This window comes from Python bivittatus, unplaced genomic scaffold (genome assembly GCF_059951505.1).
Source record: "Python bivittatus isolate LINGU-HERP-01145 unplaced genomic scaffold, Pbiv_v1 ctg000120_np1212, whole genome shotgun sequence".
NCBI lineage: Eukaryota > Metazoa > Chordata > Lepidosauria > Squamata > Pythonidae > Python > Python bivittatus.
Window position 1 is genome coordinate 4,859,264 of NW_028277037.1, and position 285,993 is coordinate 5,145,256.

Sequence of the window (285,993 nt, forward strand, 5' to 3'; positions counted from 1 at the left end):
AAATATAAATAAATGCAACAAACATACTACCATATTAAAACCACCATTAAAAGATCAATTAAACTCAAAACATAATGACAGTCAGCAGGTGAATACAACCAGACATCCCATTCAGTACAAGTCTTGAAAAGGCTCACTTCTACTGCTGGACCCCCAGGCACAATGACAGCCTTGTTTTCAGGCCCTTCTAAAGGGCAGAAGGCTAGGGGGTGATCTCAGTCCTGGGGGGATGATGTTCCAAAGGGTGGGTGCCACAGAGTGTTTTGGAGTGTATTGGGGTGTATGGGGAAGTATGCAGGGGCCACGTATACCCAAGGAATGGGCCCATCCACTCCTGGCCTTCTCTCTGTCTTCCTTGCCTCTCACAATCAGTTGGGCTTTTGGGATGAAATAGATTTTCCACCTCTGGACCAAAGAGACTTTGAAATCTTATCTTTTCTTAAATTATATAATGGCCAGTGTTTCTCCTTCCCCACCAATCCCTCTGCCTAAAATGTTCACAAAGGAAATTTCAAAGTAAATTAAATGAAGGGAGCCAGTTATATGAAAGAAAAGAGAAGAAGTGGGCTAGAAGGACAAGGATAGAAAACAGAGGGAGGGGAGATGGTGAATTGAGAGGGAGCTGAGTGATCCACTTAATCACTCTAACCTTTCACAGAGATGTTCAAGAGATTTTTTTTTAGTGCCTGCAACAAACTATTGCAGTGTTCATTGTTCTAGGATAGGAAAGGAAACCAGTTAAACATCTGTTCCATTCCATTCCATTCCATTCCATTCCATTCCATTCCATTCCATTGGTGTTCTTCTGTCTCTCTCTCCCCATTCTCTCCCCCCCCCCAAGTTATTTAGCAGTTTGAAGCCATTTTGTGTGCTAAGTTCTCATTGGACTGTTCGAGGGACTTCCCTGTGTCTTTCTCGTTCCTTTTTTTCCTACTTTTATCAAACAGACTTTGCCAGAGACATGTGATGCCTCTCTTAGGATCTCTCTTTTAGCTGTATAATGCAGCTTGTAACCCTTCAGATTCAAAGGTATACAGTTGCTTTGGGTTATATGAGGGTGCACAGCACCTAGCCACAGCTCCTTAAACCATATACATCTTTTCCCACAATCATGCTGCGATGCAGAAAAACTCTTGTGGAATTGAAATTTGGCAAAATTGATAAAACATCTTATGACATACAAATGATCATAAAACAGTGTATAACATAATACAAAATGTCATAAAACATTTCCTAGGCTGATGTTTGTGCTAGAAAGTTTAACATGGGCTATTTTCAAAGCAAATATATCTCTGAATGTATGCCCAACTTTTCCAATGAAGGGAGTACATTAGAAGCTCTATCAATCTTGAAGGCATTAAGGAATCTGTTAAGGAAATATCTTTGAAACAATGACACAACAGTTCATGGGTTCTTTTATATACATTTCACATTAAGTTTAATGAAGCAGAGATCCAAGTCCATCGTAACTTTAGCTGCTCAGAATGTCTTCTACTACACCATCTGTCGTTTGTCTTTTTTGGGGGGGGGGTGAAGGGCAGCAGGAAATCTCTCTTCTAGATAAAGCACTGAGAAGTAATTACCCATATTTTCTTCTCCAAAAATGCTAATGTAGGCCACAGAAACATTCATGTACATAAATGTGACCAAGGCTAGAACTCTTGAAGCTCACCAAGTTTTTATTAAATGTTTGCTTTCATTATTTAGTTTTTACATCAAAATCAAGGCTGGCAGACACCTTGGTGTATCTCTGTAGAACTCGGGTTGCTAATCCCAGTCTTAAATGCAGGTAAATTGAGGATGAATGTAGAATGCTGAGAAGACCTCTGGTGTTCATTGACCTCAGTTCTCTGCTTCCCCTTTGTTCTTTATTTCAACCCACAAAAATTCAATCTCCTCTATCTTTCTGTTCACATCAGAAGAGAAGTGATTAAAACTGTACTCTTCTTTGACAAAAAAGCTGGGAATAGCAATGATTGAGTTTGTTTTTTAAATGAAGCCTCTGATGATGATAGCCCATTTTATTTATTCAGTTGTGACCTCCTACTACCTCACAAAAAAAGTACTGCATAAATTGCTGAGAAAGCAACATGTTGGGGTACATTAACCACTTGGCATTTGGGAGCTCAGGGATACCTTTTCCCATACCCTGCGTCCAGAACTTTACTTTGCTTCTGGGCATTATTTTCAGTTGGATTGTGCCTGTTGTGGTATGTAAGAGGAAAAAAAAGTTTAGATCTAAAGACTCCTTGGCAGTATTCATGTATTATGTAATGCTAAATACTGAACTAACCATCATTAACTTCTACTTAAATAATCGAATTCTTATAAATATAGTGATGCCAACCTTAATACTGAAGAAATTAACAAAATCCCTTCAGAATATCATGTACGTATAGCTAAAGTCTGGGAAGATTGACTGATTCCTCAGTTTTACTGAGCGTTTCTAAAGGACCCAATGAAATGAGTAAAGCTTTGGTTCTTGTAATAAAAGATTGCTGGCTGTGGTAATAGAAATAGGAACAGTGAATTAATTACAATGTACAGATATGATCTAAGTGACTTTATAGAGTTGAATGCACTTTGTGTTTTGATTGTCATGTATAACACTCAAAATTGAAAGTATTTTTATTTTTTTTTTAATTAAAAAAAAATTCTGATGATTCAAGTAAAAAATTGAGGCAGCTAATTTCACTCTGGTCTTGATATTTTACAGGAAGAACATGATGATTGCCAACAATACAGACATGATTCTCCAACTAAATGTAGAGAGTCACCGACTCTCTACAGAAAACCAACATTTTGAACTGAGGAGGTGAGAAAGCCATAGCAAAAGAACAGAAGTGAGCCCTGGGTCCCAGATGGTATCAGACATCATGAATCTCTTCAAAAGGAATATGCATGGCCAAATCATCTATAATTCAGGAGATGCATGGTTGTATCTCCTACTGCTGCTATGCTGTTCATTGGCCTCAGCTCTCTGCTTCTCCTCTGTTCTTTACTTCACCCAACACAAATTCAGTCTCCTCCATCTTTCTGTTCACATCAGAAGAGAAGTGATTAAAATTGTACACTTCTGGTAAAGCTTTGACAAAAAAGCTGGGAATAGCAATGGTTGAGTTTACTTTTTAAATGAAGCCTCTGATGATGATTGCCCATTTTATTTATCCAATTGTGACCTCATACTACCTCACAGACAAGAACTGCCTAAGCTGCTGAAAGAGCAAGTTGTTCAGCTGCCTTTACAGTTTGGCATTTGGAAATCAGTGGGAACTTTTCCCATATGCTGCGTCCAGAATTTTACTTTGCTTCTGAACATTATTTTCAGTTGGATTGTGCCTGTTATGGTATGCAAAGAGAAGAAAAGTTTAGATCTAAAGACTCCTTGGCAGTATTAATATATTATGTAATGCTAAATACTGAAGTAACAATCATTAACTTCTACTTAAATAATCAAACTCTTATAGATATAATGATGCCAACCTTAATATGGATGAAACTAATAAAATCCCTTAAGAATATCATGTATGTACAGCTAAAGTCTGGAAAGACTGACTAATTCCTCTGTTTTACTGAGCATTTCTAAAGGACCCAATGAAATCAGTAAAGCTTTGGTTCCTGTAATAAAAGATTGCTGGCTGTGGTAATAGAAACAGGAAAAGTGAATTAATTACAATGTATAGATATGGTCTAGGTGATTTTATAGAGTTGAATGCACTTTGTGTTTTGATTGTCACGTATAACACTCAAAATACAAAGTATTTTTAATTTTTTTTACTTTTAAAAATGTTTGATGATTCAAGTAAAAAATTGAGGCAGCTAATTTCACTCTGGTCTTGATATTTTACAGAAGGAACATGATGATTGCCAGTCATGCAGACATGATTTTCCGACTTGAGGCGAAGAATAAGAAGCTCGATGAGGAAAATCAATGTTTACAGGAAAGACTGGGGAGGTGAGAAATTTTTAGGTAGCAATTCTGGCTTTCTCTTTCAGAATCTCATATTACATTTTGTTTAGCACCCTCCCCTAGACACACATTTTACAATGTTCTGGTTTAATCAAATTGCCCGGCAAAAAGTTGGGGGAAAATCAGAGTTGAGTCCCTTCAACTTGTTCAAAAAATTCTGGCTCTCCGACCATCTCCGTCTCCCTTTATCTCCTGGAAACCTCTCAATGAGGCCTTCCTCCCTAAAAGACTTTCACATCCAGAGACATTGTGTTGGATTAAAGACATAACAAAAGAATAGAAGTGAGCCCTGGGTCCCAGATGGTATCAGACATCATGAATCTCTTCAAAAGGATCCATGGCCAAATCTCTTCAAAATATCCATGGCCAAATCATCTATGCTTCAGGAGATCCATGGTTGTATCTCCTACTGTTACTCTGCTGTTCATTGGCCTCAGCTCTCTGCTTCTCCTCTGTTCTCATACTACCTCACAAACAAGAACTGCCTAAGCTGCTGAAAAAGCAAGTTGTTTGGCTGCCTTTACAGTTTGGCATTTGGAAATCAGTGAGAACCTTTCCCATATGCTGGGTCCACAATTTTACTTTGCTTCTGAACATTATTTTCAGTTGGATTGTGCCTGTTATGGTATGCAAAGAGAAGAAAAGTTTAGATCTAAAGACTCCTTGGCAGTATTAATATATTGTGTAATGCTAAATACTGAAGTAACAATCATTAGCTTCTACTTAAATAATCAAACTCTTATAGATATAATGATGCCAACCTTAATACTGAAGAAACTAACAAAATCCCTTCAGAATATCATGTACGTATAGCTAAAGTCTGGGAAGATTGACTGATTCCTCAGTTTTACTGAGCGTTTCTAAAGGACCCAATGAAATGAGTAAAGCTTTGGTTCCTGTAATAAAATATTGCTGTCTGTTGTAATAGAAACAGGAAAGGTGAATTAATTACAATGTACAGATATGGTCTGTGACTTTATAGAGTTGAATGCACTTTGTGTTTTCATTGTCACGTATAACACTCAAAATACAAAGTATTTTTAATTTTTTTTACTTTTAAAAATGTTTGATGATTCAAGTAAAAAATTGAGGCAGCTATTTTCACTCTGGTCTTGATATTTTACAGAAAGAACATGACGATTGCCAATCATTCAGACATGATTTTCCGACTTGAGGCAGAGCATAAGAAGCTCGATGAGGAAAATCAGTGTTTACAGGAAACCCTGGGGAGGTGAGAAATTTTTAGGTAACAATTCTGACTTTCTCTTTCAGAATCTCATATTATATTCTGTTTAGCACCTTCGCCTAGACACACGTTTTACAATGTTCTGGTTTAATTACATTGTCTGGCAAAAGTTCGGGGAAAATCAGAGTCGAATCCTTTCAAATTGTTCAAAAAATTCTGGCTCTCTGACCATCTCCGTCTCCCTTTATCTCCTGGAAACATCTCAATGAGGCCTTCCTCACTAAAAAAAAACGTTCACTTTCAGAGACATTGTGTGGGATTAAAGACAGAGCAAAAGAACAGAAGTCAGCCCTGAGTCCCAGAGTATATCAGACATCATGAATCTTTTCACAAGGAATATTCATGGCCAAATCATCTATGCTTCAGGAGATCCATGGTTGTATCTCCTACTGTTACTCTGCTGTTCATTGGCCTCAGCTCTCTGCTTCTCCTCTGTTCTTTATTTCACCCAACACAAATTCAGTCTCCTCCATCTTTCTGTTCACATCAGAAGAGAAGTGATTAAAATTGTACTCTTCTGGTAAAGCTTTGACAAAAAAGCTGGGAATAGCAATGGTTGAGTTTACTTTTTAAATGAAGCCTCTGATGATGATTGCCCATTTTATTTATCCAGTTGTGATCTCATACTACCTCACAGACAAGAACTGCCTAAGCTGCTGAAAAAGCAAGTTGTTTGGCTGCCTTTACAGTTTGGCATTTGGAAATCAGTGAGAACCTTTCCCATATGCTGGGTCCACAATTTTACTTTGCTTCTGAACATTATTTTCAGTTGGATTGTGCCTGTTATGGTATGCAAAGAGAAGAAAAGTTTAGATCTAAAGACTCCTTGGCAGTATTAATATATTGTGTAATGCTAAATACTGAAGTAACAATCATTAGCTTCTACTTAAATAATCAAACTCTTATAGATATAATGATGCCAACCTTAATACTGAAGAAACTAACAAAATCCCTTCAGAATATCATGTACGTATAGCTAAAATCTGGGAAGATTGACTGATTCCTCAGTTTTACTGAGCGTTTCTAAAGGACCCAATGAAATGAGTAAAGCTTTGGTTCCTGTAATAAAATATTGCTGTCTGTTGTAATAGAAACAGGAAAGGTGAATTAATTACAATGTACAGATATGGTCTGTGACTTTATAGAGTTGAATGCACTTTGTGTTTTGATTGTCACGTATAACACTCAAAATACAAAGTATTTTTTTTTTTACTTTTAAAAAATGTTTGATGATTCAAGTAAAAAATTGAGGCAGCTATTTTCACTCTGGTCTTGATATTTTACAGAAAGAACATGACGATTGCCAATCATACAGACATGATTTTCCGACTTGAGGCGGAGCATAAGAAGCTTAATGAGGAAAATCAATGTTTACAGGAAAGACTGGGGAGGTGAGAAATTTTTAGGTAGCAATTCTGGCTTTCTCTTTCAGAATCTCATATTACATTCTGTTTAGCACCTTCCCCTAGACACACGTTTTACAATGTTCTGGTTTAATTACATTGCCTGGCCAAAGGTTGGGGGAAAATCAGAGTTGAATCCTTTCAACTTGTTCAAAAAATTCTGGCTCTCTGACCATCTCCGTCTCCCTTTATCTCCTGGAAACCTCTCAATGAGGCCTTCCTCCCTAAAAGACTTTCACATCCAGAGACATTGTGTTGGATTAAAGACAGAGCAAAAGAACAGAAGTGAGCCCTGGGTCCCAGATGGTATCAGACATCATGAATCTCTTTAAAAGGAATATTCATGGCCAAATCATCTATGCTTCAGGAGATGCATGGTTGTATCTCCTACTGCTGCTATGCTGTTCATTGGCCTCAGCTCTCTGCTTCTCCTCTGTTCTTTACTTCACCCAACACAAATTCAGTCTCCTCCATCTTTCTGCTCACATCAGAAGAGAAGTGCTTAAAATTGTACTCTTCTGGTAAAGGTTTGACAAAAAAAGCTGGGAATAGCAATGGTTGAGTTTACTTTTTAAATGAAGCCTCTGATGATGATTGATGATGATTGATAAGTATTTTTATTTTTTATTTGTTTACTTTTAAAAAATGTTTGATGATTCAAGTAAAAAATTGAGGCAGCTAATTTCACTCTGGCCTTGATATTTTACAGAAGGAACATGATGATTGCCAACTCTAGAGACAAGAATTTCCAGCTTGAGGCAGAGAATAAGAAACTCCGTGAGGAAAATCAATATTTTCAGGAAGGACTGAGGAGGTGAGAAATGTTTAGGAAGCAATTCTGACTTTCTCTTTCAAAATCTCATATTATATTCTGTTTAGCACCCTCCCCTAGATACACATTTTACAATGTTCTGGTTTAATTACATTGCCTGGCAAAAAGTTGGGGGAAAATCAGAGTCGAGTCCTTTCAACTTGTTCAAAAAATTCTGGCTCTCTGACCATCTCCGTCTCCCTTTATCTCCTGGAAACCTCTCAATGAGGCCTTCCTCCCTAAAAGACTTTCACATCCAGAGACATTGTGTGGGATTAAAGACATAGCAAAAGAACAGAAGTGAGCCCTGGGTCCCAGATGGTATCAGACATCATGAATCTCTTCAAAAGGATCCATGGCCAAATCTCTTCAAAATATCGATGGCCAAATCATCTATGCTTCAGGAGATCCATGGTTGTATCTCCTATTGTTACTCTGCTGTTCATTGGCCTCAGCTCTCTGCTTCTCCTCTGTTCTCATACTACTTCACAAACAAAACTGCCTAAGCTGCTGAAAAAGCAAGTTGTTCGGCTGCCTTTACAGTTTGGCATTTGGTTGTATCTCCTATTTAGTGAAGAACGTCATATAGGGTTATGCACTGAGAACAGGCTGTTATCTCTTTTCAAGCCAAGCAAAATAACTAAGTCCTACTTGCAATTGAATCCAGTTGAATTCAGTAGGCTGTACAAGAGGTGCCGCGCAATTCAGGGATGGTCAGGGAGCGGGTGCGAGAGACGCTGTGGGGATCGGGGAGGTTGCTAAGGGGTGCATGGAGGTTTGTGAGAGTGCAAGAGAGGTATGGTGAGGGTTGGGGAGGGTGCATGGGGGTTCACTAGTGGCCTGTGTGGCATAGGCACAGAGGGGCTGGGGGAAGGTGCATGGGTGGGGGAGACTCCCCATTGACTTTCTGGAAAAGCTGGCAGGGAAGGTTGCAAATGGTGATCATGTAATCGTGGGGTGTTGGATAACCATTCAGAAGTGTGAACAGGTTGCCAAGTGCCCTGATAGCAATCACATGACCATGAGGGTGCTGGGATGGCTGGAACACCGAGGATTGGTTGTAATCACCATTCCTTCAGCACTGCTGTAACTTCGAACTGTTGCTGAATGGTCATAGGTCAAGTACGACCTGTAATTCAATGTATACGTATTAGTGCAAAAGTATAACCATAAATATACATCAACGTTGTCAGGTCTAAGGAAGCAATTACTAATCATAGAATGTTCTTTGGAGGTACAGTAGATAACTCAGTGGAAATGAACCAGAGGCATTTGCTCTGAAATGGGCTAATTCTATGAAGGCGGTCAATGATAAAAATGAAAAAGAAATCTGCCAGTGTCGAATGGTTTTGTCTACATCTATAGGGCAAACATATTTGGAATATTATGTGCTGCTCTGGATACTGCCTCTCAAAACTTATATTCTGATTTTCCTAAAAAAAAATGTTAATGCTATTCCGCATTCTCACCTATTCATTTATTTTCTAACCTCCAATACTCACAACATTAGGAAAAGAACATTAGATCAAGTCGCAATGGAAGAGGGGATGAACAAAAGGCCACCAAAGGCAAAAAATCATCAAGAAGAGGTATGAGAAAACACTTTGTTCATGGGCCACATAAAATGCTGTTGTCTTAGGATGTCAGGTGACCGTCTTCTCTGACTCTACAGAGAAGTTCAATATTTGGTGCATAGACAATTCATCCATCAACACTCACAGTGATGATAATATGTTGATGAAAAGAGCTGATCAGTGTTGCAACCTAATGTCAGTATTGCCTAAAGTATTTTTCTGAGCCAGAAACAAGCAGAATATTTGTAGAGACAGGTTCCATGCCCCAGGTGTTTGATGGACCCCACTGGGTTGCAGAAGGAGCTTGGGGTTTTTCCTGAAGATCTGGTGCACAGTCTTACCAAAGTTGCCGCTTGGAATGACAGGGCAGCTGGACCTCTGGATTGGATCTCACCTATGCAGCCTCTCTTCTCCCACAGATCCCAGGGCTCCTTTTGTTACAGAGGGGCTGAGGGAGGGAGATGAAATGGGAGAATATGTGCCTACAGTGTCGCTGGAAGACAGTGAGGGATGAATCTGACCAAGCACAAGCTAGAGCTGCTATTAAGACCTACTGTCAGACCCTTCCGCAATCAATCTATTGGCTTTGTAGTTGCTTGCTTTGTCTCTGCCAATTGTTTAGTAACGGGGAGGGGGGAGTAGGAAGGTGAGAACATTCACACAGATGGACTGTTATTTAGGTCCATGGATGTGCAAGGTCATAGCAACATGAGAACCCAGCACCAGCCAGGAGAAGGAGGGGTGAACTAGGGGGTAAAAGTAGAGTGGAGTGCTTTTTAGTTTCAGCAATGCTTTGAGGCTGCATGTACATCTCAATAAATGAATTTCTTTTTGAACCTAACCCGGGTTTCAAGAGATCTTTCTTCTTTGGGATTTGAACATCGTAGACCTGACACCTACCTTGTATTTGCAAAACACCAGTATTTCTCTGCCCTTATTGTGCCCTCAGATAGCTACCCAGATAGCTACTTCTGTTTAGAATGGCCTGATCCCTTCTGAGGAAGGTAAAGCTGGGGGGGGGGGGGTGTTCTTTGGAGGACCACAGTGAAGAATATGCTAGGCGGCTGTCAGATAAAGTCACTAGGATTTGCTCCAAGTTGGGCTCTGGCTTTGATCCAGGTCCCATGGAGATTATTGAGGTTCAGTCCTGCTTGGTTATCTGGGATGAGTTTGATCTGGTTGGCCCCGATGAAGAGGACAGGGTTCTTGGAACTGTTAGCTCAGACACCTATGTGGTAGATCCCTCCAGGTTAGCCAAAGCTTCCTGGGAGACAACATGTGGTTGGGTCCTAGTGGTAGTTAATTCATCCTTGAGAGAAGGGTTGGTCCTGCCAGCACTTAAGGAGGCAGTGGTTTACCTTTTCCTCAAGAAGCCATCACTGGATCCAACTATATTGGACAATTTTTGTCCTATTTCCAACCTCTGCTTTTTAGGGAATCTTGTTGAGACAAGGTAAGGCAAGACGAGACGTTATTACAGTTGTAAACCAGCTCAAAAACAGAAAGAACATGAAGTGTGAGCAGCAAATGAAACCATAATAAAAAAACTGGTGAGGTCAAGTTGTGACATATTTTACAAACAGTAAAACATAACTAATCACATTAAGAGAAATAAGATTACATTGATTGGATAATAGATCTAGGTGGCTTGGAAATCTGACTAGATGTAGTATTGCCTGCAACTAGGCATCTTAGTAATAAGAGCAATATGAAAGAACATTGGTTAGTGCTTCAGGAGCTCCTTCACCACAGGAGCCAAATATTTGTTCAAATGGAATGCCCTGTAGTGTCCTCTTGAGCTGTTGGGAAGACATTAAATCTTGCCAGAGTTAGGGCTCTTCTGAATTTGGGAATAGTTACTTGGCTGAGATGTCTAGCTGAGCTGAAAAAAGATGAATGACTGTCTAAGAACACATCTTTGGGTATGACAGCCAGGTCTGACTGGGCTTCCAAATCCTTGGCCTGCTGATTAAGGGCTGCCTCTGCACATTCATACCCCATCTTCAGGCTTGCATTAAGTGAGAAACCATAGCCCTTCAGTTTCTCATGCAATGTCTCGCACCAAGATGAAACAAAGTCATCGCTTAAAATTAGAGGTATTAAGCCCACAGGAAAAGGATCATTGTTGAGAAGGTGGTTGAGCAGTAGCTTCAGAGAACTCTGGAGGAAGTGAATTATCTGGACCCCTTCCAGTCGGGTTTCAGTCCTGGGCACGGGACTGAAACAGCATTGATCGTGGTGGTGGATGATCCCTGGAGGGAGTAGGATGGGTGGGGGTGGTACGTCCATCCTAGCTCTCCTTGATCTGTCAGTGGTTTTCAGTACCATTGATCATGGCATCTTTCTAGACTTGATTTGGAGCTTGGGAGTGTGAGGTACAGTGATGCACTGGTTCTTCTTCCTCTGGGGTTGGTTCTAGTCAGAGTAGAGAGGGGAGAGAGATCTAGCCCATGGATCCTTGTTTGTGGGGTCCCTCAGGGCTTGGCCCTCTCTCCACTCCAATTTATCATCTACCTGAAGCTGCTGGGGAAGATAATTAATCAGCACAGAATTAAGTATTGTCAGTATGCTGATGATATGTCGGCCTGGGACAGGTTTATGTCTCTGTCCCAGGCCGACCAAGGGATGGTGTAGAAATTCTGTCTCAGTGTGCAATTTGGGGTCCTCCTGGACTCACAGCTCCTGTTTGAGGAACATGTGACAGCTGTGACCAAGGGAACCTTTGCACAACTTTGTCTAGTGCACCAATTGTGTGTTTCTTGGAATGGGAGGCACTGCCCAGTCACTCATGCTTGGTCACCGCCCAAATGGATGACTGCGATATGTTCTATATGGGGCTGCCTTGAAGAACATCCAGAAGTTGTAACAGGTCCAGAATGCAATGCCACAGGCAGTTATGGGTGCACCTCAATATGCCCATATTACACCTCTGTTACATAAACTGCACTGGCTTCCTGTGTGCTTCCAGGTGCTATTAAAGGCACTGCTTGTCACCTATAAAGCTCTTCATGTCATGCACTGGATTATTTTCAGGACTGTCTCTTTCTAATTGTTTCTACCTGCCCCACTGGATCTAACAGGAGAGGCATGCTTTGGGTTCCTTCACTTAAAGAGTGTCACCTAGTGGGACCCAGAAGAACGGCCTTTTCTATCACAGTGCCTGCCCTGTGGAACACCGTACTCCATGAGGTTAGATTGGTTCCAATTCTGTTGGTTTCTGAAAAGTTTTGAAGACCTGGATGTGTTCCAGGCATGGTTAGTAAGACCCTGTGAGATGCTATTATTTCATTGTTGTTTGTGTTTGTCCTCAGTTGCCATTATAGGTTTTCATAGATGTGATTTATTTTTGTATTATGTTTTGGTTGATATTAGCTACTCAGAGTCTCTATGGCAAGTTGGGCAGCCATATAAATTGGATGAATGAATCAATGAATTTGCAGCCCTAGCTTACATCATTGTAAATACTGACTTAACATATTTAGTAGGCCAGAGTTGCTAACAGAGATTTTACATGATTGTAGCATGAGCACTGTTCATCTTTTCTGGACTTTCCACTTAAAATAAAAGGATGGAGTAATCCTTCATTCTTTGGGACATTCCAATATAATCAAACCTTGATTAACTAGCATGAATGAAGAAGGGAGAGAAAAATGAATCTATTTTCTTGAAATGCTTTAAAACACGCACACAGATATACACACAGAGGAGGAATATAATAAGAATGGTTGAAGGACTCATCCGCATTTTTGCTGTTTGGGGATATAGTAGAAGGACTTTCTATCTGTTCCATTCCTACGTACCCCACACTGTACCCCCTTAAATCTTTTTTTTACTTTGGGAACTTCCAGTATTTAAAGAGAACACTGTGAAAACCAGAATTGTAGTCCAATGTTAGATCTTCCCTTTCAAAACTGAGTTCATCCAATCTCAGAGAGAAAAAACTCAATATATTTTGGCATCTTTGGGAACTGCTCCAGGGGCCACATGACTGGTACCTCAATAATTGCAAACTGAGCATGCCAACAGAAAAGTATCCTAGTGTTCTGTTAAGAAACATCTGTTCATTATTATTTTAAAAAAAATTCTATCTGTTCTAACTACATAATGTTTTCACTTTAATATTAAGTGAACCCCCATGATTTAAAGGAAGCTTGGGACAGTGATCTTGGTAAACCCATACAAGAAACAAATTAGCAGGAATTATGGAAATCGGGTGGATTCACCTCGGCTTTCACTGCAGTGGAAAGTTATACATCGCTAGCCTTTGAGTCCAGTTAGCCTGGCACATGAATTATGAATTATGGTTTATGTTTCCAAATGTTGGAGAGGTTGTCCAAACAAGGGTGTTTCTTTCATTTGTGGTGGTCATGTGATAAAGCTATACCCTTTTGGGAAGATAAGTATAATTACTAAATGAAGTATTAAATGCTCCCCAGACTGCATTTATTTATAGGACTAAATCTCAAGCTTAAAAATAAGGGGCTTATTATCTACTTAACTTTAGCAGGTAAAATAATAATTACTCAACACTGGATAATAAAACAATTGAGAAGTGGATTAATAAGGTCTCTTCAATTACTAAATCAGAAAAAAAAATGACAAAATTAAAATACGGAAACATCAGAGGCAGGAGACACAATTCTATCAACTTTGGATGGATGTTATAGTTTATCTCAATAGCAAAAGATTATAATATGGTAATATTTTAGATAGATGGTCAATTTGTATGTGTATAATACCTGTCTCTTTACTTACTTTTTAGTATATCTTTTTTCTCTATGCATCATGGATGTATGTTATTTAGTTACTTGATATTGTTTATTAAGCATACTTCATTTTTTTAAAAAAATACATCGAGAGAAATTTAGTAATTAGTCCAGTGAAAGATTCTTTGTGATTTTCAAATAAAAATTATAAAAATGGGGGGGGGGGGGAATCCGTTATTGCACCATGATATTGGGGTAGGAAAAGTACTATTGTGGAGCAATTCAAAATGGAACATAACTGAAAAAAGTCAAGGATTAGAAAAAAAGGATAAAATTAGAAAACAGAAAGCCAAATTCAGAGGGAGAAATAAAATATAATACATATGTAGGAATGGAAGAAACAAATGAAAAAATTGGAATCTACATTAAAAAGAAGAAAATAAAATAATATCTCTTCTGCAATTGAGAATAGCCAATGTTTAAATCCAAAATAGGAGACACAGGAAAATCTACCGGAGAATGCCAAAAGAAAACAGCATCCTTGTGGTCTCTTCCCTGTTGGGCTTTTCCCTGAAAAATTAGAGTCTGCAGTTCGATTATTCATTGGCTATTATTTATTCAATCCAGATCAAACACTTTGTAATGAATTGTGTCTGCAATCTCATTTCCAATTGAAGCAACTGAAGAGCAGGGTAGGACTATCAAAAGAAGACTCCAGATTTATAGCTCTAGATTTCATATCTGAAGATCACTTAGGATATGATTATGAGAAAAATACTGTACAGAGAAACTGAAAATAAATGTTGTGTTCAAAATTGCTCATTGTTCTTACTGCACACGCAATATATGCATACCATTTTATATAGTATATATATTCACTTTCTATTATGTATATGAGATCCATCCACACACATCTACACAATACAAACCATATTTCATAACTTTATCTGTAGTTTCCATTTAATTAAAAGGTACTGGAACAAATAGCAATTATCAGTAAAAATATGAGTTCACGCTAGTTCGAGGTTGGTTTCTTCTTTGCCCCATTAGCTAGGTTCCTTAGCCAGATAACAGATTATAGCCTGAAAAATATTTCATTTCATAATAACAAGAGGCGAAGAACCCCAGTGTGAGTAGTGGGGGTGGGCAGGCTGATATATATTTCTCACTTGTAATGTATTTTGACTTTTCCAGACTCTTCAGATAAAATTAACCTGCTTTGAAGAGGAGCTCAAAAAGTTACAGGTTTCTGTGTAAGTCTTGGCATGGTTGAAAATACCTTTCCGTGTAAGTCTTGGCATGGTTGAAAATACCTTTATATGGTGCATTTTCATATTGAAAAGATGTATTTTCAATTGCCCAGAGTTCTTGCTTTTTTGTGTCACATTGCTTACATCCATCAAGTACCAAAGTTTACCTTATGGCAGTCATTTATAACATGATAACTAGATTAAATCCAACCCAAACGGAATTATTTAATGTCCCCAGAGTTTTAAGGGAAGACTTTAATTTCTCAAATAATTCATCCTGGTAAAAATACAGGAATGGTTTACCATTCCCTCCTCCCATGCTTTATGAATTGATGCCTTTTCATTATCGCTAAAGTGATCATCTGTTTCCAGTATCTTCCTATATCATTGCTGCCCAGTATAAGTGCCTGCTTTCTTTAGCTGGGCAGCTGGGATGACCTTCAACACCTTGGGTACCCTGTTGGGAATATGTATTCTTGGCATCTAGCCAGGCCCATTTTTGCCATTCTTACAGGAACATATATTTGTTCTTACAAGAAGGCAGAAATGTACTTAGTAAAGCCATTGTTTATCGTAAAATATAGACGAACTTTGGGTTCAAATATGTCCATTAAGGAAAGGCAAAATAAAACACACCATAAGAGAAAAATCCAACTCAAATGTGCATCGAACAAATCAGAGTCAGAGTTTAAACTAAAACAAGGTCCCAAAACTTTAATGGGACCCAGAATACAGGACTGGTTTTGATTTGGAGATTCAAAAAGGGCATGATTCAACTTGAGTTTGTAGTCTGAGATTTGAGGGCAACTCAACTTGCTTTTGAGCTACTTTGAGATTCAGGAGTCACTTCACAAGCAAGATTCATCCATAGGTTATAATGGGAAATTTCAAAATGCTTGAAGCTGCTTCATTTTTTGTAGAATAGGATGAAAATAACAGGGATAGTAAATCCTTTGGAGTACCTTATACCTCATTTAGAGCAGTGATGCAACACAACAATCTCTAAATTGTCTAGCAATGAACCAATAGAGAAGTTAGCTGAACCAATAGCAGCAAGTGTCCTATGCCAATTTACAAATGCAAGCATTCAAAATTAGTTTCTAAAAATGAGCTCTGAGATTTTCACTTATAAATATTAGATAAATTACAGTGGATTTTTAAGAACAATGTAACTCATTATTATTATTAGCTGAATGTTACATATAACACTCTTCAATAATTGACCCAACATTGAAAATAATATTCCCCCTCTCCCCACAAAAAAGGAAAGAAATTAATGTATTATGGCTCACAACAGTTGCAATCCTGCATATACAAATCTAGGAGTAAGTCTCATGGAAGTGAATGGGGCTTTTCAATAGACATGTATAGGATAGGTCTTTTGAACTCCCCCCAACCCCACCCTCCAAAAAAGTTTATATGCTTTTGGAATGAGAGTTTCCTGACATCAAAGCAGTTCTCATTATAGTTAACTATACATACATACATACTGTATACATACATACCTCATTATATATAACTGTATAAGAATATTTTATACATATTTTGAGCATGAAACTGAGCAAACTCAGGGAGGCAGTGAAGGACAGGAAGGCCTGGCACAATATGGTTCATGGGGTCACGAAGAGTCGGACACGACTTAACGACTAAACAACAACAAAGAATATTTTGCTCAACTTATTCTTCCAGCTTCATATCTAACCTTCTGATTTTTATATTGATATATAGTTCATGGATACATGGAATACTTAAAGACCACTTAGGATCACATATGAATACAGAGGGCAAAAGAAGCTTTGTGTGTGTATGGCAAACAAGTGCAGATGTTAAGGCAGAAAGTCTTGAAAAGGTGAAACCTGAATTGCTGGCAAATGACCTAAAGAAGGGATGGCTTCAAGTTTCTATAGACAAGCTCAAAACCAATAATTCCAAAGAATCCAGACAAAATATACTGGGATGGCTTCAGGAATCTCTGAAAAGACTGAAAGAGGATTCTTCTAGAGCATCAAGACACACCCTGGCACAATGGCTTAAAGGATCTGTGATAAATCTTCAGAAGGAAGGTCCTGAAGCATCCAGGCAAGATGTGAATGAGTGGCTGGATGTATCCATAAATCATCTCCAAGAGAAAGGGCCAGAAACATCCCCTCTAAATGTGCAGGAATGGCTTGAAGCATCTATTAAAAGCATTCAGGATCTACAGAAGTCTGAGGCAGAGTTTCGAGATAGCCTAAGAAATGGATGGCTTGAAGAATCAATAGATAACCTCAAGAAGCAATATTCTGAAGGACCTTTGGAGAATACATTACAGTGGCTTCAAGGTTCCCTAGAAAGCCTCTTAGCTTCTGGAGCACCCAGACCAGTTCTGGAAAAATGGCTTAAAGATACCTTTAAAAACCTTGAGGAGGGAAGTCCTGAAGCATCCAAACAAGATGCAAAAAAATGGCTTGAAATATCTATTAATAACCTTGTAAAAGAAGAACCTGAAGCACCCCATCTAGATACTCAGAGATGGCTTGAAACATCTATTAAAGGCATCCAAGCTTTCAGAGAACAATACTCTAAAGCATCAAAAGCAAACATGGAAAAGAGCAAGGAGAGAGTGATTTTTGTAGAACCTGCTTCCTCTGAAAGTTGCTTAAGAAATGAATGGCTTCAAGCATCTGTAGCAAATCTCCAAAAGCATGGTTCTAAAGCATCCAGAATGAATGTGCAACAGTGGCTACAAGGGTCTCTGAAAAATCTCAGACAAGGATCCCCTAAAGAACCCAGAAAGAACCTTGAGGAATGGCTTAAAGAATCCATAAAAAAACTTCAGAAGGAAGGACCTGAAGCATCCAGGCAAGATGTGAATGAGTGGCTGGATGTATCCATGAATCATCTCCAAGACGAAGGGCCAGAAACATCCCCTCTAAATGTGCAGGAATGGCTTGAAGCATCTATTAAAAGCATTCAGGATCTACAGAAGTCTGAGGCAGAGTTTCGAGATAGCCTAAGAAATGGATGGCTTGAAGAATCAATAGATAACCTCAAGAAGCAATGTTCTGAAGGACCTTTGGAGAATACATTACAGTGGCTTCAAGGTTCCCTAGAAAGCCTCTTATCTTCTGGAGCACCCAGACCAGTTCTGGAAAAATGGCTTAAAGATACTTTTAAAAACCTTGAGGAGGGAAGTCCTGAAGCATCCAAACAGGATGCAAAAAAATGGCTCGAAATATCTATTAATAACCTCGTAAAAGAAGAACCTGAAGCACCCCATCTAGATACTCAGAAATGGCTTGAAACATCTATTAAAGGCATCCAAGCTTTCAGAGAACAATACTCTAAAGCATCAAAAGCAAGCATAGGAAAGAGTAGGGAGAGAGAAAGTTGCTTAAGGAATGAATGGCTTCAAGCATCTGTGGCGAATCTCCAAAAGCATGGTTCTAACGCATCCAGAATGAATGTGCAACAGTGGCTACAAGCATCTCTGAAAAGTCTCAGACAAGAATCCCCTGAAGAACCCAGAAAGAACCTGGAGGAATGGCTTAAAGAATCCATTAAAAAACTTCAGAAGGAAGGACCTGAAGCATCCAGGCAAGACGTGAATGAGTGGCTGGGTGTATCCATGAATCATCTCCAAGAGGAAGGGCCAGAAACATCCCATCTAAATGTACAAGAATGGCTTGAAGCATCTATGAAAGGTCTGCAGGAGGAAACGCTAAAACAGAAGGTGAAAGAATTCTAAAGCATCTGTGAAAATTTAGAGCAGCCTTTCTCAAATGGGGTTCTATAAGAGGTCGCTAGGGTTTTCATGAGAGATCATGAAAAATACATAATCTTTTAAACTTTGGGCACCATACAATGCTAGCTGTAGATATAATAATTTTATACAGGGGTTCCCTGAGATTTGAAAATTATTTCAAGAGTTCTTCCAGGTAAAAAGGTTGAGAAAGGCTGATATAGAGAGAGAAAGAAAGGTGGAGAGAAATTCAACTAGTGGTTGATCATAAGATAAGAACAGTTTGAATGTAGAGACTCAAGAATACAAAACCCATATCTGAGGAATTAGGAGTAAAACATGTTCTTAAGATTGTCACAGGGCCTATTGCAAATATGTGAAATCTAGGATTTCTTTTTTTAAGTCTCGCATTTCAGAGAATAGTGCTATGTGTTAACAATCTACATATTACTTTTCCTTGGGAAGATTCAGAAGAGTTGCAAAAAAGTATCTGACATTATAGAAGGACAGCTGTGTTAGTCAGGAGGCGTCTGGAAGCACCTTTTCTGACTAACAAATTTAATAAAATTTGCCTTTTAATAATATTTGCTAGTCAGAAAAGGGGCTACCAGATTCCTTCTAAAAGAAGTATCAGAATTTATCTGAGATGCAGTTGGGTGGTAGGCAACCATATGACTTAGAGGTTGTTTGATAATCAAAACCTGAATCCTCAAATTATTTGCTCTTATCATGTAATTTATGCAATGACTCCACAATCAAGATAGTTATTAATGTAATATGTGCCTGAAAATCTATATTCACTTGTTGTTTTCTTTGTTATTGCTTTCAGATTTTAGTGAATAATCTATACAACATCATCTCGTACTGCAGGTACACTTTATTGTAATAAATATAGGCTGTATGAGTAGATTTATTCAATTTGTCTGACTCGAATATACTCAGGCTTGACTTAAAATCCTCTGAGAAAAAGTTTCCTAAAGTTTCACCACAAAGTTTATAAAGTTATAAAGTTAAAATGAGGCAACTGTTCTTGAAAATAAACAAGATTAAAGTCCAAAGGTCCCAATATATACTGTGATTGGTTGCTGGTAACTTCACTGAAGTAGGCAGGACTAAAACTTCAGAGATATGTGTGATTGTTTTCTGAGTGTGAGTAGATATTTCTGTATTTGTATTAAAAAAACTAGGATTAGGAATATAGGAAGTGATAAGCCTATGGGTTCCTAATTTATTTTCTGCTAAATAACAACTAGAAATTATGCCTCCAATTCTCAGTTAATTGCTGTGGTCAATTTCCGGATGGGCTACAAAAAAGACTTTAGGACTTATACACTGCCCACTTCTGCCTTAAATCCTAGTTTTTTAATACTGTAACCCATTGGTCAGTTGCCTATACGTGTTTCCTCATCAGCTTCATACTTCACAGTTCTTCCACTTCTCTTTCCCCAATGTAACTGGCATCCAAAGCAATTTCTCTGAACTTTTGTTCTTTCTGTATTCCCAGAATACTATTCCCTTTTTCCACTGAGTTGAATTTTAATTTACCACATCCAGTCAAGACTGGCAAGTGATTTCTACATACTGCAGAATTCTAACAGACTTGGCAATTTAAATCACAGCTAAGTGATGCTTCCCCTAAGACTCTTGCGTAATCTTTTTGGGACAGGGGGACATATGTGGTCCAAAGCAGGAGAATCAAGAATGATGAAGGAGGACCACCAAGATAATGAATTGTTTTGACACTACTGTGAGGATTTCTGTTCCCTGAGTTTTTGGAGGACTTGTGTAAAGATTTGGGGCCTGTGTCAATAATTTATCCCACAGAAGGGCTATCCTGCTCCCATAGTCAGACTGGCAGAATTAATTGTCCCTTAATCCTAATTGTTGTTGTTGTTCAGTCGTTAAGTCGCGTCCGACTCTTCGTGACCCCATGAACCCTATCGCGCCAGGCCTTCCTGTCCTTCACTGCCTCCCTGAGTTTGCTTAGTTTCATGCTCATTGCTTCAGTGATGCTATCTAACCATCTCACCCTCTGCCGTCCTCTTCTCCTTTTGCCTTCAATCTTTCCCAGCATCAGGGTCTTTTCCAAAGAGTCTTCTCTTCACATTAGGTGACCAAAGTATCTGAGCTTGAGCTTCATTATCAATCCTTCCAATGAGCAATCAGGGTTGATTTCCTTTAGGATTGACTGGTTTGATCTTCTAGCAGTCCAGGGGATTCTTAAGAGTCTTCTCCAGCACCACAGTTCAAAGGCATCAATTCTTCGGCGCTCAGCCTTCTTTATGGTCCAGCTCTCACAGCCATACATTACTACCGGAAAAACCATAGCTTTGACTATGCGGATCTTTGTCGGCAAGGTGACGTCTCTGCTTTTTAATATGCTATCTAGGTTTGCCATAGCTTTCCTCCCAAGGAGCAAGCGTCTTTTAATTTCATGGCTGCAGTCTCCGTCTGCGGTGATCTTGGAGCCCAAATAAATGAAGTCTGTTACTGCTTCCATTTCTACCCCTTCTATTTGCCAGGAATTGATGGGTCCAGATGCCATGATCTTAGTTTTTTTAATGTTGAGTTTCAGGCCAGCTTTTGCACTCTCCTCTTTCACCCTCATCAAGAGGCTCTTTAGTTCTTCTTCACTTTCTCCCATTAGAGTGGTATCGTCTGCATATCTGAGGTTATTGATGATTCTCCCTGCAATCTTAATTCCGGCTTGTGATTCTTCCAGCCTGGCATTTCTCATGATGTACTCTGCATATAGGTTAAATAAGCAGGGTGACAGTATACAGCCTTGTCGTACTCCTTTCCCTATTTTGAACCAATCAGTTGTTCCGTGATCAAATAAATAAATTATACAACTAGGCATAAAAAAATGAGAACAGAACAACTATGTCCCCACTTGCAGTAGCAATAATCTCCCCAGTCAGATCCATAGCAGTAGTTTTGAAGGGTGGAAAGGAAACCCTCCAAGAATACACATTTATGGTGTAGATCTCTCTCTCTCTCTCTCTCTCTCTCTCACACACACACACACACACACACAAATCTCTCTTGGAAGACATTCATCATCTTAATAACTTTCCAAAATAATCAGAACAGAAACAGGCTGTTAGAATGCAAACTTAGAAACCCAGCCTCTAGGATTTCTTAGAAAATGTAATTAGCCGGGATTCCAGGAGAGAGCGCTCCCGGGTGAAATTGACTAGGGAGCAATTTCTAAGGACCCTACTGAGTCAGGCACCCTACTGAGCTGGGGTTTCCTGTGTTTGCCTCATCTGATATTGTCTAATTGGAATGTAGATCTCTTCGGGAAGAAATCTTTTATAATTCGATTTTTTGGGTTTAAGGAATGTTGGCCCTTCCTGCCAGGTCTTTAGTTATTTAATTTTGGGCTAGGGTGGAGGATTCAATTCTTTCTGTTCTGTCTTAATCTTTTTAGGTGAGCCTAGTCTTTCTATAATTTAGTCATATGCCTCGAGTGCTGTCAAGATAAACAATGGTAGAGTGAGACAAATGGGAGGCTTTGACTTCCTACTGTCAGAAAACGACAGACACGGGTTCGGTTGTCCAGTAGACAGAAGTTTTTTATTGGGCACGTTTGCAAAGGTGGGTCCCTCCCGCAGCAATGGAGGAACCCTGAAACAAGGTCTGACAGGTTTTTATACCCCCTATCTGTCCTCCCCCTTCTAAGAGGGCTTGGCTCACAATCTCACCTTTTTTTACCACCCCGGAGCGCCGCTAATTAACCGCAAAACCGCAGACATTCCACTTTCCTAATTCAATCAGCGCAATACACACTTCCTAATCCCCACTTGACCCAACAGCCGCCCCCTGCCGTCCCTCTTCACTCTGGTGCGAACGTGCCTTCTGCCTACAGTATTTCCTCCCTCCTGCCGTCCCCCCCCAAGGCTGCCCCATGGTGCACAGCGCTCTCCCCTAGCAAACATGGTTCGTTTGAGGCCCTCACTTCTCCCTGCCTTCTCACAATCCCCCCTTTTTCTTTTCACGCCTCTGTTGGGCCTCAAACCTGGCTAACAGGATTGCTCCCTCGTCCCAGACCCGGGGCTTCACACACTGGGACAGGTAATTCCCACAAGCAGGGAGGCATTGCATTAAGCAACATACAAGGACCAGCAAGGCAATGAAGCCAATAGCTAGCACAGAAAGTTATTTTAACCAAGCAAAGTTAGGTAACCAACTAGTGAGCCACGACCAATTCCATCCCTCTGGATCCTCGGATATGTGAGAGGCTAAGGTCTTCAACTTGGCTAGTTTTGCTTCAATATAATTCTCATTGTTGGTTAGGTTAAAGCAACAAAGACCTTGAAAAGATTCACAGCCTTGTCCTGCCCTTAATAGGAGATAGTCTATAGCTATCCGATTTTGAATGACCGCCCTCCTGATCTCAGTGACTTCTTCAGTGAGAGCTGCAATGAGAGAGGATGTAAGGTTGACACTTTTAGCCAGGAGGCAGGCCACCTTCCTTAGGTCCAGATAAGTTCTTCCGCTTAGTGCAGGAACCCCTACTAAGGAGAGGGTCAGAGCCATGGCTTCTGTTTCGGACAAGAGTGTCACATCACTCTCACAATCAGATGGCAGCTCCCTTTTTCTTTTTTCTTTTGATGGGTGCGCTTGTATTGGAGGCAGGGCATATAGAGAGGTCAGGCGCCCTACAGCACAAGGGCCCCCTGAACTATAGGCTGGAACATAGGTGTAAGCTTCATGTCCACATAACAAAAAGAAACCTTTAGGTAGGTATAGAGGGGTTGAAGCGTAAGGGATATTATAGACCCCTCCACAAGTGAAAGCAGGACCTTTTGAGGGCAATGGGTGGGTACGGTTCTGGGTATTGTTGAAATATACACATTGAGTTGCATTGGTTATCCCCAAGAGATTTAGAGCCATTTGCCTTTGATTAGTCCAGGGTCTTGGAGTGGGAGAAGACCCAAAATGATAGAACATCCCCCCCCACGGGGGATCATCCCCAGTGATATCAATATTCGCTATCTGAGTAACATTCTTCAATGCTTCCAAGCTGATGGGCATTCCAAAGAAACAGGTGGAAGTGACACCATTCACAGTCAAGAGTTGCCCCACACAAAAAGTTGTGCTGTTCAAAGCTGTCTGTGCCAATTCTACAAAAAAATTGTTGTTAGAGCTGTGCTGTAGAGCATCTAAGCAGTGACATAACAGAATATCCTGGATGCAAGCCTTTATGTTGGTCATCTCCTCCCCTGCCTTAGTTCAGTTCCTTTTAAGTTTTACTTTGAGTCCGTCTCCAGGTTGGGCAGTCCATGGTCGGGGGTCGGGAGCTCGCTTAACCCGATGGTAGTGGGTCCAACCCCCCTGTCGGGTCCGAACTGCTGATTCATTTGTCAGGAGAACTTGGTATGGTCCCTCCCAAGACAGTTTCAGCTTCTCATCCTTCCACGTCTTTATCAGGACCCAATCCCCTGGGTTGTGGGGGTGTTGGTCTTCCAGCAAGGGGGGCCGTTGAGCGAGGAGTCCCTGTTTTCTTAAAGACAAGAGAGATTGTGACAGTACCAAGAGATACTTTCTTAGGAAGGCATCCTTTAGCTCGGGGATAGGCTCTCCCATTGGAGCCAGGAAAGGTCTTCCCATCATCAACTCGAATGGGGAGGCCCCCACATCCTTGCGAGGGGCTGTCCGCATTCGAAGCAGGGCAACCAGAAGTGTCTTTGTCCAAGGTAGCCCTGTTTCCAATCCCAGTTTGGTGAGATGTTGCTTCAATACCCCGTTAGCCCTTTCCACTTTCCCACTGGATTCAGGATGCCAAGGGGTGTGGAGTTCCCATCGAACCCCCAGGCTTTGCATGACCTCCTGCAGCACCTTGTGGGTGAAGTGGGTCCCCCTGTCGGTATCCAGACTCTCTACTATCCCATACCGGGGGATGATCTGTTCCAGGAGAACTTTTGCTACTACCTGTGCAGTTGCCCTCTGGCTGGGCACCGCTTCCACCCAGCCAGTGAGGTGATCTTTGAGTACCAACAGGTACTTCAATCCAGCCACAGGAGGGAGTTCCGTAAAGTCCACCTGGACTCGCTGAAAGGGCCACACTGCCAAGGGCCTTCCTCCCCTCTCCCTTCTCCTCATGGCCTTGCGATTGGTTTTCTGACAAATCAGGCATTTCCAGCACACAGCCTGCGCCTCTGTCCACATCCCCAGGCTCCAGTACCACGGCTTTACAGTGTCTACCAAAGCCTGCACCCCCCAGTGAGACCCTTCGTACAGTTTCTCCAACATCCCCCTCATGTCAGCACGGCTCACTACTGGGGTCCCCTCAATTTTAACCCAACGACCTGCTTCCTCCCTGCAACCTTCCCTTTCCAGCAGCACCTCGTCCAACTTCCCCGGCGCCCAAGCCGGAGGTTCTTCTATTTGGGGGATTGCAATCATGATGGCAATGGGGACACCCTCCGCTGCCTCCTTTGCTACTCGATCAGCAAGTCGGTTCCCTCTTGCCTCCATCGAGTCCCCCTTCTGATGTCCCATTACATGCACCACTGCAATCCTGTCAGGTTCTTGAAGAGCTTCCATCATCCCCTCTATCAGTTGCCGAGCTTTTACCTCCTTCCCAGCAATTGTGAGTAAACCCCGTTCCAGCCAAATTTTCCCGAAAGTGTACACTACTCCCCAGGCGTATCGCGAGTCTGTGTAAACGGTGAGGGACACTCCCTTTCCCAACTCTAGTGCCCATTTCAAAGCGTGCACTTCACACAGCTGGGCCGACCAGTCCGCTGGTAGTGCCCCCTTCTCTACTGTCTCTCCCTCCGCCATCACTATTGCATACCCTGACTTCCTTTGTCCCTGCTCTACTCAGCTAGACCCATCCACAAACCAGGCCTCACCCTCCTCCAGCGGGACCTCCTGCAGGTCCTCCCGGGTCTTTGTTTGCAGCTGCAACAGGGTGGAGCACTCGTGCTCCGCCGGCTCCCATTCTTTCCGCTCCCCCGCAAGAAACTCTGCTGGGTTCAAATTCCTGTCTGTTCCTACCACCACATCAGGACTTATCCGGAGAACTGTCTCATATTTCAACATCCTTCCTTCTGTCATCCAAGCAGCTGCCTGCTGACTAAGCACACTTAAGATCTGATGGGGCGAATGGACAATCACGGGGCTCCCAAAAGTGAGTTTTTTCCCTTCTGTCACTAGCACAGCAGCGGCAGCCACTGCCTGCACACAAGTTGGCCATCCCCTCACCACCAGTTTTAGGGCTTTGCTCAGGAAGGCCACTGGTCGATATTTCCCAGCCCGTCTCTGAGTCAGCACTCCACTGGCGGTTCCCCCATGGGCTGTAACGTACAGGTGAAAGGGGAGGGCCAGGTTCGGTAGAGCCAGAGCCGGGGCCGTCACCAGGCTCCTTCGTAATTCCCCCCACTTCTCTGTGTCCCTGTCTGTCCATTCTACCCTGTCAGATGATCCTTTCAACTTCTCATACAGAAACTGAGCCTTGCTCATGTACTCATCTATCCATAGCCTGCAATATCCTACTAGACCCAGAAACCGCCGCACCTCCGTTTTAGTATGAGGGGGCTTCAACTGCATTATCCCCTGTATCCGAGAAGGATCAATCAACTTCTCGCCCTTCCGGAGTACATGTCCTAAATACTTGACCTCCCTTTCCACAAATTGGACCTTCCCTTTTGACACCTTCAATCCTTCTTCAGCCAACCAGTTCAATAAAGCCACTGAGTCTTCTCTCACCTTTACTTCCTTCTCTCCAGACACCAACAAATCATCCACATACTGCAGCACCCGAGAACCCCCAGGGGCCTGGAACCCCTGGAGTTTCTCTTCCAATGCCTGTCCAAACAAGAGGGGGCTCTCGGTGTACCCCTGGGGCAGCACCGTCCATCTCAGTTGTTGCTTCCTCCCAGTCTCCGGATCTTCCCACTCAAAAGCGAACAGATCCCTACTTTCTTCTGCCAGAGGGCATGACCAAAAAGCATCCTTCAAGTCTATCACCGTGAACCACCGATCCCCGGGAGGGATCTTCCCCATCAAAGTGTAGGGGTCAGGCACTACCGGGGTCCGGGCCAAGACCAAATCGTTGACCCTCCTCAGATCCTGCACCAGCCTGTAACTATTGTCCTTCTTCTTCACAGCTAAGATAGGGGAGTTGAAGGGGGACATAGCCGGTTCCAACAGCCCTTGCCGCCTCAGCCCATCTATGATGGGCTTCAGCCCACGCCTCCCATCCCGGGACAGCGGGTATTGGGCTTGCCGCAAACCAGTCACCCCCGGTTTCAAGGGGATGCTAATTGGGGCAATGCGGAACCGACCCGCCCCCCCTTCTCCTGCCCATACCTCAGGGTTCACAACCTCCACGTCCGCCTCCCGCAACAAACACATCCTTTCTGCCTGTTCCACATTCCACAACTCCACTCCTAGACTACCCATTAGATCCCTTCCCAGCAAGTTCACCCCTGCCTGTGGGATCAGTAACACATCTGCAGTTACCTCCTTCCCATTCCACTCCAGTCTCACTCCCTCCAGTACGTCTGCCTTGACCGGAGAACCTCCCACCCCCATCACCGATACCGACGCGCCCCGGGATTTCGCAATCCCTGGGATCGGTTGGCACAACGATGTTCGAGAGGCTCCGGTATCCACGAGGAACTGCCGTTCCTCGCCGGTGGGACCCACCATGATGTTTACCAAGGGTTCCCCGTGGGTCCCGGTTGGGGAACCATGACCCCCCTAGTTGTACAGGGGGAAACTCCTCTCACCCGTGGGGCGATCCACCTGGCAGTCCCGAGCAAAGTGTCCTACTCGCCCGCAGCGGAAACAACCTTGCCTATCCCCAGTCCACCTCTCCCTTCTGGGGTCGACGCCACCTCTCCGGGGCCAAGGTCCCCGGACCAGATGGGGAGAAGGTCACACCTCCCTCAGTCCCTCCCCCTTCGTCTCATTCTTGGCCGCCGCCTGAACGGCTGCCATCATCATTTGAGTTTTCTGCCTGGTCTTCGCCTCCTCCCTCCCCACATAGGTCTGTTGAGCAATCCTTAGGAGTTCCCCTATCCCCTGTTCAGTCCAACCCTCCCGTTTTTGTATCTTCTTCTGAATGTCTGGCCATGCTTTGGTGACGAACTGCATTTTTAACAAGGTCTCAAAGGCTGGGGTGTCCGGAGTCACGCCCGAGAATTTGGTCAGGCCAACTCGGATCCTCTCACAAAAATCTCCGGGCGATTCATCCTTCCCCTGGGTTACCTCAAAAGCCTTGGTCAAATTCTTCCCCTGGGGCACTGCTGTTCGGATGCCCTCCAAAATCATCTCTTTCATGTCTCTCATGTTCTGCCGGTGTGCGGCATTATTGGGATCCCAATTTGGGTCTGCCAGAGGGAATTTAGTATCTGCGGCCGGGGCATTTGGGACATTTGCATTCCTTCGCTCCCAAGCCCCGAGCGCAGCTCGCCGAATCTGGCCCCTCTCTTCTGGCGTATAGAGGTGGGCTAAAATGTAATTCAGTTCTCCCCAGGAGTATTCCGGGCATTCTCTTGCATACGAGGGAGGGTCTTTTTTAATTCCCTCAACTCACTGGGTTTGATGGGAACTGTTACGTAACTGGTGACGGTCACCCCCTGTGCGTTCGTTCCGTTCGGGACTTCCCGGACGGGGAAGGCACTGGCCGACCTTAGACTAAAGGGCAAGTTCTGAATGTCTTGGTTCAGCTGGTCCAGCTCTTTCCGCAGCCCGGGATAGGGTGGGGGCGCCGGAGGGGGAGCGGTAGGAAGAGGAGGAGGAGGAGGAGGTGGCGGCCCCCATTGAGGTCTAGTCAGCCAGAGGTCCTCCTCCTCATCCTCCTGTTCTTTTTGGACAAAAATTTTGGCTAACTTGGGTCGAGGCCCCTCCCAATGAACATGGAACCAGACTTCCACATAGGGTTCCTGTGTTAACATTTTATGCTCCACAATGTAGTTTTTTAGTTGGGTCACCCAGTAATTACTGGGGATTCCAAGAGTATCCCAATGGTAGGGGAATTCGGGGTCCACTAGTGGATATTTTGGCCATTCTTTAGTGCACAAAGTTATCATGGTCGGTTTTTCCAGACCCCTGGTGAATGGACACAACCAGGGTGTCTCCCATTGTTGCAACAATTGTCCTAATGGAGAATCCATGGGGATTCCCCCTACTGCGTTTTTCCCACTGGCCCCTGGCCTTACACTCTTACTCTGCGCCTTACCCATCCTTCCTGACTACGTTTCCCACCTTACAGAAGGTCCCGGACTCTTCTGTCCCCTTGCGGCGTCCAACGCCTTGTAACCACGCTAATCTCCCCGAGATTATGGGTAGGCTGTACTCACCAGACCTCCCGGAGGTCCCCTCGTCGGCCGACTTCCTCTTTACTTCTGTCTGACTGGCGATTGGAGTCCCGTCCTGGACCCGACTCCGGGGAAAACGGGAGACACCTCAACGGGGTGTTACGGCCGATTACTCACCAGTTCCCCACAGTCCGGTCCACGTCGAGGACTCCTGCCTGGCTCGCCAATTTTGTCAGAAAACGACAGACACGGGTTCGGTTATCCAGTAGACAGAAGTTTTTATTGGGCACGTTTGCAAAGGTGGGTCCCTCCCGCAGCAATGGAGGAACCCCGAAGCAAGGTCTGACAGGTTTTTATACCCCCTATCTGTCCTCCCCCTCCTACGAGGGCTTGGCTCACAATCTCACCTTTTTTACCACCCCGGAGCGCCGCTAATTAACCGCAAAACCGCAGACATTCCACTTTCCTAATCCAATCAGCGCAATACACATTCCAATCCCCACTTGACCCGACAGCCGCCCCCTGCCGTTTCTCTTCACTCTGGTGCGAACGTGCCTCTTGCCTGCAGTCTTTCCTCCCTCCTGCCGTCCTTCTCCACTCTGATGCGAGTGTGCCTTCTGCCCATCCTCCCTCCTGCCGTCCCCCCAAGGCTGCCCCATGGTGCACAGCGCTCTCCCCTAGCAAACATGGTTCGTTTGAGGCCCTCACTTCTCCCTGCCTTCTCACACTACTGACATGGGGGGAAGAATTTGATTTCCTTCTCACAAGGCCAACCTTAAAAACCTATAAAATACAAAACAGCACTAAGTTCCTCCTCCCTATCTCACATATATGACTCTGGGCAGCTAACACAGTTAAAATAACTAAAAAAAAAAAAAAAGTGAGGAATCTCACAAGGTCCTATAAAAACAAGAAAATAGGAGAAAAGGAACACTTCAGATGGTGATGAAGATCTCTATCACTCCCCTTCTGTTTAGACCTAAATCTTCCTCTCCTCTCCTCTCCTCTCCTCTCCTCTCCTCTCCTCTCCTCTCCTCTCCTCTCCTCTCCTCTCCTTCTTTTGTTTTGTAAGAGGAGGGCAAAATGGAAACCTAGATGACCTATTGCAGCCTTTGACAATCTGGCATTCTTAAACTGTATTCAAACTGACAGAATGACCAAACTAGCTAGGAATTCTAGAAGCTTTAGTCCCAACACAACTGGAGATTATCAAATGTATTTATTTATTTGTTCAATGTATGTACCACCCATGTTACTTATATGACTCTGGGCAGCTAACACAGTTAAAATAACCAAACAAAAAACAAAAAAACCCACACACAGAGACACAAACAAATACAGTAAATACTCAAAACAATAACAACTAAAACAGTTAAAACAATCTGCAGGAGACTGCAATCCATATCTCACAGACAGTACAACCATTTTGTAGGTTCCATACCTCCAACAGATCCCCAGGTACAATGGCAAAGCCATGTCTTCAGGGCCTTCCAAAAGGCCAGAAGGGTCAGGGTCAAACTGAGGAAAGCCATCCAATTGTCTTTGTAGGAACATGATCCAATGTTCCCACTCTAAGTATATGGAAATGGCCCCATCCCTTAAAAGGTCTGGATTGGAAATGAAAGGGTTCCCTGTTAACACTTTCCTGTGCGTGGTGCTCCTCCAAGCTTGATGCTAAATTTGTGCTAACTGCCCTTTCATAAGGTAGTCTGATTATTGCTCTTAAGACTACTTTAGACCTAATTGCAGCCTGATGCCTAACATCCTACCACAGTAGGCCTAAAAATATATCAGGAATGAGCCCTTTCCCTATGCTACCCTGTATGATGGGAGGAATTTGAGAAGCACTTGGTCAGGCTATATCTGATGCCCTCCAGATACGTTGGGTTACAGTTCGAAGTATTCCTAACCAACATGGCTTTGTTGAGTTCAGATGATATAGTTTAGAAAGCATCCAGCTGAGAAGGCTGGCCTAAAGAAAGGTTAGTGGGCATAGTGAATTAGCAAAGCTTTTCCTAATGAGCTGTTCTCTTTCTTTTTTCAGAAAACACCCATGGCAATCTTTGATGATTCTCCTGGCCATCTTTTTCACAGGATTCGTTCTTAGATATAGATGGTTCAGAAATTACTGCATGATTCACAGTCCCATTAGACCTGTCTAACTTTACCTACCAGGATAGAAAAGCTCTAGTTGTGGAGTCCTTGGGGTTCTCTGAGCTTGGTTGTTTTCTTGCAAATGTTTCATTACCCAGCTGGATAACATCTTCAGTGCTAGAATGGGATGGGGTTTGCTCTCTGTTGATATATTGTGGCATGCCCTGCCAGTGTTGGTGGGGGTGGGGGTTTTGTTTTGTTCTATTTTTTCCTCTGGTAGTTCCTTGATTAAGGTATTGTTTACTGCTTATATGTCTGGTGGTAATCTGAGAGTGGTGATCCCATGGGTGTGTCTCTGATTTGTCGGTATATTTGTCTATCAAACTGCAAATAGGTAGTGAGGCAGAGGTTGATGAGATCCATGATTCTGGGTATTTCGATCTGGGTGTATTTGGTTAGGTCGGGTGTGTTGTGTAGTACTGCTAATATGGATTCTTTTGCTAGTTCTGGGTTTATGGATGTAAAGAGTGCTGTGACATCAAATGAGACCATAATTTCATCTTCATCTATGTGTACATCTTTGATTTTCTGGAGGCACTGTAGTGAGGAGTTGATAGACTATTCATTCTTCTCTGGGATGGCGTCCCTGCCATGCAGGGGCTGCAGCCCCAGCCATGGGGAGAACCCTCTGGGCCTGCTCCTTTGGCAAAGTGCCCCCCACTGAACCCCGAGACCCAGTGGCTGAGGTCTTTCCACCACCACTATCATGTCGGCAGACTTCTCCTTCGGAGCCGGGACATTGGGCACCGGCGGCGGAGGTGGCGGTGGCGGCAGAGGGTTCTTATTTGGAGCCACCCCGAGCTCAACTGGAGGTCTTAACTTTGGGACATTGGGCATTCTTCTCTGTGAGATGTCCAAGCTTTTTTGTCAGTTCTTTCACTATGTTGTATGTTGGAGTCCCTGGTAAAGGTACAATTGGTTGGAGAGGTATGTCGGGCTTGTGTATTTTTGGTCATCCATAGAAATGTGGGAGGATGGGTCCACTGCTTTTCATCCACCACTGTTCCTCTTCTGTGATCTGGCCTTTCTTGGTTAGGTTGTTAAGGGTTCTCTTGATTAGGTTGTCTAGTTTCTGTATTGGGTTGGTGTTAACTGGGATGTAAGTTTCTTTGTCCTCTAATAACATTTTGGCTTTTTGCAAGTATTGTGATTTATCCATAATAGCTGTGGTTCAGCCTTTGTCTGCTGGGAGGATGATGATGGTTTGGTCCTTCCTTAGGCTATTGAGGGCTGCTCTGTCCTCTGCTTTGAGTTGGTGCTGATGCCATGTTCTTCTGATCTGTGGTATGATTGTCTGCCTTATGTTTTCTTGGGTCTCTGTGTTGAGTCCTGTAGTTTTAAATGCTGCTTCCAAGGCGGCACAGAATTCTAGATGATTAGCATCGTCCATGTTATAGTTGAGGCCTTTCTGGAGGATTTTATGTTCTGAGGTGGATAGTGGGCAGCTGGACATGTTGACTGTCCATCTGGGTTCAGGTACCTTTTTATTTCTGGGGTTTAGTTTGAGCAGTTTAGTTTGACGTTTTGTTTTTCTTTTCTCAGCTTGTCTTAGGGATGCGGTCTTGATGGTGGTTGTCAGTATGTTTGTGTGCTCTGGGGTCATAGTTTGTTCCAGTTGCTCCTTGAGGTTGTCTATGGTAGGCTGGTACTTGTTGAGTCTGAGGTGTGCATCCATGGTCATTAGTCATAACATTTTACAGCTGCTTTGTTGTGGTATTTTCCATCCAGCTGTGCAGTTTATTGGAGGCTTCAATCATAAAACAAGAAGGAAATAGCAGGAAACAAAGGACTGTTTGGGAAGTAGGAATATTCTGTGTGACCATTTCTTGCATTGGAGTCCCCTCTTGTGGTCAAGATGTCTTTGCTTAGATGAGAAAGAAAAAGAAAAAAAGACAAAACAAAACTACCCTAAACCAGTTTTATAGCAGGCGACAATATCCCACCCAGATACAATAGAACAAATAAAACTGGTTGAAAATGTCTGTTAAGAATATTCAGCAGCCCAAACCATATACTATTTGAGCAATCCAATGAGGCTCCAGAATTCTCGTTACTGCATTCTACAACACTTATTTAGTCTGACACAACATCACAGGGAGGCCTCATGTTAGCAATCCGTAGGATCCCTATTACAGTGAAGGCAAATTCAACTTCAAGAACTAAAGTTCCCAGGTCATTTGAACACCAGATTTGAAAAACAGCCGGTGACTCATGTTCTCCCTAGCAAGGAGAATTGGGAATACCACGTGGTTTCATGAATCTCTCTTTGCTTTCAGAGGGATCAAAACAAAAAAATCTGAGGGACATCACTTTATTACCACCTGTCACCAAAAGGAGTCCATAGAGGAAGTTAACCAGAAGGGGAAAGTTAACCAGTTATTTTAGCTATTGAATGAGAGTTCAGAATTGTTATCTAAATGCAGTCTGTGACACTTATGTAGTTTAATGTAACATCCTAGAGAGGAATCATGTTATTATCCTTATGTTGCCCATTATAGTAACTGATTCAATTTTTTTTTTTGCTTTTGTTAAAAATGTTTATCTCCCAAGCTGAAGAGCCAGAACCCCTCATCAGATATCTGTATACTGTAAGTCCAGAAGATTGCATTATAGAAGACCTCCAAGGACTGTTTCACTCCTAAGTTTCCATGAAATCATTTCCCTTCCTTGTTTATTTTTAACAGCTGGAAGTTCAGCAGAGGGTTTGAGACCCAATGTGCTGTACACACTAAGGTTAGGTGGAGGATACCTGTTGAGGTACTCCCAGGAAATAGGTGGTGGCAGGAGGAACTATTAAGCCACTACTCCAAAGCAAGAGGTCTGTCCAATGTGTGAAGGCTTAAAGGACTTCTGAGAGAAAGAATTTTAGTCCTTCAAATCTTTCATCCTAAAGGCTGAACCATTTCTGGTACAGTACAGATAGTCCTTGAGTTACGACCATTCATTCAGTGACAGTTCAAAGTTACAACAGTGCTGAACAAATAGACTTACAACTGTTCCCCAAAGTTATAGTCATTGCAGCACCCCTGCGATCACATGATCACGATCAGGGCACTTGGCAACCCATTCATACTTCCAACGTGATTGTCATTTGCAACTTTCCCTGCCAGCTTTCCACAAGTAAAGTCAATAGGGAAGCCAGCAGGGGAGGTCACAAGTCACTGGGGTAAGTCTCCCCAGAGTATTAGATGAGATTCATTTGGCAAGGCCTCTGCTCAGTTGCCAATCCCATGCAATTCTTTGGTTTACTGAATTGATGAGAACACATTAGAGTGACTATAGCAGAAAGCCAGAAGTGAGTACGGAGCACTGGTAAGAGCTCATGCTTGAACCTACACAGTGGTGTTAAGAGTAGCAAAGTGGCAATTGTTCTGTGCACTTATTGCACCTGCTGATTCCCACTCAGCAGCCCTGAACAGGAAAAGATGGGTAGAACAAAACCATGCAGGGTGACTTTGAAGATTTCTTGGCAGCTGGGCAGTTGCTCGTATCCACTCTAGTGGAGTAGGGAGATTTCCTTCTGGTGAGTTATCACACCTCTGGGATTTGTCTTAGGGAGCCCAAGAAACTGCATAGGGCCCTCTGTAGTCTCAATTTTGCTCCCTGTGAGCTAATTCCATGCCCCTTCTGGCTTCTTTAGCTTTCTGGGGAGATGTAAGCTGGCTCTGGGAGTGCTGGTTATCCCCTTTAAATCCTTTAAAGCACAGCAATGGGCTACATCATGCAACACATTGCCAAAATCGACTTTACCCATTTGCTCTGTAAATTCAGAAAGGGCCTCCTGAGGGTCCTTTCTCTTTTTTATGGGGTATGTGCCAGGCAACGGCCTTTTCAGCGATGGCCTCCATTTGATAGGCATGGTTGGTTCCAACTCTACAGGTATCGTTCTCTACAGCAAGCCTGCCCAACTCATAGAAGGAAAAGGCCAAGATTACTACCTTAAAAATAATCACAGGCCACAAGGTAATAGCTGGCATGCTGATCAGCTGTTTGGTGGTTAGCGGTGCATCGATGGAGCAGGCAGCATCGATGAGGCCTGAAGCTATTTAAGGTGTTTGGCGGTGTGGAAGTGGCTGATGTGGCTGCAAAAAACTTTAAAAAAACACTGGTGGGCCAGCCACATAAGACTCCTTGGCATATTTGGCCCTTCATCTGCATAACTACTTTGATGTACCAGTTTTTGGTTTGTTTTACTGTTGAGTTTTATTGTTTATATGTCTTTAATGCATTTTGGGGGGATCTACTATGGCCCAACCAGAGTTCATTTGGATTGGAGTTAGGCTATAAATACTGTAAAATAAATACATGAATACATAGATGAAATCAATGAATTGTTAAATAAATAAATAAATACAATACAATACATATATACATACATACAAATCAGTATTATTCATCCTATTTGCTTTATATATATATATATATATATATATATATATATATATAAATACACATACATACATACATACATATACATATATACACATACCAGTGTTATTCATCCTATTTGCCTTTTAAAATATTTCTATTTATTTCAACAAATATATCATACCAGTGTTATTCATCCTATTGGCATATATAATGAAAGAAGTCAGGTCAGAAACATTGATTCTTGCTTTGGTTTGATTCAGTTTTGTGACAATGCATAGGGCTTCCTGATTATTTTATTTGGCTTGCCTTGCTTCCAGACCTTTTTTACATTTTTTGGGGAAAGCAGATTCTCTATGCCGAGTTATCAGAAGAAGCAAGAAGCAGGAAGTTGATATCTAACCACAAGCAGAAACAAACAAATGTATGTTTCCACAGACAGAAAAAATATGACTTGCACAGATAGAAGAAAAATGGACTTTGAAAGATGGCAAAAGGCCATTCCATATGGGGAGAAGAGGGGTAAAGGACCAATAACAGGAGCAAATGTGAAATGGGGTGCTTGGATATTTAAATTTAAAAAAGAGATGCCTGGAAGGGGAGTTTAATGATCAATTGATGACTCTTCCTGGAGAAATTTGTATGGTGTCTTGGAGTCAAAATTTGGTAGAAGCATCCTTGGGCTTCCTCAGGTTGATTCTGATAGAGACATACCAAGAGGGCAGAGCTGACTCAAAATGTCAAGTTGTTAAATACTGGGAAACTCAGATGGGTGTTTCCTGGTGCTGGGTCACCTTGGGATCTGGGACCCAGAATGGGACCAGAAAGAGTTTTGTAAATAGAAAGTATGTGCATACACCTCTAAGACTCAACTGAATTGGTTTTGCCTTTCTCTGAAATGTATGGTCTGTTGTAATATTAGAATTTATAACTGGCCACAGTTCCGTGGTAACTATTTTATGAAATTGTTCATGACACGGTTTCAAAACTCTGAATAAGCCTATAATGCCAAAAGAGGCAGGAGGTAAAGAATAAAATGTAGCAACTGTTCCTATACAAGCGTACATGCATATTTACTTAGTTTCTTTACATCTTATCTCTCCTTGAGGGTTTCCTGCAATTTTATCCCAGCAGTCACAATTTGTGAGATAGGATGAGACATGAACCTGGATCTCCCCAATCCAGGTTCAATGCTTGAAGCATTACAATATGCTATATATTTTTTTTTCAGTAATGTTGAAGAAAATCACAAATATTTAAGCCATCTCTCCTTTTACTAAGGAATCTTTTTCTCCACACGTCACATTTGCTCCTGAGGAGATACGCCAGTGATGGAGGGAGCCCAGAAGTACTCTACATTTATATTCTCTCCACTGCACACATCAACTATCTATGCTGTCTTTCTGTCACACAGAAGCACACTTTATAATGTGCAATTTCCTGAAAATAACCTAATCCATAACTGATTCTATATGGTCTTGAAAATGATCTTCAGTGCACTTTTTAGAGTAGCATCCATTCTCACTTTCTTTTAACATTATGTATAACAAACAGAAATGCCTGTTTTAACATGGTGGTATAAGTAAATAATCTAAAAAATATTTCTGGATGTTGATTGATCTGTTATAGAACTTTTTTCAATATAGTAAAACATTATTTTAAAATATTCACCCAGATATATCCAAATAGATTGCCGTATCTACAAAATAAGTTGGCAATAGATGACAAATGGAGGAACATACAGTAGCTTTATATCCTTTTCCTTGTATGAGCCAAAGATCTAGAACTGCAAGTACGGTTGCCCAGTATGCTCCCAAAAATGGAACCACTCCAAATATAGCAGCCAATGCTAAGGATAGACAAAGTCTGGAGTTAGAAAGGAAAATGTAACATTTGCAATTAATTATTTAGGAATATAATTCCACAAGAATGTTGCAACTTCATATCTCATATCTATACTTAAATTCAAAGGGTAACCTAGATAGAACATAAAAAATCAAGATAAAAGAGTTTATAGTTATTTTGCTTATAAAAAATGGGTCATCACACCCTGAATTTCAATGCTACTGGATTGGGAACCAAGAATTAAGGCATCATAACCTTGTACCATATGGCATGAGGAACAGCTATACAGTACTGATAGAAATAACAAAATACTGTGAATTGAATTAGAAGACTATAATTTGTATTCAAGGCAGCACAAGAACAGGAATGATTATCAAGGAAATCCCTTGCCCATTAGTCCCCTTTGCAAATCCTTGTGCTTTTGGAAGTGCCTTCAGTCAGAGGAACCTCAAGAAAGTTCTGAAACATGATTCTGCTCTAGAAGGGAGAATTGGCAATTCTGACTCAAACAAGTTAAGAGGATTTTCCCCCTTTCAAAATCTTATAAAACTTTTGCTCCACATCTCAAGTATTTTGTGAGGATCTTTCTATCTTTTCAGCAGTAGAGGAGGCAGCAGCAGGATTCTCTCTTCATTTATTTTTCCACAAGCATGGTACAAACCATTGGACTGAATTCAGACTTGGTTAGTTGAACTTCCTTTCCCTTAGTAGGATTTATTTTATGACAAACTTGTGCCATTGAGTTATCACGTTCATTTTTACACACATATCAAGGGGATAAAGAAGTTTAATTACATTGATGGAAGTTAAACTAATTAAATGAACAAAAAGGAGGCTAATCAGTCAGAAAATGGAAGAAATTGGAGTTGCTAGGGTTTAATATAAGGATTTATATGTTCTGTATCTTCAATACTGAATCCTACACTAAATTTCAGATAACATGTAAAAACTATTACCAAAACTGGAACATGAGCATATTGAACATAAGCATTAAACATTCAACATATTCTTTTTTGTTCTCACCTGAGGGTATGAAGACAATGTTAATTCCAAAGATGGTATGAGTCAGCCAGGTGTATAGCCCACAGAACCCAGCCATTTTGAGACATGCATCAAATACCCCTTTAGAAGAATAAAAAAGGCATAGATGGGTCAACTTGTAAGATTACTGTTTACTTAGATAATGATGATAAATACACACTTATCAGTTCCTTCTGGATAGAAGCTATTTGCTATAAATTTGCTTAAGGATAAAAATAAATCTAGAATTTAATGACTGGTATTTTTTAATCAGTCTTTTTGTTCCCCAGTGGCAGAAAGGGAAGTTTTAAATAGCAATAATAAATCAAATAATCATGTTAATAATAAATAAAATAAAATAAGCTAAGCTACTGAATCCAGAAGGAATCAAAACAATATTTGCAGCTTGGCTAAGGTATTGTGAAAACTAAAAATTAAACAATTTAAAAACCAAAAATGCAACAGCACTTCCTTTTTAAGTACTGTGTCTCTTCCCCTTTGGAATACAGTAAAACCTTGGATTGCGAGTAACTTGATCTGCGAGTGTTCTGCAAGATGAGCAAACATTTCTAATAAATTTTAACTTGATAAATGAGCGATGTCTTGCAATACGAGTAGTATGTGACGCCAAACGTCACATGATCACAACTGAGCCAATGGTTGTTCTCTCGCGCGCTGCAGGATTGTGGGTGATTGTCTCCCATGCTAGTGATAGTGAAAGTCGTCCTACACAATAACCCTCCTCTCTCTGTCTCCCTCACGCCAGCCATGAAGGTTTTCAAAGGTAGTACAGGTTAATTTGTTTTATTTTTCTTTATATTTTGTATTTTCTTTATTATTTTCTATTATATTACAGTATTGTAATCATTTTTATATGAATATTTTTGGGTTGCGGAACAAATCATCTGAGTTTCCATTATTTCTTATGGGGAAATTCACTTTGATATACAAGTGCTTTGGATTACAAGCATGTTTCCGGAACGAATTATGCTCGCAAACCAAGGTTTTACTGTATAACCTTTTCAATACTATCCAGAATTTTAATTACAAATTTAAACTTTTCACACATTGAAGTTACAGTCTTCTAATATAGCAAATACTCTGGTAATTTGTAACCAGGCATGTATATGCATACCGCAATAAATAATAAGAGACTGTGTAGTGCTCCCTTCCCACCAATTGTAACAGTATTTACTTAATTTGTATGTTTGTTGTAAATATTTAAAAAATAATAAGAAGCATTGTGAACACTTTATTTTGTTGAAGGAATATTAATTCTTAATAGTAATAGCAACATGATTGCAGCAATATTTATATTTTAAATATACTACTCAAAAAACTATTACTTGAAGCTCCAATTTGTATGGAATGTTTATAATTACAGGAAAAACATAGAGACTTCTACGCTGGTTCACAAAAGTACAAATGGTGTAGAAAGTATCTGGGATTGAATTCTTCAAGAAAAAGCCAACCAATCAACCACAATTAAAAGACCATTCATATCATGAAACATAATTGTTTGTGATTTATATGGAAGAAAATGAAACAAATTAACAAAGAACTTTTTTCAAACAGAAATCACTCATGAGCAGTAGTTAACAATTTTCAGGCCAAAATAATGGAGGTAGCATTTTCCAAAATGTATTAGTCTATATCAGGAAATGTAACCTTCAATAATTTTAACAAATAGCCTGTGCGCACACACCCATGTGAAATATCACACACACTAAATTGCACTGAGGCCGTGACAACATGCAACTTAGTAACGTGCAATATCACCACCAGAGCAAGCAGGATGGGAACTTCAGAGAAGAAGGTCTGGTACATTCAAAATGAAAAGAGCATGCCGCTTTGGAAAAGGACAATATTTCACACAAAAGATGTACATGCAATTCAGAAATATATTATTTCAATGACTTCTGCCACTGTCATGAAGAAAATGAGGATGATTATAAGTTGAATGTTGCTAGCTTTAAAAATAACGCTACTCAAACTCTGTGTTTACAAGTTAGTTACAAAGAGTGTTGTGTGAACTGTTGAATAGCCAAGAATGTATTTATTGACTGAGGAGATTCAGGTTGCAGTTTACCTATAGCTAAAGATCATTAGTTCCCTTTGAACTAATTACTCTCTGTTGGCTCAACATACTATATCTCACTTTTTTGATTCCTGGCGAATGCCTGGAGAAATCCTTGCAGTTTTCTTGGCAAGATTTCGGAAGTGGTTTGCCATTGCCTCCTTCCTAGGGCTGAGAGAGATGGACTGGCCCAAGGCCACCCAGCTGACTTCATGTCTAAGGCAGGACTAGAGCTCATGGTCTCCTGGTTTCTAGCCTGATGCCTTAATCACTACACCAAACTGGCTCATCTCATTGTTAGTTGGGAAAAAAATAGAGAAGCGTGTGGTAGAAGTCTCTATGTTTTTCCTGTAATTATAAACATTCCATACAAATATTAGCAAATTTGAGTACTATTGGGTTTTACTGTATTGTCCAATGTACTTGACTATCTAGAAGTCTATGAAGCCTCTATTATGGTGTTCAGTATGCACCAGTCCCTAAAATGTAGGGGTTAAATTGACATTTAGGCCACACAGAATCTCATATACGTATGCTCATCGCAATCGTGCAAAGATTTCATTTCAATATGCATTCTTTATGACTCAGAGAGGAGAGACAATGCAGTATACAGTTGTTTATTGGTTTAACTTGGACCAGGAAGACAAAGCTTCAAGTCCCTACTTGACCAAGGAGCTTACTACATGACTTGTGGTTCAAGCACTCTCTCATCTCAACCTACCTCACTGGGCTGCTGCTGTATAGATAAAACTAAGGGAGATTCTTACCAGAAAAAACATGGAATGTAAATGCAATCCATCTTTTTCTATACTTCAATTATCATGAACTTCCTTATACTTGTCCTGTAAATGAAAAATGTAAATTTAAATTTGTCCAGTTGAGCATTATCTGTTGTGATCTGAAGCGTAAATATACAATGAAATCTTCTTTCCTGTTCTGTGAACCTATCTTCTCTGCATTTATCAGTCTTACCTGGAAGCTTGAACTTTATTACAAGCAGCTCCAAACATACTAATATCAATGTGATATATTATTTAATATAAATTTCTCAGGGCATGAAGGCAAAATCTATCACATTAAAAATAATGCCCATCAAGATTATGCTTGGCAAAATAAAGTTATGATCAGGATAGAGCTTGTATATTTTAGAAAACAAATAACTTTTATTTTGTCCTGGATAAAAAAATAAGGGGGAGATAAATGTCTAAGCAACAAAATTGAATTATTTTAAAGAGATGCTTTGGAAGAGATGAAAGATAAGCAAAAGCATACCATATGGATAGAAAAATGAAGGAGTCAACTGAATGATTTTATGACAGTTTGATAAATTAGGTAAAGCAAGAGAAATTATAGCACTTCCATTTTTTTCTAGCAATGTGGATGAAATGGAAAAAAACATTTCATTTTGAAGTCGGGGGAAAAAACTTGAAATAGCTCAAGTGTTCCATGAACCAGTGGAATCCAATTGAAATTGTGTTAATGCTTTTAAATGTTTTAAGTGTTCCTGCTAAGGAAACAACGAAGGAACAATATAAACTTGGAAGCTGGAACAAGAGTCGCTGGGATGGCAGACCTGACTCCCAACCAGCAGAAAAAATGGTTCCATTGATATCCCCCAGAATCAGATTCAAGCCTCTTCTTTCTCACTCAGCAATCTAAGCCTGTAATGGGGAATTATAAGGAGCTATGTTTTATGTTGTTGTTGTTTAGTCGTTAAGTTGTGTCTGACTTTTCGTGACCCCATGAACCATATTGCGCCAGGCCTTCCTGTCCTTCACTGCCTCCCTGAGTTTGCTCAGTTTCATGCTCATTGCTTCAGTGATGCTATCTAACCATCTCATCCTCTGCCGTCCTCTTCTCCTTTTGCCTTCAATCTTTCCCAGCTTCAGGGTCTTCTCCAAAGAGATCTCTCTTCGCATTAGGTGACCAAAGTATCTGAGCTTGAGCTTCATTATCGATCCTTCCAATGAGCATATGTTTTATGACAAACAGTTAATAGACTGAATTATATTTACAGAAGGGAGCCATCAATAATGATTTTTCTGATGAATTCTTTCATTGGTCTGAGGCAAGGCCTTTCTTGATTGATTACATGGTAATCTCACAGAATTTGGCACTCTTTACACAAAAATTCTATCTAGAAAGTTGATCTGAAACTGATAATCTCCCTAGCATCACAGTGATAACACATTTGATAACCTATTTCTGGAATTGGACCCTATTGCCGAACATGGAATTTGATCTAGAGCTGGTCTGTGCTAAATATGCCCAACAGTGCAAAGAGGCAACATCTGAATCGATCTCTTCTGAAGTAGCCTCACACATTTAGTTTACAATAATTGAAGGTGGGTCTGGAAACTGTATTTGACAGACCCATATTAAACCTATTCAGTTACTTCAGCCCGTATTGTCTGCTCAGATACCAAGGAAGAGAGAAGATTTTGAAAGCAAATCTTGCCCCTCTCAGCCCCAGTTTGATACACAGTGTCTTAAGGCCAAGAATTAGGATTAGGCAATTCAAACTATATACTGTAAGGAGGATACAGATTTATATTCTATCCAGGACTCCTATTGCTGAAAAAAAAGTATAACTACCCATTATGAACCAAGAAACGAGAATTTACCAGGACTTCCAGGCTACAATTAATAGCAGCATCAAAGGCCGGGAACCCAGCCTTATTTTGGTGCTTGATAACTACCCATTCAATTAATACTCCCCTCACCTCATACCAGCAACAGCATGGGAGGACCATTTTAGGCATTATGTGCAAAAGAAGACCCATCTGAATTCAAATTAGAGCTCAATATTAACCAACTCCCCAACTGGGTTCCAGTTATAAGCTCTGAAATAACAGACTTCATAGAACAGCCAGGCAAATACTTAAGTCTTATTGCAATAATGTAGAATGGTGGACTCTATTCTTGTTACCCTGTTCACCTATATTGATCACACTGCACAAGTATCAAAACACAGGGGTCTAGCCGTTATAGTGCCCATTTATTAAAAGGGTAGTTGTGAACTGCCTGCTAATTATTGGTCCATCATTCATTGACTTTAGGTCTGTGTTTGATTTCATTTCTAGAACAAGGTTGTAAGATAAACTCATAAATACTTCTATAATTCTACCCACTGTTGTTAACCTTTATGAGAATTGCAGAATAAAGGGTTATAGCAGTATGTAACGCTAAAGAGGTCCCAATCCAAAGTGGTCTGTTTTGGCTCCCTTGTTGTTTAATCTGTATATTAACCCTTTTGTGGGCAAAATAACTAGAGCACAACCTCCCCAGAATTAGCCAATGGGCAACCCTATGTATGCAGATGATGTAATGCATTTATGACCTTTGCAGGTCTGTAAAGCAAAGGAAAGCTGAAGTAAGATCATGAGCCCAGTCCTGGTTTCACTTAGCGACTGCTTCACTTAACAACCAAGTTGCCAGTCCCAATTGTGGTCACTAAACAAGGACTACCTGCAGTCTTTCATAGTTCCACTACTTTCATGTATTTTGAATTATGCCATTCAAAATGCACAAAAAAGAGTGGTAGCTACACTGTCCCTCCGCTTTAACAGAGGGCCACAGCATATCCCAGTAACACTAAAGCTTTATTCAGCAAAAGGATATATACAGCTACTGTTTAGTGCTCAATACTGTTGCTGTTCCTTTGCCCCATTGGAAAGAGTTAGGGTCCCTCAGGGCTCTATTTCAAGTGGCCCCATGTGTTCCTAATGTACTAATAAGGAGGGAGGCAGAGTTGACTAAAGTTGAAATGGGAGCGTGGATTTTTGTCTTGGTTGAAACTTACTGAATGAAATATACTGGATGGAAAGACACCTAGAATGATGGTGGCAGGAATGTAGAAGTGGATAGGGCTGAAGATTCATACACACTCTCATTTAAGCCTATGCAGTGGCAATAAGTGGCAAGTGGCGAATCTTCTCTGTACTGTACTCTACTCCGTACTGTATCCTCAAATTGCCATCCAGTGGCCTGGTCAGAGTTATCTGAACTCTTTTTGAGGAAGATGCAAAAGATAAATCAGCTGCAGACACCAAGAAGAATTTGCAGATCTCTTTGCAGATAGTCACTTATATCTGCTCTAGATTAAGTGCCAGATGGGCAGAGTCCATGGTGATGAACATTATGATGAATAGAGTCCATTGTGAAGTGATCTGGGGTCCCTTTGAGCTTGTAGAACTCAATGAAGTTAATAGGATAGGATGTAGTCTCAACCCAGTCACCTATATGTTGGTTCCATGCTGCTTTAGATCCTTCAGTGGTTAGACAAGTGTGAACACCTGAATCAGTGAGATTCTTCTTTGATGTCTTCTTTGAGTGATGTCACCTGCTTTGAAGGAGATGGTTATACACCCTCTCTTCAGAAGTCACCCTGGATCCAGTTGTGTTTGACAACTTTCACCCTGTCTCTAACCTTCCTTTTTAGAGAAGGTTGTTGAAAAAGTGGTGTGGAATCAGCTACAGAGGATCTTAGAGGAAACTGATTATATGTATCCTTTTCAGTTGGGATCCAGGTCTGGTCTTCGGACAGAAACAGTATGCTGTCCCCTCACCAACACCAGCTGATGATGAGGGGGAAAGGGAAAGGGCCTCTTTTGTGGGGTGCCTAAGAGTGGGTCTTTCACCACTCCTCTTCAACATCTACATGAAACTATTGGGTGATGTCATTCAGTGGCACAGGGTGAAGTATCAGTAGTATGCTGATGATATCTAGTTATGCATCTCCATCCCTGGCCAGGCAGGCAATGCCATTCAGATGCTGACTCAGTGCCTGGAGGCTGTGAGGGTCTGGACTGGGAAGAGCCTGCATCAATTCAACCCTAGCAAGATGGAGTAGCTTTGGGGTTTTAGCTCCCCTTGGACCTTGAGATGTGTCATATTTGACTCTTAGTCTAAGATGCTGACAGTTTCCCAGTTGAAACTATGGTTAAGTCTATGTGCTGTGAGATTAAAGAGTTTTCATCATGTCTTCTGACTGCTAGTTGGTGTTCATGGATGCGCTTCTGCCTGTCTGTCCTACATAGTGTTTGTTACGGTCCTGACATTGTATGTTGTAGATGACTCCTGCTTTTTCTTCTTGGGCTACTGGGTCTTTCGGTTTGCTTAAGATGTTTTGGAGAGCTTTAGTTGGTTTGTGTGCTACGGAGATGCCATGTGGTTGGCTAAAATAATTATTGTAACTAAATTATAAAATTATAACTAAACAAGAAGTAGAATGTGTTCCAGAGTTGGGATTATTATACAATTAAAAATTCCTCAAAAATAGAAATTTCTAGATAGCCTATCATTGAATAATTGGCGCAGTGAAGTATGGTCAATTGCTCTTATGGAAAAAGTTACTGATAAAATTCAAATACTATACTGATGTCTTAAAGGGATGAATCACATTTTCATTAGATCTGGAAAGATTATCTATGTTACACTAACAGCAATACGTCTTCTTTTGATAATTAAGTATTGTATATAACCCATAACTGGATGTTGAGATTTATTGTTTTGGACTGTTATCTTATATTTTGGTTTCTTTTAATATTTACAGAATATTAAAAATGAAAAATTAAGTTAAAACATGCTGTTAAATTGTATTAGGCAATATTACTGAGAAAAAAGTTAGAAACGAAATCTAACCTAACCTAACCTAACCTAACCTAACCTAACCTAACCTAACCTAACCTAACCTAACCTACTAGATTCAAGCAAATTAAGTAATATTGTTTTTTATGTTTGAGACACTAATGGAAAATCAGGCTTGAGTGGGTTGTCAAGGCTCTGCTGGTTTTTAATTGATGTACAGGTAGTCCTTGCTTACCGACTGCTTGTTCAGCAACTATTCAAGTTACAATGGTGCTGAAAAAAGGAGATTTACAACTGGTCCTCGAACTTGCGGCTGTTGCAGTGTCCCCATAGTCACGTGATCATGATTCAGGTGCTTGGCAACCAGTGTGCATTTATGATAGTTGCAGCATCCCGTGGTCATGTGATTGCCATTTGCAACCTTCACAGGCAGCTTCTGATAAGCAAAGTCAATGGGGAAGCTGGCAGGAAGTCGCAAGTTGGAGCCATGTGACATCATACTTAATGACTGTGGGTGATTTGCTTCATGACCGCAGCCGGAACTGACATCATAAGTCGGGCACAGTCACATAATGTTTCACATTATGACTGTATCACTTAGCAGTGAAGCTGCCGGTAATTATGGTAAGTAAGTGAGGACTATCTATAATAAAATTACCCAGTTGCTATCTCCTTGGATGCTGAGAAAACTTTTGATTTTTTTTTTAGGGGGCATTTTGAGGTAAGCCAGTTTAATAAGTTTCCCCTAAAGTTGTATATTTTGGATAGATATATTTTATTAGATTCCTAAATTATGAATGAGTACTATTTGCCATTTTTAAGTGTGGCACACTTAAGGATGCCCTCTCTTTTTCTTTTTAATTTGATTTTGCAACTTTTCACCTATTCAGTTAGTATTCTGAAAGTGTTAAAGACACTGCAGTAGATGAGGAAAATCACAAGACTTTATGCAGAAGTTTTACAGATTAGCCAGAAACGTCTGCCCCAATTTTATTTCTTAACGCAATACTTTGCTACCCTGATTAATTATTTTAGAAATTTGTGTAAATCAGATCTGATCTACTGGATCCTAGTAGTAATTGTGATATGTTTAGCACTTTGTGCTCTACAGCTGATCATTTCCCAGAAGTTTATGATGATCATTTTTTTAATGAAAACAAATTGTAGGAAAATGAAAATGACATAAATTACTTCACTTTTTTTTTTAATACTGTGCTTAAATGTACTGCTCCTGCAAATATGTAACAAATTGTTTTAAAACCTGATAAATTATATTTTAATCATTTAACAAATTGTATTTATGGGGCATCCCAGTGAATGTTTATCAAATGTTGTTTATAGTATCATGCTGTATTTAAAGAGTTTGCTGTTTGGACATCAACTTCTGCACTTTGGGCTCATCTTACCACTGTGATCTTTTGGTATTTCATAGCCTGAATTTAAAATCATCGCTCTAATTCACTTTAGAGGGATTTCTGCTTTTCAAAGCAGCAAATGCCCTTCTAGGTTATATGCCCAGGGCCAGAATCCCCCAGATCCAAATGGTCAAAGCTACAGCAAAGGAGTTTCAGGTAGAATTTCCTGACAGTAAGAATTGTCAACTACTGGAATAGGCTACCTCATGAAATAGTATCTTTCCCTTCAATGGAGGTCTTCAAACATAGGTTAGATAGTATCTGTCCAAAATACTTTAGATTTTTAAATCCAGTACTGAGCTGGAGGATATATATTATGAACTTTGAGGTCCACTCCAACTCTATGAATCTATGAAAAGTATAAATGTTATGAGAATATTGAAAAAATGGTAAGGCTGCAGATATAACTGGAGAAATGTTAAAATATGGATGTATTTTGCTTATATATGGCTGTACAATTTCTCTAATGTTTGTATGAAGACCACATCTGCACCTAAAGATTGGAAGAATGACATTATTTTTCCATTAAAAGGAAGAGTGAATGCAAAAACTATAGATAGTTTGTTAAGTGTGCCTTGGTAAGCGTTTGGAGAATTTTGATTGAACAGGTATGAGAAGTGACAATGAGCTAACTTTGGGAACTGCAGTGAGGCTTTATACCAGACAGAAGGGGCGCACACCAGATTTTTACTGTTCATCAGGTCATTGAGAAATGTATCAATATGAGAAATATGTCTATTGATTTTGAGAAAGCATATGATAAAATTAATAGCCTTGAACTATGCTCTTAAACAATAGGCTGCCTAAATGAAATGCTTAGTAAATGGTTCAACACTGAGCTTGGATTAAAACAAGGATATGCAAAGATGTTGATTGCTTAATGTATCTATGGATCAATGAGTAGGAATGCTTGTAGTGACAACAGAGGTGTGTGGTTGGAGGCATGAATGTGTTTACACTTTTGTATGCAGATGATGTCTTGTTGGCTGAGAATCCAAATGATTTGCTGTGAATGGTAGATGTATGATGCATCAAGGAGTATGGATCTTAAAATTAATGTATTGAAGATCAAGATAGCCTTTGACAAAAAAACTGGAATGAACAATTAAATTAAAATAGAGCAAGTAGATGAATGTGGGTATGTCGGGCGAAACACATAAGTCAAATGAATTCAGTGGGAATGGGTTATTTAAGAAGTGTGTGCAGTAAAACAAGAAGAGATTGGGTAAAAAATGAATGGGTGATGAATAAGAAAAGTGAATTGTGGGTATGGAAGTAGTACATTGAGGTGGTTTGGTCTTACAAACAGAATTGCAAAACAAATACATGAAGGAAGAGTGAATGGACAGAAAGGAAAGAGAAAACCAAGAAAAATGTGGTTGGATGGAGTTGATGGGTGCCTCAAAAAGAGAGGTATCAAATTTGAAAAACAAAAGATAATATATCAGTTGATATATGGCAGAACTCAGAATGGTTTGTAAGGACAGAAAGACATGGAACAGTACTGTGAAAGATGTTAGTGTTAATCAGGGCTAATTTTCTCTTCTCTTCTCTTCTCTTCTCTTCTCTTCTCTTCTCTTCTCTTCTCTTCTCTTCTCTTCTCTTCTCTTCTCTTCTCTTCTCTTCTCTTCTCTTTCTTGCCTTTAATTTATTTTGCCCACAACATTTGACTCTATTCTACACATAATGGTGCTTGTCCCAAAAGTGTGATGGATATGCATATACATTCTTTATGAGTTCAATTAAGAAAAATAATACTGGCAAAAATATTGTGTTGTGGAGAAATAGATTCAGAGGAAAAAAAGGAAACAAATTGAAATGCATCATTTTTCATTATCTTAATTCAGAGCAGGAGAAACATAAATGATTTTACTTCCTAGCTGGCCACAGATACTTGGATGATACTGACTATAGTCAGATTTCCCAGATCTGAGTTATTTAAAAAAAAAAAAAGAGCATAGTATTGTGATACTTAGCAAGAGTTCTTGGAAATGCTTATGAGGAACAGAATTAGAAGCCAGATAAATTCTAAGTTGATATTGGACCTGAGCTGAGTCACATATCCTGACTAGTAGCCGTATAAATCTCCCTCAAGTCCTGCTATGCTGCCTTACCATAGTGGGGTGGTGGGTTCTTAGGAGGGAAGAGTGGAGAATTCCAGGAATGTATGCCAAGTGTATATGCTCCCAGCAGGGTCACCTAGGGCATGAATGTCATCCCAGTTGTTTAGCGAAAGCAAGTAGGTACATATATTAGGCAGTAGTGATACAGAATGATATTAGAGGTGGATGATCATTTTAGTGATAGTGGCAAAAGCATAATTTCATACTGCTTGGGAGAAGGCAATGGGAAACCACTCCAGTATTTTATCAAGAAAAGCACATGGATAGACAATATAAAGTGATGGATATCATGCCAGATGATGGGCCCTTCAGCTCAGATGGCACTTCACACTCTACTGATTTGGTGTATCAATAGTGTTTATGAAGGCTTAATTAAAGTCTTTGGGATATCTAGTTGCTGATCTTGCCATGCAAGAAAAGCAAATTCACTTGCAAAGGCAGTGGAATGTGGGTGGAACATAGGAAGCATGAACAGGGGAAAGGTCAACACAGTGAAAGATGAAATGAATGGACTACACATTGAAACCACTGGCAAAGTGGATCTTAGGACAAGACTCTGCTATATTTATTTTATCAGGATCACATGTCTCAGGAGAAATCTGCTGAAGCCCAATCTTGGCTGAAACAAGTAATGGGTGGGACCATGTTGCAATTTCTCCATCTGATCTCTCTTTCTCTTTTATCTCTGTCTCTTTCTTTCTCTGACATTCTGTCTCTGCAGTCAACCAGGAAGGCATCTGGTTGATTATTCTTATCAGGGATCATGACTTGTTTGCTTACAGAGGGATTTTGAACTTAGGCCAAGAACTGCATGAGACACAAAGGTTGTCGGTTGCCTATCTTTGCCTGACAGGAAAGAAGGCCTTCTGTGCTTCAGATTAGCAAATCTGAAGAGTCAAGTGACAACCCAGCTTGAACACCATCAGAATGTAATAATCTAAGCCCATCTTAATCCTTCAGTTTGTTTCTCAAAGTAGTTAACTAGATACCTCTGGGATACTCAGAAGCAGAAGACAGAGAATACTCTTCTCCCACTGTTGTTTCCTCACACCTGCTATTTGGAGCATGGTGTCCCAATCTGAAGGTGACATGGAGACTTCAAGACTAAAAGCCTTCAATACGCCTGCCCTCTATTATTTTATTCAGGCTTCTTTTAAATCTACACAAGTTGGTGGCCCTCACCATGTCTATTAGGAAGATCGGTTGACCTTCCAAGCCAATTATGACACACATGGTTGAATAGACTTGTTTTAGTCATTCTGATTACACTGAGACTCCTCTATGAGTAGTAAAAGCAGATCCTTGTTGTCTAACCTAATCTAATATTTACCTACAACCGTTCTAATTTGTGTCTGTTTGCATATGAACTGACCTTAGTTGTCACCTATTGTGCAGGTAGGTCCAAAGTCTGGCAATTCTTATGTAAGGCTTCTTTAGACTCTGGTGAGATGAAATAACGGAAAGGTACATTAATGTGGATATTTCCAGTGTTAGCCTGAAAATATAAGCAGATGGCCATCTTGGGCATCCTAAATCAAGAATGTTGTCAGGGCTAGCTGTACCCTCAGTGGAGAGAGAGATAGCTCCAAACAGCTGTTTTTCTGTGTATTTTGTTTTTTATATGTAAATTAACTATTCCCCATGGCGTGGCTCTTATCAGTGCTCCCAAGGCAATTCATCAGGCCAGTTAAAGTACATACAATTTATAAAAGAATAAAAGTTATACAAAAAATGGAGCAGAAAAGGTTGAAGTCAAGGGTCTTCATTACAAAATAAAACATCTCCGAGCAGTTTCCTTTGTTTGGTACTTTTTTTCAAAATGATAATAGAAATCCACCAGGAAATGGTGTCATTATAGCAGAGAATTTTTTCCCACATTGTGTTGTTAAACAGCATATGAGTGGTTTGTTTTTCTCAGTGTTTATCCTTGCAGGATATGCTTGTTTTACATTGCATTCGCCGAGTTCCTACTGTGAAGCTATGCAAGAGCTCTTGTTTTTCAGCCAGCTTGTCGGAGAACCTGACCCTGACTTGGGCTGAGAGGGAGTGACTGCCCCAAGGTCACCCAGGTGGCTTCCATGCCTAAGGGAGGACTAGAAGCTGAGTCTCCCCACTTCTAGTCCAGCTCCTTAACCATTACACCACACTCCATATGCAGTCAACACAAAATATGCTCCTACGATTTTTTTTTTCTGTAGAGGTTTCAGAACTGCATTGTGTTTGCCAGTCATTACAGAAGCATTGCCCAATATCAGAACAGCAGAGTTTGCAATGCTGAATCTTGAACCAGAGGCATATTTTTCAATAGTCCTTGAAATACTTTCAATATCTGCATACTTTTTCCTGAGTGTAGATCCAGAAAGTCAGTTCTAACTGAACCTTGAGAATCTTCAAAGGTGGAAAGTACTGGGAAGAACTTTTCATTTTGTAAGAACTGCTGTCTGTGCTCAGCGAACAGTATTTAGAAAGGAAAACATAAACCTTACACTTTCTTTTCTGGTGCAGCGGCTAAGATGACTGGATGCCCATCCATATGCTTGCTTTTTAACTATTTCATTGTCTGGAAGCGTTCTGCCTACCATTTATTGAAACTGTAATTCACAGCAAATGACAACTATGCTGTAATGTTAAAAACAAATCCAAAAGTAGTTGGCTGCTGTCTGCTCTGTCTGTGTGTTGCCTGGATTGGATCAAGAGCTCATCCACCATCCTTAAAAATGTAGCTTGAAAGGTTGAAAAAGCAGTAGCAAGAGGAACAATTGAGCCAGCTCTTCTGGACTGAGGTTTGTGGGGGGAAGCGAGGTGAGAAAGTGGGTCTCTTTTGAGAAGGTGTTAGAGCCATACCAAACTTCTCCCGTGCTGTTGTCACAGGACAGTAATAGCTCTTGACATTATGGCATGGAAGACATCTCTTAGCTTGTTCCCTCCCACTGTGGCCTAAATCAATGCTTGTCTGGATGTGTTTGGTGAGATGCTTTGCTGCTAGTGTTTCAGCAGGAGTCCCAGACTTTCCAGATAAGGTTTTACTTGCAAGATTAACTCCCTTCCCCACACCAAAGTGATGGTCCCAGCTGGTGGAACAACGATAGGATCTCAATGACAGCTGCAGTAGGTGACGAATCTGTGTATAGTAAGACTTCAGAAGACTTCAGAAGTATATGAAAATGTGGGGTAGTGGGGAAAGTAACATAGAAAGTAAGAGATTGATTACAGTCAAAAGACTCAAAATGGTAACTTAGAATAATTGAAAACTAATTAATTAACTGAAACGATTTAATATGAGCGGAGCTGATCATTCTCATTTCACCTTTACGATCAATGAACCTGTCTCAAACACAGAGGAAAGAAGGCTATTGAAGGCAAACTATTACATTTTCTGCAAAAGGTATTCCTTGTTGATTATGCTGTCTTGATGAATTAATCGTTTGATTGAGTTCTTTGCTGGAATGTTTTCCAGCCACATTGGTCCTGCAATTTCCCTCATTCCTGCCATACCAATTCTTGCCTCTCTTAGATGATAACACCATTATAAAGAAATGTTAACAGGCAGACTGTTTGTCTTGAACAAACATTCCCTCCATCTCTCTGTATTTTTTTCCCTGTCTGAACAACTTATGGCTTCCGTGTTTCAAAGTCTTTTGCGCTACAGATAAACACGCAATTTGTGAAATCGTGTTCCTTATTTAAAACTTGATGCAGACAGTCAAAAGTCACTAAATGAAGCTTGTTTCTTGGTAAGTTCTGGTTAAGTGAACTTTTTTTGCAGTGGGGAACCTAGGAAGAGAATGTTTTGTAATGGAAAATAATTTTTGGTGTGTTTTGTGCTATCGTTTTCATGGTTTTATAAATTGGCTGTTTAATATTTTACTGATAATAATACTTTATCTTTGTTTCCACATATACAGTAAATACACTGTATGTGAATACAGAGATATCTCTGTCCTTAAGTTGACCTTGACTCCTAGTGACTTCATGGACGCTTAAGTCTAGTTGTCTTGGCAGCAATGAAGATATGCTTTGCTATTGTCTTCTTCTAGGGTGTTTTTCAACTGCCCAGTCTGGTATAGGAAAATCCTCATAATCTCCTATCAAAACACTAAGTGGGGCTGACCCTATTTAGCTTTCTGAGATCAGCCATGGTCAGCTAGCTGCTTCAACTTAAAAGGGCTTATACGTAAATACTTCAGGGGAAAAGAACTGTATGTATGGTTGTAGGAACAGTCCTAGGCCTGCTAGATTTTGTTGAACATTTTAGAAAGACAAGTATCTTTCTCATTGCTAACTTTAAAGCAGGAATGGATGATGTCTTCCAAATGTGCCATCAGATCTCAGAAGGATGCTTGGAAACTTGGAAGCATAGCAAACTATCAAGACTGATAAGATCTGCGGTTCAGGAAGAGATAGAAGGAACTCATTTCTCATGCACATTTTCAAAGTGGCAAAGTTAGACATATGCAGGAGCAAATAGGGCTAGTGTTCTCAAATTGCACAAGACACATGTAGAGCTCAGTGGTAGTGCGAGAGAAATCCAGTCTACGTGTTCCCAGCATTTCTCTTTCATAGGCTTTTCTAAGATGGTCTTGCCTGAACATCTTGGAGCTGACATTTGAATTATTTTCTATCTTGGAGGAATCAGCCTGCTTCTTTGGAGAAATAATTTCAAATGCTTTGTTATTCCCTCTCTCTGGCATGAAAATCAGCCTCATATATGAAATCTTTGCATGATGTATTACATGTTGAGTTTGGGGTGGAAAGCAAAATAATATATTTGTCCCTTCCCTGTAAGAAGAGGGTAAACCATGTCTGGTAAGAAGGTAAGTCATCCAGTAGCCCTCTTCAAAAATGCTGTGTTTGCCCAATATTCTAGACATAGCCATACATAGTCTAAGTTCACATATTACATTGAACAATAAATATACTAGCTGGTTTCACATAACAACTGTCCCATTGACTAGCCAACCACATTTTAGCATTGTGCAAATGTGCAAATTCTTCTGAACATAAAGTTTTAATGTATACTTTGAACAAACCCTAAATGTTGTGCTGTGATGCTGTAGACCAGTGTTTCTCAACCTTGGCAACTTTAAGATGTGTGGCTTTCAACTCCCTGGTTGAGAAACACTGCTGTAGATAATAATTTGATAGCAAACCCTACTGAATTTAATAAAGTGTACTTCTATGTCAGGAACGTCCTCATATTGCATCAATTTGAATTAAATAGTTAAGCATGTTTTTATATACCTCATTCAAAATCATCACCACCACCATTACTACTAACCCTCTGTTTCTTCAGGAACTCCAAGCAATTTACATGGGAGTTTCTTTTCCGGTTAGCTCTCAAGTTGGGCTGAGAAAGAGGCCCAACATTACCCATGTTTAAGGGCGGCCTTTAACTTTATCCCCTTCTCGCCACATGAAAAGCATGTTAAACTTTCCATAGATAAAAACAATATGTAGGATAAGACTTGAACTCATAACATATTATGTTATATTATCACAAAGTCAAAAATGTTCATAAATTTGCCCAGTTTGAATGCTTACTTTATAATTGTAACAATAGTCTACGATTGTAATAAACTATAGCTAACTAACTCAGAAGAATAAGCTAAGAATGCTGAAACCACATGCTGACTGTGTCAAATAACGCAATGCTAAAGTGAAACTCTTGGAAATAGGGAATCAGCAGCACTTCCTGTTCAGTTCCAAAGATGTGGTCATTTCTCTTGAGGATGCTTACGCAGTTAAAATGCTGAGTGAATATTCCAAGGCCTGTGTGTTGTTTTCGTCTTTATTTTGAAGAATAATTGTGTGGAGACCCAAAGGGATGACCTCAACAGACCATTCCGACTCATTGAGTGGATATGACTATAGATAAATAACTTAAATGCCCTGGCTATGTTTCTTCCTTTACAGAATGGAGATAAATGATACGGTTGCCTGAAGGAAGCATTTGTGTTAGTCATTAAAAGTTGCAGAACCAAGTTTGAAAATGCAAAAGAGCAGATACGGAAAGGATGCTTGGGCTTTGCTTGAGGGATACCACGAACCACATTTTAGCTTGTCCTGTTCTGCAGACCCACTAGCTGGGGTGGCAAGTTTATGATCTCAGATGTCGTGCAGACCCAAAAATAATGGCAGAGATTTAGTGGCTAATTACATATTAAGTGTGTTGAGTGAACATGGGCTTTGTCTTGTAGTATTACCACATGCAGTTTCTACAGGTCCTCAAGGCACATCTTCTCCCACTTGAGTGTATGGAAGAGAAGAGTAATGAAGGCCTGGTTTTGTTGAGTGCCCTGAGTAAAAACTGAGAGGGGTGTATTGGTTCTTACTGTAGAACAGTGCTGGCTAGGGAATTCTGGGGGTTGAAGTCCACACATCTTAGAGTTGCTAAGTTTGAAAAACACTGTTGTAGAAGGATTACTTTCCAGAAACTCTCTAATGCTACATGCTCCTACGTGGTTATGCTCACTTCTTAAGTAAAACATCCAAACCATTACTTGAGTTTGAAGGGTTCTTTGAGATAGAGCTCTACTGGAAGGATTTTAGGTAGAAGACTTTTTCAGGTTTTCCGGATGCTAGGCTTTGGATCTTATACTGACTTTTTCCATGTATACACACCACAGAGCCTCTGATGGTGAGATAAAAGTAATCTGCATAGCATTATCAACAGATCCTGGGCGTTTATTCCCTCGGGGGGAAAAATTAAACTGAGACTATCATCTAGTCCAACAGTTCCTCCTGATATGGTTGGCTTGGTTTGCGCCACGTCAGACCACGATGGAAGCTCCTTTTTGTTCCCCCAAGCAAAGAAGGCAGCTTTTTGCTCTCTTTGAGTCTTCCTACGGCAACATAAATGTCAGTTCTCTGCAAAGACAACAGTAAGGCAAACTAAAGCCTGTCACATGTTCACACAACATGCTAAGCTGCTTAAGAAACAGCACTGTTGATGTCAAGGCTTCACCCCACAGCCAGAACTGTGCTACTTAGTTAAGCTCACAGAAACCCCCAAAACTTCTGATAAGTAGTATCTATATGAACTTACAAAGCCATAACCAGAGACTTTCAGCTACCACTGTGATTAAAGAACACACCTTATACAGACAGACCATCCCTCCTGCATATCTTTCTCATTTCCAGCCTTTGCAGTGGACTACTTGGTCCCTTCTTTTGAGTGGGTTGGCTGTTTCCATCTCTCCTTTTACAACTATCCACTTTTCTATTACTTTTTTTTTTTACTGATTGATTGTTTGAGAACTCTCCATTTGCAAACTTATAACAGCACCTGCTCCAGGCTTGCAGGACACACTTACCCAGAGATGAACTTGGTCCCTAAGCAGTGGAGAGTTATTTATTTATTTGTTAACTAATTTATATAGCTACCCAGTTCACCTTAGTGACTTTAGGCACTAAACAGATTAAAAACCAACAGAGAACATAACACGTGTGTTAGATTTATTTAGCTGACAGTTATTCTTCAATTGGCCCATCAAGAAAATTCTGATGAGGCTTCACATCAGAGTAGCACCATTTCCTTACAAGTATTATCATCTCAAGGTTTTTGCTCATAGTAACATTGTCCCGTGATCATTTTTTTCAATGAATCAAATTTCTGTGGGGTAGCCCAGTGAGAGAGATGAACATGGCTACAACTCCGTTGTAGGTACTGCCAAATCTTTCCATCTTTGTGCAAATTCTGGTTACCATCTTATGAGGGCATATGGATAAAACTCTGAAACTTGAGGCACCAAAATCCAAAGACTCTGTGAAACGTGAAGCCTTGTCCTTAGACCTGAATCTCAGTTCATTCAATAGAATTTACCTTCAAGTAAGTATGCTTAGATGCCCCAGCAGAACTGGTTTTTAAACAGTTAATTTGCAACCTGTCTTGTCTCAGCTGTATACCAGGAGCAAACAACCTTTTTTTCCACCATTTGGGGATGACATTTTCCATTGTTTGTAGGGATTCAGCCTCCCGGGGCTACTGGAATTTACATCCAGTATGTGGTGGCATTTCTTGAATGCAAAACCATTTGCCTCCATTTCTTTCAACTGTTTGGGATCCAATTGGAGCCTAAAGTGCAAATTAGATTCATGAATCCTCTCATAAGGGAGATTTTAAGAAACAGCTTTTTTTTTAGAATGTTTTTGTTTCAAACAAGATGGAATGCTGTTTCAGAAAGCAGGGTTTTCACTCTTTTTGATAACGGAACATCATGGTTTAGAAGCATTCCTGATCCGAGTTATGTTATTGGAAGCACAATTTGGCTGTTGTAGCATATTGGGAGTTTTTTTTAATGGTAAAAGATAACACATCCAACTTCTTTAATTATAACTCTTACCTGTGTCTGATTAAATGGCTACGATCCACAAAAGCTTTCAGTGCCATAAGATCCTTGTTTATTGGGCTATCAACTACTAGCATTTAGAAATGAAATAATGAGATAAAAGCTTAGTTTTGCTTGAATTAGGTTGGGTAACATCTCCTTTAAGTCAAGGCTCAAGTCCTGCTAACTTTGTGGACACATCAGGTTTTATTAGCAACAGAATAATGGCTAGCTCCTGGTTTCTACAGAGATGGCTTTTCCATTTCCCAACCTAGCCTACAGCCCTGGAGGTCTCCCATCTAAGCATTATCCAGTCCTGATCCTGCTTAGCTTCTGAGCCCAGACAAGGCCACCTTGGTGTCGACAGGGTTACAAATATCTGAAATAACTAAAAAGGCCCGCTGCAATCTTAGCACGCCAATACATTCAAGAGGAGGAAAATAAATAAATAACAAGAAGTCTCTGATAACAAACTCTGTTTTGACTTGCATAGAAACTTTTCTTTAGTAGAAGAATTCCAACTATGCTCACAAATATTTGTCAGTTTCAATGTACTTCCCCTGTGGCCAAACTATGTATTAACAAACTGCTTTTATTCACTTTCCCTTCCCTTTTAGAACATCCAATCCAAAGATTCTGGGCAAGCAGAAATGAGAGATCGATTCTTGAGCACCATTTCAAGAAACGAAAGATGATCATATTGAGTTGACTGCAATGAGGAAGGAATGTCCACCATCTTGGCCTGTTAGTTAAACTCTTACTGCAGTCTTCTCTCAATGGGCAGTGCTGTAGATGGATGGGGACCATGTGATCAACGGGGCATTGAACCCCCAACATATATGGAGGGTGTACAATCAAGGAAGGCTGCCTTATGCCTATGGCATTCACATAAGACAATCCCTTACCTCTGGCAAGACTCATGGCTTACTTTCATAACCACTGATTCAAAGCCAGATGACCTTGCAGACTATCATGGTTTGCTAGGGAGTGCTCCCTTTCTCCTTTGCAGCGATTAGCTGGTTTCCTTCCTTCCTTTGTTTTAACATGGAAATGAATGTGGTTGACTGAATGAGATTGCAGCTTGTGGTTTGCTTGTTTAGCCCCACGTGTATTTGTGAGTCAGTGAAAGTACAATGGAAGGAGAAATTGAGAGGATGAAGGAACCTAATTTGTTCTGGGCTTCTCTAGGCCTTCACCTCTGTTCTGAAAGCAGGAAGGTCCATAGGATATGGTAAAAAATGTCAAGATGGCAGCCACAATGATGCGATCAATGCTGTCTGGTTTTTATGTGCACCGTATGTAGCTGAATTGTATCGTCGTGGCCGCCATCTTGACTTTGAGGACCATCCTTAGGAATACCCGATTGGACGGAAAATACAGCCTCAACTTAACCCTCTCTCTTCCAGACTCCAGTGATAGGGGAGGCCTCAGATTAATTGAGTTACCCCCAAGCTCCCCTATCATTTGGTAAAACAAGCACAGCAACGTTTGCATTTTTTGTGCCCAAGGAAAGTACATCTCCCATCTTCCATTCTCCTTACTTTCTATAGAGGCACTATAGAGAGTGTACATACGAATTGTATTTCTATCTGATTTGGGGGCTGTAGCGCCTCAGATAGAAAGTCTGTGCAAAGGGTAGTAAGGGCAGCAGAGAAGATAATTGGGATTTCTCTGCCTCTCATCCAAGATCTAGCATATGTATGCTGTCTGTCCAGAGCTCGAAAGATCATCAGTGACGCCTCCCATCCTCATCATGGTCTGTTTCCTTTGTTACCCTCTGGGAAGAGCTTCTGCTGTATCCGATGTAGAACAGCCAGATTGGGTAACATCTTTGTCCCGCAGGCTATTAGATTCTTGAATGTTTACTAAGTTTTTTTTTTTTTTGGAGTGTCAAATGTGTAAAGAATGTATATTTTATAGTAACCATGGTATTTTTATTTGTATTTTAGTGTTTGATTGAAATTGTGAGCCAACTGCAACAGAATTTCATTTTATTATGCACTTGGTGTACAGTGTATAGTGGAATGAGAATAAAGACTAGACTCGACTCGACTCGACTCGACTCGACTCGACTCGACTCTCCACTCCACTCCACTCCACTCCACTCCACTCCACTCCACTCCTAATCTGAACCTAGCTGGACTGTTGGATTCACAAAGACATCCTCGCTGTGTTCAACATACTTTAACTTGGATACAATCTGGGTTTGCACACATGCACAGAATCAGAAACTGAAGAAGCTAAGCTACCCCAAACTAATCATAGCTAGAACTAAGCAGGCCTAGCATGTTGCTCAAACGCAGTGGCAAAGTCTAGCCAATCTGATAAGGGGTGACCCTGAAAATAGGCTAATCTGCCAGAAAACATGCATAGTTTATGGTGACAGTGCTTACTGATAGAGCTTAGAAAGTGAATGGCGCGATTAAGATTTAGTGAGATCTTACTGATTCCAAGACCACCATATACAGATCTAAGATTTTTTCAGTGGAATACATTTCCATAATCCAATGACAGAACTGGCTGACCATTGACAAGGTTCAACCAAGAAAACATTCTGACAATATCTAATTCAAACACTGTAAAGATCTCAGTAGTGTTTTATACTAGATTTGAGTGGGGGGGGGGGTCTTTCAAGACACAGAGATCAGCAGCCCTAGCCAGCATAACCAAGGATGGGGAATGTTGGGGACTGTAGTTCCTTAAATACCTGGAGGACTACAGATCTCTCACACTGCTGTAGCGTAAACAGTGTTGTCACTTTTCTCTATTATGGCTCCAGCGTTGGTTGAAAAAGGGTCTATCGCATCATTCCCCATACACCTCCCGCGCTTTTAATCATTGCACAGGAGGCAGAAATTCAAATGCTAAAGCTTCTCATAGTGATTTGCAAAGCTCTACCTGTTGAGTAGTTGCTTACTCAGGGAGAAACGCAGCAGCCTGAAAACCGAAACGTCATACTTTATTTTAACCTCGGTTATAATCGCCCAGAATATATCTGGGATTACAGCCCCCAATTAGCTCGTTGGCAGCCAAACGGGCATCTCTTCGAGATTTTTTTTTTTTTTTTTGGTTCGCTTCTTCCTATCTCCAATGGAACTTCTGAAACAAAGTTTGTTTGTTTTCAAAAACAAGACTCCCAATCTATCCGCAGCAACTGCGTTGTGCAGGCAGCCCAACGGGGCGGCAGCCGCGAAGGGAGCGCCCTGGCACCGTAAACGCGCGGCGGGCACCATCGCCGCCTTCAGCGGCTCCACGGGCAGCGCGGGGGGCGCAACGGGCAAGCCTCGCGCGAGAAGCGAGGAATGGGAGGAACAGGTTGGGAGGCGGCGGAAAATCCCGCGGGGGAAGTGGACACACGCGGATTTGGCCACGAGGGGCTTGCGAGGGCGCCCCGGCCCTCTCCCCGCCCCACCTCGCGCGGCGCCCGGCGACCCGCCGTCGAGCAACCCCCGCCCTGCGAGGCGCACTCCGGTTTTTTTCCAAGAGCCTGGATGCCCCCCCCCACCGCCCCAGCCCTGTCTTCCTCCTGGAGTGACCGGCCCCGGCTCCAATCCCGTCCCGCCAGTGGCCGTCGCTCCACCTTCCCCTCCAGTCTCCCGGAGCTCTCCCTTTTCGGGGCGGGAGGAGCCGGGGAGGAGGAGCGACGGGTGCTTCGCCCTGGCTTAGTCCTCGCTCGGAAGAAGCCGCGGCGGGGTATGGTGTGAGCGGAGCGGAGCGGAGCGGGGCGGGGAGGCGGCCGGCCGGAGCCCCGAGGCGGCAGCGGCAGCAGCGGCGGGCAGAACTTCGGGGCGCGTCCGCGGCGGCTTCCGATGCACGTAAGTGGCTTTGCGGGACTTTCGCAGCGGGGAAGAGCTGGTTGGCTTGGAAAGCCTTCCACCCGCCCCTTCCTCGGGCTTCTGCTCGCTGGCCAGAAGTTCCCCGCACAGCTCTGCTTTAAACCCGGTTAAGAGAAACCCCGACCGCGGTCTGAGCCTCGCGGGGGCTCCTTCCCTCGCTCCGCATGGACTTGGTCTGGAAGCGCCCACGCGACGGGCCGATCCCGGGCTTCTCATCAGCAGGAAGTGTGAAGTTCGGTCCTTCGCTGAATGAATTATGATCCTCAGGGGGAGAAAAGGATAGTTGGGCACGGTGCAGGGCTGGGAAAAAGGCTCGGCTGAGAAATGCAACGGGGAAAGTGGAAGACAGGATCCTCCCCGGGGGAAGCCGGAGAGGAGAGCGCGCGGGGTTGAAAGAGCATCCCCGGACATCGGAAAAAAACATGTTGCAAAAAGGGTTGGCGAAGGGCAGATGTTCGAGCTGTCCTCCGAGGAAAGGCAGCTGGGGAGCACAGCTGCCCGTTTTAGCTCCCATCCTGTGCTAATTGGGGAAGGCGCTCCCAAGCGCTGGTGGATCTGGAAGCCGAAAATGGTGCAAATCTTCCCCGGGCGGGTGAGAATATTTTTGGCTGCGAGTTTCAAGTTTCACCCTTAAGGCTCTGCGGATCACTAGCTGCAAAATGTTAATTAGCCCTCCGATGCAAAACGTTCCGGAGCTTTAGGTAACTTTCTAATTAAAAAGGAAGAGCCTCGTTAAAAATCCTTACCAGGAGTGGTAGAACTGAAATCCTCAAACAGCTTTTTCAGGATCAGCCTCGTTGGTTTTACCCCAGCTTGGCAATGGCTGGAGGATGGTAGTTGAAGTGGGTTTTAAAGATTGGTTAAGCAGAGATGGGGGTTTAAAACCTTTTTTCCTTCTAGGAAAAGATGTCCAAAAATGAAAATGTGGATCATTCACTGCAGAATTGGCAATGCGAAGACTCTGATTCTTGTGCCCTTACTTGGGAATAAGATTCATGGAACAAACATATCTGGCTCTGTGTGTTTACCTTCTTTCAGATGAGCTAGACAAAGTCCCCCCCCGCCCGCCCCCCAGTATCTATTTATGTTTGGGTGGCTTTTAAAGCCTGCCAAATTTCTACTCTCTGTGCCCAGTTGAATGTGGAAATTTTCCCATGAACACAGAATCTCTTCTTTTTCTTCCCATCCTGTCCTTCAGCGAGACAGCTGCTGGGAGCTTATTCATCGGAGCAAAACAAACCCACCTTTCTCCAACCAGTAAAAAAGGTGGGGCGGTTTCATCTTAAGAGAAGTTGGGAGGGAGTAAAATAAAGAGAGGGTGACCTGCGGCTTTGAAGCTCCTGCCTTTTGCGGGGGTCAGTTCCCGTTGGTATCTTTAACCTCTTTAGAGTTGTTCCCAGGGGTGTGGAAAATAAATGCTTTGGGCTGAGAGTGGAGTGGTGGAACCATAATAATATTTGTTGGGAGTAGTTGTAACTTTTCAGGAACCCTATGTAAGTCGAAGTTACTAGTTCATGAACTTTAATTAGCCTTCTCTTGTCCACACAAAGTTCTATCACTAAAAATCTACAATATCACTGTTGCTCTCTGAGAGTAAGCCTCTCTGTACACACTGGGGCTTATTCTGATAAATATGCATTGAATTGTGTTTTCAAAACAGTTGTGTTTTTCCAACTTTGGTTGGGTTCACCCATTCTGCTAAGGTGTGTTATGCTTTGCTTTTAGCATAAAACTGTATGCAGAGGTAGCTATTGTCGTATGTCAACCATGATTGATGGTTTGGTGTTGGGCTGCCCAGCCCAGTTGTAGTTTGTGAAACAAATGGTGGCTTAGTTCATTGTGTAATCTAGCTGTGGAGAACTTTAGAAACATATATTTGTGTTTGGATTCTTTTAGTCTGTGTGAGAGAGCTATGGATTGGAGAGGATGGATTTAAAAGATTTTACAATTGGTCCGTTCTTTGTCTTCTGTTTTCTTGCAACAGAGTCTGGTTGTGTGTTCTAGAGTTGACCCGAACAGGAACTGAGCAGTTCCTTCCTTTATTTGCCATAATCCAAATTACTGTCCAGCTCTAAAAGAGAGACATTGCATTACTTTTGTAATTTTAAATGACTTGCAGTTGACTTGCAAATTCACATCCTTCCTTGAGTGTGAGAATCTGGCTTTTAAAAATGCCAAGAATCAATCTTAGTAAAGTGAAAGGGGGAGACCAGAAGAAAATTTTCCTTGTTGTGTTAATCTGCACAAGTATGACAAAGGTAAATCCTGCATGGCTGTAAAACAGAGTAGTCTACTGATTCATCTTGTGTTGTGAACTAAATCTAATTTATTGAGTACTATGAATATTAAGGTGCATAGAACCGTACATCATTCCATGATGTTTTGGGTGGATTGTGTGCAGAGTTGTTATCCTCATTGTGGCGTAATTCTCTTGTTCTGCTTATGAAACGGAGCCCAAAACCAGATTTGGAGTTGGCATATTCTGATCAAATCCCTCATTCAAATTTCATCTCTGCTGTAATGATTCTTGTAGGGCAATGCTGTCTTGTGGTTTCCAACTCTTCTGGATTGCAACAGCCATCATGTCAGTTCACTGATTAAGCTGAATAGGATTAGGAGGAATTGTAGTCCAAAACAGCTGGAAAGCATTACATTGATAGCAATGTAGTGATCCCTGGTGTGTTGACTCTCTTAGCTCCAGCAAGCATGGCCAGTGGTCAAGGGCTATGGTACTTGCAGTTCAAAACCCCCAAGTAGCACAGTACTGCTTACCCCAACAGAGAATAAGAATAGATTACAGCAGTTGTGTATCAAATCCCTTTTAATTTTGCAGAATATTAAAAAAAAATGCTAACTATTTTTTATCTTCTGTTGCTGGTGGATGAGGTCGGGTGGAAGAAGAGGAGATGAGGAATTGTGTTTCCATGTCTTGTTAGACACTTTTTACAATTTTCTTCCATAGTAACATTTGGGAAGTAACAGCCGGGGCAGCGTGGTGGTGAAAATGCTGGGCCAGGACCAGTGAGTCTTGAGTTCAAATCTCCTGTAGCCATGAATACTACTGTGACTTTGGGTTAATTTTGGAGAGTCAAGCCTCCTTCACAGTTATTTTGAGGAAGATTGAAGGTGCAGCCTTGAGCTCTTCAAACAGAGGCAAAATATCATGGTAACAAGTAAATAAAAGACAAAGAATTATATTGAATAAACCTCAACGGGTCTAAGGTATGATGAAAAAGTGGAGTTGAGAGTCTTATGTTTATGCCTGGTGTGTGTTTTTTACTTGGTCTAACTCACTTTTTAAAACTTAGAATTTAATTCATCATTGTCCTAACAGCAAGCTGTTAATCACCCATTCATGTTCCATGTCTTGCTTGTTTTTTAATGTCATTTCTCGATGAATGATTTTTAGCATCTTCTAGAGCAGGGTTCCTCAGCCTTGGTGACTTGAAGATGTGTGGATTTCAACTCCCAGAATTCCCCAGCCAGCATGGAGGTGAAGTCCACACATCTTCACGTTGCCAAAGTTGAGGAACCCTGTTCTAGAGTCATCCAACTACTGCATTGTTATGCCAAAATAAGAGTAACGAGGACAGGCTTTACTTAGTAATGACTGAGTGGTGCTGTGAAGATGCTGCAGTATGAAGCCCTGAAGGGAGAACTTGATTTAATGGACCCCTTATTTATTTATTTATTGGATTTCTCTCCCGCCCATCTCCCCTACAATTTTTAATGGACATTTGAAGCAACAGACAGATTTGTCTGTTACATCTAAAATAGTTTGGATGAGGGAATTAAATTTATGTTGTTTGTACATCATTTGCAAATTGCAGCCATTGCAGGGATTTACATATGCATTAATTATGTCATTATACAGATGATACAAATTGACACAAATCATGTAATTTGCGTAACATGGGGTGAATGGCATACGTGGTGCAAATTGTAACAGATTATTCAATTATTTATTTTTATTTATTCATCAAATGTATATGGCCACCCATCTCACGAAACAGTGACTCTGGGTGGCGTACAATACGATTTAATGCACTTTTGGGAACAATAGACACCTTTTCCCCAATTGATGCATTAAATTGAGGATTTACTCATGGGAAAATTGCCGAAGTCAGCATTTCCCAAGCTTTTTCTATACTGGGCACGTGATTTTTTTCAGCACTTTTGTGGAATGGCCCCACAGGCATAAATGTACACATGCACAAAATGGGAGAAGAGCTTTTTCACATGTGTAAAGTTACTTTTTAAAGGCTTCTGTCATTTGATCACCACTCTTCTGATTGGAGACTTCAGACAAAAGCTGTCATCTTTGCTCTGTGATCAGAGTACTAGAGGGATTAGCGCTGTAGTCCTGTGGTTAGAAAGAGAGCAATACTTTCTATATTTTCTAAAGATCAGTATTTTCTCTTTATAAGGATTGGTCCCACATTTTGTAAAATGTTATTCTGAAGCAGTCGATGTTAGTGTGTCTTGTAGGATAGACTGTTGTGGTACAAAAAATGTCCTAGGGTTTATTTTCAGTACTGTGCATTCAACAGGCAGGGGCTAAAATGGACAATGGAAAACGTTCAACTTTGACTTTTTAAACACCGACCTGGAAAAACAGTGTTTTTCAGAAACTGGATAAGCTGCAGTACGCTGGCCTGGTTTACACTCTATTTTCTAAGTAGCTTTTCCGATTTTAGAGATGAACGTCAAGCTGTTTGTAAAAATATTGATAGGGAGCAGCTGATCTGAAGTAACCATGTTTTAACTCACAAAATGATTTTAAGGTTTTGGGGAGGGGGCTGTTGGAATTGCGTTTTCTTTCAGCTTTGCTGGAGAGTTTGACAGCAGACTGCCCATGACAAGAGATGGTTGGAAAGCACATGGAAGTCAAAATGAAGCAAGTCTTGCGTTCCCTAAACTTTAACTCCATAATGAACATACTCAAGAGTACAGAGTATGAAAGGTCAGATGTTGCCAAAGAGTTTTGATGTACGTCAGCATATGTAAATATATATTTTCTCTCCCTTTATACACATACCACACACAAATAAATAAATGCCCTTTTCCAGTGTTTTGCCACATTTTTGTGTGCCCCAGGAAAACCAAACAGGATGGGACATCGTGCCTGGCTTTCAAAAGCAGGAAATGTGTTTAGCTCCCATGCAGATCTTGTCCTTTTGCTTTCCACATGTAGAGGAAGACTTTTTTCAAAAGGGGTGAATGAAAAACCAAGGGCTGCATTGCAAATACTCTTGCCCTGAGAGAAAGACCTTCTCTTTGCCTCTGACCCTGGGTGACCCCATGATGATTCCTGCAAGAGTCCAAGTCATGGTTGCAAACTCCCTTTTGCATGCACACACATTGTGCCCTTTTCCCAGAATCCTTGTGGTATATAAATATTCTTTACTATGGCTGCATGTTGGTTTAGATTCAATGTTAGATAGGACCACAAACGTTGTTTGCAGTTGTTAAAGCAAACATGTCTTTTTGGAGGATTGCCCAGCAGCTGGGGAGAACAGACCTGAAATTGCAGGTGTAGACGAGGCTGCTTTAATGAGGAAGATAGGTCCTGTGTTCATTTCCCCTTGTGCCTTTTTGGAACTGAATCTGGAGGATTGTACAACCATGTTCCTTAGACATGCTAATGGGGAACTTGCTGCAAGGAATCTTCTAGTGGCTATGTTAAAGGGAATATTTTGGGAAAGTAACTAAAAGCTCAATTATATCTACAGAAAATAGAAAGTCTCTCTATTGCCAAAACATTGCCTAGGACCATAAGGTCTATGTCTTTTCTCATGATAAGATCATTATCCATGATTCATGCTATTTGTTGTAACTTCATAAACACCAGGATCAGTGATTTAAACATCACTGCCTTGCTGCACGTGTTAAGCCAGGGTTTTCCAGACATCGCAGGTTCCAGATGTGTGGACTTAAATTCCCAGAATTCTAAGCAATGGCCATGTCAGCTGGGGAATTCTAGGAGTTGAAGTCAGCACATCTAGAAGTTGCCCAGTTTGGGAAGAGCTTTACTAAGGAAAACCAAAGCTAATACCCTTAAGTAAAATTGTGAAAGTTCGATTGTTGATCTCTGAGTAGAAAAGTTCAAAAGCTGTTGGAAAGTTGGTGAGCAGGAATGACTGAAAAAGGGAAAAGTGTTGCATGTTTGGTGAATAAGAAGGATGAAATCTGAATAGCTTTATGGGTTACATCCTCTCAGTTAGAGTCTACCCTTCTTAAGGAAATATGACAGGGAACTTATTTTGACATACAAGCTCTTGTTGAAACTTCTATCTTGGATCTGAGAATTCAGTCCACATCCCACACTTTTTTAAACCTTGAGCTATGAGAGTGAATCAGCTTTATAGCAGGAGTTTTGTAATACAAGGAAAGGGAAATAACATGGATCCTACGTTATTGAATGTATTAAATTATGTTAATGAAATACAAAATAAAAACATGGCAAGTGCTTATTGAGAAGAAAGGGATGGGTTATAACAATTGGAGCAACTGAACTGGTTCCCATGAACAATTCAGTATATGTTATGATGAGGCCTTCTTTATCTTCTTATTGCTTTTCCATGATCTGGCGAAGTCTTGAACCTTTTTACTGATAACATGTGAAGTTGCAGCTGATTGTCTATAAAACCATCTTCTAAATATTTATCATTAATGATAAGTAACCATTATTTCTTCAAGGACGGACTTGCCTGCTATTTGTTCTAGAATTCAGAGTAGATAGTTTATTCATTGATTAGTCTTATGACCATGTTAAAGAAAGTAAAACAAAGGTAAAATACAAAGTCTGTTTCCAGGATAAAATAGGTAAAAGAAAATATAATAAAATACATATGTGCTAAATACAAAGAATCGGCGTTCAGATAAATACATCGCCTTTACATGATACCCTGATAAACTTAGGAACTTGTCTATGAACTTAGCGGTTCTGCTAATAGGAATAAACGTTAGAGCTGTTACACACGGTGCTCCCAGGTTCGGCTTATGGTCACTCACACGCTCACAGCCTGTTGAGGCACGCGGATCTTGTCAGCCCCCCTTGCTTTCTACCTGGGTTTTCCAGATAGGTGTGGCTGGAGCAGACAGACACACAGCCCTGGTCAACAGCCGGGAAATAATTGGGGATACACACAAATCACCTCCAACCGAACACTGAGGCCCAAGAGGTTCTTTGTCATACACGGAGACCCAGTGAATTTAAAGTAACAGCAAAATTTTACTGGTTGCAAGGGACATTTGCTCTTCATCATACACACACACACACTTACCCACGACCTTCCCAACTAGGCTGCTAGTGGGAAGCAGCCAAGTCTGGGACTCAGATGACTCTGACGAATGGGCGGGCTTTGGGACCCCTTTTATCCCCAAAAGTCCTTGCTGGGTTGATTTACAAGTTGATGGGTTTGGGGTGAGGGCTTCCATGTGCTCAGGCCCAACTTCCTCTTTCTGGTTCAGGTCCTTTGTTTTTTCCTTAACGACTTGCTTCCTTCTTATCTACCTCCCTGAAGGGATCTCATAGACAAGATTCCTGGCTTTTGTCCTTTCTGCTTATTGCCTGCTTCATCTTTAGGTTATGGCAGCTTCAGCCTAGTCTCACAGAGCCCAGTGGGCTGTTCTTTCAAGTAGGGATTTTAAATATCTAACCCTGAAAAGGCCATACAATTGACAATCAAACAAAACATGGACAGTGTCTTTGACTGGGGTGCTGCATGTACCCGTTCTCTTGTGATATAGCAAATGATGGAAGCCCCCGTATTGGGCCATGGAATCCAACAACTGAAATCCTGTTCTGGAATAGGCCCTTAGAAATTGCATCAAACTCACTGACAGTTATGTTTCAGTTTGGAAAGTGGTTTTGCTCTTAGCCAACCAGTTTAAAGATCTGTTGTTTGCCCATAAGTCCTTGTCTGTTTCACCACTGGTATCTAGGACTTTCTGTTTAAAAATTTCCTTTGCCTTGGAGGCAGTTCAGAGTAAATATTGGGTGGAAAACCCATGCTGTAGAATAACTTTAGTAAGTTGGCTTACCCAGGAGGTGGGCTGAGCCATACTTACTTGTTCAGTGAAACATATTTTGGGTAGTGTATCAGAGCCCATTGAATGGATCCAATAGGGACAGATTTTAATTATTGAGTAGCTGTGTGTGGAATGGATACCTGTTTCTGTTTTGACCACAGAAATAGGTATCCATTTGTTCTTGTCAGTTCCCAGTATGGTTCTTAAAAAACTGGGTCTGGACTTGTTCAAGTGAGGTAGCTCTTGTAAGGCCCCACAGTTTCATGCCATAGGTCAGCATTGGGACTGTTTTTGCTCTAAATATTTTCAATATGGGGGCCAAGGTACCTGGGTAATTGTAATTAAATAATTTATATAATTTTTTGGTGCTTGCCTCAGTCCTCATTGAGCTCCTTTTAAAATGATTTTCCTACGGCTCTGTGTTCAGAGTAAATTCAGAGTAAATGCAACCTATACATCTCTGAAATGTTAAAAAAAAGCTCATTTCCCCACTTTTAGTTCCAATTTTGGACAGATTGCTTGGAATATCTTTGACAGAAGCAGACCACTAAAGTTATTTCCCTTATGTGTTTTAATATCAGCCCAACTGGAATAAAATTCTCATTCAGTTTTTATCCTGGAGGATTGAGAACTGATTCTTCCAAAGCCAGCAACTTTCTAAAACCAGCAACTCTGCTGGAAAAGGAAGGTATAGATGACAATGAAGATACCAAAATTGACACACGCTCATATGTATACGTTGAAATTAAGGTTTCCCTAATTTTTTAGCCAGGGTACTTCATCAGCAAATTCTGTTAAAACCTTGCCCTATGGAAGGTGAAAAACTGTGTTTTTCAAACTAAAGGATTATTATTTCTGGTGATGATGCCAAGTCCCCTTTCCAAGGACCTTTGTTTAAAAATTATCCAGCTTGTTTGAGGCAGACCTGAGATTTTCCCTACTTTTGTAGCTTGTGAGCTTAGCTGTTGTTATATGATTGGGTTTTATCATCCTTTCCTAAAGTGCATACTCCTTTCAGGTCAGTGGAAGCAGCACATCTCTGGAAGAGCAAGAGTTGAATTTCAGCTGGGAAATGTTCTCTGTTAGTACACTGGCCATGTAGGATAGATCCTGTCATGTATTTCATAATGGTTCATGTTGAAGATGGAGCCTTGAGATTAGACTATAACATTTGTTCACAGTAAACATATCTGAAACTTGGAGATCCTGGTTTAATTTTCATTTTCCCCAAGAGATGCCAGTCACCATTCTGCTTTTCTTCACATGATTGGTGGTGGTGTGTTGAGGAAAGGTGAAGTACTCACCTGTTTCTGTATGGTTTGCATTCAATTGTCAATGATGCATTTAACATTTCAGAAATATAGCTTCATGTTTCACCAACTAGGAGGAACAAGTTGGATTTCAGGGTTGGGTTTTTTGACTCTATTTTTACTTGCAGTTGTTGGGCAAAATTGTTCCATGTACAAGCTGCATGTGGAAGGGAGTAGGGATGTACCAGACCTGGTGTAACAAGGATGGAAAATTCAGGGGAATACTAGAATGTTTCATTTTTATTCTGGACTCTGCCAATCTGGCTATTCTAGATATGGTCCAGTAAATTTTGGAAGTAGAACTTCCGGAATAGGAAGTAGTTTGTGATGTTTCAGATGCAGTTTCATGTACTCCATCCTGGAATGTGAAGTTTTGCACATGTTATGGAAGATAGGATGGGATGCACGATCATAGAGACAGTAATTGTATAGATTATTGTAACTAATAACCTGTTATTAGAACTGGAGTGAGTTCATTTACTATTCTTATTCTAATCTCCAAATAGGCACTTTCATATGACTTCATAACCTTTTTTTGTATCCTTGGAATCTGTTGGAGATCTACCTATGAAACCTTAATATTTTGTGTTTCTGGAGAGCAAGACTCTCCAAATAAAATGAGGTTTGCATAGAGTTTGCCCTTTTCTTCCTACCACTGATCAGACTTTGAGAGCGAACAAGACTATAACCTTCAGCAAATTAATTCAATGGGTTATGAAGATTTTTTAACAGCAATCTTTTATAGATTTTTCTCTCTTGGCGGTGGGGTGGGGCTTGTCTCTATGATTTGTCTACTGATGAATTGCCTATGTATCAAAACCCTGAAGAACATAATTGGAAGGAAAGTAGATCTGGATTGACTGGTAGAGTTTCCCATGATCGGCAATGGTTTGGCAAAGGTTTTAGATTCTCAGTTGTTTTTTTAATAATAGCGGCAACATAAAAGAACTGGACCTGTTAAATTCTGAAACTGAAAAGAAAACTTGGGAAAAAACCAGGTATGTTACAGGGTGTGTTCTGGTACTTAAAACAAGCTTACAGGCACAGCATGTATTCATGGATTTCCTAATCCTTGATGCTAGGTTTTCCTTTCTACAGGACACCAGATTACCTGCTTTTGTGACCTTGGAGTTATAGTTGAAAGCATTGGCTACCACAAACCTGAGTTTCCCAGTTTCTGCTAAAGAGGACAAGTGGAACTTTGTTGGTAGGTTTGATGAGTCTTGAAGTTACCCCACATTCTTGAAATAACCACTGGGAATGGTAACCTGGGAATGTTACCCTGCAAGGGAAATAGGTAGCAACAAGGACATAATTTTTCAGTAAAGCTTGCTCACCTGATTTTTTCTGAGTTTAGAAACGTCACTGTATGGCTAGTCTTTCTTTTTCCCACTCTCCCTTATTTTAGGAGGAGAATCCTACTTATTGCAGACTGCCTAGGAGGATAAATTAATGAAAAGATCCTAATGCTAGCTGAGGCAATGTTGAGCGGAAATTAGAGTCCTGTGTGAAATATTCGTAATATTCAATAAAGCTTCTGGGGAGGGGTAGTAGTGCAAACTCTGCTTTGATTTATGCCTCCAAGTGATAGAGACCCAGCGAGTCATTCTTAAAAGGGAGACGTGCATGTCAAAAAAGAGAAAGACCTTCAAGAAAGCTCTCCTTTCTTCCCACCATCTCTCCTGTGGTGCTGACCTCATTTTCAGACTTCAAAGTAAAATTCAGGGTTTGCTGCTGCTTTAAGGAGAGACAATTGCAGACTGACCTCATTCTGTCTTACAGTTTTATGAAATGGGAACACAGTCATCGTTCCCCCCTCCCCCCCACTGAGGAAGCAACAATTATTTTCAGGGTGACAAGTGGATGTCACCTAGTGCCTTTCTCTCTCATTTTTGGTTGCGGAAAACAGGAAGACTCTTCACTTAGCTGTCTGTAAACAGATTCTGTTCCACGTCTGATTTTGAGTGAAATATGATCTGAGTGGAGACTCTTGTTGACAGTCATAATGTGTGGGGTGTGTCCAGGCATGATGAGAAGGCCTGCATATTGCAAAAATTCCTGGAATTGAATTGGTTGTGTTTTCCTGAAACTGGCATCTTCTTCAGGCATAGGGGAAGACATTTGATCTCTGTTCAGTTACTCTTTCTATTAGATCTTTGGAGATGTGCTCCAGTCCTCCTTGATGAAGTGTTACGTGGAGATAAAGTCCTGATGCTTTGGCACCTCACAGAAGCAAGGTGGACTTGGTTGCTGAGACTCGATAACAGGAGCTTCTGTGCGTGCACAAAAGCTCTCTTATTGTGCAAGTCAAGACAGGGCAACTGCTGGACTTCTCTTAGGTTGTTGTTTTTTTTCTCCTCCCACTTCAAATCAGAGCTCTAATGAAGTGAAGCATAAGCCTTGGTTGATCAAGGAAGCTAAACAGAGTCAGGCCTGGTTAGTACTTGGATGGGAAAGTACCAGGAAATTCAAAGGCTTTAGATTACATTGGGAAGTTATAGAAGAAGACAGTGAAAAACCACATCTGTATTATTGCCAGAAATCAAAGTCAATTTGAAGAACACTTGACTTTATCTAATTGGGGAAATTGGAGCAATATCGTGGTCTTTGTTCATGCTCTTGTGTATAGTTAGTTGAATAAGGATGACTATCAAGAATATATTTTTGGTACAGTGGTCTTCTGTTAATTATCATGATGCAAGTTCTTTACATGTAATTTAGTGTTCATGGGGCAGCATTTCTCTTTAAAGAGGTCCAAAAGCGTGCCTTAAAATTATCTTAAAAGTATCTTAAAAATAGTGCTGCTTTCTCACAGAAAGCGATGGTGCAATCACTGCCTCTGAATACATGTATCACATAAAGTGTGAATGGATTTTGCTTTTATTTTCTTGATTTGAAATGAGTGTTAATGTATCCTTCTTTTTCTTCTTTCCCCCCCAACAATTAAGTCTAGGGCTTTTAAAGTAGGGTAGAAATGGGAACCTGGCAATTTCAGGTGTTGTTGAATTACAGTTTTTAGCTGTTGCAAATGTAGTTTCTAATGAGATATGTTGGAAACTGAAATTCAGTGATATTTGGAAGAGCATGTGTCCTGATCTGTTGGGATCCTGATCCCCTGATTGGGATCCCTGATCCAGCAATCTGATCTGCTGGGATATAGCCAACGTGTAGCTTGTGCCCATCGCTGAGAACTTGGAAGGTTATATGGGTATATTTGTTTGATAAGTGCATTTGGTATTGCCTTTAAATCTTCCCCGTTAACTAATTTTGTGGTTATTTTATTTAAAAAAACCCTAATCTCTGTTTCATTCTCTTTTAAGTATCTTCATAGCAAATATCTTCTATCCCTTTACAGAGTTGAGACCCCGTGATGTTTGCCCAGGAAATCTTTGTTTCTAAATTTCTTCTCCTTCCTAGGTCACTGTGGATATACTGTATTTTAGAGATGGCAGCTTTTCACTTCAGCACTAAGAACATTGGCCTTGATAGATGTAGGTGAAGCTAAGTCAAGCAGAATTGACTTTACTCTGCTGGTATGTGAAAGAATCAGAAATAGATCTATTGAACTCTCACTGGCCTTTGCCATAAGATACTTGGAAAAAAGCATGACACACACACACACACACGTAGATACATGCACACACATATGGAACATCTTGAACTTATCACAAGTTATCAACATTTTAAACGAAATGTTTACTGATTCTAGAATCAACAACATGAAAATGTTGGAATATTATTGGAAAAGAGATCATACCAGTAAGAGATCCGCTTAGTTGATGTTTCCCAGTCAGGCCATGATGGGTGGGGAACTCTGGAAGTTAATGTTCACACATCTGGAAATCACAGTTGGGGGACCCTGGCCTAGCTAATACAACCTTCCAAGCCTGGACATTTTCAGTAGGGTAGACCACAACTCCCAGAACTGATCAGCTGGCATGGCCATTGCTGAGAATTCTGGGTATGAAGTCCACACATGGACAACTTGTCCAGATTGAGAAACCTTGAGCTAGGTTTATCTGAGCCACTTTTGACTTTGTGGAAAATGTCAGTGTCCCAGTTCTCACACATGAATATCCTCTACTTAAATTTCTTCCCCAATGCTGGCTATGCAAAAACAACCATCTGCAGACAGAGAAAGGGAGGCAAGTGATGTTACAACATCCTGACATCATTGTGCAAACAGTGCAGATGATTAAATTTATCAGATACAATTACGTGTTTTCCTCATTTGCACACTGATGTCAAGCTTGTCATGACATCATTGTAGTTTCTACTGGATGGTTATGCACACAAGCTAATCTGGTGTAGTTCAAATGTTTTGTACTTCAGCTAGCATGCCGGAAAACACAAACTTTAACAAGACTGATTCTCTAGTTGTGTAGCTTCCTATATTAGGCTTAGCCGTAATGGGTTTGGTTTAGTTGTGACATGGCATGTTTTGCTAGCCAGTTCTAAATCAGGATTAAATAAGCCAAGCTATTACACTTTAATTTAAAGTGTAAAAGTTTTCCATTTCACACTTTCAGAGAATAACAACAGCATAGGAATCTGGTGAATTTATTTAAAGAAAGCCAATTTTAAATCTGGGAGTGACAAATTGAGTGAAACAGTTACTTTTGTGAATAGGTGATTGAAACTGTGTACACACAGTGGTTATTAGAAAACCACTTTCCAATCTGGTGGCTTAATTTTCATCTTCCCACAGCTATATAAAACTTAAATTTCAAGATAATGAGCAGAAGAACTATTATCCATATTAATAAGATGCCGGTAAGGAGGAAGAAGGTATGGTCAACTGTGTGTCTTCAATATTTAAATTAGCAATAAAACTAAACAGTTTTAAATAAGTTTTTATTTTATTTTTGTAGAAGAAAGTCATGTTCAGGTGCAGCAGTTGTGCAGAACTGTACACGTTGAATCACTTTGATTCTTTCCTCAGACTTTGAGAGTCAGCCAACCATCGCTGTGCTGATATAACAGAGTTGAGAATGAGCGTTATTTCAACAATGGTTTGGTGATGCTTTGAAGGTACCGTAAGGTACAAATGGGGATAAGGCCATAGTATTGGTTTACATTATCCATCTGAGCTAGTAATTTATCTGCCTTGGTTTCCAAACAAAAGTGAAGTTAGTCAAAAAGGATACGGATTATTTCCTCCTCCTCCTGTGAGGATTTCCATCTGGGTTCCAACTGGAAATGGAGGAGAAAGCATTGCTCTGGAGCAATCTTTTCCAACCTGATGTTCTCCAGATGGGTTGCACTACAACTCTTAGAGTTCCCACCCACTGTGGCCATAGCTGAGTATTGCAGGCCAACCTATCAGAAGGGAACAGATTCCGGAAGATTGTTTTAGAGCATGTGAAGGGAAGGCTCAGAGGCTGGGTTCAGTCATAGTCTTCCTGGGCTGAAAAGAGCGTAATTGGGAGATGTTTCTGCTTTATAATGGTAGTAATTAATTCTCTGAATGGAGCAAAATGGGGATTTTATGCTGTAAGGAACACATATAATCCCTTGCCTCCCTCCTCCCCAAAAGGATATAGCATGTTTTGGCCCCACTGTATGCAGTAAATCACTTTTCCCGACACTTAACCCATTTTTCAACTGTTGGGTTGACTTGGCAGAAGATTCTCAGACATGACTCAGCTAGATTAGAATCTTTACTGCAGACAACAGTGAAGAATTTCAAATACTGATTGCTCACTGCAGAGCAAAGAATTTAGGACTTTTACTCCAGAGTGTAAGCTTTGGGCTTTTTCCTCCCACATTTCCTTTCTGAGTTGATGGTTACTTGGGAAGCTATGTTTACATATTATGGGTCGCTAGCTGGCAACCTCTTCATCAGTTTTAGCCCTTACAAGTGGTCTCTGGTTGCAGAGAAGTGGTCCACTCCTATGCTAAATCATGCCTTGTGATAGAGCTCTGGTTCACATATCATGTTCAGTTCTAATCATAGTTGACATAGTGGAATGGATGGCTTTGTAAACCACCAAACCATATTATAACTTCTGTAGGCATCTGGGGCAATCCATGATGACATCAGAATGGTGGTATGGGTGGTATGATGTCATATCTAGTCAGTGCAAGTCCCTACTTCACGTCATGTGCACATTGATGCTATGTCCCACATATAGTCCCCTCTCCCCTCCCCCAATGGCTGTAATACCTTAGGTGAACACTGTTCTCTAGTGTTTTTGTCTGCAATCTGCCATCATTGAAAGAACATTTTAGAGGTACAGATTAGGGCTGGGGCAGAAAATATAATAGCAAGCTGGAGTAATGAAATGATCATTCTTTTGGCTTTAAATAGAATGACAGAAAAATAGCTGAGCTGTTACACGGTTGGTTGGCTTCGTGTGTTGCATGATACATCTGATGTGCTGCATGTTGTGTTAGCTTGTTTATGGACAAACTGTCAGACTTCCCCAGAATGAAGGTAGGGTGCAGCTCTGATAAGGAAAAAAAAATCAGCTACTTCAGACTCTTGGATTCAAGCCGCAGGTTCAAACCCTACTTCTCTTCCACCTGTCATTACAGTGTAATGGACTGAGAACTGCAGTACTTTGTGAATATAAGGGCCTCTATGGCTTTAGGACCTCTGATTCTCACACTGCTGTTTCCATAATTTGTGGCTTTGTTGTATACAGTATATCCAGTTGATTGCAGCTTATTGTATAAACTATGGTTTAGCATCAGTACTACGTTCAGGGTGGGGTAGATGTTCTAATTTGAAAAGCAGCTTATGATTTATTGTTGTTGCTTTTGCAATATAAAGTTCATTGTTTTAAAATTTTATAGATTCAGATTTTGGTGTGATATGTGTGTGCTTATTATGGGATGGCCTTTTTTTTTTTTTTTGCACTGTATTGTGATTTGGTTTGGACCTAACATAGATTAGAGAGACGAGAACTTCTTTCTCTTGCCTTGGTTTACTTTCTCCAATAGGTTGGAGTGTTATTCCACAGATATAATTTGATGCTTCTTGATCTTTGAAAAGAGTGTATAAATAGTTTGGAAAAGAAAATGGCTCGATTTTCTGGGCAGATGTGGACAAACTGGAAATCAGAGGCCAACTTTGTGCTTTTTGTGAAATCAGAGGAATCTCCCTGCTCTGTTCTCCTGCTCAAAAAATTAAGAAGAGAGGGAGTTGTGCACAGTATCGTTGTGCTGTATTTTAAGAATGCTTAGGTTGTTTCAAAAGGCACAATATGAGATGGACAAGTCTGACATGGCTTATCGAATTGATTGCAAGGGGGTAAGCCGTACCAGGCTTCCCCAAGCCTGTCCTGGCGCAGGGGGAACACCTGGAATTATTCCCTTAATTCTTTTCTGTCTCTGTGTTTGAAACAAATTCTTTCCAGTTCTTTCAAAGCATTCAAAATATCCTCTCTAGCTCTAAATCAGGGACGCACTTGGCAAACTCGTAGCCATGCGTGTGAGCCCTTAAAAATCTGCATAACGCACCAGCAAAATTTATAAATTAATCAATTTATATCAGTTATAAATAAATGTATGGTAAGCTTACAGGGCACTTGACTACGTTACCCATGTTTGTGGCTTATGTTAGTTTGGTTATACATGTGTGGGTTAGTGACCCATTTTCCGTTGCTGGAACTGATCCCGAAGCAGAAGTCCCAAGCATCATAATAGAACAGAATCGGATGAAAAGTCAGTGAATTCAACCACGCACACAGAAACAGAGCAAGCTTTTTAACAGTCGAAAAAGGAGGTTACGCTTCTTTACATGGAAGCTTCATTTCCTGGTTAAAATGAGACTTGACTCTTTTTCATTCCCCAAAATATAAGCAAAGACTTGCATTATTGGAAGCAGTTTAATTTCTCCTCTGAGTTTTGCTGCGTGGAGTATTTTTCCATGCTCACAGAAAATCCGTTGGTCACTTATTCCAGTAAAGCTTTGACATTCTCTGCTACACTTCAACATATATACACAATCCAGGCAGTTTTGCCTTACGCTAATTAAATTATTCCTGCCTGAACAATTGTCAGCATGTGATCCTTGGTTAGGTGGTATATTGTACCTAATTTGGGCTTCATTTCCCTCAAAGCTAAGGCTGGCTGGAAGGATAGGAAATCATTCTAAGCTCAAAGTTGCTTCTTTGGCATAAAATGGTTTTTGCAGTAGCTTTTATAGCAATGAGATTTCCCCAGCCCAGCAGCACATGGAAAGTTTCTTAGTAGATATATCTGGGGGGAAAACGCACCAACAAAACAGAAACAGTCAAAAACCTTCTGAGTATTTCTAACATAAAATCATAACCCTAACGGGAAGGAAACCCGTTTGAAATCAGGATCAGTCCAGCTTTTTTTTTGGTATGTTTTTAAAAAAGTTTGTGACAGTGTACTCTGTTTGCATTAAGGACAGGAAACTAAAATATTAACACGCAAAAGCATGATTTGGGGAGCATAAGAATGGGTGAGTTAGCTACCTCTTTACTATTATGTTTGTAAAAGCTACCTGAATATATTTTCCTTGCTTAACCGGTTTTCCTTTGCATATTTCCATGTGTCATTCTGGCAAGTTGACAGCTTGAGAAGTGGGAATCTTTCTTCAGCTCCCTTGCAAATCATCTGGAACAACCACTAGTTCTTAGTTTATCTGCTCATATATATCTTATGTTAGCTTCTTTAAGATGGGGTGGAGAAAGAACCCGGCCTTATAAGAACTTCTTCCTTCTGGTTCCTTTTTTGGGTGCTGTTGGCTTTAGGTCGTTAGACGAGCGCATCTTGTTTGACTTGATTTATTATAATGTGTAGATAGAATTCTGGCGAATGTTCCATCATGAAAAGGAGGGGTTGTGCAAATAGCTGGTCTTTATTAAATTAATGAGACTTCTTCAGCTATTATTAATACATAACACGTGGACTTCAGTATTAGGGGGTTTGTGAAACTTTCCCATGGATTTTTGGTCTTTATGGTCACAAAACTGCATGGCCAATCTTGATGACCTCTCAGAAAGACCTCCAAATGCAGAACCTACCATTCTTTTTAAAGAGAGACAGACTTTTAAGCTTTGCACCACTGATAAAATATTTCTGGATGGAACATAAAGAGATCATTGCTAAGTTGTTTTGGAATAACTGTTTGAAACCATGCATTGATAAAATATTGGTGGAAAGGCACATTGGTGAGATTCTTCTCAGCAGCTCTCTCTGGTTACCCAGGATCCTCTCAGCTAACCAGCTTTTCATTTTTAAAACATTTTACAGCAATTAAAAAAATTAAAAGTCAGGTTGCTCACTGGCACAAGGGAGGTGTTACAAGAAAATAGATGCTTCTGTGCTAATATTGCCAGCCTCTTCTATAATGTTAGGGCAGGATATTTTCTGTAGGGCAGATTGCAAATGAGATTAAGATAAATTGGTTTCTAGTCTGTAATTTTGTCTCTTGCCTTGCTTTACTAGCTCATAATTTTAATATAATTATTGCTTTGCCTTGACTGGTAACACTAGCCAACAAAGAAATGTTATGGGATCAACAGACAGAAACATTTTGGAACAAATTGTCTTCGAATATTATACTGATATTCTACCTGTCATCTGGTGAATTCAAGGTAGTATATAGGCCCTCTAGATATGTGGACTTCAACACCCAGAATTCTCAGTAATGGTCATGTTGGCTAGGAATTCTGGGGGTTGAGATCTGCACAGGTAGAAGATACACAGGTTGGGAAAAACCCTGGTAATATACCATATTATATGCAAGGGGCACTTGATGTCAGAAAGAGCAAACTTTCTAAAACTGTTTTTAATGGGCAGTCCCGCACATGGTAGAGAAGAGATAGCCTGAGGACTTTGGAAAGCTGAAATATTTTGTTGCTTGTGAAATATTTTCAGGGGATCTGTAATAAACTCATCCATGCTGGCCATGGATGGCAGCTGCAATTATGTAATGATGTACTGGGAATCATGAGCTGAAATTAAAATAGACTTGGTTATTCTAATCATAATGCACTTGGTTATCAAGCACATGGTCTTTCAGAGGATATGGGGGAATACTAACATTCTCACTGCTTTATATATGCATCAGTTCCTCAAGCCAATTGATTTGGACAACACTTGATTGAAACATAATCAAATTTCACCGTTCAGTGCGGCAACATTATTAAATCTCCATGGCGTTTCTATGGGATTAGAAATGATGGGCTTAGAAACGGGAAATGTTTATCTCATTCTTCCCCCTCCAGATGTATGTGTGTGTGTGTCTTCAAGTCAGTGTTGATTCTGATGACTGCCTGGACAAGTCCCTGCAGTTTTCTTGGCAATATTTCAGAAGTGGTTTGCCATTTCCTCCTTCCTAGGGCTGAGGGAGAGTGACTGGCCCAAGGTCACCCAGCTGGCTTTGTGCCTAAGGTGGGGCTAGAACTCATGGTCTCTCGGTTTCTAGCCTGATGCCTTAACCACTAAACCAAACTGACTCTCTAGTTTAACCCCCTCCAAATAGCCCCTGTTAACATGCATGGAATATCCTCCAGTTCTGTTTTATTCTCTGTCTATGGCTAACAGAGGTTGCTCAAGTCACTGTGAGCTCTCAAGCTCTGTGTAATCTTTCAACCTGGGTCTATCGAGCCCTAATCCAACACTCTTAAGCACTGCAGTGATTTGAGTTCAGGCACCCAAAAAAGCAATCCTCTCTTTGTACATTTGAGTTTTTAAAAATGTACAAATAATATAAGAATGACTTGTTCCTAAGTGTGATTTCCATAAATTAGTATTTTTTTCCAGTTGCTGATTTGCACAGAAGATTCAGAATGGGGGTGTGCCAGCTCAACATAATAAAAATCTAATTTGGGTTGAGTCTCAGGTGTGATATGAATATGAAGACATATCAAAATATGCTAGGGTAACATAGTACAAATAAGATCTTAAAGAGTAGGAGGTTGTTTTGATAAGAAAACCCTGTTTTGAATATGTATGTTATCCAACCTGGAATGTGGTGTACATAGTGATTCATTTTGACTTGGTAGATGCCAAAAGACTTTTTTCTTTTAGTAACCTCATGTGGGTGGACATAGATCATGTCCCAAATAATGTAGTTCAAATAATTCTTCATTTCCTTCCCCTGTTATTAGACCTAGAGCTTTTTTACTGTTTGTCTTTTATGCATTCATAAAATATAGAATATAGAATATATTATAGAATATAGGATTCCAAATTAACTGCAGAAACAGAGTATTATTCTTGGCCACCATCCATATTCTCCAAGCCAGCCTTTTGAAGTTTGTGAGATTCTTCCAAGTTTTTTCCATAGTAATGTAGCCTGGAAATGCTTTAGGTTTTATTCTGGAGTTAAATTTGTATATTCTCTTCTGAAATTGAGACTCTCATTTACTTGGTTATGCTCTTTAACCCAAGTTCTCATTTTCACTTTTTAAATAGCCCAAAGGATGCAAACCATGTCTAGTTTGATGTGATAATTCAGCTAATCCTAGAAATGTATATTGGAGATGGATGCATTTCTTATAAATAACTTATTTACATTTTGAAAGACATGTACGCACAAGCTGCCTTAGGATACCAGACGATGGCACCATTTAAAGTCGTATCCATTCCCATGTTAGTTTTCCAAATCTGCATACTTGAGTATTGCTTACTTTGTAATGGGCCATTCCTGGATCTGTTTATTTCATTTGAAATATATATTTAGGTTAAAACTCTTATGCCCTGTCTTTGGTATTCTGATAAAACTTGTAATTGTGGAAACCTATGTCCTGGTTAAAGGCAAGTTGATGTTTTAAAAACCACATTTTCCGTAACTTAAAAAAAATCACATATGTAAAGAGGACTTCAGCTAAACGTAGATGTTAATGGTAGGCAGGGTCTCAGCACCGTCTTTTTGAAAAATTATCTTTTACGTTAACCTTCCCCACTTGACAATTCCCCCAGTTTTTTTTTTTTTAAGGATTGCTTTTTTTCTTATGCTTTTATATTTATTGCAGATGGCTTTGGGAATTCTAATTTAAAATGTGAAAAATGCTTTTATCAATAAATATAATAGATGGCACGGGGCACTGGAACTCACTGACTCACAAGACTAGCAGAACACATCCATGAGCACCAACTAGCAGTCAGAAGACATGATGAAAATTCCTTAATCTCACAACACATGGACAGACTCAACCACAGTTTTAACTGGGAAACTGTCAGCATTTTAGACCAAGCCAAATCCAAATATGCAAGAGAATTCTTGGAAGCTTGGTATTCAGACAAGGCAGCAATTAATAGACACACAGAGATAAACAGCATCTACATACTATTCAAAAGAGACAAAAGACCAGAAGATCCCCTCACCAGCATTCAATCACCAGCAATCATCTCCAGCAATCATCACCCAGATAAGCAAAGGTCACCACCAGGCACACAATCAAGCAGTCAACATATGCTAATCAATGAACTACCAGAAGAACAAAACAGAACTCCAACCCCCACCAGCACTGGCAAGGCAAGCCACAGCAGATAAATAGAGAGCAAACCTCACCCCATTTAACACTGAAGATGTTACCTAGCCGGGTAATGAAACGTTTGCAAGAAAAGAACCGAGCTCAGAGAACCCCAAGGACTCCATATGTATTTTTATTTTTAGAAAGATTCTAAAGACATTGTGTTCTGCTGTTTCTGTTTTCTCTCTTCCTTATATGACTTTTCCAACCCACTGAGAAGGTGTTATACTTGGTTTTCGTAACCCACCCCCCAGGCCTTTGCACCAATAGATTCTCAGTAATAAATCCAGCAGTGTATTATATCTACAAGTTGCAAGTGAGGATTCTTGTAGCAGTAGTCATCAGGTTCTTCTGCTGTTTTCTTTAATGTTTCTTGAAGCTTGGTTTCTTTATTACTTGGGGCTTTTTTCAGAGTGAGAGAAGGACGAGATTCTTGGTTTTTTACTGACACATTGCAACTGCCAACTGTGAAGCCTCTCCTTATTGGATCACTGCCTGCGTGTGTTTACATGGAATGGACATTAGAAGTTTTACGTTGGCGCTGTAAGAAATTTGAAGGTTCACTAACTCACATTATTTGGTCTTGTTCAGATACAGGTAGTCCTCATTTAGTGACTGCAGTTGGTTCCGGCAACTTGGTCATTAAGTGAAGTGGTTGCTAAGTGAAAAATCACGTGACTGTGACTGTGCTTCCAATTTCTGATCCTTCCAGCATCAGAAGGATATGATGCTGTAAACAGCTAGGTGAGCTCAAACAGCGGGGAAGGGTTCTGGAACTCAACTCATGAGGAAGCCAGGGAAAAGGGCAAATCTTATAGCCCTTTTCCCCCACTCCCCTGTCCTTTGGAATGCTCACCCCGGTGCTGGGATAATTAGCAAGAAGGAAATTAATGTTTTTATTTACATTAATTGGATTACAAGAGAGTAAGCAGGCACACAGTGGGAAATACACATTGAAAGGAATGCACTAGCACCAGTGTTTGCCCAGCGCGATCCTGGTGAGCTGGGGAACTGCTTAGGAGGCAAAAGAAAGCTTTTGGGGTGAAACTAATTAGGGTCTTGTCAGTGTCAAGGAGCAGGAGGGTTCTAATCAACTAATTACGGACATAGAACTGAGGGTGTTAACTTGCTGTTAGCACTTCTTAGGGAAGTCCTGTGCTGGGGAGAAAACAGTTCAGGAAGATAGCCTGTGTAGGCAATCTCTCCACTCTGTGAGGAGGGGAAAAAGAAAAAAAAAGGGTCAGGCACAGGACAACACATACTAACTGACTGTAATGGTGAATACGTTACTGAGAGAGAGAGACACTGCGAAGGTCATAAATGGGTGCCTTGCTTGCAAAGTTACTTTTCATCACTGTTGTAACTGCGAATGATCTCTGTCCGAGGCAGTTGCTAAATGAGGACTATCTGTATAGCTTTGTTCTGGTCTCGAATCAGCATGTATGTTAATACAGTTTTGGGAAAAAACATATTTAAGGATTTCAATGTGATGTTGAGTTATATTCCTAATGTGCTGAATTTGTCAACTTTTGAAGCTCAACTTTGGTTTTGTTGAGCTTGGGGTACAGCAGAGTGGATAGTCATATGCAACTGGAAAGAAAGTCATTCTTCTGATTTTTATAAATAGATCCAGGATATACCATAGCTGCAGATAAGACTAAAAAAAAAAAATCTGGAAGAAGGTAGTGATAAACCACTTTGTATTGCTGCTGGATGTGTTCGTGTAGTCCCCAAAGTCAGTTTGGACTCAAGGAAGATCTGATCTTTGAAACTTTTTTATGTCCAGAGAACTGAAGTGGTTACTTTGGACTCTCACATTCAAATGGTTCATGTTGTCTCTCTTATCTCTGTCTTCCTTTAAATGTTTCTCTTTGGCTGGCGACTTAATGGGCATTAGTGGTGTCTTCTGATGGTTTGCACAGGGATAGTCGCTTGGCAGTTACTCAGCTAGGGCATTGCCAGTGCAGGCAAAATGAGTGGGTTATCAGGGAAGATTCCAAGTTCGATGAGCTGAGACTTGCAGTCAGGGTTTGCTCTTGTGGTTTTAAGAAGCAGCAACTCCTGGTGTGGTTCTGTCCTCTTTCCATCTGTTGTAGCCTGGTACAGTATGTCATGGAACAATCTGTCACCCGTTTTTATTTTTGTTGTGACTTTATTTTTTGATGATTGAGTATTGTTGCTTATATTTTTCTTATTGAGTAGATCCGTTATTGGAAGAAATGCACAAGTTTGCTATGTATACATTCTCTTCCGTGGCTGTTTTCAACCCTGTAAAAGCAAGAATTGAGGGTATTGTCTTCTTTGGGCTGAATTTTTCTTTTATTATTCTATTTGAAGCAGTGAAGAGGGTTTTATGAACCATTTTATGAACATGCGTGGGTACACTCTATATCCCTCCCATTAATTAAAGTTCGGGGTCGTTCAGATTCATTTTAGGTACCGTTGCTGACCAACATGATTGGGTTTCACTGAACGTAGCCGTATTTTGTTTTTTGGTTTGTTAAACCTACTGGAACCAAACACGTCAATTATTTAGTGACTGCGCCTTATTTTTATCTTCTTTCATTTTGTACATTTTAATCTGTACCTTATTTAAGTGGAATTATGGTAGTTGACTCTAACAAAGAACTGACGGAAACAAAGTGCCTACTTTAATTTGTGCCTGAATTAAAGAATTGTGAGAAAACAGCATTAGCAACTTGATCTGAGCTGCTGACAGTGGTGGAAATTAGCTGGTGAGAAACATCACACGGATGCTTCATTTTTACAGAAATGATTTCAAGCTGTCCTGTCCTATTTTACAGTGAAAGGAAGACTTTGAACAGATAAAACATGAGTTGCCTAGCTGTAGAGACTGTAATTGACATCCCTTTCTCACATAAAACCTCTGGATAATATGATTTTAATTCCCATGATCCTTTGCTTCATGTAGAAACTCTGTTTTCACAAAGATGCTGCAGCTGAAGAGAGTGAAAGATTTGACACAGTTGATTAGACAACGATTTGTCTAGCGAGGTCCACAGGATTGAAGGCTTTTGTCAAAATGACAAAAGCATCATTGCACCATTGCAACCCAAACTCGGCCCCTTTCATATGTGCATGTGACATGATGCCTGTATAAAAGGGGTGGAGTTTACATTGCAACAGCACCTGCCTTTTGTCATTGCCCCCTACTGTGGACATCTCTGAGAAGTACAACCTTAGACAATGAACAATATATAGTTTAAAGGGTTTATTTCTGGTGGACCAAATACAGAATTGTAGTACGTAGTGATCACTGTGGTTAAATGGAGAACTGAACTTGGCTCTCTTAGCTTCTGTCCCACCACACCTATATCAAATGTGGGTCTTGTGGGACTGAGGGCTGGACATTTGAAGATAGAAGGATATGTGCAAGTGTGCTCGTGCTGCACTCGCCTGCAGCTACTTAAAGCTTGGGTGTCCTGCTCTCCTGCAGTTGCCATGCAATCCTGGGGAAAGGATTTGGTGGAAGGAATTGCAAATATCTGCAGTGTGCACAGCCTTACGTCTTGCGCTTTCTAGAGAGGTAGCAGAATATCTTCCATGGGGTTAGAAGAACAGCTTTTAAAAGATCTGCCTTAGAATAGGATTTGCATATTGAGAAGAATATAGGAAGCTGCACTGAACTGCTAATGTTAGCTCTACTCCTACCGGGCAGTGGTTCTCCCAGATTTCAAATCTGGATGCTTCCTGTTCCTGCCTGGGCCACAAGAGGTGGAACCTCCCTTTGCCTAAAGTCAGTGTGCATGCTCTGCCATTGAAATAATGATGTTTCTTTGTTTACTTAGCAAATTTATATATCCACCCATCTTGTAGTCAACTCTGGGTGACAGATAGCCCAAAGCCATGCATAAAAAGAATAGAAAAATGATAAAAACAGTTAAGACACCAGGTTAAAAATGCCTTAATCACGCAGACCAAACATAGTCCAGGCTCCATTCACACCCCAGTCCTAAGACCTAGAGAGTCAGTTGGGTGTAGTGGTTAAAAGCTGAGGCTAGAAACTGGACTATGAGTTCTAGTCCTGCCTTTAGGCACAAAGCCAGCTGAGTGACTTGGAGCCGGTCCCTCTCTCTCAGCCCTAGGAAGAAGGAGGCCAAGGCCAAGGCAAACCACTTCTGAAAAGCTTGCCAAGAAAACTGCAGGGACTTCTCCATGTTGTCACCAGGAATCAAGACTGAATCAAAGGAACAGGCAAACAAAAACTCCTTAAGACCCAAAGAAAAAGCCAAGTTTCTAAAAGTCTTTTGAAAGGCCAAGAAGGTTGGGGCAATATGAACCTTAGAGGGAGGCTGTTCCGTAGAGAAGACACACCTTGTAGGTTCTATAAACTGACACAGTTTCACATAATGGAATCCTATTAGGCATAAGGTTCTTCAATATGGATTTTTGTGTGCACTGTTGGGCTGTGCTGTGCTTCAGAATGGATCTCCCAAAAGCACTTGGGAAGCCAATGTAGCCCCTGACAAATATGTTGCAACTTTTTGCAGGATTGTAGGGCTGCTCTGTGATTCTGAGAAGCGACATGGCTGTTTTAAGGAGTGGTAGACAGTGCTGCTTTTACTTTCCTGCACATTCTGAAGCATGTTTTGGAGACTCAATCTGGACCCTGCACAGCTGTAATTACATAGTAAATGCAGAAATAGTTTAGCATGTATGTATCTATTCTAGAGCAGGGGTTCTCAGCCGTGCTGCAAGTAGGACTTGAGATACAGGCTTAGTGGTTGAATCATTCATTCTTTAAAACTTGCTATAAATAAAAATACCGTAGCAGAATTCCTGTGAACATGTAAATATTCTCTTTGAAAAAAATGGGATTTACATTTAAGTTTCTAACTTGGTTGGATTCACTTTGACTGAGTGATTGGTGGGACCAGTGATAGCAATGTCCAAATGGATGCACACTTAAGGACAAGATTGCCTAGTGCTAACAGTCCTTTCAGAAAAACCTGTTGATTATTCATTGATGTCTTCATTAAGGAATTATCATGGAACAGCCTTCAGGTTCCCTGTGGCACTGTTTGAAACTGTAGTCAAGCCAAACAATAGGACATTTTGGGAGCGGGGGGAAGGCATGTATAAAATGAAATACATTACAAGCTTTCTATGGCTTACCTCTCATTACTATGCTTAGTGCCTTAACTACTTGACAGGAAGACAACCTTAAATTTAAAATGACCCCCCCCCCCGGAAAAAGAGAGAAGGATTATAAACATCAACAAAATCTTCTATAATGCCAAACTTGTCAACAGAAACTTGCCAACTCTAGCTAAAATCAATTCTGGATTCATTTACTTCCCCATCAAGTTTGCACGTATATCATATCTGTGTGTGCATATATGTATATGTGCACATATATTGGCCAGGAAGCCATCCTTGAAAAAAGGCAGGGCCAGGAAAAAATATGAATTAAAATTAATTGCCTCAAATAAGACAAAGTTTTTAATATTTGTTTATTTATGGAACTTGGGCCCTTTACCAGTTAAACAACACTTAGTAACTTCCAAGATATACAATACAGGTAGTCCTTGTTTAGTGACTGCCTTGTTTAGCAACTGTTTGCAGTTATGGTGATGACAAAGTAACTTTGTGACCAAAGTAACTTTGTAACTTTGTAACTTTGTGCAGTTACAACCTTTGCAGATCTGTAAAGCAAAGGAAAGCTGAAGTAAGACCATAAGCACAGTCATGGTTTCACTTAGCGACCACTTCACTGAATAACTGAGTTGCTGGTCCCAGTTGTAACAGCTAAATGAAGACTACCTGTACAGTAAAATACTCCCTGTGAAAAAACAGCTGCAATGACAAGAAAAATGAAACAAAAAAGATAAAAATAAATAAAAATAAAAATAAAAATAAAAATAAAAAAACAACAAATCAAAAATATGCTCTGCAAAATAATTAAAAATGGTTTAGAACAGTATTTTCTCTCACCTGTGTAGATCCATGCACACACACACACACACACTCTCCCCTCTGTCTTTCTAGCAGAAACAGGAAAAGAAAATAGCTAAGGGAAAGTGCAAGGATAGTTGCACTTGGAATGACAGGACAGAGAAAGAACAAATTTGAATGGAAATATGGTGAAAGGAGGAGATAATTGAATGTGGAAAAGAAAGAAAAGAAGAGCCATGTGTAGGTGTTACAGAAAGGGTTAAATTTCACCAGGCAAGCAGCTCCTGAAAGCAATAATTGATCTCCAGGGAAGTCTTCAAAGCAAAACTTATAACAGTTTATGTCTGCAACCATGCACACCTTGGGTTTATTCCTTTCTTTTCAAGAGCTTCTCCATTCTTACCAGCAAATGTAAGAGGCATCCCCCCTCCCCTTCAGGGGTAATTATCTGGTAAGAAAACAGGCACGTGATTAGTTATGATAGCAAACCATTTATCATTCTGATCCTTCCCCTATATTTTGTCATTTATAGCTTTCCCCCTTTTTAGTGGCATTTTCCTCCCTTTCAAGAATAGAATTAAAAATTATTTTACTGCATTGAGAGATTGTCACCCACAGTATGGAGTAGGAACAAGCACATCCTATTTGATTTTGGAATAAGAAGTGCTTTTCATTTGAAGATGCCTCTCTTCCCCTTGGTAATTTAACAAATATAGTTTGACCTTAAGTGGACAGGAAAACAAGATGTGGCGATATAATATGATAGTTGTTCCAGTGGTCTAAACACATACTGTATGCTGCCCTGATTTAGAACTCTGCAGTCTGATGGAATTCTTGCATCCTTCCTGACCTTTGGGGGTTTTAAAATAATGCATCAGATCACTCCCACAGTTCCTGTCTAAAAATTATATCAGTCTTTTTGAGTGTTCTCTTTTCAGTGCTACATCAGTATGGAGTGAAAGGTGATTGGGCTCCGTTTGTTTCAGATGAACTCTTTTTGGAATGAACTCTTGACTGATTCCCTTAAGCATATGGGAACTATCTTGCTGGCTGAGTTTTATTTTCATGAAGTTTCCAAAGGCAGACCATCATTAGTGTCAAAAGCCCCTCCTTATCCCAAGTATTTGATATTCTGCAGCAGATGATTTCTGAACAGAAAAGGCCCACTTTGTTGTCACCACTTGATTTTTTGAATGTGCACTTGGCTTGTTAACAGTGGTTTTAAATTTATATCTTTGGGTTATAATTTCAAGAACTTCCCTGTTTTATTTCAAGCAGCAGATGTTGCTGCTAAATCCAAATCTACTTTTAAACTTGATTCCAAGAGCAGCTTTGGAAATGACTAATCATCCTCATTTGGAATGAGGAACCACCAGAAGGCTATCTTTGTAGCTTGTCTAGACTCCCCAAAGTTCAGGTCCTCCTAATATATCAGGCTATATTTCCTAGCTGTGTTGATGGAGAATTTTGGGAGCTTTAGCTCAGCATGTTGGTTGATTGAATGTCTTCCAAGGGTTTAGCAGAGTTTATAATTATATTTTGATTATTCTATGCCTGCAAAATCTTGTAAGTGTTTGCCAGTAAATTCCCTAGCACCTCTGTTTGGCTTCACAGTGGGTCAGAATTTTGACACAAGGACACCCTCATCCCAAACTAGTTCTGGCTGTTCGTTACCTCTTCCAGTCATGCTATGTAAGGAGAAGTGTTATGTTATATTAGGAGAAAAGCTTTTGTTATGTTATAATGTGTTATCTCTTGGTCTTCTAACTTAACCATCATGAGATCAAGCTTACAAGTCTAGACTGACTCTTTTGGCATCAAAGAAAAATGAGTATTTCACCTTATTCTCATCCAGTATCCATTAGGCTGGACCATGGAAAAAGGATTATGCTCAAATCATTTTTTAAATCATTTTTTTGCAGGTTGTGGTAGTATTCCTGCATCTCTCATATAACTGGATGCAAGCATTCAAACACTGGAATTAAACGTTTGATGGAACTGGAAGCAGATCTGATTTGAATAATCGAAAATGGTGTTACACATACCTCCATGCTGGCTTTGGGTTACCCAAAGTAACTTTGGGTTACTTTGCTACATAGATGCCTCATTGTGGACGTAGTGGCTGGAGATAAACTAACCATGTGCTTCTGTGCTTTTCTACATAGAAATAAAATGCAAAAATAGGTTTCCCTCCCAGATAATGTGACAGCTGCAATGGGAGTTCAGTGTAAAATCCTTTGATGATTTATAGTGGGGATGCCTTTACCTGTGACTAATTTTATATTTGGATTGAGTTAAACATTTATTAATTGGAGCCAGTGAATTTGCAGTGCTGACCTGGAGCTGTTAAAAAACTGTGGTTACTATATATGGAAGTCATGATCATCTAATAGTTGAGATGATTTAATATTTAAGGCTGAGGAGCAAGGGTCTGAAAAAGCTTTGGATTCTTCACTGAAAACAATTCCAGTTCTACCACCATTTTGTATTGATTCACCTTGAGTTTTATTTGTGGAGTAGTTGTTTATTTTCTCAGCAAGGCTTGCCTGCCGAGAATTTAAGAGTAAGGCTCTCATTTAATTACTACTCAGGTACTAATGTTAATAAGAGAGAAAGCTTTGGTATCTGACTGGAAATCCCTCTCTGTAGGTATCAATTTTATCTGTTACTTGATTTTTCTGGGCATTCTACCTGGTTGGTTTGCATGTTCAATTCCAATTTTTGAAAACTGTTTAGGCCTGTAGAACCTGACATTTATTTTAGGTCTGTAGAACCATTTTCTTGTTTTATGCATCACCTTAATATCCTGGGAAAGAGAACAGTACATAAGTATTTTAATAAGAACAACTGCTGTGGAGATTATACATTCAGGAAAAGTGTATGGAATTACTAAATAAAAGCATGCACACAAACAATATCACTACATTAATTCTCCATAATCACAGGCAGTTTTGCATCTGTCCTTTGATGCAGTACCTTGAGATTGGCAAGGGCTGAGCAGAAATTCCTAGAGATTTGGATCTTCATGGCTTGGAACTGAAACTTTATTGTTATACTGGAATGGCAGTCAGAAGGTTGACAGGCAGGAATAGTGGATCAATGTTTATACCCAGCTGTACTTCATCTTCTTATGAAGTTAGGGTTTTTGACTTCTCTTTCTTGTGCCCTCTTCCCACCCATCGGAGATAGTCACTTGTTTTGCATTTTCTGTAGTTCTGCTCTTTGAACCCGATGATTTCTATGAAATTCCTCCTTTTTAATACTTTGGATCTCCCTCTGTGAAGCTTCCACTCGTTAGTTCTTTCCCTACCCTTAGACACTGTGAAGAAGAAATCCACACCTTCTTCCCTGTTACAGCCCTTCAAGGATTTGAAGACAGTTATCATGTCTCCCATTAGTCTTTTCTTCTTTAGGTTAAGCATACCCAGTTCCATTAACTGTTCTTCATAAGATTTAGCCTCTAAGCCCTTCATTTTTTTGGTCACTATTTTTCCTGTGCTCTTCCAGTTTTTCAGCATCCTTCTTGCATTATGGTGACCAAAACCGGGCACAGTAGTCCAGGTGTGATTTGTCCAGAACAGCATAGAGCAGAACAATAGCTTCCTATGATCTTAACATTATATTTCTGTTGATGCAACTCAAGATTGCATAAACTCTTTTGGCAGCTGCATCCCTGCTAGTTCATGTTTGAGCTGTGGTTTACTCCCATGCCCAAGTTTGTCTTGAAGTACTACAGTCTGTTGCTAATTTGGCAGTTGCCATTCTGGCTAGCAATTCTGAGAGTTGAAATCCAAATTGTTTGGAAACCATTGGGTTGGGGAAGGCTGTGTTTAACATCTGGGCCCTCTAAGATGGAAACAGGTGGTAAGAGTTGACTATTGTTTTCATCCCTCACTGTAATTTCTTCCTGGGTATCTATCAGGATCGGTTTGGAGCACTTTCTGAAGATGATCTGCAGGCTTTCATTAGGATGACTTACTTCGAGAAATGGGCTCATCTTCAAGTCCTCCTAACAGTGGCATGAAGATGCCCCATTAACCATTTTTAAAGGACATATCTTCATGATGTTGTCTTTGTCTTATCCCTAGGCCACAGCAGAAGCAGCTTAGATTCATTCACTTTTATTTATTTATTTATTTATGCCGCCCATTTCAATCCAAATGACTCATGTTTAGCCATTCCAAAGATGTTTTTCTCTTCTTCTAAACAGTTTAAGCCATAAATGCAATCCACAATGCTTCCTCAACAATATGGTTGATGATGTGGTTGGGTCCCATTGGCTGATTCAGGCTGATGTGGGGACATCTCACTTGCCCTCCACGAACATTTTGGTTTTGGTGCAAAAGAGACTGGATGCCAGCTTTTTGGAGGCATCTGTTCATGTCATGCTTGACTGGTGTTTTCCAAAGCTGTTGTCAGGTATTACAGAGACTCTTTATAAACCCAGATGTAGACATGGGTTTAAAACAATGGGACTAATGTTTTCTTGGATATGTGCATGTAACAGAGCAAAGAAATTGACCAGGGAAATGGAAAAAAGTCTGGTCTAGCCATCTGTCAAAAGTTGCTAATTCCCACAGGTCCATTCCCACCTCCACCCTGTTAAGAATGATTGGTGCATGTTTTTCTTGCTGGCTGGTGATGTTTAGTGGGAAGGGAAACATAGCCAGTGGAATCCACTGATTGCATTTCTTAATTTGTCCTGCTATAAATCTCTAATGACACGCTGGCATTACTGTAAAGACAAAATAAGATTTAATGGTGAAGACAGTGCAAAATATGTTTGGATAATTTGATGCTGGTCCAGGCACTGGAGAAAAGAACTTCAGCATAGTGTGAAGAAGAGCCTTATATTACTCTAAGTTTGCAAGCATTATATTACTCTAAGTTTGCATGTGGCTCCTTGCTCGCTTTTGAATCCCGTTCAGAATATCGGATATAGAGAGTAAAGCGGATGACCTTGATGGAGTGAGGGGAGATCTGTTAAGCAGTGAAGAGCTAAACATGACTTGAGTCCAAGACAAAAAGAAGGAATGCATAAATGTCTCAGACACCTCCCTAATTCACAGGAGTATAAGAAGGGAGGAGGCAATGCATAATCAGACTTACAAGATTCTGTTACAATAGTCCATCTTCATAATAGTTGTTTTAGACTTTAGTTTCTTGGTCTGGTCTACATCATGGGGTTGACACCAGAGCCCTAAACAGCTTGGGTCTTAAATACACAAAGGAGTGCCTGTTGCTGTATCAACCTGCCATTATCATCTAAGATGCCAAATAAAAAATGTTTTATGCACTTGGGTATTTAAAAAAAAAAAGAGTGTTTTGCTGCTCTTCCTACCCCCTTTTTGATGGGGGTAATAGCACTGCTTTGTGGGGGCAGTATTTTATGCCATTGCAAACTAGCATGTGATTAAAGCAAGAGAGTTTAGCTTGGTTTTAATGACCCAATTGTTTAATTTTATTATTTGTGATGTTTGGTAAGCTACCCCGAGCTACAAAATGGGAGGAGTGGCTTATAAACGTGAAATAAATCATATATAATGATCATAAAGAGCAGTATGCCAGTTAATTCAATTTCTGTTTATTTGTTAGGAAGTTTTCTAATACAGGTGCTAATCCAGACATCCTAAATGCCACAGTGTTTCTCTGAACTGAATATCAGTCCCCTTCCCATATAGCTTTGGAGAGGAGATGGAGTAAGACTAAGCAGGTAATGTTTATTTAAGATACATAATTATTAGATCAAGGCTGGAATAAAGTTTAAACTACATATTTTCCACTCTGTGCTTCTATAGAATAATGTTAATTTCAGAGTCAGGTATGGGACCAGGATCAGAGAACTCCAGTTCAAGCCATGAAAACTCACTGGGTGACACACACTCTCAGCCCAACCCACCTTACAGGATTGTTGTTATAGAGATTAAATGAAGGGAAATCCCCAGGTAAGTTGCCTTGAGCTCTTGGAGAAAGATGAGGCATGAATCTAAGAAACAAATTTTATTGAAGCTTAAGTTTCTGCCTACAGTTGTGGTTGCTGTGCTCTGTCAATGTTGTATCACGTTTTAGATCCATCAGATAAATTTTTATTTCAGTTACAGTCCATATATGTAAATACATTTGCACATATAACCACAGTCCTGCTGTTCATTAATTCAAGACATTCTCATCGTGTATTTGGCCTCTCCAAACTTCTGTTATAAGATACTGCTGTCTAAAAATAGGTGTATTTGTGTCTCAAAACAGCCTTTTTCCAGAAACTGGGGAGACCTTCATGTTGCTGTTTATTTTGTTTGTTGCATTTTAATAGCCTTCCTTCTTTACTTTAATTTTGGCTACAAGTCGCTTGAGTCATCGCTTGAACTTGTAGCAAACCAAGGAAATAAAAATGACAGAAACCTACGGCTTTATTTCCCAATAATTCTAATCTGTGGAAGAACATCAGATCCCATTAGGATTTGAGAGATTAAACTGTGTATTAGTTAAGAAGGAAATCTGGAATTGCAACAGGTAACTCTTTCAAAATCTTCTGCAACGTAGCATAAAAGATTAGCTGGGATTTTCTGAAGCAACTTTGCTTTCTCCTGTCACTCTTGGATTATATATTACCATTTCAAAAAGGTGGGTGATTCAACAATGTCTGCTTGTTCTGAAATTATGGGAAGCTTTCATTATGTTATGTGTGTTGAAGCTTTTGATGAATGCCTGTTGTGGAAGGTTGACTGTGCATCCATCTTATGCCATGATATGTTGTCATTGTAAGTTGGAGATACTGCCACAAAGCGAGTTCATTATTTGCTCGGCTCAATCCATCTTTCAAATCAGTTGTGGACTTTCATCATACATGAACAGGACGGGTCTGATTGACCGTGTTCATAGCATATCTGTGAAAAATCCAGGAAGACAAAGCCTGGTTGTTTGGAGATCAAGCTGAAGATATTTTGGCGGCGAAACATTGCCCTTTGTTCCTATTGGGGAAATGACTGATTACTGTAATAAATTTCAATCTCCTTCGTTCGGTAGGGTGTGTGCTATGTTACAGCTTCAATCCATTTCTTAACTTTGTAGCCTTCTCTCTGACTGAAAGGAACAAAGTTTAAGGAGGGTTATATCTTGGCCGAGTCTGGCCTGTGCCTGTAAGGTCCATGTTTATGTCGAAGAAATCCCAACACTTCATTACCAATTGTATTGCAGGGTTATTTAACAAGCTCTTATTCATTTACTAATTTTCTTCTCTGCTTGCATCTGCTGATTTCCATTCTTTTCCTTTCATGCTTTTGCTGGCAAAGCAGCTGAACTCCCACCTGTTAGTCACTTCTTTAGTTCCTTAGTCATTTCCTCTGATTAACCACACTCCCTAAAACCACAGCTTGAGGGTTGCCGTCTGCGAGGTCTGTATAATCAATAGATATATTATATTCCTTCCAGGAGCAAAAATGTTGGGTAGTTGTTTCTGACTCAGAATTGAATCAGTCTCTGTAAGGATGTTAACAAGGTGCTCAGGGCACTTTTTTCCTGCCAATCTGTAATAAGTCGTGCTTATATTCAAGTATTTTAGAACTGGGAATGAAGATATTGATAGATCTTATCCTGAAGGCAGAGTAAAAGCTATTCTGAATATAATTATCTTCAAGAAATAAATTCAGCATTTCAGAGTAAGCCCATCTGAGGAGTATCTCTTAATGGAGACCAAACTGAGTCTCAAGACTGTCAGTTTGGATGTCTGCCAAAGAAAAATCATAGAAGAGAGTTAAGCGAATGCCGTGAATTTTAAACTTTTATGCATCCTGCTAATTTACATAGAATTTGAAATCTCCCGTTGTTGGAGTGAAGCCTTTATTCCAGCTTGTACTGGAATAAGAATTTGAATTTTTTTTATATCACTTTATTTTGCATTTTTAATATCATTTGCAGATAGTTTGGGGGCTTTGTTGGATCCAAACTCCCATATTATACATTTTAATACAAACAAAGGATAACATGTTTGCCAAATTCGTTTGTTTTGGGGGTGGCGATCCATGTGGAATCTCGAGAGCATGTGAAGGTGCAAAAATGAAAAATGAAAAATGGCAGCCAGGGGAGGTTGACCGGTGTGCAAAGTAGTTGCCATGGTGAGCAGGGCCACTCACTTAACACCTGGTTATCTGTAAGTGAACAGCTGCTGCAGGATTTTCTGAACCACTCGGGTTGGAGCCATTGTTGGGGCCAAGGGTGGTTCTGTAAATAAGATGCCAGAGACTGCTGCTTTGTGATCATGCTAGGTTCTCATTTGGGTTATTTTTTATGTAATAACATCTTTTGTATATCTGGGGCATGCTTGGGTCACATTGATGCCTGAGAGCACCACTTTGCTTATTTTTGTCCTGTGGCAATAATGTGTGAAATCTACGTGTGTTCTACATGGTTAGAAAACCTTCAGGAACATATATCTAGGTCCAACCCTTTGCAGGTATCATATTGAACAGAGCATTGAGAAGGGGTCAAAGTGTAACGTGTGCAAGAAATGAAGAGAAGATAAGGCCATCCAGACATAGGGCTGGTAGAGATGTTCACAGGCTGTTCTGTGTTTTTGAACATGACTGTTTTCTTAAAAAAAAAAAAAAAAAGCTTTGCATTCAGACTTCTGATCTCCTAATAGAGGACCAACATCTTTAGGACTACTTATCCGGTTCTATAGTACTTGCAGTGAAGACACAATTATTAAGTGTCTCCAGTCTGGGGCTGTGAACTTAGAATGCACTTTGTTTTTACAAGCATCTTGTGCTTCGGAATCTGGGAAAATTTGAGGGCTGCTTTGGGATACAGTATCTGTACCTACTTAAAGCAGTATATTAGATGAAAAACTGGTTTCAGAATATGGCTGAAAGTATTTTCATCTGATTCAGTATAGGAGCTGAAGAGTGCCTACTAGATTTGTATGCTTCCTTTTCTTCACAATCTCAAAGTGGCTTTCATGGGGATGTGATGTCCTTCCAACAACCCTAATGAGTTAGTTTGGGCTGAGAGGGGGTGACTCTTAGGTTCCTAGAAGTCACCCTGTGCGCTTCCATGGCTGATGGTGGACTAGAACTGGGTTTCTCCAGTGCTAATCCAACATCTTAACCATAATACCACACAGGGCTCTTTTTTTAGGAATCTGTGATGGCTTACGTTGTTAAACAGATAACCTTTTCATGAAATGAAAGAAGGAAGATTTTTGGAAGACCCATAACTTGCTTTGTATATGGAAGCCAATACAAATCAAAAACTTGCTTAAAGTCAGCTTAGGTCTAATTTTGTAAAGCCAGTGTTGAATTTGTGCACACCTAGTGCATCAGTTACTGAAGTGCAAGTAAAAAAAAAAGTGCTTAAAAACTTGTCACACACACTTGCTGTGTTCTTTTTGGGGATGTGTGTATGTGTGTGTGTGTGTGTGTGTGATTAAGTACTTGGCAAACAATATTCATTGTTGCTGATTGTTTTTCTAAAACTGCAGGCCTTATGCACGCTATTTAAAATTAAATTTGACACTTCCTTGAATCGCTTATTTGATATGTTGGACTATAATCCTTATCCCACATGGTCATCGATAATGAGAGTGTGTTCTAGCACCTATTGAGAATACTTGGTTGGGAAAGCGATGCTAAAGTACTTCAAGCAGGCACTGAATTTTCAATATTTTATATTCAAGAAGTCAAAGTCTGTTATATTCTCCAGTTTGTAAGCAGAGGCAGAGATTCCAGATGTCACTGCAGAAAAGCAAAATCTGAAGTTGAATTTTTGTGTTCAAAGAGAGAGCAGTTTTACTGACCACTGGGGTCGTAATCAGACATTCAAAGCATATATTAAAAAAAAGACTTCCAACTTGTCATTTCCTATTTTCATCATAGGGTAGGAATTTTGTTATCAAATCCTGTTTCTTGCTATGGAATCCTGCATTCCTCTGAAAATGCTGGAAATGAAAAAGATATCCTAGCATGAAAAGGCAGATGAAAGAATTTTAGCTTCTAAAGAAACAAGTGGGAATCCTCAAGAGTTAAACTGGTTAAAATGAATCTGTATGTTGCGCCTCTGTCCTTAAGATTGGCATTCAGTTTTCATAATGACATAGTGTTAAAATCGCAGTATTTTGAAATGTATTTTATTACAGTTGCATGTTTCCTCCGTGCCATGATGAGACTGCATTAAGGAAGTACTGTGGGAAATACTTCATTTAAAAATGTGTATTACTGGTTTGAGATTGCCAGGAGTTGCACAGAAGTACTATAATAATCCACCATTTCCAGTACTATTTGATACATAATGTAGGGACTGTAATCTTTGCCAATTTTTTTCCTTCCTGGGAAAAAGATGGTTAGGGCTGAAATTTGTGAACTAGGAATTCCTTGAAATGCTATTCTGCTATAAACCCAGCAGATTAATCTTGGGGAAGGGGGGTGGGGGTGCATCATAACTGTCTTAACTTTAGCTTCTTGTCTACTATATAGATATTAAAATATACAGACTGTGTGACTTTTGAAAACCTTTTTGTATAGTCCCCATGGTGGCAAGGTGGATGGACTCGCTTATAGTGAATGCACCATTGGGAGACCTGAAAGAACAGGTTAGGGATGAATCGTCATGGAGAAAATCTGTCTGTGTGGTCGCTAGGAGTTGAAAACGACTTGATGGCACATGATCAGTCAATGGATCATGGCAACAGACTTGTATATTATGAACAGTAGCTAGGTAGTAATACCTGACAAACCTTGGTTGATCTTGAACAGTTAAGCAGGGTTTGACTTGAGTACTTGGATAGGATATCACCAGGAAATGTTAGGGTGGTAGGCTAGACTGGGGGGAGTCAAAAGAAATTCCAGAAGAAAGAAATGTCCAACTACTTCCATATTGTTGTGAGAAAACTAAATATGTGCCTACAAGATCAGCACAATAAACTCAAATGAGATCTTATTTGATACCAACATGCTATGACATACAACAAAATCTTGAGACGAGACTGAAAATTGTATTTAGTTAATAACCATCGCTTTGAAAGTTCTCTGAAATGTGCTAAATATACATTTAGTGGAATATGTGATGTAAGAGAGAGAGAAGACATCCTTTACTTGTAGTACATTATAACTGTCAAAAGGAAATAGCGCACATTTGACCATAATTCATCATTTCAAGATTGAATAAACATGGAACTTTTGGATAATCTGTAGTGTGTTAAATCATATCAAAAGCTTTCCCTCCATCTAAAGAAGTAATAGCTGCTGGATTCTGTCTTTTGAGATAAAACTATTGCATTAATTAAATATCTAGTATTAGCAGAATGTTCATGGCCCTGTAGAAATCCAGCTTTACAAAATATATTATGGTTACAAGTACGAACTGTAATCTGTGGGCAACAACGTTGTTAAACTCTTTGGGTCTACATTTATCAAGAAAATGGGATCTATAATTGAAACACAGAATAGGTTTCTTACCCTGTCAAGAAGGACAAATAAAAACTTCATTTAAAAATGGGAATGAGAATCTGTTAGAAAAGGCTTCGTAGTATACCTCTGATTAAAAAGGAGATTAAAACTTGATGTGCTACTTATACCAACTAGCTGATTTAAAACAGGGCACCCAGTTTGATGGTATTGTCTTCACAATATAAGAAAAATAATGGAAGACTGCTCTGAGACAAATGGAGATTTAATAAATTCAGAGCAGTGGCTATTTTTTCTGTTGTTTGCGATTTATGTAGAGGAGCTTCTAGTTTCACTATTGTTGAGAAGAGACTCTTGCTTTTGTGGTCTGGCTTCTGGCAACCAGTTATTTGCCAATTATGTGCTTTTCTGAAAAACTGTGATTTAGAAGGCAGTCTTTAAGCACTATAATAATGTATTGTGTCAAGGTGCACAAAAATAAAATATCAACCTTGCCTTACGTGAGCAGGTTCAGATGGAATAGTGATGGACAGATGAGGGTTCCTGATTTTCATCAAGGGACATAAAGTCCCAGCAACAAATATATTGTGCTTAAAGTCCTACCCCAGTCAAAAATGTTAATAAGGTTGAGCAAAACCTCTGTATTCTGTTTTAAGTCCTACAAAATATTGTAGGGAATTGCATTGGTTCCTGTGGCTTCATTCATATACTGCCAGGCAGTATTGAAACTCCTCCAGCATAAATTATTCCTACTGGATTTTTATGGGCAAGGATTTAGAAAAGAAATATGGGAAAATAATATGGTAACTGCAGCAAGATTATTCTATGCAAAAATTTGGAAAAGCAAGGAAATGCCTACAGTGGAAGACTGGATTATAAAATTAACTGACCTTACAGAAATGGTGAAGGTGACCAGTTTGATGACTTGTTTGAAAGACTAGAAACCTTATATGGACTTTTTGTTGAAAGAAGAAAAAAATGAATTGATGATTTCGGGATTTGGAGATTAAAGAGGGACAAAGAGATTGGGGAAAAGGTTAAGATGATAATTACTTAACAGAAAGAAGGGCAGAAAACGTAAGTGTTTTTTTCTTTTTTTCTTTTTTTCTTTCTCTCCTTTCTCTCCTTTTTCTCTATTTCTTAGTTTCTATCTTTGTTCTTATTTGTTTTGTATATTTTACTACATTGAAAAAATTTAATAAAAGTGTAATAATAATAATAAAAAGAAATTCCTTCAGCATGGTCCAGTTTCACATTGTATCACTTAATGGGAATTATTTGAGTGAGACAGATAATTATGATTTCTTCCCATGCCACCCTTTCTATCACCACCTAATCTACCCAATTCACAGTTGACAAAAAATAACATTATGGATTAGATAAATGGAATACATGGGTGTGATTTCTGTATTCCAGCTGATGTATATAAAAAAGCCCTAAAGCAGGGTTTCTTAATATTTTTGTGCCATGGACCCTTAGATTCTGGTGAAACCTATGGATCTTTTCTCAGAAAAATATGTTTAAATTCATAAAATAAAATACATAGACATAGATTGCATTACTATTTAAATAACGAATGTTACACATGTACTCCTTTATTAATCAATTAAGGCAATAACAAGACAATGTCCTTATTAAGGTTATGATTTTAGATAGTGAGATTTTATTGAAGTTAAATGTTTTTAGAGTCTAGAGGCCATAATTTACTTTGTTGCCTACATTCATTACTGAATGAAAAGCTAAATTTGAGAGGTTTGCGAAAGTAGAGTTTAATTTTTTTTGCCATTCAAGTTGCATAGATTCTCCTGATATCAGTTCATGGACCCCAAGTTAAGGATCCTTGCTATAAATTATTTCAGCTATACTAAATTGGGTTGCCTTCTTCTCCCATTTTTAGTATCTGCTGTTTATATGGATCAAGTTACCTTGAACAACTTCAGAGTTCAGAAGAAGTTTGGAGTGCATCAACACTTGTCAGATATTCCATTGTGAGTAGTCTGTTCTCTTCTCCCTCCTTGCCTTCTCATTGGCATTTATATAGAGGGCAATTTATTGCTTTCCATGTTGTGAGCCATATCTGAACAGGCATTATGAACTGATCCATATATTTACTTTGTTTGCCTTTTTACATGGACCTAGAATGATTTCTCCCTTGATTGAGGAGCAAAGGATTAGTGTCTTCATCAGCACAGAGCATATATAACTTGCATGTTATGTAGAAAAACACTATGTATTATTTAGTAAGGATATAACACTTAGAAAATAATTTGAGGAAAGTTCTTTGGAGCTTACACAAGGTCAGCATCTCTACTATTTTGTCATTTTCCAAGTTTCTTCAGGAGCTAGAAAAAAGCTGCAGCTGCTTTAAGAGTTACACTAACTTTAATGAGTAGACTCCTTAAAGGTCAAGAAAGCCAGATGTTTTCATAATGTCTAGAGTTTATTTAAAACCACAGTAATTAAGGCTCAACTGGAATGTATTCCACATTGTAAAAAAAGGCCAGTGTGATTTTTTGATGATGTCTCAGAAGCTGTAAAAGTTCAGAAGGTCACCTTCAGGAAATTAAGTTCTATCCTAATGAAGAGAGCAAAACAAACTAGAAAAATAAAATATATGTAACAAGGAATGCAGAAAAATAAGAGAAAGTTGCCCTGTGCAATACATAGAAAATCTAATAAATAGATCTGCTATTCCAAAGATTACTACATAATTGTACATTCCACCTGAGTTTGCTCATAAGCAATATGATTTTAACATTCTGCAAGGTTCTATTTTATTATATAATTTTCTACTGCCTTTTCTTTATCATGGCAGGAGAAAAGATGTATAGCTGTGAAGAGGGTGAATTTTCTTGCTATGAATGAAAGCAGCCAAAAGAATATAACATTCCAACTTCAGTTTTGGAGTCTTTTAAAGCAGCTACATCTGTGATGACTAAAACTGAGGCTATCTCATTTCTCATGTTAAAATGTGAAAATACACCGAAACATGTGACTGCACAGGGGCATCGACGGGGTGTGTATGTGTCCAAAAAAAAAAAAAAAAAAGCCAAAATGGTGGCTTTAATTGTGGAGTGGTGGCTGTACTTTGACTTTTTTGACCCAGCCTCCCTGGAAATGCTGTGGCTGCAGTATTTCATGGGGACTTAACATCTCTTTAGCTGAGTAAGTAACATTCTATTCTTAAATTTGTGGCTGTTCCTTAAAATTAGACAATTCTTTTAGGTAGAGTGTACCTAAAAAAGTGTACCTAGAGTGTACTTGAATACAAAATACCTTAGTGGCCAGGTGTTTTGTATTCAGAAAGCCTTAAGTTTATTCTAGCTTAAATAGTCTTGGGCAGTGCCCCAGTTCAGACAGTTGGGCTGTACGCATATTCTGTGAGAAGCAAGGCTGATAGACTCTCAAGTTAAGAGGGTTGCGAATTTGTGGTTGTTCCATGAACGCTAGCTATATTTTTGTGTGTGTAATTTGTAATTAACATTTGAAATTAACATTTTATTTTGGCAGTCTTTTATGTTGTGGAGTGTAACAAGTTCCTTTCACTGAGTTTCTCATGTAACACTTCTGGGCTCAAGGATATGTCTTAGGATATTCATTGTGGGCGTCTTATTATACTTCTCATCTGGTGGTGTTTTCTTGGATGACTCTATGGACGTTTTTCTTCTGTTATTTTTTAATCTCTTCAAGCTTTCTTTTTTTGGTTCACCAGAGCCATCTCTTTGCTTTCTACATACTTGTTTGTTTTCTTAGACTTCCTGTCTTCTGCATTTCAGTGTAGAAGTAGATCCTAATGGATCCATAGATTTATGGTCTCTTCCCTCTTCCTTCCTGACCTCAAACTGTTTTGGAAACAACTGTTCTCTTGTGGCCTGCCTGTTCCTGGTTCCTGTTATTAAGCCATATCATGAATGTCTGAAATGGGCAGATCTAGGAAGAGGGAAATGCCAGAACATTCTTGGAGGATATTTAGATGAAGAGGAAATCTCACTAAAGTCAATGTTTATTGAGGCAAAAGCTCATCCCAGCTACATAACTTTGGTCAGCATCAGCTCACTGAAAAGTTTTCTGGGTAATATTCTTCAAAAAAATCAAAACAAACAGAAAACTACTGAGCAGTGCCCTGGGCTTAGGGACGATTGGTCATGAAACTGAGACTAAAATTTCTTATTCAAGCAAGAATTAAGATCGATGCTTCTTGCCTTGGTGAAAACTGTCAGTAGGGTAGAATGGCTCAACTTGTGTTTGTGACCCTTTCCTTCACATCCCTTTACACAACCCAAAAGGTCATGTGTGCACACAGGGTGAGAATATCTTTTGCACACCTAATGCCAAATAGAAGATGTTCAAGTACAGGCTATGAATGTGTAATAATGGGTAGCTGATATTATCTTAACTGTATGTGCATATCCATTCTAATACAGTGGAACCTCGGTTCATGAACTTAATTTGTTCCGCGACTCTGGTCGCGACCCGAAGCAAATTTTCCCATAAGGTTCAATGTAATTACCGTTAATCCGTTCTGGCGTGGAGGACAGGGAGGCGGCTATTGCTTGGAGGGAGAGTCCCCCTCCCTACGACCACGTGTCAGGGTCGGAAAAATGGCCGCAGACCACATGTCAGGGGTGGAAAAATGTCCGCGGATCACGTGTCAGGGACGGAAAAATGATCGCAGACCACGTGTCAGGAGCGGAAAATGGCCGCGGACCACATGTCAGGGGTGGAAAATGGCCACAGACCACGTGTCGGGCAGAAAAATGGCTGCGGACCACGTGTCACGGGCGGGAAAATGGCCGCGGATCCTGTTCGTGACCCGATCCGGTGTTCACGAATGGAGGCAAAATTTTGCGACCGGAGCTGTTTGACCCGAATTGGTCGTGAACAGAAGGGTTTGTGACCCAAGGCACCACTGTATAATTAGAATATTATGTTCTGCTCTTGGTATATTCTGGTTACAGTTTTCATCTATATGTTGCTAAGAAAAACAAACTCTACACTACTATTTAGCCTATTTTAATCCCAGTTTCCAGTATGGGATCCATTTTTATTTATTTTTTTACCCTACTTTTCTCTTGACCTCTTTTAGTCTTTTCTGCTCTCTTGCATTAACTTTTTCTTTTCCTTTCTTTCTTTTCCATTCAAAATTCTGTTGGTTGCACTGCTGGGTCAAATTGATTGATACTAATGGGATATGTAGGTCAGTTCATCTGGAAGGCACCAAATTTGGGAAAGCCTGCACTGGTTAATCTTTCGAATTATTTGATACTGTATTTTCTGAAACTTATGTTTACCCCGGTAAAGAAAAAGGATATGCAGAAACAGTTTAATGTCTTTAACGCAACTTGGGGGGTGGTTTTCACTTTATTTGCCCAACTAAGTATAGTTTGCCTCAGTATCACCTCCCTGCACTTTCCAGTTGTCACCATGTGTTCTGAGTAGGGGGCGAATTGAAAACACATCAGTGTTGTAATTTTAACCATGGAAACCAAACACAGATAATTTAAGTACTAAATATAAACATCACATGAAAACAATTATTCTATTTCTAATATGAATCTTCAAGAATCTTGTCTCTAAAGATGGGGTTCCAGGGAGGAATGTTTGCAAAGCTAACCATCTTGAATTGTTTATGAGTTCTCAAGGGCAGCCACCAAGACTTTTGATTTCATCCAGCAAGGTAGTTTTTATGCTGTTATCTTGCTATGTAGGCTTGTGGACAAATATTCTGTGTGAATATAGCATTAGATGAGTTTGACCCGCCTGTAAGCTAATGCATCTGGTGGTTTTTATCTCTGTGGTTTCAGAGGCATTTTGTTAGGGTCTCACCACATTTTTCTTCCATCAGTTATTTGACACATAACATCTACATAAATGTGTTGTGTATTGAATTCCCAGTTCAATATTGCTTTCACCCTCAAATAATCATTTCACATGTGACAGGAACTGGACTGACACTGGAAAATGTTTTTGTTTGGATTAGTCGAAAAAGGAATAAATCCCAGTCAAAATCTCACTTTGTAATTTGAAAGCTTATGTTGGTTTTCTGCCCCTTGTTCATGATTTCCATCCAGGAATTGTGGAAATGTTACTTAGTGTATACTGTAAATAAGTAAAGTTACAGTAGACTTACTGACTACTGTCTGGTTAAAATCCCTAAATGATTATGACTGGGATTCATGTGAGATGTGTGAATATGTATTAAATTAGTTTGAAGCTTATATTTTAGAGATAGCCTGAGATGATCCTTGGTGTAAGGTATGTGCTGTAATAGGCATTCTTTTAAAAATAATCTAACTGCTCTTGTTCCATGGTGTAGCATGAAGAACATCATGGAAATATTGGAAAGCTTTTAAAATTAGAATGCAGTTGCAGTTGTGAATAAAAGTTTGCTGATCAGTTGATTTGTGGCCTTTCTGAAGCCCCAGAGATTTGCTGTTTGGTCTTCTTGGCCTTTGGAACATGCTTTGCTTAGATGCTCTTGGTAGTACAAAGATATTTCCCTCAGTGTGATAAGGATTTTCAGTTGTACGTTGTGTAAACAGACCTCTGATCTCACTTTGGTCATATAAGGCTAATTGATCATTCCTTCAAACCCTCGCCTTTTCTTTTGAAGCACATAATTCAGGTTTATATAAATATAAAGACAAGCGTGACATCCATGTACAAATTTTTCTTTCAGTAACCGACTTCATAATATGGAATCAAATGTAATTCCTGAAAATGCAATGGTCTGTGTGATAATAAGCTATCAGGGGTTCTTAAAGCATCTAGAAGAAAATTTCAATCAGAAATTATGTTATATTTACAGTATAGGAAGAAATCTGTTCAGTTCCCCCTTCAGGTAGTTTTGAGATCCAGCTTGGCAGCTCTCTCTCAAGATCTTATATTTACAAGTTGAGGGACTTCATTTGAAATCTCTGCTTATCCATGAAGCTCACTAGATTGAATAAATCCCTTATCTGTACTATTGGTCTACTTTTGTATGATGGTTATTGGGGTACAGTAGAATATAACCGGCACAATGCATTCTGAATTATATTTCTGTTATTTTTGTACACAAAGATCCAAATGTATGATCTGAACATTTGTGTATCTGAGTGTTATCAGAGCTTTATGTGAGCGTGATTGCTTTTTCACATTGCATGTTGGATGACTTCGTTTATGAAAAAAAATGAAACAAGCAGCAATTTTGTTAATTGTTCATTCAGATTCCTTTCTGTAGGAATGGAGCACTGATAAAAATTCATTGACAAACATGAGCAGCAATTCAGAACATATGAAAAGAGACCATGGGTTTTCACAGCACAGTATGTGGAATAAATAAGATAAGGAGCTGGGTTTTAACCAGATTTTTCTTGGTGATGATGATGGCAAATTTACTGAAACATGGATTCACTTCCATGTCTTGTTTAGGGAACTTTAACCTATTACAAGAAGTCCCAAATTGGAATGGAGCGAAGGAGGAATGTTGTAGCTACATCCTTCCCACAGTTATGTGTGGTGATAAATGTCTACCTGGGAACGCACATTGTCTTTTGTTGTCCAAGACATCATAGGTGGATTTAAACATTCCATCTTGAACCCAGATTTTGTCAGGGCAAGAAGATGGATTTTAGGGAGTGCTGACAAAACAAGGCAGCCAAGTTGCTTGAACATTGCAGAGCAAGAAAAGCTCCTCTAACTCCAGTCTTGACTAAGTTGCTTTTGGCATGGCATGGCTTCTTGTTATAGTTTGTAGATACTCTTAGATGGCAAGAATGTCTCCTTGTCTATTTAAGATGTGACCCATCTCTTAACAAAAAGCAAGCTATTCTGTTTTCTTTCAAAGAACTAGTAATAGATTTAAGTAGATAAGTTGACCAAGGGAAGGTTTTATGAGGTAGTGGGTTTTCTCTATTTTATAAAACTTTATTTCATTTTTTAAAGTTTTTATTTGGGTAGATAGGCATGCATGATGTTTGATAACAAATAGCATGCCTTCCATACTGAACCAGTTTTTGTTCTATAACTCTCCTTAAAAAATGTTTCCTTTGAAAATGTATAAATGGTGATGTGTTATGGGATCAATGGATCTTTATGTTGGTTTGGGATAGAGGTGGGAGAAGAGTTTTTTTAAGGATGCACGCTTAAGTTCCTTCTTTTGTTTTATCACCTTGTGGCTACATGCACACTGTGCTGAGGGAATGTGTGGCATTTCCTTGGTTGGGTCAGCCCCATTAATTAGGTCCGTAATAAATGAATGGCTTTATTGTGTCATCCCCCTCTTTTAAAACCAACTAATCCACATGGAATCCTCAGGAAAATGGGAGTATTGATCTTTCAGTGCATATGTAATATAAATGCTTGTGTTGTTCTGCTGGATAATTTCAGAGAAATGCTTACCCATATTCATGAATCCTGTGTGGGTGTGACAGGACTAAGTTGAAAAATAACATGAATAGCTTTTTTATACCTCTTTTTAGTTTGCATGGTATTTATTTTAAACTGGAGAAAGATCATAGGTTCTATTTTTTATCAAGTCTAGGCTAATTATAAAAAAGGTTCTAGGAAGTGAAGCTGATTAATCCTAATTCTGTTTCCTATCAGAATTCTTGGATTTGGGCTACTTGTCCCAGGAGAGTTAGATGTTTCCAGGACACCCATATCACCAAATATTGGAAGACATTTATCTAGCTTGATACTATTATTTTTGTGACCTGCTAGTTGTTTTTGAACCTGAGGATATTGCTATGTTTGACCATATTAAGTCAACTAGTGTTTTCCATGACCTCATCAAGTTGACTGCAAGATTCAGTTCTGGAACTACTGTATATAATTATAATCCTTTTCTCTTGATAAAGGCAGCTCATTGCTAGTAGGGCTGCAGCAAGTGCAGTGGGCCTTTGGGAGCTTGACTCCATTTTAATGAAATGGTGGCAGAAGAATGCTTACATGTTTGCTGGTTAAAAATAAAATGAAAAGAGAATGTATATCTTCTAGAAAATCACTGCGTTGTAGCAGACATGAAGTATGACACATGCAATTAATGGGTAGCCTTTCCAATAACATTTCTTTGGCTGTTGTGGGAGCAGGAACCTGAAGTGTCCAAGACTTTTGGTTTAAATCAATGCAGCTTAAATTTTTCAGTCATGCTATGGCCAAGAACAGATAACCTTTATTTTTGGCTAATTGCTTTAACTTTAGTTTGGAGACTAAATTCCATGGGGGGTTTAGGCCTTCGGGAGACATTGTGGGTCCAGCACATTCCCACAGCACATTTTTAGTATTGGTCGTAAGTCCCCCTTTAAATTTGTTCTCCCAGGACACAGAATAAAATGACAAGAAACCCTGTGTTAAGTTTCTCACTGTGTTAAGTTGCTCTCTGTGCCTGTGACCAAGTAAGTAGGAAATCAAAATGCCAGCTTTTGATTCCTTAGAGAGCCAGAGGCAAATCTTAAAAAACAGGTGGAAAAAAGTTTTGGTTTCCTTCTTTAAGATGATTTGGATGAAACTGAAAGTTTTTAAAATAATTGTGAATAATTAAAACCTTTAATAATAACCTAATATTCGTTTAATTATATGATGGGCACAGTTTTATGCTTCTTAAACTATATAAGAAAATAGCCCAGAAAGGCAAGCTTGATTTAATAGATATAACAGAGACATGATAGGATGAAGACTCCCATGACTGGAATATAACAGTGGAAGGATGCAAATTTTTCAAAAAGAACAGGAGCAGTTGAAAAAGAGGAGAGCTGCACTGTGTGTTAAAAATATCCATGCCTGCTCAGAAATTCTGTTGAATGATCTGGCACGCTGGGGAGAACATTTGGGTTAAAATAAGCAGAGGTGGCCACCCAACTATAGATTGTGCCTTCTGAATTGCATATTTTTCAAAGAGGCATGAAATTGTAGTGATGGAAGACCTACTCTGACGTCTGTTGAGGCAGAAATTCTTGCCAGCATGATCCTTCTAGAAGATTCCTGACTTGTCTTGTTGGCAGTTTCCTCCTTCAGAGGGTGGAGAAGGCATAGGAGGATTAACTGTCTCTCACTTGATATTGATCAGTAGAGGACTTAATTGATGAAGAGGACATTGGAGAAAAGTGATTGTGTAATGCTTGATTGCAAGAGTGACTAAAACTGAATATATTCAAATATACATCCTTGACATTTAAAAAAAAACTCAGAGCAATGATAAAGAGGATCCCATGGCAGGAGAAGTGAAGTGAAAGTAAAGACTTAGCAGGGTGAAATATGCTATTCTGCTGTATTCTGCTTTGGTCAACTTTTAGTATTAGATCCATTTCAGAGCACCCTATTTTAAGAAGGATTCCGTCAAATTGAAACAAGTTTAGAGAAGAATGTTCAGGAAACTAGAAACGAAGTCCTTTAAGTAGAGATTGACAGAGTTGAGTCTGCTTAGTTTAAGGGGGAGAATATGATAGCAGTCTTCAAGATAGAAGAAAGTAGGACTTTTTCCGTGTTGGAGACAAAATCATGGATTTAAGTTCCAAGATAGCAGATGATAATTGAATGATAAGGAAAAAAAAAACTTCCTAATAAAAAAGGCAGCTTAACAGTGAAATCATTTAGTCAGGGAGGTGATAGACTCCTCTTCATTGGGTGAGTTCAAGAGGGGCTGGAGAACATTTGCCCAGGATCTTTAATTTCGATTCCTGCATTGACCAAGAGGTTGGACTCAGGGGCCTCAATGGCCTCTTCCACTTTTAAGATTTGGTTAAATATAGTGGCACAATAGGGGAATATAGGAATGATACAATTTACATTGTATTTTTAAATAAGAAATGAAGTTTGTGTATGTTTATGTATAAATACTGCCTTTGGGGACTTTTCTCATTAGATTTAGATCTTTTCTATTAGAAGTTGTTGTGTTCATTGTTGAAATTGCCTCTGTAAAAATTGCTACATTTAGCATGGAATGCTAAATTACATTCCATACTAGAGTTGTCTGAAGAAGAAAACAAATATGTCACTATTAAGTCTGTGTAGGCAATTATCTTGATGAACTCTGGCTTGTTGAGAAACCCTGCTATTATTAGGGAGGTTTAGCAATAATTCCCCCTTCACCTTTTTTTCTTATCTGTATCTTAGTAAATTCTGATTGAATAGCTTTGCATTTCAAGGGTTTAAGTTTGCTGTACAATGAAGAAAGGCTCATAAACCATTTAGTGCCTGATTTTGCTTTTTTCATTTTAACATTTGAAAGCTAGGCTGAAGATCTGCCAAGAACAAATGAAGGGGTGAACCTGTTTCTGGATTGTGCCAGTCCAGGCTGCAGAGCGGGGTCAAAGCTTAAGAGAACTTCCATAGAAAGAAACTAATCTGAAAACAACCTCTTCTCCAACCCCCTTCTCCATAGAACAATAGCAGTTGAAGGGTTTAGCCTTGATTTATCACATCCTAGGTATAGTCCGTTAATATATGAGAACATTCCATCCATTGTGATTTCCCCTACAGCCCAAGTTATATACTGTAAGCCTAGAAGCAGCTTTAATTCTTCATCAGCTGCAGTCGAGTTTGAGAAATCTACTAATTCTTGGCTTCAAATTCCAGATGACATTTCTGGCTGGCTTATTATTTCTCAGGATTCTGTATCTTTTCTTATTGGGACGTATAAAAATAGCCATTACTGTTCCTTTTCTATCCTACTTTAAGCTTCTTTCTTCCCCATTTGAAATGATGCTGGTGTTACAGATTGGATGCTGGAAGCCTTTCGAGGATGGTTAAGAAAGTGGCAGGAAACATTTTTGTGAGCGGGAGCATCTTCAGAGCTTGCCGGGTGTTGTCATCACAGTTACTCCACTTTTCTTCCAAGCAATGTTGGGCCACAAAAACCATATGAAGAAAAATATTGGAAATCTCCTCACTATAGACGTCATAGACTCCTTGTTTTGAAGTGAACCCTGACTAAAGTAGCGCTCTTTGCAAATGACTATAATTTTTGTGCAAGTTAGTATTTTAGCATTCCACCATTTATCACTGAGGTGTTTCATGCGATTGTTTTTCCTCCCTAAGTATTGTGGCTGAGACAATTTACCTAGTCCTTTTCATCTGACATTTTAAAAATGAAGCTTTTTTTCCTGCCAACTTTGGAAAATAGCACATAACCGTAGCAACAAGATTGCATAGAAACTGGGCAGAAATAACATTTTCAAACGTATGTAAGAGGAAATCAATCTTTAGATGCAAAGCTAGGAAATGTGACTGAAACATCAATAGCTGATAAGGTGAGTCTCAGCTAATGATGGAAGATTACTTTGGTCTGAAATTGGCTTTTGTTGCCTAGCCTTGACCTGAGCAAGGTTTTCAACTGTGTGGGTAGAGATTCTCATGGATGATTGGGGGGGGGGGGAGGAAAAAAACACATGAGAGTGAATGTCTGAAATCATCCTTTAAAGCAATTTGAAGAAAGCTTATGAGCCGTGAAAATTCCTTCTTGATGCACTCAGTGGTGAGACAAATATTGTGTTAAAGATTTCCTGCTCCCGGCGTACCCTTCTGCATATGTATTTGTGTGTGCGTGTATTTTTATTTGTGCATCTCATCCATGTTTTCTGTTTCTACTTCTGTTTCCTCGTGATGAAAATACCATAAGCCTAGTTAGATTTTAACCCTCCCTCTCTGTCCTGTACTCATAAGAACGGACATTCAATTTGTGTCTCTGTATATGAGAGGTATTATTCTTACATATTTTTAATGAAACAGGTTTATACTTGTTAAGCCTCTGTTGTGGGTTCTAGCACATCCGTCTTTTAGAGTCTGCAGTCTTTCCTGCATTCTTCCATTTTGAATATTCAATAGAACTTGATACTAAACTCTTACCTGCACCTCTGTTTTTCTGTACAGAATGTCTCTTGACACTGCACAGTTCAGCACAATATCTAGTCTACCTTAAAAAAATCTTGACAATCTCTTTCTGTATAAACTGTATAATCTGTATATGAAGCGTCTTGAACCAAATGGGTAGATTATGATATTGTTTCATACAGTGCTATTCTTGCCAGATAAAAAGCTGTTTGTGTATGGAATGGATTAGTGCTTTCCAATTCTGTATAATTAAAATATTAAACTCTAGAAATGTGCAAAACATTGCAAGGTTGAAATGTTCCAATCTCAGAATGTTTGGGGAATAGCTAGTTGGAGTATAGGACAGGCTGTTCTAACCTTTCCATTAGTATTCCAACACTGTTCCAAATTTACCACTTCAGCGGTTAAGGTGGGACCGCTGCTAGGAACACCCACTCCCAAGTCAAAAAGTTTTGAAACCCTCCCTCCTTCCCCCCATGGAGGGAGGAGTTTTGCCATGTTTCTTAACCTCTTTATATTGGACCAATTGATCAATTCGACTGACTTACAAACAGGACTGCCTGTAGTCAAAGAAATCTACCTTGTAGATCTCAACTCATGCCACTGCTTTGACTTGCCTCCTTCCAGTGAAGCAATATATTCTCGAAGGAACTTGAGGCAGCTTACCTGGGGATCTCCCTTCATTTTATTTCCCATGGCAGAGATCCTGTAAGGTAGGCTGGACTGAAAAAGAGTGACTAATCCAAATTTACCCAGCGAGTATCCAGGGTGAGGGTGGAGTAGAGCCTAGGTTTTCTTGTGCCTAGTCCAACCTCTTCATGCTACACCAGACTGCTTCTATAATCAGCTCATGATTTGGGTTGAAATGCAGGTAGTGAACTTCTCCAAAGAAGGGTGGAATTTGAGGAAAATCTCTTTCTTTCTGTGCAATACTTTACTTATAATCTGTGATGTTCAGATATTGAGAGAGAGAAATAAAACAGGTTTCAATTTTAATTCAGAAAAGTGCATTAGTTATACTGAATAGTTGGCTATTTCTTATGTTACTGACCAGAGTTGAGGTAATCTACCAAGCAAACATCAAGGTTACTTGGTTAACTTGGGCTAGATAATTTGGGGTACATGACACCAAATATTGCAAATCAAATTGGAATAGCCAGGGCATAGCATATTGTTTTCTACTCTTTTCTTCTTTGTTCCTTATTAATAATAAACAATTGTGTCCTCTGTTTACCAATTCAACTTCAAGATTGGCACAAGGAGCCATTTACAGAAAGCATAACCATATTTTGGATTTCCTTTCCCCTGAAAGCTTGCTTAGCCTGAGGTCTTCCTGAAGTGATACGAGGAATTTTACTTCAAAATGATAGTTGTTGGTCATTCTTGGGAGTTAGGCACAACCCTGGAATCATTACATACTCTGAGTTCTTGAAACTAAACAGGCTATAAACGAAATTCCCACGTTGTGCCTGCACATTGTTATTTATGTCCCAACAAATAATTCTTGATGCATTTAAAACCCAGGTCTGTTGCATGGAGTGAATGAGCTGAGGTCACAGCAGAACTATTAAGAGTAGTGCTAAGGGAGTAGATATCTGTACAAATCTAACCATTTTTATTTCTCAGTGCTGTAGCTCTTTATTGTACATATAATGCCCAGAGGGTGCTTCAGATTCTTTTAGTTTTGAATTGTGGGGGGTTGCAGATGGATCCTTCCAGTGAAAAACAGCTGCTGCTATGGGCCATTACATCTCTTTTAATCTGTCTGTTGCCTCTTTGACGGGCTCATTCATTCACCAATTTTTCTTCCCTAACTTGGAAAGTAGGTTACTGACAAGACATATATTATTCTATAAAGCTTTCTCCCTTGTGTTATGAAAATGTTATATTACTATTCATGAACTATGTCAGTACTTGATGTCTGGAACACCAAACCTCCTGAGATCGGCAGGGCCCCAACCCTGCAAGGCTTTTGTAAGTCCTTGAAGACCAGGATGTTTGCTCGGGCATGGAGCCTGGAAGTTGGAGGATGCTATTAGTTCTTGGTTGCTATTGTCTGTTGTTTATAATTTTGGTGTTTTTTTTTAATTCTGTTTTTTCTATTACCCGCCCGCAGCCATGTATTTGAGATGGGTGGTGATATAAATTTATTAAACCATAATAAAAAAAAGTTACGTGAGCCTGTCACTGCGGTTTTGGCTTATGATTGAAGATGGGTTTGTCTTTGGCTGCCATCATTTCATTACTAATTGTTTTTTTTCTTTTTTGAGGGGAGGGGGGTTGGTTTTAACTCTTTGTGCGCTGCCAGAATTGCAATTGTGAGACAGGTAGCTAAGTCAGTTAATATAACAAATAAACAATCAACAGTGATAGTATAATAAGAAGCTACATACGTTACAATGATTAAAATAAACCAAACATAAGGGGAGAAGGAAAAAAAAGGAAAAAAATGAGATCCATATAATATCAATATAATATTAATTCAATCCTTAAACTTATTATTAATGTTCCCGTCTGCTTCCCAGCACATGGGATGATTGGACACAGGCAGTTAACAGGGGAGAGAACTTTGACATCATGTTGAGATGTTTATATTTGTGTGCAGAATGTTTAAATTAAAATATAATTTAATTTGCCTGTAAGAAAATGCTGAGGTGGTTTTTCCCACTGTAATATGGAAAGTTGAGTAACACTAAAATATGTAAATCTGGTTAGTGCCTGATTCCTGGTACTTCTGCCTTAGTTGGCCGGCATTTGCAAATTTAATTGGTTTAAAAATGTAGAATTGAGTTGAGAAGACTTGCCCTGAGCATCTCTTCAGATCTTTGGTGATATTATTCTCTGACATTTACACTGATGTACTTACGTGCCCTTGCACATGCATGCAAACAAAGGGTGACATAAAATAGCAGATTTCTTGCCAGGTGATTCACGTATTAAGAAATCATAAGGGGTTGGTTTTCCTAGGTATGTTGACTTATGAAAGGTCCTCGCAGGAGATGTTGAATCTCTGCTGTCTTATCAAGTGAAAATAAATCCTTAGTACTTTAGTGAGCTTTTGACTAGCTCATTAATCCTCTTTTCTTCAGTCCATAGTCTTCTTACAGTAGCAATAAGAAGAGAGTAGAGTTTTCTTAAGGCTAAAATTATGGCTTTATGCAAAGTTTGTGGAGCAAAACTTTATAAATGCCAACAGTACTTTATGAGAATGTTTGCCAATTGTATTACAGGGATTCTCTTAATAAAATGCTGTGGGTCCATTTTTTGTTGGTTCCAGTATTAAAATAGTAGGGTGTGTCATTTTAAAAAAATGGCACTGCAGTGTATGAATATATATTTTAAATGACTTAAGGTTAAGTCTCAGTTAAACTTAACTGAGAAAGGTAAAGAGCAGATGTAAAAATTTTTTCCGCCTGACTATTCTCTCACAGAGGAGAGTTTGTTGAAATATTTTTGTCAGTTTTGATTAAGTTTGTTCCATGCTTGCATTGCCAATAATTTTGCATTTTAGAAGGGCTTCATGTTAGCTTATTTTGAGCAATTGTACTTTCAGTGCTCTTCCAGACAAAGGTGATGAGGTAAGATCCTCTATTAGCAAATGAGGTCCTTCCTGCAAGTTTGCAGTTGTGATAAATTCCCAGCTTTCTTCTATGAAACATTGAGAGACTGTTTCAAACCAAAGGTGGATGTTGCTCCCTTCCACCATATGCATGCTGATTTGATAAAAGAATTGCTTCTTGCTTTACTGAAACTTTCAGAAGAACATCCTGAAGTGAATCTGCAAGAATAACATAAAAAGGCAAAAGTACAAATTAATCAAGTAACAATACTAGATCATGGGCATGCTCAGTCAGTCAGTAACAGTAAGAACCCAATACTCTGCAATGTATATTTAGACATGAACCTGAAAAGGTGGGACAAAACAGTCAGTTATGGATTGGCAATTAGGTAACGATAACCCTGGAAGTTCTTCTGCTCAGGAATTGGCCCAAAAGGGCAAGCACGGATTAGCTGGTAGGTCTGTAGGCTTGCAGTCATGTTAAATGTGTCACTCATAATGTCCTGCTATCTGCAAAGTTCCACCAACAATCAGAATGGCAATCAGAAAGTGGCCTTAATTTTGTAGTATTGAATAACAGATTAGGTGAAGTTCATTGGCCACAAATACTGAAAGGGAAGGGAGAGAAGGTATGGATGAATGGAAGTATAAGAGAGTTGAACGTGAACATGGCAGGGTCTAAGTGCCACCATTGGTATACTTCTTTCTGTTCGCTAGAGCAGTCCTGCAAGCCATGCCAAGATACTGCCTTAGATGAGCTCCCTTTGGATTTTGGACTGGGCAACACTGTAGCTCTGGATTAGAGTTTCTGCTTGCTTAAAATATGCATGTACAAAGTAGAACATGTGGAGAGTGGGTAAGAGGTAGGAGTGTGCATGGAATGGGAAATACATTTTGCTTCAAACCCAAAACTATTAATTTTGCTTCACGACTTCTGCCAGACTATTTTGGATCATGTGTGGTTCAGCAAAACCCAAACCTGGAATGTTTTGGTTCTTCCAGGTTTTCAGCTAAACCAAAATTGGGAGAGATCCTGGAGTGATTTTTTGAGTAGGTCACTGTCCCTTCTCTCCCCTCCTATACATAGCCTGTATGCTGGCCTGCCTGTTTCCATGTTTCCAGCATCTTCCCTCTATTCCTCCCTTAATCCATCACTGCCAATGTCCCAGCATATCATATCCCTGCCCCAATCGCTGCAGCACCTTTCATTCCTTCTCTCCCACCAGCCACTGCTGATGTTCTCACATGGCATCATCAAGGAAGCCCCTTACTCAGAACCTTCTCCTTCCCCATCCCGAAACCCACTTCTACCTGGAACATGCACATTTTGACCCTTACCTTGAGCAAAACAATCTTGTTTTGTTGTATATTAAACACTGAAACACATGCTTCGGTTTAGACATAGGCCACCCAAAACCAACTGTTAGAAAGATTAGAATGGGATGGATGATAGCAGTATATATGGTTATCAGAATGAGACTGTTTATCTTAGTTTGAGTGCTGTGCATTTTCATTCCACTAATTCAAAACTTTGGTCATCAGTTGAAGATTTGGAAACTTGAGTCACATGTTGAAGAATCTCACTGAAATAGAGGTCCTTCATTTGAGAGCTTAAACAACCTCCTGGGTCAGATCAAAGGACTATGTAGACCACATTTTGTTGCCCACAGTACTCCATCTCTGGAAGGTCACAAGCAAGATGTGAGGCTAACAGTCCTCTCTTAGTGATGGGTGTTTTTAGTGGCTGGCAATCAGAATAATGTTTCTTTGTTCATTCAAGTGATCTTGAAAGGCTGAGTAGAGTTGGACCTTGTAATTTTATTTCCTTAAAATTGCAATCAACATAATCTAACATTTATCACTGCAGAATATTAGAAACACTATTTTAGGCAAACAATGTCAAAACATGTTGTCCTTCCCTTTTATTGGGCAGTGTCTTATTTTAATTGTGTGTATGTGTGTGTATACACACACACTGTTTCACATTTCTATATTAAGATGTTTTCTCAGTTTAGCTGGATGTGTTATCACATGCAGGTACTTTTGCACATATATTCCTTGTCTTTCTGCAAACACACATGGAATAGAAGAAATTACATTTTAGGAAAGCAGAAAACCCATTATATTCAAAATACTGAAAATCAAGTTTTAAATTTGTGCTTAAATTAGGGCCAAACCAAAACAGGCCCTTTGGGTGCTCTCGTTGGTGAGAAAGCCCTGAAGATCTTGCACTGAAACTTAAGATTTTATTGATGTATTAGATTTATATTCCTTCTTTCATGCAGGGGCTCAAGGTTGCATATGTAGTACACCTTCCTTGGGTTTTTCCTAACAGTGGTAACACTGGGAGGTAGTTGGATTGAGAATGTATGACTGAGTCTCCCTGGCTGAAGATGGATTAGAATCTAGACTCCTCAGTTTAGTCCAACACCTGAACCACTACCCCAGACATGTTTTCTCTCCCCTCTTCATTTGATTCAAGCAAGCTTCCTAGGTGGTGAATAGTTAAAGGTTGTCCAATCAGTGTTACGACTAAGTAGAGTTTGACACTGAATAAGATAATGGATGTCCTAAGACATACTTGATAGTTATACCTTACTTTTTCTGCACAATGTGGAGTCTTGCACACTTTTTCTTCCAATCCAACAGATTAACCATCAGTTGGATACCACTGAGTAGATGGCTACATTCATACTGTTCATAGCAGTGAAGAAATAGTCTCACGAATGCCACTGGTTGGAGAAGAAGCTTTACAATCTCCCCATCAAAAAAGCATCAGGAAAAATGGAAATAGATTTGATTTATGTCTGTAAACTATGTTAAATTATGTACTGCATATAACACAGTTTACAGATATAAACCCAGTCTTTAACGTAATGAAATACATTTTGTTAAACTTAATTTATTTATTAAATATGCTTAATGTATAAAATTGAACAGCTTTGCTTATTTAGATGATTATAAATTTATTCTTGGAATTTCTTTAAAATATTTTCCCCCTTATAAGTGGAATGATAAGCTGAGGAAATCCAAGATACTGTATGTACCATCTCTTCAGTTCTGCTTTTTTTCAGAAAAATAGGCAAAAAGTTAATGCCAAAAACAAATGAAACTGTGAGATGGTAGTAAAACAAAGTTAATTATTATTATTATTTATCATATTTATCAATATTTATATATTTATACTGAGCTTGTCCTCAAAACGTTTTCAGAAAAACAAAGTTCAGGCAAAATATATATTTTGCCATATTAAATTTATTTCCTGAAATAAACTCTTCTGTCCTTTTGCATGTTGGTTTCCTTCTTGATTTGGTGTGTTTCCAAATACAATCCAATTTATTTTATTTGTCTGTGTATCAATCATACCAAAAGGTCTGTGAAAAACCAGGTTTTCCCCAATCTGCTGCTTTTTTTCCACATCTGTAATCCATGCACATCTGTAAAAAGATTGCTAGCAGTAGAAGAAAGATCCTCTTGAGCAGAATAAATGAGGGGTTGAACATTTTTGTATTTCTCCTTAGAGATGCTAAATGAATCTCTGTGTGATGAACCATTGGTGCAACCTGTCCTTCTCCAGCAGATTTTGTGTCCAGTTAGATGATAGCACCTATCTGGCCTTGGTTGATCTCAAAGAGCTAAGCATCTGGGTTGTACTTATCAGACGTCACAGTTGCAAGCTAGACTGGGAAACTGAATTCTGTCAAGAAACTAGTCACAGCAGATAACCTAACATCTATTGAGATGCATCCTGTTCAGTGTAGAATACAGTATTATTCCATCTGAAAGGTGACATAAGCAGCTTGGGGACTTTTGGATCTGGTACTATTTTTGGAAAACTTCCCCTAGTTTCAGCAGGGTGCCATCTGCCACTGTGATTTGAATTCTCACCACTGCAAGTGCTGTGAATACAGCATAAGTGTTTGGAAAAATCATCCTCTGCAAAATGCAACCATGTTAACAATAGTCTTAGAACAACTTAATCCCAGATTCCTGAGAACTGGAGAACATGATTTTATGAACTAATTTTAGCTGGTGATCAGTCAATAAGCTAGATTGGAAACCTTCATTTGATGCAGGTGATGAAATTCATTTCTATGGATTGGAGTGGTAGTTGATAATCATAGTTATGTTCTCTGCTTGAAACGACGATTGCACTATACATACTGGAGTGAATTTAGGAGCTTGAAGTGAAATGAAAGTTTAAACTCTAAACCATGGCTTTCCTGTTTTGTTGTTTTGTTTTTGTTGTTATTAAGTTCAAACTGCTCTCAGAGTTCTAAACTGTAATTAATATTCATTGTACTTTGGTGGGATATCCATATTGATGAAATGTCACAATTCAAATAGGAAGTGAGATCCTATCCTATGTTTGATTGAATATATCAAAACTGAGTCACCCAAATTTCAGAGAACAACATCATCTATAGCAAGGAATTCTTGGAAAAAAAGTAAGGTCACTTTTAAATTGAGCTGCACTCTTAATAACTTGATGAACACACCCAGGCACTACTATTACCTGCTTTCAGGAGATAGGCTACACTGAAAAAGCCAAGAAAATATCACGGAAGAAGACAGTGACAAACCACTTCCATAACTCTGTCAGTGGATTGACATGTCTGTGAAGTCACCAGGAGCCAACTCCCCTATTAATGATATTTTGTGGCTTTTTAAATCACTAGAGTTAACCTTTTGGTTATATTGCATATAAATCTTAGAATAAATAATGGTATATTTTTCAACCAAATAAGCATGGTTTGATTTCCTTTTTTCTCATATAACCTCTTATACCTTTTTCTCATATAACCTCAGAATTTGATCTGGTTCCCTCCAACCTTCTGACAGGGTTTTGAGAAATTTATATGCAGAAAATATAACTTGTAAAACTGGAAATTGATGAAGTAAGAATGTCCAGCCAACCATGTACTTCAGTTTGCTAAGTGATTGACAATTTCCTGGTTTAGAAAATCTGGGATGAAAACTCTTGGTGGACCACTTATGACACTTGGGCTCAGTATTACAAGTAGTCTCCGGCTTAAGAATGCCTGGGTTACAGATGACCCATAGTTAAGAGCAGAGCTTATTGTAGCAAAATTCGAGTTAAATACACAATGATTCAAGTTCAAGTTCATTACACAGTACTACTTATACAGTATTTTACAATAATACTGTTCAGGCTTACATACAAATTCGACTTAAGGACAGACCTTGGGATGGAACTTATTCTTGAACTGGGGACTATCTGTATAGCTTTTTAAACTTCCAGTGTAGTGTTGTTGTTAAGGTGTTGGACTAAGAGAAGGAAGATCTTAGGTCCAATCCACCCTCAGCCATAGAAACTCATTGAATGTCTTTGGCCTTTCTGTCTCTCAGCCCAACCTGTCTTACAGTGTTGCTGTTGGGATAAAATAACAAGAGATTTCCATGTTGATCACCTTGAGCTCTTGGAAGAAAGGTGGGATAGGAACCTAACAAACAATAGTAAAACTATTGAAAGGTTTCCTACTGCAGTGAGCAGAGGTTGCCCAGTGCTAATTCTAAACTCTATTGTTACTCCCCAAAGCAACCCCATTGCAACTGCCTACCTACAACTCCAGAATGTAGTTTAAAATTAGAAGGAGTCTAATTTTTAAAAAGGCATACACTTTTGTGAGCTATAGCTCGCTATATCAGATGCAGAAAATGTGGCTTGTTAATTTTGTTAAGCATTTCTGTCTCCTGTGAATTATTTTTACATCTGCTAGTTCTGGAAGGAAACAGATGTTCTACAAACCAGACAGACAATGACTCTGCACACATTTTGGAAAAGAACTTTCCCAGCAGGAATGCAGTCCCCCTTTTTTACATACACTTACCCATTGCTTTGTTTCCATACAGCGCAGGCTTGGTTAGAGCAAGTCTGGATAATGTGCCCTGTGTGAGAATTGTCTCTAATCCAAGACAGAATCCTTATGTCAATGAATACTGAACTGAATTTACAGATTGTTTCACTTTAATACTGGTTTCTGAAATGTGCAAATCCTGTGTAACTCTTTGTTGCCTCATTATTTTAGGTATTAGCAGTGGCTACCCTGCAGAAGGAAGACAATGATGGGTGATGCAAGTGAAATGCTGGCTGCAGCTTTGGAACAGATGGATGGCATCATTGCAGGTAGAACATCTATTGCGTTCTTTATCTCTACATTTTATCCCTGGAGGAGAAACCTTATTGTCTAGGGATTGATCAAGTATTGAGAATTCTGTTCAGATAGGAAAGAAATCAAATCAACAGGACAATCTTCAGATGTACACGTCAGCTTACTAGAAGCTCTCAACCTTCACCATCTGCTTCTCAAAGCTACTGGGAATCTGAATTGCCCCTTAGAGGCTGGGAGGGTTTTCCTAATGAGATTGAAATGAGTGCATGTCAAACAGTGGGAGGACTGAAAATAGTAATCTGGACCTAATTGTTACAAGCCAAGAGATTATAGGAGACTTCTGGGGAGAAATGGCAGACTGAAGATGGCTTTGTGAAAAGCAGAGCTGAGGACCATGGTGGAATGAAGAGTGGGTGAGTAGACCAGCTCTTCGACATTCCTCCCTGGACAAAGAGAGGACCTGAGATTGCCCGCAAGTGCTCCAAACACCTGCTTCTCTCGAGGAGACCCAAGATAGCAGTCTTCAGCGGGTTTAGAGCTCTGGGAGGCGAGGGAATAGTCATCTTACTCAAACTGTGGTGAGCCCCTTTCTAATCACGTTCAGAAATTGCTTGTTAATGCCTTTCAGCTATTAGGAACCTTTGGATCAACATGCTTTACAGCACTGGGTGAATTTCCTTCAATCCTTAGCGAAAGTTTTAACTACAAGTTTAAGAACTTAAAAAAAAAATGGGGGGGGAATAAACAAAGAAAGCGTGATTAAAACTTTGATTTTAGAACGTTACAAACAGACTAAGGGTCCAGATAAATTTGAAATAATATTTTGGAATCAATTATAAAGAACCCTTCTCGTAGGAAAATGCTTTTGTTTTGATTTTTTTTAAAAAATAAAACTTTAAAAATTGGACAGTAGAAGGAATTAGAAGGAACTAAAGATTACAATTAAAGGAGAAGAACACTCAAACTCAACTTAAAATTAATGAAGCAAAATATTTTAATGTTGGACATATTGAAGGATATTTTTGAACAATGGACCCAGAAGTTAATTTTGATAATGTCTGCCTCTAGAGATAGACTATGTCTAAAAGATGTTATGGAAGAGCAACAAGTTCTACCTGACAAGATCACAACTGAGTTGAAAGTGGATTTAAAAATGACAGCCTACAAGAATGACATGGAAAAAGAAGTTACACTGGACATACAAAATAAACCAGCTGATATCTTAATAATTAAAAGGCATATACAAACAACAAACCAAGAGAGCAACCTGGATAACTTTCCTACATTGGATTTACAAAAGAGACTTGTTAAAGTTTTGAAGAATTTTGTGAGAAGGGACAAAGAAAAAATGAAAAGAAATCAAGTTCTATGACATTATTTGAAGGGACTAAAGATCAAGATTGTTAGAAGTACAGGTAGTCCTCGACTATGACCAGAATTGGGACCAGAATTTGCATTGCTAAGCGATAAGGCTGTAAAGTATGATATCATGTGACTGCATTGCTTAGTGATGGCAATCCCAGGCAGTCCTGGTTGCCGTTGTAACCCCAAAACATGCAGGTTGTTAAGCGGGAAGAGGCAGGAAACCCAAATAAGGAGCATGAGGGCACTGTGGGGGGTGGGGGAAGCCTGGAAGGGCTGGTGCAGGCTGTGCACGAGTTGGGGGAGAGGGTGCTGCAGTGTGGTGCGAGCTCAGGAGGGCTCAGGAGGCCATCTTCCCCAGGTCTTGCGAGGACTGTTGAAGAAAGCCTTGTGTGGCCAGCAGCTCCTCACGAAGGGCCAGGTCAGGCATGCTTGGTCAGCAGCGGGAGCAGGAAGATGGTTTATTTGATCAAGGCTAAAATAGATATGCTGTTATCTCTGGTAACCCTTAATGGACTTTTGCTGATCAGGACTGAAATGATGAGGTTTTGTGGATTTGTTTATAAATAAGAGATGAAATATGGGATGAAGAGATCATTTGTTGTATTTTAAGAGAAGGTGATAGGTTACTAAAATTGTTTCTACTTGTGATGAAGATGGGAAGTCACTTTATATATTTTCTTTTCTTTTTCTTTACCGTGTTCTTATTTTTTCTTTCTTTTCTATTTCTATTTCTATTTCTCTTTTTTCATTTTTTTCTTTCTTTTCTGCACCTTCTATTTTTTCTTTTTATTCTTTTAGTTTTTTTTCAGTTTGTATTAGTTTTTACTGTTGTAATTATAATTCTTAATAAAATTACTATTAAAAAAAACCCCAAACAACCCCAAGCCAATAGATTATAGTACAATTATCTGGCAGGGGAACACGCCAGAAGTTATGCTGCTGAATTAGTTCTTTACAGTCAAGAAAGTTTCATTGAAACAATAAATAAAAATAGACAAAGACTAGGTTAGATGTTAATTCATTTATCTGCTAAGCTACTTTTCTGTGCAGAGAGAATGATGTTTGTAAATGCTCTGAATAGAATTCTGTTTTGGTATCTAGTTTTTTTCCACCCCCCCTCCTTTCCCCAGCTGTCTCAAATGGCAATTTTTTCAGCAGTTTAGGAGAAAAAACTTTGGCCTGTGCTCTATCTGCTGCAGTTCTGAAAGACACAACCACAAAAGGGGAATTCTGGCCAATCTTAGTAATGTTTTGGTGTGATCTCTTGCCAAGTGAAGCTGTGCAAACAGCTATTTAAGCTAGATAAGTCTTCTGAGTGGGTGCAGAAAAGGGACAGTTTGTTCCAGATTTCTTATTTTCTCTTGCAGAATACTTCCATCCATGGAAAATGCTTCCTCTCACCCTCTTACGTGTCTCAGTGATGTCAGCTTCACTTCATAAATTGTAAATCATTTGTTCAGCAGATGTGGAACATCACTGCTTTTTCTACAGTAGCATTTCTGTCACTGCAAGGGATATCATTTCCAGGCTAATAAAGGCGATTAAGCACCTAACAGCAATCTCCAAAGTCTTACCTAAAGATTAAAATAAAATCCATTGTCACATTTATGGTACTTCTGCTGTTAGAATACTTTAACTTGTATGGCTTTAAGAAAAGTATGACAGCTTTACCTTCAATGACATTACCAGGACTATTAGCTTTTCTAATGAGATCTTCATATTCAGTGAAAAAGTACCTCTGAATGAGCAGTTATTACAGTATGGAAAATGAGGGAGGTGTTTTCATTTCATGCGCTATTGGTGAGCCTTGCAGAGGCCTCTGGCTAGCCCCCAAACCAGAATGGGTCCAGATTTTGTCCGACAGAGAATTTCTTAAGTTTATTACGTCTATGAAAGCATAGCCCAGCCTTGTATATATAGCTCAGCAAGTATTTAACTTGTCAGTGTGTGGTTTTGCAACCTGCTGGGGTGTCTGCAGATAGGAGATGAAGAATTCCTGACCCTGTAGCTCCATGAAGGGTCTTTCCTTTATTTGCAGTATTCTTGATGGTATGATAAGATCCTATACTGTCACCTTTGTATCAGGCAATTCAGGGAGCGTTGTTTGTTTGCTTATTTATCACAGTTGTCTCTACGTTGTCCTCATTTATTTATTTATTTATTTATTTATCTATCAGGCTTATGGGCTGCTCCAGTCATCAGACTCTGAGCAGCGTACAATTCCCCGAATCCATGATTTGAGTTAAAACAATGCATAACAGTAGAATTAAACCCCAAAATGTGCACTGGGAACCAAATGTTTCCATCCCCCACCCCATGCAATTAGAATGGTTGCTCATCAAGTGGGGAGGGGATTGCAAGATTTGTGGAGGGAGAGAGGTTTACAGCATACATTCAAAATATAATATGCAACTAAACAAGCTAAGCAAAATAAGCAAACCCTCCAAATTGCAACCCAGAAGGCACAGCTATCTTTTAAAAGTCTGCCTAAATAAAATGGTTTTGATGGCCTTGCAGAAGGCCAACCAGGGGGGCAGGTGAAACTCTGGGGCAGAGCATTGGGGCTACCACAGAGAAGGACTCCATCTGACTTTAGATCCCCCATTGCTCAAAAAGTTGGGATCCTAATCAGTGCATTCTTGAGGATTTCATAAGATGCGAAGAATTCTTTTGAAGGAGGCAGACTGACAGATAGCCCATTGCAACCCTGTGTAGAGCTGTATAGGTAATAACCAGCAATTAAATTTGCCTTGGAGGCTTGTGGTTGTCAATGCAGCAACTAAAGAATAGTGGTGACATTGCAAAAGTGAGTCTTGATTGTATTGTCGAAGGCTGAGTCTTGATTGTCAGCAGCCAGGCCACTGTGTCTGTAGAACTCTAGCTTCCAAGTCATCTTCAAGGGCAGTCCACATAGGCGCATCACAGCTGTCCAACCTCATAATGGTAGGACCAGTCGTCCCAGTCACCAGGATTTCATGGTCCAGAAATTCTGTTCCTTCTGCTTCAGCCTTGGCTGCATGCAGTGACTGTCAAAACTAATATACTGGCTGGAAAAACAGCTTTAATAAATGCTCTAAATGATAGCTTTAGAAATGATTCTAAAATAATTAAGAACATGCTATAATACAGTTGCATGCAAAAATGTGGTCAGCCCAGTCAAATTGTATGTTTGAGTGAATCTTTAAAGGAACAAAAGGTGACAGTTGGACTGGAGATGCTATGTTTTTTCATGCAACTGTGTAATAGTGCATTCAGAGATGTTTGTTTTCATGCAGAAGATTATACCACAATATTTATAGCATCATCTGAAGCATGTTTAGTTGTGAACCTCACTGACTTCAGTGAGATTACTCCCGGATAAACGAGCATAAGATTCTAATCTTAAAACGCTAGCTTTGCGTTTGGAAGAATTTTAATTATATTTTGTTGTTGCTCCTTCCGTCAGTGTTTAAATCTTCTATTTCTGTAAGTGTTTTCAGAGCCTGTTTCTCTTCCCTCTTTCTAACAAAGGGACATAAATTTAATAATAAATAAATAAATAAATAAGTAAGTACACCTATGTAATGCAAAACTGCTCTTAGCCATGCTTAGTCTTGGGGGGCCAAAGCAAGAATTCTATAAATAAGAATTTAAAAATCCGAAGACAAACTTGTTCTTCCAGCTTCAAAATTTACCTTCCTCTTGAGGCACCTTAAAGGACAGATATGTTGTGACTTCTGTTTTCAAGAATTAGTAGGTATGCATGCATTTATGATAGCAATAGAGTTTTGTACTGTGTGCGTGCTCACTTTTTAATTTTTTTTTTTATTCTCAGTCAAACACACGTTTGGAGGTCAGGGTAGGGTATTAGCGTGATAGGTAAATATTTATGTTGTTAACCTTGTATGGTACATAATTGGAAGCATCAGGTCTGAGACCATTCACAAGGGCTATTTACATTTGGTTACCTATCCCCTGGGTTTGCTTTCGCTCTCTTTTGCTTTGCGGACATCAAAAGAGCATCTGCTTGCAAAAACCTCTTTCAAAAGCTAGAACTTGGGGGTGTTGTCTGTGCTATTCTTCTACCCTCCCTTTGTATGAATATTTAAAAGGCTCTCTTAATTGGCTTCTCATCCATATCGTATGCTGTAGTGTAGAAAATGTGTTTACATATAATAATAATAATAATAATAATAATAATAATAATAATTTATTAAATTTGTTTGCCACCCAACTTCCAGTGACTCTGGGCGGCTTGCAACAGTCAAGCAAAGAAATTACAATAAAATTAATGAAAGATAAAAGATGGCAAGAGTGACAGACCAGGTGGAATGAAGCCAGGGTCTCGCTCTTCGTCACCAAAGGCCTGGGTAAAGACCAGGTCTTCACGGCTCTTCTGAACAACAACAGAGTGGGAGGCATCTGGATCTCAGAACTTCATTCCAGAGGGCAGGTGCTGCTACAGAGAAGGTGTGTTTCTGGGGTTCTGATAGATGACATTGTTTAATCAAAGGAACCCAGAGTGCGCCAACCGAGAAGGATCAAAGTGGCCTGGTAGATACTGTGGGAAACAGGTGACCCCTCGAGTAATCAGGCCCTATGCTTTGAGTTGGTTTTGTTCTGCTTCTTTCTCTACTCTGTCTTCTCTCTCTAAATCCTCTTACTCAGGATTTTCCTTTCTGTGTAACCAGACTTTCTTATTCTGAGCCATTTTAGGTAACTTCAACATTTTGGTGCCTTTTGGATCCTTCTTATCTGAAATGCTTATGCATTTACAAATCGAAAACTTATGTTAGCTCTCCCCCACCCTTGGTTGTAGATCTTACCTAGTTGTTCAAAAACAGAAAGCAGAGTTTGTGTAGTTAAAGGGCATTGTTCAGCTGTAAATTCAGTTAACTTACAATCCCTTGTAATTTCTCTGGGTTGGATCTCAGGTTCAACTTATTTGCTTTATTTATGTTGTAGCCCCATGGCATTTACATTCATCTTGCTCTTTTAGTAAATGTAATTCCTCATACTTGTTCAGTAGTAGTACTTTTAAAGCATTTTGAGTACTTTGGATATAAGCTAGTTGTCTAGTTTCAGTTGTTTTGACAGCCTGTCTGATGATTATCCAGAGCTTATCCTACCCCATTTTTTAGATATCCTTTTTTATTTTCCATCCCTCAATTCCATCATTTGTTGCTTTCTTATCAGATCGAAGGACAGCACAAGTTGTAAAGTTTTGATAGCAAGGTAATACAAATAAAAGAAATTCCCAGTTAAAATAGTAGGTTAGCATGGAGTTCAGTCTGTGTCCCATTAGTCTCCTTGTGTCCCCGGAGCCAACTAGTCATTGAAAACTCCATAAATAAATTAGAATATCACTCGTGCATCTGACTTGTTAAAGTTAAATATGTCTGTTTTTCTGGAACTCCAATCCTTTGGTCTTACAGCAAGTCTTCCCATTCTAGCTCCTGTTTTCTTATCCTCTATCTTCATCCTTACTATTTTCTTAAGATAGAACTGATGTTAAACCTGTTTAATGTTCTTATTCTCACACTTGTCCTCTAGGGTCCAAAGCACTGGAATATTCCAATGGCTTATTTGATTGCCAGTCCCCAACTTCTCCATTTATGGGAAGTTTGCGCGTTCTGCATCTTGTGGAAGACTTGCGGGGTTTGTTGGAAATGATGGAAATGGATGAAAAAGAAGGACTGCGGTGCCAGGTTCCTGATTCGACAGCAGAGGTTTTGATTGAATGGCTGCAAAATCAAATGGTAGGACAAATGTACTGATTATTTTCCATTGTGGGAAAAAAGTGATGGGCAGTTCCTAGGATTTTTAACGTACTTTAACATGTTTGTCAAAATCCTATGCTGTTATAATGCAATTTCATTTGACTCTTTTACAGGGTTTTGCATTTCACTATTACTTTATTTGTGATAAGAAAGTGGTATCTTTTCCAGTGAGTTGGAAAAATGTGTTGTCATTGTTCTTTTGAAAATGATTATATATATAACCGTTTTCAGAATAACAATAACAATGCACATATATATCCATCGTCTGAAGATACGAATCGTTGGCCCCAGACAGAACATTTCATGCCAGTTCTGATCCAGGTGTTTGAATCTGCCTTCCTGCTATATTACTTTAAATGTCACATTTTACAAAAGGAGAGGAAAATTATTTCCGAGCTTGAAATAGTTCAAATTTGAAATGTTTTGACACTTATATTCCATCCATAGGTTCGAGATTTCTGAGTACCGTTGAATGTGCTCTTTTGACCTATAAACACCTATTTAGGTTTATGGGGCATGAATCCAGTTTTGGGACTATTTTCTAATAGAATCTTCCTGCCTCTGTTTCATAAGCCCAGAAAATAATGTTTCGGGTCCTCTCAGGATTTAGAGGGTTGAGGATTTGGAAATAGCCTTTCTCTGCAATGGCTCCACTTCTCTGAAATATGTTACCCCTCATGAAGTCTGGATACCCTCCACCTTTTCAAATTCAGGAAGGCAGTGAAGTCACTTATTTTGCCAGAGTTTGAGGTGTCTTTCATGTATTAATTTTTTTTTTTTAATGTGAGCAACACAGAATTTGCAGAATTGGGCAGGTTATTAATTATGCAAATAAATGAATAAAACAAGCGAGCAAATATCCAATGAAAAAGGAGGAAAATATGAAGCCCAGTACGTTTCACATGGAATCCCTTTTCAGGAGCATTTATTTGTTCAAGTAAAAGGAATTAGAAGCTGGCATATATAGTGGGGCAAAAAAGTATTTAGTCAGCCACCAATTGTGCAAGTTCTCCCACTTAAAAAGATGAGAGAGGCCTGTAATTTTCATCATAGGTATACCTCAACTATGAGAGACAAAATGGGGAAAAAAATCCAGAAAATCACATTGTCTGATTTTTAAAGAATTTATTTGCAAATCATGGTGGAAAATAAGTATTTGGTCAATATCAAAAGTTCATCTCAATACTTTGTTATATATCCTTTGTTGGCAATGACAGAAGTCAAACGTTTTCTGTAAGTCTTCACAAGGTTTTCACACACTGTTGCTGGTATTTTGGCCCATTCCTCCATGCAGATCTCCTCTAGAGCAGTGATGTTTTGGGGCTGTCGCTGGGCAACACGGACTTTCAACTCCCTCCAAAGGTTTTCCATGGGGTTGAGATCTGGAGACTGGCTAGGCCACTCCAGGACCTTGAAATGCTTCTTACGAAGCCACTCCTTCGTTGCCCGGGTGGTGTGTTTGGGATCATTGTCATGCTGAAAGACCCAGCCACGTTTCATCTTCAGTGCCCTTGCTGATGGAAGGAGGTGTTCACTCAAAATCTCACGATACATGGCCCCATCCATTCTTTCCTTTACACGGATCAGTCGTCCTGGTCCCTTTGCAGAAAAACAGCCCCAAAGGATGATGTTTCCACCCCCATGCTTCACAGTAGGTATTGGTGTTCTTTGGATGCAACTCAGCATTCTCTCTCCTCCAAACACAACGAGTTGAGTTTAGACCAAAACATTCTACTTTGGTTTCATCTGACCATATGACATTCTCCCAATCCTCTTCTGGATCATCCAAATGCTCTCTAGCAAACTTCAGATGGGCCCGGACATGTACTGGCTTAAGCAGGGGGACGCATCTGGCACTGCAGGATTTGAGTCCCTGGCAGCATAGTGTGTTACTGATGGTAGCCTTTGTTACTTTGGTCCCAGCTCTCTGCAGGTCATTCACTAGGTCCCCCCGTGTGGTTCTGGGATTTTTGCTCACCATTCTTGTGATCATTTTGACCCCACAGGGTGAGATCTTGCATGGAGCCCCAGATCGAGGGAGATTATCAGTGGTCTTGTAAGTCTTCCATTGTCCAATTATTGCTCCCACAGTTGATTTCTTCACACCAAGCTGCTTGCCTATTGCAGATTCAGTCTTCCCAGCCTAGTGCAGGTCTACAATTTTGTTTCTGGTGTCCTTCGACAGCTCTTTGGTCTTGGCCATAGTAGAGTTTGGAGTGTGACTGTTTGAGGTTGTGGACAGGTGTCTTTTATACTGATAGCAAGGTCAAACAGGTGCCATTACTACAGGTAACAAGTGGAGGACAGAGGAGCCTCTTAAAGAAGTAGTTACAGGTCTGTGAGAGCCAGACATCTTGCTTGTTTGTAGGTGACCAAATACTTATTTTCCACCATGATTTGCAAATAAATTCTTTAAAAATCAGACAATGTGATTTTCTGGATTTTTTTTCTCATTTTGTCTCTCATAGTTGAGGTATACCTATGATGAAAATTACAGGCCTCTCTCATCTTTTTAAGTGGGAGAACTTGCACAATTGGTGGCTGACTAAATACTTTTTTGCCCCACTGTATGTTTTTCTTAAGCACTGTTAACATCTTTCATCTAGAATTTGGAGCTTTGTTACCTTCTCATGTTGTTTCTCATGTAACTGGCTTTTGATATTAACTTGAGGATGGGTTTGGGATTGCATTGCTTCTTACTAACTTGCAAGCAGCCTCAATTAGCTGTAGCCTTTTAGAATGAATGACCAATTCATTCTAAACTACTTTTGCCCCTTTGTAATCTGTCATGTAGGCTAACGTCCAATCAATATTGTGCAAAGCACTTATGATATTAACATGACATTTTGTGCCATCTAGTTCTTTGTTGGAAGGAAATTTTGGAAAAATATATTTGAGCCCAGTTTGCAGTTCCAGTCTTGTACTGCCCATTCACTAAAATTGGGGGTGGGTGGGTCAGTTTGCTTATCAGTAGTTCGTTGAGAAGCTGTAGGCAGTCCTGTGTAATGTTATTGAGAAAGGCAACAAAAAATGTGGTAGGTTGTCTTTTCTAATTGTGGCACTGCAGATACTTCATAAGAAGCTCGATTTAAAGTGGTCCAAAGATGCCACCTATTGGAACATAAGATTATGTGCAGTCTGAATTCTTCAGTGTAGGTCTTAAGTGAAACTTCTCCTAGGGTTCCATGATCATGAAAACATTCTAATGTGGAAAATTATTGTTGAGGCATGGTGCTCCATTGGTGTGCCTAAATAATGAGGATAAAGTTATATTGTCTAATAGCCCTCTTTTCTCAGCCTGTCTGTCAGTGTGAGGCTTATACTCTGTCACTCTGCTCAGTGGTATCCATGGAGGTATCTGTCAAAATCTGCAAGATGGGGGTAAAGCATCATGATCAAAGCCCCCCCTTCTGTGTGTGATGATGTATTGACAAAAGGGGGAATTTTAGTACTGACACTGCACCTCCACCTTGCAGATTTTGACACACCTCCCCATAGACACCCACGACTCTGTGCTGACAAACATTAAAGTGGCATAAATAAGGCTCAGTGTGACAAATTGAAAATTTCCTCTACCAGATCCAGTAATGTCAAGCCATAGAGCTTGTAAGGCTTGTATATGCACCCTGTTTGGATTCATGTTGCTTAGCATAAGTAGCTTCTGTGATTATAAGAATTAAATGATCAAAGTAATAGCCCCATTGGCTATTTTTGTCTTTAAAATTGTTGACCACACTGAAGTTCTTTGATACTTCTATCATGACAGACCTGCCCTGAAGGAACGTAACCTGTGAGTTGGAAAATTGGGTGGCTGTATGCCCACTCTTTAGTGTTGGCTATAAATACACAGAAAAATTGAGACCTTGGAAATTGAAAAGTTTCCTGTTATTTAACACTCCCTTCCCTTTCTTCTTTGTTGTTTCTTATTCCTGGAACTGCTTCCTATTTCTCCATTATAGCACTGCCTCTTTCCTCCCTTCCTTCAGAGCCTGGTGCAAACCCACTTGTCCTTGATGCTTTTGACTTTACCCTTAGTTTTCATCCCCAGCGGAAGTGAAACTAAATTGTGAGTAATTGCATCTGAGTTTATCCTTCTTCCTGGCAAAGTAGCTCCTCTTCCCTTCCTTTCCCTTTTTTTAATTGTTTCCCAAGTCCAAAGTTTAGACCAGCCTTCTCCAGATGAAGATTATCTCTCTTGAGGCTCTTACTTCACAAAAGTCTAGTCCTCAGTACCAGCTCAACAATTTTGGAAAATGATTCATATAGGAATGAAACAAACCTTGAAAGGAGAATTTCCTTTGCAATCGGAGGTATTTTTGTTAAATTTTACTAAACCAAAGTATATTAAATTAGTTCTGTATACCTTAACTGGGGCAGGGATGTTATATAATCTTATTGGAAAGAATGTTTGATTCTTTCCTTGGAAAAATATCTAATCAAGTTATGGGACTAAGCTTTGATGTCCAAAATAACTTCATCTTTTAAAAGTAAATTTGATGCAGAATTCAATTCTAACTGGAAACCATTTTTGAACTCTAACTTAGTACAGTACATGGAGTTGTGCCATATCCCAAATTTAGCCTTTTTGTATGCTTAGAATCTGCATTACAACTTTATGAGAAATCATATTTCTAGTGTGGATCTAATACATCACAGCTTACGATTCTAATTAGGGATTTAGACTATGTTAACCAGGTATTCTTCGTTTAAAGCTTAATAGCAATGTACTTTTTCCTTCAAAAACTGAGACAACGCATTTCATAACTCTATAAAGAACTAAGATTATATTGAAAATCTCCATGCCACTTTAAATTGCATGTTTACGGACTTGTATTTTACAAACTGAATTTTACTATTTTGTTCTCTTTATATATCTTTTATCTTTTGTGGTTTTCATTCTTTACAAAAAAAAACAATTAAGAAAAGTAAACAGAGCAGCCTTTCTCAATATGTTGTGCTATCTTGGGCTACAACGTCTGTTACTCCAAATTATCCTAGCCAGAGAGAAGGCTGGTTTAGATTATAAACTTCCCATAGAAAAGGATCATTTGGATGGTGCTAACTAAAGCAGCTTTCCTTTTAGCAATGTTAACCTAGCGAGTACATAGTTGAAGAAAAATCTAGATGTGAGGCTTGTGGGTGAGGATAAGAGACAGTGTCTCCTATCATGGTCCATTCCTTTGGAACAGCCTTGCTCCTGTAGATTCAGAAGGACGTCTCTCTGCTGGTGTTCAGGAAAGGTGTTTAAGACTTTTAATAGGTAAGAATTGTGGGGTTAGGTTGATCAGTTTGGTATATTCTTTCTATTGAGTTTTTAATTTCAGTATTCTAAACTGGTGGAAGTCATTTTGGAGTATGGTGATATATAAAAGAGTAATCAGAAAATAAAAAGGAGGGGGGAGGATGGTGGATTCTTATCTTACAACTTTTGTGGCACCAAGCTGCCTTTTTCCTTTGTCCTGGTCCTGTAACTGGATTGAGAAGACAGTGTGACAGCAACCCAGTCTTATCATTTCATTTTCCAGATTAATGGACATTTGTCTGCTAACGGAGATGTGTATCAGGAGAGGCTTACACGGCTGGAAAGCGACAAGGAATCTCTTGTGCTGCAAGTGAGTGCTTGATCAACTTGGCACATTCTTCCTGTTTGTGCCTAGTAAAGTTTTGATTCTTGATATGGAGTTTTGTAGCTGTGCTGGCCCATGGCCTTACTTCAACGTTATGTTTGTACCCCCTCCTTAAAACTGTCTTTCTTCAGTGTCCATTGAGAAGCAAATTGTTGTAAGAAAAGGAAAAGGCCGTTGTCCTTGTGAGAGATTTCTCAGAGGGGAAAAAGCAAATACAGCCTAAATTCCCTTCCCCAGATGGCCATGTTTTCTATTTCGGTATCTTTTTAAGAGTTTGTAAAATGTATTTTTAATGGAGGCTTTATTGTATCATAATATAAGAGGGAATGAAAACTTGAACATGGTTGAAGACCAGCAGCTTTAAATATCAGACAGACAAACTTAGAGAAGATAATAAGATAGCAACAACTTTTCAGAATCACATCTTGTATTCACTAATTTCACATCATGCTGGGCTTTACATAGTTGGCTATGTGGTTTGTAATACTTGTGTGTAGTAATACTTTAATAGCAGAAGGGAGACATAAGTCACAATAATGGCTTACAAGTCACATACCACATCTCCTGAAGTAGAATCCTGTGGAGAACATTTTTATCTTTTGTGCCTATTAGTTTTAATATGCATTGATGATGAGTTATTACAGAATAGAATTTCTTAAGCATAAGAATTGCTTCCACTGACAGGAGTTGCCCAGACAAAGTTCTGGTTGTGTGATGCTTTTACTGTGGAAGTGATTTTGTCCAAACCAATTCTTCGCTAGTTATGTTAGCTTCAAAAGAAAGAGGAAGTGGCAGATATCATCTGCTGGTCTTCCTCTGATTCCTTGTTTAGGGTGCAAACACACAAAATAAATAGAAGAGCTAGCATTGTGGAAGAATCAGCATCGACTTTGCAAAACATTCTTCCATTTCATTTGAGACCGTCAATAAATATATGGGAGAGTGGCGATACTTCATGAATTGACAGTTTGACATCTTGTAGGTGTCTATCATCTAATTTTTAAAAAATAGCTTAAACTGGTTTAAATAACTGAATCTTACCTGGAATAACTATGATGTTACAAGATCTAGGTTCTTGCATGGGCCCTCATAAGAGTTTGGTCATTTTAAATAAAATTATTTTGTGTGTGGGTATGCAGCATCTCATGAAATTTGTATCTCTGACAGTGTTGCTGATTCTTGCTGTACTTGATGTTCAAATAGAGTTTGAAAAACTATCTGAGAAGGGTTCCTAAGAAACCTTAGCAAATATAGGTTAACAGGGAATCAGTAACTGGCTAAAGAAAAGGTAGTGGAGGGTGGGAATAAATAGGCTTTGGAGAAAAGAAAGATTTAGGGAGCTGTCTCCCCAAGTTGTTGATTAGAAGAACTTCCAGGGTTGAGCTTTTTAAGTCACATATTGACTGGTGGCTTCCATTACTAGTGGGCCTGTTCTCTCACATAAATAACACTATATATTCCTGTAGTATGGGAATTGTCTAATGTAGTCCTTTTGCACCAAAAAGGAGACCCCAGAAACTATATATTAGAGCAAGGCACGAAGTGCTCAGGCTTGCAGATTGTATCAATTATGAGATGGGCAGTAACGAGTCTTGGATTGATATAAATACCTTCCCAAAAACTTTAAATCAGTGTGCAGTGACTGTGGAAAAAAGCACATTCTGTGCTTGGGGTGCTCCGAGATATAGCAGCACCATTTGTTTTGATTATTATCTTTTTTTACAGGTGAGTGTTCTTACTGACCAAGTGGATGCTCAGGGAGAAAAGATCAGGGATTTGGAATTGTGCTTGGAGGAACACAGAGAGAAGCTGAACGCAACAGAAGAAATGCTACAGCAGGTACTACCAATTCTGTGTCTGTGAGTCTAGGGGTTTGTTTGGGTCAGGTCTCCTCCCTTTTTGACATGCGATGCATTCTTGCCCACTTATCCAGAGACATGCAAATGCCAAGCTCACCTGAGAGAGGGGGGACACCTTCCTGCTCCTGATTGGTTGCTCAGAGGTTGAGTTTCCTGGCTTTTGGTGGTCTCTTCTCACTATCCAGAATGGCAGATTTAGGGATTGATTCAATCTTTCGTATTTGAAACTCACTGGATATTTTCTCCCTCTTCACTACATCTTAGTAAAATGTATTGATCCATTTCTTAATGTCTATTTAAAATGGGAGGTTAGAGTCTTCTAAAGCAGGGTTCCTCAACCTCAGCAACTTTAAGATGGGTGGACTTCAACTCTCAGAATTCCCCATGCTGGCTGGGGAATTCTGGGAGTTGAAGTCCACCCATCTTAAAGTTGCTGAGGTTGAGGAACCCTGTTCTAAAGGTTAAAAAAGAGTTGGAAATATTTATTTAACAACGTTATTTGATTATGGTTGTAGCACAAACCTGGGCATGTTTTGTGTTCTGTAAACAGGATGACCATTTTAAAAGACAGGGATTTAGGGTGTTACTTTAATAGTTGCAAAGAATTGATGGAACAAAAGCACTTTTATTAAATAGTGATTTTGCTACAATAGCTATTTCCAAGCCACTTAAACCTTAAAACATAGAAATCCTGTACCATTTTGTATTTTGTGAGAATAACCATAAACCCCAAACCTCCTCCTTTCCAATTATGAGGTGATTCCCCATGATTAAAGATTGTTTTCAGAAACTTCTTCAGCGGATGGAGTATAGCTTTTTCCTTGATGTTGTTGCCAATCTACATTTGATAGGACTCTCAAAGACACTCCAACTTTCTCCCCCCTCCTTTAAAGCATTCATTCCCTCCTCATTTTTATCAGGAGCTCTTAAGCAGAACATCCCTTGAAACCCAAAAGTTGGACCTTATGGCTGAAGTCTCCAACCTAAAGCTTAAGCTGACCGCTGTGGAAAAGGACAGGCTGGATTGCGAAGACAGGTTCAGAGACGCAGAAGTGAGTCAAATCAGATTCAGCATGGCTAAAACTTTTCTGCCTTAAATTTCTTAACACATAATCTGTGCTTGAAGGTGTTCCTATCTGAAGTGTGTGAGTAATATTTTTGCATCTGGAAGCAGTTAAAGTCATTCAGGCTTGGCACAAGCCATAAGAAACAGAACAGGGCTGCACAACTTGAGAGTCTTAACAAAATTATTTCTATCCACTAATTCTGTATTGTGGTTTTCCAAGTCCTGGTCTAATTCCCTGCTTTGCATTCTCAAGCAGGCTGTAAAAACAGGAGATCTGTTGCTAATGGACTGCAGTCACGTTGGTTATGTCTAAACCACAAAGACCTGGAATGAATGAAAGAATAATATTGCTTTGTTGGAAACTATTACCCTTAACATAAAGAAAAATATCCTTCAGTTTGGCTTTCAACTTAATTTCAAAGTCTGATGCTCTCACTGAAAAGAAATGTTCTAGAGGAACATTCTCATTAGCAAGATGCCATGTCTTACCCTCTGAATTGCTCTGTGAAAAAGAGGAAAATGTTTATGAAGAGAGATCCTGCCTTATGGTTTTGGAGCAATACAACCATGGGCTCTTTATCAAGATACTTCCCATTCTCTATTTGCCCTAGTCTTCTCATCTTACAACGAGGTCTCTGAAATATTTTTTTTCCAGCCCAGGTGCTGAGAAATATAAAAAAGGGGTTAAATTTTATACAGCGGCCTGTGAAGTCAGAGAAAGACATAACCCTGATCCTAGTATTTAAACTCCATAGATTTTAATGCTGAGATACTTTTTTTTTTTTTACTGTCAGGATATTTTATATGTCTTTACACCTGTTTATCTATGTTCTGGTCAACATGAATGGTACCATCTTGAGAAAGGGAATGTTGAGCAAAGAACTCGTGTAAAACTGACCAGTGATATATAGCTTAATAGTTGTGATCTGGTGGCAAAGGTGTATCTGTTCCCCTGACTCAAAGGAAGTCCCCAGTGAGGTGGAATAGTGATGGGGAAAATTGCTACTCAGTGAGAACATGTTACATGTGCTGTAGTACTAAATATTTTTACATACAAGTGAGATCAAGTACAATTAGTATTATTATTTTAATGGCAGCCAGAATTCCTTCCATTATGTCAAGTTGTGGCCACCAAAAATGTCCAAACTATGTGCTAATGCTGTTGTTTTAAAGTTTTGCATGCAGAGGTTTTAAAATCAAACTGTTTCATGATCCTTGTAGGAAATAGCAAGCATATTTTTATTGTCTGAAATCACAGTGAAGCTGGTTTGTTTCTTCATTTCTGTTTGATCTTTCCAAAACCAATACTAAGAGGAAACTTAGGGATCTGCTGGCATGTCTAGGGAAAACAAGAGAGAAATGCTTTGGTCATTTTGAAAAAAGGGGGATTTGATCTGAAGAACTCTGTGCATATTTTTAATACAGCATTTCAGTGAAATTTGACAAAACCTCCAAAAGTTTTGCAGCTTTTAGTTTTTGGCCTATGGTTGCTGTGTGTGAGAAATGTGAGATAAGAAAAAAATTGGAACTTTTTGAATGCTCATATTTTAACTTCACTCATTTCTGAGCTGGTGTTCTCTAATGGTAAGTCCTTCCTTGTTGGAATTAAGATTTGATGAGATTGAGCAGACTTTTACTAGGTAAAATCCAGGTAGGAAATAATACTTCAACCTTGGCTGCTCTTGAAAAGCTAAGTAAGGTCAGATCTGGTTAATACTTGGATGCAAGACAACCAGGAAAACCTGGGACTGTAGGTTAGACTGGGAAGTTGAAAAAAAACTTTTTGAGAAAATGCAGTGGCAAATTACTTCTCTATTTTTGCAAAGAAAACTGCATGGAGGTGTCCATGTTGAAATCAAGATCAATTCAAAAGTTTTTTTTCTTTTTTTTAAAAACCTTCATTTTTATAGGTGACGTTCTTTAGTTTTGACAAGGTAATGCCAGACATGCTCACAGAAGATTCATATGATTTGGTGCATTGTCTGATTATCGTTTAGTAGCAAAATATTAATAATAATCTTTGGGCTCATACTTTTTTCTCATGAAAAATAAGGGTACTTTGGAATCAGTGAAATCACACCACTTCTTACCAGAACTGGTTGTCTTTGATAAATATGGCAATGAGAAGCAGTTCTAAATAGAATCCACATTATCAAAGCATGGAAAAATACTGGTATAGCCTGTAGTAGAATTCTGCAACTTGAAATTCTGTACCACTTGGCCTGGTCAATGATGAGGCAGTAATGACAATGACCTGTGGATAGGATTTGCAAAGGACTTGAAAGTGGCAGTTTGTAAAGTGTGTTGCTGTGAGCAAAGCACCCCTCCTAAGGCATTAAACTGTACTCTGGAAGGCTTCATATATCTCATTTGAAGGCTTTCCCCTGTTGTTCATGCATGCATATGCAAGATCAGGAAATGCTTCTCCTGGGACCACCAGTGAGACAAAATGGCTTTCATGCACACAGAGGTGCAACATCCTTTGAGGCAGCCGCTATGAGTGCCTCAGAGGACATAGCTGCTTTAATACTCTGAAGAGTGGTACTTGGCTTTCAGTGGTGAGTTTGGGGAAGCACTCTTTCCTTGCTGTATAAAGTCTAGGCCATCTGCTTGCTTAGATATTTCCATCTCATTAAACTTCAACCTCTTTCTAAAACTGCCTATATGAAGAAAGGAGAAGAGAGTTCAGGTGGCTTTAGTGCATTTTTCTACTTGTTTTCACTTTCAAACCTTTTTCTTCATTGTTTTATTTTAAAACAGGATTTGATGCAGGAGGTTAATGATTTGCGGTTAAAAGTAGGAGAAATGGACAGGGAAAGACTTCAGTATGAGAAAAAGCTTAAGTCTACCAAAGTAAGTCCATGTAACAGATAAAACCAATCTTCAGCAGTGTATATCTCATTACTTATGTATCTATATTCATGCATCTTTTCTACCTAAGGTTGGTTCATGGATATGGTGGCCAATACATGATTGGCTTAAGCCTGTGTTTAAGCTTGTACATCCAGCTAATGGTTAGCAGCTGTTTCTATGAAGCTGTCTTCATGAATAGGTAGCAATGTTTCTTTCTTCACAACATTGAAGGAAGATTGAGGAGTTGGAGAAGCCTACTTAGACCATCTCCCAGAGATGCTGGTTTCTCTTTCTGTATTTATACACTAGCCCTTTGGGGAGTAATTCACAAAATGAAAGAAAAAGGTATCACACTTGCTAAGAAGAAATTAGTGTGTGTTTCATTTTAAAATGCCTTGTTGTCTTGCTCGTGAAGAAAAAGAAGACAGGGGTTAGATTACCTTCTTTTGGAATATAAGTTAGATGTTACTCGGTAACATGATTCCATTCTAATTGGAAGACCACACTGGAGAGTGATATGAAAGTTAGTTTCCCAGAATTGTTTAGGAAAGGCAAACATTAGAGTCGAGGATCTCTTGGATTTGATACCAGAATCATGCTTTGTGGGTTTAGGAGCACAAACATAGTATCTATCTGCAGTATCTGAAAGCAGCCGTGTCATTTCCCAAACTTGCAATCCCAAACTTTTATGACAACCAAAAGCCAGAGATTGCAGGTATAACTAAAAACAATGTAAAAATAATTGAATAAAAGTAGAGTAATATAGGTAATTGTAATAGTTGATATAAAAAGTATGTTGCAACTGTGGGAAAACGTTCACCAGTTAATGCCTAATTTTCACAGCTGCTGCACAGTATTTAGCTATGATCTCAGTTATAAATTATTTACAGTCTGAAAAAAGGATGAATGTACAGGAATTGTCAGATTGCACTAGGTACTGATATAAAAGAGGCAGGTTATAGGAATGACAAATATCTCTATGGATGGTACAGTAAAATACTACGTGTTGGATTGTTTCAGCATCTCCAGTTCTACACAAGCAAACACATTTCTCAAATGGGATTTTAGAGTATCTTCCTTGTAATAATGCCAAAGGCAAAATATTATGCCTTGCACAAAAGAAAGCTTTCCTTAGTTTGGGGAATGTTTGGAGAAATGGCCGTTTCCCAAAAGCCCTTTGTCACCAAGTCCTATTTCTCCTCCACAAGCTGTTTACCTGTGCCTGAAATTCTATGTCATTAAATTTTTGGAGAAGTGTGAGTTTCTCCAAGGTCATAGCCCAAGGTTCATGGAAACTCTGATGATAATGCACAAGTCATTAGTTTTTGTTCTGTGATGTTGTTCTAGCTTAAGGGGCAATCATCAATCATTATTAATGGAAGTAGGCCCATGGGAAAAGACAAGGCTGCTTTCAGACATTGCAGGCAGGTGCAAGATTCACCTTCCCACGTGGTTCAAAACACTGAAGCTTTGGAGATCAAATCCAGAGCACAGCAAGCTTCTGGTCAATCATATTGCACAGTTAATGTAAGATCTGCTGCTTTATATAATCCGTTTGGTATCCTTTGACATGAATATCTTTCATTGAAGGTCAGCCCTCACTTTGAAAGTTTATCATTATTATTTTTTAGCCTTTTCTCTTCCCCATCTTTACTTCTCTTTCACTCCTCTGTCCCTGTTGCCAGTCTTTAATGGCCAAACTTTCTAGCATGAAAATCAAAGTGGGCCAGATGCAGTATGAAAAACAGCGGATGGAGCAAAAATGCCAAATGTTGAAGGTGTGGTAGATCGGTGGTGCCTGGTTTTTGAATCATTTATTTTCCACAGCTTTTGTGATCCTCTTTACCATCTTGTTTGTCTGTATTTTAAAACACTTTTTTTTGTGCAGTGCATGTATGGATCCCCCCCCCATTCCTATGTAAATTCCCCTGATTTATATACCCAACTAAACCAAAATATCTGTTCGTGTTTATTTTGGTTTAGTATAACATAGAAAACCACCAGCTGTTGTTTATAATCTGGTTCTTTCTTGAAATGGGTTCACACATTATGCTGAGCCCAAAACAAACACAATGCTAGGTGTTCTTACTGTGAACAAATATTCCATTTTCGATTTTAGGCTGCATTAACCTGTTATATCTTCACTGCCCAGAATGCTTTTATTAGAGAGAAGGTTCCTTGATTTTTGGCATAGCTGCATAAAAAATTTAAACTGGGTTACCAGATCCCTCTAGCCTTTAAATTTTAATTTTATAAAAAGAGAAGCTAGGAAGTATATATATGTGTGCATGTATGTATCTGTCATCTGTACACACACACACACATAGAGTCCTTGCTGGATTACAGTTCCCTAGGATATTTTGGGGAAGGCCATGACAGCTTAATTGTTATAATATAAAGGAATAACCCGGATACTGTTAAAAACCCAGATAAAAATCCTGTAAAATGCCTAGTTCTCCACCTTGTTAATCTACCTTCACAACTCCTGGAAATTTCCACTTCCCTATTATGGGTGTGCTTGTGACACACTTGTGTGTGTGTGTGTGGGTGAACATGTACGTGAATATACCTTCCAGAAGTTGTACTAAAAAAGGGCAGGGCCAGGAGAAAAAATATTGAGTAACTACTGATTAAAATTAATTTTTGATAAAATCAGGTAACCCCTTTATAAAATTAATTGATCCTCCTTCTGTATATCTCATCTGACCTCTCTCATGTGCACTGACCGCTATTTCATACGCAGCCATGCAAGTATACATACCTTCTTCTGTGATGAGAGGAAAGGGGTGGTTGCCTTGGGAAGGAAAGAGAAAAGGGGGAACCAAAATTGGTGTGGATGAGAGCAAGAAACAACTGAACGGGAAAAAGAAACAAGAGACAGTACAAAAAGGGTTAAATTCACTAGGCAAGCAGTCTCCCCCAACAAGAGGCTGGCAAAAGCTGTGTCATGATGCCAGCTCCACTCCTCTCCTATGTGCATCGCAGCAGCACACACATAAAGGGATGGAGATGGCAGCATGATGTTGCCTTCAGCATTGTGATGAAAGTGACACAATCCTGCAGACACCTTTGTTTACGCGTGATGGCTGTTCTTCAAAGATATCCATGCTTCTTAGCAGCTGCTGTAGCTTCCCACCTAGATGGTTCAACCATGTATTGCTGGCCTGTAATATGATCCTCTCCCTGATTTATAGACAATTATTGGGGGTGGGCAGTCAGCAATAAATCTGATAGTCATTGCAAGCTCCTGTTTGCAATCAGTAAGAATAATGCTGTTCTGTTGGAAATAGATAGGACAGGTGGGAAGCATTTGTCCCAAGCAATGCAGTGCTGAATTGCTGGGAAAGCATGCAGTTATTTCACCACAGTACCCATGGAGGTGATCCCGTATGTATAGTCTGTGTCCTATAGAGATGAAAAGTAATTGTTAGTTAATTGAGATAATATTAATAGCTGCAAAAGGAACCCCGCCCACAGCAATGGGTTTGGGAGAGATTAACATTTGGTTTCAAAGTCTGTCCATGATTTTACAAATTAGTGATGGGCACTTTCCTTAGGATTAGCAAAGTATTCAGCAGTACACTACTCAAATACACAGTGTCAGGGCTGTGCATGCCTTGAAAACAATTTAAAACAAGTGCCCTGGACCTCAGGTGAACACAGAACCTCTCTCCTATTCATGAAAGCAGGCTTCTGGGCAAGTCTGAAATAAGATGTGGCTGCTATTGTAACCCTGAAAGCAACATCGTCTTTTTTTCAGACTTGCAAGGAAGGTTGATGGTCTGCTTTCATGAATAAGGGAGAGCTGATGTGCTTATCTGAGGGTCAAAGCACTTTGGAATCATTTTGAAAATATTGTCAACTGGACTGCATATACATAGACATTTCTGGTATGGGTGAGTTGTATGGTTATTCAATCCCTCACTGTAAATTACATGCCCATTATAGGCTAATGAACTCCTGAACTCATTTAATATTATGGACTTTAAAGTGTCAGTCGTCCATTTGAGTAGGTAAATTTGGCATGGAACTACTTTGGATGTCTAATCAGTGGATGGGGTAAAGAGTCCCAACTGATAGATTCCTTTTTGTGTTGTACGTAAGAATAAACTATTCTTTATCAGTGCCATTCATTTGGGGTTTACTTTTCTATTACTTGAATCTTGCCACTGAAGCACAGCTCTAAACTCTTTGCTTTTATTCTTGCTTTCTTCCTGTGCAGATATTTTGTGATGCTAGATGTTGATTTGGATTTCCTATAAAAAAAATAAACAGAAATTATTTATAGTCTGAACAAGGTATTTATGCTTGCAGGATAACTCCATATACCATCATAGTTAATTCTCCAGTCCATGTCTGTATTTTCCCGATCCATGTGAACAAACATGGAAACACATAATTACATTCCTACTTACACACTATTTGATCTTAAGGGTAAAGCATGTTTTGTGTTATGGAAGATGCAATTGTAAGAACACTCAGTCTGGAGTAACTTCCATTGAAAGCAGTGGGTTTAGGATTGTGCTGTAAGTATTGCATACTTATTGTTGGTGAAAATGTGTCACGCATGTCTAAATGTTAATGAAGATCCTTCTAGTATCACATTTCAGTTCAACCCAGGATATTCCTGAATGTTTAAATCAGAGATGGATTGCTTTTTGGCTAGAAGACAAATTGCTTTTATATTTGTAGTGAAAAACTTCTAATTGTCCAGATTTGATATGATAAAAAAAAATGAAGGCCATCTCTAACTTAAACAGCCAACTTAAGTTGAAGATCGTTCCTTTTAGAACAGAAAACCAAATGGCTGTATTGATTTTTCTGTTTGTCCAGGAAGAACTATCGTCTTTAAAAGAGAAATTAGAACAGAAGGAATCAGAGATAAAACGATTGCAAGAGAAACTGGTCCATCAGGTGAAAGGAGAGATTGACATAAATGACAGAGGTAAGGCAAAATGGTAATTGTCACTGATTGGTACTCTTGGGTTGATTTCCCTTCCCCAACCTGGTCTTCTTCCAACGTATTGACTGTAGAATTCTGGACAGTCCTAACATAGCTAGAAAGTGCCAGGTTGAGGAAGGCTAGCTTCATGTAGAAAGTATAAACTTTGCGCTTCTTGAAGCACAAAAATGTCTGGGATTTCTGGAGATGATAGTCCCAGTCTTTTTGCAGCACACCAGGGTGGGGCAGACACATTTGGCCTGTGATGAATTTCTTGATTGAGGAAAACAAAATTCAGAAGTGGAAAGAATTATTACTTAATAAGTGATAGTGTGCACAAATCCTTCCTTGGTGCTTGGGCATCTGGCTGACTTTGGTTGATCTAGAAAGCTATGCAGGTCTGTCTTGGTTAGTACTTGGATGGGAGACCTCTCAGAAAAACCAAGGGCCTTAGCCTAGATTAGTGTTTCTTAACTTTGGCAACTTTCAAGTTATGTGGACTTCAACTCCCAGGATTTCCCAGCCAGCATGTTGACTGGGGAGTTCTGGGAGTTGAAGTCTAGATAGCTTAAAATTGCTAAGGTTGAGAAACACTGCCCTAGATTGTTATTTTTTTTTTTTTTAAGAAGGCAGAAGCAAATCAATTTTGTATTATGTGTCTCTCTAACTTCCCCCACCCCCCACATGTAAGTCATTAGGAATAGCAACTTTGGACGTTCTTTAAGTGGGTCCAGTTTTGGCTAAACGATATTCTTTAAAAGCATGTCCTATGAAAGATTGAGACGGCATTTACCCATAATTATGAATTAATATCAGCAAGCATGATACCACCCATTATTATGAATTAATATCAGCAAGCATGAGGTAATTTGGTTTAAGATAGCTATTTCTTGATCTTCCTGGAAAACATTTTAGCAAACATACAGCTTTAATAAAGCTAAACAAACATGGACCTATTAAATAAATAGATAGGAGACCACAAGTTTTTATTTATGGTATTGTAAGCTGGTCTTTACTTTGTGAAGATGTGCAAGCTACTAGTATCATAAATAACAACTCATTTATTCAGTGTGTTTAGATCCCATTCAAGTCCTGTGATTCTAGATGGCTTACAAAATTGCAATAATGGCTGCATTTCATCGGGCTCAGAATAAGGAGGATGTGTTTGGTTTTTTAACCTCAGAACTTTCTCAATAATATAAAGAATAGAAATATTTTGAAGGGTTATCATAAAGTCATGATGCAGACCTTTTTCTGTGGTATTGGTGAGTCATGAATAAACAACTGCAGTGTACTTTAGAAGTTAAGCTGTTGAATTAAGATGAAGGAGATCCAAGATCAGGTCAATCTCAGCCATGGAAATTGAGGGGGTGACTTTTTGCCAGTCACGGACTCAGCCCAACTTCACAGGATTGTTGGAACTTGGAGGAACGATGCTAGGTCAACTGCTTTGAGGTTCTAGATTTATATTAGTAAATAAATCTACTCATCAATAAAAATAAATGGTGCACTGCGTATAATTTGACTTTTATTTATGTTGAAAATGCTTTAACGCTTGTAATCTAATTTTAAATCTCATGGGTTTTCCTGCACAGATGACAATTGTAAAAAGAAGCTCAAAGACAAAAGTAAGGTTTTTGGTGTCCTTTCCCAAACACATTTCACACATTTTTTTTTTCCTGGTAGCATTATTTGCATGTATCATTTTAAAACTGTATTAACAAAACACTGACTGCTTCATCTTCATCTTTCATCTCTAGTGTCAGCGGATATCCAAGTAAAACAGGAAAGGAAACCCATATGTTTTAAATGCTGTATTTTCCTTTTAAGGGAAGTGATTGATCTCTAATCCAATGTTCAGCCATTGATTTACAGTTGGGAACACTCTGAGCATTAACTGAATTGATTGAATTGATCTTAGAGCAACAGATATTTTGGTAGATTCCATTATCACAAGTATAATTGATTTTATTTATCACAGTTCAAAGAATATGTTCCAACCTGCATCTGATCATGTCACAACTTGCCCTGGTAGCATCTTTTTTCTACTATTTATTCATGATGTTACCTTCATCCTGAATGTACTGGTTTTAAAGTAGCATCTCCCCCCTTTGTTCCAGGACCATCCAAGGACATTTTTAAGGTGTGTAAAATCAGTTAGGTTTTGTTACTCATTGCTGGGCCAGGGGGTCACCGATGAGTTCAGAACATTTCATTGGTGTAATTTTTTTTCCGTCTCAAGGATGAGCGGAGAGCATTTTAATTCAGTAGTGAAGAAAGGCTTAATACTCTTCATTGGATTTAAATAGAGGGAAGTCTATGGTTTTTCAGATATTACTGCAAGTCTTACTTCAGCACTAGATAAATAAAATCCTGTTGTGGTAATTCTCTTATTTCATTTTTAACCGGAATTGCAAAGCATGATTTGAAGTACATTGGCTATTCTGGTTTGTATGTAAGTGGTAGCATGCCTAATTTTGGTTTAATGCTGAGGGATGATTTGCTCAGCATTAAACCAAAATTGGGCACAGTTGGCAACAAAGAAGCAGGTGAAATGTGATGGGCACAAAAAAGCACAAAATTGGTTTACATAATCAGATCATGTTTGGGGTTACACCTAAGAGAAGCCACAACTGGATTGTGGTCTTGAACTTCAGATTGCATCTGGATTTCATGCCCCGATACCTAGATTTTGTGCAATGGTTTAGCGTAAATCCTGAATTAATTGCAGTTGGCATTTAGAATATTCTTTTGGCCACACTGATACAGTACAGAACAACTCCAGTATACAATTTAGCTGTGACATTTTCTCATATGTGATTACTTCACAATCCGCAATGAGAAGTTCGCTGTAAGTGAAGATAAGGGATGAAGAATAGTTTGTCCATTTCTAGTTCAGCTCTTTTTTGTGAAACTTGCACTGCAACTACGCATATCAGCATGACTTTTTATCACAATAAATATACCCACCTCGTTATCACAAATCTCTCATTTCACAACCGCTTCTAATCGTTTGACACCATCCATTTCTTTTACCATTATTTTTCTGTTACGTTTCTTCAACTGTTCAATTTCCTTTTTTATTTGCATTTGTTTGCGGCTGCTGCTGTTATGAAGAGTCGTCATTATTGCAGACTGCTGGGAATGTTTTAATCTCTGGAGATTTATAACATTAATTGTAGAGGTTGAGCGTTATGTTATATTTTACAGAGTTACAGTTGTGTAGTTGGTAAGAGCGTTGAAAATCAGAAAGTCTTTGGTTCAGATTTTCCATTTCACATTGCTTGGTGTCCTTCAACCATTGTCCCTAACTTAATCTGTCACTCTTATTAGCACTTTGGCTCCACGTTGACTTAAATTTACAAGTTGGATTGCAGTGTCTTTGAGTGCTCTAAATAGTGTAATGGACAATAAGTGTGCAAAGAATGATGGTTATTAATCTTCAGTGAGCATGATCACAATATGTCCTTTGTCCCTTTCTCCATTAAAAACTAATTTGATTTCTTCTTGCTTAAATTTTGGATTTAACTGAAAAGAAGCCATTTGTATTTCTCCTGGTCCATGCTAAAGTGTTTTTCCTTTTACCTTTCCATGCGTATGTAAGCAGTAGCTTTTATCTTTTAGATATTGAGGTGCAGAAGATGAAGAAGGCTGTGGAATCTCTACTGGCAGCAAATGAAGAAAAGGTAGGTATGAACGTATTTTCTGATTTCGATTTGGTGAATAAAAGGAAGGCAGATTGAATTTATGCAGCTGGGGCCCAAGCCTGGTTTAAAAGTGACATTTTTGATCTATCTGCAATTAGTGGAGAACACTGAAGGAGGATATAATATATGATTACTTGCAGGTAAATGTCATTGCCTTGCAAGCAAGAACACTGATAAAGCAGAGTTCCTGGATATGTAGAGACTTTTACTTGAATTCAAGTAAAGGAGATTGGGACATCCCTTCCTCTTCCATCATGCAAGCAAGTTTGCACTTCCTTTGTCACTTAGATTCATTGGACATACATTCCAGATATTAGACCTGAAGAGCACCCTAAATTGTCATTGTTATCCTATGTAAGATAAAACAGCCAATACATTTTCGCAGATGAACATATGGCAGAGTTGACTACAGAATAATAAGTGAGCCTTCATGTAATTTAATGGGGGTAATTCTGCTGGAACTCAGTTTTTAAGACCCTGGATTTTTCAACTCAGCCATTTCACAAGCCGGTGCAATGCTTCAGATTCAACCGCCACATGGTGCTTCAGAGCATGAATGTAGCAGCACCTATTTGTTTCACATTAAATTAGCCACTCCTGGAAAAAGACACAGATGGTTTCAAGTGTCACAGATAGGAGTTGTGTCTGCATTCCTGTGAACTTTGAAGCATCTTTTGGAGACTAAATCTAGAGCGTTGCGCAACTGTACTGCTGAATTATAGCTTTCTTTGTTAAGTGTGTTTTTATTTCTAAATAGGTTTGATATTGTTCATGGTTACCCGAGAAGGAAGTGAGAAGCAGAAAACCTGTTTTAAGTAACTCAAATGGAGGAGTAAAGCAAAGTAACAATTTCTTTGTTTTAGGATCGGAAGATTGAGGACCTTCGGCAGTCCCTCAATCGTTACAAGAAGGTGCAGGACATGGTGATTTTGGCCCAAGTGAAGAAAGGTATAGAATGACATGGGGTATTTGCTAATTGCTCTGTTTACTAGAGCAGCCACAGTCAAAATTAACAGGAGATAGAGATAGATTAAAAAAAAAGGCTACTTCTATAATCTAGGGGTTTTTTTGTTACCAGTTTGCATCTCAGCATAGTGGATAATAATAATTTATTAAATGTATATGTCACCTGGCTCCCAGCAACTCTGGGCAGTTTACAATTGTTAAAACATTTTAAAACAAAGAACAATTGGGAACCCCCCCCCCCCCCACAAAAAACAGCACAGAACAACAGAACAATGATAGCAAAGACAATAAATCCAGAAGGGAACAGTAAGGAAGACAGGGACATCAGTCATCCTCTCCAAAGGCCTGGGTGAAGAGCCAGGTCTTTAAGGCCCTTCAAAATACCAGCAGGGTGGAAGCCATCTGAATCTCAGGGGGAACCTCATTCCAGAGGGCAAGTGCTGCTACAGAGAAGTCGCGCTTCCAGGGCCCTGATAGATAGCATTGTTTAATTGATGGAACCTGGAGCATGCCAATCCTGGGAGATTGAACTGGTTGGGCAGATAATATGGGAAACAAGCGGTCCCTCAAGTAACCAGGCCCTATGCCATGTAAGGTCTATACTGTTAGGTAGCAACCAACACCTTGAATCACACCTGGAAGCAAACTGGCAACCAGTCAACTTGCGAAGCAGAATTGTTACATGGGCATACTGAGGCATGCCCATCACTGCCCACTCTGCTCTTTTCTGGAGCAGCTGAAGTTTCCGGGTGGTCTTCAAGGACAGCCCCATGTAGAGTGCGTTACAGTAGTCAAGCCATGAGGTGACCAGGACATAAGCGACTGTCTGAAGGGTTCCCTGATCTAGGAAAGGGCACAATTGGTGCACCTGATGAAGCTTCCTGGCCATAGCTGCCACTTGCTCATTGAGGAGGAGCTGTGAATCCAGGAAGACCCCCCGAAAAAAATTGTGCACCATCCTTGAATGGGGAAGTGCAACCCCATCCAAGGTCAAAGTGGGATCTGGCAAATGGTATTATAACCAGGGTTTTCTCTGTGCAGCATAAGGACAGATTCATGCTTTGGGACTGAACTTTTAACTTAAAAACACTTGGAACCCATTCCATTGAGTGCAGTTGCAAGTTCATCAATTTCTATAATACAGTGTTGCCCAAACTTGGCCACTTTAAGATGAGTGGACTTCAACTCCCAGAATTCCCCAGCCAGCATCTTAAAGTGACCAAGGTTGGACAACACTGCTATAATAGGATGAAAACCTACTCACAGCTCTATCCCATCAGGTATGAAAGAATGTTGAAGTGCTGAACAGACTGTCTTGTTTCCCACAACCTTTGTAAATCCAGATGCGGTTCTTAATCCAAACCACTTGAATTCAAAGCCACAGGCTATTATGGAGTATATAACTTCCAGTTTTGTAAACTCTGTGTGACAAAGAGCATCACTGATTGGCACAATGGAATTAGCAACTCATTTGGCCACGAAAGAACCAGGGAGTGAGACGGGATAGATTTTTGTAGAGTAGAATGGATGAACGTGGAAATAGTTTTCTCATCCAACTTTGGTTGCAATAATTAATTCCATTCGTCTTTTCCATTTAAGTATGTAGCTCCACTCTTGAATTATTGTTAGTCATCATGGTGACTAATTATTAGTTCAGAGAATGGTGGCAAGACCAAATCATAACTGGGCATTGTACAAATGTGTTAGCTGAACTGTTGAAATGGGTGTTGAAAGGTTAGATTGTATTTGGCCAGAAGAATCCTCAATTCTTAGAACTTAGCATCTTCCATACTATTTAAGATAATTAATGTGAAGTTTCCATTACTAGGCTGCAAAAAGGTGCTTTACCACTTTTTATTTCTAACTTTTCAGAGACCTCTAAAACATTTTAGACTAATAATGCAAGGTAAGAGTAAGCCTTAAGCATGGAGACAATTTGTATCACTCCATGGCTAACTTATTTCTGGGGCTTATTGTGATTCGTATGGTAGAATGGTGTTTTGCTCCTGTATTTCTTCTTTTTGCTGCTTATCTCTACAATGAAATATGTTTTACCATGCTTGGTTAAGTCCCAGTTTGTAGGATTAATTTCTGACTACAGAGGTACCGAACTGTACTATTAGCACACAGTAGAACACAGACATTCCTTTTAGATCAGAACATGTAGCCTAGAATTCAATTCAGCACCCTTCAGCAGTATTTGTTAACAGAGTATCTAGACTAGAAGTCTTTTTTGAACAGAACAATTTTTTAAAAACTCTTCACCTTCACGGATAAGAGCAGCTGTCGGAGTTTTGCTGACTATTTTCAGAGTGACAGTGATCCTAAAAAAGGCATTCAATCTACATATTTCCCATTCTGTACTCTTAGGCAAGGATGATGAAAGTGAAGAAATTGTAAGCCCAGGATCTGTTTCCTCAGCCTTGTTAGAATCACAGAATCTAAATGAAGCTGAGAAAAGTCCATCTTCTACACCGCTTTCAAGTTCTCCAAACCATGAAGAATTGAGAACAAAAAGTTCTGAAGAGGTATTTCATTTTTTCTCCCATTTGCATACTTTCTTAGGCCTTTTGGGAAATGTAATTGGTATCCCAGCCATGGTTATGTTTTTAATGGCTTTTAGGATTTGAAGTTATTGAGATGTTCACTAGGTTAGCGAGTAAACTATTTATATTACCGAATCTAGCAGCAGTGAAGCTTTACCATTAAGCAGTAATATTTAAGATAATTGTAGCATTTGAACCTTAAATCCTTTCTCATGACTTTGTTTTATGCTTCATTTGTTCCTGTACTCTTACCTCAGTCTCTTTTGGTTACGGTCCAGTAAGTTGAAGACCAAGTTGGATTTCAAGCAGGGGAAGTGTGGAGGGACAAAAGCCCACGATTCCACAGTCGTCTGTGGGTTTGGCAAATCATGATTTGCATTGTATAAGTAGTACAAGGCTATCAGCCATTTGTACCTGCCATTCCTTTTGGATGTGGGATTGGGTAACATAGATTGTTTTAGAGAAGGGCTGAAATATTTAGTGGGTGGGTAAAATTAATGGAAAGTCTTCAGTGTTTTAAAAAATGGATAGTTAATTTAGACAGAGGGTATTAACTGCTGATAGAATCTTGGCATCATCTTAGAAAAAGTTTTATGTCTTGCACATAGAAAGAATACTTCTTCCAATGTCTGATGAAACATGATAGGCATCACCTGAAAATAAAGGGTGCCTGTATTTTTTTCCAGAGTATTTCTATTGCAAATTATTCTTTGTGTTCATACTATCAGGCTACTGTTGCTTAAATTAAAAAGGTCCTAAAAAGTCTTGTATCCTAGGATACCCAATAAGCTGCATTTGAAATTCAGTTTCAGAATCAAGATGAGATTGTTTAACGTGGATGAGCAATTTAGAAAAAAAAAAAATCACCTTTCTCTGCATATACAAGTGCTTTGTCTAATTTCATTTTTTGATCCTTGCTGCTAATTTTTTCTACTTGTTTATTTTTTTTCCCCCTGGGAATGCTTTTTTAAATCCAGGAATGAATATGGCTTGCAGTGCTGTGGACACAGATCTTCAGATTTAGGACCATTTTAAAAAAGCCTATACTATTGGCTTTAAATTATATAAACATCCTGAAGGAGACAACTTGAATGTTTCAAGCTATTGAGCTTGTATTATGCTCCTGTATTTAGCTAATAAATGGGTATCTGCTGCCTTTTAATGCAAATATGATGTTCTTCTTTTGTAGAATTCCATACAGCTCCATACCAGTGTCTTGCAGGTTTCCATTCCTTCTTTTTCACAGTCATTGAGACATTCAGAAGAAGCTACTGATAAAGGAAACATCCCATCTAAGATGGAAACTGCAAGTGAAAGCAGGTAGGGACACTTTATGCAAAAGCCATCTAGGTTTTTCATGAGGAAATTGAACTCAGTAAATTTGGGATCAGTAGACTTTGCTCATAAAGTGAGGTGTTGGCCAAATAAACAGAGTTATAAGAGTTGTTGGGGCATATAAATAATGGTTGCTATTTCCAGTAACTGCTTCAGTCCTGCAATGTTCATAATTGAAGGAAATGGATGAGCAAGCCAAGGTTGCTGATGATGCCCCATCATTTTTGCATAACTGTGTTTATAATAATCCTGTTGAGCCCTAAACCAAACCCAATGATTTTGATAGCCATGTGTCTTAGGGGGAGAATATGCTGCCAGTGTTTCATCTGAGCAAAACCATCAACAGTTCAAACAGAATTTAGCCAGAGATGAGTACTTTCCCACAATATTTTGTCAAATTCTCTTATTTTCCTAAAAAATCCCTATAGAAATCGTGTTCCAATAAAATACAGATTCCCCTCAGATTTAACTTTACAAGAGCTAGCTCTGATCACATTTATTTTCTTTTTAGAAGGAATAATACCTTATCAGATAAGACAGATTTTTAAGCCTCCCTTTATTTCCTTTTTTTGTAGTGAAAAACACACAGCGGGGGTTTCCATAGAAACACAGCTAAGTGATACAAAAATGTAAGTATCATATGCAAATGTAAATCTTGACACATCAGAAACAGAAAACTATTAAAATATTTTATAGAAATGCCTTCATGTTGCTGACAGGGGTGTCCACAGGAAGGGTGGGATCAAAAAGGTGGTTGCCATCTTGACCTTTTTGACACTTCCCTGTGGACACTGCTGGCTCTTTCCATGCTCTTATTTTCTTGCTGCTCTTTTCATTATTCTAGCTTAGCTTTCCTTTCTGTTACAGCATGAAGCGTCTTCAAGCAAGTTGTATAGCACCAGGGATTTATCGAATTTTGTAATATATTCCCAAACAATATCTGGCTAGTTTTTGTGCACAAGCAAAAGCGAGATTGGTTTCTAATGCTCCTAAATTATTAATCAGTACCACTCGTGCTGAACTTAATGAAGTTATTAAATGCTTTGCTGAACTGAGGTGTATATTTTTGTCACAATTTCTAACCCGATAATTATTTTGCAGTGAATACGCGAGACAATATTCTTCTCGCAAGTTTAATAAAATAGGAATGACGGGCTGAGAAGGATATTGAACCAAACAGTGAAATCGGCTTCTTGGCAGCTAGTGATTACTAAAGTATTTCAGTGGGATTTGGTGAAAGCGTTTTGGAAGAAGATAACAGAAATTGAAGTCATAATGTCTTATTTTGGAGAGAGTTTACCAAATTATCTTTCAGTGTATCATGGAGAGAGGGAGACATGCTTTGAAACTGAGATGTTCCTATCCTGGAAATCCTGTTTTGAAACCAGAACAGGATACTCTGATCTTATCAGAAGTCTTCCAACCTTGAAAAAGGATGTTCTGACATTTCTTTCACAGGAAGAACCCCTTTTGATTTTGGACCACTTAAGATAAAATTGGTTTTCTTTTTGGTGTCGTTGAGTCAGTCTTGACTCTTGGACTCTGGACAAGTCCATGCAATTTTATTGGCAACATTTTTTCAGAAGTGGTTTATCCTGTATTCTTTCTAGGGTTGAGAGAGGAGGACTGGTCACCCAGCTGGTTTTGTGCCTAATGCAAGACTAGAATTCACAGTCTTCCGGTTTCTAGCCTAGTGCCTTAAGCACTACGCCAAGCTGGCTCTCAAATTATTTAGGAAAAAGATAAAACATTTACATTAAGCAAAGTGTAATTTCTTTTTTAAAATAACTTTTGCACAGATTTAAATCTAGGAGAATAATCTCTCTCTTTGTTAATACTAAAGCATGGCTTTTTAAAGCAAATTTTCCTTTGGTGCGTAGGCCATGAGTTTAAAAACTAAATCTGAAAACTAAAATGAAACGATAAAATTAAATAAAGAGAGCATGCTCATTGACTGCATGACTGGAATACTGATGAGCTTTTTTTGTTGCATATTGTCATTTAAATCACAAAGAAAAGGCATGCAGTTTGATCTTTTGTACGTCTGGTTTAGACGTGTAGTTTGAAAAGTTGCAGGAGAGAGGAATTTCAGAGGTAATGTGCATTTCCAAAGTTTTCTGTTCTGTCAGCTTGAGGATAATAGATTCAATTATATGATACATCATACTATTGAGAGCGTTTATTGCCTTTGTAATTTGTAGTCCCATAACATCAGTTGATTTTAGAGGGAACTGTGTATCCTCACAAACTATTACATTGGAATTTATCAGATGATTCCTTGCCCTGTTTGATCACTCTCTTCTCATTTAAGCTGGACTAATGTAACCAAGAAATCGCCAAGTGAAATATTCTGGTTGTTGAGCTGTATCTGTGTAGTGGGAATTGGGCAGCTCGTTAACAGTTATATAGGACTTTAAATCCTGACTGATGCTTTGTGTAATCATTATCTTAGAAAAATGTGTTGACAAACCCATGACTCTTTTGTGGATGTGCACATAACACACATATGGGACAAAGTTTTGAGACACTCCATTCCATGTGTTTGCAATTCAAACATGGGTTAAAACAATGGTTTTAAACTTACAGAAAGCATTCTCATGCTGTCCCAGTCATTCTGAAAGTACTTCCAGGCCTGAAACAACAACACAACCAATTTGAAGATTCATTCATCTCTAGTTTCTTGATGCATTCCTTCAAATATTCTAACCAGGTTTTTTCCAATTGGAAAAATCATTAGACTGTTATGGAGCTATATTTTCAAGGAATAATTTGTAGATGTGGAAAACTATTGTGTTTTCTTGAGATACCTGGTTTTCTCCTTCAGTGAGATGTCAGTTGGAGAAATTCCTCAGCTGATAGCTAAGTTTTACATTGTTCATGTTTCTTGCACTCCTGGCTTAAAAGATGATATAATTTATTCTATTTTTTACTTTACTCACTGAATGTGTGAGACACAAGATTCAATTTTTGTTGGCTTATTTTTCTTATAATTGATTCCAGAAGTTCAGCTCTACAAAAATCTAGCAGTCTTGGAAACTTGAAGAAAGAAGCCTCAGATGTGGGTAGTCCTATTTTTTAAAAAATTATTAATGTTTGATCTGCTAATATTGATTCATACTGTTCTTTTCACTCCATAATCTGTATTTCAGGGTTTGAATTGCCTATGAATATTAATTACCTAATAATAATTTATGTGCTGGAAGCTTCTTTTGTGTGATAGGAAATCAGGGCAAGATTAATTCCTCCCACCCACACACACCATGGACATACGTCTGTATGATACATAAAGTCATACTAGCTAGGTTTATTTTGAAAAAAAAATGTAGCTTACAATTTTTTTAAAAAAAGTTTCCATTGTCTGTTTTTTTTAAATAATTGTCTGAAGGCTCTAAACATGATGAAACAGATTGTTTTATATGCTAATCAGGATTTTATTCAATCGAGTATCATAGATGACTTGATCTAAACAAGTTTTAGTTAAAATCAAATGAACAGTTATTCAATGAAATATCAATTTATGTGAAATATTTAATATGTCCAATTCTTCCCAAACAGGATAAAGAGTCCAGAGAGAAGCAAGAAGAGGTAACAGGATAGGCAGACCTGGTTGTTTTGCTTTCTGTTTTTGAAACAATGTCCTCGTTTGTGGTTTCACACCAGTTCACAATGTGTGCAAATGTGCATGCGTTACAAAATTCAGAGAAATGTAAAAACTGAATGAGAATTGTATTGTGGGATGAAAGTACAACTGCAACAGCCTTTTTAAAAATATAAATAATAATAATAATTTTAAAAAAATAGTTGAGGGCAAATGAAGCGTCCTTATGTCCCATTGAAACGAATTAAAATATGCCATAAATCAGATCCTACCATATTTTCCTAGCTAGTTATTTGGCACTGAGCTAGAGTTTCCCATTTCAGAGGTAACAGAGTATGCTAGTGTAAGGCAAGCCAGAGTTGGTAGAGGAAGAGAGCATGCCCATGGTATTCATCCATGGCTCCATATCCTAGACCTTCTTGGACAGCATCCAGATGGAACCACGGACAGTAGTAGCAACTTCTGGGTAAATCTAATCCACTGTTTTGGCAGGCAGATTAAAATTTAATGTACTATACAATGCATCTTATGAATTGTGATTATTTTTTTTTTAATGCCCATAAAAGTTCTTGAGAACTTCAAAATTAAATAAGATCCCTCTTCTTAATAATGACGTTCACATACATGTTGAGCATGCTATCTTAATTTGACGTTTTGTCTTTCTGAATTTAATACATTTGGGTCCAATGATATCACTGAACAATACTGCAAAGTTGACCTTTTCTTTTTTTAACCAATCAGAATAAAGCACCGATGGAGAGTAGCAAATATGGAACTCTTCCTTGCAAGTCTCCGGGCGAAGAAGATGCTTTTGGAACTCGCAAAGCCAGGTCTTCTTTTGGCCGAGGCTTTTTCAAGATCAAAACTAATAAAAGAACAGCAAGTGCACCTAACTTGGGTAGGTCCAGTAGCAACGGAGATTGAGCTTTTAAGTGTCTGTATCTCATAGGCAGAAGGAGATGAAATTCTCCACTATAATGATAGTATTTTTCATTTGCAAAGTGCAGAAGCTGGCTTTGGGTAGCCAAACCAAATCAAACCAAACATTTCATTGAGTATCCACAAAATTTTAACTGCTGTGGATTCTTGCGCTTCTGGAAAAGTATGGCCAAGTAACAGGTAATGCGTATTATGTTCTGGTGATTAATTTTAAGCATGGTTTTCAGCACTTAAGATGAACTCTGGTGTGTGATGATAGGTCTGCACGTATGTGGTCTTATCCCAATAGCTGTTGGCCACGCCATCTTTCCACACTAGGCTATGTGTCCTGGGAAATGCAGAACACCGAGACTTGGGGCTGCTCTCCATTGTATAATGTTCTGTTCATTCAGAGTATTGGAATGGTGCGTTCTGGTTTACTCCTGGACACTACCACAGTTTTCTTGGAAACTATTTGCTGTTGCCTCCTTTGGTCTGTTGGTTTGTTTGACTTCCCAGTTTAGCCTACATTTTTGAAATTTCCAAAGGGTCTCCCATCTACGCAATGACCAGGTTTTGTTTCCAAACCTAGACAAAGTCACTGGATGCCAAAATAATGTGAAAGACTGCCCATGATTCCTCTTTCCAAATAGCTTCTTTCCAGTCTATGAACTGTGATCTGTTTCAGCAATGGAGACCTCTCCCTTTTACCTGTCCCAACTCAGTTCTCTTTCTGTGCTGAAAGAAGGGTGGGATGCTTGTCCTGTTCTTCCTTCCACCTTCCTTCTCAACAGATAAGTGATTGCCAAAGGGCAGCATGTTGGCAAGGTTTTGGGGAAAATGTTTCTTCTCCTTCCTCATCTCCTCAAAGGCCAACTGATTGGAGGGACTATTTGGCCCTTTGGTGGATTCCATTCTCTAGGCGGTTCTAAGCCTACAAGGTGACATGATGCTGTTGTAGATCTAGAATGGGAATGGCCAGTGTTTGAGGTGGCAAGGGCCTTCTGGAGGGTCACAGGAAACCATCTTAACTCATTCCAGAAGTTTAAAGATAGGAATGGTAGTAGTTTACCAGGTTTAATTTCACCAAGTTTAATTTTGTTTTTGTTTCAATTTAGAAAAAGAAAATACAGCAGAAACTCTGTCAGTTTTCTACCCTACCAAGTGCTGGTGGTACAAACTTGGGATGGTTACCTTTTATCTAGAGATTAGAGTTTCAGAGTGAGGAAGTGGCAAGAACATTGAACTGAGATTTACAAGAGGAACATGAGAGTCCCCAGCCTCTTTTTTTTCCCCATCATAACACTGTAAATGATTCATAGTATCCCTTCTATTATGGTCTTTTTCCTACAATAAGAATGAACATGCCAGAAAACATAATTTACAGCCATCTTCCAGAGATAGCTGTGAAAATGTTCAATAAATGTCTTTAATGTCTTTCTGTGTCTTCCTGAAAGCATACAAATCTCATCATTTAGTATTATCAGGGTCCAGGGATACATTTTGTAAAGAAAAAATTCGCTAGAAACAAAGGTGATTAGCAGGAAGTAGGGAGCAAGGATGAGGAGAAGTTTGAAACAATGGTCTCTCTCCTGGGTGGCCAACTGGATTTTCACCAATGTTTTTGTGAGATTAAGTTTATTATTTTAAAGAAACATTATTGAACCTGTGTACATTTATGTTACATATCCTGAGTACCGTGAGATAGAATTCCTGAAAAAACAAGAAAGTGATTCTGTAAAATAAGACTGCATCTCTTGTTTTCATGGATGGTAGACATTTTATTACATACCTTGCAAGTGTTTACTGAACATTGAAATCTGCTCATGCCAAAATAAGGCTGCTGTGGTCCTGCTTTTTATATCAGTAGAATGCAATTGTGTTTCATTGACTATCTTCCAAGAAAGTGAGACTGAAAAACAATAAGGATGAGATGAAGATGGAAGAATAAGCTGCAAAACCTTTGTATCCTTAAATATAATCCCCAAATGCTGGAAGTTTTTTTGGTCCATCACCTGCTCTTGGTCTCTACTGCACGATGGGATCAATTGTATAATTTAGTTTAGAAGGCTGTACTCACTCTAAAGCAATGTATGTATTAAATAGTGACAGTAATTGTCTTGCTTGGTGTAAGCAAGTGAATGTTTGAGCATTCTAATATAATCCACTAGTGCTCTGTGTTAAGCATGCATTTTTGGTACTGTTGCCCCTGTCTTGAAGGTGTTAAGTTTTTATATGTCTTATCTTGTTGTCCTTGGTATATTCTTCCCCCTTGTGCATATGGTTATGTGCATAATTTGGATGCCTGAAGATCGCAGTCGAAGTGCCAGTGCTCCCATCTTAGGTATAGTAGAACATGCATGCATTTACCTGTGCCATGTTTTAAGCACCACTAATGCTGAGCCATCAGTCATGCACGGCACCTGACAAAGACTTCTCCTAGAATGTTCATCCATCATCTTGTCATTTAACTCTCTCATACAGTTTACTAATAGCTTGCTTTATTTTTAGTCCTTGTCACCTGGACAGATTGGAAATAGAATCAATGAAGTTATGGGTATCAACACTACTAAAGTAAAATCTCCTTCGAATCAAATCTGATTCCTGATGACTCAAGGATGAAGTCATATGGCATTACAATTGCCTTCTTTTGGATTTTTTTTTTGGGGGGGGGCTTTCCTGTCTAGCCTATAGTCCTGGTATTCCTCATGGTCTTCAGTCTAGGTCCTAATCATGACCTTGCTTAGTTTCAAAACTTGGAGAAGTCAACCAGGTGTTACCACTGCTACCAACATCAATATGCTAGTTAAGCCAACTCACAAGCTTATCTCCCCCAAACAGGCTGTTCTTATCTTAAAGTGGGCTATTCAGATTCAGTTTCTAATTCAGAGTACTTCCAGGGAGGTGAGAATAGCATTTCAGAGGTCAGGATATTCTGACTTCACACCATTCTGCGCAAATCTGTAAAGGCAAAGGGTTATTGTGTTTTTAGATGCAGTATTCATATAACAGGGGCAAAATGTATTTCTGGCAGAGGCCATCCTTGGCATAATCAGTCGCTTCATGAGTTCATCTTCTATTGTGCCCCTAAGAACTATTTCCATGTGAGGCAATCTAAGTGGGAAAAGAAGAATTGGAATGACCTTTCAGCTAATTAGTCCAAGCAACAGTCTTGCTGTGTATATATATTACCCAGGCTAGAACATATTGATATTGATAACATTTTTATGCTGCTGGTTATATCTTTACACTGTTCTGTTGCTGATAGAGAATTCAGTCTAGCTTATATCAGGGGAAGAATTCACTCTGTTGCCCTTCACACTTAGTTTCTTAGGTACCATTTTTAGTACAAGTAGATTAAACTGGATGAAGATTCTGAGATAGTTCAAGGATCAACATTTGAATTACATCTTGCCCTAAAAAGAATAAATATTTGCTTGCTTCCTTTCCAAGCTAACCATTGATGCTTTTGGCTGTTCTTGAAATATCTGAATGTGTTTTCTGATTAGACTCTTGCATGTGTAGTTGTGAACAATTCACTTGGCATGTTTGTGAATTGTCTTGTACAAAGTGTCCTTTCTGTGTTGTGGGGCAGGCAAATGCCTATTGAAGTCATTACAAATGTTTGACCAAGCTGTTTCTTTACTTAGCAGTGGTGTATATTGGAGGTGCAAAGTATTTCCAACATTTTGCATGCCTCTAACATAGATTGTATAGAGCGACAGTGTTTGATAAGAAAGAAAAGGCAGGCAGGCAGGCAAGCAAGCAAATAATATAACGCTCATATATTCTGGAAAAGGAAGATACTGTCATCTGATCATTTTGCTTCAACCAATTACCTAAAATCGCACATTGTGACCAAAATTGTAGATATGGGAAGAAAAAGTAACCCTTACAAGTCTTAGTTTGTTTATATCACAGTGATGGTTCAAAATATGTAGAAGATAGATAGTTGCAAAAAAAGGCCTCTAATCTTTTGACACCATGTAGAGTTAAGCAGTTGATTTGAAGACAGAGACCATTCAGGGACTACGTATGTTAACCTTTTCTTGGTATTTCTGGGCATTCATCAAAGATACGATCATCGTCAACACAATGAATAATGAGCTATGTACATTCTTACCCCAAGTTTGCTATGAGCTGTATTTACTATGTGCATTTATAATAAAAGGGAATTGGAGAAAGGTGAGACATAATACAGAGAATCTGACATAAGGCTTTTAAACTTGAATTGTTAATTGATCATTTAAAAGGAAGACACAGTAAACTTCTTTCTCCTTTACGTTTCACTTTGTATGACTGAACTGGCCTTTAATAAAGATTATCTCTCATATTAAGGAAAGACACTTAACGTAAGAGTTATGAAGTTATACTAATTGAGTTTGCTTTTATTTAATAGCAGAGACTGAGAAAGAATCAGCCGATCACCTAGATCTGGCTGGCTTTCCATGCCAACCAAAAGGCGCAGAAGGTGGACCTCTGACTCCACCTTCTCCTGACTCTAAGAAGAAAACGAGAGGAATCAAAAAGTTGTTTGGCAGGTAATTAGGCTATAATTCTACAAAACTTGATAATGGATGGAGTTAATCAGGCTTTTCTTTCATATACTGCTATGGGCTCTGGGGTTAAGAAATGGTGAATGGGTAAGTGTATTACAATATGTTCTTAGCTTCCATTCTTGGCTTCAGTTTCTTGGCCACCTCTCAACTGCAATCAATATTCTATCAGTTATCATCAGGAACTCAGTAATTGCTTTTGCTTTAAATGTTAAGGTGTATTTACATTTAAAGCAAAGTATAGTAGAAAACAAATCACTCTCAAATCTGTAACAAAAATATCAGCAAGAGAACAATACATTAGGAAAGTTGGTATAATCTGAAAATGGTAACCTCGTTTGTTCAGGGGGAATTTTTCAATATTGCTAAATATATACTTCACATTAAGCTCCACACCTTTTCACTATGTAGATATGTCTGTGTAGTTTTCTTGGGAACAATATGGAAGTGATTTCTTATTGCCTTTCTCTGAGATGTTTTCAGATTTTCTGGTGATCTTCCAACTAAATACCAACCAGGTCTGATTCTGCTATGCTTTATGAGGTTAGCCAAAATTGGCTAGGTGTTGCTAATTATACCTTCTCCCCAACCTCGTAATTCCTCTCATTCTTCAAATTTGGATTTTTTTAGACTAAGAAGAAGCCAGTCTACCACATTTAATCCTGATGATATGACAGAAACAGAGTTCAAAAGAGGAGGGACAAGAGCAACAGCAGGTCCAAGACTAGGCTGGTCAAGAGATCTTGGGCAATCTAAGTAAGACAGAAGCATAGAAATAACATAGAAATGTTTTTTCCCCCTTTTTTCCCTCCCTATTATGCATGAATGCAGCTGGGTGAGTTGGATTGTGTATGTAAAATGAAGTGATTTTATAGGTTGCTGATAAAAAGTTGTGGTATTTAGAGTTAGGGCATTATTAGGACAAAGGATATGATAATTATAACCATTAAGTTAAAAGTATAACTAGAATAGCTTGGGGGGGTCTGTGTGCAAAACACAAACACTTCAAACACTGGGTTTCCGGGGATGATTGGAACATTGTGAACTATTTTCTGTTCCAGAAAATTTAATTCTAGGCAGTCACTTCTGGGGGATTCTTGAATGTCCCATGCCTGGAAGGTAGTCTCTGTAAATGACTAATTTCAGCAGAATCATCTTTTCTGAATCTGCTAGATGTGCAGGAGGTTCTAGATTTTTTTCCAAAACGCATTTGCAACAATTCAGAGCCTAATGTAGAGGCACTAATGGAATATGCCCCTTACCATGTCGATCTGCTGACTTATCTCCAAACGTTTTTCAAGAGCTTTTTTATGTGGTCAGTCTAAATAAACGAAAAGAATATAATTAGAACCCAACCTAATCTCTAAAACACAATCTAGAGTGCCATTATGGAATAGGAGCTGTTTCTAGTTGTTCCTTTGTAGTCCTTTTCATTGGTAACGCCTGTGGTAAGAAGCTAAATGTCTACATTAATCTCATCTGTGGCCCAATACACATTCTTTTGCCTGATTCATATGCTTTTTATTTGCAAATGTTTCTGATGCATTAAGTAGGAGGAAATAGTGACATAAAAACCAGACATAGTTAAACCACCTAATGCATATGATAAGACCCTACTAGCAACATACAACCGAGGAAACTAGATTCACAGAATCTCATTAATCATGTTCATGGAAAAGAAAAAGGGTTAGATTACAGAATCTTAAAAACTAGATAAATATATTCCAATCTTCATTTAGTGAGTAGATTGAGGCAGGATCTCTGATCCTTTTTCTCACAGATTCTCTAATTTTATTATAAAGGCATTCTTGGAGTCTGAGAAAGAAAAGAATGGTTTTCAAAACATGACAGATGAGGACCAGATAGACATTTCAGCCTCATCTTTTAAGCAAGGTGTTAGTCCATCAATTAGGGAGTCTGTGAGAAAAAGGATCATGGTACCTCCAGATCTGCCAGTAATATTAGTATTTTAGGAAATAATGAGTTTTATCATAATATGCTCTTTAGTCATTAAGGTTTTCTGTACAGTGAAAGTTGCAGTGTGAAGCTGTTATCTGCTGTTGAATGTCTCCATCATTTCTGCTTGTTTCTCTAACCCAATGTTTCTCAACCTTAGCAAGTTTAAGAGGTGTGGACTTCACCTCCATCGTCCTTCACGATCAACATCTCATCACTCTATTTTGCTCCATTGTTTGCTCCATCAGCTTTGATCACCTATTGCAGTGTTTCTCAAGCTTGGCAACTTTAAGATGTGTGGACTTCAACTCCCAGAGTTGGTGGCTGGGAAATTCTGGGAGTTGAAGTCCACACATCTCAAAGTTGCTAAGGTTGAGAAACAATGCTCTAACCCAAGTTAGGAGGATGTTCTTCAGATGCAGTCACCAAATATTTGGCTGGGTTTCCTGGGTGGAGCTGGTGGGGATGTACTCTGGGACAACATCTGGAAGATGCACCATTTGCATGTCTCAAAGAACATAAGTATCCAATGTTGAAATACCGATAATGTTCTAATTGTTGTTGTTATTTAGCGATTTGGACATGCCGTTTGCCAAGTGGACTAAAGAGCAAGTTTGTAACTGGCTGCAGGAGCAGGGCCTGGGTTTTTATATCAGTAATGGAAAACACTGGATACTATCTGGCCAGACACTCTTGCAAGCATCCCAGACTGATTTGGAGAAGGTAATGAACTTACTTCCGAGACGTTTCTTCCATACGCAGTTGACCGAGAGTTGTAATGAAATGTGACTAAGTAACAGTTGATCTACTAGCAGGACTCATGTTTGCTAACGAAGGCTGCAATCTTGGGTCATTGAGAAGATCTAAAGGCTTTCTTCCTCTCTGGATGTATTAGCTGCAGGATAACATAGCTGTGTACTTTTCAATTTTAAGGGGCTGCAGCCTTTTCTACAGAGAGATGGAAAAATATTATTTGCTAATGCTATTAATTGAAAGAATTTAGCCCTGGCTTTTTTAAATGCAGAGAACACTTTCAGTCAACCTGAATGATGGTATTTATTTTGTAAACTTTCCCCAAAATACAGCATTGATGGCGTCCTTGAATGTATTAAAACAATCTCTCTGACTTTGCTGTTTCTTTTATGTGACCTTGCATGAGGATCTAAGTTCAGAAGAGGAAATCTGTCCTTATCCTCTTAGCTGACAAGTTGATTGTGATCTCCAACAAGGTCATAGAATTGTGTTCAATTGCTCCTGCTTCCTGCTGTGTTATATTATAGTTTTTGTTGCTCAGTATGCCTTGTCCCAATATGGTTCAGAGTTTGCATTGGTATTAATTTTTGCATGTAAATGAAGAATAATCTGATCTGTAGTACACTGCCCATAATAGAGAACAAATCCATACATTTCACATTTGGTTTATTTATTTATTTTGCTTCTGGAGCAGCTGACACACTTGCCTCTTTTCATTTTGAACTGTTTATTGCTCTTTACCGTGCCTCATAGAGTTTGCTTAATTGCAAAGGAGAGCAAAAAAATATCCACTCCCTGATAACATGGAACTGGAGTGCGAATAGACTCCAACAGCTATATAATAAAGGAAAGAATCTCTGAATCAAGCATTTAAGCAATTGAAATTTCCTATTTATAAATCTGTTTCAGAAGGTTGCCATCGTCTGCATTTATACTAAGCCTTGAACAGAAAGATAAATATTTATAAAAGGACCTATTTTCTGTACAATTTATAGGAACTTGGAATAAAGCATCCGCTACATCGGAAAAAAATTCAACTTGCACTTCAGGCATTAGGTTCAGAAGAAGAAAACAATTACGGAAAGTTGGACTACAATTGGGTTACAAGTATGTTTTCGGCCCACCCCTCCTTTTTTTTTTTTTTTTAAATTTTCCCCTTCTGCTGTGGTTTCCTAGTTTTGGTCAGGATTCCATAGATGTAGCCACCTCATACTATCACAGGAAAATTTTTGTGTATTGAAAATCACATTGGGATTGTTGTTATTATGGAAAAGGATGTTAGTAATTGCTGCTGCAGAGTCAGCCGGAAACCTTGTTCTAAACCTTTTTAGTAAAGAGGAAGTGTATTCTCTATTTGCCGCCAGTAAAATAGAGGAGATGTGGATTGGATTTCCAGGTGTGGACTAGATTGTCCAGTGTTCCTTCTGAAGATTAAGGATAGCCCCTTTCAGTATTTTTTGACCTGTAGGTCACAAGCGCCCAGCTTTATTCCAAGCATCTTCACACTATGCAAATTAAGGTCTCTGATGCAGAGACTACCTTGGAAATCAACATACAATTGCATTCCTCCAACTAGGAAGTATATGCAGTGTACTGACACACACTCAAGACAGGTACGAATGTAAGAAAGAAAGGTTATTGGTTACTGAGTTAGCATAAGGTGTATAATAAAATGAATAGGCTCGAATTCATGGACTATTTTATAGTTTTATAGTTTTTTATTTGTAATTGTTTTTATGTATTTATTCTTTTTAATTGTTGAACGCCGCCCAGAGTCACTTTGTGGGAGATGGGTGGCTATATAAATACAATATAGATAGATATAGATATAGATATAGATATAGATATAGATATATTTGCATGAATAGGGAGTTAAAGTTCGGTTGCTGAATATCATAAGGGGAGTATGTGATGGAAGTGAATCAGATGGGAGAAAAAATGGGAGCCTTAGTGAATGGTTCAACATTTATTAGGCAATAAAACAAGGAGAGCCAGTTTGGTGTTGTGGTTAAGGCACCAGGCTAGAAATTGGGAGACCGTGAGTTCTAGTCCCACTTTAGGCACAAAGCCAGCCTGGTGGCCTTGGGCCAGTCACTCCCTCTCAGCCCCAGAAAGAAGGCAAGGACAAACCACTTCCAAAATCTCACCAAGAAAACTGCAGGGACTTGTCCAGGCAGTCATCAGGAGTCAACACTGACTCAAAGTCACAAAAAAACCAACAACAAAAAAAACCCCCAAAGAAACCCAAGGAGGTTCAACATTTAGCAGCCATAAAAACAGGATGGGTAATGGTCCCTTGGTTGTTAATGCATCTGTGGGTAACTACATGAGGAACGCTTGTGTTGATGGTAGAAATGTGTTGGTTGGGGACATGAATGTACATACACTTTTGGATGCAGACAATGCTGTGTCGTTGTTATAGTGAAGTGGAAGCTGTCGTTCAGCACAAATGTGCATTTCATACATGGAGCCACAGAACTGAGTAACAGCAATCAAGGTTCTTCACTATAGTTAGGGCAGTGTTGTCCAAACTTGGCCACTTTAAGATGAGTGGACTTCAACTCCCAGAATTCCCCAGCCAGCCATGCTGGCTGGAGAATTCTGGGAGTTGAAATCCACTCATCTTAAAGTGGCCAAGTTTGGACAACACTGGTTTAGAGATAGTGTAACAACAGTAAAAAGAAGTTTCTAGTTATTGGCTTGCATTTTTTTTTCCTAATGCACCCGCACGGTACATATTTTTGCATTTGGCAACTTGATATCTCAGTATATTGGTATTAATGTACGTGGATGCGCTTGTGTGCATTTGAGCATTTGCTTTTATAGGAGAGATTTGTTTGTTTGTTAGATTTATGCCCTGCCTTTCCTCCAGAAACTCACTATTATAGAAGCAAAGCATTTAAAAACAGCAATAAACTTACCCAGCTGGCAGATAGCAGTATGTGCTTAGTTGATTTTCCTGCCACCCCACCTATTTCTGAGCAGAGACTTATTGAGCTTGGAACAATTTGCCCCACCCCTACAGATAAACCAAACCCTAACATGGAAGAATAGAGAAGCAGCTGCCGTATCTAAACCAGGTTATTTGCTTCTCATGGCTGCAATTTCTGTCCAGGCTCTGCAATGACATGGCCTCCTTTTCATGAAGAGGCACCATTTTTGTCCACTTATTGAATGAAAACTGCCTTTGCTCTAAGTGACTTGATGTTACGAAATAGAATTTTTTAAAAAAGAGCCTGTAGCTTACAGATCTTTCCAAGTTGGCAGTACAAAAGATGTTTATCATCCATGATGTTTCATCGGTTTGTTCACGTTTGTAGGAAACACTGTTATTTGCTTTTTCCTTTTATTTCTAGGGTGGCTGGATGACATTGGGTTGCCCCAGTATAAGACACAATTTGATGAAGGAAAGGTGGATGGCCGAATGCTTCATTACATGACCATTGTAAGCAGCTTAATTGTTGCCTCATTTATTTATCTGGAGAACCATGAACTTATCTTCTCCCCCTTTAATCTTTGCATCCATTTCCTCATACATCCCTACGTGACAACTTGATTCTTCATCTTCTTCAGGAACGCAGAGTTCTCGGTTTGTCTTAAAATATTTCTGCACGATTTTTTACATTTCACATTTGGAAGTGTAATGCCAGTTTTAAACTTTTTCAAGCTCAGAGAACCCCAAGGACACTGTTTATCCATTCTTGGTTACATTTTTATTTACCCTTTCACACCTCACTAGTTTTGCGTTAGGTTTTGCTTCAGCAACTGTCAGTTCCCTTTGTTTTCCCCAGATGTCCTAATATCTATATTGTTGATATAAATAATAATTTCAAGTCTGTAGCACATAAGGATGCCTAAATCTTTTTAAAATCAAATTGCAAGTGCATATACTACGTTCTTTGATAGTTTTCTTGACCAAACCTTTTTGCTGTCAAGGATTGAAGCTGATGGAACATACCCCCAATTTTTATGACAATAGACTAGATTTTATGCAATTTGAATCCTTCCGTGTGTTCTGGATGATCAGTCTAAGTCAATGTGGTTAATGCTATACCAGATTAATGCAACTATGCTCTCTGATATCTGACTCTGGTTTTTTTTGCTGTTGTTGTTGGCTTGTTCTTGACATCCACCTATACAGGATGACCTGTTATCTTTGAAAGTCGTGAGTGTTCTCCACCATCTTAGCATCAAACGTGCCATTCAGGTCCTCAGAATAAACAACTTTGAACCCAATTGTCTACGGAGGAGACCATCTGATGAGGTAGCCGCTGCTAATATTCAAATCTGATATTTATTCATGATCATAATTCATTATAATGAATGTTTTGGCAGGCAATAGTAATGTATTTTCTTCCCTAGAATATGTTGTTAAACCATGGGCACCATAAAGGTCCTTCCTTTATTTACCATTTATCTGTCACTGAATTTTATCTCTGAATGGACTCATTTCCTTGTTTGATTTTAAATTGTTCAAACTGGGCTAGCTCTTCTGAACAAATACATGTCTCCATCATAAGATGTCCCATTTTATGTTTCTCTTTTAACATTGACCTCTTCACCCCAATATTTGTACTCCGGTATTTCTGTGATAGTTTGAATGTAAGAATCAGTTTCTCAGGATAAAGCCATTTTTAGATTATTTGCATTTGTGGTGACGGTGGGAAATAGAAAATAGGGTTGGACTCAGCAGTCGAGAATCCCTGCTTATGGACATCTAGTGTATCGTGATCCCTGTCCTGGAAATTTTGTCTTCTTCATGATGTCTAGTTTTCTTCTCCCCCTCTCTCTCAATTCATTGATCATTTTAAAAAATGAATTTCTCCAGTGATAATTATTGAATAACTGAATATTAGAATGAGAAAGATCTTAGAAATCAGTCTCCTGCTCACTGAAGCGTCCCTCTATTCATTCCTTACCTAACATCTCTAGAAAAAGTGAGCCCCCACATCTTGAGGCAGAAGTTCTCTGTTGATAGCCACATCTCAAGATTAATATCTTTCTCTTAATATTTCTGTTTCCTTTTTAAAAACTTGTTAGTTCTAGTCCTGCCCTTTTTTCTATTATCAGAAAGATAATTATGAAAGTGCATTGTTGCCCTTAGTTAAAAATGGAGGAGGTAAAGGTGTGAACATTTAAAAATCATAAATCTCTCATTTTACATAATTAATATTTTGTTAAAGGACCTCAGTATTAAACTAGTGTGGTGATAGACATCTCTGAAAGTTGAATGAACAAGCAAATATTGTAGTTTCAAGTTAATCTTGGATAAATTTAGTAAATATATTATTCCACTTTATAGCCATCCAAAACAACATTTGGAAAATATGTAATCAGCTGTAATTGAGTATCATCCCTTGAATGTATTAGGTTTACAGTGATATGGTATCATGAATATGCATAGGACATTTGAACCAAGTTACATGATTAACAGTGTGATAAATGAGTTTGAAGAATATCATTGCTGGATTTTGAATTACAGATGAAGAAAGAAATGGTGAACAGATACTTCAGCCCCTTTATTTAACTTACTTAATTTGCATTTGCCTGTTTTGTTTGTGTTGTTTCAAATTTGAAGTAGAATATTTTAACAATAGATCAAGTAAGGGTTAACGAGGAAGTTTGGCTCTGAATGGGTGTGTTTTGGAGGCTGAAAAGTCACTGATAGTATGAAAGTTGAATTCATGGTGTAACTGAAGATTGATGTTACAGAATATAAGCAGAAAGAATATATACTTTATTTGTAGAGGTTCTCTTTCTGGATAAAACCATAGATAGTGCCATCATGAACAAAACTTTCAGTCTATGTGAATTGAGGGATAAGTTCTTGGATTGAAAGGTAGTCCTCTCATCGCTGTCATCTGCCCATTGTATGTCTGTCTGTTCTTGCTCTTTCTGTCTTGGAGTTGCTTGGAAGAAGAAGGAGGCCATGTGCCACAAAGAAGCCAGTGGAGCCTCGCACTCAGATTGACTAAGCAAGATCTGATGTGACTCAACAAAAAGAAAGGGAGCAAATGCTGATAACCTTTGCACAGATGACCTAACCCTTAAAAAATGTACTTTCTGCAAAAAAGCTCAACAGCCATTTTGCACGTGCATAAACTAACATGAAGCAAGGCTGAAACAGTAGATATATGGAAACCTTTACAGTTCTACTGAGGTTTAGTTTCTAGTGATAAATCATGGATATATAGAAAACCTTAGATAAGAAGACAATGGATTAAGAGGATCACCTGTAGCACATTGATATTGCCTATTGTGGATGTTCCCTCTCCAAAATTGCCATCTGCCAGGAGTCTTATGGAACTTGGCATAATATAAGCAGAATGAGTGAATGAATGAATGAGTGAATGAATTCATAAATGTTTTAACTGAATGTGTTTTTGATTGTCAGAATAACATCACACCATCAGAAGTTTCCCAGTGGACTAATCATCGGGTGATGGAATGGTTGCGTTCTGTTGATCTTGCAGAATATGCTCCTAATTTAAGAGGAAGTGGTGTTCATGGTGGCCTAATGGTAATTATTCAATTTTTATATATTTTTATTAGTTGATGACTTGGATTTTATTTAGTTAGTGGATGGAATCTTCTAGAAGTCTTAGGATTTCCATCCTGAGTATTTTGTAAATAGACTGGCGTTTGTTGATGAGGAGTTACTTGATTTTCAGATAAACAAGTTTTGAAATCTCATTTTTGCTGTACAGGTTTTGGAACCTCGTTTTAACGTAGAGACCATGGCACAGCTGCTTAACATCCCACCAAATAAGACGCTGCTGAGACGGCACTTGGCAACCCACTTTAATTTGCTGATTGGAAGTGAAGCTCAACAAGAAAAACGTGAGGCCATGGAGTCTCCTGATTATGCCCTTCTAACAGCTACTGCCAAAGTGAAGGTACTGGAAGAAACTTGTTTTCTAGTTTATCTCAGTTTGGTGATCAGGGCTAAAATGTAAATTAATGTTAAGGTGTTCCATAGCATGCAGGAATGCAAGGGTGATGCCTATCCAGAATTCCTTAATACAATTGTGGTTCCCTCCCACCCCTGGGTTCACATGATTGCCCTTGGGACACAATCCCAGAAAAAGCTGCTGTTCCAATAGATTCTTTCTAGAAGCAAGTCCCAAAGGCTGTGTGGCTTTAAATATATATCTCATATCATGATGCATTTGTGCTACAATTGTGGGCCAGTTCTGTTACCTTTCCTAAGCTGCTACAAATCATCTTCAGTAAAATTAAAAACCACTGCATCTTACAGACTTTCATGTTTTGATATTTTGTATTTGTCTATTAGAATATAATAGAACGTATGCTTTGCAAAAATACATTCCCCAGTTGGTGACAATTACTGAAGATTTTGCTTGGCCTTTGTCTTTCAGCCAAAGAAACTTGTTTTTAGTAACTTTGGAAATTTAAGGAAGAAGAAGCAGGAAGATGGGGAAGAGTACGTGTGCCCAATGGATTTGGGTCAAGTGGCAGGAGTTGGATCCAAGAAAGGGTTTAAGCCGGGTTTAGATATCAGAGTGTATGATGATGATGATCTGGACAGATTGGAACAGGTATCAGTCATTATATTTCAAACACCATTTAGGGTTAAGTTGAAAACAATGATTATGTGTTTGCATTGATGGGCTGTCTATCGCTCTCCGTCTGTCTTGCCTCTTGTTAATCTAGTGTTGCTCAGTTTCCATTTGCGTGCCATGTCCCAGTAATATAGAATGTGATCAACTTCCATAGCCACAATTTCAGACTTCCCAGCAGTCACAGATACTGACTGAACCAAGAAGCCTTATGGCACATTTATAGCCTACATTTCGTCTGAGGATTATCAAGACCTCAGGGTGATGTTTTTGAAGTTACCCCATTGTGTCCATCCAACAATCTTGTGCAAGATTGGCTTGGTTCAACACTGTGTGAAGTCATCACATTTACTATCATGTTGTATGATTCCCATCAACGAGATTTGTAAACCATAAGTTATAGATTGGTGCAATGTGTGAATCCAAGTATTGTGGCTTATTTGACAGCAGTTGCGTGTTATATGCTAACACTGAATGATCCAGTGAGCTTTGTGATAGAGCAGGAATCTGATTCCATATCTCTTGCATGCATGTTTTTAGTTCTTTACATGAATCTTTATATTAATTCATATGAGAATTTATGGTCAACTCATATGATGGCTATATCCCTTATTGGTATTGCTGTTTGATTTGCTTGATCTCTTAATACGTTCATGCTACAAGCATCCATATCTAACCATGATGACATCAAAACAATGAAATACACATTTGGGCATCATGGTGCACACTCTACCCTTTTGGACTTTGTAGCAACTTTGTGTGCAAGTATGTGAGAGTTGCATCATGCTTCATATTTAATCATTTGCCCCTCCTTGCCCCTCCTGCAGTAGATGCCTATGGCTCACGCTGCTATTCTTCCAGCTCAGTTCTCTCTGGGTTTTTAATTTGTCATCTGAGCTGAGGGAACAGTCCATAAGGAAAGTGCTAGAAGGTTTAGGTTACTTTTTATGTATAGGCAGTGGCTGTGATATTGGATGATAGGACCAAGTAACTCATCAGTCTAATGCTTGAAAAGCTGCTTCAGTCCATGGGTTTTGTATAGCCTCCCAGTCTTACTCAAGCACTGCCTAAAACCTCAAGAATATATGTTTCCAATTTAGCATTTACATTGGTTAATACAGTTATATAATACAGGATTTGTATGAATATTACAACATTATTCTTTCTTCCTTGTAGATGGAAGATTCTGAAGGGACCGTGAGGCAAATTGGGGCATTTTCTGAAGGCATCAACAACTTGACTGTAAGTCATTAAGGCACTGTATAATTGATACGCTTCACTCCTCCTCCTGGCTTAAGAACTATCTAGAACATCTTAATAATTAGATTTTGAGTAAAGATACTGAGCTGATAGCACAGAGTTAGTTCAAGATTGGTTGATGAGCAAGATGCAGACCCACCAGTTAGCATGGAATCCAGTGGAGTCCAGGTGGCTTGCATATTTGTGACCAGGTGGAATTGCATCTGTTAGTTGCAATCGGTAAAGTGCATCTTTCAATTGTATCTGTCACTTGCATCTATCAGTTGCAGACTGCAATTGGAACTCTCAATTGTCAGTTGTATCTGTCAGCCTCTCCCTGTGATATGCTGCTATTCTGCACCCTGAATCTCCATATAGTGACATCATAGCCACTGGAGTTGGACCTTGAAGCGGTTTGAAGCCAAAACATTGTAAAGTGACCATGGATTCCAGAAACTGAGGAAGACAAAGTATCTGTGCAAAAGACTCCAAAACAGTTTTCACTATTGTAATTATCAACACCTCTAATGCAAAAGCATGAATAATGCAAATGATTTATTTAGCAGTTACTGTATACTCGTGAAAAGAAGATGAAGCTTCCCATTATTTGGGAATAGGAGGGGGAGCAAGCCATTTTACATTCACAGGAAAGACAGTGCTGTTGTAAGTGAACAGATGAGCAGGAGGTGAAAATAATGAAAACTAGCATCTCAAATGGAAGCAGGTGTTTTGCCACAGAGAAATGTGGGCAGGAAGTTCATGGATTCAAAAGCAATAAGCATACAAATGAAATAAAAGCTGAAAGTGTGGATTAAGCAAAGCATAACAAAAGAATAATTACAAAGTATAAGAAAGGAAATATCCATGGACAAGAAAATAAAACAAGATATGGCAACATTCAATAGAGGTGTGTAAATACAGGACCAAATCTCAGGATTGATAGCTAGGAGCCTCTCATCCTCATCGAAGATAGCTACAGATGTTCCCCAGATTATTTTGACTAGCAAATAACAACTTTCCCAAGTAGATCTATACAGAGGCTCCAAACACTTAAGGTGCTTATCAACCTGTATATTTTTACAAAATATAGGGAGGTGTAAATAGCACCACATCTGGAGATGGTTTGGTGATACACTTTGGATGAAACCCAAACATTTGAATAATTGTAAAGGACATTTCAACTAAGATGTCTTCTGTCCTGTGTTCTCCTGGTGTTGGATTAGGGAATATGTGTTAAGATAAACTTCTCTATTTGTATCAAGTTGTCAGTTTTCTGAAAGCTTATGTAATATTCTGTTGCAATTACTCGTCCTCCTAATTATGTACATTTATTGTTTGTACAAGTAGTTATCAAACATTTGTGCAAGATGGTACCTGCTCATCCATTCTCACCTTGTTACCTTATGTGGTCTTGGCAAAGCACTTCTAAAGGAAAGAGATAATATTCTTGAACTAAATGGTGTGAGAAAAGAATTAAGAGGAATTAAAGTTATAGAGGCTTGTGAACATTTGGGAAAACTAAAGCATTAACTAGCCATACTGTGCACCATCATTAGAAGAAAAGCCATTTTATAAGGAAACCATGGGGGAAGAATAAGGCATATCTCCTTATTGTTACAATCATCTTCTGTAGTATTACTACAGCAGGAGAGAGGGAAAGCCATTGCTGATGCTTTAAGGGAATAGTGAGAAGCTTGCTAGCTCTCCATCTTTTTGTCACCCTCCAACCTAGAGAGTGATTGTCTGCAATTGAGATCTTTCTTGAAGCTCTTCCTGTGAAGAAGGGCTCTGGAAAATTAAGTTTCTCAATTGGTGGAGAATCTCCATGGAGACAGAAATCTTTGTAGAAGACATTTAACCTTCTTCTCATGGAGGCGAAGAAGAATAGAATGGACCTAGCATGCTGAATAATGAGTAGAAATCTTAAGGTATACATGATGAAGAAGTACTATTTACGGAATAAGTACGCATAGGTTGATACCTACAGATCTATGCTTGGTGGGATTTACTACAGAACAGGCATTCATAAGTTTCCTTCTGCTAGCAACTCTAGCAGAAATGTTTGTACTGATTTTATTTTTTGTGAACAGAAGGAAGAAACAGCTCAATCCCCATCTTCCCCCATTTCCACCCTAGCTTACATTGATTAAGTTGGGCTAAACAAACCTGTACCTGGTGACCACTGTCTAAAGCAGTGTTGTCCAAACTTGGCCACTTTAAGATGAGTGGCTTCAACTCCCAGAATTCGCCAGCCAGCCATGCTGGCTGGGGAATTCTGGCAGTTGAAGTCCACTCATCTTAAAGTGGCCAAGTTTGGACAACACTGATCTAAAGTCTTTCCAAGCAAGCTTCTCGTAGTTTTCTTTAGTAAGATTGACTGGAATTTCAAGAATTTCAGCAACTGAACTATTTCTAGTTTGGAACTGATATATTCCCTGCCTTCCTGTGATTCTTTGGGGAGGTGAGTCTTTTCACCAATAATGGAAAAGCTTGCAGCTGGCTGTTTACATTAGCAGTTTCATGAATCTCTATCAGCCATTTTCCTAAGCATATCAGCAGCTAATGCATATTTACCAGGAGGAAAAAATAACTCAGTGGGATTTACTGCAGAGTAAGCATGAATAATTTTATGCTTGCTGGGACCAGATTTCTACAGTCTGTTTTTCTGTATGAGACCCTGTCTGTGAGGGAATGGCTTGTGTGTGTATAATTAGTTTTCCAACAGGATGCCTTATTTTATAGGCAATTAATTTGAAGCAGTAATAGTTAATGAGGTTAAATAAATTGAACTTTTCATCCAGACCCTGTCTTTTGAGGGAGTGAGGCCTGATGGGTTTCCGTGGGAGTTGGCAACTGTAGTTCACAAGGAAAACAGCTGGTGGTGCCCAGGATTTTTTTTTGGGGGGGGGGGCATTTTTCTTTTTTCCCTGCCAAATCTTGTGTGTTTGTGTGACTAAGTGCAAGAGAGAAAGAATGAGATCTTAAATTCAGGGACTTCTTCATTTAGAGTTACTTCAGCAGATGTATGTTGGCAGAAGTTCAGTGCTAGATAATAGCATTACAATTTTCAGTATAATTCTGTGAACTTTTCTACATTATCTGAATATTGTAGTGCCCAAAAGTTATCCCCATGTAATACCACATTAATTCTGATGACTCCTTTGCTTATATTTTTAATTGGAGAGAACTCAGCAGTCTCTTTTGCAGAGTAAAAGTCAAGGCTGAAGGAAGTTGATGGTTAACCATCTGTTCTCTGGGCAGCATCTGTAGAGACTCTGTCTCTCGTTGAATAATGAGACCACCACTGAATCCAGCTGTTATTTCGAGGCCTTGTCCTAAGGTTGGGTAAATAACACATTTGTAGATATTTTCTACAATTTGATAGCCTTGCACATAAAAATCCTGGGCCGGTGGTTCTTGGAGACCACATATGGTTTGGGACAGATACCAGCACCTTCATGAAGTTGTCCCACATGTAATCCAATCACTATTTCATTTTGTCTGTTTAATCAGTACTTGGATTGTTCATTAACACCTTATGCACATCTTGCTTTTCACATCATTGTCACCTGAAATTGTTTAATTGCATAAAATGGACCACGCAAAAGAAGAGGTAGGAACTTAATGCCTTCTACTTAAAGAGCTTTTGCTGTATTTCTCCAGTATGCCTGACAAAAATGAAGCTGCCCTAATTTGAGTCAAACTCTTGATCCTTGAGTGCCAATAGTTTGATAGCAAGTACATTATGTAAGATTTTCTGCGGGAGTCTTCACACTTGTCCATTGATGCGGAATTACAAACTCAGCATATTCCTTATAATACTGGGAATGTGGCAGCGTTGTGTCTGATCTTTGCCGGAGTGCAATTAATTCTTCCACTTCTTCTATTTCCAGCACATGTTAAAAGAAGATGAAATGTTCAAAGACTTTGCCACCCGTTCTCCCAGTGCCAGTATAACAGATGAGGATTCAAATGTGTGACGGGGTCAGTGAGGGACACCTGTCCTACTTGGAGTTCCACTGCTGTATGTGATGGACACCACACATCGTGTGAAGTCACTTTTGCTTCTGTTTGTAAGAAGTGATGGGGGAGTGGGGTGAGATAATAAGAGGTGTCTAATCTAAGTTCTGGAAAATTGTTAGGATGGGAAGAAAGAGCCTCATAACCTTTTTTTCCCTCTAGTGTAGCAACTTGTGACATCATGTTTAATAAGACTCTACAGCATAACATTTTAAGCATGTAGATTGTGCCATAATGCACTTTTGTAATTTTCTTTTTCTTCAAGTAATACAAAAAAGGGGAAAAAATTAAATTGCAGACTTCTGGCATTAGCATCCATTGTAGATATTTCTGCAGAAAAAATAAATACCGGTTTTCCTCGAACTGGTCCAAAATACCAATCAGCCAGATAACCTCTCACGTTGAAATTCCTGCATGACTTCTTTTTTCAATATGGCTTTTATGAAAAAGAAAAATGTATTGAGTACATAAGTTTTATACTGTGATGTAAGGTGATAACTTAAAACATAAAACGGAGCTGGATAGCAGAGAAGTCAGACTCACCTTCGAAATTGCTTGCATTGCCCCCGCCAACTCCCCTCTTCCAAATGGGCTCTGCTTTCTGACATTAGGAATGAAATGGCTGAAAATTACAATGGCCCTGCGATGTGAAAACTGTCCCTTTCCCATTTATAAAATACGTTTTTCGTAACATTTTAAACTTCAGTTGTTGCAGCTGAAAATCTGGAGACTGAGAAACAACACATAACTTTGGAAGGGAAGCCATTTTTTCTTCTTCTCAAATTCTGCATCGCAAGCCTTTATCTTTAATGAAGAGGAATATTAGCCAATCCATGTTATTTTACAGTATTAAATTCAAATATGAAATCTTGCCTTTGAACTACAGTTTATGATAACGTAACATAATGATGTTTATACTTGTTTTTTTAAAAAATAAAGCATGTATTTTTTACTATTTTTTTTAAACAATCTGACTTGTAAAATTCAGATTCGCCATTGAAAAAATTGGCCAGACTCTTTTCCTGTTCCAATACTACCCTGAAATACTTAATTTACTTTTGCATAAAGTGACGGTGATGCAAACATTTGGAATTTACTGTTTGAATGATTTGCTCGTGCTATGGAGAGGTGTTGACCTCAACTTTGGAATTGCTAATCCAAAGATTTTTTGCAAGAATAGCTAGTTAGATTTTTGGCATGTACTCAGGTACTCATATTAGTGGTTGCCAGTTTATTCATTCAATTGAATCTCATTCATTCAGTTCTCGGGAATGTACCATTTTAGATTGCATCTAGATAAAGGCTTATCTTAATGTTTCACCTCATCAGATCTTTTTGTCTTGTGAAACTTAATTTTTCAAGTAGTCGTTGCCTTGCCTTTTATGTTGACGGGCTAACTTGTTTTGTCGTGAAACAGGGAACATGTGGTTGAAATGGAATTTTCTGCTGTGCAATTTATTTGCACACGCAGGTTGGTGCTGATCTAAGAATGTTTTGCTACATACACATTTATTTACAGTCAGAACCATGATCAAAATTCATGGCGTTGATGTTCTAAAAAATAATCTGTTTCTACATCTTTAAAGTGTTGAAAAGCTTTCTCTATCCAGTGTATGCAAGCATGGGCTATTGACCCTTAATAATTCTCTACATTTATTCCTAACCATTTGTTTCATTGGGTGGCTGAGCTTGTTCAAATGAAGGCAGACAGCCTTTGTAAATAAATATAATTTATGAATTAAGGAGTTCACTTCGTTAGTTAAAAGCAAAACGCCGCCCTTACCAGCAGCTCACTGAAGCTACTTTGTAAAATGCATCTACTATCCACAGTTGGGTCTTCTGCTCCCTAGAAATAGATTTTGCACTGATTGGGTAAAATACAAGCAGAAAATCAAGATCAGATGCAAAATCACGTTAATCCAAAGATTCAAACCACAGTGGAAACATCTTAAAAAAACTGTTGCGCATTATGAAGAGCATCAGGCATATTAATTTTTAATCCTGATGCATATGGCTGTCTTTTTTCTTTTTTTCCTGGTTAGGAGAATAGTTCTTATTATTACTGTGGGCCTGGGGAGAGTAATATAAGACTCTTAATTAAGCCAAGTGGTTAATATAAATGTAGACAAAATGAAATATCATCATGGTATTTTATTGGGATGTTTGTATACAAAGAGGTCAGCGGAAATATATGTATTGCCGTGTTAAATAAATAAAAACCTACTGAGAAATAAAATGATTCACATTTCTTTCTACAATATAGTTTCTCAAGCGGTTAACACTTGCAGTGTGGTTTGGAGTTATCACCTATTCATTCTGAGTTACCTTGTAGCAGTTACCATGATGTAATTATGATTTGTGTGATGGTTTACAGTTGCCACCTATTCATTCTTTTCATTCGTAATAATTTTCTAGGACTCAGCACTGGCTTGTTAAAAGGGTGCAATCATCTGGAGTTACTGTCTATTCATTGCAAGTTCTTTTCTCGTAGCTACCATCGGCTAGTGTCTCACAAATGTTTTGGAAGTTGTTCCAAGGCTTGACTTTCCACTTTATGCCTTTATGGGCCTGCTTCTGCTCAAACTTGAAGTGCTGCTACTGCTGATTAAATGAGTGTTTCTAATGGAATATCAGCAAAATTGTAAGTGCTGGAACTTAAGAGTTAGATGAGATGTGCTAAGTTGTGCTGTTGAAATGGTAATGTAATAGACTCCAGTGATATCTTTCACCTTGGATACTGTTGTCAACATCATGTAAGCCCCTGAAAATCTAAATGTTATTTATTTACTTAATGACTGACCAGCCTATTAGGTTGATATGCTACTCTATTTCTGAAGACTTGTCCCTGTATTCCCTCCTAAAAAGCCATATTTTCACAGCTCTTCAAAAACATGACCTGGAGAAGTGGCCTGGATATCCGAGAGGTAGGCTGTTCCAAAGGAGGGGTGTCATGGCCAAGGAGGTTCAGCTATGGGTCCCTGCAGATGGCATTCCCTCAGTGGTGGGGCCTTTAATAAACCTCCTTCCCTGATCTCACAACACAGATTCAACCCAGAGAAGGTGATCTCAGAAAGATCCAGGTCCTGAGCCATGTTGGGCTTTAAAGATGAGAGTTCTTCATTCATATCCTTGGTGGCTTGACTTAAGTTCACCAAGACTTGATGTTAATCTATTATCAAGTAAGGTACATATACCTCTAGTTAGTGACTTAGGATTTCTAAAGAACAAGTAAGTTAAGACTGAATCATTGTCACAAACCAGCTAGGTGATAGCATCTGGCTGACCATGGTGGACCTCAAAATGTTAAGCAGGGTTAGGACTTGGGTGAGAAATTACCAGGACACCTGAGGTAGCAGGGATTGAATATTGAATATTGAAAAGTTCAAAACTTGGTAGAAGACAGCGGCAAACCACTTCTGTATAGTGGCCAGAAAGCTGCTCTAACGTGCTCATGAAGTTGCTAGGAATTGAGCTTGACTTCAGATTTCCTCATGCTTTCTAGTTACGATTTTTAAAGAAAACTGTATGGGAAATGCAAATATTAACAACAAAGGGAGTGGAATGTGCAGCGAACAGAAAGAAAGCTCTGAGATTTTAAAAGCGAAAATGAACAGACCAGTTCAACTAGTTTTTGCACCACACACCCAGCGCTCCTTGTTTGCAGTTCAGAAGCAGTTCAGTTTGCATGGCGGGATGCTGGTCAGAGACAACAGCATCGCGGCCCTGCTTATTCGGACCCTGAATCTTAAGAAAAAGTATCTGAGGACCAATTCCATCTTCGGAAAGGAAAATGGGTCAAAAGATGGCAAAGGAAACAAGCCTTGAGAATAAAGCTGACATCCTGGTGATGTGTGATATATTTAGCCAAGGAGTAGTTCACGCATCCCACAAACTTAAAGAGTACCTGGGATTTGAGGATCCCCAGAGCAAATTCCACCCAGCCACGGATACCCTGAATGAAATCTTTCTGGTCAACTTCATCAGTTTCTGTGTTGAGAAAGGCGTAGAAGAACGCATCACAACCAGCAAAATGACCAGGCAGCAATCCTTGCTTTTGGGGGTCGACTGGATTTGGACTCTGTCTGGAGCAGACAAGAAAATTAAACTTCAGCTTGCTGTTCAGTCTCTGCAGATGACTGATCTCCTCAGCCGAGACCAACCTTTTGAATTCCTGGGCAGCAAGAGCGAGACCGTGCTTGCTAGTGAGCTCTTTTGGAACAAGAGCCGATTTGAAAAGCTGGAAGAATTCTGCGCCTTGGTTGGGCAGGACTGCCTCGGCTTATTCATAATCTATGGGGTTCCAGGAAAGCCCAAAGAGGTCCGAGGCATCGTTTTGGACAGCATTGAAAAGGGAAAAAGGCAAAACCTCTTTTCAGGTGACAATGCTTTGAGACAATTTATTTTGGACACAGACAATTTTCTCCCTACTAAAGAGATGCTGGAATGCTGCCTCTTTAAGAAAAATGGATTGAGGGATGTGGGTAAGGTGTATATTAATTTCCTTTAACATTTCTAATTGCAAATACTAAAGATGGCTATCTCATATTGCTCACAAACTGCTCTCTTCTGAACGTTCCCAGAGATGAGCCGTTGTAGACTTTGCATTGTCTCCAGGATGGTGCACTTCCATAAAATAGACTTTCAACGTATTCCCGTCTTGAACATTCAACTGTTCACAGGACCATGTTTAAAAAAGAAATCTATTCACTATACTGGGCAATAGGAAATATAACTGTTACCAGAATCATGGCATAGAGATGTAAATGTTACCTTAAGGGAATAAATATTCCTGTATGACAGACTCAGTGAGTTATTCTTTCATAATAATTTTTGCTATGGCCAACTTAAGAGGTGTGTCAGAAGAATACAAAATCATGCCTAGCCAGGATGTCCTTGGGAGACATGCAATCAAAGCCACCACCCATTCATTTTACATGCATAGAATGTGCAACGTATGAAAAAAGAGGTAGGGCTTCCATCAGGTGGTCCTGGCCACCATCTTGACTTTTTGATGGCCCTCTGCAGATTCCCCTGATAATATAGAATTTCCCCCCCTTTCTTATCATATTAGAACTCAAGGCCATTTTTGGAAACTAAAAGCAGGAAGATTCAGGACCGAAAGGAGACCACAGTGTTTACCTAAGTTATAGCTGAACCGTAGAATTTGTTGCAGTGACAGCAGACTGCGGATCATTTTCAAAGGTTATAGGAGGGGCAGGGTTTCAGGAGCTTCTAATTTTGATGGCCGTTAACTCCTTCCAGAGTCACAGGCAACAGGGTTTGGGCATTGTTTGCTGGGAAGAGGGCTCTTGCTCTCTTATCCAGACTTTTGAGCTTCCCCGTCACATCCAGTTAGCCACTGTGGGACACAGGATGCTGGACTTAGACAGTACTCTGGGCTGATTTAGCAGGCTATTCTTATCAGTGACTCTACTATGAGTATCTTCCCTGCTAGACTAAGCAAGCAGGTAAAAGTGGGGCTTCAAACTTCTCCGCGAGCTTGAAAAAAGATGCAGCTACTTTAATGAGTATTGTAAAATGTTAATGAGCAGGTTCCTTAAAGTGGCATTTTATTTTTAAGCTTGCACCAAATCCTGGAAAAAAGGGGCTGCTTTAAAGAATAGCAGAGAGGTGCTGCACTTGTACATAGTCACAAAGCACATCTTCCCAATGATTTTGAAGATGCACTGCCCAAATGCCTATGTCTGAGTAACTTCAGTCACTGAAATCTAATTATTTCTGGTCTATTTTTTAATATTTTCTTCAGTAAATGTTTTATAGGGTTTCTAGCCAGTCTTAAGTGGTTCAAAGTATAGATGATTTTTTTCTCTGTCAGAAAATTTGACTTTTATGTTTTCCTCTGATGTGTAGGGAGCTTTGTCATGCAGCTCTATCATGGGGAAATGCACATGATTTTTGTAGATACGGAACTGCAGTTGGAAGAATGAACCACTAGCCAGAGGGCTATACAATCTTTGATAGCCTTCATTTAACAGGCAGCAATTTTTGTAATACGATGTCTCATGCAGGCAAAAATGTGCTTGAAAGTCAGTAATAATATGATGCGATTTTTCACAGCCATATTTGTCCAAATTGAGATTTCACGTATGTTCAGTAACTCAATATGTGCTTTGTTGTGTTCATTCTAGAACTACTTAATATATCTAAAGGGGGGAAATTATTTATTTATTTATTTATTAAATTTCTAGGCCACCCGTCTCCCCCAGAGGGTGACTCTGGGTGGCTTACAATTAAAATCTGAAGCATGGAGGGGAAACTCGTGCAGAGAAAAGTTGATCTATATAGATACATATTTTTTTCCTGGAAATCAAATAGGAACTCATAGAAATTGAGGTGGTTCCAGATTTATCTGCAACTTACAAGAATGCCAAGAGTTAAGCAACAGAACACATTCATGAACTTATATGACACATAATCAAAACAACATGCTGTGATTGATCTTATGGACTAGAAGCAACACAACAGGGAGGTACAAACTGCTCCATTCACTGAATAAGGAATTCTGAGTGGTTGTACCCAGACCAAACTATGTGTTTCATCCAGGCACAGACTGCATGTATATGATCCAGACCCAGAACGTTCTAGGCAGGTGTTCTGCAGTAGGGACAGTGGGAAAAGGAGAAGGTAATTGGAGATGGAACATGACAGCACCTGAAGGGAGATAAGGCAAAATGAAGGTGTTGGAAGATTGGGGGAGAAGCAGGTAGGCTGATGGACATGCATGGAGGTGGGGTGATGGTAGCAGGTATGAGAAAGGAAGAAGTAGGAAGATTGGGGGGGAGATGGGCTTTGTCGGGGAGGTCAAGTGCATCAGACTTGCTCTACTTGCCCCATGAGAACCCTCCAGAATTGTCTTGGCCAGAACCTGGAACCACCCAGATGTTCCGGGTTTCAGTTCTGCAAGACTGCAGCCTGCCCAGAACTTCCAAACCACAATGTATTCCATGCACAGAATGGAACACATACTTTGTTCTGTGCATATTCTTACAAGATAGTATCCAATACACTTACATAGTCTTCTATAATTTTGTGGCTATATAACTTGGAAAGATACAAATTTTGTTATAAGATGCAGACAGCTGCACTACAGATACAGGGTCCTTTGGAGGTGTCCCCCCTTCCCCATTTAATAGTTGAAGATATTTAATAATTGAGGCGCTTAGGAATGCCACTTTGGCAGCAAAGTAATAAAGGTAAGACTCTATTTTTTAAGCATCTCTGGGAAAATTTCTGCTATAGGTTCCTTGCACTAAGAGCCACCAAATATGGAGAGGCCAGCCCTAGGAATTGCTCCCTCTTCAACATCCTGGTTGCTGAACAAAACTGATTGCTGTAACTCAGATCCTGATTCTTTATTTGTGTATTGTGTATTTGTGTATTGCCTGTGCTACTCTGGCGACAGAAATAGCACATGCGTTCCTTGCATGGCGGTATAGCTTAACAGCTATGATTCACACATTCCCTAGAAATGCTATGAGTAAGAGTTGACTTGCTCTCTCAAAACATCTCATCATCTGGGGGCAGGAAAAGAAAAGGAAACAGTTTTCTTGACTTGTTTATGCTGCAATTGTAAGAGAAGGCAGATCATGGATTTTGGTTAGGTAGAATGCTGGAGTCCTTTTTCCTGGTAGGAAAATGTGATTGCAGAAAAGGGTGGCAGGCGCTGCGAACAAATACAAAGGGAATATTCCAAGTGTCGGTGCCAGTTATATATCACACAAAGTCTGATGTGTTTGGGATAGAATTCTTCATCGAGGGCCTTAGAACCAAGCAAGAGTACCGATGAGATACTTTTTAAAAAAGTAAAACACATCTTGTATTTAAAGCAATGTTTCTCAACCTTGGCCACTTGAAGATGTGTGGACTTCAACTCCCAGAATTTCCCAGCCAGCATGGCTGGTTGGGGAATTCTGGGAGTTGAAGTCCACACATCTTCAGTGGCCAAGGTTGAGAAACACTGCTTTAAAGAATACTTACCCTTGATTTGATTCTTGCAGGTTACAAGGTTTTTAAAAAATGCTCTCCTTTCTTCCCTTCCCCTTTGCTGAAAATGACAATATAAACATACTGTGTCATATTTATATTGGTAAGGGTCTCTGAAATGCAAAATGCTTGGGCATTAGACACTTGACTTTACTCACACACTTCTCTAATTTAGCTATCTCCAACCCCCACTGATAGCATCTGTCCTGCTGTGATGGATCCAGCTGCAAGAGATTGCTGTCCCCATCCATTGTGGGGGGAGGGTTCCAGGCAGCCCTTGGTCCTGTTTCCTTGCAGGCAACCTTGTCAACACTGCTGTTCACTACTCTGGGGTGTTGCTTCCCAGTCTGGCCCAGTCTTTGCAGCTGGTGAACTGGGCTAGTTCCAACATCACTCCTCTTGTTCTTGGATGCCCAGGAGGTCCTGATCAGTTGTGGTGTGGTTACCAGAGTCACCTCTGCTCTCTTCTCTTCCGTCGCCCTCAAAATGGAGGCCATGGAGAAGCCCCTGCTTCTTCCAAAAAGGCAGAGTGGGGAACTAAAGGAAGGGACTCCTCTCTGGAAGAGGAGCTTTTAGTAAAAAGCTAAAAATGTCAGCTTCCATTTGGGGGGACCAAGAATGCCAATTTCTGAAGATGCATTTGTAAAATGAATCCAACTCTTATTACTGGGCTATCCATCTTGTTGCAAAAGGAAAAAGGACATTTCCCACAGAAAAGCTGTTCAGTGACATTCTGAACTACTTGGCTTAAACATGTTTAGTTTTCTCTTTGTACCTAATCTTGAAAAAGCATTCAACACAAAAACAGGAGAGAAAAATGGGAGAATACCATCCAATTGATTTTAACCCAATATTAATGAATAAAGAACTCAACACATTTTAAGCAAAAAAAAAAAGTTTTATTTCTACCACAAATAGTTGAAAAAGTCAAATAGCTGAACAGGCAGGTAAAGTAATACAAAACAGTTTGTGTGAATAGGACCGGTGTTATTCAGCATCAATACAGTCAGTAAAAAGTAAGGCTCTTTTACTCACATTAAGCAAAAAGAATGATATTTCTTATTTTCTACTACAGAAAGATATTCAAGCAAAGAATTTAGTGCATAATCAAACTCGTCCAGAACTTGTTTCATTGACCTTTTCCATCCCCTCTAGCACTTTTCCCCTCTTAATCTGAAGGCCAAACTGTGATATATGCTCAGGGGCATTCATAGGCCAAGAGTGTATATGCGTCAAGATGGTGGCCATGACTTCACAACTGAAGCCTCACCCCTTTTCATTTCTGTCTCATGCAGACAAAGATACAAAAGGGCAGGACTTCAATTATGAAATTGTAGCCACTTTTTTTTTTTACCCCCCATCCCACCCAGATATGCTACTAGCACCATTATTGACTTTTATTTATCACATCTGTGAAAGAATCAGTCCAGAGTTGGGATCTTGGCATATGGAATCACTGGCTTTAGCCCACTGCTCTCTAATAAGGTCCTGAGCCAGGTCATGACATGCACACTCCAGAATTTGCTTTTGAAATGGATTATTTCAACTTTGAAACACGTTCATGTTTGTTGTGCATTTGTGAAGGCATTTTGAGCTAGCAAGAAGCCCAGCTTGAGCACAGGATTCTGTTTTGAGGTTGAGGCACTTCCAATATGCTTGAGACATGTTTTGCCAAGTCTTCCAAATTCAGGACATCTGCACATCTCTAGTGCATAGCATTGTTTCTAATGTGGCTGACTAACTTGAAGCTCATATGCTGGTCTTTGCCCATAATAAAGATTTGATTGATAACTTGATCAATGTTATCAAGTTAAATGACAATGTTTGGCTCTGATTCTTTTATCCAATTCATCCGCACCCCAAATCATCTAATCCTATTTCCAATGACTCCACGGGTTCCTGTGTAGCAACACTTCTGTTCTTGCTGTAAGTAACCTGTGCATAACTTAATTCTAAGCTGATTAACAGCAAAACAAGAAAGGGTTTTATGAACTGCTTACTTCCAGGAATATTCATGGGGGTAAAAGAAGATGGTATCTGAGCAATCAAAGCCCTGCCCCTTTTTTGCATGTGCCACAGGCCTTTGATTGTAGTCACCATCTTGACTTTTCTTACCTCTCCTTTGGATGCCCCTGGGCCAGTAAGATTGTAAGAAGGGAGAAAATGAAGCTCAAAGAGGAAGGGTATGTTACACTTCAATCTGATGCTTCAAAATCAGCTAACCTTTAAGAAAATGAGATTTAGCTTTGCCTAGAATGGCAATACATTTCCTTTTTTGTCCCTAAGTTCTCATAAAAGCTTTGAAAACCCCATTCTAGATCTTTTCTGTGCTCCTTGCACTTGGTGGCACATGGACTTCATTAGTTTCAATCGTGTTCAAGAAACTTCTTGACGCTTGCTAATCATGTCTCTTCAGCTGCAACATCTGTCTCAATGAAAGATTTGGGAAGGATTGACTTCAAGTAGACAATTCCTATTCAAGGTCTGTTTTTTTAAAAAATAGACACTGGCATTCTTGGTCAAGAAGGCAAGAACAGACTTCTAAGTTCTTCTGTTCAGGCTCTGATACATAAAGCACCTAATCATTACAAACCTTTTTATTTCTTGGGGGATTAACTTAGCAGCAGCTGGCACGCTAATCATATTAAAATAAGTCTGGAAAGAAAGAAAAAGCTTGCCAATGGGGGGGATGAGAAACACTATTCCCTCCCTTCAATGCAGCTACTGACATTGCCTTTATAAGGAGCTTTTCCCAAAATTATTGAATGAAGCAGTTTTTACATCAAGAATTTTAATTTTTCTACCTAACTAAAAATGGACATATTTGGTAACTGAGCTACCTATATATTTATGTATATAAACATGGATATGTTTAGCTAATTAAAAAGGAACCATTGAAGGCTCATGCAATGGAAAGGGGAGGTGGGAACTGAGACAAATTATTTTAGATACAAGTTACTACACTTAAAAGAAAATATAAGCAGCCCAACTCACCCTTCTCATCTACCAACAGACCATCCCATTTGTCACCTTTAACACCTTCAAACCAAAATGTACATGCCTTTGTTTTTTAAATGGAAATTTCTGGGAGCTGGATTTAGTTTAAACCTAGTCTTCCCCATACGTGCCCTTATTCCGCCTTACACAAAGCCCAGCTTTAAATCTAAATTTTTGTCCCCAGACAAGGGCCTGAAGGAAGAAAAGATGCAAACACCTCACTTCTGTCCTCTGGGTTTGCCCCTATTAAGATTCAGAATCTCATGATTGGGCATCCCTTTTTAATGTGTATAGTTTGGGCTGGGAATGACAGAGCAAATCAGTTCTCTGCTTTCCAGATGAGTATGTTTCTATATATTGGCATGTGAAGCAATTTCCCCCCTCTGCAAACGAAGGCAAACATGATCACGTCAGTGCTAGACAGGTGTGCATTTAAAGCTTTCGTGCAGAAACAGCAGGAAGAGTGAAACCACCTCCTTCACCTCTCCCTGCTTATCACCCGGATGTCACAACACAGATGCTGTACATAAGAAACTCTTTGGGGATATGAGTGCCCAGCTATATTTGCTTATCCATGATGAAAGAGCCAAACCTCATTCAATTGCCTTATTACAGATTTGATACACAGAGCAAAGCAAAGAGCATGATATACAACACAGTTATCCGTCTACCTGAGGCTTCAGCTTGGCAGGATTAGAAAGACATCAAGAGTGCACAAGCTGGAATTCCTCTGAACACAGCTTCCGCCTCTGTTTACTCAGCCTGTCATTAGTTTCTGTTACCTGTTATTCCCAAAGGCTGTTTTCCACGCTTTCCCCTACTACCACCTTCTACTTCACCCTGACTCCCAGTTAGTAGGAAAACCACATCTCCTTGGTGTAACCCAATTTATCCAGGTTGGGAATGCAGGCATATTGAATCATGGGAGGTGGGCCACACATCAGAATGAGAACATCATCTTGTGGTGGAGGCATATGTTCCTTGATCATGTCTTGGTTTACGAATCCTTGGCTGTAATCCCATTCTGTGTTGGAAAAGACCACATTTCTCTAATTATCTCTTTAAAAAAAGCACTGAGATACATATTATATCAGCTATAGCAACAGAACCTTGCAATTCTGAATGTGCTTCCCACCTCCCTCACTTTCTCTTTGTATGGACTAGGGGAGAGCCTCTTCAGTTCCAGAAGAAGGCACTACCAACCAACTCTTGAAGAGTTGCCAAGAAAACAATGTGGAGGTTTCTGTGGGTCATCAGAAGGAGAGCTTGAATTGAGGAAGTCAAGCTCTTTTGACTACAGTAGGTTACAACACCAAACAGATGTGGGTTAGATTCAAAAAGCTAACCGGGGTCAATACTGGTTAATACGTGGATGGGAAAATCCTAGAGCTGTAAGCTAGACTGGTGAGGCAGAAAAACCTCAGAAGGCAGTGGAAAACCATTTCTGTATTTTATTTTATTTTAATTTAATTTAATTTAATTTAATTTAATTCTCTCTCTCTCTCTCTCTCATCAAATTGAGATACTGTCCATCTCATGAAAAAGTGACTCTGGGCGGTTCACAGTATTGTTCTCAAAAAAAACCACATGGCCACCAGGAGCTGGGTGTGACTCCAAGAAAATTTTACACTGCTCTGTCCATATTCAGCAATTAAGCTTAGAACATTTTTAGTATCTTCTAACTTAATTGTATCATGGACTAAACTACTTACTTTCAGGAGCTCTGTCCAATGTGTACCACAGCTTAAACTGAGCTGAGTGTTGAGCTTGTACTTCCTCAAGTTCTGGGCGCAGTAAGATATCATTTTCAGTCTGTCCCAGAAACACAATGCTGATGTTTTATCTCATATATTCATTATTAAACAACTTATACTATTGATTCCCTTTTAATCCCTTACAAAAAAATCATGAGCCCAAAGCTAAAATGAAAGACCCTGAAATCAAAATTTAAACAATCGAGAATTAAAAGCTTGTTTTTAAAAGCTGATAGCAGAGAGTGCATTTCAGAAAACCAGGGTTCCCAGTATGCCTTCCAGTAACCCGCACCCAAACCCATACAGGACTTTGGACTTGGTTATCTTTAAGACCACCTATTCCAATATGCAAACAGAAAAGGTATACTGAGAATCCCTTACTATGGGAGATGCAACAGGAGGGGGACCAACAATAAGCACTGTCTGTGGCACCCCCTATTTTTGAAGAGCTTGCTTTCAGAGGCAAGATTGGCCCCTTTCCATTATGATATTCAACAAACTTGTGAAGACCTGGCTGCTTCAAGGAACTCTGAGGGACTGAAAGGATTAAGTGAGCTTGTCCTGGCTGTCAGCTGGCACTATAGGTAATAAGTACTTATGGTATGTTATTGGTATACCGATTCTGTTGATTGCATTTTGGCTTTTGTAAACAGCTTAGTCGTTCAGACTGAAGTGACATAAAGGTCACAATAATAAATAATACAGAAATGGGAAACTTGCAGGAAATGACAAGACAGAGAATTGTATTCCCACCTCGCTTATCATGATGGCCATGATGGATAATTTAGTATTAATCTGGCTTTGAGTGCAACTCTAAAACACACATAATTTGGCTCACCTGACTGTGGGACTATCCATTTCAAGAGTGTCAATAACCAAGCAACGTTGAAACTGTTTACATGGGTGTGTGTATTAGATTTGATAAGATCTTGAGTTGAACTGATTTGGAAAAATCTGGGGGATGTCCAAATACAATAAGGACTCGTTTAAAGTGGGCTGAGACCAATGTTAACTATTCCCAAAGCTTCATTACCAATATATTCATTGTATTCTATAAATAGTTTATATCATTTTGCACAGCCTGGAAGCTTGAATTGTGCTCAACAGCAATTTCTGAAATCGCACCTCTTGCTGTAAGAAACACTTAATGCTTTCATCTTACAACAAAACAAAGACTAAACCATGATCGAAAAAACACTGTTTTTAGTTTATCACATTATTGCTTGAGACAGGGTGAATCCATGTTATACTGGAAGGTTGGAAAAATGTTGGAGGTCACCTGAATGACTGGCCAATTTTCAATAGTTTTGCTAGCCAACTATTAAGTTTCTTGTTATTTATTTTTTCATTTATGTCCTGTCTTTTTTCAAGGAATTTTAGGAAGCCCCTTAAGGTTACCCCTGATTCTTCCCCATAAGGAAGAGGAAGCTCACCCTCCACCTGATCCAAGAAGAAACATCTTACATTATTAAGCAAGAATACATCTATAAATCATGGCACAGATTAACTGTGCCCTAGTAACTGAATATTTTATTCCACTTTTTAAGCAATGGAAATCCTAGAGGGAAAGAAAAGAATTACCAGACCACTCCAGAGTTAAGCTAGCCCATCCTCTCTTACGTGTTTCATTATAATCATGATTCCCCATAAACAGAAGTCTACAAGGACAGTTTTTAATCCTTCCATCAAAGGCTTTGGAAGAAGCAGTATTACCGTATGAAAAATGACTTGGCATGAAAAAGAGGATTATATTTAGGGGCACTGGCATGAAAAACGGCACTTATTTGGACCTGTTATTTGGGGTACCTATTTCTGGAGTAGCATCTGCTACAAGAAAGTTATTCTGGGCTGGCATTCTCTTAAGTCAGATGCCAGTAAATAATGCAAAATAATACTGACAAATATGTCTGGAAAAAAAAAGCAGTTGGTGGCACCAAGGTTTTAAAGTTAAAGCAAGTTGCTCTGGAACAAATTTCTTTCCAAGATTATTATGTTGGTCCCAAGATGGAATGATTAAAAAAGATGATTTAGCAAAAAAGTAACTGCTAGCAGTCTACTCAAAAATAAGTCCTGTTAAATGTGAATAAATGGTTAGGTGTAAACTATTATCAAAATTCAGGGTAATTACACTTCATTCAAAAGTATTTGTACTAAGCTGTTAATCAATACCCCAAGGTGTTCTGGAGATAGTCCACTACTAAAACAGGCCTATTTCATGCAGAAGAGTATATCTAGAACACTTTGAACCATTTCTGATTCAGAAGGATTTACAACTGTCAAACCAACCCCAGGGAATAACATGATTTGAGAGGAGTTCTGGTCTGAGGTAGAGGGAAACCGATTGTTCCAGAGTTGCTCTGTTCCTACATTGACAAAGTCTGCACTAGAAGCAATTAACTTCAGCTTTTTCTCATTATTCCCTCAAAAAAGATGACAGAATCCAGAAAGAAGCAGGAATATTACAACTGTTGCTGAGATAGAATCCTCTGGAGGGGCTAGTCACTCGCTTAGAGCAATTGGTAAGAAATGAGTAAGGCTACAATTTCATGTACACTTCTCTGGGAATAGAGAAGCGGAGAATTTCACTAGGGGCCAGTGAAAATGGTGGAATATGTATCTTGAGTAAATCTGCATAAGACTAGAATATTGACAATGAATATTTGTAGCATTAATCATCATCCCCCTATTTTATTTATTCTCCGCAAAACACTGCTATTTGCCCAATATGCTCTTCACTCCTTAGTAAAATTAAGAAAATCATCTTACCTGGTTAGCAAAGAGTAAATGGCAAACTGTGGGGTCATCCTTGTCCTTTACAATTGCTCGAATGAGCTGTAACATTGGAGTAATTCCTTCAGGGAACAGAGAGAGCCATGGTCAAATGCATCCTCATCAAGATCACAAAGAAAACCGACATAGAAAACACATTTTTGGAGTACCTGTTCCACCTGCAATCATCCCAACGTATTTCACATGTTTAATAATGGGTTCAGATTTCTTGTCTGGGCGAATAGCAAACACACCTGTCAGAAGAGAAGTGGAGCAAGTGGATTGTAACTGGCGGTGTGCAAAATGTCTCAAATCCAAGACAGCCTGCTCTGAGTGCACAATGATCTGAACTTGAAATCTTTTGCCCACTCCTAATCATAATGATGAATACTTTCCAAAAATCTAGAAAAATGTGACACTGGGGAAGAGACAGAATATAACCTGTATTGCTCTACAGGATAAAACAGAGATGAAGGCAACCTTCTCCAACTTGACATCCATCTTCCAGATGTGTTGAACTGTAGCTTCTAAGACATTCAATCACTTTGTTATAAACTGAAAAGACATGTCAGGGAAGGGGTGTGCACAACATGACTGTAGCACATTCCCTTAATACGCCAAGCCATAATGAGATCTGTATGCTTATTAACATGCTAACCCGGTCACTGTGGTTTATAAACCAAGATTTATGGCTTAATGGGTTGTGAGAGTCCAGCCAACTGTGGCTTATTCAGCAAACCCTAGCTATGCAAACCATGGCTTATAGGGATGTTCAGAACCAGCTTTGAGTATATTGTGTGAATGTGGCAGGAGTTCCTGCAGTATGCTGAGCTGATTTAGGAATCATTGTTTTGGGCTCTTAATCCCAGTTCTGGATGAGATTCAGCTCAATTCAAGATCTGGAATGCTCGTCAAGTTTGTTTTCTAGAAGAGGAAGGACTATTTATTTTAATGGAGAAGACACCCTCAGAATCTATACTTTTTTGTAGCTCACCAGGTTATATGGCATCTAGCACTGAATCAAAATACAGTCTTGATCTTACTTCTTGCACGCCCTATTTCAGTTGTATAGATCCCAGAGACAGCCCATCCCAGGTAAAGCTGCCCACAACTCTACATAAAACTGGGACCCTTTCAAAAAAACCCTCCTCTTTTTTTGAACTTTCATTCAACCATTTATTTCAGATCCATCTAAAGTAGCCAAACTATCCAGAGTCCTGATAAAAGTTACCAAATTTAATAATAGTTTAACTACTAACACAAAGTATCCATTTTGGGGGGAATAAATGTTTGTTGTTCCAATGTAACTGAGACACTTTGCTTCTTACACTTCAGTTCTTACAATTACATGTTGTTCATAAAAATGAGCCTCACCTTTTCCCTTATAAACAAGCAATCCACTAGGTCCACGAAACTCAATGGTGTCCCCCATCTTTAGGTTCTCTAGGTACTGGGACATTTTCCCTCCTTCTGGAAATTTGGGGTGAACTCCTTTGAAATAGATCTATAAGGGGGAAAAATACTTTTAAAACTGAATGCTGGTTAAGGGGTTGGGGAGGATGTATGGATGAGAAATATGAACTCATTCAGATATCCTACAAATCCACACTGATCAAGAGAGATGGAATGGAACAGCATATAATGTACATATTCAAAAAAAGTCCATAGATTAGTAACATCACACCAGAAATACTTTTATCCTGGAACATTTTCACAACTGGTGCCTTTGGAGATCTATTGGATGTCAATTTGCATTATCCCAGAACCAGCATGTCTAGAGGGCAACTCGTTGGAGAGAGGTACCCTTGAGAGTGTCTTCTCCAAAGTCTTTACCTTCACAACAAGGTCCACGTAACCTTTGTCATCATCACTGCTGACAGGTGTATAAGGTCTGATCACCAAGTTCCCATCAATCCTTGCCGAGAGGTAAATGTGTTGTCCTGAAGGTCAGCCAAAACATTAAAGGATAAAACAAAACAACTTAGATTTTTAAAAGCTGAAGGAGCATGTTCTAGTTCCTGTTATTTATCTCAAAGTATATCATTCCAGTTACCCAAAAGACTTCAGGTAAGTTGAAGCATGTTTAGAATTAGATGAACTAATTAATTTCAATTGGTGCATCAACTTGAGAGATTTGTCATTAAGCCTCCTTAGCTTGCCTTGCCTCGTTTACTGTTTATTGAACTAGGGATTACTGACAGCACTAACATTTTGGCAGCAAAACCTGAAGTAGGTTTCCGAACTTGGTGACTTTCCAGAATTCCAGTTCCAAGCTATCTCTGTTGCTATTGGAAGTAAGTTTGATAGTTAACTGAGATGGAAGTAGAAATGTCTCCTTGTTAACTTCTTATACGAAATATTAAAATTATATATAATTTAAGGGAAGGGACCATCTTATGGAAAACTCAAACCTAGCCATTTCTAGGTTTTCCATTAAGATTATACAAAAAAACTTGTTCCATTAGCAAAGACATATACATTCTTAAGCTATGAAAATAACCACAACCAGATGCACCTTTTTTTAAAGGAAGAGATCATACAAATTTGCTTTATCCAAAAGTGAAATTAGAGATCTGGTGTTTGGCTTGGAGAGTGTTTTAAAAAATGTGGGTACTGTTTAACTGTGAAGGTAACACCACAAGAACCACTGCTGTGGATCTATTAACACATAGGCTGAAAGAAGATCCTAAGTTTTTCTATGAAACCATCACTTAAAGGAGAGTGTTAAGTTTGGGTTATGGAATATGGGCAATATCCTATCATGGATTTAATGCTTAGTTCCCAGACTCATAAAGATTTAGGAGATACAAACAGCCAACAGCAAACTTTTCCATAAATCTAAGTTTAAGATCATACGAAGAAAATAAATCAAATTCTAATTTTAAGATCACAGGAGGAAAATAAATCAAATTTTCATATATAAAGCAATAAGCATATAATAAAACTAGAATATTAAAAAGGGAGATGCATAACTAATTATCTTCTGACGTGGAAACCATCTATCAGAACGTAATTATATCCAGAGTTTCCTTGCAGCAATTATGGGAACAGCGTTTTGTTACCTTTTTTCAGAACTCTAAGGAATTAAGTTAATGGGGGGGGGGTATGCATTTTCTACTGCAGTACAATTGGAGAGGTTTACAAGGAGGAATGATATTTATTCCGAGTGCCATGGACAGCTCAGCAGAACGTGGGACGTTGATTCAATGGCACTCTCCATCTCAAGAGAGATTCAGCGCTGGAAGGGAAGGTGAATTCCTTGAATTCCTCCCCTGATGGCAAATCATTGCAGCTTGCAAGAGGAAATGCTGTTCTGTGAAGAACAGAGAGAATGCTATTGAAAAAAGTCCTGTTTCAAAGACTGATGTAACATGGATGAAAAATTCTGCTCCTCCCCTTTTGTAAGTCTAGATCCCAGGATGAATTGCTGAATTTCTTCTAGTCACAGGAAAACAGGACCAAAAAAAAAAAGAAAGAAAGAAATCTCTGCTGTGAGGTATCCTGGGATCTGGGATATATTGGTTCTACATGGGAAACAATTCAGTTGCTGGAACTCTTGTACTCTTATTCCCCCCTTCTCAATAAAACTCGCTAAAGAAACACCGTGAGAACCATTCTTGGAAAAGAATCACTGTCAGTTTTTGACAGATGCCCAAAGCTGTTAGCAGGAGAGAACAGCTGTTAGCAAGCCACACCACTTTCTATACAGAATGCAAAACAGAGTTGGCCCGATTTGGGCGGGGAGGAGAGGGGAGGCGGCTGAAAATATTGTTAAATAAATGAAGCTAATCAAAGATTGAGAATCCAGCATCGAAAGATAATTGAACTGCTTGCACTAAATTCCTAGCAAATTTTACACATACTGCTATGTGTGTGTTTTTTTAAAGAGGTACGCATACACAATGCTTTTTAATTCCTCATATCATCGTGTCTGAACTAGTCTACTCCCATCCTTGCAAAGCTGAACACAGACCAACACCTGCTTCTCTGTGCTCGATGCCTCCGGCAGATGAGAGGAGCAGCTGGCTACAATTACTGATTCTACTCAGCAGCTAGAGGAACGAAGGAATGACAAACAAAAACACAGAAGCCATGGCTGCAAGCTCGCTTGATACCTATCCTGGTCCTGCTCACAGCCATCAGCTACAAATCGTAAACAATCACAGCGATGTTCTGTTTTTCCCTGGGGTGCCATAATGGGATTTGGGTGGCACCAAGAGAAGTAAATAACCAAATATTTTTTATGAACATCCAAACTGTATCAAGGTTTGGATTCCCTAAGGAAATTCATAGATCAGGATTGGGTTAGCAAGTTGTCTTCTACTCAGCAACACTGTTTTTGCTTTATTTCCTCAGGTGCGTTTTTCTTCTGGACTGGAACTTTAGACATCATGGATGAAGCCTCCTATTCATTTAGGGAGCAGATCCAGTTCTGTTTAAATTTAGACAGAATTTTTCCACTATCAGTACAGTCCTCCTTCTAGCTAACGGGCCTTTTAAAAAAAAAAAAACTAAATAAATCAAGCAAAAAATTCGCAAGAGAAAAAAAGACAGGCCTTTCTTTCCAAGTCCACAATTCAATCCAATTATTTCAATTTCCATTCCCTTCTCCTTTCAAAGTACCTTGAATGAGTGTATATATAGCATATTTTAATGTAAACAGCTTACCAACAGGAAGTCCCAAAACATGTTGTGGACTTGGCAGGGCAAAGCGAAATCTTCTGGTGTCGTGACTGATGTGCTGAAAAAGAGAAATGCTTCATAAAACTACGGCAGTGTTATACATGCTCTATCCAAGCCCACATGTTTATAATCAAGATATAAACAAATTTCAGAACACTGTTGAAGAAATAAACATACTTCCTTAACAAAACATCTAACCAAGACTGATGGTTTACCAGTCTGTTTTCATTCTTCAAAGAGCTTTCTACCAAGCACCCTCAGAAGCTTCCACAGGAGTTGCAAGTCCGAGAGGTAGTGACCTTGATAGACTTCGTTTAGGGATGTCCCATGGGGTATACACGTGGGTCAAGGTAGTGGCTGTCACCATGCGATTGAAGCCCCACCCTTTCAGTCCATGCTTCAGGCATGCCACATACAGAAAAGGGGGGCAGGGGCTTGATTGTACAGCCATCTGCTAAATGCTTACTTTTTTGACCCTGTCCTCATGGACATTCCTGGCTGCAGTGCACACTTGACAAGTCAACATCAAGGTCTAAACAAAATTCACAAGTGACAGGATCCTTGGCTTCTGATAGGAGGCCAGTAACATCACACACATCATGACCACCTTTCTCTCCCTCTGGATGCTCATGGATGGCACATAGATCATATCAATAAATCCAGACCAAGAGCTAAAGTCACATATTCAGAAAATATAATGAGTGATGGCCATAAAGCAAACATTTCAGAATGCAAGGCAGAGAGCTGGCTATTCCAGTTATCCATATTTTTTATACTATCTGCACAAAGGCTTCCATAAATTAGGAATGAGTCCAGCCACAGACTCACATCAATTAATTATAAAACACTTGCTGAGCAAAACAGACCAACCAGAACACCTTCTTCTCATTTCGCTTAAACCATGGAAGGAGTTTCCAAGGTTTATTCAGCCTTTTTGGAAAGAGTGACTAATCAGGAGGAATTACTATGAGGTCTGACCACGCAGTTTGAAATAATAAATATGGGTGTATTAGTTCTCCAGTGCTCTAGTTTCACATGCAAGACTTTCCACTTGATCTTCCAGTTATCAAGTTACACATGACACAAGCATTGCACATCAGCATCAGGATCACCCCAAATCGCTGATTTTCCAACATTGTAGAATTTAAACATAAAGGGGAGTTAGTTCAACATCCAGCTTTCCAACCTTTCTACATTACGAAAGGCCGCAGCACTAACCTATATTCTGCAATATTTCCCAGTGCACAGAATGCTTCAAAGGTATAGGTCTGGCTGATATAGATAAAACCACCATATATCAACAACTAAGAAATATGAAATATTTACTAGAGCATACTTTAATCTTGATTCCTCGACATACTGAAATCATTTTGAGTATTAGAGCATTTTAAAAATCTGTTGTAACAAAGGGGAGTGAGAGAGAAATAAGATGATGATATATATATTACCTCTTTGTCGATCAGCCTTAGTGCATATTTTACATCTGGATTTTCTAGCGTGATAGAAGGCTGAGATTTAGAGAAAAGTCGCTTGATCAAACCAATCACAAAGTATATTGGAGACAGGGCAAGATTTCCCAACTGTAATAGACAAAGAAAGAGGACATTAAATTTGGTATCATGACTCGGTGAACAGAAATAAGTCAGAAAATGGCTAAGAACAAAAATCCCCAAAATAGAAGTACCTTTTTAGTGTTATATACCAAGCATGAAAGACACTCATGTAATCACATATAAATATATTTGATATTATTAAAGATACTGAGTTCTTCCTTTTAAAATGACTAGTCAGGTGATATGTAACTTGCTGGCATTCGCTCATAAGGAGAGGAATGGGGTGGAGTAAGAAAAAATATATCTTTACACAACACTTTAAAGTTCCCAAGTATTTTGCATAGTTTATCCCACAATCTTTTCAATAACCCTGTTAGCTAGATCAGAATTACGCTCGACATACTGTAAGATGGAAACATGGAGATTCAGTCAAAGCTATATATTGAATGTTTAGCTGAATGGTGGATTTTCCTTCTAATTCTCAGAAAGGCTCAAATGATATACAGGTTGTCCCCAGTTTAAAAACGGGTTCCATTCCCAAGGTCTGTCCTTAAGTTGAATTTGTATGTAAGCTGGAACAGTATTATTGTATAATACTGTATAACTAGTATTGTGTAATTAACTCAAACCATTGTGTATGTAACTCGAGTCATTGTGTATTAAACTCAAATTTTGCTACATCAGGCTCCGTTCTTAACTATGGGTCGTCCGTAAACTGGGCGTTCTTAACCTGCGCACTATCTGTATTCACTTCCCTGACATTTGCACGCATGCTTGTGTATTGATAAACGTGGCTAAGTAGATAAAAGCTCTGCATCTCTGAGCAGCAAAAAAATTCTGTAAGCAATACTATCTGGGAATACTTTTCTTTAGATAAGATCCTGCATGGGAAAGATGGGCTAAGGGTTCCCCCCCCAAAAACTATGCTTTACAAATTTCCGTTTACAATATAAGGAGACAATAAGTACATCCAAGGAAGCTTCAGCCAAATGCTTCTTTTCACAAGTAAGTGAAAAGTTCCTTCTTCCGAGGGTTATATTTCAACACTGCAACATCTCCCACGCCAAATAATAGAGATTATCCTTTGGAGTGGGAGCAGATAAGATTTGGCCTTGAGGATCTTGCTACTAATCCTTCCAACTGCTTTAATCCTCCTCTTCAAGGTAATTTCTTCATCAAATGTGCTTGCATGACTGAAACATACTTGAATTTTCAACATCGGGTTATTTATGCAACTGAATCTACATGGTTGACCTTGGTGATGTAGCACTGATAAAACAGCAAGTGGAAAAAACAAAACAACAAAACCAAACCAAACCTGTCACTATCCAGGTCAAGACGAAAGGAAGGCAATGTGAAAACGCCTGCCATGCAGGATTGAGAAAACATGTCCATCAATGGTTTTAACTGGTTAGGAAGTGTTCTAGACCAGAGATTTTCAAACTTTTTCAGGCCATAGAACATTGTAATTAAAAAAAAAAATCCCCAGAATCTGTGATCAAGAGGACAAACTCTAGTTACAGAAAATTGGTTGGGTTTGAGTGGGTGCTGGGGAACTAATTGAAGGAAAAAAAAAACTACTCTAGATATGAGCATGTGGCCAATGCTTCTTTCACGTATTTTTCTTCTCTAGTCTTCCTTCCGCCGCCAGTTTCACGCAAGCAAGTGAGCCTTGCTCTATTTTTTATATACTTGGTCATCTCATAACCCACCCCACCCCATCCAAGAGTTGCTGACATTCTAGCTGTCTCATTGTGTGGACCCAATTTAGTGACAAGTGACTGTACCTATTGAGGTTAGATTATCACAACTGTGGGGACAAAGATTAAAACATGAATCCAAAGCCAACTCACTCTAAGACAGCTGGCCTAATCAGTTTATTTTAGAATGGTTATGCTGCACACACAACTATGTTCCCATTATGCCACTTCATGATTACATTAGCATTCAATGCCAGGCTTTAGACCCTAGCAAATTTGGTAATTTTTTATACACTTCTAGCCAGGGGTTCTGGCTTTGGAGAAATCCTCTTTTTACAAACATCTCATAAATGTTTCCAAATGTATGGAAAGATAAAACCCACCCTGGAATTTAAGACTACATCTTGTTCAAATATATTTTAAACTGCAACCAAACTACCCTATCATTGCTACACTTCAAATGTTTTGGAACAGCTCAGTGTCACCATCACGTTCTCAACAGCCAATGCAAAATATACAACTCCCCATTTGTTTTTCAGTTCTGCACCAGGAATTCCTAACTGAATTGCATCACTTGGGAGCAATTCTGCTGAACCGGGCAACCAGATGCATTCAAGAAGTTCACCAACATGGAGTGCACAGCAATTCCTGTCTCCCACTAGCATCTATTGGTTTAAGGCAGGCTGCCTGGGGTTCAGGAGATGGTCGGGTTGCGCAAAGCTTTCATCTGGAGATTCAATTTGAAGGCAATTTCTTCAAACTGCAAAATCAATTGAATTACAAAACCAATTTCCAAACTGCAAGTTTCAAATTGCAAAGTCAATTCCAATGCTTCTGAACTGACCTGAGAGTTTAGAAGAGCTTTTGTCGCTGTGCATGAATGTCTTTTGGTAAAATCACATCCATTTTCCAAACTGGATTGAAAATGAATCATGGCAAACAGCCATCAAGAGCAGTAGCTAGTGACAGTCTGATCCTGCACAAATTTCTCCAGTTTCCCATACTGCCAATCCAGTGTCAGCGAAAACTTTAAAATTTTGCACATAAATGCTATAATCTACTTACTTGGGAATAATCTTCATTTCAATAAGCTTGAAATGAAATTGAATAAGGGTGTACAATTTTCCTCTGCAAACTGTTGCTCACACATCTCTACTAACTACTTGGAAAAAATGAATATTCATATTATATTTCTTATAAAAACATAAGATGCACATTTTGTGCATATATAAAACTTTTCAAGGAGTTTAAAATACTTTTTCTTATTAAAAAAAAAAACCTGAAGGTTTTTTGGCCAGATAGAGCTTAATAGTGCTGAAATAATCAAGCATATTCATGTACTTCCCCTAGATGCTATATTAGATATTCCCAGAGCTGGCACTAATGTTCATTAATTACTAATGTAGGAACCTTTCTGTTCTGAAGCACAACAGATAAAATCTCATATTCTCATGGTCCTGCTGGGCAAAAAAAAAGAGAAGCAGCTGAAAACCCCATGTCTAGCTTCTGACCAGAAAATATTATAGACGTAAACAACCACAAAATACTAATGAACCATTCCAATATCCTAGTTGTGTCTATGGCCCATTAGGGCTTGGTTATCCTTGCACTAGGAGACAAAAAATTAATCTATATCTGTTCTTCCTACAGCTTGGGTGACAGACCTACTATCCCTCTCGGGAACTTGAACTCAGGTCTAGTCAAAGTCTTCACATCATTGGAAGAGTGATTACCACTTCCCGCTGGATGATTTTAAGATATAACTCAGAAGACAGACAACCTTTTCATAACTTCTTGCTGATGTTGGATGTTACCATCTTGCTGTGAGACTCAAATCAAAGACAAAGAATGGAATAAGAGAAGCAGGCAAGGTTGGGAGATTAAGTTTGTAATGTATTAGAAACAGTAATGCAACAATGCAAAATCATAAGGGTGAACATAAGGTTATTCTAGAAATATGTAAAGCCTTCCCCAAGAATGAGTGTAACAATGAAGGTCCCAGTCTACAAGCAGGAGACCAGTGTTCAAGTTTATCCTCAGCCATGGAAGGTCACTGGGTGACTATGGGCCAGTCCTTCTCTCTTAGTCCAAGAGTCAGTGTGGTGTAGTGATGCAGGTGCTGGATTAGAATTGGGGAATTCAAGAGCCAGATTCAACCCCATCCTCAGGCACTGAAGGTCACTGGTTGACTCTGGGCAGGCCCCTTTCCATCCATCCAATCTAAGTGTTACTGAGGAGATTAAATGAAAGGAGATTCCCATGGAAATAGCTTTGAGCTCCTGTTGGAATACAATGTATAACTAGTAAAATAAAATGAGTAATAAGCTCTGGGGGATTCAGTTTCCTTTTAAAAAATACCAAAGAGAAGCATTCTATTCTCAGTGCTGACAATATACTAACCAAGATGTTAGATTAGCATTCTTGGCTCCCCATTTAAGGGTGTGGCAAAGATGGAACAGTGTAGAGCCAACTCAGATTTAGTGCTCTGACACAGACTTGCTGCCTGCCAAAAGAAGGAAGACAGGAAGAAAATACCAATGCCTCCTTTAAAAAAAAAAAAGGGGGGGGGAGCTTGCAATTTCAATATGCTACATTTTATGACCACCCTAACTTTACGCACCTCTACTGAGTCTGCCACCAAATTTGCTTTCCAACTGCCAACACGTTTTTGTTGCAAAGACTGGGGAATGCACAATTGCTTTGTTCCTATATTTAGCTTTGCCGACCCAAATACCACCAGCTACAAAATAGAATATTCTCCTGGATTACATTTGTACTATTCCACAGGACGGCTTCCATCCAGAGCCAATGGCATAAAAAGGAGCAAACAAGGAAGATTAAAATCCTCACAGTCAAAGCCAGAATTAATTTAGCAGCAGAGTAAGCAACTGTGTCTAGATGGAAAGAAAAATAATACCAGATTCAAAACAGACCAGGATGTGAACTTTAACTCTTTTTTTCCCAGTTGCAAATCCAGTGAAAATCCCCGCTCTTCTGTTACTGTAAGAGAACCCTCTCAGTGGCATCAAAGGGCAGTCAAACTTCCACAAAACTTCAAAATATGGCTAATTGACTATCAGGCTAGTGAAGCTAACTAAGGAGAAATACCAAGTTAGGTCTTTCTCTCTCACCTTTTCCTTCCCCAGCTACTATTCAGTCCAACAAGTAGAGAGGAACAAGTGAAAGGAAGTAAGAGAGGATGAGAACCATAACATTACTGCAATAGGCACTTCCTGGTTCACCCTGAGATTCTACTTTGAAAAACATTAGCCAGAGCTGCCCAGAGAAATGATGGGAGAAATCCAAAATTATCACTGAGATGGAGGGCAGAGGAGACAAAGCCAAGAGAAAAAACAAAAGATTTCAAGGGGAGGAGAGGAGAAAGACTCAACAACAGGGCCAGAAAGAAGAGACGGGAAGAAAAGTAGATCTCTCTGAAGGAAAACAAGACCATCTGCTTTTGCTTGTAAAGGGAGAAAAATGTTAATACAATCTTAAATGCACAGGGTGAAGTACAGACCAAGGCCCTAATTCAGATGCTCAGTTTAACCAAATATGAACACATTTATTTTACTGGTCAAATCTAAAGAGCTTCCCCAAGTACATAAGATGTTGGCCTTCAAGTGTTTCTGCTGTGTTATCATTCCAACAATTAGGAAAACAGATTTAGCGAGAGGAAGAAGTTTGTCCTAATACTGTGGGTTGTGTCAATTCATCAGACAGCTTGAACACTGTTTTTTGGAAACACAGAATAGACATTTAATAAATATATTTTCTTTGCATCCTTCACATTACAGTCAATTTCATGAACACCCTTCTCCAATTCAGATTTCGAATGTAATCGAGAGAACTATAGCTCAGACTCACTTTCAAAAAACAAAGTCTGCTGTGCTCCAAGCAATCTGGATAATTGTTGTAATTTATATCATTGATGTCAATTTCCATAATTACACAATTGATGCCATTTGCCTCAATTTATCATTTTTGTAATGACTTATGCAGATGACCTAAACTGACACAAAGAATGTGATTATGCAGATATCTGATATTGACACAAATGACATAAATAACATCAAGTAAGTAAATTTGAATTTAACAGACATGACACTTTAATAGACAACTGGTCTGTAAAATTGAGGTTTTACTGTATTTAAGGGGGGGGGACTGGAATAAAAAAAATAAGGCAGTTAAATTTAAATTAAAATGTTAAATGTTAAATTTTAAAATTATTTTTAAATGAGTCTTTGTGTTTTCTTTTTCTCTAACAGGATCATAGCTTCAGAAACATCCCATAAGAACCATGCTGACAGTGCTTGATGGCCAACAACTGATTGTGTGAATTGACTCTAACAACATTATGGTGTTGGAGGCAACACAACTGTTTGCCTACGGGGTTAGAGCTCTGATCAGGGACTTTTGGCATTACTGGATGATGATATAAAGATACAAGACCCTGAAATGAGCTTAAGTAATTATTAATCTTATTAATAATTCATGAGCAAGTCAATTTGGATGTTATGGTAGGTAACAGAATAGGGGACAATTAAATTATCTTGGTTAGTAAGATGAGAATTGGTGGACAGTTTTAGATTGAGGAGAACCTCAACAAATATTCTCACTAAAAGCCTTACCAAAGGAACAAATGATCTAGTGAAATTCACTGAACATTCTTGGAATTTCTGACCGCACAGTTAGATGGAAATTTACTAGGGAAGCTGGAATTTCAAATACCTCATATGGTCACATGGCCATCTATCAGGGCTGTGAAAAATGCACAAGAAATGCTTTATAAATTACAAGTGGAACATCTCTCCTGAAGCAGCTGTGACCTTTGGAAGGTATGTAGGGACAGACACACTTTTGCCGGGGCCTCAAGCCAAGTGAAGTGTTTAGGTCACAAAGTGAACTGATTTAAAGATGTCACCAAATGAGAGAAATTAAACCCCGCCTCTTGATGCCAACCAACCCAGATGGACACTGGATCCACATCTTCAGCCAAATCCAGCTTCTACAGTGTGACTGTTGTGGCTGCCTTATTTTTTAGAGGCTATCTTGCTTCTGATATCTTACTGCACAATGGGGGAAAGTGCAAATATTTAAGCTTGTTGCTCCTTCTAAGAAAAATAAGTGCTTTTTTTACAACTTGAAGATGATTTCTTTCAGTAGTTGTTTGGAAGGCTTGGAAGCTAAGCAGGTTTAGATCCAGTTAATTTTGAATGGGAGACCTTCAGGGAATAACAGGGCTGTCGGCTAGATTGGAAAATTAAAAAACACATCTTGGAAAGAGGCAATGGAAAACTGCTTTAGGAAACCAAGTCTCCTGGACCCTAGCTTGTCTTGAACATTTCATTTTTATTTTAAGTGGCTCTCACCAGCTTGTTTTAACTTCTTTAATTTAAATTCAGTTTAAGTTAAAAAGCCAGTGATCAACCAATTGAAAATCCCAATACGTGTATTTAAAGTAGGACAAGCTTTTCTGAACACTGAAAGATTCCAGCCAAACAATGCTCAAATAGGCTTCTGACCAAATGAAATTGGCCGTCCTTAGCGAGCCAAAATGCCCTTTCCTTCGGCTCTGCGGTCCCAGGGCAAATGACACCCAGAGCCAGAGGTTATTTCTGGCCTGGCGTGGGAGAAAAAAATTCCCTGCACTTGATTGCCCAAATGCTCAGCAGAATATTCATGCCAGGAGCTGTGGGTGGAACCATGTCCTTCCTCCCCAGGCTTGGATGGAAGGAAGCGGATGGCGGCTCCCTTCGGTGCTGTGGTTCCAGAGCAAGGCTTGAGAGGATCGCAGTAGGAACACGCACCCTCATGTTAATCAGCATGTACCCCTTTGAACGCACTACCTTGACCTTAGCCCAGTGTTGTCCAAACGTGGCCACTTTAAGATGAGTGGACTTCAACTCCCAGAATTCCCCAGCCAGCATGGCTGGCTGGGGAATTCTGGGAGTTGAAGTCCACTCATCTTAAAGTGGCCACGTTTGGACAACACTGTCTTAGCCCAAAGGCCAAGATCATCACTAACGACACCAAAGGCGCATGGACATCCATCCGCTCTGCCGAAGGCTCCTGCAGCACAAGGGCTTGACCAGATGCCCTCTGACGACTCTTCCCCTCGGCTTCCAGGATCCAGGAGCGTCGTCAGGACAGTATCGAAGCCGAGCGAGAGAGCCAGGCCCTTAAGCAGAGGCGCAGCCCTGCGCTGGTCCAAAGGAAACCCAAGGATGGGCTGGCGCCCCTCTCCAAGCCAGCGGGGAGCCGCCTTGCGCCAAGCGCCCCAAAAGCAGGAGGGGGGACTGGGAGCTGGGGGGCCGGCGAGGGCAGGGGGCGCTCGCCCGGATGCCCCTGCGCCCCGGCCCAGCGGGGCGCGCGGGCTTCCCCCCCGGCCGGCGCGCGCGGCGGGTCCCCCCGGCTTCGCCCGGGCAGCGGCGCTCCCGCAAGCGCCGGAGGAGCCCGGCGGCGTCTTTCCGCGCTGCGTCACCCCGGAGAGCCGAGCCGGGCCGCGCCTTCCCCGCAAGCCCCCGCCGTGCAAGCGCGCGCGGAGGGGCCGCGCCCGGAGCAGCCCGCCCCGGCTGCGCCCCGTACTCACGGTGCTCAGGACCGTCCCCATGGCTCCGGCAGGCTCCCCCGGCCACGGCGCGCGCGCTCCGCCACGGAAGGGGCCCCGCGTCCGCCGCGCCGCGCCGCGCCACGCCCCACCCCGCCCGGCCGCCTCCCCCGCGGGGCGTCTCCCCGGGCTTGTCCATCACGGGCAACGGGCAGGGAGGGCAGCCAGTCCCCGGCGCGCTCGCCCGGCCCGCTTCGCCGGTGATTTGCTGCGCAGGGCGTGCGCCCCGCGAGCCGCGCCTACCGGGCCGAGGGCTTGTGGGAGTGGGAGTCCGAGGCCGCCTCTCCTCTCCTCTCCTCTCCTCTCCTCTGCCCATAGTTCCTAGCCAGCAGCAGCAGCAGGAGGAGGGGGAGTGGCGGAGGCCGATGGGAGTTGTAGTCCTCCACTTCTGCAGGGCGCTTAGGTGGGGGGCGGCTGCTGGACTGGAAAGAGGGCGGGGCTGCAACTCGCACAAGCCCGGCGTCTGTAGCCCGGGGTGTCAGCTCGCCTACGCGTTGCTCTACATCTTCTTTCCCAGCCAGATGTTCTCCAGATGATAAGGCAAGGCTGCTGCCGCTGGATGGCAGCAAAGAGAGGGAGAGACGCGCACACAGAACTCGCGGCCGCCCTCTCGTGGTGTCTGGAATTTCTGCAGCCCAGATTGGGGATCCAGATGTGGCCCGTGTTCCCAGCTCCCGTGCAACCCAGTTTGTCACTCTGAGTTTATGGATGACGCTTTTGCCCCATCGATGAGGCAATTCTTCCAACGTGTTCTTCTGCTTTGCAAAGCAAGTTCTTCTTCATCAAAATGGAAAAGAGGAGATAGGAAAAAAATCCAGGATAATTTTTTGTGGCAATAAATATGAAAGATTCAGCCAGGGTGTCTGCAGGGTGTGGTCCAAAAAGTCAAGATGGGGCTGCAGGGGTGCAATTGAAGTTCTTCTGCTTTTTAGGGGTATCACAATCCACATAAAAAGGGGCAGAGCTTCAACCAAACCATCGTGGCTTCCCCCTTGACTTCAGTACCCTGAACTGAAAGCTGGACTCAGCTTTCACACTTCAGAGAAGGTCCAAGATTTTCTCATGTCCTGCTGAACAAGATTAACCCCTTACTGGATCATGGTGATTGGGGTGTTTGCTCCTAGAATATTAGCAAGTGCTTTTGAGGACTTCTTAAGTCTTTCCCAACCAGGAGCATTGCAGGCTGGGGATGATGGGAGTTGCAATCAAGCGCATCAGGAAAGACTGTCTTGATATTATCATAGCTCACTGATTACAATGGCCTAAAAGTGATGTTGCCATTTACCAAAATGATGGCTGCAGAATATTGATCTCATTGTATCATTGTGTTCTTATACCCACATCGCCTAAAAGGACACTGAACTGTTCAGAGTGGTAAAAACAATAAGGGACTGGGAAAAGCTTCAGAGGGGTCTCTGCCCATTAATGGGCATCAAAGTGGCAGATGTCATTCAACGTGAGCAAGTGTAAAGTGATGCACATTACTGCCAAAAATCTTACACATGCAAACTAATGGGATCAGAACTAGCAGTGACTGATCAGGAAAGAGATCTTGGAGTAATGGTAAACAGTTCAATGAGGGTGTCAACACAGTGAGTATCTGCTGTAAAAAAGGCCCACAGCATGTTAAGGATAATAAGAAATGGTACTGAAAATAGAGGTGCCAATATCATAATGCCCTTATATCAATCAGTGGTGCAACTGCATCTGGAATGATTGAGGTCTGCAAAAGTATGCATGGTATGAATAAAGTAGACAAGGAGAAGCTATTTCTCCCTTCCTCAAATGTTAGAACCAGAGGTCACCCAGTGAAATTGAATTCTGGAAGAATCAGGACAGACAAAAGGAAATATTTTTTTACACAATGTGTAATTAGGTTGGCTATAAGTCTTGATGGCAGTGTGATGGCCTGTGAAGGCCATCTGCTGGGAGGCTAGTGGGCTTCCTCGTGCAGTTGGTTTGCCACTATGAGAACTGACTGCTGGACTAGATGGTTGTGAATTATATATGTCTTATGTATTATAGCTTGTATGTTCATACAGGTTGCATTGAACAACTGTCATCATAATGGAAAACCTAGATTACTGAAACTCAAGTCAAGCTCCACATCTCTTAATTTCCTGGCCACACCTATGGCACTTTTTGGCAACACTTTTGGTGGTACTTTGCTACTACAGGTAGTCCTCACTTACCAACGGTAATTGGGACTGGGAACTCCATCACTAAGCAACGCTGTCGTAAGGCATGACATCATGTGACCACATTGACATATGATGGCAGTTCTGACTGTACCAGTTGCCGTCATTAGGCAAATCCCATGTGGTTACAGCGTCCCATGGTCTTGTGATCACCCTTTCTGACCTCCTGCCGGCTTTCCCCGGACTTTGCTTGTCAGAAACTAGCAGGGAAGGTCACAAAGATCATGTGACTGCGGGACACTGTGACATTGTAATTACAAGCTGATTGCCAAGCACTTGAATTATGATCATGGGACCATGGGGATTCTGCAATGGCCGCAACTATGAGGACCATCCTAAGTCCCCCTTGTTCAGTGCCATTGTAAACCAAATGGGAGCTGAACAAGTGAACGTTAAGCAAGGACTACCTGTACTTTCACTTTCTCTTTCTCTGTCTCTGACTTCTTAGTCTAATCAACAACTCTGGGATGTTCTGGTAGTCTCCACCCAGATATTAACCAAGTCTTGTCCAATCCTGCTTCAGTTTCAAAATCAGCGTAGGCTGGTTGAGCGCTGCCTCCTAGCTGGGCAGAATAGTAAATTAAGTAAGCAAAAAGTAGAACAAAGTGAATATACATTAGTAATCCGAACGAATGAGCTTGGGGATCCACATACAAGTAAATTGAATAGATTTTGGAGTGTATCCCACCAGCTAATTTCTGATATGTCCCAGTTAGTCTGATATTTTTGTTCCACTTCCTAGCTATTGGGGTAGGGATGCTAGATCTCATCTTGCTCACCATCCAAAACAATAGGCATCTTATCTATGCTGCAGTAATACGGATGTCCACTAGGAGGCACCAAACAGTACAAAACCAACCCATTCCTGCCATCTAGTGGTCATCCATGTCATTACAGCCCAGTTACAATAAACCTACACATAAGATCAGTGATGTCTACCATAGAAAGCATGTGGGAGCATGTGACAGGCAACAGATCTCAAAAGAGTGGGATTACTTTTCAATTTCAGAAAAGTAAGGAGGCAATGGAGAGAGGCCAACTAAACTATTGGCAAAGAGATGATCCAAGATATATTTCAGTCATCCATCTTCCTTGTGGTGGACCTCAGCAATGAAACTGCTCTCAGACTGCCTTAAAGCAAATTTAACTCTACACAGTGGCTTCAGAAAGACATGATTGATATATATATTTCTTCCCCTCAGCCTTATGCTTTCTGAAAACCTCCACTTGCTCATCTGGCTTCTTTTGAGTGAAAAAGCAATAATGAAGTGTTAAATAACACCATCTTGGTTGCCTTCATTGCCTTTCCAAAGCAGGAAGGGAAGAGGTACCAGAAAGGAGAGCAAATCCTACATCTGAAAAGGACAATGAACTGCATAAATTGAACTCCAGATCCAAAAATCTATAAGTCTTACGCTCATCTGACAATTGTAGGTGTAGGAGGAACTGGTGCCAAGTTTAACCTAGTGTTCAAGAATGATGGGCCCCTCCAGCTCTCAGAACAAATCAATCATAATCAAATGACAGTTGTTGTATCAGCCAAACCACAAAGTAATTGCAGGGGAGTGAATGAGGACAAATTACGTAGTATTTCCTAACAGTTGGAGAAGATCAAGCTTTCTAAGAATACCAAAACAAACCCAAACTATTCCTGTGCGGGTAGATACCACCTTGGATGGCCGAGTGCAGTATTTTCCAAGGCACACAACACAGACATACAATATTCAACTGATTATATTGAGAGATTGGAAAAATACTATCCGTCCAGATATCAAAAATTAGATCCAAGAAATATCTAATTTATCAAATTTGAAAAGGCTGTTTTTCTACTAATTAAAAAAAAAAAAGTTTCCCTTGGCATATTTTTTTACAAGGATCGACATTTTTTCTATATTCTTAAACAACAACAACAACCTCTATTATATACGGTACATCAATTTAGTATGTTCATTGTTAGGATTTTTGTTTCTTTTTTTAATTTGTTTCTTTTTCTTTTGTCTTTATGATTGGATTGAGGACAATGATATCCTTGTAAAAGAACAAGGAAGATTTAGTACAGGAAGTTCTACCATAGATCAAGCCGTGATATTAAAAGATCTCATTGAGAAATATACTCATGGATCTAAAGGTTCACTCTATACAGTTTTAAATCTATTTTCAATTCTATATCTAGAGAGAAAATTGTGGAAGCAATTATTATCTAACAATGTTGATAAACAGTTGCTGCTATTGATGTATATACTTTATAGCAAACAAAAAAAATGAATTTGTTGGATCTTTGTATATTACCATCTTTCTTTGAATTTATTTTTAAATATTTTTATCTGAATTTCTTTTTAAAAATTGCAATAAAATTATTTTAAAAATAGGCATTTCATCTATAACACAGTCTTCAGCCTGAGCTGCAAACTTCTGGGCTATCTTTTGGACTTCTTGATCATCACTTGTGTTTTGTGACAACTTGCTTGATGAAAAGTTCTGAAAACTGAAAGCTTGCACACTTTTTTCCCCCCCTTTGGATTCAAATAATAGTGTTCTTCAGCAGTTGAGACTGGATTATTTTTTTCTTTTTTCTTTTCCTGCTGCAGCAACACAGCTCTGATAGTTCCTTGTTATTGTTATTGCTCATGTATTAATTAAACTGCATTATGATTTTTTAAAAGCTGTAATACTATGAACCACCACCAGATGGCAACCTTTCCCCAACCATGAAACAATTTCAAATTAACTATAGGAAATCTGAAAAAAGTGAGCTTAAAGTCTTCACTTGATGCCAGTTCAGAGTGCATAAATATTACTTCAAATAAACTTGTAGATATAAAATTGCCTAACCTCAATTTTCTGTTCAAAGGAAGCTCAGTGAACTAAGCCTCTAACCCCAGATAATTTCTGTATAATTGTATATGTAAACATCTGAATTAGATAAATTCAGAAAAAAACCTTGTAGAAATATAGATGTTAGCTAAAGAAAAATCAAATAATTCATTTGACTGCATGATCTGTTGTCCTCATCGAGATTATAATAATGAAACTTAAAGGCAGAGAGATAGGAATATAGACATAAAATAATCCAGGAATTAGATGGGTGTAAAGCAATCAGGGATTTAATTTTGTGAATATGTGTGTTACCTGAAAGAGAAAATACAAACATTCCAGATGTTTACTCCATTTCAGAGGGAATACTGAACATTCATTATTCATTAAGCAATATTTAACAGGACAAATGATGGGTTACCATGGTAACAAATGGAAGGTTATCGCTTCTCATCTGATTTAATTTGATTACATTTCCTCAAGCTTTGCCCAATTAACAGAGGAGAGCAAGGATGGCCATGCTTGCCCCCAACAGACCCCTATGACCATATGCTTTTCTAAAAACGCCGAACTACAGCTTACATTCAAGAGAGAAGTTTCTGGCCTTCCAGAGCTTGATGAACTGCAACTCTCAGCATCCTTCCTCATTGGCCACGCTGGCTGGGGCCACTGGGAATCGTGTTTCGTGTCCTTTGCAAAGTTAGAGATTCCTATCCCTGTATTGTATGCTTGTACATGTTCTTAGCTCCAGATTTCAGCACGATTAGAAGCTTTGAAAAACTGAGTGGTGCTTGAGAAGAATGTCGTAAACCTTCAAGATCGGAAACACTTGAGACAGAGCTGAATAGGAGGACATGATGTCTTGAGCAAGAAGCACCCAACATTTTTTCTATCCATTGACTCAGGCATGTAAGTCTCAGGCTGTTCTTATTTTGGGACATCCAAACTGCCCCCCCCTTCAAATTACACAGGCAATTGTCAAACTGGTGAAGATGTTACTACTAAGCTTCTCGATATAACAATCTTCTGGCCCCACCTTGCTTTTCTTGCGTGGCAAGTCTTTTTGATTTTCCAGCAACTGATTTATTTCTTGAAAAATAGCAACCACCATATAATAAGAAAAAAAAATACAGACAACTTACAGCGGGAGGGGATCAAAAAAGTCAAGATACATTTTAGGCAGGGCTTTGAGCACCCAAGCATGGCTGCCATCTTGGCTTTTTTGCCCCCCCCCCCCTACACAGATGCTCCTGTTGGCCTTGGAAAAATGTTTGGCAAAATGGGTGTTTGCAGCAAAAGTAAAAAGGTGAGAGAAGGAGAGGAAAGACCTGCAGAATGAGAGAACCATCTTCTCAATTCACAATATCATCCATGGAAAGAAAAAACAGGACTGGGGAGCAGGTAAAATTGGAATGTTTTTCATTAAAAACTGGGTGAATTGGGTAGAGTCATGGAGCACTTTTTATTGGAAAGGAGAGGATTAGGAAGAATGGAATTGAGGAAACAGATCACGCAAATCCTAAGGGTTAGAAATCTGGTTTCCTACCATGATTCCAGGAAATGGAGCGACCGTCCTCAAATGTGTGATCACTAAGCCATTTTTTTCTTAACATTTCCTAACCATTGAATGATACTTTCTTAATATTTCCTAGCAATGAAACAAAACCAACTCAGAGGGGTTGAAATTGTGCCCTGTAGTAAAAATAGGCATTTCATCATTGCAGGCTCAAAACTGCAATCCACTTTTTGTACCTATCAAGCTGAATACAGTCCAGGAACATCGAGCTGAAAAACGCCTGACAAACCTTTATGTTTCTCAACCTCAGCAACTTTAAGATGTGTGGACTTCAACTCCCAGAATTCCCCAGCCAGCATGGCTGGCTGGGGAATTCTGGGAGTTGAAGTCCACACATCTTAAAGCTGCTGAGGCTGAGAAACACTGCTCTGTATTATTTTGCAAAACAAGAATGAAGTTTTCTCAACATCTCGGGAAACCACCCTAGATGGCCTGTGAGTTGCGTTCTGCTTGTTTTTAAAGTTTTAAAGACTGAGGCCTGAGATTTGCAACCTGGTATTGTCTCATACATTTTGGACCCAACTTTCACAATTCTTCCTATAGCATGGGAGTGGTAGTATCAACAAGAATTGAAATCCAAGACATTTAGCAAGAACTTGCCTTCCTTTCACTTCCCATCTTCTCTTCGCACTCTTCTCTCTTCCAAGTTTCTTTGCTTCCAACATCATCCTTACTTTGAATGGTTTTCAAGTTTGCTGTTCTTCTCTGACCATTTTTAATACCCCACTTGCTACTTTTTCGGCTTTATTTCCATCTCAAAAACTATCTGTCTCCGATTCAAAATATTATTTCAGTCGGGCATCTGCTTCTTCCTGTACAAAAAAGTACTAAGTATACGTGGTTTTTCTCTGTTTTTTTAAATTTTTCGATTAACTTTAAAACTTTGTAAAAGCTGAAGACAAAGGTAATTGATAGAATTTAATTTCATTGACCTTCTGTTGCTTCGTTTTACAGTGAACTTTTAAGAACTGGTAGCCAATAAAATTGTGATATGACTCTTGAGTCTTTTATTTTCATAATCCTACAATAATATATTGTTTTAATAAACATTGTATTTACTGCTGGCAGCCTCTGTACAACAGCAACCAAATAGTTTACAGAGTTGTCTGCCTTCTCTGGAATACATTAAACTTTTCCACTTTGTACCAACCCATTAAATTTTTATAGAAATGGTGCAAGAAAGTTACTAAATCATTCCAAGCTATTGTTGGCCTATTTTATGTCACTGTTAAATTAATGAGTGGCGCGACACATATTCAGATATTCAAGAATGATACAAGAGCTATATTGTTTAATGGGAATAGTATCATGTGAAAGTAAATTATGGAAATAAATGGTCTCCCTTTGATTATACAAGTTTTAACCTATGACTAGCTGTAGCATTTACACTGCATGTTTTAATAGTACTTGACTGCGGTCTTCGTTTGTAAAAGTTCTGGCATTTATTCAGAGAAAGAAAGTTGGACTCTATTCTTTATGATCACCTCCGTGCAAGCGGACAATATATTCCCCAATAAGTCAGTGAGTCATAATGTTGATCCTGTTGTTATTAGCCATGTTGCCTGGGATGGTCCAAGTCTAAGTCACATTTTTAGAGGCACCAGGTTGTCTGCTCTTTAACTACACCAGAGATGCACAACTTCTCTTGGTAGAATGATTGCACACTTGCCCTGTGATTGATACACTGAGGACCTCACTTCAAAATGCAGGCAGGGTCACGATGAGGAAGCATGGAGGACTAAAACCAATTAACTTAACCTCACTAAAATTAAATGAATCAAATACTATAAGTACTATCCTGCCCCACCCATTTAATAATTGTTTCTCCATTGCGATTGCATGTGACTACTTAAAGCAACAAAGGGATTTTTAAATTTTTTTCCTTTAAATTTTTTTTTTTTTATTTATCACTTGTGAGATTCATTGATTTCCAGAGAAGCACTACTAGGACCTAGGAAATGGTTCATTTTTATCTTCTTCCTTTGTACTTACAGTAAGGCATATGGGTAGTTGGGGGTCCTATCTCTCTTATAGGGCAGCATTTGTGGGAGGACAGAAGGTAAAGGCACCCCCCTCCCCAGAAGACAGATGACAGTAGCAGTAATGATCAAGTAGATATATCAAGTCAGGAAGGCAAGGTCAGGAGACAGTGTACTCAAAGGACTTCTAGGAGGAGATTTGAGACCTTTAAATTTTTCACCCTGGGGGCTTAGCTCTATTGCAACAGCTCTCCTTCCCTGGTCCAACTTTTTAGTTATTTCACATTTTTATTTGTTAGGCCATCAGCGTTATTTTGATGGATGCAAATTTTACTGCATCTTTGTAAGGTGATGGAAAACTTAAGAGAGTGGGTGACATGCATTTCTTTTCAATAGCTAAAATCAAGAAAAAGGGAAAGAGAAAGAAGAAAACGGAAGGAATTCTAGCATTTTATATCTCTGCTTGTCCGCTGCAGAACAGAAGGGAGAAGCAAACAGAACTATTGTAAATTTCACCCCTGCTAAATCAAGCTCCCATTCCTCTTAAAGCAATATGCAGCCCACCCGCAGTTCCTCAGCACCTAATTTAGAGCACCAAGCAATCTGAGATTTGTTGCCACAAAGGACCAGTTTCCTACAACAGGATTTTTCAGATTTTTTTTTTTTTTTTAAAAAAAGGAGGCTGGAAGGCTTTTCCATGCTTAAATCCCCCAAGTCTCCTCCTCCACTACACTGCCCAGAATTGCATTGCTAAAATTTGGTCCCTTGGCTGCGATATTTCAGTGCATGATGATTTTGGACTAGAGGGTTTTTTTTTTTTTTTGGGTGGTGTTGGTGGTGATGGTTTTATTTAGTTTTAGAGTGGAAATGAATGGGACCGATATGCTTCTAAAAGATGTCCTGTTCCTATTCTCCCTCACCTCAGAAACACCCCCACCTCCAAATATGGGCTGGGACAAAATTGCTGTCATTTCTGGTGACAGCATTGAATTGTGAGAAGGTCTCTTGCAAAGATTAGCAGGCTGGTGTTGTCTGCTAACTTCTCAACAGTTGACCCTTGCCTTACCCAACCTGCTAGGGTTCCTGTGCATTTCCCGCTAGTGGGAGAACTGAGCACCCACAGACTCTTCAGAGGTTCACTTTGCCCTCTGGAAATAAATCAGCTCAGTTGCCAACTTGATTGACATTGTGGGGCCACAGAGCTGCTTATGAAGAGTCCTTGTGTGGAAGTGCCCTGAGACTGGAATGAAGTGGACCCTCCAGTCAATCGCCATCATTAGAGAAAAACACCTAAGCAGGTTCTGCTAAAGACGTTCCTACCAATAAGACACTGGAGAAGCCCAAGTGTGTGAAGATAAACAGCAGCCAAGTACAGTAAATGAAAAGAGATTATAATCATGTCACCAACAAATGCATGAGATTAGCTTTACAGGAAATGCCCACCTTGCAGGCAACACCAGAAGTTCCTGAGACTTTCTTGGTCCAAAAGATTGTTTTTCCACTGGAGATAGAGGAATACAGCCATATTTACCAGAAATAGTTCCCCCCTCCCCCATTATGTGGGGATGGCTCTTTGATGCATATACACTAAAATTCTTGAGGATCCAGACTCTGCTGTATTTAGAAAGAGCTTGCAATGGGGAAGGGATGTTGCCCTGAGTTTGATGCAAATGTATGTAAATGTCTTCCCCCCCGAAAAATATAGTTTCACAACTATGCTTTTCTCTATCTGTATCAGCTCATCCTGATGTTAAATGTTTCTAAGCTAGGGTTACCAGATTTGGCTTGCAGACCTTTGAATGACCTTTAGATGGCAACAAAGAGTCACAGCAACTGGTTGCTTTTAATGTGTTGTGTTTTTCTGTTTTCATCACTGGCCAGTTTCTCCTGGTAGGTGGGTGGAAATATAAATTTGTTTAATTAATAAATACAAAGTAGTGTTATTCTGGATCTTTACAGCCAGATCTGGTAGCCCTACCTAAGTTTTTTTGGGAAGGATGTTATTCTCTAACCATCAGTAGTTCCACTGCAAGGTTAAACACCAAGCAATACATGAGATAGTTCTGCATCATGCTTCCTTTGATTTATAATGTCATTCATCCCAACCCTCATTTAGCAAAATCATACTTGTTTCATTATCTATTCACGGCATCCCCATGTGCTTTGTTCCTCCAATGGATTGTCTTGATTTTTCACTATGTCTGGGAGAAACAGGCAACAGCTGAGCTGCTCACCATGGAATTTGCTCAGGCTTTGTCTTCTAGGAGATATCTTGAGGGCAGACACCCACTCCATCTTCTCCTGCACAATGGCTGAGGTTTCCCGTCCTCTACCCACCAAAAGTATGCAGGGGTAGCCCTAACATTAGGCATTACAAAACAGCAGCTTGAAGTACTGAATTCGGATGGGTGGAAAATTGTGCTGAAGCTCTTATACACTGCTGTGGTCCCGTGGTTAGGGTTAGGTTTGGTTTCATGGTTGACAGATCCTTAAATGTGTTGCTCTGGTGAGGCAACTCCACCGGCCCCGTCACAGTACATCATTCTGGAGAGCCCCTAAAGCAGGATTTCTTAACCCTTTTTGTGCCATGGACCTCTTTGATAGTCTGGTGAAATATATGGACCTCTTCTAAGAAAAAAATGATCTAGATGCATAAAATAAAAGACACATATGGGTTGCATTACAAAGGAAACCAATCACGCTGAAATAGAGTTATCAAAATATTAAAACATAACAACTATGAAATGCAGTAATAAATGTGCTTCTGTATTGATCTATTGACATTTCTGGAATTGCAGGATTCAGAGCTTGTGTGGATATTTAGGTAGAAAAGAACCTTTGAAATGCAAACTGTGTTGACCATCATCAACTTCACACTTTTGGAGAAAAAGGTGAACTTCACACAACCAAATGTATTCTGATTTCATATTTTAAGGATATAATAATTTTAGATTGTGAGATTTATTGACGTTAACCATCATTTTGGAGGTAAATTTGAATTAGAGATAAATTTGAATTAGAGTTTAGTGAAAATAAAGTTGGATTTTTTCCCCCATCCAAGATCACAAATCCCCTGAAACCTATTCATGAAACCCCAAGGGATCCATGGATCCCAGGTTAAGAACCCCTACTCTAGAGAGATGTCTATAGCCTAGGCAGACAGCTGATTTGGAGATGGAGGGAATGGGGTAGGTGTGATGGAACAGTGGTCTTCGTAACTCTTTTTTGGTGGTTCTCTTGAGTTGCCCCTTGCCCAGAAAGGTGGTTTCTGGAAACAGTTCAGTTTGCTCAGGACCTGGAAAGCACAAACTAGATCCAGTCCTACATTCTCCTTATTTCTGCTAGCCATCATGCAAAAACTGAAAATAGAAATGAATGGATTCTGTTCAGTCTATTTTTCAGGTGTTTTGAATGGAGCGTACAAACCTGTAGCAGGGGAAATGCTTATTTTTTTAAAAAAACAAGATAATAACATTGTGAGTGGTTGAGTAACAGTTATGCCAAAGAACTTAATACTAGGATGCATTTTTTTCTGTGAGAAATTGGTTTTCTCTAAGGAAGGATGAGTGTTACAGATGTTTGCTTGCAACATGATGAAAGATGGTCTGGTACATAACTGTCAGGTGGAAGGCCAAGCAAGGTTCACCACAGAAGAAGTCATGTTTTATCACACAATGTTTTAAATTCAGATGAATTCTTGAAGAAGAGCCAACATTTAGGAAAACCTTTATTACAAATTCTTGAACATGATTTAGACCTGCTTGAAGCTCCTTCAGGGCCTCCTTATCAATCAGAGGCAACGATATACTGTATATACTTGTGGATAAGCCAAGAAGTTTAGGTTCCAAAATGCACTCCCAAAATTGGGTTTGGCTTTTCTGTGCATGGGCTTATCTGTGAGTATATTTGTTGTTGTTGTTCAGTCGTTAAGTTGTGTCTGACTCTTCTTGACCCCATGAACCACATCGTGCCAGGCCTTCCTGTCCTTCACTGCCTCCCTGAGTTTGCTCAGTTTCATGCTCATTGCTTCAGTGCCGTGAGTAATATTCTTTTACATCCCCCGTATATACTCATGGATAAGCCCATCCACAGATAAGCTGACCCTTGAATTTTTAAACAAAATACTATGAAAAATGCACCACCTAATGGATAAGCCAACTGCCAAAAAAGGTTGGCTTAGCTGTGGATGGGATTATCCACAAGTATTTACAGTAGATTTTGAAAAATGTGGAAGGAAAATAAAGGAGTCTTTGGGAAGACAAATTTCTTATTTATTTATTTATTTAGATTTAGATTTAGATGCCACCCGATTCCCAAAGCAACTCTGGGTGGTTAATTGACTAAGCTGCTCATTGTAGTAAAAGCTTCTAATTCTCATGTTACAAAATTTCTCCTGCCCTCCCTGCTTTTCAAAGCTGGGAACCTAAATGAAAATATCCCACATTCACAAGTCAAATAGGTTTTTGGTGGCCAAGGAAGTGTTTTACTTTTGCTTCATTCTGTAGAAGAGATGGAGTAGGGGAGAAGCCAATGCAATCAAGGTTACATTTGAGAGTGGAGAGCCTTGAGTCAGTCTGCATGCTGCTGTTCCAGATAATGACATTTCAGCCCAAAAAATCATTCCCCACTTGGATTAGTAAATTTAGTGACAAGAAAGCCTGATTTACACTTTCAGTGTTGTGAAGCTGAGATTAACTCAGCAAACAGTACAGCTGTTCCCATCTCTGGGAAGTTCTTAGTTCTATCTCCTTTGTCTGGAAGTTAGTGATGGTGGTGGTTGTAAATATTGGTCTGAAATTTCAGCCACAGAACGATCCCGAGAGGAAATCTCTTTCCAACAGTATGAGTGATTTCTCATACCTAGTCCAAGTAGACATAAAACTTTAAGGCATTAATTAATAATCCACAATATTTGGCAATATTGCAACACAGCTGCAGAATCGATGGCTATCGGTAGGAACCAGAATGTGGCATCAGAGAAATATTCTCCTCATCTAGGACAATGGCGTCTGGGTTTCCTCAGTGTTCAATCCATTTAGTGGTGTACAGTTGTCCAGATGCACATGAAAAACACCTGGAGCTTCAATCACACCATCATGGCCACCATCTTGCCTTTTTTTTACCATACCCTTTGGACACCCCTGGATGGTTGTTGTTCAGTAAAGAGAGACAAATGATATACCTGCCTTCCATGAATCTGCTAAAAGTGTTTGGGGATTATGAAACTGAAGCTCAACACATTGGACATCACTAGGTTGGGGAAAGCTGGTCTATCCTCTTCATGAGCAGGTTATAGCCAAGGGTTGTGTTTGGTCCCCAAAATCTGATCTCTATTGCATGGCAATCTGTCATAATTAAAAATGAAGCAAGTTGTCAATCATCTTCCCACGTACTACCAATGTCACATTAAAATGGCTCTTCTGATCTGGCTTGTTTTGATAGCCACTGCAGCGTTGGTAGCAAAGCCATTAATCATTTGCTATATCACATTGGTGGAAAAACAGACCTTGAAAAGATGTTTTAAAAAGTCCTTCCCTGAGCCTTTTCACTTGGGGAAGGTGAGAGGGGTCAAGAATTTTGCAAAGCTCATGGAACAATATTTACCGCAATAACTGCACCAAAGTTCAAGATTGCTCTGATTTAAGAATACTGAGGTGAATGTCATTTGACGGAATGCAACAATCTGTGTGGTAAAGTTAAGGGCAACTTCATTTAGCAGATCAGAACAAGTAGAGAACACTTTGTGTTTATACTTGAATTGTAATTGCAACACCCCCTTTGAATTGTTGAGAGCAAACAACTGAACCGTAAATATGCAAAGAAATAGATAGGGGTTATTTTCTGAGCAATTTTTCTCAGGTGAAGAAAAACAACCGCCAGAGCTATCTCTAGAGATCAGTAACGTTCTTCCCTAGAAAATTGACAACAGCAGGCTTAATTATCTTTGTATTTTTCAATGGGGTTCAATGTTTCTCTTGTTATTTTATTTGCATTTCTTGATACAGATTTTCAAAAATACAATACATGAAAAATATTGGCTCTGAACTAATTTTGCAATTGTGAAGTTTTTGAAAGAAAGTTGTCTATCAGGCCTCTGAACGAGTTCAATTCATCCAGAGTGTATATAGCTATCCAGCACCTGTTTAAGCTCAGATTCCAAAAAATAGGAGTGCAAAATTTTCAGGAACCTAACTCTGATAACTTAGCTTTGTCATATAGATTGTCAGCCTAATTCAAAGGGCCGATCCACCCTTCCTGCTGGCCTCAGCATGAGAATGGGACACCCTACCATAATGGAAAGACAGGAATGGGTGATTGATTTTTGATGTCTATTAGCCTTGATGACAGCCTGACTGTGTCTGAAGGCCATCTGCTAGGAGACTAGCGGGCTTCCTTGTGCAGTTGGCTGGCCACTGTGAGAACAGACTGCTGGACTAGATGGGCCAGAGGTCTGATCCGGCAGGGCACTGCATATATTCTTATGTTCTTATCCTAACCAGTTAGGAACAAGACCCCCCACTTGAGTTTTTTGGCTCTGCATCAGAGCCACTCTTCCCCCAGAAGTGAGGTTGGCCCCCTCCCTCTTAGACTTCAGAAAAAAACTGAAGACCTGGTTTTGTTATTATGCATGGGGTGGGGATGGGGATGGGGATGGGGATGGTCAGTTTTGGGGATGGCTGGTTCCCTAGTCCTACCTGACCAATATTATCTGGTCTCAGGCTGCAACAATGCAACAATACCACCATTGCTTGGATTTTTTCATATTTAATCATTGTATTTATGCTGTACTATTTATGTTTTTATTGGTTTTAACGGTTTGGTTGTAAACCGCCCAGAGTCCCTCCTTGTGGTGGAGTTAGGCAGTGATATAAATTTGATTTATAAATAAATTAATTAATAAATTAAAGTATTTTTCTTTTTGATGGGGCAAGCAGGGAATCCAATCCATTTGCTGCACATTATTCCATACACATGCCTCCATCCAGAGGTGTTTTCAGGATATGGTCCCAGAAAATCAAGCTGGCAGCCATGATGGTGCAACCAAAGCTCTACCTGGTTTTTTATGTGCATTGCATACCCAAACATTGAGTATTTTTTTCTCAACTTGCCTCAGTGTTGAAATAGATATGCAGAAGGTCAGATTGAATGGGTGGATTTGCATCAGTTTTATATTCCAATGTGTTGAAATTAAATACATCAGTCAAATCAAAACCAAGGAAAATCTAAGATGGATTTTGCTTCCTATAGTTTAAAACTAGCTCACATTTTTGCCATGGGAAAACTTTATTCTCATTTTATAATCTGCTCTGGTAGTTGCTATGAGTTGCTTGGTTTATCTGTGTAAGGTTGATACAGTCCACCTTGGAATCAGAAGGTTGATACAGTCCACTTTCCCTTAAACTCTCAGAGCAGGGAGATACAGATGTTGCATTATTGGGGGAATGGGGTTTTACATAGCTTCCACACACACCCTTCTTGGGCAAGGGGAAATTCTCTATTTTTATGCAGTGCATATTCTGTGTGGTGCTTTCAGTTACACCGTCTGTCAGGAGGTGCTATGTGACTGTCTTCATCCTATTTGGGACTCATCAAATGTAAGTAGCCAGATATTATTCTATGATATTCTAAGTTGTGTTGTGTAAAAACAGAGAATTCATGTGGAAGTCATGTAAAACCTCGTACACAGGGGGATGATATAATGTAACACCCTTATATCTCTGCTTTGAATGTGTAAGGGAAGTGGGACTGTATATATTATGCTGATAGATTCTATACAGCAATACCTGGAACATCATTGAGCACCTGGACCTGGATAGCTGCTAAAGCCGGTAGATTGTATACAGTCATCTCAAGTGCAAAGATCTGTGTGTTTAATTCCTGGTAGAGGGTTTGAACCCCATAGAATATCATCTGGCTACCTATGTCTGTTGAGTCCCAAGTAGGACAAAACCAGTCATGTAGTGACTCCTGGACGTCTCTGTAAAGGAGGAGCCACTATTCAAGTAATACACTATTGATATATTTCTGCTGGGAAGATGTATGAGTAGTGTTGGTTTTTATCACCTTAAAGAAGGCCTCTGACTTAAAAATGAACTAGGATTTACTGATGGTCACTATCCTATGATATACATCCAGGAGAACCAAAGAAGCATTTGACAGGCCATGGAATTGAAAGCAAAGCAGGACTTTTGGTTAATTTTGATATTGGAGTGATGAACTTTATATTTGATAGATTGCTATGTTCTGTGGTTTTAACATTATCTTCTCCCAAGATGTTCTGACTTCTCAGCCTGGTTTATATTTCTGGTGCTTCCTTATGATCCAAGTGCTAACTAACTAGGTCTGATCCTGCTTAGCTTCCATACCCAGACAAGGTCAGCCTTGTGATACCCCTGCTGAGACTTACTCACTGCTATAAACCTTTCCCCCAAATTGCAACATCAGTTAATAACCAATGTTTTGCAAGCAAGCTAATATGGTTTTTATGGCAGCTCTAAAAGTTCAACTCAATGCTTTTTCTGTAGCTACTCATATACCAACTGGGAAAATGAATTATCCTGTTGATGAACAATGTTGGTAGCAACATTGCTGATATTGTAAAAAGGAGAAAAGTTGTAGAGAGTTTGCTTCCATCTGCATTGCCTGTAGATTTAAGAGCAGGTCAGAAAGCTTCTGAAGATATTATAAACTGTGTATTGCAACATCCCAGTTTATTTATTTATTTATTAAATTTATCTCTGCCCATCTCTCCCTAATGGGGTACTCTGGGCAGCTCACAAAATCCATTAAAACAATAAATATATAAAACATAAAAACTGTACAAAACAGTTACCAAACAAGAAAAAGTCCAAGAGGCTGATGGTTACCAGAGCTGCAGATGATAAGCCTCTAAGGGGCTAGCCATCCCCACACTTGGTGACCTCCCTCCCCACCCCAGGCCAAGTGGCAAACTCAGTCTCTGAGTTAAATGTTAAGTATCAAGGGACTCAGGAGCATACTAAAAGAAACCTCATTCAGGGTATTTACATTAGTTGCATGATTTGGTCACAAACCTTTTAGAAGAAATTATGTGGAAAGAAAAGGACCTTGACTAAAAGTGTGCAATCATTTCAGAACAGTTCCAGACTTGTAATGACAGAGGAATAGAGAAATCACTGATGGAGAAATAAATAAGAAGAAATATTTGGAATCTGAAAAGATTGCTGGAGATTGTCAAAAGTCATCTCTTACCAGTCCCTGTGGCTATGGAAATTTTAAAATTTTAGCAAATAATGGATGTAATCCATTTAACAGATTAGTTGCCATTCTAGATGATGTAATTTTCCTTTTTCAGCCATCAAGGACGAACAGGAAGAATATCTTCTGAAAAAAGCTTCAAAAGACTTTATGGATTATAACTGGCCCTTTCAAATTGTAAGATGTTCCAAACATCAGTACAATGTTTTGGCCACAAAATAGAGCCAGGTAAAAATGGTTGCCTTAATTACTTGTCTAGAGCTACTAACATCAGAAAGTTTAGAAGTATCTTTCTTTCTGCTGTGTATAATGGATAGTTTGTACCAGGATATTCAGTCATAACTAAATCACAGATTTCATATTTAGCAGGTAGCTTTATACAGTAAGGCTTTTGAAACCTGAAACAAACATTGACCATAGTACCAGTGTTGTCTATCTTTGGCTTTTGGAAAGAAATAAGTTGCTTTTCAAGGCTGACTTGATGGGGACTTGTCCTGAACTATTCTTTTTTGATGGCTACATTTTAACTATGTTTAAAATTGTTCAGTGTTGAATGATACAATATTTTATTTCATTGCTGTAAAACATGTTGAAAGACTTGGAAAGGCCCAGCATGTCATACATAAAACACACACCAAACATCCAGATCAGTCTGAACCATCATAAAAAACCCTCACAACCAAATTCAGAGTATTCTGTATACCTCTGATAAACAGAGTTTCGCACCAAAGTTCCCTAGATCTGAATTTTCACTCTTGCATAATTATCCGCAGATAGCAAAACCTTACTGACTGGGGTTGAGAAGCTAAGTAGTCTCAGGCCTGGTTAATATTTGGATGGGAGACTTCCAGGGAATCCCAGGCTATACATTAGAGTGGAAAGTTGAGAAAATGCTCCAGAAAAATGCAATGACAAACCACTTACTCCCAGGCAGTTGACAAGAAAACTACAGAGATTTATCTATATCACAGGAGCTGTGTTCAACCTGAAGGCATCTTTACCTTGTCTTACATAGTTACATCAAATCTTTATTATGGCCATAAGGCCAGCAAACATTTCTTGCATAGTCCTTGGTAGGACGAAAGAAAGAGAGAGGATTTCTATTTTTAAAGAGCAATATGGGACTAATGACAGATTAAGTGCTTTTAGGAACAGAGGCCAAAAATACTCTGGTAAACACTATTCCTTATGTGCAGAACACGGGGTGGCAATTTTCTCCATCCTCTATCTTTACATCTCTCCTAGGTTCTTCTCTTCCATGAAGCCAGTAACTTGCTTTTCCAATATTATATGAAAGAAGCTAACATTTGGGGTCATCAGTTCTTCCATAAACCAGAGGCTGTCCAAATAAATGCAGTAGGCTACTCATTTAATCTTATAGTTGAGATTATAGGACATGTCTGCAATCCCATAAATTATTGCTTAAGGGTAAGTATTGGAGATCAGAGGGGCGGAGCTTTGTGACTGCACACTCTGCTTGTAGCTGGGTTTAAATCAAAGATTTCCAGGCAGCTGCAATGCCATCTTTAGCCTTCAATGAAAATACTTTCTTCTGAGAAACAACAACAGCAACTCAAAACTGTTCTCCCCTGTGTTTCTCTCCTACTGGGATAATGTTCCCATCTACCTGCGGCTTTTCCTTACTGTCTAAACTTCAAATCAGGAAGACGAGTTAAAAATATTATGACTCAACGAGAGCAGTTATGGACTGCTCTGTTATTGGTATCTGTACAGAAGGAGAACTTGTTTTCTGATCTCAATAGGTGTTGCAATTCAATTCAAGTTAATGGAGCACCCTCTCTTGCATGTTACACTTTTGGTCCAGTTTCAGAAACTGATGGGCGGGGGTCCCCCTTGCAAACTCTAGCTTGCATTTAATTTTGATGATGTACTATTTAGGGCTGTGAAGAACTGTACAGCAGGGTTTTTGAAACTGAGAGCTCGATGGGGTTCTGAGAGACTACAGGGGCAAAAAAAAAAAAAGTCATTTCAGTTCAGCCCATTTTCTATCACTACAGCTTTGCTTCTTGATCAGGAGTTGTGGGAAATTTTCTTTTTTAATTCATAAATTCTGCTGCCTGAAAAAGTTTGACAACCCCTGCTTTAGAGGAGCATTTAAGCTTCTTAGAAGTTCAAATGAAGCTTCAGTCTGTACAACAGGAACAGACCAGCAGAAAGTCCTGTTATGGAGTCAAATAAGCCAAGGATTTGTTTCAATTTTGGGAGACAAGGTAATGCATCCTGAACTGCCTTGTTTGAGGAATAATGATGGCTCCACAGAGTAGAACATGCTGCTGAAGCAGATGGTAGTCAGAGGCCTCCACAAGGAATAAAGAAGAGCAAAGAAGGGCAGCTGTAACCACATGACTGAATCTCCACCCCTTTTTAATGTACATAAAGAAGAAATGGGCTTCGATCACCCAGCCATGACCCCCATCTTGCCTTTTTGGATCCGCTCCTGACATCCCTGATTGCATTTGAGTTGTATAGGCCTAGTGTTTTCCAATGAGCAAATATATCAAAAAGAAATCCCATCTGTATACTTGTTTCAAGCAGAACCTTTGGCAGGAGGGGTCAATGTGACAGGGAAGAATCTGTAGTGTACTTCTTCCACACTTGTTTGCACACCATTACTAACATATTATGAAAGTGCACTGTCCATGTGTTTACATACAGTTTATTCTATGCAAACATCTATCTCAAGGAAATGAGGGTTTTTTTCTATGAAAGAAGCTGTAATTTTCCAAAGGAGGTTGTGTGTGTGTGTGTGTGTGTGTGTGTGTGTGAAAGAGAGAGAGAAAGAGAAAGAGAAAGAGAAAGAGAGATTTGCACATTAAGAATCCATTTTCCCTACTTTCTTAGTTTCCATATGGTGCAGTGAATGTGTTGAAAGTTAATACTGGTATAGACAGATTAAAAAAAAATCAAATACATCTTTTGATTTGCTAGATTGCTAGAGGATGAGCAAAAAACTCTTATAATTGTACCTTTGGTTGAGTTTATATTTCTTGACAAAGAGTAGCTATGTTGACCAGCTGTTCCAGCTGCTCATGACATGTCAGGAATTCAGGCAAAATGCCTTTGGAAATGCTAGGGTTGAATTTGGGGATTCTGCATTCAATCCATGCTCTTGGTCACTGAGCTGTGACTTGATATCTGGCAATTTTTAATCTTTGGTTAAAGTTTAACTTAGGTGCAATGGCCCTGGGTCTTTTAATAATCTCTGACAAATTCCATTTCATTGGGCATTAACCCTACTGGATAAATTGTGGGCCTACAGCTTATCTCCAGAGTTTTGCTGTGTCCATCAGATACAGTCAAGCTTGCTTAGATGGTGAGTCTCCTGATGTGGAATGGCAAAGTGACTTGAAACTAAACCCTAGCAACATTGGACCTGGAGCCTTACTATAAATTAGAGCCTTCAGCCAGTCAATTATCTCACCACTCTGGTCGAACCACTGGAGGACTTTTTCTCAAGTTTCATATCCTTCCGTCTGCTCTTCTGGAAAGCAGACTGAATAGGACCCCCTTTGTGGAGTGCATCTGTCCTTGTGGCTCAGGTTGGTTGAAAAGTCAGATGTGCCTTTCTGTACTGCACATTTTATATGGATCTATGCAGTAAACGTATTATGCTCCTATTAGCAAAGTATGTGGGCCACCCAGATGAATTCATGCTACCTTGGTACTTGCCAACAGGCAGCCAGCTACAGCATATAAGGTTAGCAAAATTTTGCACAGTAATAGAGGGCAAAATTGGTAATCCAGCCATCTCAACAGTTGTAGCAACGTCCCCCACTGTTTTGATGCTATTATCTTTTTATTATGTTAATATAGGCTTGATTATTCATTGTGTAATGTTTGGATCCTTTTAATGTTTGTAGTTGTTAAGTTGCTGGCCTTTGGCCATAACAGAGTATTCAGTTCAACTATGTTCTTCAAGTTCAAAACCCAAACCCACACTAAAACAATTGGAGTCTCCATTGCAACAATTTGCTAGGATGTTCCCGTGAAGTTCATCAGGATTCCACAACCATTGATGGGATTGTCAAAACTTTGCCACATTTCAGTGCCCAGCAGCAACTAGCTATTTAAGAGATGATGGATTGGCTTCCACTTCTCATGGCTGGAGGTTGTCTGGAAAGATATATCAGATGTTTGAGTGGAATGGAATGCTATTGTTGGAAGCAGTGTGATGCAACGGGTAGCGCTGAATCCTGAAGATCTCGGGGCAAACTCTGTTCAGCTCAGAAGACTCTGTTTGGTAACAAACTCATTGGAACGTAGACCTGTCAAAGCTCTTGTGGAACAAAAAGCACTTTATGAAGAAATAGAAATATATTTCTTGTTTCCCTTGCTTTCCATTAATTTCAGTGGTTTTAGATCAGACAGCAGTGTCATGCGACAAAGGGGAAGGAGAAAATTTTCTTTAGGCTCTCAGTGCACTAAATCTAGCTTTCTAAGACCCTGCTGCTTTAATTGATGCTTGGAACAGAAGGTCTGATGTTTCAGTCTATGGATTGCTTACGGTTGTGCTATAAAGCTGATGAGTGTGGTGTTTGCTTTTGGTCACCCACTGATGCATTGCACATTTTAATTAAAAAGATCAGAGCGGTGTCATTTTCTCTTGCAAATTATTTTTCTTAGGAAACTGCTGGACACAGGAGGTGTGAAAGAGAGCTTCTAGTTCTTTGAGGGAAACTTTCAAAGAATGTGCACCTTTTCAGAGCAATACTGGTAAAAGCATCCATTTGGTACACAGAACTAAAGAAGCCCCTTGAAGAAATAAAAATTAAATCTTCCTCTTAAGCAGAACAGGATAATGTTCGTAGCTAGCCTCCATTTTTATTCTCCTAGAAATAGACCTGTTCTATAACATAAACATCCAGGAAAACAACACAGTTTGTAACATATAACATTATCTATCTATCATCTCTCCCTCCCTCTCTCTCTTTTCTGTGGGCAAATCTTCAGGAGAATTCATGAAACTTGAGAAGATGAAGTCTTCTATACAATATTGGAGTTCATCAGGAGTGTCCTTCATTCCAGATAATTTTCCAAGTACAGTGGTACCTCTAGTTATGAACTTAATCCGTTCTGTGACTCTGGTTGCAACTCGAGTTGGTCTCAAGTCAAGGTAAAGTTTCCCATAAGGTTCAGTGTAAATACGTTTAATCCGTTCCGCCCTCCGAATTTGGTCGCACCACGAGGCAAATTTCCCCATAAGGTTCAATGTAAATACGGCTAATCTGCCCTCCGAATTTGGTCGCACCCCGAGGTAAATTTCCCCCATAAGGTTCAATGTAAATATGGCTAAACAGTTCTGAAACATATGCATTTTATTTTTAAACCTCAAAAACATGAAAAAAAGTACAGTTCAGCACAGTATGAAGAGGGAGAATGGGGTGGGGAGGCAGTTATTGTTTGGAGGGAGAGTCCCCCTCCAAAGGGACATTGGGGAGATCTCCTTCAGGGGTTTCCTCTCTTCTTTGCCTCTTAGCTGCAGGCTCAGTTCTGGGGAAAAACCTGTCTAAAGTCAGTTGCCAGCCTGCTTTGCATTTTCTTTGGAGTCATGCTGACAAGCACACCAAAAACCTTCCAAACGCCACAAAACACACCACAAGCCTCACCGAATGTCTCCTTGCTACCGCGTTCTCGCCCACAGGAAGCCACGACCGTGTGGCAGCAGGGAAAATGGCCATGGATCCGGTTCGTAACTCGAGACAGAGTTCACAAGTCGAGGTAAATTTTTGGGGCCGGAGCTGGTCGTATCTCGAAAAATTCGTAAGGAGGGGCGTTCGTAACTAGAGGTACCACTGTACTCCTAAAATATTTAATAAGAAAAAGAATAATTCAGCTTCTTTTTCCTGAATGGAATGTATGTAAATCAGACACTACAACAGATTTAAGCTTTACCCTTCTAGCATGTGAAGCATTAAGTTATTAATAAAGATCTGTTAATATAATGAGGAAGGAATTATTATTAAATGTGTCTCTTCTTGAGCCTTCACGCTGCTTTCCTCAGGTTTACACATTCTGGTTCTCTCTTGTTGATTTAGCCCACTGTAAGAGTTCAGTTGACTATAATTTGTTCTCATCTTACTTTTGGCTTCAAGAGAATGAATGACTTCTCTTGCTACTAGTAACTCAGTTTCTTTTATCTCAGAAGAAGACTACTTTTTGGCTTACATTGTATGGAAGAATTATGGAGGACTTAATAATGTACATTATACATTGTACAACAAAAACAACGTACAAAAGTACATTGCTTTTACATTTCCTAGGGCATATTCATTCTTATTTTGATTACTAGACACCTCCTATTTAGTGTCATCAACAGGTTATTCTGTAGTTTAAATGCTATAAGTAATTAAATTTCACTGCCTTTGGTATAACTTAATAACTACCTTCAACTGTGTCCTCAACATTTATTTTAAACTCTTAGGAGCACGTATCACAGATGTGTTGTGAGCCTTTAGAGTTAACCCACAGAAATCAGTAGGATTTAAGTTCAAAAAGAGTGGCTTCAGTTCCACTGATTTTAACACAATTGCTCCAAGAGAGAATCAGTCTGGATCTTTTGTATGAAATAGCATATTAGATTATATTAAGAACTGTGTGCAAAATATCTAACTCAGAATATCTATCCACTTCTTTTAGAACTAAAGTTCACTTTTGCAGGAAGAAAAGTGTGGCTCTGATATCTGTAACTGAAATTACTTTTACTTTGCCTCCTCTGTTTCTATGAATTTTCTAAAGCTGAAAACTGCATGAATAATGATAATCACTTAGCCTTTTTGCTCTCGCAGAAAGCAAAATTGGAATGAGACAATATAGGAAGGAAATATTTGCATATTTATGTGAAGACCTTGGCTTGGCTGGCTCATGATTTCTAGGTCCTTCCTCATCTTGAGTAATACCTACAAAATTAAGCATAATATATTTTAAATATTGATTTGTTGGATTCGTCTCATCTGACCTAGATTATTGCTAGCAGGCTTGTAAAGTGAAAATCAGAGCTTTCCATCTGGAATCTAATTTAAACCCTGCTGGAAGCAAATGAGACAATGTTCATTGCTCTTTCTCTCTCCAAGTATTAACTGCCTGAGATTAGACTCCTCCCTCCCTTTTCAACATATGCCATGAGGTCTAAGCAAAAGACACAAATAATGGAGCCGATAAACGTAAATTAACCTACAGCTTCACTCTACCTTCTAGGTTCCCCCAAAATCAGCAGTTGGTTTATATATTCCAGGGAGATTATGAATGCATTTGTTGAAGATTGGGAACAGGCAGTATCAACCAATTGGCAGTCTCTAGGCCCAGATTTGGCCAGTGAAATGTTTTGCTCACAGATTCATCCAGAAGGAGAAGAAAATTAATTCCAAAAGGTGTATGGGAGAAAGAAATACCCCCTTTCAAAGGTTAAATTTTGCTTTGGGTTTTGTTTTAGCTGTGCCCAAAAAATTATTGTCTAGTGTGAATGGCATGGTGATGAAACCAAAATATTTATATGCTATGCACTATAGGAATTGGAATAACTTCTCCTTCTCTTTCTCCCATCCTGAACACTTCTGAAGGGTCAGGATATGTGGGAAAATATACCTACCTACCACTAACCTATCCTTAAGAATACAGAAGCATTCTCAAGATATTTGTTACTTAGACTTTTAAATTGCAGAACATCTTTTCAGGGTTTATTCTGGCCACAAAATATCAGTGGAACACATTTTTCTTGCTCTTCTACTCTCTGGAGAGGGCATCCTATTGAGGATGTATCATTTTTAGAGCTCTCTATGATTTCAGGAGAATGCTGCAGTGAAATTACTTGATTCCCTCTCTCTCTTAGCTCAAGACTTTTGGAACAAGTCTGGTTTACTTCAGAAGCTGGCTTTGATGAACTGCATTATCAGGTTTGATATTCATCATGAAAGGCACTGTCTGTATCCCACTAATATTGTCCGCACATCTTAGGACTCACTATCCTAAGCAATGAGAGGAAAACTCTAAGGACGACAGCAATCATGAACAGAAATGGCATTAGTTGTAGAGACATAATCATATGGCAGCTTCCGTCATTGCAATTTGAGTTCAGGATCTTTCACAAGACCAATTCATCATCTGACAATTGCAGGAAAAGCTACCTCTAGTAAGAAGCTGCTACATTCACCTCTGAAATGACTGCTCTCCTTCAATGTTCATTGCAACTGAGAATCTTGAGAGGGTTTGCTGGTTTTCATGAATTTTGAATCTTTGCAGTGATACTTCTCTGGTACTTCAGTATAATTACTAAAAGGTGGAATTTTTCCACCTTTTGCTTATTCTTGTTGGCTAAATTACATGGAGAATGGAAGTCACATTTATTCTTTGGGGGGTCATCTGTTCTCCCTTGAATAATACATTACCATCCAAGAGTTCAAATGGCTGATTATAAAGATAAACAAAAAAGGAGGGAAACTGATTTGTTAGTGAGCCTTCCTGATGACCTGCTTCTTAACCTGCTTTGTCTTGTTTAATTTCTAAGTAATCATTTTCATTACAAGCCTAAGAATGCTGAGCAGAAGAATTCCAGCAGCATACTGTAAGTTAGGGCTTTATTCAAAGTTGGTGGTGGTCCTGGTTACTTCTGAGACTGCTTACTCCAAGTAGAATTTGCCCACTCAGGGCAGGCCTGTGGCGTCCTCATTCCTTGTGAGGAGTGACAAGAGGGGAACTTGGAGGTCATCATTTTCTGCAGGATCTCCTCTTCTATGGAATGCCCTCCCACAATGTCTATGGGTGTGTGTATGTCAAAACAGGCAAAATAGCAGGTGTGGCATTGTGATCCAACTACTGCCCCTTTTATACACACATTAACATTGCATGCACTAACAAAGGGGCTTCTGCCATCTTTGACAATGCTTGGAGATGCCCTAACGTCAGATATAAGAGGCATACACTCACTTTCCATATTTAGGGAGTTTTTTAAAACATGTTTTTTCCCCAATGTACATTTGGGAACCAAAGTGAGAGAGGATGGAGATTCCTGATTAATTTCTGTGGTTATGATATTTGGTATAGGTAGCGCTCAACTTACGACCATTCATTTAATGACTGTTTGAATTTATGTCAGAGCTGAAAAAAGTGACTTATGGCTGGTCCTCGCACTTATGACCATCACAATAACCTCATGGTCATGTGATCAAAATTCAGGTGCTTGGCAACAGGATGTATTTACGATGGTTGCAGTGTCCTGGGGTCAAGTGATTGCCATTTGTGACCTTCCCAAGGGGCTTCCGACAAGCAAAGTCAATGGGGGGGGGCTGGATTCACTTAACGATTGCATGATTTGCTTAACAACCGTGGTGAAAAAAGTCATAAAATCAGGTGCAACTCACTTTACAACTGCATCGCTTAGCGATGGATGTTCCAGTCCCAGTTGTGGTTGTAAGTCGAGGACTACCTGTATTTAGTGCTAAGGTTTTATGATCATAATTAAAACTGATGATTGTATTTTATTGTTAGTTATATTTCTTTAAAAAAAAACACTGCATTACTCTCTGTTTTTATGCTGCAGCTTGTAAGCTGCTTAGAGTCAAATGACTGATGTGACATGCAAGCCCTTCTAGGAAATAAAAGAAGATTGCTATAATTCTGTTGGGAAAATTTGCAGTCTTTTCTTCCAATATACAATATGACTTCTGAGGACAGAATATTGGTGCACAATATTTCTTTTTTGTGAAAAACCTTTTTTTTCCCCAACAGCCTTGATGGAAAAAAACGAACAAACTCATAGTGCGTTCTAAATATATGTGACAGAAGGACCAACACACAGTCCAATACTAAATAGCTTATTAGCTTCTTGTCAAAGGCTGACAAAGACCAAAGACAAGGTCCTTTGGTGACAGCTTACATTACAAACTCCTTTCCTGAGAAATATCTAAGTGGATCCATTTCTGTTACTTTTCCTGCCATTTGATTGAAAAGATTGCATGATGTCTGTTGCCTATGAACTATTTAAATGGCATTAGGTGAAGTTTATTTAAACTTAAGCTGCATTTTGAGTTTGATACTGAATGTTATTCTTTTACATTGTAAACCGCCCTATTAAAAACCTGGGTTTTGAAATGTGCCTAAGGAATATATTGTAAACAAAGATAGGAAAAGTGTTGACTCTCTTGGTAGAATTTGATACAGAGTATAAAATGCAAACTAATTACATTAATCACATTAAGCAGAGCAGTAAAAAGGTGGATTGTTTCATCTGTATCTACCATGAGTTCAGTAGATGTGGCTTGGCTCAGTACATTGTAAGTTTATACTGGCATAAGGTCCAGGGAATGATGTATGATGATCTGAATGATTTTTAGAACTAATGGATGCTTGTTGTGACCCTATAGGGATGCTTGTTGTGACCCACCCTCCTGGCTGGTCTTGGATGAGTTCATACACTCAGGAGAACCAGCCTTGGTTAGTCACTACTAACCAAGATGGTTAGTATCTGGAAATTCTAGGTCTGCTGATCAGTCTGGGAAGTTGCAGAAGTACCCCAGAAAAAGGCTATGGCAAACTGTATCATTGTCAAGAACACTCCATGGATGCAGTTCCCAGGACTCAAGTTTGTCTTGAGGGCATCCTCGTATTTTATGCTTGCTCTTTGCCTAGCAACACATATTTTAAAAAGTTGGCATGATCTTGCTGGTATAGCTGTTATTAACTCAGCATAGGAGCACATCCTGAGGCTGCTCGCTTGTGACTAATCTATACAGCACATAAAATATGGATCATGCAGCAGCTTCTCCAGAACACTTTATCCTGATGCAAATGCTGGGATGTCTACATGTGAAGAGAACACTGCTGAAAACTTTCCCTCAGTCAATTTGTTATATAAAAATCCAGCATCATTCTGCAGAGGAACTTCTTAATAACCCATTGATGCTGATGGATTGCTTTGACAACTCTGTGACAAGTTGTCTACATGTGATTTTCTTCTGGTATTAAGTGGCTGGTGAGAAGGTTACCAGTGCTTCTCAAACTTGGCAACTTTAAGATGTGTGGACTTCAATTCCCAGAATTCCCCAGCCAGTCTTACACATCTTAAAGTTGCCAAGTTTGAGAAGCACTGGGTTAAGCTATGTTTTCTCAAGTGCAATCCAGGCCACTGAAGGAAAGTTGGGTGCAGGATTAAAGTTCTGAAGATTGAAATATGAAATTTGATAGGCAACAAAGCTAAATATTGGGGAAGAGAATGGAAGGAAAGGTAGTTTGAAAGGGGGCAGAGAGAGAGCTGGCTCAGAAATAAATATAAAGCCCCATTTTGGGGGTGGCAAGAGAGACATGGGCAAACTAAAGAAGAAAGGAAGAACATTTGAAACTAGCAGAGCAGGAATCCCCTCTCCCCTTAAGGGCTGGAGCTAATCAGAAGGTCTGGGATGAAGGACTTCCTATTTCTATACCCTGTATAAGACCTCCTTAAGAAAGCTGGTTCAGTGATTGGCTTAATCCTCTCTGCAAATGAAAATCTAGCATAACAATTCAAGTCCAGCATTCACAGCCTAGTTTCCACTGACATGAAACTTCTGTTGTTGCAAGGATATTTAAATATGCAATTCCTACTTCCCTTCTTTCATGGGACACTTTATGTATCTCCTGAACATCTGGATTCACTCTAAATGTTGTCCCGAGACAACAGATTCTCTTCTGAGAAAATACCTTCCGGGTGACACCTCAATATCATTTATAACAATAAAACTCCCTTCCTATTGGGAATGGCGGGTTCTTGTTTGATTTTGTTGGGTCTTTGGTGAATAAGGATTTATTTTCTTTATTTTGCTGGGGTTATCTAGGGAGAATGAAGAGTTGCTTTGAACTTAAATGGATCAGATGGCTGCAGCAACTGTCACATATAGCAGCTGTACTTTTCTTGGTGGCTGCTGTTGTTCCAGCTCTATCCCTCAAGAATATATCAGGTTGCAAGATGAAGTGTGAGAATAATCCAAATTCGACCGAACGTCTCACCAACGAGAGCTTCACAGTCACTGAAGCCGAAAAGATTTCTCATTTTCAGTGGGAAGAAAGAACCGTTACCTAACCAGCTTATGAACCTGGCAGAAGACTGTAGAATGGCATCAGATTAATATATATGATAATTTTTATAATCCTTTATCATATGGTTCCTTCTTTGTTTTGAGGGGGAAAAAATCCTGAACCTCTTTCATACAGTACTTGAACAAAAAGCATGCATTGGTAATGCCTTTGAGGGGAAAAAATCCCTGATACATTCATATCAGAAATTAATTGAGTATTCTTGATTTTCCTAGATTCCTTTGTGTTTTGTTTGACCTGTTATCACTTTGGGTCAAACTGACCCACTGATTTCATGGAATCACAGGTTGGAAGGGGGCATGGAGGCCCATTGAATCCAAACTTCTGCTCAGTGCAGGAATCCAAATTAGGGAAGATACTCTCCAGTCATCTGTGTTGTAGGAAAAGTTCTTCCCAGGGGTGTCTACAGGGAGGGGTTCAAAAAAGTTAAGATGGTAGCCACACCCATATGATCAAAGATCCACCTATTTTTACCTACATGTAAAAATGGGTGGGTTGTAATATGGGTGTGCCTGCTACCTTGACTTTTTTGCACTACTCCCTGCAGACACCCTGGCTCTTCCAAAATTGAGAAAGTCCTCAAAAAGGCCCACCACAATGGAGCTCCTCTAGATAGTCTTGTTTCTCTGACTGTTAGGACTGGGAGCACAAGAAACATCTTTATACAGTCAAACCATGTATCCTTTTATCTTGGTCTAGGAGCTTGATAAGGCTGTAAGAGAAATCTTTCCCAGCTCTCCTTGTAAGTGTCAGGCTTACAATGGTGACCTTCAAAGTGCAAAGCAGTTGTATTTCTCCTGAATTATGACTTCTTCCTTTTTAATTAACCTCAAAGTTCTGGGTTTAGCCCCTAGACCCTAAACTGCAGTTTGCTGAACTGAAAGGTACTCCAGTGTTGTGGACCGTTTCATCTGAATCTCTCCATGACCATCACATCTTGATTCGTTCAAGCAAGTCTATGGTATTACAGAACTTTTTGAGATGACTTTCTATTCCAAAACCATGGTAAGAATGTTCAGGAAGCTTCCAGTTTCTTTGTTCTCATGTGTTGAGGATGCTGTGACTAGTAACATAGGGGTCATTGGGGTGAACCCATCACAGATGTATGTTAGAGAAGAAAGTTTTATTTGCAGCCCAAAGTTATAGCATGCAGTTTAACATGGACCCTGAGCAACTTGTATCAACAGACGTGATGGCATTCTAGTGGGAGAACCACAAAAAATCCTCCTGTGTCACATGTGCAGCTCTTGCAACTTGGTTTAGGATGTCTAATGAATGTGACTTCAAGAAGCTAGGCTGAAAATTCACTGATTTTCAAAACCATATAACGATTATCTGTCAGAATGGGACTCTGTTGTGCCAAGTTTTGACTTGCCTTCTTTTCTTCAGAACAAAATGTTTCATCTACCTTTTTATGATCTAAAGTCAAATTCTCTAGATTTCAGCCTTTCTCCATGATGGATGCTTTTCCAACAGGGTTGCAGAATGGATCATAAAATGTACCTGATAATAGCATAACACAAAGAACTAGAGATGACTGTGTGTTTTGCCTTGGTATGGTTGACATATATTAGATTCCTTATTACAATTGCAATTTCAGGGTATTACACTCATAAAACTGTTGTGCTAAGTACGCAAAGAGCTGTTTTGCTTTGTTAACTGCCTTCTTGTTGGTCGTCTGCTTTATGGTTTTATCATATCTTCATAAAAATGATTCAGTAGGATAATAGCATTACTGCAGTATCCCACATTTTGCTTTAAGCCACATCCTTGATTGGGTGCAGAGTTTATGGGCAATTCTTGTAATTAAGGAGGCTGGATTTTTGAGTGTTTGCTTTTCTGGAATAAATTAAGAATTAAATGTCCCACACAATCAAAGCACTATTGGCTGATATAATTGATTGAGAATCAACACATGGAAAGCCATTGTTTTGAGGTCCTTGTTAATCCTGCTGTTGTATTCAGAGAGAAGAATATTTCATAGCCTTGGTGGGGTCAGTGCCTTAGAGAAGGAAGAAAAGTTTCAAATAGACTTGTCCATCCAGCTGATCTGTAGATGTAATTTGCTTCTCACCAGAGTTAGATGCCCTGATGTTAAAACCCTGAACTCATAATGAAACTTACTTTCCACAGAAGAGAAAAGGTTGATCAAACCTTGGCTTCAAATCACAAGAAAAATGTTGCCTAAGCAACCATTTTGAAGCAAATCTGGAAGGGAAAAAACCTCCAGGGCAAGAACAGAGAACAGCAAAATGAGCTTTAATAGAAGTAGAAAACTTCCTAAACATCCTTATATTTGCCCAGGGTCAAGAAAAGTATTTCCAAGGCTGAACAATCAATAGCAAATATTTAAGACAGAGGAGGTATATCATTGAAAAAGTTCCCAGATGCTTCTATAGTGTTCACCAAAGGTATCTGTGGGTAGAGGTCTTGGGGCAGCATTTGGACACAGCATTTACCCTGGATGCCACTGGTATTTATTCTGGATTTGCCTGCTCCACTCTCCACCAAGCATCTGCTCTTGCATTCCTTGAGGGACATTTCATAAGCCCCAACTACTTCTTCCTAACTTCCCCTCACCTATGAGATGCTAGGCACAGGCTCTGAATAAGTTGTTGGCAGGAGAATGAATGGGTTCACCTTTCCTTTGTTGCTTAAATTCTATTTTCAGAATTTTTAGCATTCAAAGAGCAACAAAAAGTGCTGAGCCAAGCTCTTTCATGTCTAACTTGAGGTGGACGGTGTGGATGGAAAGGACATTTGTCATACTTTAAAGAGCAACTTCTAAAGTGCTATAAGCAAGTTTCTTCTCCTTCTATTGATCTGCTTTAAATTAATGCCATTAGAAATGTATGGATGGTGTGAAATGTGAAATTTAATTACCTCTGGCATGACCAATATATTTCTGCTGCAAAGGCTGCTTCTTCGGAAAAGAGTAGAATGATTCAGACCTGATTTTTGAGCAGTGGCCTTCTCAAAAACGCAGGTAGCCATTTTGTTCTTTGAATAGGTCCCAAGTCTTTCTTTCTTGACAAAATCTGCTGTAATCCTTGAGAAAACAAAAGCTTTCTATCTGGATCAAAAAATCTTGGGAATCATCTTAAAAACAACTCTGTTTCTTTCTTTCTTTCTTTCTTTCTTTCTTTCTTTCTTTCTTTCTTTCTTTCTTTCTTTCTTTCTTTCTATCTATCTATCTATCTATCTATCTATCTATCTATCTATCCGTCCATCCTGTCTGTCTGTCTATCTGTCCTGTCTGTCCTGTCTGTCCTATCTATCTATCTATCTATCTATCTATCTATCTATCTATCTATCTATCTATCCGTCCATCCTGTCTGTCTGTCTGTCTGTCCTGTCTGTCCTATCTATCTATCTATCTATCTATCTATCTATCTATCTATCTATCCGTCCATCCTGTCTGTCTGTCTATCTGTCCTGTCTGTCCTATCTATCTATCTATCTATCTATCTATCTATCTATCTATCCGTCCATCCTGTCTGTCTGTCCGTCCGTCCGTCCTCTGTCTGTCTGTCTGACTGTCTGTCTGTCTGTCCTATCTATCTATCTATCTATCTATCTATCTATCTATCTATCTATCTATCTATCTATCTATCTATCCGTCTGTCCACCCTGTCTGTCTGTCTGTCCATCCTGTCTGTCTGTCCTATCTGTCTGTCTGTCTGTCTGACTGTCCTATCTATCTATCTATCTATCTATCTATCTATCTATCTATCTATCTATCTATCTATCTATCATCTATCTAAACAATTTATATGGCTGCCAAACTCACTCATGGTAACTCCGGGCAGCTTACAAGAATAAAAATCCCAACACAAAACCCACTCCAACCCCCCCCCCCAAATACTGTATATGCAATACTTTTCCAATGTTCCGCTTTCCATTTCCAATACTGTAATTCCTAAACATGGGAAAGGACAAGATTTGTAGGGCTATACATTCACCAATGAAGCACACATCGTCACTTCATTCTGAAGGGAGCTACCTTCTATATTATGGTTGGGCTGCCTATGACTCACAAATCTCATTCAGTCTCCCTGCAGTCCATTGTCCCAAAATCACGCTGCTGAACTTCAGTGGCAAAAAATCTGAGTTTTGGTGTTGCCATTTTCATTTCCTTTCTTTTTCAAAATTAAGGATAAAATGGGAGCAGGAAGTCTCCAAGAGACTTAGCCAGGAGCTCTGACACATGGCCCCAAATTGTACCACTGATATGTGGCTAGTTCCATTCAGTCTCCCTCTTCCATTCCCACTGCAAAATCACAAAAAATGGGATGAAAAATCAGCCCTGCCTCCTTTGGTGATATCATTGTGGCTTCCTGCATCCATCTAAGGACAGGAGGCTCAGTGGCGACTCTCTAACTCTCCCCATATGTTATACAATCAAATTCTACACCTATAGTTTGTAACATGGGGATGTAAAGACTGGTTGACCACTTTCAGGAACAAAGAGAGGAACCTGGAGAAGATTTGAGGGATGAAACTAGTATTGATCCAGACTGAAACACACAATCTGAATTAGAGTCCACAATTGCTTTCTGTTCTAACAGTTGGGTGTGTGTGTGTCTGTGTGCATGCCCATGTGTCTAATGAATAAGATGATATTAAGTTTAAATACCTCGATCTTAAAGGTGACGGAAATTGTTGAGATATCAGATACAGAAAAGATCATAGCTTTATATATGCCCTCAAAGTTTGATTAGTCCTACCTGGGAAGACAGCTCTGGTCCTCTTGTCTTACAAATGTGGGTAACTGAAATGACAAATTAACAGTTATTTATAATTGGCAGATGATTGTTTAGCCTGATTGGTATGGGTGTGGAGCTAGGCCTTGAACATGGCTGAACGGGAACCTTCATTATTTGTTGCTGAAGTATTTCAGAATGAAGCAGCCAAGGAAGAAACAATCTTCTGTCACAGTCTAAAGCTTTCCTTGCTGTTCAAATATATATATTTTCTGGAAGAACTTCTCTGATTATAAAAGCAGGCACAACGATGACTGCTTTACCTGAACTATATGATTGCTAATTTTATTGTGTGGGCAGCAAGACCAGATGTTTAGTTAGCCTTAGACATTTTCTTTTTGTACAATAAGTATACTTTATAAAGAGGTACTTAGCAAGCTGAAAACTGAAATAGCTTGAGGAAGCCAATTTCTTGGACTAAGATCATGAATTTTATAAGAGCTGTTTCCAAAACCAGTGTGGATTCATGAAACTGCTATGTTAATAGCCAGCAACAATCTTCTTCATTATTGGTGAAAAGAACTGCCTCCTCACTGGAACATGGGAAGTCCATTAGGAAAAAAAAAATCAGAAAGTCTTTGCCTAATGTATATAAAGTTATATTGATTCTAAAGTGAAAATAGTTCAGTTGCTGGAATGCACATAACTCCATTCCCTCCAACTCAATAAATCTTGCTAAAGAAAACTCTGTGAGAATTGTGCTTGAAAAGGATGACATCTAGTTTTAGGTAGCTGCCAACAAGCCAGACAACTTTCAGACAAGTTAGGAAGTTGGCTCCTTGCAGCCTCATTATCACCACTACCATCAACTGCATGGCCTTTGAAAGTCTACTACTAGCACTTGCAATTTATCTTCATAACAACCATATTAGGCAGGCTATAGAGAAAGAAACTGACTGGTATTGATTCAAAACTGGGCTTTATCAATTAGCCCAATATTTTCCACCTATGCCACTCCACACTGACTATTTGAAACCCGCAACACTATGCCTGTGATGCCAGTCAAGTGCAGCAAAGCTGGATCAACAGGGCAATTTGCTTGGGGGTCCAACAAGGGATGCAAACTAGTTCCCTGATGCAACACAGCACAATTGCCTGATATCTAGTCTGTGATTACTATAGCACAGGTACTATAGCTAGGTAATATGACACATTAGAAAAGGCAAAAACCTTTATTCTTGCCAAGCCCTTGATGTATTGGTAATGTCAAGCTGTCAAGTCATTGAACCTTTTCTTTTACCAATTCAATTTCCTGCAAGTGTTTCTATTACTTTGGTCAAATGCCATTCAGCGCTTGGCCATGACTATCTTGGATGTTTTTTGCTTTTTTTCTAAAGCTTACTTAAACAGCAGTCTCTGGTTGGCAGCAGATTTCATTTTGGCCAAGGTAGAGTCAGTCATTTATTTCCTAGGAGCAAATGAAAATGGCACATTGTATTACAAGCAATGTTTTGCAACCTTTCAATGTAAGTGTGTTGAACTGGATTTGGTTTAAGCCTAATCTTATCCTGAGTCTATTCAGATTTTGCATCAAAGGTTTGGTGGACTTTAGAGAACTTGTGTTTAAGAGGAAGACGGGCAACAACTACTGGAGAAGCCTGCTGCTGAACTTGACTTCTCCCCACCCAATGCATCCAGAGAACCATGGCCACCAACTGTCCGGTGGGATGGATCCCTGATGAGGAGAAAAGGAATGGAGATAAGGAGTAACATCAAAGCCTGCTCAGATGGACCACTTGGTATTAAATAAAACTTATTTAAACTATATAAATATAGACTAATTGGGAAGATTTTATCAGATACCTAACTGTGATAAATCAATACAAAATGATTAACACAGAAATAAAACAGGAGGTTCATATTGCAAAAATATGATTTGTTTTGGCAATTATCTAGAAGGATACAAAACAGGATAAAATTTGTTTACCTATTCAGAGGGAGGGCAAGAAGTCCTGCCTTCACTCTGATCTGGCTTCATGCCATCATTAGTCAGTAACATATCTGATTGGTTGTACGATGCATCATCATCAGAAACTCTATATAGCCCTTCTAGTTCAAGATTATTTGGGATATAATGCTGCATTTAAAAGGAAGTGGTACAAAGGCTGGAAATAAGGAAAAGAAACCACTGTAAATAGTTAGAGAACTACAGGTGAAAGGAAAACCAGTGTGTATGTGTGTGTGTGTGTGTGTGAGTGAGATCTTCCTCCTGAAACTTCTGTCATCCTCAAATTCTGCATGGCTGTCGTTAGAATTCAACTAAAGTCCGCCAGCCCAAAGGTAGCCATTTCATGTCAGCTGCTTCATACTTCTTTGTGAGAAAATGTTCCTTGCCTTAGGTTGGAGATCTGTCTTTGAGGCCTCCAGACTAAAATTATCATATCAGCTTGCTGTCTCCTGCAATGGCACAGGTCACACAAGGAATGTCATCTCTCTAACTGTGCATGACAAAGTCCCAATATTTACCCATCATCCAAGCAGTGTTTTATAAGATGACATTGCGAGTCCAAAAGATTTCTTCCTTGATGGAATGGAACGAGAGCTCAGAAGGGAGGGCAACAGATATACAAGCCTTCTAAAGTTTATTTAGTCAGACCTCAGAGACTGCCATTTATAGATACAACAAAGCACAATGGAAAACCTTGGCCTTTTACGGAATAAAATGTCAATATTTCACTGCAAGCACAAATAAAATATAACTCAGTGGTATTATATACTTTGAAACCTAGGAATGTAAAACACTCTGTTCCTGGTGTCCTAATGCTTGTGTGTTTTTCAAGTCTTTAATAGACTCGGTGTAAAAAGTAAGTGGGATGTTTTTTAAGAAAAGTCAAGACCGGGTTCTTGAAGTCACCAGGAATCTAAGTTGAGGGAGACTTAACTTTTACCTGGTTATTCCGGGACAATTAGTGGGGGCTAAAAGGAGAACCAGAAATGCCACTTTTAATATGGATTAATATGCAGGGTTGTTGCAGCAATGGAAGATAGATGATAAAGGCATCATTTAGCTTGGACCAGCAGTTATGTGGTTAACTAATGTTCCACAATCCTAAAATGCAAAAGAATATGCTCCTTCCATGCTGTCCACTTGAACTTGTGATGGGGTGGCTTAGGATGGAGCTTTGCACCCTCAAAGTTTTGGGGGAGATGCTCATGCTTAAATGAAAGGATAAGAAAGGGAAGAAGGGTCTTTTTTCATATGGGGCGTATTAGAATAGAATATTAGAAATATCAAGGTTTGTACCTCAAACTTTTATGGTTTCATGAAGGAGCATTTTCACCATCATCTAGTTCTTAGTAGAGGCATAAAGATGCAACAAAAGGACTTGAGGTCAAATAGATAAGAGAAAGGTCTCTGGAAATTTTTCCGTTACCCATGAAAAATAACAGTTTTATGTCAGGGTGAAGGTGAGAATGCACAAGCAGAGAAAAGCAAGCTGGAACAAGCAAGAAAAGGTAATTGTTATATCCGTGATGTTTCAACGTGAACTTGATTCTCCTCCTTTTAATACTCTATTTAATGGAAAAATTGCTTTGAAACCCTAAAGATGCATGTAGTCAAGATAATACTTAGCATGTTGCTTGTTGTGATGGGAGTGGTTCTTCTTCTTCTTTTTAAAATCTCCTACCATATGAACCCCTTTCCCTAACCAGCAATTCTTTTCTGGAATCATGGGATTGCCATGATACTGGATTATTCCCGGATTGATGTAGACTGGAGAAAAATATAGCAACTAGTGTTTAACTCCAGGTATTGCGATATGCAACACTTCAAATACTCGAAAATATGGCAGATCCTACAGTCCTCCTAAGGTTTTTTTCAGAGCTCCCAGCATCCTTCTTATCTGTTACAATTTCACTAGGTTGAATAATTTTAGGGAAACTGAATCCAGGAAGGAAAATTTATGTAAGAATAGAAAAGTAGATGGGATTTAAGAAAACATGGAATTTAGTCTGGACTTGTCCAATATGCCACTCTCACTCTTATCCCTGACACATGAAAAAGAGAGCTGACACCAGCAGACAACCTTCTCAGCCCTTTCTCCCCATATTACGTTTCGGTTTGAGCAAGAAATCCACCTCCTTTTCCATATTTAGCAAATATGAAACTTGTGTAGGAATGTGACAACAGCTCTGCTGCAGATGTTAAATACTGATTGGTTATTTACATAGATATAACATCTCATCTGAGCTTGGAAGCAAAAAAGGACCAGGCCTAGTTTGTATATGGATGAGAAACCACCAGGGAATTCCAGATTTATAGGCTAGATTGGAAATTTGGAAAAAAAAAATCCTGAAAAAGGGCAAGGGCAAACAAACTCCATGCTGCTGTGAAGAAATCTGTCCAGATGGGTCTGTGGTGTCCCCAGGAGCTGAACATGACTTGAGTGAGTATCTTATAATAACAGCTCCTAGAAATGCTATGTCAATGAATCAATGCCAGCGAAATTATATCACAAGATGCTGTAGGGTGGACTTCTCTACTATTTTAATGCCCTGGAGAATAGACCTTTGATAGTTGAACTGCAATGGAACAATTTCATACGTTATAGGAAAAGTGGGCTTTCTTGCATTTTCCTTCAATGTACCTTTTCTTTAAGATTTAAAGGGCATTTCACCTCATTGAAGATGCACATCAGCCAACCTTAGGGACCCAGAAAAGAAGTAAAAATTGAATAGAGACAAGGGACATTTCAAAGTCCAAGAACCTGGTAGAATTGCACAGTGCCATTTTATACAAGGGATGCAAAATTCCTGAGGGCCACTAGATGACAATACTGAGACACCAAAAAACTAATTTTTTGCTGCAACTAGTGGTCACCTGGATTATTTTCAGACCAGATCTGGTAGATGTGATTTAAGCATTCCTGGAAGACCAAAATAATGGATAAGTTTTCTTCCTGAGAAATTTTGCATTCTGATAATTGTGTTACCTCTCCCCTCCTAGGACCCAGCGAACATGATATTATTATTCAAATAAGTTTGATGGGAGGAATGGGAAAAAAAGCCATTAAGTTGAGAGAAAATGGAGAACTGTTTTCAGCAATAAACACAATTAGGAGTATAGAGCAAGATCTTGCTGATTTATGAGTTGCATATGCAATGATAATGCATTCATACAATGTTATCCACTGAACAATCAAATAAATTGTCTTATCTATGTGCCTGGATTAAGGAAGTAATGCTGCCAGTCAACCAAATGCAGACACTAGAGATTCCAGATTAATTACCATCTGCATGGGGCAGATGTTAAAATCCTTGGTTTCACAGCATGTCATCTATTGCTTATTTCTCAGGGAGTGTTGCTTTCTGTGATCAATAAATGTATCAGACAGGCTGTTCATCTTGCCAGAGAGGTCAGAGTAATGACAGAGTACATCTGTTTCTGTGTCACATAAAGGCTAAGGAAATGAATCTTATCTAAGCAGATCCTCTTTGCCTCTTTTGCTAGCCTATGGATGAAGATTAAATTTTAAGCCCTGGGAAATGTTCATGCCTGTTGTACTTGACAATCTTTTCCCTCATCTGCCTAGGTTTGTAGAGGTTTGTGAATAACACAAAATCAACCAGGGGGAAAAAACAATGAATTCTACTGCTTGAGGATAAAAATAGGGTGCTTTTTGAAAAGAATTCTGTGCACGATCAGTAGCACTAATTGTATGCACATTCATTTATAATTAAGTCCCATTGGGTTCAGTTGAATACAATGGGTTTCAACATTAGCGTAGAATTCTTGCGTATTTACTGAAATGTTTAATGAGGTTTATGCTTGGATAATGCAGTATAGTGCACAATACTCTTATGGTGTAGTATAGTGGTTAAGATGTTGGATTAGGAATAGTTTGATTGAGGTTCAGATCCAGTCTCAGTGATTAAAGCGCATTGGGAGAGTTTTGGCCAACAATTCTCTCTCAACCTGACCTATCCCATCATTGTTTTGGGACAAAATGGAGGACAGAATGTTATGTGTACCACCTTGAGCTCCTGAGGAAAAGTGAGATATCAGTCTAATAAGTATAAACTAATATAAATAAATAAATATAACTAATCAAGCTACAACCTTCTAGTGCAATAGTTGCATTTTTACTGAGGTTCAAATACCATCATGTTTATTTGGTGCTTAAAGTAAAAAAGCCCCACCATCCCCTTGAATGTTAGTGATTAGATCCATGCAGTTTTCTATTATGGAATGGCTTTGTCATCATCCTTTTCTAGAATATTTTTTCAACTTCCCAAACACCCTCAAATTCACCAGCAGTCCCCCATCTGATTACTAACTGGAGCTGACCTTGCTTGGCTTCTCAAGTTAGCCAATGTTGGCCATGTGTTACTGCATAATAGCCACTCAAATCATTCATCTCACTCCTGGCTTTTAATCCATCATAAACCTCCAACGTACAACTTGGGTATAAGTCAAACCACGTGTGTTGTGGCTTTATGGTTGATTATACGATGATGTTTTGTTGTATGACTGTTGTTTTATAATGCTAAAAATATTGAATATATTCTTCTTTTTGGATTTGATTGTTATTTACTGAATTTGTTAGAAACATATAAATTTCTAACAGACTAGATTTGGTGGGGACATTCTAATAAAATAAATTTAATAAATAAATAAATTAAATAAATAAATAAATAAATAAATAAAATATGCACAATTAAAGGTTTTTCCTGGTTTCTCCTACTTCAGGCTGTGGGGTGCAAAGATTTGATTATTCCTCATTATTTACTCCCAGGAAAAAATGTGTTCTATGTATAAAATACTAATAAAGTTTTTTTTTTTTAAAGAATGAATTATTTCTGCACTAATTTCTGATCACTTGTGATAGTTCCATTTTTATGTATACAAAGTATAGTTAAACATATTAGACAATGAGGATGCAGAACTATCTAAAGAATAGCATTTTACGAGCCTTTTACAAAATCAATCAGTAAAAGAAGTCAATAAAAGAATGATTGATGGCTATAGATGAATTGCAACAAAAGAGTGACTAAACATACTGCTATGGCTTTTATTTTGATGATTCATCTCTACTTCTGGAGTGTTTTTATATTTGCTACTTCTGGAAAACAAAATATTTCAAACAGAATCATACATTTCACAGGTTTCATAGCTTGTGGAGCATAAATGCCCATCATAAATAAATAAATAAACAAATGAGACAAGGAATATTTCAAGGGTGATGGTTGGAGGAAAAATCCTTTATTTTATAGCGGGCCAAGTTTCAAAATGTTGGCACAATAATCCATTCTGTGGTGTAAAGAATCCATCCTTCCTATGGGATCCCCATCAAAACTTGGTTTTTCTATCATTAAGGTGTCAATAATTTGAAATCTCTTCATTTTGCCAATATTTCCAGGTGTTAAGTGGCCCAAATTCATATCTGGTGTCCATTAATTATTAACAGCAGAGCAGATGGTCTCCTTAATCATGTAAGGTGACAACCAAGTCAGGAATCAAAATTATGTTCCAAACAATAGCAGCTGATGTTAGAGATCCCACACTGTAAGTCAAAATACAGTTGAAGAAGAACACATAATAGCTGTAATGGTATCGCAGACAATTTAAAGCTTCGCTGCTGAAGGATTCTTCTCTTATTGGCTGTTAAATAATCTATTTAAAAAGTAACTTTAAATTTATTTAAAAGTTTAAAATTATGTTAAATTTGAGTGCTTATCTTGGTGGGGTCTAAACCGAACAATAAACTAAATAAATCAGAGCTATAGAGGCTATGGGTATAGTAAGTCTGCTCACTATAGAAACTAATATCAGATGGAAATACTTGGAGAAAAATATTGTTGAATAGCCTAAAATGTCTAAGGAGAAAAGCAGACCATTATGAATATTAATAGAACAGTCCTATTGTGGGGAATAGGGGAGAAACAAAGCTGGATAATCTTTGCAATCATATTTTGAACAGCAGCTGTAGCTCCTGAAAGATTTCCATGGACAGAGCTACATAGACTTAATTCCAGCAATTCAAGTAAGAAGGCCATCAAATAAATAATCAAATGCAGATCATATTTAGTCCTGTTTCCCCAGATTTAATTACTATTAATTAACTTCCTCATTAACCCTTCACCCAGAACATCACTGAATCAAGGAACCAGTTCAGGACATTTTTGGCCATGCCTGCTGGGACAGAGAAATACGTAGGCATTGGATATCACTTACCACTGATGACACTAATACACACTCCTCCTGTGCTCTCATTCATCAGTTTTAAGTTGAAGTTTAATAACAAGGGGGTCAGACTTCATTTCTGGGGACTCTGCAAGATTATATCCATTGTGTCAAACAGATACCTGCAGACAACTACCTATCTAGTATGACTTGAAGCACTATAAAATGAGAATTGTCAGCCCCATGACCTTGACAAGAAACTGAGGGTATCAAAAGCTGCTGAGAGATCCAGCAAAATCTACAGGGACACATTGACCATCAAGCTCCTGGAGAAGATAATGACCTGGTGTGATTTCATCATCTAAACCTGAAACCTGGGTTTTCGTTGCCACAAGAAAAAAAGAATTGGTAAACTGTAATAACAGATTTCATACTGGATAAAGAATATCTAGATGGACATTTACGGGGGAAGCAAAAAAACCCAAAACAAGGTGGTGGCCATGACAGGACAATTGAAACCCTGAGCCTTTTTACTTGCATAGCAATGCTCATCAAAAGGGGGTGGAGCTTCAATCTCACAGTCACAGTCACCATCTTGATTTTTCTGATTCCTCCTCCTTCCACAGATGATCCTGAAGGTCTATTATTTCTTTAAAGGTTATTTTTAAACAAAATAAACATAGGAAATATGCATGCACTCAGTAACTATCAACATTAATAGAAAGAATAAAATCAGCAAGCAAATCTGCTAATGGAGGAATATTATGGAGTAGAAATTTCAAAAGCATTATTAATCCTTGGGGGGGAAGGTTGGATTGGTAATATATAATTATAATGTATAATAATAATTTCTAATGCACACTCTATACAAACATTTGAGCAATTGGAATAAACAGCTATGATAGACATGTGAATTACTTTTCAAACCCATCTTCCTCATATTCAGGAAGAGATTTCTGTTTTGCCATGTTAGAAATAATGCAGCTAATCAAATCTAAACCCTTTTGTATGCCAGTAAAATACCAGGGGTCTGAAATTCATTCCCAAAACATCTAAATGGACAAGGAAAAAAAAAGAAAAGAAAAGAAAGAAAGAATCAATTAGCTATATTATAAAGCATTCAGATATGAAGGGAGTATGGAAAGAAGTTAAAAACCTCTTAGATTTCATCAAAACCTAAGAAGGACTGTCTGTGGACTGCATTGCTCACAGTTACTCATAATCACTTTGTTAAATATTTTTGCTCTTTGCAGTAAGTACCTCTTGATAAAATACATTTATTTTATGAAAGAAACATTCCCCTATTGATCAAACATTTTAGAGTAATTGATAGTCAAGATTAATATTCCAAGATTTGTGGTTGGTAATAGCACCCTACTTCCTCTGAGAAATTTGCTGCTCTCACTTGACATTTCATCAAAATCTTGCAGATATTTCACTTGAGCAGGACCTTACGGTTCAGCAGCAAATGTTTTTCTGTATGGAGAGCAGGCATTTCTGTTCTCTCATTGCTCTGAAATAATATTATATTTGGCAGGTTTTGCCGGGAAAAAAAGCTGGCTGGGGAATCCTGGAAGTTGAAGTCCACACATCTTAAATATGACAAAGTTGAGAAACACTCCATCAATGTATAAAAAGTTTATGGATTATGACCAGCTGTCTTGTTCAGAGAGCATGAGTTAAATTCTCTCTCCTATCTAAAATTCCTTACCCTAATGTACTACCCTAAACAGTTTCAAGCAATTGCCCTCTCCAATTCTGCTCTAGGTTCAGGGAACCATGTTATTACAAGCGAGAGGAGAGGAAGGAAAAATGCCCACTGAGTTAGAAGAACAGCAGATTTAGCCTGGTATTTTTACTTGTGGACTTGCCTTACTCCCCCAAATCTCTGATTTTCAGTTTTATATATTGCTGTTTTTAAAAAGTTCTTGCTATCTCACAAGTAGCGACTCGTGCAAAATTGCTTTGTAGTTTAATTCAGGGTTAAGCCCAAACTGAAATGCAAGACCAATAGTTTATACCAAATGTGAACAGGCAAAAGTATTTTAACCATCAAACCTATACATTTATATCTGATACCCCTTTTGAGAAATGATCAGAGCTAAGGAATAGTTTAAGTGTAAGATGTGCAAGCTGTTGGATGTAGTTTACTTTCTCTTCCACAAGAGGGTATTAAGGAGCTGTGGAAAACATTCTTACCTTCATCTTTTTATTCTAATTTTATCTCCATTGGCTAAAACTCTGGGAGATTTTGGGCAACTTTTCTCCCTTGGCAATATACCAATCCACTTGCCAAACTCAGTCCGGTCTATTTAGATTCCTCTGAATCGAAGCAGTTCCAATTTAAACCAAGTGCAATTAGTTCCATTTATCATAATTCCAGCGTAAATGACAAGTGTGAAAGTTAAATAACTCACACTTCATCTTGCTTAGAGGACAAGCCTGTGTCTTCCACAAGTCCACCATCCAAGAAACAACCTTTCTTTGTCTGTTGCTCTCATTCTCTCTCTAACCATATTACAAGGATAAATGTACAAATCCATAAACGGTCAGGATTTCCCATTTCATCAAATGCTTCTCAGTATTTATTTTCACTTTGGTTTTCGAGGTCAAAGTCTACAGTGCCTTCATGAGAGCCCTGTTTAAGCACATCCCTTGTTTGCAACACTTTGTAGATTGAATTTTCCCCATCTCACTCTTGTTATTGATTCAGTAATGTTCATACTATTATGGCAGGAGTTCTTATCTTGCATCCAAGGTAACACATTAGATGTTGAAGGGTAGCTGTGTTCAGCTTGTTCCTTCCAGATTTCTGCCTACTGTCTTTCCTTTCTCTCTTGTTTTTTGTTTTTTGTTTTTGCTCTTCTTCCTGCTCTCTCTTTTACTTGACCCCACTTATCACAACTGCAGGAAGTATGGGATGAAAGCTACATGGATTGCAAACTTTTTGCATGGAATCATCAGAAGGGAGACATTTACAGCAGATATCAGTTCTACATTATTGAACACAGTATATTGTTCATGTTCAGTTAACAAGAAATGTGTTAACTTTCTTGTAACTGCCCTGGGCAGTTGGGCATTCTGAAGATTAGTCCTAACCAGGCCTTTCTGTCTGTTGCAAGTCTTTTATTAGCATACCTTTACAAATGCTTGGTAATAAACTTTGTCAGTTGGGCTGGCCTGCAAAGTTTGCCAAAAGACATTCCTTACAAAAACTCAGCAGTTCTTCCAGGCTTGGCACAACTATCCCTCCAGAATTCACAAGAAAATCCACAATAAGCTTTTGAAATAAGAAGTGTATCTACTCTTCGCGCAACTTTGAATCCTGTCCTTGCTTCCAACGTCGTCCACTAGCATTGAGATCCCTTTGGAATTTTCAATATTTTGTCCTCTCTCTCCTCCCTTGCTCTGTTGCTTCCTGAATTCTCTTCTCTATTTCTTTGCAAGCTGTCAACCTTTCAAGGGAGGCCAGGCCAAGAAACAGATATTGCTCTCCAGTATTGCTACGTTATTGTTGTAGGGTATAATAACTGATTCTTGAAAACCTGTCTAAGGTTCTCTCTGTCCCATGTTATACCAAACAAAATTGTACATACTTTCCCATGCTCAGCCCTACATTCCTTTACAAATTTCTCCACATATTCTGGCTCCTGTGACTACCTTCTATCCCTCCTTCAATTTCTGCTTTGGCCCAAGATTTTGGGGTATTGGCCTGCAGCCACCCACATCTCCTATCATCTCCCAGGCTATTTGCCAAGAGAGGGAGAAGTCAGCCCACTTTGGACTCCAGCTGATTTGGAGAACCTCTTTGGACACATCTACCTGAAAAACTGTTTCAGCAGGCAGCAGCACTAGGCTTATGAGTGTTCAGAAGCCAAGTAGCCTTGGCCAGATTAGTGATCATTCTTGCCTTTTAGTCTTTTTTCCTTTTTTCCAGCAAGCAAATACTTTTGATTTATATATTCTTTATTAATGGATCTCTATGGACTCTGCAGGTGGTAACATCTGGCTAATCTTTTTGGGAAGCTAAGCAGGCTTAGGTCTGGTTCATGTTTGGAAACTATCAAGGAATACCAAGTTGTAGGCTAGACTAGAAAGTTGGGGGAGGGGGACTCACTGAAGATGACAATGACAAACCATTTCTGTACTGTTGCCTGGAAAAACACATGGATATGTTCAGGAGTCAAACTTGGCTCCAAGAACGCTTGATTGTATGCAGAAAATTGGCACACAGATTAAAGAATGTTTTAAAAGACCAGGGACCAGCTAAGATAGAACAATCTATGGGGCGTCCTAGAATGTATTTCTAAAATACAGTCTATCCAGACCCATCAGGCTATCAGGACAATACAATGTCTCTACTAGGACGGGAAGATTAATAGTCTCTGTCCATTAGTTAAATCCTGCAACAAAAAGATCTGACTGCTTAAGGTCTGATTTGAAGCAATTGCTTTTCTTTTCTTTTCTTTTTTTTCATTTAGGTGGAAGAAGGATTACCTAACGTAGCATATTTTCTTCTGCCCATGCAGCCCCAAATTGCTTTTCATACCCTGCTCCAGATCTACGTTGATGACATTTTCACAAATTATTAGCGCGGTGATAATACACGTTTACAGAAAGGAAGCCATGCACTGTGCTTGTCACATTACATGAGTGACAAGAGGTTTCCAAATCGATGATGGTTGTTAAGCTGATTATAGTTTATATCTGGAAATGCTAGGGTATTTGATGGCTTGCAGCAGTGAATGCCAGCAGGAATGTCCTTTTTCACCATTGTGCTTAGATTGGCTGGGCTGCACATAACAGAGGCTTAATCAAGAAAATTTGACAAAATAAACGTTTAAAAAGACATTACCAGATGTCATAGACAATGCATCTGAGCCACATGAAGCTGATGCTGTGGACATTTTCCAGTTAATACTCATGATTTCGAAGTAATATTTCATGTCATTAACTGCTCAGTATTCCAATTTTCCATTTATGCCATTCGTCTGTGCATATTCTCAAGACTCTCGGGTGAGTGTTCACAGTAGTTAACATTTGTACATATTCTTCTGTTTAACTGGGACTAAAGGAATTGTATATAGGCTGGATTTGCAATAATTGCTAATGATAGGCATTTATTTTCACATAGATAGGTGTGAAATTATCAACAGGTGGAGTACTTATATATGAGCCAGAAATCTTTAATTTGGTATATAAAGCAAGATGTCCAGATGCTTAGTTTCCAACAGGAATGTGTATACATATCTCTTGAAATAATTAAAATAGTACCAGATATGTAAGTTTATTATTTCAGTCTGGTAATGTCATCTTGAATTTTGTCATGGACATTGTCCTCAGTACATTGATGATAAAAACGATGTGAAAATAGAGTGCTTATATGCACAACGGTGGAAGAATTTGACATTACCCACAATGGAAGAATGGATTGTGAAGATGATGGAACCTGCTGAGATGTCTAAATTGACAGCTTTGATCAGAGAAAAGACACTGATTAAATTCAATGCTGATTGGAAATCCCTTTTGGACTTTTTGCGTGAAACAGAAAAAAATGAAACTATGATATATGGTTTTGATTATTAGAAAGAATATTAGATGATAAAAAAAATTAAAGTTATGTTGCAACCCTAGAGAAAGAGTGCAGTTTAAATCTATATCTATAGCTGTTGTAAAAGAAAATCAGAAGTCACTTCCTTATCCTTTCATTTTCCTTTCTTTTCTTTCTGCACTTTTGGCTTTGTTCTCTCTCTCTCTCTCTCTCTCTCTCCTTTTTTCCTTTATCCTGAATATTAATACTTGTTAATTTTTATCTTTTTTGTTTAAAAAATTAATAAAGTTATTACAAAAAAAGAAAAAGAAAAAAGAAAGAAAGAAAATAGAGTGTGTTAACCAAATAATCTGAACTTAGTACATCACATTTACTTTATAAAGGTGGCCTGAACTGAGCATGGAATACTTTAAGCCATATCTGTAACAGAAAGCTGCATATATACATTTATCCTCCCCTTACCAAGTTCATTTTGGCTCGAGAGAACTTGTAGTTCAAGCAAAGGCCAACGATCTCTGACCCCATGACATGACATCAAAATGTGTTTCTCTATGAGATGGATGTCTGAAATGTGATCTGCAGGACCAGAGGCTTTGTGTAGTGTATAAATTCAGGTTACAATTGTTTCCAGTTGTATTTTACAAAAGCAAAGAGTGAAGATGGGTTCCCTCCACTTTGCTTCCAGCAGCTGAAAAATCTTGTTGTTAAAGTATTTATATAGTGCTTACATGCAAGCTGGCTGGGGAATTCTGGGAGTTGAAGTCCATGTGGCTTAAAGTTGACAAGGTTGAGAAACACTGCTCTACAAACTAATCCATCTACCATCTCCAGAAATGATTAAGATTTAGGAAGCAAACTTTTGGTTGTCCTTTTCACCTGCCCCCATAACCACAAGTTTTTAAAAAGAAAGAGACAGTACGCAACAGAGTAAAATGAATCATTCAACCCAACTCTTCCTTAAATTCCTCTTCTTCTTTTTTCCTGAGCTATAGGACAGACAGATGAGAAAGATACATACCCACAGAAAACAATGGAGAAATCTAGAATTTTTGTTTAATGTTATCTATGTCATTTTCACCCTCCAACCCAAAACAAGGGTAGGAACAAGTGTAGGAGTTGTATTCTAACATGTTTGCTGTTTAACATAAAATGTATAGTCCTGTTTCCTGACAATGAGGACATTTATATCTAGCCATTGACAATACCAGCAGAAAGGGTTCTTGCCATGCAACAGAGCCTTCTCCAGCAGCACAGAAAGATTCTAAATGAAGGCAGGAATTAGGGTCTAAGATAACTCCAATCTGGTGAGAAGGAAATTGAACTTCCTGTTACTCAGTCATTGCCCTTGTTGAGTGCTTTCCACCATACTGGGTCCTAGTTCAGAATCTTCATCAAGAAAAAACCAGAACCTGGTGTTAAGGAAAACATTACAGTCAATTGAAGAGCTAAGCACTCAATTTACTTCCTGAGTGGATATGAAGCCACATCTTATAATGCCTTGAATGTGCTAAAAGACTTTCAAATGTGCTAGTTGAGGTTGAACAACATTTGAATTTTGTCATGGTCACAAATGTCTTGGCCTGCCTCTGAATTTTGGTCACTTTTATGAATATTTGCAGTCTCTTTATATGGATGCGGCTTCTTCCATAATCTGTATTCTGCTAAAGATTCAGCTTGTATTTATTTTCTGCTGCAGTGTTGGTTGTCACTATGCATGATTTTTTTTTTTTGTCTGCATTTTGACTTTGAGGCATAAAAAACACTCAGTTCCTTTGTTCTTTTGAAATATTCTGTAAGAATAAAAAGGGCCTCTGGTTGATTCTGGCTCAGTATAATATTTGAAATATATAATTCAGGGCATCCATTTTTTAGAAGAATGCATTTTGTCTACTTGACTAAACACAGAACTTCACAGCAGGAAGTCCAAGAAAAAGAAGCCCAAGAAACAACATTTAAGATGAATTTTATTTGTTAGTATAATGGCTTTCATTGACATTGATCAGTTAGTTGTCTTCTCTAGCACTCTCCCTTTGGATCCTTCTTACTCTAAAAGGCATGCATTAAAAGACAGCAGCAGAACAGAACATAAAGTGAAAGAAGAGAAATGAGGAAGCATGCCTCATATATCCAGATGCATTGTCCGTCATGGAAAAATGAATGTGTTTTAATATTTATTGTGATTTTTTTAATCTGTGATTTTGATTTAACTTGTAAAGCTTCTCGAAAGGATCAGAATGAGTATCCTTATATACAGGATCTTCACATTATAACAGATAATAAAATATATTCTTATATAGCATCACATTATAATTAATTGTTCACCTGAAGAACTCAGAGATAAGCAAAGATGGTTCATGCAACATTTTCTGTTCTGCATTTTTCTAATGAAACCTCCAATATGGGTGCCAATTAGTGCCACTTACACTGGAGCCCCCCTCCCCCCTTAATCTCTCTTTTTGTTGCTTTGATCAAGGAATGGATTTCACATCTCAGTTCCTGGGTCAACATCCACAACTCCTAGCTAGCTGCCTGTCTGCTTAACTCAAGGATATAATCTGTGCTAATATGATTCCAACACTTCCTCACAACCCTGGCCAGTTTAAAATGAATGAGAACTCTTTTTCAATAAGCCCTGATATTTCTGGAGGTTTCCCATATGAGCAACCAGACTCTGATCAGACTCTGTTTAGCTTCTGAGCCTGGCTAAGTTTGGCCCCCTGTTGAAACATTGCTCAGTGACGCCTACAACGCTCACTAGGTCACAATGTTCACATTGTTTCCTGGATAATATATTTCCAGGCTAATCTTACGATAAGATCCTTGGAAGTAACTTTCACTGAATTTTGCAGGATTTGCCCTCAAGGACCCATGCTGAAGAATCATTAACCTTTAATTGTCCTCTCCTACCTGAACTCAGTGCAGCTTTCCTTTGAAATACTGCAGGTAACAGTTGTGATATATTGTATGTTGCATGTGTACAGGATTGTAATATGTTGAACTGGAGTTGAATATTATGTGTTATTCAACATCATCTTATGTCTGGCAAAGGAAGTGATGACCTTGCTATGGGCTAGAAGGAAAAGACCCCTCATTCTGAATGCCCAACCAAGAGTTCTTCAGTGTGACCTGCTAACTGTTGATGGGCAACACTTCAGCAGTCACATTGAGAAGGCTTGAATCCATGTCTATTTCACTGCAGAGGCAGCCTGTAATCTTGCATTCCTGTTCTGTTTCCAAGGTTAGGTTTTTCCCACTTGGGCCACCATGAATCCAGCCATGTGGTTTCTCTGCTGTGCTTTAATTCAATCTAGGCAGCAACTGTGCTTCTATTGGTTACTGTACCAAGCAGCTGGCATGCTGGTTGCTGGCACTGCCCTCTACAGCTATTTTTGGAAGGTCTGCATTGAAAGAGAGGACTATGCCCATGCAAACCTGGAACTCTGCTATGCTTGGCAAGACAAGTCTCAGGCACTATATGGATTCCTCCAGTATCTCCAATAAATGGTGTTCTGAAGTGTCCATCCAGTCTGGATATGCAACCAATGTGTCAATGGTTAGAGCAATGGTGGTTGTAGAGAGAGGACAGGTGAACCACTGAACTGCCTCCTGGACCAGCAATGATCTCGTGAAAGGTGTATTGGTGGACGAATGAAATGGTGGACCTTTCTTTGACCAGATGAAACTGACAACATTTTTGCCAGTTTCCCCTTCTAGTTCAAAAGATAGAGAGAATGGTAAAATTGCGGACTTTTCTTTCTGTCCCATCAGGTGGATGTCCCATACAGGAAGGTACCAAGTATGAGAAGAAGTCAACATAGGAGAGCTCCTACCAAAAGTCCATTAGTAGAAACCATGTATCCTCTCAGCCCATGGAAAGGAAAGTGACTGGTATTTGCTTTCCCAGACTGGGTGGGAGGGGGAACCCACTGGTTAGGGACTGTAGCAGCCACTGTCTAGAGCAGTGTTTCTCAACCTTGGCAACTTGAAGATGTGTGGACTTCAGCTCCCAGAATGTCCCAGCCAGCATGCTGGCTGGGACATTCTGGGACCTGAAGTTCACACATCTTCAAGCTGCCAAGGTTGAGAAACACTACTCTAGAGAGAATATTTACCCAGAGCTGAAGAATAGATTGAAATCTAGATAGCATTTCCTTAGCCAGCTTCATTTCCAGCCAATTTCAGCATGGGAGACAAGCAGGTTAAAGTTGCCATGTTAAAGAACCCAGAATTGATTAGAATATCAGTGGAGGAGCTGGAAGATGCACTGGGAAAATAAATTATTTGGGCTTTTGCAAGAGCAGCTTCTTGCTATTGTAGTTTGTGAGTGCAGGATAGGAGAGAATTAGTTGATTTGAATGGTCTAGGATGAGAAAAGTTCAAAAATGAACAATGAAGCCACTCTAGGGCTAGTGAACCAAGATTTTAGTTCAGAGATGGAGTTAAGGAAATACTGTGAGAATAAATAGGCCATTTAACTCTGTGATAAACAAGACCCCCTCATCAAGACAAACTCTGAGTTGGAGGCGGTAATTTGGAAAGAGAGAAAAACTATCATAGCCACTATTACAACATACAGACACACAGACAGAAGGACTGGTACTAGAAAAATGACCAATAATAACATTGTGAAAAATAACTACACAATTGTTGCTTGAATAATTATGGATCTGATGTAGTGACAGCTGGTGACAGTGTAAATGCATATACCTAACAACTTCTAAAATAAGGTACTATCACTCTACCTGTTTTTATGAGTTTGGACTGTGAAAAAGAGTCACTGTGTTCCAAATATATTTGCAGCTGGATTTTTTTTTTTTTTAATTGGAAAAAAGCCCACTCTGGAGTAATCTGTAAAATGAGTAAGCATAGTGCAATTAAGAAACATCTTTGTGAAGTCACTGTTTTAAAATCTTTCTTTGAATTAAATAGCTATGCATTATATCAACAGCATTGAAACTGTTTTAAGGCAGTATTGTTGTGGGTCACGTAACATGTACAGTGCTGTGTTTTGGGTGCATTGGGTTTGCAGTAAGCAGGGACTGACACTGCTCTTTGCTTTTCATCCTGCTCTGTTCCAAAGCAATCCATCCATATTTTTCAAGAAGATACCCATTCTGCTTCATTAAACAACTAGTGGAAATAGGGAAGTAGTGGTGGTTTTCAAAACTTTTCTTTAGCAACCTTCTACCCATACCAAACACAATTCGAGGCAGGCTAAAGTGGGGAAGATATGGGCAGGTCTACTTAAGGAAGAAATAGTCAAGGGCACCTCACCTTTACCTTTTTCAAATGATTAGCGAGAAGTGACAAATGAGTTTGCTACTGCCATCTACGAAATCTCCTGCAATGGCAAAATGATGGACTTGAATGCCAAGACCGATGGAGCCAAAATGAAGTTACCAAGAGACCAGCAGCAGAAGCAGCATGAGGAGCCCTAAAATTCAGGGGCATCCATTGGCATGGGGAGGGGGTGGTTAAAAAAAAATCCCAGTGGCAGCCATGAATGTGTGATCCTACGAGGTGTGATCCCCACCTCTTTTTTTACCAGTGTGACATGCAATGTATTTAAAAAAGGGCCAGGATGTTGATTGTGTGGTCGTAACTGCCTTTATTTATTTATTTATTTATTTATTTATTTATTTATTTATTTATTTATTTATTTTTGACCCTTCTAATGAGGCCCCTGCTGAGATTTGCAAACATACAAAATGTTTTCTTCCCTCAGACCAAACCTAAGGAGGCATTTCTCTTTTGCTCCCTCCAACCCAATGCCCCAGTAAGTTCTGTTTAGTAATCACTGATCCTTGCCTGGTAGTTGAGTGGAAAGTGGGAAACACTGTTTAGTAGTTGTGTGTGGCTGAAATCCTAAACTGAAGAAGGTCTTCATCTTGCAGTTTTTTTCTTCAGGTTTCATTTATAATCTACCCCGACAATTATAAGCCAACCTTGGCTGATTTTGAATACCCATGGTTTGCTCAACATATGATGATTAAAACAATCTTTGGTAAGTAAGTAAGTAAGTAAATCATTTATTGAGTAAGCCTCCAGTCCATTTCATATATAACTTTCGTGCAAACCTGCTTTGTATGCAATCTTCCCCAATTATTCTTGTGCAAAATCCAGTCCTGATATTCTCTAAAGTGTGCCACTCATGGTTTGAGTATATGTAAACAGTCCCATCTGACCTCTTAATGACAATGTAACCTTTAGGTGGCTAATCTTAATTTGTTATTATTTTTAGACAGTTCAGCATGATCAGCCCTTGGAGGACTCCAGTACAGCAAGGGATATGAATGTCACTTGGATTTTTTTTTTGCAAAAGGAACTGTGGTTGGCATTTAACAAAATTGGATTCCCCAGGTTTTGCCACTTGCAAATTCTATTACCATCTTATTACCCTATGGCATTTTCATGATGGTTAGGAAAGAACAAATCTTAGGCACCGGTGTTATGTTCTCATTTGAGAGCCTTAAAAAGCCATCCTGTCTCCTGAAATACTCAGACAGTTTGCTGTAAGAGACCATGACACTTCTGTCATGAATTGGTTTGATCTTTGCTATAATTAGGAGAGAGCCAGTTCAGTGCAGTTTGGTAGCCGAATGCTCGAACAATACTAAGATCTCATTTTAATCCTCCAACCTCTGTTTAAAAGAGAGATGTAATATATGGCTCAAATCATTGGTAGTGTACCAAGAAGAGATGCCAAAAATACATAAAGGATACATGGGGCCCACTCTCGGAACATCACCTTCCAAAGATTAGATGTGTGCTGACCCTGCTGGCTTTTCACAAGGCGTTAAAAACTTGGTTTTTCCACCTGGTGCCCTGATAATGCGGATAAGCCCGTTTCTTGGTATGGTTGTATTAAATATGGGATGACATGAATGTTGTTGGCTGCTATATTTTAATTTGGGGTTGGTTTTACTCTGTTTTTTATTCTGTTTTTAACTGTGAGCCACCCAGAGTCACGCATACGAGATGGATGGCTGCATACATTTATTAAATAAACAAACATAAACTCTCACACACAGATTTGCATGAACCCAATAGCCACATTGGAGTAGGATGATACATTCAATACATTTGGAAGGTACCACATTGTAGAAGATGGCTATAAGCATGCTTACGTATGAATATCTGCTTCAGCTGGAAATGTTCATTCCCTCTAATAGCAAATTTAACAGGATAAGTAGTCAAACTGGGCAATCTTGGGAGAAGGAAGAAGTTGTTGAAGTTAAAATATAATCATAATAGTACCCAAAGCAAAGCAAGCTATTTAGGATTTTTTGCCTGGACATTTTCAATAGTTACAGAATTGTGGCTCTGTGTTGAAGGAAGGGAGACGGGGAGCTAAATGGAGATTTGGCTATCCTTAGGGCCAATTTTGGAAACAAGCTGGACTCCTCCATATTTGAAGGCTGTCTTGAGAAAGAGCCCAGTGTGGGCCCATCCTGTCAGTGGGCTATGGGTGACACAGGTTTCTCACAGGATCTATATGGATGCTAAATTTGAGTAAATTTGAGAGGGGCTAGATCCAGCTCTTTTGTGTTACTTTTGAAAAATGGAAGAGGGGAGAGAAACCATCAACAACTGACAGTTAAAAAGAAAGAAAAGAAATTCTGACATATACCATGTAGTCCTTAAAAAAGAAGCATGATTTCATAGGCCATGTGCTTTATGTTGCATTGAACCACACTACTGTCTATAAAAGAATCAAGAATGGATAAATTTTGGCTGATGCTAGGAGGTTATAAAGGAGAATATTTTTAGGCCCTAAATACATAATGTAGGCACTCATATTCACAATTAAACACTCTATGATCTGAATTTTTTTGTCCCTACTCTTAGGTGGCCTCCCTGATAGAGTATATATGAAGGTAGAAGAGAGAAGAGAAAATAATTTATGCCAGCCATAATTACTATCCTAAGAAGAAATCAGATTTGAAACAAACCTTGTCCACTTAAAATATTACCTCTCTTTTCTCCTCTGAACAAACATTTATAACTTTATATAAGTTATAAACATGGCACTGTTCAAGATGGGGCATATTAGAGTCAGGCAGAAGTATATAAAGACTTTCCACATACCTTAAACATTCTTATTTTCAGCTCTGAAATGTTAGAAGATATGTTGAGTCAAATTCTGCTTTAACTATTAACATTTTTCTACTTGTACACTTACAAATGGACTTTTCCATATTGCATCTGGAGAGAAAGTTTACCATGGGAAGCAAGAAAGCTGTAGGCTTAAAGTTTTTATGGAAATCTTAGAGTTGATGTGCAAATCCCAGCTTGTCTCCAGAGTGAGAATAGGTTGCAGGCTGTTTCTCCAGGGAAGGAATGGAGAAGGTTGTCCTTGGTGGGTTGTCCCCAGCCCACCAAGAAGGCAACCTTGGCTTGCCATTGTACCTCCTACATAGAGCTTCCTGATTTATTCACATGTGGACTGGTGAAAAGCTGCACTTTCCTTTTTTTACAAGTCACTGATGGAAAGTAAAAGGATGAAATCGTCTCCCCCACCCCACTAGGGAAATTGATGAGAGTTCTGCCACTCTCCCACCTCGCCCAAATGGCAGGTAAAATGATCAAATTGTGGTGCTGATGGAGGCATAAGGGCAGGGGTGGGGGTGGGGGTAAAGAAGCAGGGAATCCACCAATTGGGGGGCATAGTAAGCATGTGCCAGATATAGGAAATCATCACGGCCAAGGCAGAAGAAAGTGCTGAAATCTAGAAAGTGATTTCTTAAGCTTTGTTGATGCTGAAGATTGGAGGGTGGAAAAGCCATTAGCAGCATTTCCCACACCAAAACTGACGTATTCAGAAACTGTCATGAATTATTGAAGAGGCCCAAAAGAGCTGTGTTATTATCATGCTACCAGATATGGTCTTTTGATTTAACTTCTGCTGTGAGATTCTCTGGGTTCCTCCGTCTCTCCCCCCCCCTTTTTTTTCTGAGAACATTCTCCAAAGTTCCTCATTTCCTTTCCTCTTGAGCCATTTAGCACCCTGGAGAGTGAATCAAATAAATAACAACAATAACAACAACACTGCCACAATGGAAACCATTCTGTGATTTTCAACAGGAACTAACAAAGTGACCTCTGTCCTCTTTTGCCAGGGTCACCCTACAACAGGCTGGGAATTGCTAATGGTTAGAACTCCATGACCCTCTCCTGGGGTGTTCAAATAACTGACTATGGGTCCCAGTAGCAGCTGGGATGAGCTCCTTTGTTTAATTAAGGGCAATCTGACCTGTTAGATAAATGGGGATATAAAATGGTATTAGTGCAGTATCACATTTATATCTCCCCTTTTCTTAGAAAGCTCGAGGTAGGGAGATCCTTGTTATCTGATCCTCATAATGACAAGCTTGTGAGGTAGATAGGGGTGAAGTTGTTATCCAGTGAACTCCACAATCATGCATTAAGTAGAATGGGGAAGGAGTCAATATTTCTGCTGTTTCTGGTTTCTAGTTTGATCTGCAGCATTGGGTCCATGAAAGAGAGAATCCACAAAGGAAGCCTTGTGGTGGCTGAAGTTTTGTTTAGGAGAAATGGAGCCTCCTCCTCCTTCCATCTTTCCGGTCTCTGCTAGGCTGTGCTAGAACAGTGAAAAGAAGCCGATGCCACAGCACTGTTTTCAAAAAGAAAGATGGAAGACCTGCCTCACTAAGAGTTATTCTGAATAAAACATAGACTTGGGAATGGTCTGAAAAGGAGAAAGCAAAGAAATGTATTGTGAAGTCTAGGAGGAGGTGGAAAGGGGAGGAAAGGGGAATACGGAGCTTTGTGATAAAAAGATGTCTTAGGTGCATGAAAAAGGGTTCAGAAGGAAATAGAGGAGGGAGAATTGTTATCACTGTAGGCACTTGAAGACAACCCTCTAAGATTTAGCAGAGGAGAGCAGAGATTTTTTGATTTGCTAAGTTCTCTTTGACATTTTCTGAAAAGTGAATCGATTCAAACCATAAAAGAGTTGTGTAGATACTATTGCAACATTGGAAAGATAAATGTATCCCCCATTTAGTCAATGGATTGAAGACCTGATTGCACTTGCTACTTAAGAGCGGATTGCCTATAGACGTAGACTTTGTATGGACAAGTATAATGAAATAGGGGACTCATTTATACAAAATACGGGGTTAAAAAAAAACAGAACAGGATAGTCCTATAACTCTATTAGAAATATATATGTACTTGAATAATAGTTGTATTAGATAAGTATAAATAGAATTTCAACTGTTTATTGCTATAATGATATATTAACACTTTTTTCTCTGTTGTATTTTTTCACTTTTTTGTTAAAGCAGTTTTATGCATTTTTTTCCCTTTGTAATCAAAGAATATAAAAATAAATTTAAAAAAGAGTTGTGTGGATAGATTCGATACTTTGTATTTTAGTGTTTATTGTCTATGCCAATAGTCTTCGTGTGAAGAATCAGGATTCCTGTAGAAGAAGGAAGACTCTATTAATATTTGTCTATATTTCTTTCTCCTTTCTACTTCTTCCCCATCAACTGAAAAATAAAATATGCATACCACTATGATGAGAAAGCACTATTTCAAATTGCAGGCAATCATTTGGTTAGAAATAAGATGCATCTTCATAATTTAAAAGCCAATATGTTCTGGGAGTACATGTCCAAATAACATCTTTTTGGAACCACTGAGCAGATAAGAGATCTCTGCATGGAACAATCTGTTACAGGAATTTAGCTAAGTGGGATTTCAGGACACACCTACTGTATTTGCACCAATCCCTTGAAGCTTTGGTGCAGCCACCATACATTATTTGGCAAATTCTCTGCAGAGTAGTAGAATACTGCATGGGTTGGTAAGGTTGTATGCAAGAATGCTGGATATTTTTAGAATAAGCATCGTCATTATTAGCTAACCGTGTCAAATGGTTAAGAGTTCCACACTTGGTTTCCTCCAGGACATTTGTATGCTTCATGAGAAAATGACGGATATGACAACTTTCTGAATCAAACGATATGTGCACAGTCAACACTGAAGAGTGGGTGATAGAAACCCAGTGGGAAGGCAGAAACTACGGGATGAGTAGAAGACCTGTCTGATTAACTGATATAATGGCAGTACAGTTCCTCTTATGAGGAATGCTAACACCTGAAAAAGAAGTGGAATAAAACCAGTTGGATGGAGAGGTTGGGAGAAAGTAAAGGAATGAGGCTGGAATAATTTAATAGATTCAGCAGGGCATTAAGTCACATATGCCTGATTTATTCTCATCTCTACCAGCACCCAATGGAAAAAGAAATGGAACAGTGTTAACTGCAGATAGCTTGAGATATATGTATATATTTTCCCTTCTTTCTTCATTTTGGATGTGATTGGGCAGGAATAGGAAACATATGAAAAATATAGTTTAACTGAGCATCCTATGCTCAGGTTGTATGATATTTATTAATTTATTAATATATTTAGTTATTTATCTATCCGTCCACATATTAAATATTTGTCTTTTTAAAAGGCTGCCTCCAACAATGGTACATTTATTATGATCAGATCCATATTTGACCTGCCTATCCAATGGAAGTTTGCTTTGTGAAAAAGATTTGACCCCAGACAGGCCTGGTTCATAGAGATCTGAGACTTTGCAGATGGCTAATTAGATCCTCTGTGTATTAAAGAATGGAAAGAAATAAAGATTTTTTTGTTAAAGGAAGTACGTGTCCAAAGCTCAGTTGCCTTCTGGCAAAAAGAAAATTGACTAAAATTTCCTGGTTGGGTGCTTGTCAGACACATGGAATGTAAACAGAATGAAGCTACGAGACAGCTGACTGGCAAATTAAGTTTGTAAAAACTCCTATCAGAGTAAACCCCAGCAGAAAAATGAATTGGGAGTGGTTATTTATCAGAGCTGTAGCCTGTAATTTCAGCACATCTAGAAGAGAAAATGCCCTGAGCATATAACAACTTATATGCGTATTTTAATCCTAGCAGGAACAGGGTGGATGAGGAGGATCAAACTGATACAAGGAGTGTTGTGGTGTTGTGATGTGACCCCTGTCCTGGGATGTCACATGCAGGCCCCCGAGGGATGGAGCTTACAACTGAATGCTGCTTTCATCAGAATAAAGGAAGCACGGTCTTGAATCCTAATATGGATCTAGGTTTACAGAGTAAGGAAGATGACCTTGAGGGAGATATGCAGGAGCAAAAGGGCCTAAGCATTTTTTAAGTCCAAAACAGCTAGATAACATCTGGAAGTGACTCAGGCAGACACCACCCTGATTCGCTGGAGTACAAGAAGGAGGAGGAGTTACAGCACAATCAGACTTGCAAGATTCTGTATTATAGCCAATAATAGTAAATAAAATAAAAGTAGTTTTAGCTTTTGTGTGGATTGGATTTCCTGGTCTGATCCATCTAGTGGGGTTGATACTACCTTACACTAAGGAATTGACCTAGTTGACCTAGTTTTTCCTTGACCTACTTATTCAGCAGCACCTTTTCTCTGATGTTGTGACTAAAGAAGAAGGGCATCTTCAGAGCCCCATTTTTAGGAATCCCTGCCTTATCACATCGCTTGGGACTGAGGTTGCTCAGAGGGAAAGGTGACTTGATGCTTTCTCAGCTTCCTCTTGTAGTAAGTGCTTGGATTTTTTCTATAGAGTGTGAAGTAAGCATTTTTTGTACATGTGAATACGTAAGAGATTCTCTCTCTCCTCCCCCCCCCCATGTGCGTGTGTGTATGTATGTGTTTTTGTGTCTAGAGGGTTGAGGATTTTTTGTTACTGCAGACCCTGGAACTGCTTAAGATAAGGCAATGATTTTCATTCCTTGCTATTTCAAAACTGGCAGGTTTGAAGACCATTACTAATCTCTTTTGAGGAATTATCCAACCACATTTGTGGTGCTGATTATTTTTTCCTTGACATGCTTTTCATTCTACTGGCTATGTGGCAGATAGATGAATGAACTTCTCCACTCTGGGAAGAGTTATACTAATTGAATTTTGCCAATAGAAGAGAATATATGTAGCTCAGGGTTCAACTGTGGAGTCCTTGGTGCTTTCTGAGCTTGGTTGTTGGTGGGAGTGTGGTGTTCTCCTTGGTAATTCCTTGATTAGGATATTGTTTTCTGCTTGATTGCTTGTCTGGTATTAATCCCTGCTTATCTGAATGTTGGTTGCTGGAGAGATGTATTCTGGTCCTTTTGTTTCCTTCTTAGCTTTTTTATTGTCCTTTTGAATGCTATGAAAATGTGGTTCATTTCTATATGTCTATTGATGGCTGCCTTGTCTGAATACCAAGCTTCCAGGAATTCCCTAGTGTTTTTGGATTTAGCTTGGTGTAGGATGCTGACAGTTTCCCAGTTGAAACTGTGGTTGAATCTGTCCATGTGATGTGAGATTAAGGAGTTTTCATTGTGTCTTCTGACTGCTAGTTGGTGTTCATGGATGCACTCTGCTAGTCTCCTGCCTGTCTGCCCTACATAGTGGCTGTTACAGTCCTTACACTGTATGTTGTAGATGACTCCTGTTTTTTTTTTTCCCCCCTTCTAGGGCTACTGGGTCTTTCGGTTTACTTAAGATGGTTTGGAGGCTTTAGCTGGTTTGAGTGTGGTGATCCTGTATGGTTGTAATAGTCTGTTGGTTATTTCTGAGATGTTTTTGATGTATGGTAGTGTTATCCTTTCTATACCTTATGTTGGTTGTGTAGTAGGTTGAGTGGTCAGGCACTTTTTGATAAAGTTGCATGAGTATCCATTTTGTTGGAAGATGTTGTATAGGTGGTCTGTTTCCTTTTTTCTGGTTTTCTAGGTTACTGCTGTGTATTTGTACTCATCTGAATAATGTTCTTACACAGCTCCTCTTGTGGGAGGTTGAGTTGTTACTTTGGTAATGTTGTTTTTTGATAGATTTGCTTTTCTAATTTGCCATTGTTTCCTCTACTAATGAGAATATCCAGGAAGGGTAGTGTGTTGTTGTTTTCTTCTTCCTTTGTGAATTTTATTCCTTTGAAGATGTTGTTGATAGTTTCATGTGTCTTCTCTAGTTGTTCTTTTTTTATTATGATGAAGGTGTCTTCTACATACTGGATCCATACTGGTTGTATGCGTGGGAATGATATAGTTTCTAGATGCTGCATTACAGTTTCTGCTATGAGTCCTGAGAGTGGTGATCCCATGGGTGTTCCTCTGATTTGTTGGTATACTTGTCTATCAAACTGAAAGTAGGTAGTGAGGCAGAGGTTGATAGGGTCCATGATTCTGGGCATTTTGAACTTAGTGTATTTGGCTAGGTTGAGTGTGTTGTGTAGTACTGCTGCCATGGATTCTGTTGCTAGTTCTGGATCTATGGATGTAACGAGTGCTGAGACATTGAACAAAACCATAATTTTATCTTCTTCTATTTTTAAGTCTTTGATTTTCTGGAGACACTGTAGTGGGGAGTTTATAGAATATCCGCTCCTCTCTATGAGATGTCAAAGCTTTTTTATAAGGTCTTTGGCTATGTTGTACATGGGGGTCCCTGGTAATGATACAATTGGACAAAGAGGTATGTTGGGGTTGTGTATTTTGGGGCATCCATAAAAGCATGGGAGGATGGGTCCACTGCTTTTCATCTGCAACTGTTCTTCTTTTGTGATTTGACCCTTCTTGGTTAGGTTGTGAATGTAATGCGTAGTGAATTTTGCTAGCCCAGGAAGAGACATAAGGGGAAAAAAAGACATAATTATGCCAGTTGTTAAGCAAAAAAACCACATAGTTGTTCCTACAATGACCAGCAAGCTCACTATCAGATGTGAGAACCATATTGCTTTCATTTTCCTTCTTGAGAAGCTAATTATCTTTGTTACTGAAGAAAATTTAATAGCCCAGTAACATTTTAGTCTTTTTCATGAAGACATTTATTCATTTTTTGAAGATATCCAAATTGATGGCCATCATTATGACTTGTAGTAAGGAACCTTACAAATTAATTATGCAGAGTGAGAGCAAATGGTTCTTTTTATTCAGCATCTTTCTTTTTTTTTTTTTTTAATGTTTTTTTTTTATTTTTACAACAAACACAAAACAAACATAAACAAACAAAAACATAAAAAGGCATAAAAAAGTATCTTCCATTTTATACCGTGTGTCAACCAGTTAAACTCGTTGGTGCCCCTTTCATAATCTTAAATTCTCATATCATCTATTCAAAATATACTTGTATACTTATCAATTAACAATTATTAATCATTCATAGCTAATCTATAAAATCATATATTACAAAAAATTTTAACTTTCAATAGGATTAGTAATACATTTCCATCTATCTATTATATGTGTATATATATAATAATTAATATCAAATTTCTATTATAAAATTTCCTAATCTATTACATTACTATATTTTCTCATCTAATCATTAATAAAAGCAAATCCCGTGTCATATAAAATTACTTATCTTCTTACTCTAGTTTCAAATCTCAGTTTAACTCATCTCTGCACATTCCATAATTTTCAATAACTTCCTCCTGCATAAGTACTTTTTAATTTTTCCAATTCTTAAGAGTTACAGTTCTAACCAATATCAGTTACAGTATCAATTACAGTTCTAACCAAGTTACAGTTCTAACCAAATTCTTCACTACATGTTATACAATTTTTAACTATATATCTCAGATTTATACTTTATTCCAGCGCTTGCATAATTTTGAGTTCACCCTTTTCATTCAATATCCCAAGATATCTAACTGTTCATCCCTTTTTCTATATTATTGGATAAGAGAAAGCAATAATAAATGTCCTTTTGAACATTCTGCTTTTGAAAGCTTCTGTCAGTTCCATCATTGTTGTATTCCCCTGATTTTTCTTTAAACATCTCCAGTAGTTTCTTTCAATATTGTTTTACTTCTTCTTTTTGTGCATTCTCTTAGTACAATTTTCCATTATGATCTTGTATAATCTTTTTCTCACCCTCAGTGCCAAGAACAAATCTGTCTCTCTTCATTTATCAGTTGATTAACCCTTTTAATTCTCAGTTTATAGGCCTCACAATAATTCTGTTTGATGTTTCTGATTTCTTGTACTATTTCTTCCTTTTCCAATGATCCCGGTTTATATTTAATTAAGTCCATTTTAGCTTTAATATCTTTTTTCTTTTTTTTTTTTTTTTTTGAGAATTTCTGCAGCTCTTCTTCCAATTTTTTATAGTCATCCTCAATAGTTTAAAGATCTTTTTCTGCATTGTGTTTCTCGTATAGTCTATTATCTTGATAAACCTTCATTGAATCAAAGGATTCTTTATCTTTGTTCTTGCCAAAAATAAGAGAAAAAAAGAAGCAAAAGGAGAAAAAAGAAAAAAAAGGAAAAATAAAAAGAAAAGGAAAAGAAGGAAAAGGCTAAGCCTCTTTAAAAAAAAAATCCATCTGGGGGGGGAATAGAGAGCAAAGCAGAGCTTCTAGCAGAAAAAAGAGCTACTGCCACTAATCAAGACTCTTGTGACTAGCTCAAACTTTCCATCTTAATATTTTCATAATCGCTTTCAACTCCACTTTCTTGTTTATAGTTACGGATGGCACCTGTATAAACATGCACATCCCACTATCTTTTTAGAAAGCACAGAGTCCTTGAGCGTGCGTCACAATAAAAAAAGAAAGCACTAAGTCGAGCCTCTAGATGGCAGTGCAACTTTCTTTCATTTACTTTCTCTTAACTCCACTTTCCCCATTTCAAAGTCAAAAAAATATAAATTTCTTATAACAATAAAGAAATCTTAGTAAAAAAAAAGGCTTAAAATAAAGAGTTATTGAATATTAAAAAGAGAAAGCCAATCCAGTTAAAAATATATATTTTTTTTAAAAGAAAAACATCTTATCAATTCCACTAAAAAGGGAAAGTTGAAAAGAAAAATTTTCTCCCCCTTCTTTTTTTTTAATAGGGTTCAATCTCGCCGCTTAATCCACTTTTCTTCACTTTTAAAAATCTCTTTAAGTTACTTAAGGTGTTCTCTAAGAATAGTTGAATAGTAAAAGTCCATCTCACCCAGTTGACACCCCTCTCTTCCATCTTCCTTTGGAGCTGTCCCGGCTTTCGCAGCCATTTTTGGCTGCCTCTCCTCCGCCGGCTTCAAGAGCTTCTCCTGGGATCGATCTGGGACTTGCGGCGTCCCTGAGATCCGCGGGACGCGCCCTTTGCGTTCGCCATCTCTACGGGACGGCTTAGGTCCATCGGGACCGTCCGGGGGAGGAGATATCAGCTGCGATCCTGGGAGCCCAGGATCGCCCGCCGTATCGCCGCGACGCCAGCTCCGCCCTCAGCATCTTTCTTGTTTAACTTAATTGGATGTTGAGTTCTAGACTTTTGATAAATTTTGGGCACCATTTGGTGCATCTTTTCCTGCTCCACAATTCTTTAGAGATACAGTGACCAATTATACTCAGGTGAATTTGCATAAAGCATTATGGTACTGACAGGTTCGTCTTCAATTCATTCCATCCTGAATGTGCCTTTTCCAAAACAACCACCGAGTCAACCTTTTCAATGAGCTATCTAGCACCATCTTGAGATCCTTTTTAAGACATTTATGGCTAGCCCAGATCTGTCATTGGGATATGCTCGCCCAAGGCATTTCACACTATGTTCACACTGAATTGCATTTTAATGCTCACGCTGCTACATTGAGAGTTTTCTTTATAGCTTTTGAGGGTTCCTTTTTAATCATCTCATATCAAGCCTTTTCCAATGTTGTAGTGTTGTGAAACCCCCCTCCCCAATAAATGAATTTGTGATGCCTTCAGGATTACATCTGTCAGATTGTGCTCTGACAGGAGTCCAGCAGTCTGGCACCAGTCCAGCTGTGCACGTGTAAAGCAGGCTTTCATTCCCAAAGCTGGATTGCTGGATCTCTGTCAGAACTTGCTCCCAGAACTGGGCTCTCCTTCAACAGCCTTTGCACTCACAGCAGTGACTCCTGCATTTTCCTCCTGATCTCACCTTCTATCTCCTTCAACAAGAAGGAGAAGTGGTCAACCTGCTTGGAGCCGGTATAGAGGGTCATCCCCAGAGGAAACCCAGGAAGAGCAGACCTTGGTGGAAGAGGAATGTGAACAACACTCAGGAGCAGAGTTGAACTGCAGCAGGAGCCATTGGCTGCTACTCTATTCCTATCGTTAGTTCTCATAATGAAATTTTCATGATGGAGAGAAGTAATCATAATGTTTCCCATTTCTCATAGAGATCCTTATTGTCTGGGTTCTCTTCTTTAACAAGTTAGAACTTATGTGAAGTACTTACAGGGATAAATATGCAATATTTGTATGCAATATAACAAGATACACAATGCAGAACGCCCATTCAAGAAAAATAAAAAGCCATTTAAATATGCAACTGAATTAAAAAGAGAGAGTAGCAGCTGGAAGACTCAGATCAAGGAACAAATGTGCATCCACCAATCTATTTTTAAAAGAAAAACAAAGAAAACATCAGCAAGCAACTACCCAAGATTAAGAAAGTAGCTAACACAGTTTTCATAACAAACTCCATTACTGGTAATGTCTGCCTCAAATACTTACCAGTCTACTCCTATAGGAGTAAGACACAGAGCAGAGTCTTTGGCACTGATTTTAATTAGCAGACAGGCTGGTGTGAAAATAAAATAATCCCCTAAATGACCTCAGCTGCTGGAGTTTTTAAAGACTAGAGCCACTGTTTTGAACAGAGTGTGGAAATGAGTAAGCAATTAGTGCAGATCTTGTAAGATTAAAAGTACTATCCAGTTGTCTGGCCTCAGATAGTTGCATTCTTTAGATCAAAGTCTCTGAATGATCTTTAAAGGCACAATCAGCAAAACACATTGCAATAATCCAGTTTTCAGTTACATATCAATACCTGTCTTCTCTGGAAAAGGCTACACCCAATGAATCATCTGGAAAAGGCAAATCATCATGAGAACAAGGTGCCACCACAGATGAAAGATGCCATACTGGAATTGAAGATACATGCATGGAACCCAAATTCACTTCTAGCCAAAACTGAGAATTGAGTGTTCCTTCAGAGAAGTTTGTAGAAATTCATGGTAAAGAATAATAATTGGTCCCGAGTGAAATAAAGACTGGCTATGCCCTTGAGATGATCACCAAGCAGTGACATTGACCACCAGGAGGCACCAAGGTTTCATCTTCTTTGGGACTTATCAGACATGGGTAGCCAGATGTTATTCTATGAGTTCAAACCCCCTACCAGGAATTAAACTCACAGACCTTCATACTTTAGATGACTATATATAGTGTTGTAGTTTTAGGAGCTATCCAAGTCCTGGAGGTCAGCAGTTGCAGGAAGTTATATATAGAAGATATCCAGATGGTATATACAGTCCACCTTGCTTTAAGCTCTCAGAGCAGAGAAATATAGATGTTACATTAGGTCTTGCTCCCATGTACCAGGTTTTATATGATTTCCACCCCTTCTGTTGGATGGGAGGGAGATTCTTTATTTTTACACAGTGGGTATCCTGTGATTTCCAGTGTGAGCAAATAGTGGAAAATGATGACTCTTGGTAGCAAAGTTGAGGGAAATAGAAATAGACAACATAGATGGATGGGTTTAAAGAGATCACTGGAATGATCTCGGAACAGCTATGGATTGTTGCCAAGATTAGGTCAAAATGGGTGGCATTTCTCCAGGATCCTGATCCAACAGTACCTAACCAATTGTATGCCATGATTTGGACATTCAGGAAAGGCCTTCAGATACATTATCCTGAAGAAAGAAGTACTGATGGCATACATTTTAGCTGCTCTGCTGCAGAGGCTTTGCTCTGTATAAATCTTCAGATATTGTACTGCTGTTCTATAAAGCCAGTGCAATAAATAGATGTAGCGATGATATGTCCTGCTGTCCAATTTCTGAATCGCCTTTGTTCTCACTCCATTTGGGTGGGTGACCGATGTCAACATTCATTCATCTCCTTGCCAAAGAAAGTGATGCTGTGCTGTGGCCAGCTGGCTGAGTTGTGCCTGCAAAAATGGAAACTAATTTCTCGGGGAAAGAAAAAATATGACAAATACCGCCCCCCCCCCAAGTGACTCAAAGCCCTTCAGCTTAGAATTTAAATGAATGGATCACATTGATCCAGATAGTTTTAAAGTTTGTATGCTTTTTCTTAACCTAGTATGTTGTCCCAACTGGCTGTCTAGTTCTGGAAATTAAGTAGAGTTAGGAAACCTCTAAGAAATACAATGGCTGTTTTTCTTTATTGTAGCAAAGAAAACAGCATGGTTGTATCCATGAAGTCAAAAGACGTTCATGGTCATATAAACTTTATTTATGGGCATGTGTTATTTCTTTATTACTAACATTCCTAGATGGCTTCTTGGCGGCTCCATGTGTGATCAGGGCACTCAGACAAAGACACTCAGACATGTGTGACCATATCTTGCTTTTTTTTTTTTTCATGACATGTTTTGACACAGGAGTTCCTAAATCCATTTTATTATTTTTGCAAGTGCAAGTCAAGAAAGAGAGAACATGTGGCAAGAATGCTAGGAATCAGACTCCTGCTCTAGGGAGCTGCAGCAGGTTAAGCCCCAAATTATTTATGCATGTCTTCTTTGATTAAATTAACAAAATATCTTATTTTAATTGATTAAATATTTCTCAATTAAAATATTTAAATTGGTTAAATTAAAAAAGAGCATCTGGGAAGAATGACCAGGGAACGGCAAATAAATGCTAGCTGGCTAACCCAGCGGGTTCTTATAAATTGGAGAATCTAGAGACTTGGCAAATAAAGGGAAAAGTACAACCTGGAATGCATTCACATACTTGTTAATATCTTTAGGATCCCACTTGGAAATCATCTTCAGGGATTTAGGGTAAAGTGAAGCCATAGGCTGATGATATAGCTCCTTTTCTTTCTTCTACCTGAAGGTTGTGGAAGGACTTGGGTTTGGAGGCAGTAAATGTGATGGAATGGACTTATGAAGGCCATGCTCAGGGAGATAAGGGTGTTCTTAGCCCCCAACAGGAGTGTGGGAAGTTCAAGAAGATGAGGCTGGCACCTCCCTAAGGAATTCACGGTGTTGTGGCTGGCTGGCTTGGGAACTTGGGTTCAGTCTGGTGAGATTTCTGTCTTGAGGTGGAAGCTAATAAATGCAAAAGAACTGTATTTGCATTGTCTACTGGAGTTCTTTGGGCTGAACCTGACAGTAAAGGGCTGGATATGCCCCAATCATCCTGAGAAAATAGAGGTACTCTTGGTGGGCTTGTTTTCAGCTCCATGGATACATCATCCATGGTCCTTCCTAGACTGGGATAGTCCATCTACAGTGGTCTGTGCCTTCGTAACATCACATCTAAGTTACTACAGATCACCGACCTTTAAAGATGGCTCAAGGAATCCAAAAAGTATAAAGTGTTGAAGCCTATTGTGTGGTATGTGTGGCTGGAGTCACATTACCCCAACCCTCAGTGGTTGGCCCTGGCAGTCTTCTCAATGCTGAGTTTGCTTCAAGATATTGGTGCGGATTCAGAAGATCCTAAATATCTTGGGACCTAAGTACTTACTGAAATGCCTCCACTGATACCTATTAGCCCACCCATTAACACCTTTCCAGAGAGCTTTGCTTATAGTATCAACCATAAGTGATGCTGACAAGGACAGTAATGTTACCAAGAACTTTCTCACTGGTAGTGTCCTCACCGTGGAATTCCCTGTCTTTAGAAATCCTGCATGCATCTTTTATACTTCAGTTTGTATCAACAGTTTATCTTTACTCAGACCTTTTGTGGGTCTCTTTGACGTGTTTGCTTTTATTATTATAAATCACACTATGTTTGTAAGACAAGAATTATCTACAAATGTAAATATTAACAATAGCAATGACAGTGTGTTCATAAGGAGGACATCTGAAACAGATTACTGGAGTCTTCTAATCTAGCCTTCCTTTTGCAATATTTACCTGAATTTCCTAATTAATTACATTGAGATTAGAACTTCTAATTGATTATTCATAAGTTGTAGCTTATTCTAATCCCTTTCTTGCCATAGCATTTTAGTCTTCCCTGTGCAGATCTCAGGGCAGTGCATTTATTTTATAATTGTTAGTCGTTCAATTACCACAGATATTTTACATCATGATATGAAGAGCAGGGCTGTATGTATTTGAGGGCCAGTTATCCTTTTCTTTCTGGAAATATCTTGAAATCCTGGTTTCACCTCTCCCTTCTGTGTTTTGAGAAACAGGCACAAAAAAACAATACAAAACAAACAACAAACAAAACACCATGAGAGAAGGACTTCAGTTACTACATCAGCAAAGATTGTCCACATGAGACAATTTACTTGACGCAAAGCTAGTTCTGAACAGAAGGAAAAAATCAAGTACACCAACAGCTTTTCCTTCACAAAGGTAAATTGGTCTTGATGAATGCTGAAAATCAAAAGGACCCTTTTTGAAGAATGCTTATTTATCCCCAATTGGAAGTCTATCTAAGCCCCTTGAGCTTGGCTTACAACCTATTTTTCTACAGTCTAGTTGAGGACATGAAAGTTTATGAATTGGTCATCCTGCAACAAAAAAGACTTAAACTTAAGTCCTCTTGGGCTGTATAACACACTGGATAATGCTGCTCTCCAATGAGTCTGATATCTCATTGAGATGCATTCAGTATCTGTTTCAGTAGGGTGAAAAATTTTTACAGGGCTGGGTTGCTAGCCTGACATCTAACCTTCTTCCTTTCTCATCCAGACTTCGGACTAGCAATGGTGGAGCAGAGTTAACACAAAAGAAGTTTAATGTTAAATCGATATCTGACCAATTGCATAACTAGCTCTATTGGGTAATAATCAATTCATTATACAAATCTCCACCTATTACAATGAATGTGAGAAAGGGCAATCTGTAGTGATATCCTATTAAAATCTAAGCAGTATTGGGTTGATTTTTCCTATCTAGATTTCTTCCTTTCTTCTTTCCCTCATGTTGCTGTCCATGGGTGAGGTTAGATACATTGAAAATCAGCATTTTTAGAATGCTTATCAGAAAAGTTTCTCACAGATGAAAGGATTTCAGATGTTAAGGTTCCTCTGATACATCTCTAACATGTCTGGACACACTCCGCTTTCCAGGACTAATGGAACATTGAAATGTGCAGAAGCAACTGATGTGAGGCAACCTTCACAGTTGACCACCCTCTCCATCTGCAGAGAGACCATTTCTAGCATGAAAGCCACCTGAGGATCTTTCCTGGCAATTTAAAATGACTGGTTTACTCTTACAAAGATATAGTAGTGAAAAGCATTGCTAAGATAAAAATGAAAAGTTGCTTAGCATGTTAATTTAAACAATGCCATTGAGAACTAGAAAAAAAGATGAGTAAGGCTTAAAAAGGGGAAAACCAAGACCTTGATCTTGGATCAGACAAGAAATGACAAGATTGAATATTTTGGGAAGAAAATATTCATGACATTTTGACCCTCAGTCCCCCAGCAACTTCTAGCTATCAAGTATGAACATTCCCTCCCCTCCTCATTATTTGAAGATGGCTGTTACATTTGTCATGTTTTCTCTTTGTAGCTTGAATGGAATAGAATTTTTATTTTTATTCTCTTCCTTGTGGAAGAAGCATTAATTATAGGATGCTGATAGATCAGTATTTGCTCTAATGAGCCTTAATTAGAGTTGTGTGGCGAGTGGAACTTCTAAAGGATGCTGAAGAATCTTTCTGCTAAATCTAGGTAGGTCTTTCATAACAAGAGCATGGCTTTCTATATTTATGGAAATGTCCACCCAAGTGGTATTGCTGATCTCCAAACACTAAAAGAAAACCTCTCAGTTGTCTGCCATGTTCATGATTTTCTTTATTCCAGCTGTTGTTGGAATGGTTCCCTACAGTAAGCCACCTTGATAAGTGCCCCCTGGCTATCAATTCTCCTTGGCACATTTGCTCATAATGAAGAAATATAAAACCCATCCAGCTTGGTAGTCACAGTTTCCCCTTGCAATGCTGCAGAACAGCACAGTGTTCGCAGCATGGTGGATAAACCATATGTTAAGTAGAAACAACAGCAGAAATTTGCTGTCCTAAGAAGTGTATTCTCCCAGGAAAGGTTTGAGCACAAATCAGCTTACTATAATGGTATGTGGGAAAGACCTTGGGAGACAGGGCCAAGAGATGCTGCCTAGGGAAAGGTCCAATAAGAGAGGGCATAGCCTGCAGCTGGATAGTGGGCAGGGCAAGAGGCTCAGAAGGGACCTTCCCTAATTTTTTGAATTGTAAAAGAGATGGCAGGAGAACTGTACTTTCAGACTTGCAAGATTGATGTCAGCCTTACCAGATAGACCAGACAGGAAACATAACCAGATAAGCTAATTTATTGTAAAGCTACATTAACAGAATCTTGCAAGTCTGAGCCTTTTGCCCTGTCCACTATCTAGCTGTGGGCTATGTTCTCTCTTATCTGATCATTCCCTAGGCAGCATCCCTTGATCTTTCCCACATACCATTACAGCTACAAATGCAAACCTCACTTATACTTCTTGAGCCCCATATTCTTTTCCAGAATAATGAAAGTACATTGCATTTCATACAAAAGAATAATAAAAATGTGTCTTGGCTCTTCATCTTACAATCACAGATTTGGATATTCATCTCTTCCAAATGAAATGCATACCTCTATCACAGCCTTGACAAAGACCTTTTCCAATCTATGTGCTGCCCATATATGTGGGACTACTTTTCCTCTAATTGAAGGCCAACATGGAGCTACAGTCTAAAACTGTGAGTTACCAAGTAGGGGAAATGGCAAAACAAGCTTGGAAAGGGTTCTCCTCATAGAGGAATTGACCTTGGACATCTTCAGTTTCTAGATAGCAACGAAGAATTTTAGCTGACAGAAACTGAAACATTATTTTTGTCTTTGTTGTAATGGGCAACTTCCTTTTCTTTAGAGAAGCTGACGAATTTCCAATTTGCTGTTGGCAGAGAAGAGGGATTTGATGGGTGGGAATGTAGTCATTTTTGCACTTCAAAGACTTTTTTAAGGTCAAGCAGGAGAGATTGGTTGAGCTGACCTTCTGAAGTTCTTGAGATTTCAAAGTTTGAGTGATTGTCTGACATTTGGGTTGCAAGAAAGGTGATATGGAAAAGAACAAAAGGAACAAAATTATGTTATTCCATTAACCCTGAAAATTTTCTAACTGTAATATAATATATAATATAATATAATATAATATAATATAATATAATATAATATAAATGTGATACATAAATAAATATGTGATAATGTTTTTATTTTAATAACTTTTCATCTTTTTATAATGACTTTCATAACTTTTTATCTTTTTATTCACTTATTTTATTTTAATTCTTGTATGCCACCCAGAGTCGCTTTGTGTGAGATGGGTGGCTATATAAATGTGATAAAGAAAGAAAGAAAGAAAGAAAGAAAGAAAGAAAGAAAGAAAGAAAGAAAGAAAGAAAGAAAGAAAGAAAGCAAAATGGATTGTATTTATCATTCTTCTAAAAACATAATTATAATGGACTTCTCTTTCTTGGGTTGAATGTGTAAGTCTCAGACACAAAGTTTATCATTCTGATTGAATAGCTCAAATTAACAAGTATTCTTCCAATTACTGAAAGTAAGCCAAATATTTAAGTATATTCTCTTCAGAAAAGAGAATTTTAACATTTCATTTTCTATGCAGAAATTAAGTAATTCAGCTTGTTTCAGTTTAGATAAATAAGTTCTGCAGATGTTCATTAAATCACCAAAGCAACCAAATTCAAGCACAGGAGAAACACCAAGAATACACAGACCCAGGGACATGCATGCACACGCGTGCACACACACACACAAATACAGAGCAGTTCTGCATCAGGAATATACAGACACAAGGACAGACACACATACAGACACACATATTTAGCAATGTCTGGGAGGGTCAGATATATTCATCTGACACAATGATGTCATCTGACATCATGATAAAAGCTCCAGCCCTTTTTTACGACAACGATGACATTTCATGCACATCCCAGAGAAGAACGTGCAGTGCAATGCTTCCTTTGTCATTTTAATGAAAGCAACAGGAACCTGTGGACACCGCACATGCTTCTTATGTCCTCTGCCCCAAATACATGCACACATACATACATAGGTGGATAAAGGGACAAGTAGACTTGACAGGTCCCAAACTTTGCCAACCAAAATGTTTCTATGATAGGGTTCACACACCATGTAAACTGTAATGCCTTGGTAAGAAACCTTAGCCTCTCTTGATGCCATGGCAAAAATATTCAATTTTGTAATGATTTTCATTCAGCTGTTTTGCTGAGACACCTGTCTTTCTAATTTTAATATAGTATAAAATTTTGCACTTCCCAGCCCTTAATGAACTGTTAGAAGATAGGCAATCTGGTGCTCACAAGATGTTTTTCAACTCCCATTAACCCCAGCTAGCATGCAAAGAATTCATTCTACGCCTGTACTTTTGAAATAAATATTTGTGAAGCTGATGCAGTTCATAACTACAACTTTTTTCTGTAAATGTCAGTTCTCCTTCTGCATCCAGCTGCTTTGATTCATAACTCCTAAATTTATTTTTCCTACTTTACAAACAGTAACGGATAACTCTAGAAGCAGATTTCAGAACAGTGAAATCGTACCAAACAAAAGAGTCTTCACAACTAGTGCAATGCCTGCTGTTGTGAGTTACAAGGTTTGTGCAAAATTGGGTATTGAGTAGAGGGAATGTCACATACTTGTTTGCACTCGGAGCATCCCCATGTATGTCTTTAAGAATAGCAGTTGTTTTCCTTTATGGAAATAAATTGCAGCCATTGATGGGGATATCATTAGACTGGAATTAAAGTTGCTAAATTGGGCGCTCCACTAAGATATGGGGTTCATCCTCTCAAGTTCAGTTTCGCTTTATCCTCTCAAGTTTACCTTCTCCCATAGAACTTCATGGATGCTGTTCCAAACAGTTTTCTTTTCTTTTCTTTTTTCATAACCATGGCTGGTCATGCAACAAAGCTGGGTTCTTGATCATGTCAACTTCAATGGAAGCCAGGGAATAAATTTATCTGGATCAAATACACTCAGTCAACCAGGCTGAACAATCAAGTAAACGTGAATATAATTTCTGTACTTGTTACTCACTGTAATACCAATGCAAAATTGTATCCAAGGTGTTATGGGGGAAAAAACTCTCTACAACAGTGTTTCTCAACCTTGGCAGGTTGAAGATGTGTGGACTTCAACTCTCAGAATTCCCCAGCCACTCTGGGAGTTGAAGTCCACACATCTTCAAGCTGCCAAGGTTGAGAAACACTGCTCTACAACAACAAAATAAGTTCAAGTCTTGGGATAGATGGACCTCTCGTGCAAGGCCTGACTCACACAATAGAGCCAGTTCCCTTCGCTGTTGCTTGAACTTTCTGAGTGATGCTCTCTGAATGCCTCATCTTTGTAGTCATGCATGAAAAAGATGCAACAATTATTTGAACCATATGGTGATCCTTACAGTATTACAGTACCTATTGTATTCTGCTTTTCTAGATAATGTACTTCTGCCAAATAGATTTGCTGTATAGGCACTAAAGTTTATGTTTCATCCCATTGCCCAGTTTAGGAGTTTGGAGAAACTCTTTTTTGCAGAGATCTTCACAG

At 39.2% G+C, this 285,993-nt stretch overlaps 4 protein-coding genes and 1 long non-coding RNA gene across 21 annotated transcripts; 4 read left to right on the forward strand and 1 right to left on the reverse strand.

Moving 5' to 3' along the window:
• Nucleotides 1–16,731: 16,731 nt before the first annotated feature.
• On the forward strand, nucleotides 16,732–18,687 carry LOC148216593 (uncharacterized). Its single transcript, XM_088134998.1, has one exon. The coding sequence runs from the start codon at nucleotides 16,732–16,734 to the stop codon at nucleotides 18,685–18,687; it is 1,956 nt and encodes a 651-aa protein (XP_087991124.1).
• Nucleotides 18,688–53,153: 34,466 nt separating this feature from the next.
• Nucleotides 53,154–59,917, forward strand: LOC112542551 (uncharacterized). Its single transcript, XR_003086264.2, has 3 exons — nucleotides 53,154–53,283; nucleotides 58,494–58,620; nucleotides 59,826–59,917. It is a non-coding gene; the product is annotated as an uncharacterized LOC112542551 (long non-coding RNA).
• A 1,615-nt stretch (nucleotides 59,918–61,532) lies between these two features.
• On the forward strand, nucleotides 61,533–182,210 carry PPFIBP1 (PPFIB scaffold protein 1). 17 transcript variants are annotated; one of them, XM_088134882.1, is made up of 32 exons: nucleotides 61,533–61,691; nucleotides 102,724–102,814; nucleotides 123,246–123,343; nucleotides 130,227–130,432; nucleotides 135,979–136,065; nucleotides 137,806–137,919; nucleotides 138,860–138,991; nucleotides 141,766–141,858; nucleotides 143,544–143,636; nucleotides 146,692–146,803; nucleotides 148,396–148,428; nucleotides 150,425–150,486; nucleotides 151,371–151,455; nucleotides 153,844–154,001; nucleotides 155,209–155,339; nucleotides 155,930–155,983; nucleotides 156,222–156,272; nucleotides 158,355–158,412; nucleotides 158,910–158,939; nucleotides 159,694–159,850; nucleotides 162,182–162,214; nucleotides 164,270–164,411; nucleotides 165,057–165,182; nucleotides 166,955–167,105; nucleotides 168,131–168,242; nucleotides 170,492–170,580; nucleotides 171,277–171,399; nucleotides 173,530–173,655; nucleotides 173,843–174,031; nucleotides 174,515–174,694; nucleotides 175,892–175,957; nucleotides 179,848–182,210. In XM_088134882.1, exons 3-32 carry the CDS (start codon nucleotides 123,280–123,282, stop codon nucleotides 179,932–179,934), a joined length of 3,144 nt encoding a protein of 1,047 aa, XP_087991008.1. In that variant the 5' UTR covers nucleotides 61,533–61,691; nucleotides 102,724–102,814; nucleotides 123,246–123,279; the 3' UTR covers nucleotides 179,935–182,210. The 17 variants fall into 17 exon arrangements, with proteins under 17 accessions (XP_087991008.1, XP_087991007.1, XP_087991009.1 ...); XM_088134881.1 differs by lacking the exon at nucleotides 102,724–102,814; XM_088134883.1 differs by lacking the exon at nucleotides 102,724–102,814 and having other exon boundaries at nucleotides 164,273–164,411.
• Nucleotides 182,211–182,358: 148 nt separating this feature from the next.
• REP15 (RAB15 effector protein) lies at nucleotides 182,359–184,769 on the forward strand. The gene has a single exon (XM_007433474.4). The coding sequence runs from the start codon at nucleotides 183,765–183,767 to the stop codon at nucleotides 184,479–184,481; it is 717 nt and encodes a 238-aa protein (XP_007433536.1). The 5' UTR covers nucleotides 182,359–183,764; the 3' UTR covers nucleotides 184,482–184,769.
• A 4,547-nt stretch (nucleotides 184,770–189,316) lies between these two features.
• On the reverse strand, nucleotides 189,317–210,184 carry LOC103065095 (NADH-cytochrome b5 reductase 3-like). Its single transcript, XM_088134899.1, has 9 exons — nucleotides 210,027–210,184; nucleotides 201,630–201,761; nucleotides 200,167–200,239; nucleotides 197,332–197,438; nucleotides 196,873–197,002; nucleotides 195,669–195,752; nucleotides 195,496–195,581; nucleotides 192,688–192,787; nucleotides 189,317–191,999 (listed from the first exon to the last, which is right to left on the reverse strand). The coding sequence occupies exons 1-9, from the start codon at nucleotides 210,045–210,047 to the stop codon at nucleotides 191,827–191,829; spliced, it is 906 nt and encodes a 301-aa protein (XP_087991025.1). The 5' UTR covers nucleotides 210,048–210,184; the 3' UTR covers nucleotides 189,317–191,826.
• Nucleotides 210,185–285,993: the final 75,809 nt, after the last annotated feature.

What these genes read in the sequence shown, in the direction of transcription:
- REP15 (XM_007433474.4), top strand. Translation starts at nt 183,765, where the DNA reads ATGGGTCAAAAGATGGCAAAGGAAACAAGCCTTGAGAATAAAGCTGAC.
- PPFIBP1 (XM_088134882.1), top strand. Translation starts at nt 123,280, where the DNA reads ATGATGGGTGATGCAAGTGAAATGCTGGCTGCAGCTTTGGAACAGATG. An exon ending in AGAGATCTTGGGCAATCTAA is followed by an intron (nt 165,183 to 166,954) that starts GTAAGACAGAAG and finishes GTTGTTATTTAG; the next exon opens with CGATTTGGACATGCCGTTTG. An exon ending in GGAGGAGACCATCTGATGAG is followed by an intron (nt 171,400 to 173,529) that starts GTAGCCGCTGCT and finishes TTTGATTGTCAG; the next exon opens with AATAACATCACACCATCAGA.
- LOC103065095 (XM_088134899.1), bottom strand. Translation starts at nt 210,047, where the DNA reads ATGGGGACGGTCCTGAGCACC. An exon ending in TGGGGACGGTCCTGAGCACC is followed by an intron (nt 201,762 to 210,026) that starts GTGAGTACGGGG and finishes TGTCTATTACAG; the next exon opens with TTGGGAAATCTTGCCCTGTC. An exon ending in GCTTGTTTATAAGGGAAAAG is followed by an intron (nt 195,753 to 196,872) that starts GTGAGGCTCATT and finishes CTCTTCTGACAG; the next exon opens with GTGTGTTTGCTATTCGCCCA.
- LOC148216593 (XM_088134998.1), top strand. Translation starts at nt 16,732, where the DNA reads ATGAATACAGAGGGCAAAAGAAGCTTTGTGTGTGTATGGCAAACAAGT.